This window comes from Fundulus heteroclitus, chromosome 2 (genome assembly GCF_011125445.2).
Source record: "Fundulus heteroclitus isolate FHET01 chromosome 2, MU-UCD_Fhet_4.1, whole genome shotgun sequence".
In the NCBI taxonomy this organism is placed as follows: domain Eukaryota; kingdom Metazoa; phylum Chordata; class Actinopteri; order Cyprinodontiformes; family Fundulidae; genus Fundulus; species Fundulus heteroclitus.
Genome location: NC_046362.1, coordinates 10,585,777 through 10,838,069, shown reverse-complemented (window position 1 = coordinate 10,838,069; position 252,293 = coordinate 10,585,777). Strand labels below are relative to the sequence as shown.

The 252,293-nt window shown below is 40.3% G+C and overlaps 3 protein-coding genes across 5 annotated transcripts in view; all 3 read left to right on the top strand.

Moving 5' to 3' along the window:
* The first annotated feature begins 12,901 nt into the window (after nucleotides 1-12,901).
* On the top strand, nucleotides 12,902-104,104 carry cntn1a (contactin 1a). 3 transcript variants are annotated; one of them, XM_036147386.1, is made up of 24 exons: nucleotides 12,902-12,996; nucleotides 62,818-62,946; nucleotides 65,313-65,351; nucleotides 76,137-76,263; nucleotides 78,997-79,175; nucleotides 79,413-79,508; nucleotides 80,901-81,107; nucleotides 81,549-81,648; nucleotides 82,565-82,746; nucleotides 82,825-82,949; nucleotides 83,386-83,503; nucleotides 84,629-84,776; nucleotides 85,796-85,923; nucleotides 88,105-88,277; nucleotides 88,920-89,043; nucleotides 91,930-92,091; nucleotides 93,126-93,275; nucleotides 93,828-93,898; nucleotides 94,487-94,721; nucleotides 96,177-96,280; nucleotides 98,371-98,563; nucleotides 98,670-98,782; nucleotides 98,869-99,037; nucleotides 101,897-104,104. In XM_036147386.1, exons 2-24 carry the CDS (start codon nucleotides 62,898-62,900, stop codon nucleotides 101,971-101,973), a joined length of 3,069 nt encoding a protein of 1,022 aa, XP_036003279.1. In that variant the 5' UTR covers nucleotides 12,902-12,996; nucleotides 62,818-62,897; the 3' UTR covers nucleotides 101,974-104,104. The 3 variants fall into 3 exon arrangements, with proteins under 3 accessions (XP_036003279.1, XP_036003268.1, XP_036003276.1); XM_036147375.1 differs by having other exon boundaries at nucleotides 76,134-76,263; XM_036147383.1 differs by lacking the exon at nucleotides 12,902-12,996 and adding an exon at nucleotides 37,211-37,324 and having other exon boundaries at nucleotides 76,134-76,263.
* A 3,247-nt stretch (nucleotides 104,105-107,351) lies between these two features.
* Nucleotides 107,352-184,050, top strand: LOC118565177 (E3 ubiquitin-protein ligase PDZRN3-B-like). Its single transcript, XM_036144927.1, has 3 exons — nucleotides 107,352-107,693; nucleotides 107,804-107,893; nucleotides 183,976-184,050. The coding sequence occupies exons 1-3, from the start codon at nucleotides 107,436-107,438 to the stop codon at nucleotides 184,048-184,050; spliced, it is 423 nt and encodes a 140-aa protein (XP_036000820.1). The 5' UTR covers nucleotides 107,352-107,435.
* A 27,277-nt stretch (nucleotides 184,051-211,327) lies between these two features.
* Nucleotides 211,328-252,293, top strand: part of LOC105938499 (PDZ domain-containing RING finger protein 4-like) — a 77,679-nt gene continuing 36,713 nt past the window's right edge. Inside the window, exon 1 of the mRNA XM_036144921.1 lies at nucleotides 211,328-211,761. Within this exon, the coding sequence (XP_036000814.1) occupies nucleotides 211,693-211,761 (69 nt within the window). The 5' untranslated portion in view covers nucleotides 211,328-211,692. The remainder of the gene's footprint in view (nucleotides 211,762-252,293) is intronic.

Below are 252,293 nucleotides of genomic sequence, written 5' to 3'. Positions count from 1 at the left end.
ATCGTTTTGCCACTAGAGCTACGGGCCTCTTGGACTCCTCCAGAGTTACGTATTGGCACATTCTCTTGCCAGACCTTCCGGTGTAGGTACATGGCAATGTGGAGATGGGAAAGTGCCGTCTGCTTTGCACTTCACTATCTTCACATGATGCGTTGACCAGCACTCCAAGAAATGTTCAATGCTTTGGGTGTTTATAAGCTAGCTCTGATTTAAACTTCTCCATAACATTATTGCCGATCTTTGTGCTGTGTTTCTAGTTTTTTTATGATGCTATTTGTTCATAAATGTTCTCTAACAAACATGGAAATGGCTGAATATACCCATAGATTAAATTCCACATAGGTGAAGATTTACAGTTGTAAGATGTGAAGGTTGTACTGGACATTATTAGGGGTAAAGAGGGCTGAGAACAAATTCCTGCTACACTTCTCACCTGTCCTTCAACTCCACAATCATGCACCGCTTTACGTTGGTCTATCTCCTGAAATCCCAATTAAATACACTGAAAGGTGTGGTTGCGACATGAAATGAAAAAGTTTAAGGGGGGTAAGTAATATTGAAAATGTCACACATTTTCCTGCTGACAGAACCTCCTTTGTCACCTCTGTGTTAAGCTGCGCCTGCAAAAGGTAAAGCTGAAATGCAGCTTTGCATGTCTCATGCCGTCTTCATTTTATTTTAGTTTTCATTGTTTCCCTGCATGAGACCCCCGTCTTACCCAGCTCCGTCTGAGGGCCAGAGGTGAATGCTGAAGGTATGGCAGCTTGCAGGGCTCCCTCAGCAGGTAGTGCCTTTCTAAAAACTGGCTCAGTTCTGAAGACTGATCGGTTGGAGTTTACTTTCTAGACCGAGAATAAATGGGACATTTGTCGCTCACATAAGGGGAAAACTTCACCTTAAGTTTTGACGTGCAGGACTGGCTTTATTTCTTCGTTGGGATCAGATCAAACCATTGACAAAGCTACTTATGGTGCATCAGAGATGCTATTGATTGTATTTCCGCCATGTCTGAATGTATGTGGGTCTGTGTGTCAATGTGTGTGTGTGAGTATTTGTGGATGGCTGACATTCAATTTCATTAAGGCAAATGTTCAAATATACTAATTACACTTGAGGGCCTTTGGATGGGATCAAGAGTTTCTTTTGCTTAACTTGCATCAAGTTTTATTTTTAAAAGACTTAGCTGATGAGTATTTGATGACTTTGTAAATACATACATTGATTGTACAGGGACAAGCAGAGAATGAGTGGCAATATTGTGCATGTTGTGGTTTCATTTGTTAATTGGACTGTAATAAATATAGACTACTTTAGACTTGTAGAGAATATATATACAGGTTCTGTTTTTTTCTTTTTTTATTGCCATACAAAGTGTAAAATTGTTATAACCCATTGGACTGAAATGTTCTTATACATTTTTTTTTCTGATAACATCATAATGCATAGGCCGAAATGCTTATTTAAACTGGTTTTTAATCGTCTCTATTATACTCCTGTAGGCATTGTTACATTTTTGTTTTCAAGTTTCTCAGATGTTTTGTATTCTAGAGCCATATTTCTACTAACAGATTATTTCATTGCAGCTATATAACTTTTTATTCCCTTCACTGCTGGTTTGACTTGCAGACTACAGGAAATATGATGCATAAATAAATAATCAGCTTCAAGTCTTCAGGCTCATCCTTTCTTGAATGAAGTGAACCCCTTCAGTCAGCATGTGCATGTTTAGCGCGTCATGATGCAGCCCTAAATGATCCCCGCACCATGACAGCAATGGGAATGGCAGATTTACTACACCAATATGGTGCATTGTTTGTCAATGAAAAGCCACAATCCCACAAATGCTGGAAGACACAAGTCTATACTGAAGTACTTGTGAGCTTTAAACATAACTATAAGGGAATGAAGACAATTTTCGGAACCCTTCAATGATGCCCCTGATGTGTCTCATTGGTGTGGCGGACAAACGATAGCAAACTGCACAGCGGCATGTTCTGTTCTCCTGAAGCAGGCTGATAAAATGCTTGAAGACACTAGAGATCCTAATTAAGGTTTTCACATTTTGTCTACCCTGTTTGCATAGTAAAGGGATGCAGGTGTCCTCTGGAAACTCGTCTTAACCTGAATCACCTTTCAGGAGAAATAAGGGATTATTTCAGTGAGAAGCAGTGGGAGCCAACATTTTTATTCATGCCTGTATGTTGTTGAGTGGAAAAACATTTGATAAAGGTAAGTAAATCATGTTGAGCTCTTCATTTAATCTGCTTCTTTTCCCCACATGAGCATTGCTGAGTCCCGTTGCCTCTTGTGTTGGAATGCCAATTCCAACACAAGATACCTAAAAGTCATCATTGCAATAATCAACTTCTAGGAGCCCCAACCCTCCCAAACATGCCTGCGTGGACATTAGACGCCTCCAATTTGAAGAGAAACGAACTCAAAGCAATGGTAAATATGGATGATGGCATCTGCCTCGGTCTCCTCAGTCTGAAGCGTCCCTACAAAACATGGCAGCTGAGCTCCATCTTTGTGCAGATTGCTTGTGGTACTTCGACTCCTATTACAATCATATTGTCACAGCAGTGTGCAGAGAGCGGGCGGCCATCTGTTGCATTATCACACAGCAATGGTGTCAGGAAGCATAGAACTCTGCTGCATACCCTGTGGCAACGGGGCAAAGTGTCTTTGAACATGGATGCTTCACTGATATCAAGACCCGACTGAAGCAACATCTTTACAAACAAGGCCAAACGTATTCACACCCCCTATGTCACGGTTTAACTTAATCTATTGGGGTTTTATGTGACAGTCACATAAAGTCTGTATGTTGTTGGGAAGCGGAAGCAAAACGGTACGCAGTTTTAAACAATCTCTAGTGGCCGCTTCTCTTCCAGTGACCGCTGGAGGTAGGCATCGGCCCGAGAAGTTTGCTGGAGATCACAGCACACTTGTTCAAACTGAGAAACCCCAACAACATTAAAATGTGCTAAAATAAAATGCAGTCCAAGTTTGGGGATGAAGTTCTCAAACAATGATAATGTGCCGTGAGTACATCTGCATGGCACTGTAAATTATGAACTCAATGTCTATCTGATGCAACTCTTTCAGCTGGCGTGACGGCATGTTGCGTTCAACTGACTTCATCTCTTGACTTTACTGCCATCTAGTGCAACCAGACAGCTGAACTAATCATCAGGCTCGGATATGAAGAAAACTACATGCTGCTTCATGAAGGAAGTGTCAAGAAAACAGGTTACTGATCATATTAGAAACAAATATTTTTCTAATTAAAATGCCCGTACAGATTTTAGTCAGTGCATGCTCTAGAGTAGGCACTATTTGCACAGTGCTTGTATTTCTCTCCCGGCCTCCTGAATTCTGCGTCGCTCGGCCTTCTCTCTCGGGCATTGCTGTTGATTCCAAAAGCAGCAGAATGCCATTTATCTGTCAGTTCTTGATCATTGCCACCCAACAAGCAGCTGCCCCATTACCCTTCTGAACTCTACCCCCCACCCTGCCTCCCCCCCCCATCAGCCACTTCCTCCTCCATCCTCTCTCAGTCATCGGTGAATTCATTCTGCTCCGACTGAACGTCTGCCACAGCATCCATTAACCGCTCCCAACTCCTCCGCGTCCTACTCTTTGATTTACTGCTTGGTGGAAAGGCCTGCTCTGAATTGATCTACAGCTGCTTTTAAACGTTGCTCGCGCGATGGAGGAAAAAGATCATTACACGCTCCTGTTGTGACTTTCAATTTCCGAAACAGTGCAGCAGAAATATTGCTGATACTTCAGATGAGACTACAGGCTGGCTTCCCATGGACACTTTGGAGTTAAACAAACAAAAACATGTATTAAGAACACCTAATGATTTTAATTTGGGGTCTAAATGTGTGCTCAGCCGCAGAGAATCTATTCTTGAATGCACCCAGATGAGCCTTTGTGTCTTTTTATGCAAATTTGACCTATTCTGGTGCTCTGAAAGCTGGGGAGGATAATTGTTTATGATTACTCGATGACATTTCCATATGCCGGACGAATGGTTTGCACACACAAACCAGCTCACACGGACACACGACGCCACAAACACTCATGCTTTTATTTGGTTTTAAACTCTTATTGGACACAATTCAGTGCCTCCAAACCATTAACCTTTACAGTATAAACCCGCGGTGGCCGAACTTTTTCCAAATCATCAAATTGAAGATGTTCACAGGACACAGGAATTTTTTTATTAAAAAATTTAATTGTTTAATTTTTTTTAACCTGTTTAACAATAACCTAAACATACAAAATTTCAATAAAATAGAAAATGAATCAGATCCATGCATTAACAAAAAAGGGTGTCACGTGTTTGTGCAGAGACACATACAATTTCCAAACTATTGGGGGTCAATTGTCTTCTCTGGTTTTGAAATTTATCTAGAAAGTTTTTGCAGTACGTTCTCGGCAACAGTGAAACTCTACAGAAACAGTTGCCGTATTTATCCAAAGATTTGATGAGACATCACCGAATGTGTGTGGTCCCGCCACAAAATGAAAGCTAAGAGCCTGTTAGGTAAAAGGAAAAAAAAAATGCTTCATGTTGTGCCAAACATTTTTTCACTTTAAGAAGATTTTGGCACGTGTTGGTCTTAATAAAAAAGAAGAAAAAAAGTATTTGCATTAACTGCCTGCCCTGGTGGGGCAGATATGCGTCATTCTGGAAATTGCTGTCTGGGGCCATAATTAAATGTTTTCCAAGGGCCACAAATGGCCAGGCTTCACGTTGGACAACCCTCGTCTAAACTGAAAGGCTAAAGACATTTTTTACCCAAACAGGTGGGAGACGACGAAAACTGAGGGCTTTGAAATTGGGGACAGGAGAGTCAAACATTACTTCACAAGATGAAAGGATCTAAAACCAAAAAAAGGTTAATCAAAGTCTGTTTTCTTTCCTTTTTTGCAAGAGATGGACTACACTGAAATTAATAACAGTATTTCTATTTAATTGAAAAAAAAAAGTATATTTTTGGCTCCGTGCTCTGCCGTTGTTAGAGAAAACATTAGAAAGGGTATTCAAAGCAACAGCGTGATTACTTTATAATTCCACAAAAAGCAAATCGCTCCTTGTCAAAACATGGTGGTTTAGAGAATTCATGTGTACGCAAGAGTTCTGGCTTAATGCACAAGCTGTCAAGGGCAACTTGTAAGGGTCGGGAGTCTGTCAAATGTAAGTTAAAAAAGTTGCAACCTACCGATCTGTATGTCTGTGAATGAATGCATGTACGTTTGTATAAATCCGACTGGGTGAATGAGGCTAAAGTCTAAAGCACTTTAAGTGGTCGGTATGACTAGAAAAGCACTCCATAATTTCAGTCCATTTAACGTTAGTGTAACCCTTGATGCATGGGAGATGAGTTACTATAAAGAAGCTGCAGCATGGGCCTTTGTTGTCAGGAAGAGGCTGAGGGGCGTAACAGAATGAGGATGCGGCGTAACGGTAAATGGAGGGTCCCTAGCAATGACTCCAGATGGATGTATCACGGCTGCCGGCATCCAGCATTCTGTAGCCCAGACTACAAAGTGCTGGGTCTGCTGAGAAACCTGCACTCTAAACGCCGCCTTGTCAGGAAGGCCTGTTCAGCTGCTTGTTGGCACAAATAGGGAATCAGCCAATCACAGGACAGCAACTTAATGCATATAGGCATCTAGACAGGGGAAGAAAAGGGATTTAGGTGACTCTGAACGTGCCGTGGCCGTCGGTGCCGAGGATTTCAGAAACTGATGATCTCTTGGGGTCTTAATGCTCTATCTGGTATAGAAGAAACTACCTGACTGCAGTACAACAGCTGGTTGCCATGGAGACTGAATGCAGGCTAGAGGCATTGCTGCTTCATCGATATCCATCACACAAAGGAAATTCTGTTTTATTTCAATGTGTTATTTTGATTAAATGATAAATTAGTTATTACTTAAAATTGTTAACAAACACCATCACATAATGAGTCCAACATGGCAGCTGCAGCCTTAGCCTCCTTCATGCTGGTTGCTACACCTCTGGCTGCTTGGGCCAACATCCTCATAGCCTGGGCTGTTTCTCAAACAGCAGCACCTGCAACAAAACAAATAAATAGACCAGCCATACTTTGATATAATACCACTAGGATAGACAGTGGATAAATGTGCAGCAATTTTATTTAGGTTTAAAAAGTGTAAGTTCCCTATTAGCTGTAAGGCATTCCGTAAATCATCCGGGAGTTCAAACAAACTGACCAAACTGTGATACTGGAAAGCCCTCGTTGTCTAAATGAGTGAGGTACTATGCTAAACACGGCCTCCACACGGGGAGCACTCCTAAATTCGTACACATAGAGCTGAAACAGCAGCAAATTGCATCAAATTGAACGCTAATGCATGTTTAAACCATAACAGAAATGGCTGTTGGTAAAACGTATTATTGAACTAGAGTATAAGGGAGCCCAAGATCAGCCCAAATATAAGAACAGAACCCGATGACGAAGATAAACGATTTTAATTCGAAAAAACAAACAAAACACAAACGTCTGCGAAAGCTTGAATGAAGACTATTACTGTTAGGGGAGAATGAATTTATTCTAGGGAGATGTTAGCATTTTTTCCATTACCCCAAGCACCCTGTTTCTCCTCAGGAGGTCAATATTCTCATATGATGGCTTCCTGTATACTCCATGCAACCCCCCACTGCTGTGTTTGGGTTGATGGGTGAGGGGGTTATACCTTTTTGCATGAGGCCCCATGAAGATCATTGAGGCTAAATCACATTTACTCTCCCTCCCTCCCTCCCTCCTCCCCACCCATGCCTCCATCTCCCTCCTCCTCCTCCTCTGCTGCCAGGCGGATACATGACAGCCACCTATTCTTTCCCTCAAACAGCAGGGTGTTTGCTGTTCCTCTAATCCACCCCAGAGACCGACCTTGTAACAATGTTTTTTTTAACCAGCAGGGACCATCTCTATTTGCACTGCCTAGTAGGAAGAGGAACAAAAGTGTTTGTCTGAGAGTTGAATGCATTTCAGATAACCCAGATCCAACATAAAACCCTTTTGGGCGGCACGTTACACCGCTCTTTTTATGATTCTATGAATTTGCCAGGTCTTGCTGAGATATTTTGCCTAGGTTTTTTCTCACGCGCCCCTCAGGGCCGACGGCAGCGTCTTCTTTCCTCTGTGATGATAACAATCCCTATCGCGGAGAAAAGACAGCGTTTTTTTTTTTGTTGACAAAAACAAAACAAAAGTCAGAACAATACCTTCAAAGGAACAAAGCTGTCACTCTAACCTTGAAACAGGGGCTGTAGCCGGAATGTAAAGTCAGCTCTGGATAACATCAAAAAGAACTTCTTCCTCGTCGTTCCCGCCCCCAAATTCACCCAATAAGGTTAAGTCCTTCAATTAATTCCACTCCGGCTCTATCTCAAAGACTTGTGAATTATTTATGGGGGGCAGGCGTCTGCCGGAGCAGATTATTATTTGGCTGTTTGGTGTTTACATCTAAGATTTGAATCTAATCCCGAGGGATTGAGACGGTTCTATCTTTGGTCTGACGCACGCACCAGGCGTTGTAATTAGTAGACGTGCCCTTTTGATAGCCGTCAGATGAAAAGCAGGGCCTTTGGTTAATAATGCACATTCATTTCTCCTCCACAACATGGCCGGTGACGGGTAGACATGCAGATCAATTTATTTGTCTGGGGTTGAAGGTAATTGGCTCTTTCAAAAAGTTGGCGATGCACCGAATCAGTGGAATGAAATGTAGAGTAATCCCTAAATACAAATCTATGCAAGTATTTTATTTAGACAATGTTCTTTCTGTGCATAGGAAGTATTTATACCGTAAATTCTTTTGGAAAACGAGGATTGACCTCAATCTGTTTTATTTAGATTTCATGTGAGAGAAAAACAGCACTGTGAGTCACAGAAAACGAAAACTGCACATCCACCTGAAGGTGACATTCACACGGTGAAACATGGTGGTGGCAGAACCCTGTTCTGGGAATGCTTTTCTTTAGCCGGGAAATGGAAGCTGGCCAGGACTGAAGAGGAACTAAACATGGGCCAATCCTGGAAGAAAACATGTTAGATTCTGCAAAAGATGCGATGGAGGTTCACTCTCCAAGAGGACAGTGACTATAAACACTTGAGCTGTTATGCAGCTGTACCTGCAGCAAAAAAATCATCTAGAATATTGATTTAGGTGCCTTGGATGCAAAAACATGCCACACTTTTCAGATTTATCTGTGATAAAAAAAACAATGTTGAAAACCACGTACACTTGTATCCGCTTTCACATCACAATTCTTATGTATCACATAAAATCCAAATAAAAAAATATTGACATTTGTGGTTGCAACATGGAAAAGTGTCATAAAAACAAAACTGAAACTCTACAGAAGTAATTTCAGTCTGACGTATAGATACACTTCAGTCATTGTCTTATCACTGCAATACAATCTGATCAATGTACATTAATAGCTTTGGCTGCATTTTTACAACACAAGAAAGATTATTGATTTCCTTTATAACTATGAACTGTGCACAGTTGGTACAACTGGTCTGAACCAAATGATCAACTACACACAACATACCCAGAAAACCAGAAAAAGTGATATGAAATAGAAAGAAAACCCAGAAGGGGATACTTTTGATGAAATCAGTTCTGTTGGCCTTAGTAGTCAGTTTTATTGCTGCCAGATTAATTCAGTAATTCAAGAGCACTCAGTTCTTTACTAAACTCACCAAACTGCTTTTCAGTATATAGAAAGGTTCATTTAGTTAATTTGAGGGGAAAAAATAATACAACTCTGTAGTTTTAATGGTCATGACACCACTATTAAAGATGCTATACTGACTGATATAGAAACTAAAGGCTATATTGTGCAGAACTGGACATCTGAATAAATGTAACATTATGCAGTTGTTTTTGCTGCCATTTCTTTTGTTTTATCCTAATTTAGCAGCTTTTACTCCCATAGCCTGGTAGAAAGTGTTATATTGTGTCTACCCAACACCTGAAGACCACAAACTTTAATCCTACTAATATGTTTAGAAAAGGCTGACATGTCTGCTGTAGCGAGTGCACATAAAAGTGTTCTCCTTAAAAAAAGTACTTGTTCAGGCCTCTTGAACTTTTTCACATTGTTCTAAGTTACAGCCACAAACCGTGATGTATGTTATTCTGATTTTAGGCGATAAACCAGAATAAAGCAGCACATAACCTGAAAGTTTTCACGGTTTAATGTTTTTATGCAAGTAGAAATCTGAAAAGTGTGATGTGCAAGCATATTTTGCCCCCTTTTTTTCTGATAACCCTAAATAAAACCCAGACCAACCAACTACTTTTGGAAGTCGCCAGAGTTCACCAGTGTGTAAATTGAAGTCTATATAGACGCGAGTGTTTAGCGAAGGTCTCAGAGGTTCGTTAGAGAAGATTAGTGATCAAACTGCATCATAGAGACAGATGAACACAGCAGATGGCTCAGGGAGAAAGCGCGGAGAGGTGCAAATCAGGGTTATCTTATTAAACAATATGCAAAGCTTTAAACATCTCATGGACGTTTTTTTTAATTTTTTTAATAAAAGCATGACTGTCCAGATGAACTGATAGAGCAGTGAGATGCTTATTTACCTAAACTGCCTAGAGGCCCATCCTAACTCTGAAACTGTCGTACAGATAAAACACTCAGGTTGGATAACATGCTGACTGGAGAATTCATCAGTTGTCCACTCAACAAATATGGCCTTTGTGGAAGAGGGCCAAGGAGAAAAAAACATTGTTGAAAAAAACTTATAGGAAACCCAGTTAAAGTTTACCACCGGTCAAGAAGGGGAAACAGCGAAACATATGAAAGACGTTGCTTTAATCAGATGAGACACGCTAAACAACACCAACACTGAACACATCATTCCCACAGAGAAACGTTGTGGATGCAGCATTGTGGTTAGGGCAGTGCTGTCCAAAATACTTTAATAGTGACTTGTTTTCCTTTTACCTGCTCATCAATATGTTAAACATGCAATATTCTACTGAAACAACACAGAAAAGAACAATTGATTGTAAGTCAAATAAATGTTTTCAGATGTTTACCTTAATAAAAGAAAGATGCATACAGCAGTTTCCTAACTTTTTTTTGGTGGTCAGGTTTTTGGTGTATGGTCAAGATCCATGGAGAAGAATCCTTTAGATGACGAGCCAACCCATTTAAGCCGTGGAACCAGAGTCTACATACACCATTATAAAAAGCAGACGGACTATCTGCTGTGGTAGGATTGTACCAAGCAACCTGCGTGGATACTTGTTTGAACTCAGAAACATAATGAAGGAGTGAACTCCATTAGACAGACTCAATCACCAATGAACATGAAGAAACCCCAGTGGTAAACCGAGACATCGGGAATTCAAAGGCGCCTTTCATTTTATTTTTTTTGTATGCCAATATCTGTTGTTATATTTCTATGTCGACAAGTTTTTCTCCTAAAGGCAAGTTCATATTTGCAACCCTTTCGTGTTTGTGTTTTCACTGTGGCTGTTCGAGTTAATTAAATCGAGCTCTGTTCGGACCTAGCCTAATAATACATGTGATAACTCAGAGGTGATAAATTAAGATGACAAACACCGTTCCTTTGCTGTTTCATTTGCTGAAGGGAGGGCCAAGTTTGTACCATTCTTGAGAAGAGGCCGCATAAACCTATCCCAGGGGGTTCCAAACGTTCCACGTGTTGCTCATTGAAAATCCTTGGTTTACAGGTACTATAATCTTAGGCCCTGCACACTCGTAACGGGATCTACATAAGCACAAATATCTCCCTCGTATCATTTTAAAAAAATAATATTGTACACATATGAGATGTTTCTGTTAAATTTCCAGATGTTGGAATTCAAAACACCCTTCCCTTTTGTAAAGTTTACGCATTCAACAATGGCTCCTGACCTGATTTGTTTTTATCCATTCTACAGAATAAAGGTAGCAAACACCACAAAATGTGATGTTTTTTTCCCTCCGTCCTGAATGTCACAGTGACCAGAGCCTCAGGGGGTCTGAACCATGTACAGGAGTGGTTTTTTTAACTATTCTATGTTGCCAGAGTCCCCTTCAGGAATGAACACTTTTGTAAATTCTCCTTGTGAGCTCTTTTCTGAATGTCAGACATCTTCAGTTCCTTTCTTGAACTTTATTCTCCGATCGCTGTATGTGGACAACATTAAGTCCATTTACTCCCATAATTTAGTTTTCACATCCAGCATCAGCCCCGAAACAGATGCCAGAGGAAGGCCAAGTCATTCTTTTCACATTACAGTGAATAATCTTGTCACAGTTTACATCTGGTCCATTCCTCACCCAATCCAGACCTTTCCAGGTAATCCCTGTACACCGGTGCCGGGCGGCTTGAGAACAGGAAAATGTGCATCAGTTTGGGTCTCCAGATCAGATTTTGCGAATCTGTTTCCTGTGCTCTCTCCACAACAACAATTACACTCCTGATGCAAACAGACAAAATAACAAAACAAAAGTAAAAAACGAGCCAAACAAAAACAACAGTTCTCAGTGGGTATGAAAAATAAAAACATTTCCCATTAAATCCAGTAAGTGTCCAGTCTGTGTTCTGATTCTAAGTTTCTTTGCACTTTTACTTTAAACCTTTCTATTGTCACCAGGAGCTAAAATTAATTGCACCCTGCACACCCCAGCTTCAAGAGCGAACCCATGAGCATGCGACATCCTAACCTGACCTGTTCTGGTTGAACAGCTCTGAAATGCTTAGGAATGACTTAATTGGGGGATCTTACTTATAATATTATGGCCCTCAGGTTGTTTCACACTGATGCTTTATGCTCTAGTCCTTATCTGAGAGTACCGCTCTTTCTGCCGCTCCATTTGTGCTTGCTTGGTATAGCCTCTTTTCCCAGCAGGCTTTGAACCTGCTGACCTTTACAAATAAGCAGCATCATCCATTCTCAGACAAATAATTTCCTCTTCCTCCGAAATTCCTCGGCTCAGAGCTTCTGATATTTGTTTCCTTGTAGGCAGTTTCACGGAAAACCTTGACTTTTTTTCCAGGACCACTGTCCGCAAATACCACAAAATATGTGCGTCCTCAGCTTGTCGTCTGACGGAGGGCCAGCTATATCAGCAGGGAAGCGAAGGCCCTCTTTCTCACAGCTTATCTTCTCCGGAGCGCACACCGTCTTTTTAAACCCTCCTGAACGAGCACAAGCTGGGCAGGACTTTCTGATTCCAACCAGCAGGTCCTGAACCTCGCTGCGTGTCGTGTTCTGGTTTAAATGATGTGACTGAATGAACATTATTACATAATAACAGAGTAATAACAGAACTGAAAAGCAGTCTGGTGAGTTTCGTAAACAACTGAGTGCTCTTGAATTATTCCATTTTAGTTTGTGAAGACCATTTTAAACAATGCATCAGTTTTTTCTCCCCATCACAATTCTGCTCTACTTTGTATTTGCTCATCACACATCAACCAAATAAGAAAAGAGATCAAAGGTCATGAATTATTTTGTAAGGCATGGTATTTTCAGGGGAGGTTAACTATGTGGTCTAGGGTGGGGATGAGATGACTATGATTACTAAAATTGATATTTTTAATTTAAAAAAAATCATTATTTTTTTTTTAAATATGTATCTAAAGCACAGCAGAACAGATCTGAATGAAACACTAATTTGATGAGGAAGATTTCAACCTTCTGTGGCGAACCTCATCCCACAGCTCCGTGACCATGGCACAAACTGGTCTAGCGCCCCCCTAAATTAACAACCCCCCCCCCCCCCCCCAACATCCAATCCAATCCGCCTGGACTGGACCTCTCTCTCTCTCTCTCTCTCTCTCTCTCTCTCTCTCTCTCTCTCTCTCTCTCTCTCTCTCTCTCTCTCTCCGCTCCTGCCACTTAGCGCCGGAGATGAGATGCCTTGCTGAGCAGGTGCGAGCATCCTGAAGGACACGCAGACGGACACGGGAAAGGGTAAGGACAAGCGGCACCTGGGGCAGATGCAGGAAAAAAGAAAAACATCTAAAAATGATCGTTTGACATTATTTCGGAGGGGTTACTGGGCGCTCTCATTTGAAAGCTTGGGAGATCAGCGTTGTTTACTTCGGGCTGGCTGGGAACTGGGGGTGCTCCGTGCAAACCTTCCGCAATGCAGATTTGTAAACGATTAAGATCTAAAAAAAAAAAAAAAAAATACATAAAATAGAATGAACATTTCCATGCGTCGTGGTCGATGCAAGAGTGAGAAGCGGCTGGTGCATCACGTTGCAGCGATGGATGCTCGACGTGCGCGTCCTGGAAGGCGTTGACGGATTATTGCTCATAATTGGTTCATCTCTCCGTGTGTGTGTGTGTGTTTCGGAGTTGCGTTCTGTGAATTTCTAATTCAGCAAAATAATCAAAACAAAGCCAGGGGCCATCGCCTCACGGGGCCGCAGATAGCGACGATGAATCAAAGTGCTGCCTGCCTTGCAGCCAAGAGATTAAGGCGACTGTAAACAGTGGCATACAGATGAGCAGAGACGCGTCTCCCGGCGCGCTCCCTGCTGATTGGGGCATGCGAGGCTCGGTTCCGTGGCGTTTCCGTCCAGACTGAGCTGTAATGTCCGCCTCGAGTCTGCCGGTGGAGTTTTTTTACGGTCATGATGTGGTTCTGCTGAGGGTGTCATGGGCGCGTCCTGACCCACGGCTTCAGTGGGAAGAAACTGCGCCTGCTACGTGTTGGTCAGGTCACTCGTGGACACTTCCAGGGGTAATCTGGAGACGTGATATTGGCTCAAATATGAGGAGAAATCATCATTTGTTTAGCGGCTGAGGTGTCAGCACGGATTCTTTTAAGAGCAGTGACCAGCGTGTAAGTGGGCACCTTGATGTAATCTGCTTAATGTTCACCGAGAGTTCAATGGTGGTGATGAGCTTGTCTCCATAATGCTTTTGGTTACATGCACAGCTTTTGGTTATATACACGTAGGTGCATCTCAGCAAATTAAAATATCATTAATATAATTTATTTCAGTTCTTTAGTTGAAAAAGTAAACTTCATTGATTTATTTGTGTCAAGTGTTTCTGTTGATTTCGATCAATATTGCTTACGGCTAATTAAAAATTACAATATAATATAGTGGAAGATCAACTTGATTTTCATCTTGAATGTCGGCCTCTATATGTCCAAATAATGCAGAGCATTTGCACTAGAAATTTAGTTTGGGCTTCTTTTGCATAAATTACTGCATCTGTATTTAAGTTAATCGTTTTAATTACCTGTATTTCTTCTGTCTTTGCAACTATTTTTGTTGTTTTTATCTCTTGATGTAGTTATCCCTGTTGTTGTGCAACTTTTTTCTATTGCACTTTTTCCTTCCACTCAACTTTCCATTAATATGCTTGGATACAGCACTCAGTGAGCATCCAGCTTCTTTAATAATGACCCTGTGGTTTACACTCCTCGTGCAGGATGTCAGTGACTGCCTGGTTTGACGGAAGTCCTCTGCTGTTTAGGCCATGTTTGTAAAAAATTCTGTAAGAAAATTATGTAGGTCTAATGGCATATTTCAAACTGTCAGAGAAATAGATTTTGGAGTTCCTATTAACTTTGAGTCATAACTATGATAAGGTTATCCTCTTTTTGAATTACTGAATAAAAAAATTCCCTTTTCTAAGATTTTCGAATACATTGCGAAGCGCCTGTACTTGAATTAATCATCTGCTTTTAAAGCTAAAATAATAAACCACTTTTATATCTTTTTTTTCCTGCTTTTGTTCAGTTATTAAAAATAGTTTTAAAAAGCGAATGGAGTGACATTTTCTTGATCTTTCTTGGTTGCTCTGATACAGTTAGGTAAAGGGCAGTCTGTGCAAATTGAAGTGCATTATGTACTCTCCATTCAAATAACTACCTTTCAAATATAGCTCACATTCTAATTTTAATATTTTATATTCAGCTCATATTTTATGCATCTATAGATCCTTTGGGAATTAAAATAATGGATGTATCTAAAGCAGGGAAATGCTATGAGAAGCTAACTAGGGATTTCCAGACAGATTAATTCTCACTTTTTGATGTAAACATAATATTGTGCAACGGCATGTGCAAGAGGATGACCTCTGTGAAAAATGCATCAGAAGAAAATAATTGACAAGAAGATCTTTGAGAAAGAAATGATTTTGTGTTAAAAAAAACAAACAAATAATATACCATTGGACTGTTGCGCACATGGGTTGTTAGAGTATGCTTTGTGCTTGGTTTGCAGCAGGTGGTGAGGGTGTCTTTTAGTGAAAGAAATTAAATGAATTAAATATTGGCAGCATTTGTCTTTTGGAAATCTTAAGTCTGCAATAAATGTATTTGTCATTTTGTTTAATACTCAACTGCAACTTTACCACACCCCACACCTTGCTAGAATATGGTTGGACCCCTTTTTGCCTTTAGTGCTGTTTTAATTCTTCACATCATAGATTCAGCATTGCTGTTGACACGATAGCATCACAGATTCCATGGTATTAGAGGATCTTTTTTGACTGCACATCCATGATATGAATCTCCTGTACCACCACACACTGAAGAGGCTCCAATGGCTTGAGATCTGGTGACTTTGGAGGCCATTCAAGTATAGTGAACTGATTGCTATTTTCAAGAAACCACTTTGAGATCATTTAAACTTTGTGACATGGTGCTGTATCCTTTTGGACCTAGCCATCCAAAGAACAGTACTGGCATTATGAAGGGATGGGCGTGGTAAATAACAGTACTTGGGTATGCTGTGGCATTTAGCCAAAGCTTAATACACTCTGGGGCCGACAGTGGGCCAAGAAAATATTCCCTAAACCCTCGCACCACCACAACCAGCTGGGAAAATTGATACAGAGCAGCATTAACCAAGCAGTCTGCTCCAAGGTTTGGATGGTATTCTGCGCCAATCAGACTGGACAGATACGTACAGATTTTTTTTTCCTGACTTACTGGCTGCGTTGATGCTCCCTCAAATCAAGTATTCAGGCGAGAGTTCGTACCGTAAATTTCAGCAATTCCTCCAACATAAACAAGTCGGCAATAAACGTAGAACTGCAGTTTCTGCTCGAAAAAGCTCAAAGATTGTTGTTTCACTTAAATCTGTTTGCTGTACTTCAGAGCTCCAAACAGGGATAAGTACACTGTTTATTGAAATATTTTAATGATTTTCCATTGAGCAGCGGGTTTTCCGGGACAAGCCTTTATGGGGAACAACCTGGCTAGAAATTGCGTACTGTTTACCTTGTGGTTCAGAGATTTTATTTAGTATTTTCCCAAAAGCGGATGTGTTTTACTTTACCAAAGGGTCTCTCTTCCTGTCTGACTTATAGATTTACTGTCGGCCTTTACTTGCTTGTAAGGATTTGCTATTTTACCTGGTGTTACCTTCCTACCATCTCAAACCAGTCTGCCCATTCTCCTCTGACCTCAACAAGGCATCATCGTTCACACAACTGCTGCTTACCGGATATTTTCCCTCTTTTGCTGTAAACCAGATGGATGGTTGTGCATTAGAATCCCAGTAAATCAGCAGGTCTCAAGCTAATGGTCATATTTTTAAAGTCACTTTTATCCCCTTTCTGCCCCATTCTGATTCTCCGTTTGAACTTCAGACATTAGTTACCTGCACTACGTCTGAGTGACTACAGGCATTGAGTTAACGCCCTATGATTGGCTAATTCAGTTTTTGCATTCACAAGAAATTTAACAGATGTTAGCTCAGAGGTTTTTCAAAAGGTATCCTACACTGTCCCCTGACTGGAAAGACATTAGTTGCCAGCACTGCCGTCACAACACGTCCAGTTGGGTTTAGAAATGCTATTATGGAAATGGTGAAAAACACAAACACAGTCTTAATCTTACACCTGCATTATGGGTACTTACAGCTGTTTATGACCCCTCCTGTTAGCCAGGGAACAGACATCGGCAGGAAAAAAAAAAAGCAATGGTGTTGTTGCTTCATGCAGGTCAAAAGTGCTGGAATTCCTGATCTCAGTAAGGAGCAGCTTTGCACAGTCTCTGAAGAAGGGCTTCTGACAGCAAGGCTTACACATCCTCGCAAATATGATATTGGGATGAAGCACAGGCGTTGTAATGATGAGTTTTGGTGCAGACCACAGGGCCTCATTTAAGATGACAGAGCTTCTTGCTGGAGACTAATGAGCATTTCTTGGTGATTTTTGATGTCATCAGTCAGAAGAACAAATCAGCACCTGCTATGTTACAGTTCCTCTGTTATTTTCTCGTACTGAGGGAGATTTACTAAATCACAACCCTGCATTTCATGATCGTCAGCCTCTGGCAACAATTTTTAAGCGTTTTGCTGGAAGACGTTTGAAGCACCCCTCAACCCTGTGCACTTTTGATTCTGTGACCCATATTTTCATGTTGGTTTTGTTTTCCCATTAGTGCAAGTGCGAAATGTATGGCCCTGTAGGTTCTGACTGAATCTTAGCCGCAATGTGGCTGAAATGCCAGAGGAATTCCATCGTCGTCTGTCAGGTGAAGTGCTTTTCTAAATCTTGTAAGCTCAGCGACAGCTAATGCATCCTGTGCCAGGCTGTGTGCACCCCGAGGACCGACACGGTGAATGAATTTACCTTTCTAAGAGGCAAGCTAACCCTCCATGTGCAGAATAACTTTTTGCATTTTATCTCCTTGTTGTACAACACATTTTGGCTCAGTGTTGCCATCGTTTGTATTTTTTTCCCTGCACGATGAGAGAATTTATCCAAGAGCTTGATATAAAGATGACAGGACATCCGCTGCAGTCTGCGTGCATCAGGTGTTGATGAACTCAGGCTTACCTACCTGCGCTCTTAACCCATCTCTGGCACCTGAAGAGATTCTTTTTAATCAGGTTGAAGACTTATGCCGCAGATCTGTTCCTTTTAATTTCCCCAAGTTCTTTATTGACTGTCTTAATTTAAGTAACAAGCCTTGGATGATTGCCCCCCCAGGATTACAGCAATTTTAGACTCATTCCGGCAGATTAGATTGATTTCCAGATGTCCTTCCCAGCCTTGGGTGAGGAATATCTTGTACAAAAAGTCAAGGCAGTAGCTGATCTGAATGCGATAAATGTCGTTTGAGATTCTCATAATGGTCTGCATTTGGCAGCAGCAGGGGAAAGTTTGTTTGCCACGTTCATTACTTTGAATGCGGTGCAGTCACACGGGAGGAAATATAAGCGCTCGTTTCGAGACAGCCTCTGCAGATGAGCACTTTATGCAGAAACACATGCACAAGCATGGGCTTTTATTACCCAAACACACTTCACTGTCTGTAGAAGAGCTTCTTTGTTTCTTGCCTACAAAAAGATGAAAAAAAAATAAAAAAAGATGCAACGCTCTCGTATTGATGCTTCAGATTGATTGCTCAGCAATTTACACAGCAGCAAATCAATAGTGAGATGCACTTATGGTACGGCCGAAAGACATGACGTCTCTGGTGTTTGCCTGGAGACAGACCCGTTCTCTGTTCAAGCCTGAGAAGGAGAAAGAAGCACAGTCGCTAGTTACCATCCCTTAGTACAGTTTGCACCAATCATGCCATTGATTCTCCCACTCTGCACTGCTTTATGCCGTGTGTGCATGCGGGCTTCAGTACGGAGCCTGGAGCCAAACACAACTACAAAATCCTGATAAAACTGCACGTGTGCCCAGCCTGTCGACCTATCCGGCTTGAGTGGTGACAGAAATGTGGCAGTTTTCAAAAATGATCAAACAATATGTAAATCCAATTCAGGAGTCAAGATGTTTGGTTAATATTTGGTTCATGAGAATAAGAAGAGAAGAGCTTTGGAAAAACTACAAACTCCCTTTTTTACTTCCAAAACGAAGTCGATGTTTCACAAATTCAATATCTAAATATTTAGTCCCAATTGAACTAGTCCTTATTTTGTGTTTTTTTATGTTTGCTTAGGTTAAAGGTTGTCTTGTGTACTGTCAAAAATAATTGAAAGTGCTGCCTTTTGGTGTTTTTACAAATAAAATGAGGAATTTTAATAATTTTGATACGGTGTTGTCAAGAGACTGACGAGTCTAGAATTTTACAATTCAGTTCTGTTCAGTAGAGGTATTATCTAGCTTAATAAAAGACTAACCAATGCAGTCTAGGCCACATTTAAAGGTTCATTGTCAATAATGGACAAGAGTTAGCAGAGGATTTACGGTATTTGTATATATTCTGTTAATCTTTCCAAAAAGTATATTTTTACTCAAAATATGAGTTGTGAAGACTCTTTCAGGGTTCTGTTGCTCTGTTTTGCTGACACAGTCAATTAAAAACACTCAACTCCAGGACTACTTCCTTTCTTACTTTAAAATAAGATTTTTGAAAGCTCACCTTTGTGCAGGATATTGCGTGTCATGATAATTTCATCATTTGTGAATGGCAGTTCAGACAAGCAGCCATTTTTGCGGGTTCATGTATCTGTGGAAACGGGGATTATAATAAGCAACAAGATGGCGCTTCAAAAAAAAACCAAAAAGAAACTTCACTTTCACGAGAAATACTGACGTTTTTATACCGTAAGATCTTGTGCCACAGGCTCTCATTACACCACTAGTAAATAATGTTATAGTTTACAGATTAAACAAATAGTGTCCACCTTAATGTGGACGCTAGCAATATCTGTTTACAAAATATATTTTGTCTGTGCTGACGTTCTGCTTTGGATCGTGTGTGTGAATCATTTATTTGTGCGTAACTGTAGGCGTTATATCAGCCACTCCTTTGTGTGAGTAAATTAAATGCACGGATGTTTTGTTTTGTCTGTTATCTGGATCAAATGAAGAACTGCATGTCTGAAAACAGCACAAGGCCAAGAATAGATTTATTTGATATCAGCTGCTGGATGTTTTTTGTCTATTTATAGTATTGAAGGTCCAGGATCAAAATGTAAAACAGATAATGTTTTTACTCGTTGTAAAAACATCAAAAATCCAGCCAACCCTCTAGAGTTAACTAAAACTTCATGTATCAGGGTTTTTTTTTCTCCTTTGCAATATCAGATTGATTCAATCTCTGTAATAAAATTATAAGCATCCTCAGTGACTCATTCTGCTCCCTTTGGTTTGTCTGTCTGCCAAAATGATGTCCCCTTGAAAATCAGGCTACTCGTTCCACATCGCGATAAAGAGGTCGGGAGAAGCTGTGACGTCTACCTCTGTTACTTAGAGAAGAAACAGGATGACAAATATCAACGTTATCAATGTGATATCACCCATCGGGCAGAAGGTTCAGGGGCAAGGGCAAGGATTTGACTGCTGCTCTTTGGAACGGCCGAAGAGCTCTATTTTTCCAAAAGCATAACTGAGATAAAACAAAAATTAAGATTTATATCCTTAAAGAAGTCGCTGTGGTCAATTATATAATGCTGTCTATGCATGCATATATGCATGTGAGGCTTTATAATGAGTAGCCAGTGTACTACTGTATTCCTCTAACCCAGCTTGCCATGGATGAAAAATTAATGCCAGCAGAAAATGACTGCAAATGAAAGCCATTTAATGTCTGTGCTGGAACATGTGAGGCACTTTGAATTTAATTGCTTCAATCTAAACCATCTTTATCGTCTAAAATATAGGATTTGTTGATTAAGTCGTTGAGTGCGACTGAACTTGAGAGCCAGGGCAGATTTGAATCTGGTCTCAAAAAATAATTTTCTCTCCTTTGTTTAGGTTTATATAATCCAGGAAAATCCACAGGGATTTATGGAGTCATTTAAAAAAGGACATACAGATGTGTAGTTTTCATCTGTTTGAATTAGAATCATGAGTCCATCAGAGAATATTTGAATTTTTTATCATCGTGCCAGTCCAGTCTTGTGTGTTGAGTGCCAATAAAATCCCCTTTTGCAAAACTAAAATAATAGAAGCAAGAGTGACTTATAAAATAACTAATTACACTTCCATTGGTGTTGGCTAGTGCTTAAGAGGCTTTAGTTTTAAATGGTGATAACAAGCAGAAGTGAGACAGCTCTCCTTCTCAAGGTCAATGTTCTTAGGACAGTTACCTCTAATTAAGTACTCTGTTTTAAATATCTAAATGTGAATGGGGCTTAATTAAACTGCCCCTTCAAGTGTTGGATTGCCTCTTGTGCATTTATTTACCGTTTCACTGAGCAGAGAGGTTGTGTCGCACCACGTGGACCCATTTCTCATGCGGGAGGCTATAGAGCCATCTGTTTTTGTACCTTCATAGCTGTGTTAGTAAAGGTTGACTTTCATTTTGATGTTATTTGAAAATTAGTAAACTGGGTGAACTATAAAGGCATACAGTTGTTCACAAATGCCTTTACAGTCTGCCCCAGGGCAGCTGTGGCTACTAACATAGCTCACCACCGTCAGTGTGTGTGAATGGCTGAATGACTGAATGTGGTGTAAAGCGCTTTGGGGTCATTGGACTTGATAAGGCGCTGTACAAGTACAGCCATTTACCAATGCCTTTTGAGAACTTTGATATGCTGTGTAAGAAAAGTGTCCAAGGTTCTCCAGCTTTGGTACAAATACAAATACCACGGAGGTCCTTTGTTTGCCATTTATTGGTATTCAGAATAACTTTTATCAGTTGTTAGCAAGGAGGGTTGCAGCGGTGCAGTGGTTAGCATGGTTGTCTCGCAGCTAGAAAGTATTGTGTTTGTATTCTGGATTAATTTTCTCCCATGGATGTGTGGTTCTCTCTGGGTACCCCAGGTTTCTCCCACAGACCCACCACCCCAACCTGCAAAAAAAAAAAAACAAAAAAAAAAAAAAAAAACATGTATTTTTGGTTAATTTGCTTTTTCTAAGTTTGAGTATGTGAGTCTATGGTTGTTTGTTATGTGTGTCTCTTTCATACCCTGTGATGGAGACCTATTCAGGCTGGACCTTGCTTTTCACTCAGTCACCTCTAGGAACTAGGATGAAATACTTGTGTGCTACTTACTGTGTGTTGCATTACAATTTTTTACCCCAAACATCCCGGCTTGGTTCTGGGAATGGCATCAAAGTTTAAAAACTCGGAGACCAGGAGATTTCCGATTTCCGTTTTTTTTGGGTTTTTTTTGCCGAGACGCTAAAACCAGAGCAATCAGTAGTTATTTATGTTTGGAGCAGAAGCGACATCCCACCCTTTGTGTGTGAGCTCAGTCGACGAAGACAGTAAAAATAAGGTTTGTTCATATTTAAAAACAGACTGAATCCCTACGGGGTTGAAATATTTAGCTATCTCTTGTGTCTTATTTTAGTGCAGTTATCATCAAAAAAAAAATCAGCAGGCTGGTGAAAAGGAGCTCCATAGCAGGCTGATCCCTGAACTTCTGGATGAGGATGGTGGAAATGTATGAGGGGCTAATTGCCCAGAGGCGAAGTCTTCCTGCACATGAACGGAATACTGAGGAAGCCAGGCTGTTGGAAAGCTTCATTATACATTTAGGGCTGTCCTGTTTTCCTTCTCTCTGGACAGCTGGACAACTAAGTTGTTTGTGGATCGATAGTTTAGCTTCCTATTTGCGTCTATATACAGTAAGTAAAGTGCATTTAAACCTGAGAAATCCCATTACCTTTGGCAGAGATGAGGAAATAAAGCACTAAGACCCTCAGTAAGTGCTGCTGTGATGACTATTACCCAGTGTTTACCTGCATTGTCTCTCTGTGGACCACCAATAGCTATAATCTTGATCTGGTTTTGTCTAATTTTGAGAATTAATGTTGCTATGGGTTCATAAATATCCCAATATCCTGACAATTTGGGTTCTGGTATTTCTAAATCCTTATTTGATTGGTGTCATTTCCTGGAGGTGGAATAGCACTGCAAAATGCAACAGGATCAATTAAACGTCATTAGTTTATTGCTGTGATCTCCGGGCCAGCTGATTGTGTATTAATGCAGCTTGATGACCGGAGCCTGGCTGAAGCTCGTGTGTATTGATCCCACACTTCAGGGGAAAAGCCTTTTGTTTTTCAGTCCACTGCATTCCCCAATGAAGAAAAAGGCAGACGGAGAAGGAAAAGGAGGGGAAGTGGGGTTGAAGTATTTACAAGAAAGAAAACAACAAACAAAAGTTTTGGAGCTCTCCCTTCATTCTTTAGTTCAGTGTAACCACAAATAAAAGCTGGTGCTGCTGTACGGCTCGTTATGGCTGTGAGCCGCTGCTGTCCCCTCCTGGCTCCTCCGTCGTGCTGCCGGTGAATTCGTGTTTCAACGGTCAGCCTCCGAGCTCCTGGCTGCATCTTTACATGAAGAGACCATTGAGGCGGGCAACATTAGCATTCAGTTGAAGCGAGCATGACAAACAGGTTGGTTTTCAATCAACAAACATGTTCTTATGGGATCTTTTCCAGCAGTCTAAACTCAGTACTTTCATTGTGTTGCTAATGAGCATTAAAAAAAAAAAAAAAAGAGGTCGAAGAGCGTTTAGTGTACTCTTCCTCAGGGTGACGGGTGCAGTCTGCAGCCGTTGGTAGTCTGCGCTCTGAAATGGAAAAGCTTAGAAAAAGGGGAATACCCTGGCAGCTGGGGTGTCAGAAACAGAGTGTAAAAGAATAAAAGTCAATATTTAGGATGTGAAAATCACAAAATCGTCCATAGTCGATTAACAGAAAAAAACTGTCAGGTTAAAAAAATATGCATTTCCAAAAATCTACAGAAAAAAGAAGGATTTTCTGTTATTCCGGCAGCTGGGTTGTCAGAAAAAGTCTGTAAAAACTGACAAAAAACATATTTGTCTTAAAAGAAAACATCCACTTACCTTAGTTAATTAACAGAACTAAGGAAATCTTTTTTTTTTTCTTTCTTAACAGTAACACAAGAATATCTTTATGTAAGAAAGCTTCCTTAAATGTTATCAAATTTTGGATTCTGGAAACTCCATGTGAAAACAAGTTTCTCTTGTTAAAATAAGGAAAATTTCCATAATTTGTTCCAACTCTTAGTCTTAACCTAGGAAGAATGCACAAGATTCAATATCAGAGTCATTTTCTGCACAATAGTGATTCATTCCATATGATTCAATAACAAGAACTGTTTTATTGTGGAATATTGATGAAACTGTAAAAAAAAAAAAAATGAAGACCTTGTCTGTGGGACCACCGCCTGCTTGACATGATGGAGACGTCTTAGAGGAAGGGTTATAAGAAAAGGTGTTAGTCCTTTTTAGATCAAAACTTCTTCTATTATAGGCTCAAGAAAGATAAATTGTCGTGCTCTAAATCCTGGTGCATTTTCCACTGGGCCTAAAATCCAACACAACCACCACAAAGTTCAATTGCACAGTCATCCCTTATGTCTTATCACTGCCAGCATTCACCACTCTCTAGGCTTTTTTTATTTTTAAATGTATTTATTTTTTGGTAGCGCTATAAAATATTTGGAAAAGTTAAGTTATAGTTGCGTTGTTATTATACAGATAACAGGCAGCAGTTTTATTTTAGGTTGAATGTATGCATAGAAGCTTTGAACTTTTTCCCTCTAAATCTCACACCCTGGATGAGTCACAGATAGACTCTCACAGATATGGGAGTTCCTGTCCAGCACCATCAGCTTTTTTTGCTGACGACCTAGCTTGTAGAGGACGCACAAGAAAAATACAACATGGGAGACCCAGTGCTTAAACACACAAAGAAAGTTCTACTTAGATGTTTTTTTGTGTTTAATGTTTTCTCTGCACGAATTTAAACCGACCAGGCAACAGAAACCTTCTGGAGCTAAAAGAGTTTTGTTATAAAAGTAAAACAGTGTAATGGATAACAGAAACAGGCTTTGCTAAAGAACAAGCAAGAAAGAACATGTTCAGGTCATTTTACCCCTTTGCACCTTTGTAGTTTTGACCATTCCTCTCCAACTTTTCGTGTGAGAAATTGTCATCTGGCCCAGGGATTTTACGCTGACTGTCCCTCAATTTCTCCTTCCTGAAAGGGGGACATTTTGTTCCCGGCTCAAAAACATCTGGTTAAAAGTAGTCTTCTATGTCCTATTCATAGGCTGCTGTAAGGAGATGTGATTTAACAACTCCAGTAAATATTAATCTTCAGCAAGTGCTGGATTCTACATATTTCTGTGTGATGCAAAAAGATAAGGCATGCATGATTTAAAGGAAAATATGTAACTGCAATAGGAACGCTTAAAATTATGATGCCGATATTGATAAATGTAAACCCTTTTTTTGACTCTGTATTTCTATAGCATTATCGATGGCCTCACCACTCTCCTTCAGCTGTATGTCACTCACTAAAGTAGACATCAGGTCCGCATATACGGACAGTTAAGGTCTGCCAAAATGGTCAAATCTATTGACAATATGAAAAGCATGTGAAAATGACACCTAAAATATAGTAGCCTGCCAAATATCCAAGCAGTCCTTTTAAAAACTGGAGAAGATGTAAATTGACTATTTTTCTCATTTATTTCTGTTTTACAGTAACTTTCTTCTTGTTTCCTTTTTTGTCCTGAATACATACTCTGACCATTTAGTCAGACCAGTTCTTGGGAATCTTCTTCTTTAAATCTTCTCCCTTATCAATTTTAAGTTTAACTCAGTGATGTCTATAAGATACAATACAATTTAAAATATTGCAGTTTGACAGTGTTTATGTACTTTACCATTTACAGAAAAAAAATCCTTCAAACGAAATCTGTGAATTCAGGTTTTATTTGTTGTTGTTGGTATTTTTTTTGGGAGGGGGGGGGGTATATTTGCAACATTCATGCTACAAACTATTTAAAGGACCAATAAGCAATATTTGGTGCTTGGGCAATGTCTGTAGACCAAAACAAGACGTGTATCAAGCCATGCCTCTTTCTACCTCGCTCCAGCACCAGGCACCCATTTCCCCTTCTCCCCCATCGGCTCCTATGAGCTTATTTGCAAAGGTTAAAAACAGAGCAAAACAGCATCACCTTTCAGAGGAACATGCCAAGTGAAGAAGTGAGTAACTCATAACTTTATAATGCTGGTAGCAAGAGAAGGTTTTGATCTGATGGGCATACTCTCCACCATTTTGTGCCTGGCAGTGGCATGTTATGGACAGGGAGGGGGTAGGCCCTGAGAAGCAGCGGTTCACGTGCACGTACGCTGTGTAAACAAGGGATTGGAGAACAAAACAGAGAGATGGTGTGTGACGTTTAACCATTGACAATCTAAAAAGATACCTTTAGTTCTTCACAAAACTATTTTTTAGTTCTAATAATGAAATTTTGCTTGTTTCTCCTTTAAGTAATGGAACTTAAAAAGTTTATTCTGCAATTAAGCTGTATCTTATTGTACTTTTTTCATTTGCAAAACAGTGTAAACCTACATGTTTCAAACATGCATTTTAGTAACACAGTATGGGCTGTTAAATACCTCAGTTTAACTTGTATCCTAATATATTTTCCATATGCATGAAACAATCTGTTAACAAAACAGAGAAAAGGAGTAAATCAGGCTTTTATTTTTATGTTTTTGTATAATTATGCAAGATTGATACAAAAAACTATTTCAGTAATCAAACAGGGACAGTGTAAAGGTGCCATTTTACAGTATTTTCATGCAATTAGCAATTTACTATAGCAATTAGCAAAGATTCTGTCAAAACTGAGAGGGATCTGTTTTTTTTATTATTTTAAAGGGTGAACATACTGTCACATCAAAGCAACACTTTCCGCTTATTTGGCTCACACTCACACGAGGTGATGTAACAACCTACGTCATGTTTTCGCATCACCAGTGTGTCTGTGTACCACAGCCTCTGACTAGCAGACATCCCTGGACAAAAGTTCATGTTTTGTGTTGCCATATCATTATTCAGGCCTGCACAGAGCATTCTGGGGGAAGCTGCCTGACTTATGCATGAGACAGGAGCACTAATCACGACCCAGATTTTATTCCTTGGCTGAGTTCATGGAGGCTGCAGGAGCTTCTGTTGCAGCCTGCTAATTCATGCTGCTCACATTATTCCTCATTATTTTACTTTGCAACAGCAGTACGCCCTAATAAAGAAGAGACTGCTATTGAACCCATAAAAACACACAACATGTTGTCTTAGAGTTAATTATCTTTTTGTTGCAATTATCATGAGTCAGTCTGCTGCTTTAGCAAGTCCTCATTGTGATGGAAAAATGGGGGGGAAACTGTGGACGCCAGCTTCTTAATTATACATTTCTCTTCTCTGTGTTACTGTGGAGGAATTTATTTAAAGAGGCGGATAATAAAGATGCGAGTGAGGGTTGCTCTCATTAAGGCTTGTCTAGACCAAAGGAGGTGCCAGCAATTACAACACACAACCCTGTCTGACTGACAATAGTAGGGCACGGCGGCGGACAGCTTCCACACTGTAAACGTGCCAGTATACAGACTGGTGTCATCGGTTGGATTACTTATGAGCAGAGGGCGTCCAGAGGTGAACGTGCGGGGAGAAGGAGCACTAAATCCTTTTCTTTCCTCTTGCTCTTTTCACACATGCGTACCTCCCACCCACCCCCCACCCCCGCCTTACATACGCAGGCTCTTATCTGTAACCCACAGCTCCACTCATGCTGCAAACACAGAGGACCACTGAGTGGAGGACAGTCAGGGAGAAGAGCAGTGTCACAGGAGAGCAGGCACCCCTCCCCTCCCATGCATACGTGCTAAAACACAGTCATAAGTACAATGGATAAAAAGGGGAGGGGCTACAGCTACTCCTAAATCTTTTGAACTTGTGAGCAAAAATAATGCAAAACCCGGCTTTTCTGTGTTATGGAGGGGGGATGGGAGTAATTCTTTGTAGATAGACAAGAGCACATGATGTTGCTCGCTGTGACCAAATGACTATGAATCGGTTTAGAAGAATCATGTAACCTTATTCGTCCTAAATCTAATATCCCACAAAAACAACAACATGGGTTTTGATTTTCATTGCTCGTACAATGTTGACGTGACCTTACAGTTTTAAGGTTGGCTACATCAGTTGTTTTAGAAATGCTCTACAACAGACGGTCTTCATGATTTCAGTCGAGTATGTTATCTTCTTGTTGTTTTACCATCATCCAAAAGTAGATTTTTTTTAAACCATAAAGTTTGCTGGCATTTTGAAAGGTTTGAGACATTATATTCACCTTATGCCTCAGACCAATGCTGCTTTGCATGCATTCTTAGGCAGGACTGGACTGGGACCCAAGCACGGCCCCTGGCATTTGATGGTATAAGATATGCAGAGACACACGACACACCAGAGGATATTTGGACACATTGTATTGTTTTATAAATCAAAATACTGCACAGTAGCCTACATGGAAGAGAGTAACCATGTCAGAAAATGTCTATGCTTTCTCTAAAAAACTTTGGCAGAGATGGCCAGAGTGCCACAGTTCCCAACCTTTAGTGAAATAGGTTGTCAAACAAACACTGATAGAGATGTACTTTCAGTGTTTAATGAAGTATTTTGTTTATATAAATTAAACAATTTGGTAAACAGCAAGGCAAAACATCAATGTTGAATAATGTGTCCCCTTACAGTAAGATATTCACTGTAGAAGCAACCTAAATCATTCTCATTTGTCACCTGGGATGGAAGAATCATTCCCTATAAATAATCGGTCCTCCCCATCAACAGTGTCTTAGTCGCGTTTTTCTCCTTTCAAACCTAGAGGTACGATCCGGAACGACTTTGGTGCAGTGTGTAGCCTGTGTTTACTTCCTGATTCCTGAACCAATCATAAGAGAGTTCCCAGGGTTCCCAAAACAGAGTGCAGCATTTGTTAGCAGATGCAAACAGTAAAAGAAGCAGATTAGAACTAGAACAAACTACAATATCATAAACCTATCTGGTGTAAGTCAAAATTCAGTGGAGATTCTCAGCAACAACGGACTGTTGAGTAAATGGTGTGTCTTTAAAGTAAATTATGAAAAACAAGAGAATGTGAGAGAGACAGAGAGAGATGCAGAGAAAGAAAGAGAGGAGGGCTCAGTTAAGGTAGAGTTTAAATAATCAAATTTTACTAAATTAATCTAGTATCTCATTTTGTACCCAAAAATTGTAAGTAGTAAGTAAAAGTAGTACTAATACTAGGACACTAAGAGGATTTTTTTTTCTCAAGTAAAAAATAAAAAGTTGCTATCCAAGAAATTAATCAATTGTGAAAAAGTATTTAGTAAAAAGGCTCCTTAAGAAATGATTAACCGATCGTAATATCTGATTTGTTATTTAAAAGTTGTGTAACAGAAAAATATGAGGTTGTGCTCAATTCTGGTACTTTAAAGACTGAAATTAAAAAAATATACAAAAATCAACAGATTTTTGCATAATAAACTTTTTTTCTCAATAAAGTTTTTCTAAATAAAACTTAAGAAACCAACAGCTAGTTGCATTACGTAATTTTGGTACTGTTACTAAGTAGATATAATATAACATTAAAACAACAACACTTGTATACAGTCACAGGAGTACTTTCCTTCTTCGAGGGCTTTTAGTAGTCGCATTTGTTTTGTTTCCTCATCTGTTGGTAATTGATGGAAAAATAATACACTGAGAGCAATCCGGTTACACTTTGAATGCACGTTGCACAAACTTACCGAAGACAATGAAATTTAAGCTTCCCCTGTGATTGTAGGTGCAGGCAACAACTAGTCCGACATGTCTGAGCATCACAGAGACATGTTTACAGGTGTCGGATTAGCAAAACAGGCAAAAAGGAAGAAATTTAGCCAAACAGCAAACCAGTTGCTTATAAAAAAAAAAATACAGCTCACTATTAGATACCAAAACATAAATCTTTACAGCTCTACTGATTTCATACCTCTCATGCCTTCTTGGCTCTCTGGTCCAGAAAATGTAGAAGCTTGGGGGTATAGAGAAATCAAGCTAATGTGCTTGTTTGAAGAGTAATTATACAAAACACTTTTAACCAACTGAGATCTTCTTTTGCTACTGGATTGACTCAGGGAACCCAGATGCGTGGGTTTTCTGAGTCCTAACAGCTTTTGAACTGTGTCCAAACAGCTTCCCAGCAGTGAGGAGATGATTTCCTTATGTAAAGCGGTAATCGTGTTATCCCAAAGCCAGAAAGCTTCCAAACATCAGCAGGTCCTTAAATGTCTTCGCTGAGTAATGTCATAATGTAGAGATTCATTTTCGCAGGCCGGCATTTGTTTTCACCACAACACTCAGCTTTTTTTCCCCCCTCCGTGGTTCTAAGTGGGGCACCTGTTCTGTTTTCAGAGCCATGATCACAGTGTGGGACTTGGCCAGCAGACGTGAGATGACTCAGGTCTTTGCCCAGACCGTTCTCATTGTCAGGCGGAGCACAGGCTGCCGTTCAATAGGCCACCTGACTGTGGCCATGTGCTCGCTACTAAACACAAGTGACTTGTTCCGCTTACATGTACACCCTGTTCCAGACGTGATTGGCAGTGGTGGAGTGCCTGCCGATGCTGCTTACATGCAAAGACTGTTTTGGCTATTGAACAATGTAACAATCACGTGTTTGTATAGTGCCACGAAGTATTTCTAAGGCTTTGGCACTCCGTTGGACCACAGCAGGAGGAACGGAGGAAATATGGAACAGCGGTGAACCTTCCCAGCAAGGAAAAATTGCACCAGAAGCACCTAAATGACTCAACCAGGAGGCCACGACAAAGTACTGCAGGTCTGGCTTGCCTCAGGTACAGTCAGTGTTACGGATTCAACAATAAGAAAGAGACTGGACCAAAAACGGCCTTCATGAGAGAGTGTCAGTCCACGACAAAAAGAGGCACAAAGCATTTCAGAAAAAGACAATTATAACACCAGTAAGACATGCTGAGGGTTGTATAATGTTGCCCATGGATCTAGATGACTTGCTAGAATTAATAGCCAATAAAATAGCATAAGGGGGCTGTTACGTTTTTACATCAGGCCAGGCTGTTTTGGATAGCTTTCTCCATCTATCCATCCATTTTCTAACACGTCTATCCCTTGTGGGGGGCGGGGGGGGGGTGCTGGTGCCTATCTCCAGCTTTCAATGGGCGAGAGGCGGGGTATACCCTGGACAGGTCGCCAGTCCATCGCAGGGCAACACAGAGACAAACAGGACAAACAACCTGGATAGCTTTCTCCCTTTACTAAATGAAATTACCACTGAAAACTGTGTATTGTTTTGATATTTGAAATTATTATTTTTTTTTTCTGATGATCTTAAACATTTATGTGGGTCAAAAAAGTTAAATCAGAACCAAGCCGTCACGAAACAAATGCTTTTCAAAGCGCCGTATAGTAACGACACGAGGTTTCTGGCATTTAAAGTAAGAACCCATGTTGATGGCAAACCATTTCTCAAAGAAGTCGCATAGGAGAGCCAAATAGAAGGCGATTATTATTTCACACATAAATGCACCCAAACAAAACGACTGCTGAGCCTGCAGGGCCAAAAGTAACACAGCGAGGCTTCCTGATGGGTATGTATGAATATGCATGCTGCTGCATGGCACAGACTAATACATTGTGTCAGTCAATTGGTTCACAAAGCTGAGCTTTGTCGTGTCTGCTTTAAACTTTGGAGGAGGTGTCTCTTGTTTGAACTACTCAGCCCTAAAGGGCCTCTGGAGAAATTTCCGACATCTCTGATCTTCTTATACGAGGAGGACTATTTTGTGTTGAATACATTTGCTCATGCACAGCTTAATTACTTATTTATCAGTAAGATCACAGGGTGTCTGCAATCCTACTCACCCTGGAATGATGATATTTCATTTGGGATTCACTGAGTCGAAGTTACTTTAATAGTGCAGTTAGTAATAAGTTAGAAAAGTAAACAACTCTGCTTCTGGTGTGTGCTTCAGAGATTTTTAAAGCGCCGTTAATGTCTCTTTCCGAGTCTCTTTGGGCGTTTCAGACAAACAGGCAGTGTGTCTCCATGCAAGAGCTGTTTAGCAAGCGGAGAGGGATTCTCTGTTTCTCTTTTTCCATGTGCTGGAATAAGTTTTGATTCCATCCACTTCTGGCTTGCAAGGACTTAAACAAAAGAAGACAATCCTCTGCAGGGCTTGGTGTGTATTAAACTGAAAAGCTGGTCATTGCTGCTCTTGGCAAACAGGGTGCCGTTGAATTGAAGGAATGGGACAGTGGGGAGCCACAACCAATTCATCAAGTAAAATCATTCCTCAAAGCTTGAGCAGATCAGGAGGACTTGCTTTCCTTTCAGATTTTCATTTCAGCTTCAGAAGTTGTGTGTGTTGGAACTGTAAGGTTTAACACAAAATTATAAGCGAGGCAGACACGACAGGCTTAAGTTTATTTATAGAAGTTAAACTGAAAAGGCTGTTTGATTTTTGTCCTAATCACATTCAAAGGACATTGCTGTATTCCCTGCAGTCAAAAGCACCTTGATTAGAACGTTAACCTACTAACTTGCATTTTTTTTTTTTTTGCTATTTCAATTTGTCCTCATATCAGCCTGAAGGACAATATTATTTTCTTGCCGGTGCCGTATTGAACCGTGCCAATTACAACTCCTACACATTTGGTCAACTTCACACTTGAACGTGTTTTATTTGGAGTTTAAAGAAACAGCAGTGCATAATTGTAAAGAAGAAAGAACATGGCATGTGTTTTCAAGTGATTTTCATGCTGTTGGGTTGATGTGGCGTGAATGGAGCAGAACAATCCTTGCAGCACACCAGTTAGAAGCTGCATTAAACCTGAGTGGAGGTTCTCCTTTCAACAGGACAGCAACCTTAAACATAAAACCCCAGCTACAGTGTTTAGATTAAAGGATATTTGTGTTAGAATGGCCTAGTGCAGTGGTTCCCAAACTGCAGTAAAACATATAACTATAAAATAAACTACAATCTTCTTTAAATCGCAAAACTACCACTTTTAAAGTGTAATGGTTTTGCGCTTAACTGTTTAACTTATTTGCTGTGTAATTGAATCAAACATTGCCATCAATATTTCTAAATAACCTCTAAAAATTGGTAATTTTTCCAGTCCTTTTTTCACCATGCCCCCCCCCCCCCCCCCCCCCCCCCCCCCCTCTGCAATTAGACTAAGCCTCCCACTTTGGGAACCACTGGCCTAAAAAGGACAGACTATTGAGAGTCCGTGGTAAGAGTTGAACGTTTAGGCAAGGTAAGTTTGTTTAAAATTAGCAGAAACATCAGGTCTTTGGATGAGCAAAGCTGGTGAAGGCATACCTTTGTTAGTGGGGGTTCTACAAAAGTACTGATCAAGGGAGGATTGCAATTTAAATGCACGCTAATATTTCTATTACAAAACACTTATTGTTTTCTTTAGGTGTCACAATTATGCATTGTTCAGTGGGGCCTTTCACAAAAGCCTATTAAACACACTAAAGTTTGTGTAATGTGACAAAGTGTACTCAGTACCTTAGGACTGTAACGGTTGACTTCACTTTTATTGTCGGCCACGGTGTCTTATTCTCCTACATCCACCTACACACCTACTCTCCTCTGAGTTGCTGGCTTTCTCTGACAAAGCTGACAGGGGGGGGGGGAAAGCAGGACTGTTTGTTTGACTGTTTGAAACTGCATCAGGAGACGGTACAGAATAAAGGCGTTGCACACATACGTGTGAGAATGGTGAAAGCCCCCGCCAAAGGCTTGTCTGCTCAGACGGCACCTGCAGTCTATTCAGACAGTCCTCCGAGCGGATAATGAAGACAGCACAGCCCGACACTGAGATGTTGCTTGTGAAGAGGAAAGGAAACGGGGTGTGCAGGCAGCTGGCGAAAGACTCCCGTTTGTTCCGACATCGGCCTTTATTTCACTGAAGTAATTATCAGACAAGCGAAGGCTCACTGTGTCGTTCTCCTTCCTTTAGTTGTTGGAAAGACATAAGTAATATGTTTAAATTCGCTGCAAAGAAATAAGAAAGCAAGGAAAAACCACGATTTGTCTTGGCACGTAGTGACATAGACACGAGTCCTGGGTCATGTTCTGTGACCTTATTTGCAAATTAACTGTCAAAGCTATTATTCCACTCCACAAAAAAATCCTGGACCTCGGGGCTTTAGATCGCCAGAAGACATGGAAACATTTATTTATTTATTTCCATGTGCTTGGTTTGCTGTGGGTTTTAGTCTTTTTATGCCAGAGCTGTATGTGCACACTTGGTTGAATAAGGAATAGTAGTGACTACTATTAGGAATGCAGCCATATTGGTGATCAGGTCTCATGAATACTACTCAAAGCTGAGAATATAGATTTAAGCTGCAGTATGGGTTCTTATTTCTCTAAATCAGTACTGTGTAAGTTCTGACCCATGTATTAGCGTCATTTGAGCTGCATTAACAGATTTGTCAAGTCACTATCCAGCACTTGTTGTGTATCGATGCTCCCGTGTTGGCTGCCCTCCTTAAAAACCCGCCTATGTAACTTGAGAGGGTCAGATCCGTCACTGAATGGGACATGTGACATAAAGCACCGCTCTAGGTCACATGTCCCATTGTAGGACACAGCACAACAAAGCAAACAGATAGGATACTTACCTGATCAGGCATATGTTTGGCTCTCTGATGCCGGATTTAATCTAGAGGGGTGAATGTGGCCCTGTCTTTGCGAGTAACTCAATGACTTCTCAATTTGCTGGTCCAAAATGGTCTGCTATCAGATTCCAAAACGCGGAGGGAGACCATTTAATTTCGTGACAGTAGTAAGCTGCCAGAGGCCTTCAGGGGCGCTAAAGCTGGAAGTTACAGGTCTAGCGCCCCTAGTGGCTAACTGTTACATGGTTCTGCTTTAAATCGATTGAAAGAGCTGGTACAAAATGACATTTTACATGAATATAAGCAAAAGTCTGCATAAAACAACAAAGAACATTTGAACATTAACTGGTGAGGCATTGATAAAAAATAGTCCTTAATTGATAAATAAATTAATTGTAACCTTTATCCTTTGAAAATGTCTCTGCAAAGTTACATTTCTTTCATGTGTAAATAATTCCTTGTATTTCTGAATACATACACTGCACAGTTCTTGCAGCTGAGAGGTACATTTAATCAGTTACAGATCTGTACTTGCTTTTATGTGAATACTTTTTTCTTATACTTGTTTTTTTGTAACAAACATATTTCCTCTTGTCTCTTTGCATCAAGTTGCCCTCTTTACATTCCATTTTGTTCAGCAAGCATGAAAATCGCCCTATTTAACAATGCTTTTCCACGTCTTTCAGGCCGCAACATTTCTGGAACCCCCCAGAAACACCCACTGACCCGTTCCTTTTAAAGACGTGAACTCGAGCAACAGAGTTCAAGTCGCATTTTCGGGTTTATCTCTATTGTTCTGCAGATTGTGAGGTTCTGGCCCCCAAGGGCAAAACCAATTGCTGATCCAATCCTAAAAAAAGCAGCATTATGAAGGCGACATACATCAGTCATTGTAAGGCTAGACTGACCCATATGTACAGTGAGTCTAAGGAGGTAAGAGCAGAGGGTACATATCTTTTCAAATTAACCTAATCTAACTCGGCATCTAAGAACTTAAGATGTGAGTCAGACTGTTGCACGCTAATCCAAACAAGAAAGGTCACAGAGCTTCACAAAAGTATTGAGACTACTGAGAGCCGGTTCATATTTTTGTTAACAACCACAAACATGTAAACATGCAATTGCGATGTTGTTGCACAATCTTGCAATGGTGATAATGGGTACAATTGCATAATATTTTTCTTTTTTCCCATTATTCCAATATGCCCAGCATCTTCTGTGGGCTTTAACTTCTTAGTCTCTAAGAACATACATTTAGTCTGAGCATCAAGCGCAGTTAAAGTCTTTTGTCAGAAAATCACAGCTATTCATCTGGGATTGGCTTGTATATTTAGCACCATCCAGCTTCCCAACGGCTATGTAAAAGGCGACTTCTTATAGCATTCATTCAATAATGGCTTTCTTGTTCACACTGTTCCATAACGCCCAGAACTGTCAAGCGCAGGACTTACAGTTTTTCTCAAGGTGAGAATCTCTGCAGCTCCTCCAGAGTGACAGTGGCTCACTGAGCTCAGTATTTTATCTTAGCAGATGTGCCAGTGTTGTGGTTCTTGGTCTTTCTGTTGCTTTTTCTTCGGTAATTTTCTCCAACAAACCCCTGAGGCCTTCAAAGATAATGGTGATTATGCTGAAATAGGGCGACGTAAACATTTTTATTTAGATATTTAGAAAACAAGATGTACCACATTGTGTTGGTCCGTCACATAAAATCAGGATACAATACCCTGAGGTCTGCAGCTGAAAGGTGACAATATGTGAAAAATTCAATACTCTTGTAAGAGGCTAATGAATAAATCTTTAGTGAGTTTTCCAAAGGAGGCAAGATCGTTGTTTATTTCTGACTCTATGAACAGACCCTGTTCCCCTGAAAGACATGGATGTGCAAATAAACTACTTGCACAACTTTCCGTTTTAACCCTCCCTGCTAGCCTTGCTGTTACATGAAGGCTAGCAGATAAACTTCTGGACATTGTTCAGTTCCAAATCCACAAATCCACTTTGACAGGGCAGACAGCAGATGACAGGAGAAGATGGACCAACTTCCTGAGGGGGAAGGAAAGGATGCAGAAAATCCAGTGAGACTCTCAATCCCATTATATTTGCCTTGATGACTCCTCTGGTGTAGAAATCAATACAGTCCGACTGGCTCTGGGGGCACAGGCCCCACCGAGAGGATGAGACTATCTCCAAAATATCCATTATAGATGAGGGGAGAAATGAAAGGATGGAAAATCAGCATAGGGAGAGATAACGGAAAAAGTCAGCAATTTAACGAGGGCTTGATAGGCGGGGGGTACTCAAGAAGTGGATAATTGCCGCAAGACATTATGATTTGATGCCAGTTTTTCTATCTCGTGTTTATCGTGTTTGGTTGTTTCCAGCAGAGTTTCTATTTATCCAGTTGTGGAATCACCTGTTTTTTAATCCTTGGTTTTGTTATACCAGATTCATTCCCATGTGTGTATCTTTGTCCTCCCGAGTGACTGGCTCTCTTTAAGTCAATGCCCTATTATCACTCGTCATGTCTCTGTAAACACTCATATGTAGCCCCCTCCCCCTCTTATTATGCCCATCCTCTATTTCCTCCCCCTCCTTCTTCTCAGTTTGGTGAGGTCACAGCTGGGAAGCCCTGTGATTTGACAGCTAAATGTTTACATGAGGTTGCATTAGTGTGTGTGTGTGTGTGTGTGTGTGTGTGTGTGTGTGTGTGTGGGTGTGTGTGTGTGTGATGGAAGGGTGCAGGATGCCATGGCAGCGCCTGCTAACAGTTTATCCTGAGGCAAACTCCTGAAGAGAGAATTGCAGCTGATATCAACGCTGTCAACTCAACGCTAAGGAGACTGCAGACGCTTTGGAGTGTGTTCACCTCAGGTTTGTAGTAATTTGTGTACATGTGTGCTTGTGTGTGTGTGTGGAGACCAGCTAGAGTTGAGGGGAAAGTGGAGAAGTTTGCTTTCCATTTTGTGGTTATCGTAAGCGTGGGCATTTGTGTCTCTTGCTCCACTCAGCCCTGCTGTGGCTGCGGCGTTCTGCCCTCTGCAGAGAGAATAGCTCGTTATGTGTTCTGGAAGGAAGCGTCCTACCTAAAGCTGAGGAGCTGCACATTTGGATGAAGGATGAACCTACTGGAGCATCATGTATGTTCATGTGCATCTGTGTGCGCGGTGACTAAATTTTTGGCTCTTAGGAGAACATGTCTGAATTGGATGGCAACGTTGGTGTCTATAAACATTTGACTCACCTTATGTCGGCCTGCAAAAACTTGTCTTGAGTTGTGCCGCTGTTATATTATTCTCTTTTGATGGGTTATTAGCACAAGATTTGGGACCCAAAATCCAGTGAATAGTTATTGCATCTTTAAGTTATAGGCTATAAATGCACAATTAGCAAGTAACTTTTTTATAAATATGTAAATTGGCATCCTTATTGTATATTTAAATTTTGCCCACTTTTTGGTAAACTGTATTAGCTTCTAGGTAGGGTTAGACACTAGGAGGAAAATATATGTCAATATTTTAGGCTCTACATCTCAATGGACAGTATGTGTTTGTGTACATGTACATATATATATATATATATATATATATATATATATATATATATATATATATATATATATATATATATATATTTTTTTTTTTTTTTTTTTTTTTTATCGCAATATTTTTGAATAGCCTCCAAAAATAAATGTTGTTTTCATCCATGTAGTGCCTAAAAAATTGTAATGGTGTACTTATTCCTATAGACAATACATTTTTTTTGTTTAAATTTAATACAAAAAAATATGACTGAACTGAAATGGTTAACTTTAAAAATGTTTTAACCAATAATCAATACTATGAATTGTCTGCAAAAATCTTCCACTTTATCCGGTCGTAGTAACTAACCCGGAAAGCTTGGTTACATGTAGGGTTAGGGTCACACAGCAGCGCACCGTTTACAGGGGGAAGAAGAAGAAAGGCAAGAAGAAAACAGCACAGCTATTAACAGGTTTTGTGTGGAGCCGTGAATGCTACTGCTGTGTGGAGAAGTCTGTGTGGATGTGTATTGTGTAGTGAGAGCCCAGACAGTGATGTAAATATCGGATGAATATCTTGAATGTTGTTATCGTACGTACAAGTACGATAACAGCTAGCTCCACAATTATCTGTTGGGGACTAGCGTGGCAGTGCCCCCCTCCCCCCTCCCCCTCACTGGTATTATAAAGTGAAAGTGATTGGAAACGGCAGCATTTTGGCCATGAAGTGATGAGCAACAAAAAATCCAGCACCAGGTTAGTAGATGCTGAGTGTAGCGTTAAGAGGTGGCCAACTTTCCGAAGACTTCAGAGCAATAACAATAATTACAGCATACCAAACATTCAGGAGAATTTTATGCTCTCATAAAGTTGAAGCACTTTGGAGATGGCCGACTCCTGTTTCAAGTACACCGCACCAATGCAAAAAGCAAGGTCCATGAATGAGTGAGTGAGGATGTAAAAGGACTCGTCTGCCCAGAGTCCTGACATGAACTAGATAGGAACCTTTGGGGTTAAATAGAGTGTCGACTGCAGGCCAGGACCTGTCGTCTGACATGGGAAAGCCTTCCAAGAATAGGTGATGCTGTAATAAGAGCAAAGGGCCAACATCATATTTAACCTTTGCAATAAGAATAAAATGTCGCTTAGGTTCATAGGTGTGTAAAAGCAGACGATCAAATGGTTTTGGTAATATATTGCATATCTCTGTGGCGAACACTGTGGTTCAGCTGATCCAAAAATAGCTTGAATAGGTGAAAAGGCTCGCTGAAACACAGACGTCCTCCAAAAGACTTTAAAACTGTCAGCACACACTTAAATGGACATGTAAGAAAGACGTGTGGAAGACTTCCAAGGAGTCGCATCAGAAACGTGGAGAAGAAGAGAGCTTGTATGAGCCAGATACGCCTGCAAACTCTTAAACATTTAACTAAATCAGTAGAAGCAAAGTGGAAGCATAGGAAAGAGCAGTCATTTCTGGCAAAGCAACAACAAAGAACAACAACGCTAAAGCACTATTGTTTTCCAAAAGGAAGATTTATATATATATATTTAGTGTTAACAATGTGGAATTCTTTGTTTTGCACATTGTTTTTAATTTTGTTCTTTAAATATCCCACAACCACAGCACTTTTTTTTATATTTGTAAAGGTTTAATAACAGTTGTTAAATGTGGAACTATCTCAATATTGAATTGTCGAATTATTGTCATTCTAATACACAGTTTGGCTTAGTAAATATTGTTGGAATGAAAAAAGTGGAATTTTATAAAAACTAAAAATGAGCAGATTTAGGTAAAAAACAAAAACAGAAAATGGTTTCTCAGGGCCTCACTTGTACGCAGATGCGTGCATGTCAGTGAGGTCCCGGTGGTTTGGATTTGTGAGAGATGGAGAAGATTATGGAGATATCAGTCTCTCATGGCCAGTAAACAGCTGCGTCAAGCAGGCATTGCTTAAAATAACATCATTTCATGCGTTTTTGCACATTAGTCAAGACACAGCAACTTTTCCGCCTGACTGTTTTCATGGAAGCGAAGACTCGACTTTAATCAAGACACATGATCATTAGAGCAGATTTGTATTGTGCTGTGTTTTTGAAGATTGATTGAAGAAAGCGTGGCGAATCTGAACTGCTTGTCACCAGTCAAACAATAGATTAATCCCCTACATCCCCCACACTTCTGCCTCTGTGTTAACCATTTGCTATAATGTTCAGCCAGCTGTGCAGAGGTTAGAGAGCAACAAGGCTTTCTACTTTCCCCTCCCCCTTTGTGTGGCACTTCAGGGCGACTATGGCCAAACTGGGTGTTGGACATCATGTCTGGAACTAACTCTAACTCAAGTCACAATGTATAGTACAATCCCTTTTGTCTTTATGGAACATATATAACGTTAATCGTGTTCAGCAAAGTCGGTGATTGTCTGGAATTGCATCTAGTTTTCTTGTAAATAGAGAAATTTGTGCAACTCTTTCCTCCTTGACAGACTGAAAACAGCTCACCCAATGAGAGCTAATGTCTTTCAGGGTGCCTGCTTTTACCAAAACCTCTCAGCACAGCCCCCGTGAACAGGCACACAAAAGCTCTTTTGGGTGCACTGGGTGCAATTTGGTCTCTTCCCTTAAGTCAAAGCCTCGGCTCATTGTGCCTCTGTTCCCTTCAGATGACTCACTGAGCAGTAATAACAGGCTGAAGGAACAATCAGATCTACAATATCAAAGGCCATTTACTCTGCCGGTAATTAACACATCATAAGAACACTGTTTTATTATGTTATCTAAAACTTTTTGGAATTATTTACGTTGAAATATGTGAGTGTAAAAGCTGAAAGAAGAAGGAGTCACTGAAAAAGGGCATTTCTGAATGTGTTTTTCATAAACACGAAAAGATGCATTGGATGCTTTTCATAGTCTTGATTTAATCTGTCCAACAAGTTTATTATGCTGCTGATACGGAGAATCCTGTCAAATGATCAAAGAGGGCTGAAACTGTGAATGTGGCAGGATTCAGAAGGCAACAACACAAATCAGAAATGGGAGACATTGATGGTATCACCAGAGCTACTTTCTGTACTCTTTTTTTTATGTGATATAAATTTTGAATGATTTGCAGTTGTCTGCTTGATCAGTCGTCTGTCGATCATAATGAGGTAAAATTTTAATAACAAAGAAAACTGATTTTCGAATGACTGACTATATCTAATTTCACTCCTCGTGATCACAAATTAGAATTTGATTCGTTTATGGAACTGAAAATGCCACAGAAACGTTTGTTTTGTGCATCAAATTTGTTGCTGGCCTTTGCTAAAGTAGCAGTTATAACGGGACCATTGCCGTTCTTTGTCAGGCGTTTCTATAAAAGCCACATGTGGATGGTTCTGGTTTCGCTTAAACCAGTAGTTTACATAGACTCCTGTTAGAATCTGACATGTCTGTGTGTAAATTAATCATAAAAAGAAAGGATCTCAGCTTTAGTTTGATCGAGTCGCAGCTGGATCTTCTTCCCTCTTTGGAAATACAGTAACATTTTCAACTGACCATACCTTCAACCATTTGTGTTAATGATACAGCGATGCTGTTTGTTAGCGTGAAGCAAACTTTATTTAAAAATGACTCGTCCAGGGTGTACCCCTCACTGGAGACAGGCAGCAGCCTATATTGAAAGATAGTTCCACTTGTCGCTAACCGGTACCAGATTGTTACACGCAGCTACCACACACTGGCCTTACTAATACATTCTCGTTGTGTAACTTATGATAAAACAGCTATATTTTATTTAGAAATATGAAAGATGCCGTATCTAGTTTTAGTGCCTAATGTCGTCCCTTGATGCTCTTTTCATCACCTCCACAGATCGATCTGAGTGAGAAAAATTTCTGTAAAGAAACCAAAGTAGAAAAGGAGAATCTGTTCACTTTAGTAGATTGCAAATTCAACAAGCTGGTCAGCAGAGCTCTGCAAATCCATTTCTTTCAGGTTGCCAAACTAATACCAGAATGCCGCTGCTTGTCCTTTAACCAGAACTCGTCTCACCCGTGCTCTCTTCTCGCCTCTGGGTGCCAGCGTGCCAAATAATAGATTTTAGGATCCTTCTCTTGGCTTTTTAAGACATTAGAGGTCTTGCTCCTCCGTACTTCTCTGACATGCGTCAGCTCTGTTTCTCCCAGGTTTAGGTCAGCTGACCAGCTTCTCTGGGTTGTTCCAAAAACAAAGCTGAAGCTCAGAGGACATCGGACCCTGTCAGTTGTGGCTCTAAAATGATGGACTAAGTTGCCATCAAATATTAGATAGGCTATTTCTCTTGCTGATGTTAAAGACATATTTTTTTGTGGTTTTTGACCCAGTTTGAGTTGGATTGTTGTTTCTATTTTATTGATACTACTTTATTATATATATATTTCTGCTTTTATTGTTTTTGATTATATTATATTATTATTTCTCTCTTGGTTTGATCTGTTTCAATAATAGTATTTTGGTTTAACAAATGTTTTTTTTTTTAATGTGCTTTTTGAACAAAATTGTTTTTAATTTGATAAAATTTGCCAAAAAAAAAGTCCACTAAGTGCTCCATCCTATAGTTCTAAACACCTGAGCTTTCAGTATCAGGCAGTTATTCAGTCTTACAATCAGTTTTTTACTGTGAAAACATTGTTTAAATTGAGAATACATGCCAAACCCTGTCCATGCCAACAGTATGGTAGTAAGAGGGTTTGCATTAGATTTGTTTGTTCTAATCAGGCTGATTAAGATGTGACAAAAGTGACAAACATGTAAGCAGTATGTAAGTTGCGTTCAGGTTGACTGATTCAATGAAATCTCGATCACCGTACTTCCGGAAGGAATGAGTTTTCGAAAAAAAGTTGATTATTAACTTATGGTCTTCCATTACATTCTTTGACTCGCTAGTTGCTGTGAGCTTGGAAGGCGTCTGCTCGGGTCTCGATTTGCTGGGAAGCTCATACTTTATGAATAACAGCAGAGTGCCTGATAAAACGGAGAATTTTCTACTTCTTTGCATAATTCTGCTGCCTGGTTGATCTAAATTGAAGCCATCAGCTTAGATTTGTTCCCGAGCGTCAACTGCAAATCTCTTGACCTCATCCATTAGCCCAAATGACTTGAAGGTTAAGTGCAGACATTCGGAGGGGGCTGATTTTATTGAATACATCCTAGCATCAATCCACCAACTTTACGTCCTCACAAAAATGATCGGCCATGACCTCTTAATGTCTGCTGACATTATTTGCAATCTCTTTATGCTGAAGGACCAATAAGATAACCGCCTTGCATAAAATGTCTTCATCCACTACTAACATTCTGTCAATTATGCATCATTTCATCAGGGCTCAGCAGCGTATCAAGGCCTGTTAAGAACCGAGTCAATATCTGGGATCTTTTTATGGTTGAAATGAAATTCAATAATGATAATGTTCTGGTACTGGGAGCGTCCGAGGACAAAGCGTTTTGTGGCATTTTAGCCATTCACACACTTTATTTTGCTGTGAGATGAGATCTACTGTCTTAATACACATCCAAATCCTACTTAGTCTCTTATAAGTTTAACCTCTCTCTCTCTCTCTTTCTCTCTCTCTCTCTCTCTCTCTCTCAACCCCCCTATACCTACTCAACATCTTCATGGTTTCTGCAGCTCAGAGGCTCTGAATAGGATTCCTTCCTTTCCCAAACAGTGTACAGTAGAAGCCTCTTACACCTCATTCCCTTCCACAGGCTCAGAAAAAATAAATAAATCTCAAAGTCTGGAATAACTGAATAATATATCATATTTTGCTATTTACCCAGGTTTAGCTCATGCTGAGATGCTTTACGGATATTGTGCTGTGTACTTCTTGTTTCCCACAGTTCTTTTCTCTTTGCATGTGGTTTAAAAAAAAAAAAAAACTTTTTCTAACTTTTCAAAGATTACAGAAACTGCAGTGTTTATTGTGTAGCATCGGTTCACACTTGGCTTTTTCAAAAACTGGAGCTGGATCTGAGCCAAAAGCCAAGTCAATTCAGACCCAGTCTGAGGAAAATGCAGATGGCAATACTTGGCGTAGACAGCCAAGTGGGAGAGACATGAATGCAGAGCAGCACACTGCTATGACTGTGGTTATTAATACATATGATCAGTGATGTAGTCAAGACCAAGGCTGAATCTTAAAAATTAGACATATATTTTGGGACTCTAATTTTTTTTTTTTTTAAATCCAACAAAAATAGATTCAAGCACAAGATGCAGAATTAAAGAAGATAAATTCTTCAACTAACCCTACCCCTGGGTATTAAATAATCAACATAATAAACTGATAAGGATATTTGTCAACTGGAGCAACATTTCTAAAGAGAGTCAAGGATGAGTTTTGTAGTTTTTTTTGTTTGAGTGCCTGTTTGCATAAACCTCTCAGTAATTTTTGCGTATAATCTAGAGTACAGTAGAACTCTTCTCTGTAAAACCCCAGAACTGATTCAGATGTAAACTTTGTAGGTTCAGTCCTTTTGTACTCGCTGGTTTTTAATGCAACATGCAATTAACTTATGGTTTTATGTAGAACTGTAATGTTTCTATATTATTTTATGTTCTTAACTTTGAATTGTTTTTGGTATTTGTCATTTTTAGTGAACAGATATTTTTACATTTAACATTTTTACACACAGATATGTCAGGAACAAACAGCCTCCATCCCTGCATATGATATTCAGAGAAGTCTAGCTCATGAAGCAGTTTTTTTCTGCACACAAAACTGAATTTTTAATTTTTGTGTGCACATGATTAATTGGAACTGAAAGAACATTTTATGAGCAGAACGGAGAAGATCAGACATAACATTGCCTGCTGTTTAAACATCTCCAGTAGCAAAGATCCTCACGGAGCTAGCTGCTCCTAATCCGTATGCACTGAGTCCTTCACAAATGAATGGTAAAGCTACATCTGGGTTGGCACTATTAAGCACATTAAAGAAGCTTTTCATATTTCATTAACTTCCTTGTTGCAACACAGAACACTGTTCAGACACGTAGGAGGAATAAAAAACAACAAAACAAAAAAATCATCCTGGACACATCATTATTGGCTGTGCAATACTGACAAAATGCCAAGTGAAATTGTCCGACCATTTTTATTTTTTTAAGAAATAAAGTAGTTAACTGCCTTTTAATAAATGTGTATTGTGGTGAATATTAATCTTTATCAAGGAGGAAAGAACAAAACTCATTTTAATTAAAAGAAAGATATATCTTTGTTTTTGCAATTTTAATTCAAGACATGAAGTGTTTGAATGTTTCTGTCCCTCAACGCAGTCAGGAAACAGAGCGAGAGGAAAGGGGCACACTAAACCTTTACACATTCTGGGTTAACATAGGAAATAGGACTAGCCGTTATCTGAAAAAGTACGAGCGCACACACTGGTGTGATCCAGTTCTTATCTAACACAACTCCTCTCTGAGTCCTTGGTTAAGGAAAACACAATAATTCACCAGGTAACCACGGGAAAGTTATGCAGGTGCACCTAGACAAGATGTGATCAGAGTTACATACATCAATAAGACTTTCCACAACATGCTTTTCCTATCTTAATGCAAAGAGCTTATAGATGACTGACTGGTATGTTTTTTAATACATTTGCATTAAATATTGCAGTTTTTCAAGAATGTTTGGTATTGTTAGAGGAAGTCTGCAGGAGAGACGTTTTCTTATGCAACATAAACTTCCTTTCTTGAATTAAGGGTGATGACAATGCTGATAATACTGGGTTAAGCCTAGGATGCGATGGAGAGATGGTGAAATTGGAGAAATTGTGTGTTGCCCCCATGTATTCAATTTGGTGGGGCATACCCCTTGGTGTGCGTGAGTAGGACAGAAGGTCTTAAAAGATTAAACCTCGGCCACAGAGAGACGACCCCTCTCTGGGGCATTCTCACTGCAGGGAAGCTCACTTACTGGTGTCTCATTTGCATGGCTCCCAGTCCTACTCAGGGAATTGGCCTTTTTCCTTCTCCATCATCCCTCTCTCCTTCTTTGCACCTTGAGACATTGCTTCCATCCACCAGCTCAGCTTCTTTCTTAGGCAGACAATAGAGAGGAGTATTTAGGACACTTGGCAGGGTAGACGTATTGGAGGGGACGGAGAACACAGGCTGCTAAGGGCCTTTGCAAGGTTTCCACGTCCATCTGGGGAAAACCATTGGGACCTTACAGAAACAAATTCACTTCAGCTTTTGTGGGTCAGGACCACAAAAGAGTGTACTCCAGTCTCAACCTTCTGTCTGCTGCTGATGATCTTTGACAAGGTAATTTCAAAAATGTTTTTAAAAGAAAAGAAGTATCTGGAAAAGCCCCAGGGTATTCTTTTTTTGTGTTGTGCCTCATTTTGTGAATAAGGTAATAGACTAGAAATCTAAAATCTCGAAGTGTTTGTTTCGTTATGTTGATGGTCCTTAGTATTTTGAGTCATTTACTTTGTTTTCAACAATTACAATTTATGACTTGGCTTAATTTATTGCCAAAATGGAACCCTCATCATGCTCCTTAAAGAAATAGACCAATTTATTGTTATTGTTTTGATTCCGTTTTTTCGCGCATGCGCACCTGACTGGTAGGCAAAAGGCGAACACAATGGCGGACGAAAACAAAGGAAATGACGAGTTCTCAACGTATTTTTCTTCTTTAGATAACGTATCACAAGATCGTTATAAGAATAAGTTGATGGTTGATGGTATCAGATTGTCAGTTCCATACAGCAAAAGCCTGAAGGGATAGAGGAATTCCGTTACTGGATATATTGTCTTATTAAACCTTTTCACAGACTCATGCCAGAGGGTTTGCATACATTGTACATGTACGTATATTATTACAAAACAAATGTTTATGTCTTGACTTAAGTATATATCCTAATTTTTATTTAGATAATTATTTAGGTAGAACAATGACTAGTGCAAAATTAAGTTATATTTACCAGAGATGAAGTGTAGACTGCAAATTCTGTCATGGTATGATGGCTCACACAGTTCATTGGGAGTGTCTGCCTGCATTCTTTTCATTGAAATTATCCATTTCTTTCTTCTTTCTTTGTCCTTCAGTAAACGAAAGAAACGTACATCCGACGATTTGGAATGCCTCTGTGTGCAACCGGGAGCACAAGTCATAGGCATTGTTTAGATTCCAAAAATAAACAAACTAACAGTACGCTCTAAATCACCCGTTTTGTCACGCTGGTAGGCGAAAACAGTCCTGTTTTCGCCTACCAGCGTGACCCGGATGTTGCTCGTGACTGGTCTATTCTCTCCCTCCATCTTGTCTGGGGGTCTCACCAGCATTGTTCCTTCATTATTGTCAATTATGTACAGCTCACTAAGGCAAGGTGTTCCATCGTATTTTACACACTCTGAGATAACTCCATGACTAAAGAAACCCAATCTTGATGGCAGCTTCTTTGGCAACAACCTGCCAATTTCAAAACTGCTTTTTCTCAGTATTATTAAATAAAGCTGTAAAAAGTCAGTTCAGATCTCTACTATGTAAGGTACAGATTTCTGACTTCACTGAGATGACTCTTTTAAAGGTTTATAATTACCTTTTAGTGGCTTCTGATACAGGGAAATGGTCCATTGTGGTGGACCACTAGGGGTCTCCACTCACACCCAGATGATGGGATGTTTTGATTTAAAAAAAAAAAAGCTCTATCATCACACTCTGTACCGTTACTAAGTTGAGTTGGAGTTGAGTAAACAAGGTGATCAAACATAGCTTCTGTGTCATCTTTCTTACTCTTCCACATTGGTGACCTTGATGGGGGTACTGAGACTGATGTATGACAATAATGGGGCTGTTGGCAAGTTGCTAGTATTCAGATGGCTAACTTTAGCTTTTGGTCATTCACTGTTGCACATACAGGAGCATTGCTGACTATCTCAATCTATCTCAAACATCAACAGTATTGGTGTTTACACTTGTTTCTCAGGCTTGCTGTTCTACTCCACTTTGTAACACAGCTAGCTCAGGGCTAATCATCACACTTTGGCCTTTCCTGTTTGTTTGCCTTATAGGAAAAATGCCTGGAGATGAAAATGTCTGTTTGCATAGATTTTGACTTAAATAAGCATCTTTAACACATCTTCTTACAGTTGATTATATTAAATTAGAAATTATTTTAACATTATTAGAGGATCAGTATATTGAAAAATAAATTTAAATCTATCTATTGTGTTGGTGTGGCTCTCACTGTATACTTTTATTATCACTTTTATAGTTATAGCAAAGAAACACCAAAAAACATTGAGATACTTTTAGCTTGTATTGGTCTGATTTGTAACTTAATTTAATTGGGCTTCCTATGCCACCTTGTTGCTTGCCAAGAAAAAAGTCTTGGGTAATATCCATTTTTCAGGAAGAGTGATTGACCTCGAGCTTCTATGGTTGGTTACATATACTGCCTGATTTAAGCTTAATGACATGCATGCAGAGGACCCAGTTTTACTGACTGAGGTAATTGATATGCAGACCAGCTGAGGGTACTGAATCACCGTGGCCCTGGGTGGCATGGTGTTAACAGCGGGGGTTAGGATAAATGGCTTACATTAGCATAGCTCCAGCCACCAGGTCAAATGCAGAAAAGAGGGAGAAGAAGGAGGTAGGAGGAGCAAGATCGGGTTACACCTTGAAAAAAAAGTGACAGAGCAATAGTTGGATGGTTTTGAGCAGGATTACATTATGGATGCTAATACTGATGCCATGGTAAAAATGTACACAAAACAGATATCCTGGTTAAAGACTTAAACCTCATAAAACATATTTTTCCTGCAATGAAAATTCACGTGTAATATGGAGGTGCATTTTTATTATCATGTTAGAGTGGTTGTTAAAAGGAAGTGCCACTCCGGCTGGTAGCTTTAGGCTGCTGTCACAATGTTTATTATTTTGCCATTGTTGCTATGTCTAAAAGTGCTTTTTATGTGGATCCAATCAGGGGTATAACCATCATCTCAGAAATGAAGGAGACACAACTTTTCAGAAGACACCCATGTATACAGTATATTAGTAACATAAGAAAGTCTATTTGGGGGTGAGTTACCTTGTAAGTGCCAAATGACAACATTGAAAAATAAATGTCTCCTCCTTGGCCCTACTCTATTTTGACAATAAAGATTTATTTTAAATATGTGGAACACCATAGTGAGCGTTCCACATATCGGGTTTATTTACGATGGCCCTGGAGTGCCAACCACTTCAGGGACACCATATTATTCCTCCCTTAACTAACTAATTAGTAAGAACTAACTAAAAAGTGTAAAATATTGTCAACTTCCTTAAATAATGGTCTAAGTTATTTATTTAGTTTTTTCAGAAAACACAAAACAATAAATCACAATCTTGACATTACATAAGAGGGAGGAGTTGCACAATCTCCTCAACTGAGGATCTAGACAGGTTCAAAAGAGGCACTCACCATCCGAAGGAGATGATTTAGGCTACAATTTTTTTTTTTTGGCAAAACAAATACTAGGTGTGAGTGTGTGCGTGAATGGTTGTTTGTCCTGTTTGTCTCTGTGTTGCCCTGCGACAGACTGGCGACCTGTCCAGGGTGAACCCCGCCTCTCGCCCAGTGAACACTGGAGATAGGCACCAGCAACCCCCGCGACCCCAAGAGGGATAAAGCGGTTCGGAAAATGGATGGATGGATGGATGGAAATACTATCGACAGTGTGGTGTAGCAAATACATTTTGTGGCAGCGGAGAATCTGTGCAGTATATGTGCCATCTCTTAGTTGAGACAGCCATACTACTAAATCATTCAAAATGTCAAATGGTGAGGGGAAACTTAGCTGGGAATCACATTAGTATGCTACAATACTAGAAATGTACACATGTACTTAAAGCCACTTATTTTTATGTGCCATAAGACAGATACACAACAGTGTGACTACAGAACTACCATGTAGCTTGACTTTCAGAGTTATGTATTTTAGTAATGAGTGTTTGTGGCACAGGGAGCATGCAAATAAAAACTGGTAATATTACAACAGTTGTTTTTTAAATTTTATTTTATATAAAAAAAAAACTTACAAACATAGTTGCTGTTAGGTAAAACAGACAGATGTGCAGAAATAGTCATTTTGAATTAAATTATTGTCCACATTTTGGAAAGATGAGGTTCAGTCTCCATCATGAAGACAAAGGAACATCAAACTACTCATTAAAAATGAGCCCACTCAAAGCCACTTAATTCCTTTATGATTCAAGCTGTGGGATATTATTTTGATCTTCTGAAAATGGAAAGAGTATGAGACAACTGCTCACCCATTAAGACATTTCTATCAGCTACCCTGATTGATTGAGCGGGAAGAGACCTAATCAGAGACCCAGCTAACAGGCCTCTAGTAACTCTGACGCTAACTCTAATCACCAGCTCAGGTAGGAGAAGCTGCTGGCGGGATAATGGCTATCTGTGCATTGTACTAAAAGCTATTGTTGAAAGAAAGCGTTACTAACGCCCTTTTTTAGTTTTCTGTAAGCCATGTAGGAGAAACTGCAAACTTGGAAGATGGTGCTCAGGTCAGACAAAACAAAGATGTAAGTTTTTTTTGTGTGCATGTAAAGTTCACTCCACATTATCCTGAAAACACCATCCACAAGATGAAAACTGATGGTGGCAGCATCAGGGATAGCTTTTCTTCAACATACAAAGAGGGCTGAAATGGAATGGTTTAGATCAAAGCAGTTCTTAGCTGTTGTGGAAAACTGTGACGAATCTTTCAAAAACTGAACTTAAACTCAAAGTGATTTTTGCCCAGATGTAGTGAGAAAGGGAAACAAACTGTGTTAGTTTGTAAAGATATCTGGCAACATGTCCAAACATCTTAAAGGCTTTTTTAATCATGCAGTAATGTGATTGCCATTGTAGACACTATTTTAAAAAAGTATCCTTGTGATATTAGATGGGAATTAATTTTTTTTAGATCACAGTGCTGTGCAATTTAGTGAATTAAGATCATAGATGGTAAATGGCTTGTAGTTGAACAGCACTAGTCCAATGACCCCAAAGCGCTTTACACTACAATCAGTGATTCACACATTCACACGCTGACGGTGGTGAGCTATGTTAGTAGCTACAGCTGCCCTGGGGCAGACTGACAGAGGCAAGGCTTCCATACATCGGCACCACCGGGCCCTCTGACCACCACCAGCAGGCAATTCGGGTGAAGTGTCTTGCCCAAGGACACAATGGCTGAGACGGGATGGAGCGGGAGATCGAGCCGGCAACCCGCCAATTGCAGGACAAACTCCCTAACTCCTGTGCCACATCGCCCCATAGATCCCAGAAGTGTTAAAAAAAGGCCATTTAAAGCGAGCTGCGTCTGATAGCATACAATACAACAAAGGAGTGCCTTTAATGGTTTATACAGGCATAGTTTCAAATGTAATAAAATGTGTACAAAAATAATTTTTTACTGCAAGACTACGTGGCAAATTAGTTTAAGTAATGCAATCATTTAGATTTTTTTGCTTTTTTGTGAATTGCCGAACAGTCTCCTATGTAACAACAGTATCTGTGTATTTAGCGCTTCTTTTTCAGATGTTGTGTCTGTTCTGGGGTTATGGCTTTGTCTCCTGTACAATAGGCTCAGAAAACTGACATGCATATCTTGTTCTTTACTGGATCACTGGGTTCTGGGAGATAAACATGCCCTCCTGTAGACGATTTAGTCTCATTTTCCACAGACACAGTACACCTAAAGAACACATTCCAGAGCAGGGAGTTAAAGAGACAAGCTGGCTGAGCGTGGCCATTTTTGGAGGTTGGGATCAATAGATTTTGCATAAATAATTCATTCTTTGTGGGAAAATAGGATTGATTCAGCATCAGAAAGAAATCCACCACAGCTTGTGTCTCATTCTGGGACATATGTAGTCATATCAAGTGTATGAGGTCATGTTAGGTGAAATTCTTTCTTTCTCCTATTACCTATGAACTGGGACAAATTGCCTTCCAAAATTAGAATATACTCTTAAGTAAAGCTGTCAAAGAGGAGAAACAGTAAGAAAATTGATTTGCGAGCCTGGGTAAGTGTTTGTGGCAGCTTCTGAGCATTGTCAGAATATGTGATTTTACACAGCAACGTAGTTTTTTTTCTTCTAACAGATGATGTCAGACCCAATATCTTTCTGTTTCATATTGATTTTCTCAAATAATGCTGCCTGTTATCCTGTTATTTTTCAGTATGGTTTGATAATGGCATTGTCTACTGCAATAAAAAAAGATAATTACATTTTATAATGAGTAGTCCCAGTTATCTGTGTTGTCGTTCCTGTTCCAGTAACACATCACACGGCTCTGTAATATGCTGCTTGTAGCGCTGATTTGATCTAAAAAGCAATCCCACATTGACCAGCTGGCCCAGTTACCTGCTTACCCACATACCAGGGGAAGTGGGTAACCGGGGAAATACATTTATGGCGTTCTTTCTGAGAAAAAGATCACAGAATCAATGCTTACAATAAGTCTCTTATTTTACCTGGAGCCTGGTACAAAGACATTGAATAGGCGTTGTTTGCAGAGGTTTGCTGACTGCATAAATGAAAGCAAATTAAAAGGTTTAATTAAATAAAAAAAATACTTCCATCCAGGCAACGGAGAAATATAACATAGGTAAAATTAGCCTGCTTATTCAAAATGAAATACCAGTAAACTCATGATCAGTGAAAATCAGGAAGTGTGTTTATCAATAAGTAGCCAGATTTTTAAAACAAAATCTATTCTTTAAAAATGTAACTTTTCTTCTGATGTAACAGGCAGCAGGTTATTTCCTTTTCATATCATAAGTATTAAGATATGTGTTATGATATATTTTTCTGGGATGAACCCGGACACAGCACGCACACACAGAGTCAGTTCTTATGAGTGAGTTTTTATTGAATAGTGTGGAAGATGGATGATTAGACCAGAGTCTTTCAACGGACGGAGGTGAAGGGTGTAGAAGCTGGTCGGCAGGAGGAGTGTGGAGAGACTGACCGGGAGGAACTCTGGAGCCAAGCACTGGAGAGCAGAACATCTGAGCAGAGCCGTGGAGCGCAGAGCATCAGAGCCGAGCAGTGGCGAGCGGAGCATCAGAGCCGAGCAGAGGCGAGCAGAACGTCAGAGCCGAGCAGTGGCGAGCAGAGCATCAGAGCCGAGCAGTGGCGAGCAGAGCATCAGAGCCAAGCAGAGGCGAGCAGAACGTCAGAGCCGAGCAGTGGCGAGCAGAGCATCAGAGCCGAGCAGAGGCGAGCAGAACGTCAGAGCCGAGCAGTGGCGAGCAGAGCATCAGAGCCGAGCAGAGGCGAGCAGAACCTCAGAGCCGAGCAGTGGCGAGCAGAACCTCAGAGCCGAGCAGTGGGGCACAGGACGTCCGAGCCGTGCAGTGGAGGGCTGAACGTCCGAGCCGAGCGGTAGAGGTCTGAACGTCTGAGCCGAGCGGTGGAGGTCTGAACGTCTGAGCCGAGCGGTGGAGGTCTGAACGTCTGAGCTGAATACTGGAGAAAACAAACTGTCGGAAAGTCTTTGGGCTGACTGTAACAAGACCAGGTGAAAGGAGTCTTCAGGCTGACGGGTACAAACGGAGCTGACAAGAAAAACTGGCAGGGACTGAGCGGGAGTGAACGCTATGGACCGGCGACGGGAACAGAAAGAGGTGAGTCTGATAAAGCGGTGGGAACAGGTGGAAGCAGTTGTGGGTTAATTGCAGCCTGCCAGGTGAAACCGATCAGGCTGCGCAGGAACAAGAGAGAGGGAGAGAGGCTCAGCCTGCAGCCAATAAGCTGCATCCTGACAGTACCCCCCCCCCCCAAGGCCGGACACCGGACGGCCCAGAATCCCCACACCGGGCGGGTGGAGGGGGCCCAGGAAGGCGGGCAAGAGTTGAAACCGAACACTGAGGGACCAAAGAGCCTGCAAACACGGGGAACCAAAAGGGGCCAGAGAACACGGGGAACCAAAGGGGCCAGAGAACACGGGGAACCAAAGGGACTAGAGAACACTGATGTGCCAAAGCACAACCAGGGGGCGGCACATCAGGGAAAGGCACGAACGCTTGACTGTGCCGGGGGAAAAGCGAGCGCTTGACAGCGCCGGGGAAAGAGCGAGCACAACACAGCGCCAAAGGGAAAGAACGGGCACAACACAGCGCCCAAGGGAATGAACGGGCGCGACACAGCGCCAAAGGGAAGGAACGGGCGCGACACAGCGCCAAAAGGAAGGAACGGGCGCACGACAGCGCCAAAGGGAAGGAACAGGCGCACGACAGAGCCAAAGGGAAGGAACGGGCGCACGACAGCGCCAAAAGGGAAGGAACGGGCGCACGACAGCGCCAAAGGGAAGGAACGGACCAACGGCAGCGCTAAGGAAGGCAACGGGCGTACAGAAACGCCTAGGGAAGGAACGGGCGTATGAAACGCCAAGGGGGAAAGGACAAGCGGACTGACACGTCAGAGCTCAACAGCGCAAGAAAACGCTGGAGCACAATTAACGTACAGAGACACCGGGGAAAGGAACGGGCGTGCGAAAACGCCAAGGGCAAGGAACGGGCGTGTGGAAATGCCAAGGAGAGACAACGCTGGAGCGTGATAGGAGCGCTGGGGCCCAAGGGACGAGATCGCCGGGGCGTGAGGGAACCGCCGGGGCAAAACGGACGCATGACAGCGCCAAGGGGAAAATATAGGCGTATGAAAACGCCAAGAGGGAAAGAACGGACGTACTTAACGCCAAGGGAAAAGAAAGGGCGTACCTAACGCCAAAGGGAAGGACCGGGCGTACTTAACGCCAAAGGGAAGGAACGGGCGTACTTAACGCCAAAGGGAAGGAACGGGCGTACTTAACGCCAAAGGGAAGGAACGGGCGTACTTAACGCCAAAGGGAAGGAACGGGCGTACTTAACGCCAAAGGGAAGGAACGGGCGTACTTAACGCCAAAGGGAAGGAACGGGCGTACTTAACGCCAAGGGGAAGGAACGGGCGTACTTAACGCCAAGGGGAAGGAACGGGCGTACTTAACGCCAAGGGGAAGGAACGGGCGTACTTAACGCCAAGGGGAAGGAACGGGCGTACTTAACGCCAAGGGGAAGGAACGGGCGTACTTAACGCCAAGGGGAAGGAACGGGCGTACTTATCGCCAAGGGGAAGGAACGGGCGTACTTAACGCCAAAGGGAAGGAACGGGCGTACTTAACGCCAAAGGGAAGGAACGGGCGTACTTAACGCCAAAGGGAAGGAACGGGCGTACCTAACGCCAAAGGGAAGGAACGGGCGTACCTAACGCCAAAGGGAAGGAACGGGTGTACTTAACGCCAAAGGGAAGGAACAGGCGTATGACAACGCCAGAGGGAAGAACAGGCGTACGACAACGCCAGAGGGAAGAACAGGCGTACGACAACGGCAGAGGGAAGAACAAGCGTACGACAACGCCAGAGGGAAGAACAGGCGTACGACAAGCCAGAGGGAAGAACAGGCGTACGACAACGCCAGAGGGAGGAACAAGCGTACGACAACGCCAGAGGGAGGAACAAGCGTACGACAACGCCAGAGGGAAGAACAGGCGTACGAAAACACCAAGGCTCAACAACTCCTGCTGGAACACGACTGGTGTACAGAAACGCCAGGGGAAAACCCGCCGGGGCGTGAGGGAAACGCCAGGACTTGGGGAAGAGAACGCCGGGGCGTGGGGAGAACGCCGGGGCGTGAGGAAAGAACACACCGGGATGCGAGGAAAACGCCGGGGCGCAAGGAAGAAGAATGCCGGAGCGCAAAGGGAATGCCGGGGCACAAGGGAAACAGGAATATCTAAAACACCAGGGAACAAGAACGGAGGGCGTCCTAACACGCCGAGGAACCGAGAAAAGAGGGCGTCCTAACACGCCGGGGAACCGAGAATCAGAGGGCGTCCTAACACGCCGGGGAACACTAAATCTAAACGCCAGGAAAACAAGACCTAAACACCAGGGAACTAAAGGGTGAGCTAGGCAGCAACAGGCCAAGCGCGCCAGAGGGCACAGACAGCGACTTAAGCACCGGAGGGCTCTGGCGGCGACCTGCGTGCACTGGGTAGCGACAGGCTGGCGTACCAGAGGGCTCAGCCGGCGACATAGGAGCGCCGGAGGGCTCTGGCAGCGACCTGCATGCGCAGGGCAGCGACAGTCTGGCGCACCAGAGGGCTCAGCCGGCGACATGGGTGCGCCGGAGGGCTCTGGCGGCGACCTGCATGCGCCTAAACAAGGGAACAACACAGATACACTAGGACAAGACAGAACAAAACAACTACTGAAGGGAACTAAACTAACCCAAACCGAGCAAAAACAAACAAAGAAAACAGAAAGGTGTAGGGACCTTAGAGAGCGCAGGGACCTTTAAAAGCGCTGGACTCCATCCAACGCAGGAACCATACAGCGCAGGAACCCAGACACATAAATACCAAGGGGGGGAAAAAATAAAGACCAACAAAACTTAAGAAAAAACAAATACAGAACAAGACTAAAACTACAGGGCTAAGACAGAAATTACGGGGGCTAGACAAGGACTACAGGGCTGACGAAGCTACAGGGCTAAAACCGGATCTACAAACAAATCAAAACAAGACTGACAACTAGGAAAGGAACCAAACGCTAAAGCAAAACTATGAAACGGAACAGAACAGGGAGTCTAAGGTAAAAAAAACTGGAACTAAAAAAACAAAACTCAGAAGACTAAAGGCGAACCTAGAACACTAAATCAGAGCCATGGCTAAAACAAGAATACAGAGAACAAAAGCCCGAACTAGCAGACTAAAAACAAAACTAGAATGCTAAAGAAAACCCCGAACGACTAGACTAAACCTGGGACACAAAAACAACAAAATAAAACACAATTCTCAAAAGCAACATAAATCTCAAAAAATCCTAAGTAAAGCAAAAACTAAGGTTGAGCCAAAACAAAGAACAGAAGGTGGAAATAATTCTTGTAAAACAATAAAAAATATACAAAAAAACTAGAAACTAAAGCAGAACTAGAACACAACAAAACCTGAATAACTTTAAGAAATCTTAGATACGTTAAGTAATTAAAAAATAACTCAAAAACCAGGACCCAAAAATAACTTTAAACAAAACAGAAACCAGGACGTGCTGGACAGCAAAGTCTTTGTATGCTGGGCAGCGGCAAAAGTTAGCGCTGGGCAGCGGCGGCGAGGAGCGCCGTCCTTAGTGCTGAGCAGCGGGGAAGGCGGACCAGGAAAACAGAGTCAGAGGCGGGGCGTCGCAACTTTGCGACCCAGGCGAGACGAGACGGAAACGTGGCGTCGCAACTCAGCGACCCAGGCAGGATGAACCGGAGGCGAGGCAGATCCTACCAGCTTCTACACCAGGCTCTGTGCGTGCTCGGGTTCATCCCTAGGCCGGTCCATAATGTTATGATATATTTTTCTGGGATGAACCCGGACACAGCACGCACACACAGAGTCAGTTCTTATGAGTGAGTTTTTATTGAATAGTGTGGAAGATGGATGATTAGACCAGAGTCTTTCAACGGACGGAGGTGAAGGGTGTAGAAGCTGGTCGGCAGGAGGAGTGTGGAGAGACTGACCGGGAGGAACTCTGGAGCCGAGCACTGGAGAGCAGAACATCTGAGCAGAGCCGTGGAGCGCAGAGCATCAGAGCCGAGCAGTGGCGAGCAGAGCATCAGAGCCGAGCAGAGGCGAGCAGAACGTCAGAGCCGAGCAGTGGCGAGCAGAGCATCAGAGCCGAGCAGTGGCGAGCAGAGCATCAGAGCCGAGCAGAGGCGAGCAGAACGTCAGAGCCGAGCAGTGGCGAGCAGAGCATCAGAGCCGAGCAGTGGCGAGCAGAGCATCAGAGCCGAGCAGAGGCGAGCAGAACGTCAGAGCCGAGCAGTGGCGAGCAGAGCATCAGAGCCGAGCAGTGGCGAGCAGAGCATCAGAGCCGAGCAGAGGCGAGCAGAACGTCAGAGCCGAGCAGTGGCGAGCAGAGCATCAGAGCCGAGCAGTGGCGAGCAGAGCATCAGAGCCGAGCAGAGGCGAGCAGAACGTCAGAGCCGAGCAGTGGCGAGCAGAGCATCAGAGCCGAGCAGTGGCGAGCAGAGCATCAGAGCCGAGCAGAGGCGAGCAGAACCTCAGAGCCGAGCAGTGGCGAGCAGAACCTCAGAGCCGAGCAGTGGGGCACAGGACGTCCGAGCCGTGCAGTGGAGGGCTGAACGTCCGAGCCGAGCGGTAGAGGTCTGAACGTCTGAGCCGAGCGGTGGAGGTCTGAACGTCTGAGCCGAGCGGTGGAGGTCTGAACGTCTGAGCCGAGCGGTGGAGGTCTGAACGTCTGAGCTGAATACTGGAGAAAACAAACTGTCGGAAAGTCTTTGGGCTGACTGTAACAAGACCAGGTGAAAGGAGTCTTCAGGCTGACGGGTACAAACGGAGCTGACAAGAAAAACTGGCAGGGACTGAGCGGGAGTGAACGCTATGGACCGGCGACGGGAACAGAAAGAGGTGAGTCTGATAAAGCGGTGGGAACAGGTGGAAGCAGTTGTGGGTTAATTGCAGCCTGCCAGGTGAAACCGATCAGGCTGCGCAGGAACAAGAGAGAGGGAGAGAGGCTCAGCCTGCAGCCAATAAGCTGCATCCTGACAATATGCTACCAACTTTGCAAGGTTAAAAATGAATGTTGAATATAAATAGAAATGTCCTAATTATAACACATGGGGGCACCTCTAGTTCCTTTTTTTACATGTTTTCTTATTATAATCCTGATGGCATGACCTGGAGATCGCTACTCTGTGTTGATCAAAAACGCCTCACACAGATCATAAACTTCTGATTCACGAGGAAAAAGTGAAGAAAAAAATGAATGCTGAGCATGACTGTAACAAACAGGGTGTGCAGGTTGCAAACTAGCATGAACCACAGATCTAGGAACAAGAAAGAGAGGTTTTCAGGAATGTGTTGCTATCGGCTAAGTTGCAATGTCTCTGTCATGTCAACCAGTATTGGCGATGTTACATGCTGTCCAGAGACTTCTAGCCATTTCCCATCTCCTGTTTAGCTCATTAATTATTTTTCGGAAAAACCAAAAACCACCTCAAGGGGGCGTGAAAACAATTGAGGTAGTTCTTTTGAATTTTGCTGTTTGCACCGACTTTTTCTAATATGCTACTATAAAATATGTGTTGTGTTCCGGTGGTGCTGGGCTCAAAATGCAGATAACCAGACGTACGTGAAGGAGCAAAAAATCGGCCGATCTACCAACTACGCAGTGAGCATCTGGCAGCGATGCTCAAGGCTTTCGGATCCCCTAGAATGAGCTGCAAAGTGTTGCCAATTCATTCAGATCTTGAATGGGCAGAGGTTCTTTGTTCGAAACAACTGCAAAAGGACTGCAGGAAACCATTCATATACTCAGTTTGTAATTTATACATCACTGTTTCCTTCAGGGCCAGTTCCTGTCACTTATGCCTGAAGGATAATTAGTTATGTTTAAAAAAACTGAATTGTGTAGATTTGTTCGCAAAAGAGATGACCTCTGATGACTTTGCATGACAAAGCTACAAAGTTAAATGAAATAGGTTAGATTTAAGTTGTCATGTCTCATTTTCTTGAGATACTTATTCTGATTACTTCCTATATAATACAGACCAACAGAACCTATTACTTATTTAGTGTATTAGTGTCAAATATTACAATAAAAAACATATGCAATGCATAATATAAAACCTTGCTTGGGATTAAACATATGAAGTCATTCAAGTTTGCTTTTTCTATTTCACCTTAAAGTTAGGATTAACTATATAAAACCCTGTTTGTTGTACAGTTTACATTTTGCCAGTAAGTGCTTAATAACTGGGTATCCTGGAGATGAACCACATGCTAATGCAAAGACATACTTTGCCTATCTTTTTATGAAATCAGGCCCAGCATTTACCAGAGATGGCCGTTGTCATAAACCCAGCGTGGCTTCCACTTGCAAATGTTTTTAAATGATTGACCGTTGAGATGGAGTCACCGATGGTGGGGGGGATGGTGGCATTAGAGTGACATCTTCTTGGCAATATCTTTAAATCTGCCCTGCAGGCCTCCTGCATCTCTTGATGGTCAAGACAGAAAACAATTCTAACCACTTAGTTATTCAGTTCCCATTGGGCCAAACACTGAAAAGCCTTTAGGAAATTTGGGGTCATATAACTATCACTAATGACACTATTGATCCTCAGACTCCAGCAGTTAAATTGTGGAATTTGCTCCTAGAAGCTTCTGTTGCTTGTAACATAAACTAAGCCTTTCAGGGCAATGAGACTGAGCTTTTAACGTGACATAAAACCACAGAAGAGCATTAAAATTCAGTGAGTAAAGAAAAACTGGGGGTAGATACTTACTGACACCGAAAAAGAAAATCACCAAAAATCAACCTAACAGCAGAAATTGCTCTGCCGTCGTCATGGGTATGATTTATAGGGAGGAGAGATGGCCTTGTTGAAGGGCTTTCATGTTCGGGGCCTGTAATTCCAAGTGATAGATGGAGTCATTTTGTCCCAGGCATTCAGGCCGCTAAGTTCACACAAAAGAAGAGCGAGGCAGCGTTAATGCTGATCGTATAGACATGCTACCTTTCTGGGTGGTGCTGGTCTTATATGTTGTTATCACTCATCAGTTCAGAGACTGTTCCTAATGGACTGGATGGGAGCGAGTCGTTCACCACTCAGACACTTTAATGGCACTTTCTTTCATTTGTCCCTAATTTCTTAAGTGTGGCTATTAGGAACATTTATGATTCATGAGTAACAGAAATAATGCCTTACAGTTGCAGAGTGAAGCAAGATACAAGATGATTTATTTTTTTAAATAGAGGACCATGACACCACAGGCTGCCTTACCGCATCCGCAGCGTTGTTTCAGATTAAAATGAGTGTTTGCATAGTTTCATCGCTGGCTACAAAAGCTGCCCCCCCCTGCAGCCCACAAACTGCTGCTTTTTGAAAGGGTCCGTTGCTAAGATACAGCCCCTCGGAGAGACGATATCCCCACTGTATGGCGCTCGTACAGTCGTACAGCTCAAACGTTGCTCCGTGTTCAACATGCTGGGCCCTTGGTGTAGGTTGCAGTATGTCTGGCTTTCTCTGCCTGTGCGCAGTTGGAGCTGTGGGTTTGCCTGCGTTATGCACACTGCTGTTTAGACGTGCTCTCAGCAGTAACCTATAGTTGGCAATACGACTCTGATATCTCACTGCCTCTGCGAGACCTCTGCCCATCCTCCAGCAGAAACCTCAGAGCTGCTCATTAAGAATTACACTCCAATCAGCGGTCACCGATCCAGCGTGAGCAGGCAACGAGTGGACAGGTGCGGCGTTTGCTAATCTGATGATCAGCATTCAGACACCAGAGAATGACTAAATGCGCGTCTGACAAGGCGTTGGTGAGGCAAATAAATGTTCAGATTGGGGTTCCTGACACAGGCAGGACTTGCGCTGTAAATGAGATAGCTGGAATAGCGTCGTTAAGGGTCAGAAAATGCGTTAATTTCCTGGTTAATTTCCCCTGAGGTTTGGTTACGGGGAAGTAGGGTTGGAAAGAAGTTCTGGAACGTGACTTTAAGGTTTTGGTCTGCCTTGTAATACACTTTTAGCACCTTTGTTCTTGAAGCAGTGGAGGTTAATTTTTCTATCTAAACCTCTATATCTGATGTTTAATTTTATAAGTTGTGGAAATTAATTATTTTGAAGCAATAAAATACTTCTGTTGTAACATACATGTTTCAGTTGTTATTAGCAGCCCCTGAGAATGTAATCATTTTCTTGCTCTTTATAGAACTTTATTGAACTTCCTTGAACTACTACATTCTCACAGTATTGTACTCTTGATTTAAAAAAAAAAAAATACTACCGTACTTCTATAGTCCAGGTAGGTTACTGTATCACAATATTAAAATGAAGACAGAAAACAAAAATGTATGCTGTGGAGCCCAGAATTATTCATATACCTGACAGATTAAGATTTAAGATAATTTTAATTCAAACAAAGCGATTGCGCCCAGTGCGGGAATGTTCCCACAATTATCCAAATGTCAATCTATCAAGAGACGTTGCCTTTGAGGCTGACAGGAAACGGAGACATGTGTGCTAATGTGTGCACAGAGGCAGAGATTGGCTGTTAAAGCTTGTTAGAGTTGCTGCTTGTTCCTGATGTTGTCCCCTGCATCAATGTTTGATGGCTTATGGATGGATGGATGGATGGATGGATGGATAATAAAGGAAGTGTAGCTAGTTGAATGCCTTCATACTTACAGTACATAGTATAAGAACAATCAGGGCTCCCGGCTTTTAAGTTGTGTTCCTATTACAAAGATAAATGGTCAAGTTTTAAATCCACTGTTCTGTTTTGCTTTATTCTCTTCTTTTCTTTTTATGAAAAACCTGAGCTTTACTTGTCAAAATCCTATTTTAATGGCACTGAATGCTCCACTATAATTTGAGCAGAGAGAAACCACATAGTTTAAGGGTAGCACACACTGGTCCTGAACATTTTATGAACATGGTGTGAGTAAAACCCAAGTGAGTTGTGCTGCAGTGGGCGAGACGTTGCTGGACTTCTGCTCTTCAGTACTACCTGTGAAATAAGAAATATCCTGCATGTCTGCAGCCCTGGAAGAGAGAAAACGCCTTTGTTTGTTCTCAACGAGTATGTATTGACCTCTATTGTTGAACGGGTAAAAGGGCTTTTGTGCATGTAGTTGGTATTTCTTCTCAAAAGCTAAAAGATTTTCACCATAAAGAAAGAGTAAAGGCCATTTAGGTAAAGCTGCAGAGATTTGTTCTGTGCTTTAATCGCCCTTTCTTTGCATTTCTCTGTCTCATTTAGGAAAACCCAGAGGTCCTGCTCATGTTTCATCATCCAGGTTTCTAGCTGTGACCCCACCAGGTGGTTCTCGCTTCAACACGATGCTGCGCCTCGCCCTGTACCTTCATCTCCTGGCCTTCTCGCTTGCAGGTCTTTATCACAATTCAACTTGAATGAAAATGCAAAAAAAAAAGTGAAATGCAGAAAAGGTCAAAAACTGTCTGGGGTTTCTGCATTAATGAACATACTTTATTGTCATGCTTCCTTTTTATACAAGAGAAGTTAATTTCAGTAAATCAGTTGAAAAAGTGATGCCTATACATTGTGTGGCATTATTACACACTGAGGGATATTTTTATGTTCATTTTGGTGACCAGGGAAACAGGAACCAAAAACTCAAAGGGATTTTTAACACAAAAATGCCTGCCTATAGAAAATCCACTTGGTTGGGCCTCCTTTTGCATGAACTACTGCATCATTGCAGTGTGGCATTCACGTGATGACCAGCCTGTGGCTCTGCTGAGCTGTTAAGGTGGCTTTTATAGTGGTCATCTGCTTATTTTGATCACCAGCTCTGGTGTCTACCATCTTCCTCTTGTCTCAACGCCATAGATTCTCTGTGGGGTTTAGGTCAGGCCACGTCAGAGTTCAACCAAGCACAGCGATATCATGGCCATTAAAGCAGTTGCTGGTACTTCGTAGCAGCATGGCCACCTGCTGGAAAATGAAATAAGCATCTCTGTAAAGCTTGTCAGCAGAGGAAAGTATAAAGTGATCTACAATGTCCTGGTTCAAGGTTGTTCTGACTTTTGACTTGGAAAAAAACAAGTCCTTCTGATATTCCTAGTTCTGAGGTGGCTTAACACAGGATATGTGACCACTCTATCCCATGTCCTGGGTATGTCTGTGTGTGGTGGGACTTGTAGCATTGACTTCAGCAATTGTCCATGCCTTGCAAATCTTCTCCAAACTTCAATGGGCAAAGCTTCACAATCCTTTTGAGGGTGTGGTTTTCCTGCTGCTTGTGCACCTTTGTTCCACCCTACTTTTTCCCTCCACTAAACTTTCAGTTCATATGCTTGAACACATTAAAATGTAGTACTTAGATCAGTAGCAGAAGCACTTTTCTCAGTTACAATCTACCACAAGGAGGATTTAGGATTTTCAAGGATGTTGCTTCAGCTTAAATGTTCTGCCCTCTATTTTTCAAGCATAGCCATCCAACAACCCATTTGTCAGAGATATCCGGCACCAACTCTCTTAAAAAAAAAAAGGAATCCAGAAACAGGCTTATGAATGACTCCATCAGCAAGGCATGAAATCCCACAGGTGGCTGGGATCTTAGATGTCAGTTTACGCCTTGAATGAAAAATGAGGAAGGTAAAGAGTGAACAAGCTCCTAATGAACTGTCAGCTTCAGAAAATGACAAGAACAAAATGGAGCAGGGTAACCTGAGCTACTTGGAAACAAGGCAAATCTGATATTAATGAAACGGTACAGTTACTTTTTAGGGGGATCATTTTGTTGTCAGATTTAGATTAGTTTAGGGTAAATGAACATTTTATGGGTGACTAAAAAAGAGCACAAGCATTCATGAAAGACGTATCCTTTATATTTCAAAGGTCGTTGTGGATTTGAGAGTTTAAAGGTTGAGTTAAAAGGTTTATTTGGTGCTTTGCTGTGCAATCAGCGTGAAACGAAGCAATCCAGACAATATAAAAGCAGGTCTGAAAATGTTCTGTCTACTTATTTAGCAATATTCCACATGTTCCTGCACTGTAGACAATTCACCAGACTGATTTCACATGGAGCAGAAAATCTAACATGTCCACCTGATTAAAGTCTGGTTTCTCTTGCACCCCGCTTGTGGCTTTGAAACAACAGAATTTACATATCTTTTTCTGATAAAAACATAAACACATTACCCTTTAAAAAAAAGAGAGAGAATTGACAAATAAATCCACAACATGCTGTGCTGCTTTACAGTACAGCTTCACTGTTGTTATGAGAAAGACAAGTCAGTCAACACACCCTTCTCTTTAGTGAGGGGACATCGGTTTGACATGTTTGTTTAGCAGCAGCATGAACAAAGTGTGGTGTGACATTAATGCTATGACAGCTTGGGAAATGTCAAGCTTCCTCTACGCTACATCTGCAGCATAGAGCGTGTGCCCGTTTCCTGGGTTTTCATTTATCCTTGGGAACAACGAAGCTGCGACCCGTTGTGTAACTGGGAGCAACGTTTAACGTCATCGTTCAAACATCCAGGAGTTGGAAAACATTTGTAAAAGATTGGGTTTTATTTTGGTGGATTAAATGTATTGTAAGCAGCTCAGAGAGGTTCTTATGCCAAATGTATTTATTTGTACCCATTTGATTTAAAAGCGGTAGTGCCAGTCTTTTATAAAATGTAAAAGATCAGCTGTGAGCCCTCTACATACTTGCAGTTGATTGTACATCTTTGGCATATTTGCAGAACTATGATTCTATCTTTGACGCAGCTTCTCTGTTGCAGATCCATCAGACCAGGGTGCAGTGCTTGACCCTTTTGAAGGTAAGACTAACAATCTTCCTAAAAAGTCATGCTTGTTGAATCTTTTTCTACTTTCGCTGTATTTTTTATTATCATGATAGATGTGACTCTGTAGAGTCTGAAATGTGACTCTAAGATTTTCTGTAAGCTCCCTAAGCAATGCACGTTCTTCCCCAGGAGTAAATATGCTACAGTGTCCACTCTTGGTTTGATTGGCTTAAATCTTTCTCACTGATGGACTTGTAGTTGTTTGGAAATAGACTGAAAACCCTTCTGAGAGAGACGACTCTATCTCTACGGTCATTACTGCTATTGTTCCTTTGTGGCATTGTGTCAGTGCAATACACCCATAATGTCCAGAGTGAAAGAAAAAGAAAAACAAAACCAAAACTGTTCATGCTGATGGTCATAGCTATAGATTAATATTTGTTAGCAGCACATTTGATTAGAACCTGACTGCTATTTCCCCTGTTTGATCTAAGGCAGCAGCAACTTACTCTTATTTTGATCGAGACTCTAGTAATCTATTAATGGACTCGACTGTTCAAATGCGGCCGATTCACACCCAGTGAAATCTCAAAATCATTTTAATGTTAAAGATTTATCTTTAGCCAACGAATGACGGCCAATGGCTGTTATTTATTTGCTCCTTATTAAGATATGTCTCTTACAAAAGTAAATGTACCGAATACCAACAAGTTTTCATCTAATCATCAGTAAAACATTTCATTAAAAAAAATAAAGCTGAAGTTAGAATAGATTACATAAACTAGTACTCTGCTGACATTGTTGTGTGTCTCAATGACATAAGAAAACATGTTGACATAGAAAAATAATGGTCCAGTATTGCCTTATTAGAACTTAAATACTGTATCTTACACAATATCATTGTGGATCTGGTCCCACCTGACTTGATGAGTAAACCTCGCCCACTTTTAGTGGTTGGAGCACTTTGGTTTTTCTAGAGTGAATTTGCATATTTTGTTTCAACTTGCTGTTGTTTTTGGTACTGCTAGCATTTTTATATTGACTCTCCTGTCTCTGTACTGTGATTGTGGTGGTTTTATTTTGCTGCGTTTTTCTGTTGCATTTTTTTTTTTTTTTTTTGCGTTTGTGTGTTTTAAGGTTTGCATCATTCATGTGTCTGCAGCGCTCTTGGCTGCTTGTGGTGCGTTCAGCCGTCTGTTGGCACCGTAAATGAGGGAACAGAATTACGCTGTTATAAATTATTGGTATTCCTACATTTTCATTGCAAGTAACCATGTTGAAGAGTGGCTACATTTGAAGTCTTGCTTGCTCAGGTTTTAAAGTAAGCACAGGATCAGGATCTCCTCCTGTTATGTAAGGCGATGGCCTTGGAGGAAGCTGTTATTTTTATTGAAGGCTCTTGATATTGACAGAGAGCCTCTTCTCAAGTCTTTAATATTTGCTCAGCTTCAGTTGTTATTTTTGTAACTCTTGTACTAAAACTGAATATTTTTAAAAAAAAATCTTGGTATTGTTCTAATCTTCCAGTTTGTGTTCCGTTATTTTCCCTATTGATAGAGTACTCCTAGAAACCAAACCTGGAAACATGTGAACTGCATATGGATTCTTGCCGTGGCTTTGTTACATCTCTACAGAGACGTGACTGCTTAGTACAAAAAAAATGATTAACTACAGCCACCAAGGATCAGGGTTCACTGAACGGCTTGTCTGGACAAATTAAGTTATGTGTCATTGTAAGAGCCAAACTAAATGAGAACAGCTGAGTTAAAAAAAACTTCTGTTGGTCTGTGGAGCAGTACTGTAATTTTGACTCCTGTGCCAAGTTGAGAAGAAAAATCAGATCAGATCTTTTAACATTTGTTGTATATTGACATAAGCGAGGTGAATTTCTTCTGAAACCAGCTGCTAACACGACAGCTAGTTAAGGATTACAAAACAGTGACACTGATGGTAAACAACAGAACCAGGTAAGGATATTTTGGGGCTAGTTCTGGCTTCCCACGCACAAGCAGGGTGTTTCTAATAAAATGGCAGAGAAATGGCTCTTTATGATAGATTAATGGAAGAAAATATGAAACTCTAATCATGCAGCACTATGATGTGTGCAATATTTTCATGCTGACATTTAAATTCCCCTATTTAAATAAATAATGAAACTTGCTTTAATATAGTAATAATCCATAGTACTTATCACAACTGAAGATAATTGAGTGCCTCTTAAAGATGAAAAACACGTATTGTTTTTATTGTTCTCTCGTTGTTAGCCAATGAAATGTATTAAACAGCCTATATAAAGACCACAGACATGCTTTATCAAGCAAATCTCATCAGAAAAAAAAATCCCCATGTTTGTGTCACAACTTCATTAACATCCACAGTGCATGCACAACGGGACTGGGGAGCGGGGTAGTTCAATTACTTTGTGGTGGCTCATTTCATGATGAACTTGATGATATCCAAAGCCATACTGTATGCACGGCTGAGCTTCTGGCATGTGAAAGCCAAAGTATTGAGCAACCTATTCTGCTCTGACTGACTCATTTGAGCTTGCAGCTTGGTTGTTATAAGCTGCACACACTGTGAGGTTGCTGTGGATACTTGAGGAATAACTGTGACTGGCCAAGAGATAGCCCAAAAATAGCACCTATTGATTTTCTCCAAGTTACAAGGGATAAAAAGCGTCAAATTTTACAAGAGCCTATCAAAGGATCAAAAAACATACTGTAAACATAAACAACTTAATTGCAAGATTAAAGAATGATAAACTTGTGAAATTAACTTTTGACTCTGACATTTTGAAATTATATTATGAACTGCATACATCCATACAGTTTTCTACTTTTTCCTAGCAAGGTGCACAGTGTACACTACATTTTCTTAGAAAGCAGATGCAACGTGAAAAACATAAACTGGACAAAGATATGTTGGTTGATTTGTTGCTTGGGAACAAGCTGATGCTGGTTGAACGTTATTCTGTTGTTGGAGTCGTTTGTGCTCTGTGATGGTCTGCTTTGTTTCCCCCCCTCCTCCACCACCACCACCACCACCATACCCCATTCACTCGTTTCTCTTTAGCAGGAAGCACTGGGTGAAATATTTGATGCTAGGGATCTGGTATCTGTTATGAATGCATGTCGTAGTTTGACAAGGAGCCAGTTTTAAAGTCCCTAAGCAGTGAAATGAAAAACATGTAGCAAGAATGCTGTGTTGGTTCTGTAATTTAACCTTTTGATCAAATCAAACAAAGATGACACCGCAAGCAGGGAACACGGAAAAATCAATACCCCATCCCTTGAAGGTCAGCATTTTGTGTAGGTGGCCAGTCAGATACGCAGCAGGAACAGCTTTGTTTCCTAAAAGTGAACTGTTTAGGCCTCTTTTGACATTATATTTACCAATGAGGAGGGAGCAGGAAAATAAGGGATGAGGAAAAAGGAGGGACGCAGGTTTGAGGCTTTATGATACAACTATACGATGGTCTGAGTATGACTCATAATAAGGCTTCACAGTCTCTGTGTGATTAGCTCAGCAGGATCAGTATTTTTCTGTGCATGACAGCCCTTATAAAAACTGTGAGAAATGTCATAATAATTAATTATTATTATTTTTATAATACCTATTTACATAAAGTGCACATGCCACAAGTGAGAGTGCAATGGAGGTTTGAGGAGCAGTGTCTTCTCCAGCACTGGACCAGCAAGTTATGGAAACAGGCGCCTTAAATTGCTGTCTCACTAACTAGCTAAAACCACTAAAACTCTCCCAGGGGTGTACATTAAGATAAGTACATAACACTATCTAAAACCCCTCCACAACCATAAACCATATAAAACCCCAAGCTATATACTGTACGTACAATCCTAAACCAAACACCAAAGATAAATAGAAAGCCTATAAACAACTAAACAGCTCAATGTGACTCCCCTATACATTTCCCCAACTTGGTCCAGTCCGGAACCTTCTTAAGACACCAGTTTCTGCATGGTCCTCTTTTAGGGGACGGACCTGGACACATGAACAAAGTAAGTCCGAACACAAAACATTGGTCACTGAAACACTTTAAGATGCAATAAAACACACAAACACTAAGGACTAAATGGAAATATGGCACAAATTGGTTGTGGAGTGGAACGCTGCGACCTGGAGTGTGGCTTGGAGTGAAGTGCCTCCTTTAGTTTTAAAGAGACAGCACCAAAACGAGTTGCTTTTTGATGCACTTCAGATCAGGGGTAAAAAGGGTAAGGGTTATTAACGAGGAATTTAGACCAAAGCATTGCAGTTCCACTTTATATAGACCACAACTGAATAATTTCAATCTAAAAAGAAAGGATTTAAAAGCATGATCTGTCCCCTTTAAAAATTGGGTACTTTAAAATCTCTTTCTTTAGTTGTACAATTCTCTTGGACGTTACTTAAACAGCTACTGCATTCTGGAGCTGTAGAGAATAAAAATGTGTTTATCCCATGTAGACTTATGATTACTGTTAAAATTACACTGACACATCAATTGCCATTTTTTTAACCAAAGACACAATGTTTCAGTATAATTATTATGAGTAAATCTTATATGTGAACAGAATATAAAAGTGGATTATCCCCTTCAGGGACAACTTGGTTTATTAGTATGCCTCATTACATGGTTTAGGGCTACGTGGGTAATTATTACTACCCTGTGCCTGTTCTGCCTCAAGGAAACAATATGTTATCTGTCCCACTTGGACTCTCAGTTGGTCATGCAAATAAACCATGCCACAGATGTGGGAAAACATCAATGCACAAAGAAGGAATTGGAATTTAAACCATCAGAGAATTAAGTTTCTCTGGGATTGGTAATAATTAAGTGTCCATGGGGATGGTAAAACAAGCAATGTAAACAAATTAATTAAAAAGACACATACCGGGCAATAAAACCAAATTTCCATTAACAATAGATTTTGCGTTAGTACTCTATGTGACTATGGGAAAGAAATGCCTGAAAATAGATAGTTGTCTAAATTAAGTGAGACTTTAAACTTCCCTGCCATTAAGCTGAATAAGGCTGTCTGTGTTTCATAGAGAAATCTGTCCAAAAGAACATCACTTCCAGCTGGTCCTGGAGACACATCTACAGTGGATTGTGTGAACATGTGTGTGTGTGTGTGTGTGTGTGTGTGTGTGTGTGTGCCAGTTATTCCATGTTTTTGTGCAGTTGTGACTGTCTGTAAAGAAAGACTGTCCAGCTTCCTTTCTTTTGGTGTTTGCGAGTAGGAGGGCTCACAGTTGACTATTGTGTGAATAATTACTCGTCTGTTAAAAATGTCAAAGCCGAGTATCCAGAGGCAAGAAGCGTCTAAATTGGATACAGAGGACAGGTTTGATAGGAGGAAAGACAGCTTCATAGATTAGAGCAAAATAATGGGATTGAAAGAGATTTTCTGTGTTTTGTAGAAAGCTTTATTTTAGGAATGAGAGTGGGAGGAATTGAGAAAAAGAGGGGGATTTGAGATCTGTGTTTACAGTCTTGCAAACATTTCTGGGACACTGTATTGATTTTTTAAGCTGAAGGCTATAAAGTCTGTCCTTTCTCCTAAGATGCCACATTTCTGTATGTAGATGTGATTTCAAGCTGGAGCGCATACACAGTATGGATTTTACTGGTAGACATTGTTGTTGCACCTCAAAGGAACTGTCACTGATTCTGCACAAATTTGAACCATGAGTGAGGAGAACAGTTAATTTGAATTTTTAATCCCGCCCTCAACAGTTTTTGTTCCCCATGAGAAACCCTCAACATGCACGACACTGAACAAGGGCCTCAAACCCATGCACAGTCCTCCGGAGGAAACAAGGGACTTTTCTCTACATCTTGGTTAAACAATCTTTTCTTATGTGAATAGTCAACACTTACATTCATGCCGTGCTGTTCTGTTTCTGCCATGTACACGCTGGCGGAGCTGCTGCTTAGCTAAGGCATCGCACCTACTTGTCCCAATGGCAGAGAAAAGTCTTCCCGGGCTTTCCCCATTTTTGCGGCTTATTCCTATTAAAAAAAGCCTGGACTCGTTCGATTGCACAATCAATTAGTCAATTTTTACTAACTAATTACATCTTAAATCATAATTGCATGAAAAGCATTTTTCTTAATCAGGCAGAACTATATTCCAGTATAGTACCTTTAACATTACGTGAGGCGGCTAAAATGTTTGAGATGAGTTGTCAAAGTTGGACACAAATGTAAGAATCAGGAAATAAGAAAGACCAAGAAAATCAAGGAACATAAAACCAGTCAAACATGAAGTCGCCATCAACAAACTGAGCAGGAACTGAGGCAATCAAGAGGAAGGGAGCCTACTGAATGGACTGATTACTTGAGTGGCAGCAGATGATAAAAATAGAGTAAAACCTGTGGAAAGTTGGAATTGGGGATGAGATCAGGGAGGATGCAGGAAAGCCAAGGAAAAAGACAGTCGACTCAAAACATTTATCTTGCCTTGCATGTTGACCGACCAAAAAGTACTTTTTACTTCAATCAAAATGAAATTAAGTGCACTTTCTGAACCATCATCTCAGTCCTGTTACATATATGAATAATATGCATTGTTATGTTGGCCCCTGTTGATAACTGTGTATGTAAGGACCAGGGGTGCAGATATTTAGTTTGGTAATGTGTAATGGCAGGGAAAGTTAATATTTCATTGTGTTTTTTTTTCTTCTTCACTTTGTAATGAGCCCCTGATGATTTGGGTTGAAAGCTACATTTTCTATAGACAGTGAAGGTCTCCTCAAGTGGTCAAATAGTTATTAACTGTGTTAAACAAACAATACTACCAACTCCCCCTGCCATGTTTGCCACTTAAACCATTCAAGATGCTGAGGTCAGTGAATCTAAGTTGGTTCTGGTAATGGGTACAATATTTACATATGCATTTCCATTCCAGTATATATGTGGCATCTCTCCAGACATCATGTTTGCACCTTGTGAGATTTCTTCTAGTGCATTTGCATTTTTGTTGCAGTTAAACATTACACAGCATCAAAAAAATTATAATTTCAACTGAATATACATTACAAGATGCGGTTTTCAAACATTGTTTTATTCAATAAGAAAACAAAAGCTTTCCAAAGCAAACCAAACATCCACCTGTGACAAAGGGTATCGTCAGGTATTTTTGATGATGTGCAATCCTTTGACAAAGCTATGGAGCTTAAATTTGGCCAGCTGTTTTTGGAAGACGTGTTTTAATTCAGCCATATTGAAGTGTGTTTGAGCAGGAATGGCCTATTTAAGGTCATGCCACCGCAACTCAGTCGACTTAAGTTCAGACTTTGGGCGGGTCACATCCGACTGCTTTATATAAACATTTTTTTTTTGCCATATAGAGACGGACTTGCTGCTGCCATTTAGATCATTGTCCTGCTGCATAACCGAAAAAGGTAATAATCAGACCGGGGCGTACTTAGTGAAATTGCAGCTAAAAAATAAATCCTCAATACTAATATAGGTGTCACCTGTAATTTAGATAGCTTTTTTTTCCTTAATCAATGAAATTATTATTTGAAAAAAAGCTTTTTGTTTTTATTCAGGTTACTTTTGCCTGATTATAAAATTGCTTGATAATCCGAACAACTTAACCACAGCTAAACAAAAACAGAAGAAGTCTGTGAGGGCCAAATGCTTTTTCATGGCACTGTATGGTATGAAAAAGCAAACTAAAACATAACTATTTCTTTTATTGTTTTGACTTGATGTTTTAACCAGGATTATTGCTTATATTTAATATATAATCAATTAATATTGTCATGGCATTCTAGAGTTATGCTATTCTCAACGTTAGCATGCTAACATTTGTTAAATGTTATCCAAAAACTAATGGCCTGCTTTTTAGTAAAGTATTTAGTAAAGTATTATTATATTGTACCATTTATGGTAAAAGTAGATCTTACTTAATTGTTTAACAGTTGACTTGACAACATAAAAGCCATGCGGCACTTAGTGTTAAGTGGACACATCCTGCTGTGCAGTGTTTAACTCTGAGCTGAAGTGAAGAAAATGACACTCTAATATAAGGGGAAAACAACAGCACAGATGTCTTTGAGGGAAAGTATTGAACGCTTTTGATTATAGCCTACGGGTTTGGGTAATGGAGAAATGAAATAGCGAGACCAAGGGTGGTTGGAGACATAAAGATGAAGTGAAACAAGTTGGAGAGCGCGTTAAAGCCCCTATGTGTGTCTCCGGGCGGTATATGTGGCCTGCTTTAACACCCTCTCCACCATCTGTCACATCCCACGTAACGCAGAGAAGTCAGGAACGGCACCAGAGCTCATTACATTTCGACTGCTATTTCAGCATTATGTCAAACCTCAGCAACCACCAACAGCAACATCACCACCACCACCGGGCTGTCTAACATTTATGTTTTACTTTTGTCTTAAGAATTTGAACCTTATGTGGTTTGTGCGTAAGTTGATAGAGAATAGGGTCAGTGTACTCCATTAGCTCTTCAGTATGAGCGTTCAGTTTCTCTTCATTTGTTCTTCTTTCTACTCCCTTGTTCCCCAAACATAGATTCTCACTTAGTTTCCCTGCCAGCAATCCCTCAACGGCCCATTTTTTTAAAGCATATTTTAATTTCTGTCACAGCCTACTGTAATTCTGAGTCCATGGGATTTTCATCAATGTCAAGCTATCTTATAAGGCTGGCTGCTGTAGTGTTGGAGTTGAAGTTGATCCCGTCTCTTAGTATCGTTATGCCGACTGCCGGCTCGGCTGTTCAGAGTGTAGAGAATTTCTTAATATGGCTGTAGATGTGTCCTCATATTTTTTTGGATTGCTAGATTTTTAAGACCCTTTAACTCCTGACATCTGTGACAGATAAAAGGGGCATTTAAATTGTAAATTTGCAGCTAGACAGGAAATTTGGGAGATTACCCTATGTGTGTTAAGAACCCGCAGGACTGTATGCACGATCCCTCCTTCATTTTATTGCCTCTTCACACAATCTCTGTTTCACTTTCTGCCTTTTTTGGTTGTTTATGTCATTGTGATAGTTTTTTTTTCATTCAGAATGCATTTAGCAATCACATTTTCAGTGTCTTCCTCAATGTCCAGAACTCCTTTAATAAAGAAACAGTGCGTACCTTCATATTAGTAGAAATACTACAATTCTGAGAAGGCCTCAGTGGTTTGTTAGACAACATTTTAGAGCAAACATCATGAGGAAGACCAGGCAACTCACCAGAGAGGTGAGAAGTTTAAACTGTCATTAGGCTACAAAACAAGATCCCAACTTCTAAACATCTCAAGGAGCACTGTTCAGGCCACCATTTGATAACAAAAAGCGTATGGCACAACCTTAAACTACCAGGACATAACCGTCCACCTAAACTGCAAGGAAAGCATTAATCAAAACTGCTTCAAATCCTGTGGTAACTCTGGAGGAGCAGCAAAGATCCTCAGCTCAGTTGGGGGAGAAACTTTCAAGAGTACAGCTGTTAGTTGTGCACTGGGCCAATCTGGCCTTTATGCAATAGTATGAGCTTAGCCATTGTTCAAACAGAGATCTTAGAAATGCTCATGCTCTGGGGATGCTTCTCTTCAGCAAAGCAGGGAATCTGGTCCGAGTTGATGATAGGTGGAGCCAAATACAGAGCGAGATAGGAACAACAATCCTAAGTAAAGCTAGAGCTTGTATGCAGGTCAAAGGTCCCCATCCACCAGGTTGTTTAACACCAGGTTGCAGATGGTAAAAAAATGCTTTGTAATTTTGGCAGAGCTGAGAACAGCATACTAAAGGCATCTATCTGCTTCCGTAGGACTCCGCGGGAAGATTGGAAAACTGATGGTGCCCTCCTATGTCACTGATTTAGCTTCTTTTCAAAGAACAGCCAAAAGTCAGTCTCCAGCTGTGCAAAGCTGGTAAAGACATACTGTGAAAGACTTTCAGCTATGAAAGGTGCTTCTACAAAGTACTGCACTGAATACAAAAGCCCACAATGCTTTTCAGATTTTAATTGGTAAAAAAATATGTCATATTTCTTCCACCTCACTGTATGCACCACTTAAATATTTTGAAGCTTGTGGTTGTAATGTAACAAAAACGTGAAATGGTTTAGTCGGTACGAATAGATTGGAAGTCTAAGTTCTTTACACTTGCAAGTCTATATCTCCTTATCAGAGTCAGTGAATCCTTAGCATTGGCCTGGTTCCATGAAGTGAATGTCTTGTGTCTCAAATAGCATGCATTCCCCAATGAGGAGTCAGCTGTGCATTCTTAGAACACAGAGACGCAAGGGGAATAACACTCGTGTACATGGATTCACACACTCTTGCAATCAATGCAGCCACCTACACAAACTTCTGATCTATGAGAATAATCAGCGTTTGGGAGCATTCTGCCTCACCGCTCATTCGTAGCCCACGATTGTGTTTATGTCTTATTCATGGCGCCGCTCGTGATGTTTGTCTGTTTAAATGAGTAATTGGACGGGATTGCATGTGTGTGTAGATATTGTAAAAGCCAGATTGAACCAAGAAATGCATTCTCATCAAGAGGGTTCTTCAACCCACGGTTTCGTCCACATCTGCAACACATGGCTAAACATGATGCGTGTTGTGTTGAAAGGGTTTGGACGTGGCCACTTTAAGCATCTATTACAACATCAACCAATGAAGGTGTGACTTTTTTATTCAGTAAGCGACAGCGTTGTGCATCGTTTCTGTTTTCAGATCAGATGTATGGACTGAACAGACATTCGCTGGGTCTTAAAGTCTTGATATCGCTTCATCACATTGTTTTTTTTTTAATGATCCTACTCTGCTTTGTTTCTTATCAGCAGATAATGCCACAGGTTTCGGCCCGGTGTTTGAGGAGCAGCCGGTGGACACCATCTACCCCGAGGAGTCGCCCGAGGCCAGAATTATCATGACCTGCCAGGCTAGAGCCAATCCACCTGCCACATACAGGTAAGTAACATATGTTCCCATAAACCCATCCTCATCAGGAAACACTTTGAGTTCCACCTCCCTTGTTTCTGGGTCTGTCTGTAAAATGCAAGCTTACAAGGATCCCCCCACCCCCCCACCCCCCCGACTCTTACTGGCAATCTGTCAGAGACAAGTAAGCACCACATTATTACCAGTAGATGATGATTTCGCTTTAAGGTAAACTTTTCATTTTGCCAATACATTTCCTCTGGCTCGAAATATTGTTAGTAATATAACTGTATTTGAAAAAAAAAAAAATTTTAATAGATTTATCTTTGATTGCAGTCACAGCAAATGCAACCTTTACCGTGAGCAATTTATTTATTCAATTGGGTAAAAATGTTGGGAAAGAAATTGTTTTAACATGACCATAAAACTATCTAACGTGCACTTTTATTTTTTTTTAGGTTGATCAGATTGTTAAAGAACTTTAAGTTGGTAATGCTTTCTACTTTCTATTTCCTATATGGGTGATATAAACATGACCTAAGACAAAGCCCCATCACTTTTTGCCGCTTTTCAAAATGGGAAAGCCCGGAGAACATGTCATTCAAGTACTTCAGAGGTGTTCATCTACAAGTCAAGAAATACACTACTTGGTTAATTAGTTCTAATTCAGAGCAGTAAAAAATACACAAACTTCAAATATCTGTGATAAACTGTAACAAACAAGGGTACATAATATGTATTAGAATAGTTATTGAAGAGGCGTGGCAGGAAAAGCCTTTTTCTGTTCTATCGCAAACATAAACAAACATGAAATTGGTTAAATACACACATTCTGTATGTGTTTCGTGAAAAGAAACTAAGATTAAGCTTTTGGTCAACAAACACCTTAGGTGCGTATGGCATGAAACAAAAAAATCCAAAAATGTGGGAAGGAACTTGCTGCCCACAGTTAAAATACGATAAAATAAAAATATAAATATTAGGTGTATGGTCGTGGGCCCTTATTCTCTCCAAAAAGGCCCTGAGAAACTGGTGAGAGTACACGGCATTATGAACGATTTCTGATTCCAGGATATTCTAAATAAGAATCAGGTGACCTCTCCCAGTAAATGGTCTGTACTTGTATCGCACTTTATCAAGTCCAGTAGACTCCAAAGCAATTTACGCTGCGTTCAGTCATCCACGCATTAACGCGCTGACGGTGGTGAGCTACACTTTGTAGCCACAGCTGCCCTGGGGCAGACTGGCAGAAGCGAGGCCGCCGTGCATCAGCACCACCTCTGACCACCGCCAACAGGCAGAGAGTTGAAGTATCTTAACCGTGGTCACAACCACCGTGACGCTCAGAGCGGGGGATCAAACCGGCAACCTGCAAGTTACAGGACAAACTCCCTATTCGTCCTGCGCCACTGTCGCAGTAAATTTAAAACTGCCCGTCAGTGTTTCATCCAGCAGGATCTGAGGTGTGAGCTGCAGAGATCAGACAATAAGAGACGACCAGGGGCTCTGCATGGTCTAAGGGTTGTAGGAAGAGAAACGGTGAAAAATCCCTCATTGTTCCAACCTTGTGAAATGTTTTAGAGGAGTGCTGTTCTGATTGCTAGAAGCACACAGAATACATGTACCTAAAGTGCAAGTGTTTGTTTTTAGTTCACATTACTGCCATTCAAGAATAGACACCTTTATGAGGGTTCCCGATAAATGTTGTCGGTGCTGTTCTGTGTCTGTGTGACAGCTATTTTTAAACCCATCCCACAGACAAATGGTCCCCGATCAGTTTGCTTGCAGCACGTTCTGCCCTGCACACTCATTTCAATTGTGAAGCATAAACAGCTTTGTCATTGTATCTTAACCCCATTTTGTGGCGTTTCAATTTGCCCATTTTAATTTAGTTGCAAACCTGTGTAAACATTTTCCTCTGCGGCTGCTAATTAGTTTTGTTCTGACGAGGAGCCCGGAATGAGAGGTCAGAGGCGAGGAGCTGGGCTCTCTGACAGTGGTGCTGGAGAGGAGGACGCTGTCCAAAATAAGGACAATCTTAGAATGTCCTTCCCGCCCTCTACATGAGGAGCTTAACATTCATTCAACGGTTCATACTTCCACACGTTAAGACATTTATTCACACAATAACTAATCACAATAACTAATCAAAATCATGGTGGTAACGGATGAAATAAAATAGGAGTATCTTCGAAAACTGCCGTGTTTCCATTAAACAAATCTATTTTCATAATTATAATTTGCACAATTTGTTGGTGGATGGAAACGAGATTTATGAAGCACTATTTCATTATCCATACTGTGCATCTTTTAATTTGAGAATAACTGGATGTTAGAATCACCTAAGTTGCGAATGATGTTTCTCTTTATGAGATTTTTGTTATATCTATTCTCAATGTTCTCTTATTCCCTTGGACATGTTGTTTTCCACTTGACTCCGAAATTTTGTGGCAAAGTTGAATTTCTTCATGGGGATTAAAACAAATCATTTCTGATTCTGACAGGGAATAAGCTTTGACCACAGCTCATATTGAGATGTTTAGAGCGTTTATTTGCTGTGGAGTACGTTCGACCTTTGCAAACAGCAAATTCATCCCTGATGCTTGCATTTCTCTGAACCAGTGTGTGCGTCCTTGTTATTGTGCGAACAGAAGAGGAATCTGATGACGTTGCAGAAGAAGAGGCAGCTACCTTTAGATGTGGGAAAACCCTGACCGCTATTATATTATATAAGTGTACTGACCCTGGCTGTTTTCCATGCAGATGGATGCTGAACGACACGTACGTGGACCCGAACAGTCATGACAGCCACTACAGTTTATCGGGAGGCAACTTGATCATCACCAACCCCGTCAGAACAAAACACGTGGGGAAATACTCCTGCTTGGCTACCAATATGTACGGCACGGTCGTCAGCCAAAAGGCGTCTGTGCAGTTTGGATGTGAGTTGTTTGGACTGCGGTTGGAATTTTCTGTAGGCGGTGATGTGCCGCGCCATCCAGATGTTACACAGCTTCCCCAGAGCTGTTATTTCATGCATAATATGCATATCCAATCTGCACCAACATTTCGTAATGGAGTTCATGTTCAGAAAAAAAAATAAAACTTTTACGTGTAAAGAAAAACAAGAGCCTAAAATTCAGTCTGTAAGAGGTTGATCTTGTTTCTCTCTTTCTCAGATCTTGATCTTTTTTCATCAGAGGAGAGGCCGGCGGTGCTCGTCAAGGAGGGCCAGGGTGCAGTCCTGCTCTGCGCTCCGCCTCATCATTATCCAGGTACGTAGAACATGGCAGCAGAATCTACCTCCACTCAACACACGCTGTTCTAATTTAGTAATAGTTGTCTCCAATAACAATCAGAATAATGCTTGTTCTTGGCAATCCAACTGGACTAAAAACTGCCAATTTATTTTTTTCAATAAAAGTGAGACTTTTTCCATTTGAAAATGGATTTGAAAATCCATTTTCAAATGAATTTTATAATGATTTTCAAAGTTGCATTACCACTGCATAAACCTCTCTGGGGCTGTTTTTTTTTTCTTGCCCCCATCTGTTCAACTGCTAGAATCAATGGCAATGAGATTACCAGAGTAAAAAGCTATTCCCAAACTACAGCCCTGGTAGGGAGGTAGTAAGTGTTGGACTGTGAGCTGGATAGGTGGAGTTAAGTGATAAAAGGTTCTATATTTCAGGTTAAAATTTCTCTGAATGAAACAGGAGCAATACATGTTTATAACCACAACATTCCAGCCCATTCACTCATGTGTACATTTAAATATACATAGTATATGATAATTAAATCAAATTAAATTAATTAAAATAATTAAATTAATTAAAATTAACATTTTGGCTAAAGGCATTTTATGGACTTGTTAGACGGTTGGAGGTCCCTCTCAGTGTCAGGTGGATGTAATATTTAAGTAAACAACCTGGTTTGGGACCAAACAGTGGAAACTCACACATATGTAAGCTTAGTCAAATAGAGGACTCCAGGGTTTGACTCACTGATGTGTCCCTTTCTCTTTCAATGGCTATTGGCAGCACATTTTCCATTGGGTCAGTATTCCTTCTTGATTGCAGTTTTACCATATATATATATATATATATATATATATATATATATATATTTATATATATATATATATATATATATATATATATATATGCAGACAGATTTTAGTGTCAACCAGCCACCCAGACTTTCCCTGATTAGTGCCCAACAGGGAATTGTGGGTAAAATCCGGCCCAAAAACTTTAGTGTGTCCTTAGCTTTAGCTGTCATTTTCAGTCCGTTAATGTGTTCCTGTGTTTATCCCCCTCTATTAGCATTGCTAATGTAGTCGCAACCATCCGCTGCATCAAACTGCACCGACATGTACAATATTCACTCTGAATGCTAATCTGTGGAATCACCAACTCCAGCAGCATAATTACCACAAGGATGTCCCCTTTCAGCTGAAAGAATCTTACAAATCCATCTGCAAGGTCAAAAGTTGCTTCAATTATAAGCGCCCTCAGCTCTGCATAACTGTTTATGGCTATTGATATATTTAATAAATTTGCGCCCTTGCTCATATCCAGACTCCCCGTCTGTCTCCATAGATGGAGTCTTGTGTTGGGACCCTTGATTGGCAGGCTGCATTTCAACATGTCCCCCTCTGTGTGTAGGCGAGCTGTCGTTTCGATGGATCCTGAATGAATTCCCCACCTTCATCCCTCTGGACAAGCGTCGCTTTGTCTCCCAGAAAACGGGCAACCTTTACATCTCCAAGGTGGAATCGTCGGACAGGGGCAACTATTCCTGCATCGCCTCCAGCCCGTCCATCTCTAAGAGCGTGTTTTCCAACTATATTCCCCTCAAGCTTCTCGTTGAACGTTAGTGTTTTTTGTCTTAATGTCTCTTTATTGTGATGTGCAATCTAAAACGGCGAGGATTTGGGAACAGTCTCAGTGTTGTGAGAAACTCTTTAATAGAATCTGGTTGATCTTTGCGCAGTGTTTTGACACCACGTTGAAATGAGCACAGAGCAGCGACATTTTGTTCTTTGACTTTTTGTTCATAGATGCATCGAGGACGCTCTAAGGTCCTTTGAAGCACCCCGTTTAATCACAGATTTTGTATTTTTAAAACCTAATAAGTAGTACTTTGAATAGCTGTTTGAAGAAAAAAGGTTAAATAAGGTTAAATAAATTAGCATAGAGGTAAATAAATTAAATGTTATTGTCTAACATCATATCTTCCATGCTTTGTTGTGTAAATATAACAAGCTTCTGTGGTTCTGTGCGTGTGTTTCTACCTGTTGATCTTCTTCTCAGGCCCCATCAGGAAATACCCGGCCGACCTCAGAGTAAAGTTCCCAAACACCACTGCTTTGGTGGGACAGAACATTGTCTTGGAATGCTTCGCATTGGGGAAGTAAGTGAGAAAGACTTCACACTTCCTGCTGGCCTGAGTGCAGAAAATGACTGTAAGTTTACTCCTAATTCATGTTGCAAAATGCCATCTGCGATTGCGTCATCTTCCTCTAGGAGCTGCGCTAATGACTTCTGTAGTGTACGTTTGAATCTGATCATCTGATCATCGGTCCCCGTCCTGAAAATGGAGGTGGCAGCATCACGCTGTGGGCGTTCTTTTCTTCAGCGTGGGCAAGAGAAGATAGATGGAACCAAACTCAGAGCAATCATAGGCCTATTACAGGCTGCAGAAGACTTGAGGCTGGGGCGGAGGTTCACAATCTAGCATATATATAGAGCTAAAGCTAAAAAGGAAATGGGATATTGGCATGTTAGAGTGGCCCAGTCAAATCCAACGAGGAATCTGTGGCAGGTCTTACAAATTGATGTTCACCGGCGCTCTGTCCAATCTGACTGGGCTTGAGATATTTTGCTAATTCGAGGGAGCATAAAGTTCAATCTCTAGTTGTGCAAAACTACAACAGACTGAAAGCAATTATACATATAAAAGGAGCGAAAGCAAAGTATTGATTTCATCATTTTCTGAATAAGAACAGAGAAGAGATTTGAGTTTGGAAAAATGTTTTCGTTTCAGGGCTCAGTCCTTCATTTAATTACCTGAAGGAATTAAATATCTGATCTTCTTAAACTTAAAAGTATTTTTAGATTGGTTTATATTTAGGCTTTTCTGCCTAATAAAGCTTTTACCTCTCCTTCACAACCGTGCACTAATACTGTGTGTTTTACCCGACACATAAAATCCCAGTCAACTTTAAGTTTAATGTTCTAATGCGGCAAACTGTGACACGGTCCAATAATTGTGCACGGCACTGCATGTGTTGCAACCTGACTTTGCTTCGTCTCCCTGCCCGACCCAGCCCGGTACCGGAGATTCGCTGGCACAGGATGGGCAGCACTTTACCACACAACCGCGAGGTGCGGATGGCAGGCGCTCAGCTGCACCTCCTAAATGTCCAGTTCGACGACAGCGGCAACTACAGCTGTGAAGCTGTTAACTCGAAGGGAAAAGACCACCACTATGCAAACGTATCTGTGGAGGGTAAGAGAAACGTGTCACACGTGCAGACTGGTCCCAATACAGTGAATCGCTTTAACTCTCGTCACCCTCGTTTTGCAGCTCATCCAGAGTGGGTGGAGCACATTGTGGACACAGAGAAAGACCTGTACAGTGACCACACCATGTCTTGCACTGCCAAAGGAGTGCCAAAACCTCAAATCCGCTGGCTGAAAAACGGAGAGCCGGTAAGATTCTGGCCCAGAAATCTCCGTCGTTCCGTATCTCAGCAGTTTGCCGTACAGTCGGCATCCTCCGTGCGGCTCCTCCCTGTTCAGTATGCAGCCTACGTGTTGTCACCGTGGCTCGGAGGAGACAGAAGCTGCCTCTGTGGGCGCACATCATGACAGGGGAAAGTACCTGTTGTTAATCAGCCGTTGTGCAACACGGCTGTCAGCGGGCCGAAAAATTCCCCAGGGGAGCGGCAGCTAGTGACAGAAAAGGTGCAAATAAATAATAACGCATCAGTGTTATCAGGTAAATAAAATAGATGCAGAGACGACGTGTAAGTGTGGAACGTTTATCTTTTAGTTAGGATGGTGCCGATGTCATTTTTACTTTGTGTCAGCAACTCGGCTGCAGAAAATCAGTGGAAATATCCTAACGTTGCTTTATTTTCTGCAGCTTAATAGAAAAGAGCTGAGGTTCAGCAGGCTGACATCAGACGATGCAGGGATGTACCAGTGCATAGCCGAGAATCGCCATGGAGTCATCTATGCCAACGCAGAGCTGCGAGTGTTTGGTGAGTCAAACTTTTGCCCTAATTATTGCGGAAATTTAGGGTTCACTGCCGGGTTAAAAAAGTTGCAACAGTTTCAACTGCTCAATGGAGGCTTTTCAGGCGGGTTAGGGATGTGTTTATGGAAATCTGACCATTCTTGACCATTTTAATCTAAATTGTATTTATTAGTATCCTGTCTGGAAGTGTAGCATTAAGAATAGGTATCTTAATGCAAAAGAGAGCCCAAAAGATTTACTTTCACAAATGGAGCATTGCTGCTTTTGCTATTGCTTGATATATATGTAAAATAAAATAAAAACATTATATATAATTTTGGGATTATTTCAAGTCCTATTGACACAGAAATGGAAAGGTAAAAGGGAAAGACCATTCTTCCAGAAGTGCATTTGTGAGGTCAGACATTGATGGTGGACACGAAGGTCTGATATGTAGTATTTGCTTTAATTTAGCCCAAAGAAGTTCTGTTGGTTTGAGGTCAGAAGAGTCAAATTCTCCCCAACAAACTGGCTCCTCCATGTTTTTATGAGCCATGATTTGTGCACTGGTCAATGCAAAGTCTATTTTACAAAACAAGCTGGTTTTACAGTGCTATTACAGTAAAATAACACACAAACACACAGTATGTTAGTGTTACAGCTTATCCTTCCTGGCAGGTACACATGCTTTAGCACAACTTGAGTTTGTCTAGGTTGGCCTCAGTATGCCACACCCATATAACTCCATCCATCCATTATCTATACCCGCTTATCCGTGCAGTGTTGCGGGGAGGCTGGTGTCTATCTCCAGCTGTCATTGGGCGAGAGATGACAGATCGTCAGTCCATCACTGGGTACCAATATACCTGCAAGTGCTGTGCTAATGTTGAGCACATTGGTACAGCATGCTCATAAAAGCTGCCTTCAATCAGGCAACATCTTGTAGTCAGTGGTGGTGTTGCTCTATATCAACTCAGACGGCAGACTTGAATAGGCATTAAGAGCTGAGATTCATCGGGTGCTGATGCTTTAATAAATGCAATAATAGGGACAGATACCATAGAAATTCTGCTTCGTAGAAATATTAACAGTTGGAGTTGTGACTATTCAGGCATCTTGGGAAAGACTAATCACTGCTGTCATTTCACAGTCGGGGCTCCAAAGTTTCTCCACAACCCAGTCAGAAGAGTGCTGGCACCCAAAAACGGCCGGGTGGTTTTTGAATGCCGGCCCAAAGCCGCACCGAAGCCCACCTTCACCTGGAGCAAAGAAACCGAGCTGCTCTCTAACTCCTCCAGGTCAGTCGTCTCTTAATACAATTGAAACCCCCCCCCACACACACACACACACACACACATACACACACACATACACACAAATGAGTGAACATTTGTTGTATCTTTTATTCAAATTCACTTGAATAAAAACCTAATGAATATGAATAAATATTCATATCCATTTATTTGTATTCATAATATTCCGTCTGGTTTGTAGCGGTTGATTTGTCCTTTGTTGTTTCTGATGCCAATTTTCATCAGCTGCCTACCGTCGTCTGTCCTTGCCAGCCTCATCTGGGCCACAGGGACAAGAATCTGTCGTTCTGCTTTGAAGGCAAACCCATGTTTCAAGAGAAATGCCTTACAACATTTTGATCGAAATAAGCTCCTTTATCTGTGAGACCCATAAAGTTTGGAGGAAAATCTTAAATTGTGTTTGATTGCCGAGCAGAGCTGCCCTGTCTGTCACTGGCTGACATTAAGCTGGTTCCGCAGCTCCGTGTGGACAAAGTAAAGCCCTATCTCATGCTCGTCACTGGCAAAAACAAGTGTAATCTGAGAGCAACATCACCCCCCCCCCCCCCCCAACTCTGATCTCTAACATTAATCCCCCCCCCCCCCCACCCACCCACCCCCCAAGAGTCCCAGTGCTGACACTCAAATATTGTAGAAGAGGAGCAGCAAGCAATTTACTATGCAGAGTATGAATCCTAATTCTCTCTACGGCTTCTGTCTAAGCAGGAGAGCGTGTGTGGTGGTGATGGGGGGGGGGGGAGCTTCTGGCATGCCATCCGTCAAGCATGACTACGAGGGCAGAAATATGAATGTGTATGCTACCTTTGAAGGGAAGCGATGCAGCTTCCTGCTGCGTTGTGCACATAGTTTGTTTTTGTGAGGAGAACTGACTGATAGTTTGAGGACTTGCACGATTTTTCATCATGCGTTTGTCTGTTGAATACCAAACAGTGCACTTTCGACCTTCCTACCGACACGGAACAGGGATCTTCAGAGTGCTAGCGTTTAGTCTGCTTCCTCCTCAGGATTTTCATCTGGGAGGATGGGAGCCTGGAGATCCTCAACGTGACGCCGGCAGATGAGGGCAGGTACACCTGTTTTGCGGAGAACGACTGGGGAAAGGCCAACATCACGCTCCCTCTGGTGGTCACAGGCAAGTTGCGGCTAATCTAAAATAACAGCCCTCAGTTAACTTTTGACGTCCTTTGGACAGCGGAGTTTGCTTTGACGGATCCCAGCGTCAGCTGGCAGCCAATCTCGTCTTTCTCAGTCCTAGCAAAGAGGGCTAACCTCCAAATGTCAACGTATGTTGAATAATAGCCCACAGAGCAGGGTGACAGCATACAGGCTTCTGCTGGATATTCACTCATTCCCCCAAGGCCAGATGCACGAGGGAGTTGCTTTGGATGCGATGTGCAGAGACAAGGGATTAGGCCTCACGGCGCTCTGAGAGAAAATAAATACATAAATAAAGTACTTGGTTCAAGATCTAAGTAATGAATGAAAAGGTAAAGATTTTAATTATTTTGCTTGACATTTGATATCATTTCACCTGTCAAGCATTCAGTTTGTTCACAGTTGAGCTCTGGTGTTGCTGGATACAAAGCTCTTTTCTGCCCTCTTCTGGACATTCGTTACTATTGCACTTTTTTAATCTTTTCCAAACACAATCTATACAACTATGTGTGTCGAAGGCAAGACAAATGACTTTTCTATCATAGATCATTATTAATTGCAGTTACTAATCATTGTGCAGCATGTGAGCTGCTCAATAAGTCCTCATTTATAGCTTGTGTTACAGCTAACATGGAGAGAAATTCTGTCAATAATACTTTGTCACATATTCTGCCGCCCTGTCTTGTATCAAGCAGCCAGATATGTTTGATACAAACAACATTTTTGCAAATCAAATAGAGGGATGGGATAACTTCAGGTTGTTGGGGAAAATACTTAGGGTTAATGAATAACAGACCAGAACAATTACTTGTTTATGGTTTGCTTCTACTAAATAAGGCAGATGGTATTAATTTACATTGTTAAGATTGGAAACAGAAACCAGACAAGCGTCCCTCCTTCTGTATGTTTAAGAGGTTTACTTGATGTGGTTTCACATCATGTCATTTTCAAGTGGATTTGCACCAACGATTAAATGGTTTAAACCAGAAGAAGAAAGTGTTTTGCATCAAAATACAAAACATTTAAAGAGATCAGACATTTTTTAAATAAGTTATATATATATATATATATAAAAGTTATAAGCAGCAAATATCCTACCTGCAGTAGATACTGTAACTCTCTTGGTAGTGTTTATGAAAAGTTGGAGAACAGAAATTATTAATATGACAAAGTGAGTGATGAGAGAAAACAATAATGCCGTTTTAATAACATTCATCATTGTTCAATGGGAGCGTCAGATCATTTACAGACAGCAAGCCTGAAGGATTAATTATCTCTTCATCAGTAGAAAAAACACTCGAGGGAACGATGACAAAGGCTGCACTGTCAGCAAAATAATGTAAATCAAGCAACCATGGTTGCAGAAATACAGGGAAATCACACTCTGTTTTGTGAAAACAGGGTTGATCTCACCCCAAAAATGCCTTAATTTAGTATTAATAAAGTTAAGAGGGGGCCAAGACTTAACTGGACTTTTATCATCTTAAAAACTCCAATCTCAACAAAGCTACCATGGTTTAGGTAAATTCAATGAGCTTGTAAACAATTACCATGTTTACACTGGGCAGTTACTGACACACAAAATGGTGATTGGTGATGGTGATGAAAACATGTGCCAACATTAATCTTCCTGTTTACAACATACTGACAATAGGGTTGTTTTCAGGTCAGGGTTATTGTTTGATTTAAAAAATAATCAATAAAATAGCATTGCCTTAAACCACTATGATAGTTTTATATATATATATATATATATATATATATATATATATATATATATATATATATATATATATATATATATATATATATATATATATGTATATATGTGTATATGTATATATGTGTATATATATATATATATATATATATATATCTATATATATATATATATATATGTGTATATATATATATATATATATGTGTGTGTATATATATATATATATATATATACACTGTATAAAATAAATGTTCATTCTTCAGTGTCAGAATTATAAAAATTAACAAAGTCAGTGTCCAGATGCTGTCCAATGCTATGTATACATCTGTTGTATATTTTGATGAATGCTAAAAAATATATATATGATTGGTTTCAGCAATCAGATATGATTCTTCCTCATTCTTGCCTTTATTTTTTACGCTTCTTTTATTTCCCAAGAGTCCACAAAGATCACATTGGCACCCTCGAACGCTGATGTTCACGTTAGGGACGACACCTGGATGGAGTGCGCAGCATCACATGACCCGTCGGTGGACATCACCTTCATCTGGTCTCTGAATGAACAAGAAATAGATTTGCACAAAGACAGCGCACACTATGAGAGCATCCTGGTGAGTAATCACTTGGGTTATTTTATTTATTTATTTATTTTTTTCCTATGAGGACTAAATTTAGGTTCAGTCAGGTCCACATCATATTTTCAAGTCTGCTGTTAACGGCGTTTTCTCTGGCACATCTAAAATGGAAAAGTACTGTATAGTTTGAATGGATTTTATGGCTCCAGAATGAATACCCCATCCCTCCTTGAAAAGAACACTGAGTAATCTACCGGCTTAATCCTAACTGCCATTATATCCCATAATGTGGACATGACCTCTTCTCTCCGTAAGTTCATTTCTTACCATAAACCAGCGGTTTCTCGTTTGTTTCCCCACTCGCCCAGCAACCACCAGATTGCGACTGTGACTGATGATATCCTATTTTTGTGAGCATGAATTTTCCCTTTCAGAAGGGAGTTTAGTTTCCCTTCTGTTTGTGTCGAGTTAGCAAAGCCAATTTGAGCGGTTAGTGCTGTGGTTTGGTTCAGTTTTATGATTTTGCTTTTGTTCAGAGCCAGTGTTTGACCTGATAAATACCTCATAGGAGGAGAGGTGAAGTGTATGTAAATGTTACGCAGATAGAGGGGATTTGCTAGATTTGTCAATTTGTTGTTTTCCCTCAGATAAATTGCTCAATACTTTTGCTCCATGCAGAATGGAAGTTCAAATGCTAAGCTACTCATCAAGAATGCTCAACTGAGACATGCTGGACGCTACACTTGCACTGCAAAAACCCAGGTGGACAACACCAGCGCTTCAGCCCACCTGGTTGTCAGGGGTGAGTTGGATAGACGTTATGGAAGGTATGACAGCGCTGCTGAAAAAAGGCTTCATCCTTTTTTAACGTAGCAGCTCTGTGGTTGTAATTTGCATAGAGTTCTGTTTTTTCTGGGTTTTGGGGGTGGGGGGGTGGGGCATCGTTCCTTTTGTTTTACTTTACTTAAATTTCCCAAGAAGCTGTTGGATTCTGTGAGGGAAAAGACCAACAATAGAAACCATAATACTTTAAAAATGCCCTTTATTGAAATGAGGTTTTATTAAAACATGAGGTTTAGGCTGCAGTAAATACTGTAACTCTCTTGGCGTCATCGTTTAGTATTGATCCAAATTGGTCGGTCCTATGGATGATGCTAACTGTCTGAGAGGAACCGAGACCAAACTGGGCTTTTACCATCATGAAATGGTTCCAGTCTTAACACCCTGACCACACTTTACGCAGACGTTGTTTTAGAAACCTTTAAAACCAACATCATGTTTGCATTAAGCTGTTGTTTAAATACTTGTGCATCATAAAATGTTATTGATTTAATGATGATTAAAAAGAAGTGTTTGGATAAACTGGGCCAATGTTTCTGAGATTAAGATGGTAGAAATCCTCTTTGGTCTTTGTTGGACTAGCCATTAGCTTCAGCCTCCAGGTCCAACTCTTCTGGATCTATACTTGAAAGAAGAAACCAAGAAAGTTATGTACTGCGGCAAAGCATGAACAGTTTCAACAGAATCTCACTTAAAAAAAAAAAACTGCATGTCATAAGATCTCTCCAAACTGTGCAAGGGTTAGAGTGCAGAGATGCAGAAGAATAGTTAAAATGTTCAACTCATACTAAACTTCACCTAAATATGTTTTTAAAGTGCTCATGTCTGAATATTATTATTTTAGAAATGGGTCTAAAAGTGGAAATATCAGAGAGCGTATTGCTAGAGAGCTTGTTAAGCAACCCAGAAGACAAAACTCTCTGACGGCTTGCCTGCCACATACTCTTAAACTCCTCATTAAAGTGTTTCAGGATGTTAATTATCATGTGGGAAGAGTATGTGTGTGTTGAAAATGGGTACCAAAAAAATCAAACGCACTCACATGGTAAAAGTGCTGTGGGAAAATCTTTCCAGAACAACCGGATCGGAACCTTTTTTTTGCCAGCTAATCTGTCATTTCCAAGATAACATGAGGACAAAAGTTGAGAGCAAAGACTTTTTCCTTTTTTTGCGTTAGCTCTACATAGAGACACAAGGGCTAAAATAATAATTAGAAATAAAAAGTGCACACATATATAGTATATATATATATATATAATCAGTTAAAAGTATTTATTTAACTACATAAATGCAGCTCTGGATTTATATCTTGTGGTATTTTGATGTTATGCTGGAACCATGGTGGACCAGAACCTGAACAGGTCGACCCAGGAAAGAAGCATGGGAAAAGTTTTTTTTTTTTTTTTTTTTTTTTTTTTAAATTGTGAATAGTAAAAGAAGTTGTTGCTCTAGTGGCAGAGTTATAGTTGCTGATGGAACTGAATGGGACAAGTAATGCTTTAGTGAGTGTAAAACACGTTTTAAAAAGTGTCAGCTACCATCTGGCCTGGTAATGAATGAATCCACTGTGATGTCATGTAATGAGGACATAATGACTCATACATCTCCATCTTTTTTGCTGTTTTATGACACACAGCTGCTGATTTCCTTACTTCATATCAGCACTAACAAAGTCAACACTGCCAGCTTTCAGTCTTTAATCTCCTCTTTCGCTGTAGTTGGGCTCCTGAACGATTCGTCAGGCTTTTTCTTTCGTTTTTTCTCCGTCTCCCCTTCTCAGCGACAGAGAGCCTGCCTTACTGTCCACTCCTCTGGTCGTGAAACAGGCCCGGTATTACAGGACAAAAGGCTCTCTTTAGACTCACACTCAGGAATTCAAGCAGCGACGCGGGTTGCCAGTGATCCCTCCAGTGTCCTGGCTTTCAGGGCAGGTGCTGACAGACGGCCAGGTGAAGGCACAGCGGCTGAGTGTGACGATTCCCCCAAAGTGGAACCAAAGCACACATCCTGGAGATGAAAGACACCCGATTTCTCGCGGCAGATGTAGAAAAATACATCAGCTTCGGGGAATTCTTAAAGCGTAAAAAACACAGCTCTCCACCTGTAGCTTGTCATTTATCACATAAAAAAAGTTAGTTTTCACATGTTGTGTCTGCAAAGTTACAGTTTTTGCCTGACGACATGCTGAAATGTGACGGAGTTAATTACCTGTGAATAAGAGAAATTTTTTTTTAGGAATTTTCTTAAAATGTGGGAGGAATGTGTGAGGGTGGAAAAAGGGGGCCATATAGTGTTGACTAGTCTTTCTTCAAGTTTCGTTCATATTGGTGCATCTCATTAAATTAAAATAATCTTGAAAGTCAAATTATTTCATTAATTTGGTTCAGAAAGCTCAACGTGTGTATGAGATCATTGTGGGTCCACAGCCCTTTCTACCAACCTATAATCTATTTTTTAGCATTATTTTGAAAATATAATTTGATTATTTTTAAATCATTATCATGAAATACAACTTGTATTGACATATCATATTGTGATGACATGCTCATGGGATTAACTCTGAGACTGCTCCCCTGTCTAAGTAAGAAAGGACTATCCCACCTTGGCTCACAGGGCACTGAAATGCGTTCCCCTTTTGCAACAGCCTGCAATAAAAAAAAAAAAAAAATATATATATATATATATATATATATATATATATATATATATATATATATATATATATATATATATATATATATATATATATGTATAGTTATATATAGTTATAAGTTTGCTGAAAATTTGAAAGTTACATGAAACCAACTTTAACTTTAAGGCCTCTCTGGTAATCTCCTCTTTGTCCCAGGGCCCCCCGGAGCGCCTGGTGGGGTGCGAGTCGTTGAGAGATCTGACAGGAGTGTCAAGCTGCAGTGGAGCCGTGGAGCAGACAACCACAGCCCCATCTCCAAGTACACCATTCAGTACAGAGATCAATTCTCGAAAGATGTCTGGAAGAACGCCACAACATGTGAGTACTCCCACGTGCAAAGGGGTAGCACTAAAGACCACTGAGACATTAGTCCTTTAATCCTGGAAATGTTCTTCAGGTGATAGAAGGCTGATTTTGTGGAGGTTCGTGTCAGAGTCCATCACTACACCCAGATTTTGGGCCTGATCAGTGGTTTCTAGCCAAAGTGCACTAACCTTTGATCGCTCATCTACTTTGGTTTTGTACTGCATGTTGAGGAACGCCTACTGAAACTAGTTAGGTATAAATACCCTCACTAGCATAACTGACTTACTGGTGGAGAAGGTACACAACTCATAACGTCACGGTTTCTTTAAGAACACGGGGCCTTTTTAACTTTTTTCACATTCTTTCTTTTGTGCAAAATCACTAAATCAGATTGAATGGAGAGTATCGGTGCATATTTTTAAGGCTCAGCAGAGATTTTTCATTAGGATTTCTTTTTTTTTTTACTTTGACTGGAGCGCTCTAACACATAAATAGGCATTAAACCATCATTCTGTTTTATCTCCAGCTCTTGGTTTAGCTTTGCAGTCCCGCAGGAAGGGGAACTGCCTCCCCTCTCTCAAATCTTTTACATCTGCTAACGGGGGATGTTTTTTTTTTTCATAATTTAACACTGTTTTAAACTTCTCAACAACTTTATTTTCAATGTGTATGCTGTGTGTTTCCTGTCTTTGTGATGATGTCTGATCACTGATGTTCTCTAACAAACATCTTAGGCCTTCACTGAGCTACAGGATTCATACTGATGCCAAATTTTAATTACATTAAACTGGATTGTATTTAGGGTCATAAGAGCATAGGCGATGGAACACTTTTCAGATTTTAAGGTGTAAATAATAAACTGAGTATTATTATTCCTTCGTTTACATGAATGCAACATTTTCTGTTGTTCTATCACAACTCTTGGTTGTTGCATGGCAAAAAAAAAACTACGGAAACAATGTAAACGTGAAAACTTTTGCAAGACGGTTATTGTAAAATTGAATATTTTGATTCAGTGTATTTAGACCTACATTTTTTTTCTGCAGCGCCTGCTGATATCGAGGGGAATGCAGAGACAGCTATAGTGGTGGATTTGTTCCCTTGGACAGAATATGAGTTCAGGGTCATAGCCACCAACACTCTCGGGACGGGGGACCCAAGCAGACCGTCGGACAAAGAGAAAACCCAGGAATCGGGTAGGAGCATGTCTTGATTTTAGACCTGTTTACTGTAGTTGTCTATGGAACTGAAAACCAGATTACTGTTCACAGTGACGTAAAAAGAAGGGAAAAATGTGTTACTCCCATCCATCTTTCTATTTTGTTAATTATAACTTGTCCTTCTACTGTTGCCTGTTCAAATATATAAATAGAACTGTAAAAGCAAATCAGCAGTATTTACATTAGGCTCTGCTTCCAAAGACAGACGCTTTGTGCCAGACTCGCCACATGAACCATTGCAAATAACCACTTTAGTGAAACCTCACACTGGAATTCAGACCTGCTATGACCTCTTTAAAAATAATCACCAAGTGAAGATGAGCTACTTAACCCTGGCTGGCAAGAGTCCTACGCATACATCAGGGATCGTGTTTGACGCAGTAGATGGACATTGATACTGTGTTTGCAGAGGAAGGATGTCTGAGTTGTAAGTCCAGGGATGGGTTAGTGCCTGTGTGGGTTTGGCCTTGTTTGTGTGGGTTCGTAGCCCGTGGGCTCAAAGTTTTTGCCGTTGCTGTCTCATTGTAGTTCCTGTGGTGGCACCCTCAGATGTCGGCGGGGGCGGAGGGGCCAGCAGAGAGCTGACCATCACATGGACGGTAGGTCGGCCGTTTCCAGCCCACGGCTCTCCGTGTAAGAGCTGACAAAGCGTTTTGTCGTTTAGCCTCTTTGTGATCGTAGCTGTTGATTTCTGAACATTACACACGTTAGTGGGTTTTCTTTCATTACACTTTACAGCGCAATGCTCAACATTTAAGAGCTTACTCTCATGCTACGGACTGTTCAAGTGAGAGTGACATTCAAGAAAAGCATTAATATTGACAGCTGGAGATAGGCACCAGCACCCCTCACGACCCCAGCAGGGATAAAGCATGTAGGAAAGTGGATGGATCATTATTATTATTATTATTATTATTATTATTATTATTATTATTATTATTATTATTTATATATATATATATATATATATATATATATATATATATATATATATATATATATATATATATATATATATGTATTAGCTGACATCACTTCCCCCTTTGATGGAAAGAAAAGCAGAATGTAAGAAATTATATTATATCCTAGTGGTACTTGCCTGTAACAGCAAATACTGAATTCAAAATCTAAGTTCCACATCATGATAATCCCTTTTTGTTTTCTTTCTCTTTCTCTGTTGTGTTCAGCCAGTCCAGCCTCAGTACTACTATGGGGATAATTTTGGCTACATCGTGGCCTTTAAACCCCATGAAGGAAAAGAGTGGAACAGGGTGGCAGTGGCTGACCCCGAGGCCAAGCACTATGTTCACAAAGACCCTAACATCCCCCCTAAGACAGAGTTTGAAGTCAAAGTTAAAGCCTTCAACCGACAAGGAGAGGGACCGTACAGCCTAACAGCCATCGTTTACTCTGCCCAGGATGGTGAGTACCGACTAACAGCTCTCAACAGTCTCACTTATAACAGGAAAAAAACATGTAAAAATTTCAAACTATGGTTCAGTGCGGATCAGGAATACTTCAGAGTGTTCTCTGCTACTCCAGCCCATTAGTGTCAGCACTTCTGTTGTTTTCTGTAGTGTGGGACCCTTTTAAAGTTAGTTCTCACGTTTTGCTATGAGGAATTTAAATGCGCCCCCGAAAGTGAACACCCCTCCCTCCCCCCCCCGAACTTTGGTTGTGGGGGGATTATACTGATCCATGCTGCACGAACGTGAAGGCTGATCATTTGTGCAGGGATGTGAAACGTTTGGACGAGTTCTTAACTTCCAGCGACTGACACGTGAGTTAACCACCGGCAATCCAGACATGATGGCTTACAGAGATGCCTTGCAGCCAGGGTGCAATCCTCAGGAAATCCTTGCCTTTTGAAGATGTGCTCATGACTCTGAAGTCATCCAGACAAAGTGCTTTGCCTCCAGATTATGTGTATGTTCAGGAACAGCGCTTCTGCAGTATTGTGCATGGTATTTAAATTGTTGTTGTTCCGATGCCATGTCTGGAGCAGTATCTGGCTCTTTATGGGCTGTAAAGGGACTCTTGATAAGTTTGGCTAAAATTGAAAGCGATCTCAGTTGCGTTCTCAAGCACCCAATTTGACATTTCTTGTGCATTTATATGTCATATCTGTAAGGAATTTCCACAAAAAAACAAAAAAATCAATGGTACACTAAATACATTGTTTGTTTCAGTCTGATTGTTGATCCTTACGTCACCAATTTGGGCTTTTTGTGTTTCTTTTTGTTTTGTTTTCAGAAATATGAAATACTCAGTTCAAGAAAATGTATTGATTCTTTTTGTTCAGTTTTTTTTCCCCCATTTTTAGAATACTTAAACCCTAAGAACCTTCTTTTCAAATGCTTTTAAACAGGAACAAGAGGAAAAACTGCTCTTATGGATTGTAAATGTTTCTGAACGCTGGGCTATAGCGTGTAGTTGTTGCAATGAACAGAGAATAGTATCTGATACTCTACTAAAGGAACGTAAACCAATGAAAAATGTTGTGCTTCCACATCAGTAAAATCAATAGTTTGAATTTTTAACATTCACACTACAGGCAAAAATCAGGAACACGGCATTAAACATTCACTTCTTTATTTAGAAATGCCCACCTATCTTTTTTTTACAATTTTCCAGGAAAAAATCTTATTTAATTACACCTAACAAAAACAGAAGATTTTTAACAAAGGTATGCTTTCTGATTAACAAACTTCACTCAGGGCTTACTTTCTTACTCTGAGAACCAATGTTTCCTGTTTGAATAATCACCATAAAGGTTATTGAATGATATTTAAAGATTATGCTACAATCTATTTTCTCTGAAGGCCTCCATTAAAATGATGAGTGATAATGTTCTAATCACTTGATGTCCCTGTTCAGCTCCGTCCAATGCTCCCGAAATTCTTCAGGGGAAAGCACTTTCTGCCTCGACGGCCTCTGTCTCCTGGGTGCTTCTGTCAGAGAGTAATATAGACGGATACCAGGTAAGTAAAAAGCTCCCCTTCTGGTCACCTAAGCTGTTGCACATCCTTAACTTCACGTGTTGTTTTTTTTAACTATTACAGGTTTAGTCTATGAGTGACCGTACACAAATCTTTTGCTTTGGATTAAAAATGTCTAAAAGGAAATCTTCATGCTACTATAAAAGTTATAAGCATTTGGTTTTGAGATGTTTTCCCAAACTGTTTACGCAGTAGCTTACCGGAGCTGTTGTTGACGATTCATTTTCATTGAGAGGTGTTGCAGTAAATTTGATTTGATCAGTATTCTAAAACAAACAAATAATGAGTACAGAATTAACATTTTAAACTGCTGTCAGTCTCACATGCAGGTGATGAGTGTGGAACCTTTGTAACTGTAAGCAGCAGCAACAATACATCTGTAATATATAGAACGCAATCTTTGCCTTAAAGCCTGAGATTTCTACAAGACTGTCATAATTTCCATATTCCTTAACGTTGCCTCTGTAAATTCTCAGATTCTCAGATCTGGGTCATGGCAACAGCAAACAGGCTTAAATCGGAGGCAACCGGACTTTCGCTCAGTTCTATCTGAAAACGTTTGGATGCCTATCTGGGAGTCTTTGTCAATTCTGGTGGCTCACACTTGAGCAACCTGCGGTTGGAGCGCTGGTGTTTTTCAAGATCATGGAGGAGGAAGATGGACCTCCATGTCCTTTAAAAACATGAACGCTCCTACTGCCGTTTGGCGAAAGTCCGGCTGCCTCCAATTTAAGCCTGTTTGCTATTCCTTCATGTTCCAGGACAGCTGTCGAGAACTCGAAAAAAAGGTAAAACAACATCTTCCCTGTAAGACGTTCAACGTTCCATTTCTCTCTCAAAACATCACCAATCACAGCAGTCTTTAAGATATTTTTTCGAGCCTTCCTGTCTTGCTTTGCCAATCATTCATAAGAGATAAGAAGGTGACGTCTCAGTGCGGGTGTGTGAGCCCAGTCCCTCTTACAGGTTTTAAAAGTTGAACTTACATATTTATAGTTTTACTATTATTTAAAAGCAAAGTAAATCAATTATTGAGCTGATATTTTAAACTGTCTTTAGAATCTTCTGCTAGTGATTAGCACAACTACCATTAATGAAGCAGGAGTCTGTGTGTGTGTCAGATTTCTACATCCCTAAAACCAGTGGACACCTTACAGGCACAAGTTGAAAGCTTCAAAACATAAAACGGCAACAGCGCTGTACTCCGTTTAGTCTTCCTATTATCTGCTAACGATCTTGCTCTCCCTCATGCTTTACAGCCGCAATGAGCTGCAGACCTAAACAGGTTTTTAAAGCTACAGTGGGACTCCCAAAAATCCTCTTTTGGCCCGACATCTCCACATTTTATAATAGGCACGTACCTAAAGTAACTGGTGCAACGCATGGAATGTGACGACCTGTCTTTCGTGTGACACCGTCCCTGAGCAGCAGCCTTGTGGGTGGTTCTTCTGTCAGGCAATGGGGCAGCGCTGGTCCCACTGCTGCTGTTTACAAGATGTCAAAGCACATGTATAGACTTACAGATGAACCACAAAATCAATCCCTCTCTTACCGTCCTTGTTGGTACAAATGGGCAGTGGAGGGCACTGTGTGCAAAGCTGGCTGATTGGTTTCTGTCAATGACCAAGATGATGCAGATCTCTTTGGTCCTATGAACACAGATAAATGTAAAAAGGCTATGCATGACTGAGAAAAAGAGTGTATAATAAGGATATAATAGGTTTAGTGCCGTACAGACCTGGCTTTGGATGTTTGATGGGAGTATATCTGGTAAATAAAGCGAATGTGTGGAATCAACAATCTGGGTGGTTGCTGACTCATGAGACAGACTACAACTAAAAAAAAGCTAACACCCTCTTGCTATCTGTGTTGCACCATGACATGTTCAGTACGCCGTGTTCTCTGATAGGAGATCAAATTCAAAAAAAGGTAAAAAATAAATATAAAATTCTTAATGTAAAACAGTTTCCCTATTTTGTCTCCCAATTATATGGCTCACGTCACCTCCATAAGGTCACTGCTAAAACAAGGTGCATCGTTACCATAACGCCTTGATATTGGCTTTGTTTTAGGTGAGGTACTGGAGACAAAACGGAGACAGTGAAGGTGAAGACCGCATGATGGTAGTGGTGTCAGGAAAGGAAAACCACACAAGGCTGGAGGGTCTGAAGCCCAGCTCAGACTATATCATTGAGATTCGAGCTTACAACTCTGCCGGATACGGACCGCCCAGCAAGTACATCAAGATCCACACCAAGAAACCTCGTATGTTTCAACATTGACTTATGTGATCTAAAACAAAACACTTTATAGGTGTTCAGCTGAGAGAGTTCTCTGGTTTGACCTGGTTTTACTCTTCTTAACTTATTAGCTCCAGATCGACCTCCAAAAATAATAGGCACAAAACTAAAGGGCCAGCTTGTAAGTGTTGCCTGGGAACATGTGGAACCGCTTTCCAATGAGTCCTTAAGAGAAGGGTACAGGGTAAGTAAACTCAATAATTTCTCATTTCTGTGATCGAAACCTGAATCTGCTTTGAACCGGATGCTTTTAATTTATCACGTTCCCAGGTGCTGTACAAGAAGAAGGGCGAAAGTACAGGCACACTGTACTCAACCAAAGATTCCCACATAGATCTTCCCCTGCATGCGAATGGGGTAGAATATGTGGTAGAAGTCCGGGCGCACACAGAGGGAGGAAATGGGGCTGTGGCACAGATCAGCATCCCTGGAAACTACAGTAGGTCCCTGTTGTTAATTATAGTTAAACACCTGGATACACTTAGAGTTTCATATCTTTTCTATGTACAGTGGAGGTGGGTCCCTGTTCCATCGGCGTTTTTAATATTTAAGTTAAAAAAAGTCATGATAAACAAAGTAAACTTCCTTAAAGTAGAGTTATCCCACTGTTGAAATCTAATGTATCGGTTGAGTGTTATTTCCTTTTCACCAAGGTTGTTTTGTGTCAGTGGAACAGAAATGCAGACTGGTGATCAAATGGCATGTACAATCTACAGTGTTGAGGCAAAACAATACGACCATTCATACTGATCTGCCATTAGGTTGTGAGATTATACTGGGTTTAAAGTCAGCAATAGGTTATCATTTGTCTGAGCCAAGGGGTTCCCATGGGCCAGAGTCAAGCTGTCCCTTCAGATTTCATACCACAGATTGGAGGGATGAGATGGCCCGTGACTTAAGCCTTGATAGCCCCCTGACTGATCCACTCGCTGCATGGGTGATCGGCTGGCAGGCCGACTGGATAGAGGGGGCTTAAGCCTCTGTAATGGATCTTGATGAGAAGAGGAAACCCTCCCCTGTGTTTTTCTTATCCCCTTATCACTCTGTCCAGACCCCACCTGACAGCTTGATTTCACAGACCCGGGAATTTAAGTCATTACGGATTTCGAATGCGTGGAACTGACGAATAGAGAGGTGTTTTGGGTCATCTCCACACAGACAGCATGCACCACGGTCCCTCACTTCAAATCCTTTTTATAATTTGATGGATGTGGTTGGTGAGAGACGTACTATATAGTAATGTATAGGTACCAGAAAGCTGGGTGCTTTTTTTCATGCAGGTGATGGATGGGTTCTGCCCTTTTACCAAATCAAGACTGCTGTATCAAGGAAGGAACTTAAAAGTTTAACCCTGGGTGTTCAATGCCACATAGCTGACTCACTTCTTATGTGGTCACACTCTGTGGCTAAATGCATATTTGTCGCAGTTGTTGTTTGATTGTCATGTGGACTTGTTCAAGTTCATCTGAAACATGCAGCTACCCACATGTACAGGACAAAAAAATGTCTATGGTCAATTGAGACAGATTTTGAGCAGGTGGTGTACAAGAACAAAAAGTATGTGTTGATGAGTCTAGCATAGTGGTGTTAGCATCATGCTGAGGGTTTTTTGGGCTATAAGTAATACTGGTGCATTGCATTAGATTGGTCTTCCAAAGGAGGAAGACCAACAAATACTTCCACTTAACCTCAGATCCATAGGTTGTTGGTTGAAGCTTGGACTTACCTGGGGGTTCCAACAGAACAATGATCCCTAAGAAACTATTTAATGAAACAAACACTACCAACTATGCTAAGAAAATTGGTGATAAACCGAGCCATTTTATGTCCAAGGTTTCAGGCTATGATTGGTTGCCAGACTCAAATCAGCTTTTTGAAGTTGGTCCCAGGTTCTGTTTGGTTTTATTTTCGCTTTTTGGCTTCGGTTTTTACGTTAGATCAGGTTAGCGGGACAGTCTAGGAGAAATCCTTAGGAGTATAACATCCTTGACAGTTGTCTGTCCATTGTGTATGCTTTTTTTTTTTTTTTTTTTTTTTTTACAAAACAGATGACAGCTATATTTATCATTATATCAGAACTTCATTAAGCGAACAACCTCTTAAACAAACAAGTTACAACGTTGCCCCTACCATGGAGCAAATTGAAGCAACTTTCTTTAAAGTAGTAAAGTATCATATTTTTTGGACTATAAGGCAAACTTAAAATCCTTAAATCTTCTAAAAAATTGATGGTGCGCCTTATTATCCGGTGCACCTTATATATTATTACAGTTGTGCTTACTGACCGATTTTATGTGATACAACGCACTCAAAAATCTGTTAAAATGTGTAAGTAGGACTTTGGTAAGCAACGAAGCCGCACCGCTCAAATGGATATTCGGAGCATTACGGTACACTGTGTCACTACCTGATCAGAGCCCTGAGCTGTCTACAAGACTGCCTGACTGTAATGTCTGAACTAGAAGTGCATTCAACTGAAGACCCACACATACTCGGGCGTACTTCACTCCGCTGAGGTCCAAGGCGTACTCAAGGCGTATTCTGTGCGTACAGGTACATGGTGTCACACTATAAACGTCTCGGCAGTAAGAAGTCTTTACAACAAACTGTTTTATATGTGACACTGAGCTTGATACACTGAGCTGCTCCAAGCAGGCGGTCGCAAAGACGCCTGGCATCACAGTCCCTATGTTCTCACTGACAGGTGGGAGCCTGCTGGAAAATAAACAGCTCTAGCTGCTCAGCTAGCTAATCACACATTTTACCATCCGTTCCCCTGCTTCATCCCACTGGCAGTAAGTGTGGGAATTGTATGAATTTGTCACAAGAAATGTAGGCAACAGTACGCTGGACTATGACGGGTAAAACGTCCACGGAGAGTCAGCCCGGAGTACGCGCTAGCAGCAATAAACCTAGTAGGTTAATTCAATATAAAAGTTATGTTTATTTTGGCCTTATGTTTAAAACAGGGCAGTGTAGTCCAACTACTCTGTCCTCCTGATAGAGAGCTGTGTATGTGAAGGAGCGGAGTGATATTACACACTTGGGAAGAATATTTAATGTGCCTTATAATCCGGTGCGCTTTATGGGCCGAAAAATATGGTACAAGATTGGATTTAGTACAAACCACACTCTGTAAGCACTTGTTTTGTTATGTAAAATATTTTGTGTGATTTTGATGTCAATGGGACATTTACATAACATGTCTTAAGTTTTCCATCAATTTAAGCAATAAATTCAGGAGTTCTAGTGAAAGTTTTCTCAAAAGAAGGTGCTTTTATTTGTCTGTCTCTTTCAGGTGGAGCCATCATGTCCTCCTCGTCTCTTAATGTCCTCCCAATGCTCCTCTTGGCTCTCCTCCGCCTGAATCTCTGAATGTAGCACCATCCTTGTCTTCTCTTGTTTGGGATGATGACTGCTTGTGGTTGCTAGAGGTTCACACCTATAAGGATCCAAGACCCTTTCCACAACATTCTAATCCAGAGCGTCAACTTCCAGCTCTTCCCCTGTGGGATGTGTTTGTGGAAAATGGACACGGAAATGGGAAAACAATTGGAAAATGGACAAAGCCGTTCCTTATTTATCCACTAAAGGCCTCTCTGAAGGAATCTCAAAGGAGTTCTGTCAACTTAAAATGCCTTACATAAACGATTGCTCTTATCTTTCACAGTGACTTGTTTCCAAATGGGTCATGATCAAAATTGTAAATCCTACAGTTTTGCAAGTGTTGCCTGCTCAGTCCCCCCCCCCCCCCCCCGCCCCCACCCCTCTTTATTTCCCATCTCAAACCAGATACTTCTAATATAAAAATGCTGCATTTTCTGACTACTTTTTAACTGGGATGTTTTTAAAAATCAGTTCTTCACTGCATTCCCTTGCATAAGGTCAACATATAGCTGTGAAGGGCAAGTGTATGAGTTTATAAAAATGACAAACTTTGTCTTTTATTAATTTTTAGCTCAGTTTTTTTAATAATCACTGTCTTAGAGCGATACAGTCAAAGCAAATCTCAAATGCTTGTGCAGTGGATTTTATCCAATTTTATTCAACAATTTATTTCAGGATGAATTAATATATTGAATGATTGATATTGTATTGTTATACTTAATATACCTTGCTGTACTGATCATATGTGAAGCGTGTAGCTTCTGTTTTAGCCCATACCATAAACTCTGGTAATCCTAATACCAAAGTGTGAACATTGATGTGACATGGTAGTGAAATAGAAATATTCGGGGAGTTCAGTACATGCAAGAATCTGAAAAAGGTGTTTAAATGAGCAGTTTCGAATGCACCTCCAGATCTAAAGCTGATTTGGCCCAGCTGTGCAGTGATCTCAGCTTTTCCACAGGTTTTGGCTAACGTCGAGAAAAAACGAAAAGAGAACAATCTCGACCTACTTTGTTTTGACTGTATCATTAGATCGTCGGTGGTGCTTTGTAAAGAATGTTAGCACTTCATTTAATGTAAGCGATTTTCATTTCATGTCGCTCATCGTCGGCTAATAACGGTAAAAGTGAAACAGTAGCGCACCTCATGCCCTTCTGTAAATGTGCAATGTATGATTGAACTGTGGCAACTTCATGTTATCTAACAGGACTATTTGCTGAGCTTCTGTAAGAAGAGTCACGTTTAATGCATTTTTTTTTCATTATCTGATATAAGCAAAAGGTAAGCAAAGCCATCTCTATCAACGGCGAGAGCTCATCAGAAGCTCATGACGTTGTTTCGAATGCATTAGTTAAGTGTTTTTATTAACATATGAGCAGAGTTTTATGGACATTATCACTTGTCTTTTTTTATTGTTATAATTGTACATTTTGACCCAAGTCCAGTTGGTCGAAATTTAAAAGTTTATGTCCCTCAAATGGAGGAACAAATGCTGCATTTTGAGTTCCTCTGAATCATTTTGTTGTACGACGGATGCTGGCCATGCTTCTACATTGTGACAGTAACAGTGTCCACCACAAAGTGCTTTTCCTGGTTTTATCTTCATGCCACAATAGATTAAGGTAAAAAAATTGCCAAATGCATGAATGCCTTGAACTTTTGACATTTCAGACGTGGCTGTGGCCCCGCATAATACCATGCATGAGATTGGAGACAAAATGCAAACATTGTGGTAACTTTTAAGACTATTGTTAAACACATTCCAATCCCGAGTGGCATCCTATTAGGCCAGAGACCGCATAGATCTTAGACTAATATGTGCATTAGCTGCTAAGGATCAACAGGCCAGTCATCTCATGTGAGGCCCTCAGTAGAAGTCCTTTATTAAAGAGAAAAAAATGTAAACGGACTGAAGGCATCTCACTCTGCTGAAGAACGGTCTTGGGGTCTCCTGCACACTTGATGGATGGGATTTGGTTGCATCATTGGTGGTACTGACAGCTTTCTGGCTGTCTGCTGGAAATCAGTACTTTGATGTGAAATGGCATATATTAGGGATGAAACTGAAAGCTCTCATTGACTGGACAAGGAACAATAAAGGTGTAGTTAACTATGATGTTGCTCTGTTGTCTTTGTCTTTTGATTTAGGCTACAATTACTAGTAATTGCATTTTTAGTTTTCAGTGTCGGGTTACAAAAAAAATCCTTACTTCACTATAGCACCGAAAATTCTGGAGAAAATTTTAGCTCGTGCGAATATTGTAAACTGTACTGTTAGACCAAAATAAAATGAGGGGGATGGCAACAGCTGTCAAGGGTGTTTGTAGCTATTTAGTCCAAGAAAGTTTTGTTTGATATTTGTTTGCCTCGATATGTTGTTAAGGCATAAGATAAGAAATACCTTTATTGTGCTACAGTGGGGAAATTCTAGTGGGACAGTGTGAAAAATATAGAATTACATTACATAGAATTACATAGAATTACACACTAAATCAGTAATGAAAAACAAGTTAATCTAAAGTTAGTTCTAAAGCAACAGAGAATGAATTTATCAGAAAGGTAAAAATAAAATAATATGTGTTGCACTGTCATGACAGATTCATAACAGGCTCTGTAGACTTTAGGGGGAAGTACATAATGTACGAAAATATATTGGGTATTCTGGTATTCATTTACAACAAAGCTGAAAGTCCCCCAAACTGACCCTCGTTGTATTCCATAGAGGAGATGAGCAGAGAATTTGAACATGTGCATTATAGATACAGATAATGAATTATTTTGGACATGTCTAACAACTATTGAGGGCAGGCCACAAAAATGTAATGATTTATTGTGTTTAATTTAATCAACATTCCCATAATTATGTCCATCTGGTATGTAGGTATCATGCTGGAGAGAGACTACCAATATTTACAAAAAATTGGTAACCCCCAAACGTTCAGACCCAAATCAAATAACTTTAAAGTAAATAAAATAAATCTTTAAAGCTGCTAATTAATTAAGTCATACTCAAAGCCATGAATCATATTTTAAACCCAATCTTATCCAATAAGATATATATATTTAAAACAGCAACAAGATTATTGTTCTATATTTCTTTGGACCACTCATTGATTGTTTACTATTTTTGGAGTAAAGGCTAACTCAGGCCAGTCATTAATTCTCGACCTGTGCATGCGCATGGATGATAACTGAGTGCTCGAATCACCACCTGGGGCGGTCAGTATGGATTAAACAGAAGCAACTGTCATGTTGTCTTTAAAAAAAAAAATTGTCAATCCGACCAATCAGGTTTTAGACAAATTCCTCCTACAGCACAAGAAACTCCCACTTCAGCACTGCAGAGACCCTCTTCTACTAATGAGGTAATTTAAATGGAACTGATAGCACTGGATTGATTTATGGGTATGAAAAAACAAGGGCGAAACATTAGCAGACGACAAACCTTTCAGACTTTTTTGTGTGGGTCCTTTATGTAAAGTTCCCACAAAATAAAACTGACATCTATGATGCTGAAGTGATAAAACGTGGTGTTGTAAAAGTTATCAATAATTTTGCAAGGGACAGTATGTATTAATGGTATACAGTATTTCAGTGTGGTCTTCATGACAGGTAAGGACTGCTCCAGATTTCCATTGTGAAGCAGCTGTAAGAGTTTTGTCTCTTACTGGTATCATGCTGATGAAAGGTAAATTGATAACACTTCTCTTCGTGGATTAAGTTAGAAGACATTAGTTTGATTTAGATCTGTTGTTTTTGTCAGTCCATAGCCGTCAATTTTTTTTCTTCATGCTATAATTTTGGAGTTTATCGGTATAAACACATGGCCAGTGTGATAAGTCTGATCCCTTGTGGCTGTGTGTAATATGTTTTCTGTTCCCTAAAGCAAGCAATTCACGTCTCTAAAACCCTGGTTTTAAAAGTCAACATGCTTTCTGATAAACCAGTCTTTTGTCAAATTATACAGCATGTTCCAGAAAACTGTCTTATCTGTCCCAGACCCATCTGATGCTAGCATATTCGTTTTCATATCTGTCCCAGACCCCCCTGGGAGTCATGTGACACCTCTTGGGGAGTCATGATTCGATGCTGATGTGCTAAAAAGATTTAGTATTTCCTTATTTGTGAAACCAATACCAAAGCATAACTTTACAACACATTTCTCATTTTAACACAGGAGGAAGGCAGCACTTTCTTGTAAAAGTTCTTAGAAAAATACTACTTTATTCTAATAATTTTACTACTTTATTCTTGTAATATTATGACTATGCTCTCATAATCCCCCCCCCCCCCCCCCCCAAAACAAACAAACAAAAAAAATCTAACCTGCCAAACGGGGTCACTAATCTCTGGCGCTGTTAGTTAGGGGTTGCAGACTGAAAAGTTTAGGGACCCCTGATATAAATGGTCTTAAGAAAAGCAGCTTTCTGGTTGTAGGTGTAACTCAACATGCAATTTTCATTATCATAGACATTATATATGGATATAAAGTTCCCCCTTAATTCTCATAATTGTCAGGGTTTAGTTTTGATCGGGCTTTTGTTTACTATTTTTCAGTTCTTCCTCCTGTCTGGGTTTAGTTATGTTCTGGCTGACTCTACCTTTAACAGCAATAAAATAAATCACCGAGGACTGAGCATCAAGGGAGGCGTTTTAGGTATAAAGCCTAAAGCCCACCTTGGTAAAGCAAATACACTACCAGTCAATACTTTGGCTACCACAATACTTTAGTGTATCATTAAATGGCTTTTCCATATTTTATGACTTTCTATATTGCAGACGCATTGTGAAGGCATCTAAACCAAGACGCAGAGGTATACAGAATTGTGGATCAAACACACAGTTGTGAATCAACTCAAAACATCTTGTATATTTTTCTAAATAGAGTTCATAAGTAGCCTACACGGTGTGATCAGTAGAGAAGGACAAAGTGGAAGAGAATGAAGTGTGGGTGACTTGGAGCCACCAGTGTTCAACAATCAAAAAAGTAAACAAGCGCAGTTGTCCACTTTGTCATTTCATTAACTGGAAATGAAATGTTTACACAAATTTGACCTGGATCACGTTTTTGAGTGCACGTCGAAAAAAAATGAGTCGTCTTGGGCATTTGGCTGACTTTCCAAAAATATGGTTAAATGCAGCAACAGCACACCGGACTGCAAATAATGCGTTATTTGCACTGATACTGTCGCAGAAAAGAGTCAAAGGCGTATGAAAGTTTTTTTTGTTTTGTTTTTTTTACACTCCAATTTGGAAATGACTCCATAAATCCGTCCGCAGACACACAATAGGTTTCTTGCGCAAACTGTGTGGGCGCGCTGACTACTTCGGCGAGTCAAACTTTTAAACCCAGATGAGCGATGGAGACGCGAAGAGCATTGGAAACGCGTCACTGCGATCAAAGTGTGTGTCAGAGGGGACGCCGTCTCCCGCCGTCCGGTCCCTGCATGAACAGCGCGGAGAAGCGCCGCTGCGTGGAGGCGCTCCGGGCAGCAAAACGCGCGTTGGAGGAGAGGGGCTCGGATTTGGAGAGCACATCCCGGATGGCGCGGCTCAGGTGGACCAGGAGGGAGCAGTCCCTGCTGGATAAGGTGGCCACGCTGCAGAACGAAGCTCAGCTCGCTGCCCTCAAGCAACAGCGGAGGCTGGAGCGGTACCTGGTGCACCTGAGAGGCATCGCAGAAGAGCTCGCCGGATACTGTAAGGTACGGGGCAGGACATGTTACGCTGGTAAAAAGTGTATGGCTTTGTTTTGATTTTATTTCATCACATAAAACGCGAAACTCAACAGGTGTCTGTTTGTTGCCTGAAGCAGAGTGATTCTAGTACAGCCGCTGACATGCAGAGCCACGCTTCAGATCATTCCGGTCCAGGAAAGCTGCAGAAAACTGCTGAGGAACTTCAGGTAAGCAGGATTTTGTGACCGTTTTCTGCCTCACTCTAAGCATCCCTGACAAATAGGTTTCATGCTGGCGTTTTCCAAGGGCATGCTGAATGTGCTTTAAAGACGTCATAGATTTTTTTAATTTTGTTCTGTCTTTTGAGACTCTGCTGTTGTTGATGGAGGATTTGAGAATGAAATGTTTTTGCAGACTTGTGCAGCTTGATGTTCCTCTGTTTCACATGCTGCTGAGCTACTTCTTTTCTGCTGTTGACTCTAAGATCTATGTCTAAAGGTCTTAGCAATCTCACTACTGTTAATTATTTGCAGCAGTGTTTTCCTTTATCTCTTGCTAATGTGTACAAGGGGTCGTGAATATGAATCTTCCTGAACTGCACAAGCTTGTCTTCTGTTTATATATTATTTATCTGTAAGGTATAATCTCACAAAAACTTCCAAGGGACCCTTGGCTCAGTTTAAAAAAAAAAAATCTGTCTGTATCCTTAAAGGGACAGTGTGTTCCTAATTTGGCTTTTAATTAGCAAAAATCAAGTGTTGCTTTTATAAGTACATATCCTGCCAAAGTCTAATAACATCACATCAAAAATGAAAGTGTCATATCTTAGAATTAGGAGTTTATAAACACATAGGTGTCGGTGCACCCGCTGGGAGGCGTCATGTTGCGTCGCCATTTCTGTTTTCAGTAGCCGAAAGGGGACAAACTTGTCAGCCTTATGCGTTTTCACTATCTGTCTCCTATGAAGACATGCTGTCAGCGGAGGAGTATAAACGAGCAAAGACGTAGATCATTCTATTTGCCGTTTTCTGTTGAAATGGAGGATTACAGCAAGAGGGAAGAGAAAATAACCAAGAAAGGAAAAAGAAGTAATAACCGGGAGAAAACGAGAGTCTATATCGGCACAGCTATTATTGCAGGCTTTCTGCTGGATAGGTAAGTTAATTCAATATAACTGAAGTTTAGGGCAGTGCGGTCCAATATAGCGTTATAGGAAATTTAGCGTTGAGAAGAAGCCATTTCTCAGCACTATCACAGAGCTACTATTCTTATTGGTGCAGAATCCTTTCATGTCGATGTTGGCATTGTAACCACAGGTAGATATTTATGTATTCTGGACCTGTCAAGATCTGTAAAACAATAATTTATATATAATATATTTTTCAGTAAAATTTCTCCTTTTATTCTGCAGCACTCTAGACGTTCTGTGGATACATTACTTCTGAAGCTATGACCTTTAAGTTTGACTTTAGGGGTGAATTTAAATTGGGTCTGTGGCATTGAGTGTGGTTTCTTACCAACCAACAGGCAGTAGAAAGCACCGTCCGAAAGTAGATGATCTTATTATTTTGTCAATACAACAAAGCTTTGGAGGGATTGAGATTCTCACAGTATGACACAGTTGAGTAAAAGTACCATAGTTTTTTGTTTTCACTAATTTCACACAAAGATTTTTCAAGGACATACCATGTTAAAACCAGTTACATCTAAGAAAAGAAAAGTAACAATACAACTATTCCTATTGCTTGTAAAAATAATATACCTATTTTTGCAAATGTATTTTTTTATCAAAAACATATTTTTTGTTACTTTAATACATGGACTTAAACAAGAAAAAAAAATAATTTTAAAAACTCGATAGCGGAATATTACGTATTTGTGCTCTTCTGCTCTTTAAGTAGCAAGTAAGTCTGGCTATCTGCCAGACTTACTTGCTACTTAAGTAGCCGGCCTGCAAAGTTTGCTGCTTTAAAGACATGATGCTCATTGATTGCCAACTGCCGTTTTTAATTAGAGATACCCTAATACAAACTTATAACTCCTTTGTGAACGTTTTGTGAGCGCCCAGAACCTTGTTACTCTTTCGGTGTTAATGATAGGTGGAACAGGGGTAAATGCTGTGATTCTTGGTAGTTGCAGGAATTTATTAAACCTCCCTGTGGTAGCCAAATCTAATATTAGCTCCTACTTTAGGAAGCCAAAAGATATCCATTATTATCCTCCTGGCTGGGATCGGTGTTATGTTTGGGCTGCTGTCGTGGGTGGATAGGTTTAATTGTGGTAATGGTCACTTAAAGTGTTCCACTAATTGGCCATGGCATGCTGCGAGTGAAACAGACTCACTTTTGATTAATGTGGAAAACTTTTCGCTTTCCTGCCAAAGTTGGGCAGTAAACCCCAGTATCTATTTTCAGCCCTCCTTTCACTTGTCTGTAAACTCTTCTCTGATGTATCTTTAATGGTTTTGTCACTGCGTGCTGCTTTCCAGATTGATTTTCCAGTTCTTTAGAGCACTGGGCTGGAGTTTATTAAACAAAGCAGCAATGTTTGGTGAAGAAGTTATTGGTGAGAGCTGAATGTCTTCTCAAGATCCCAACAGCAGTTATGGAACATCAAAGCTCATAGTTTGCGGTTGGAAAGCCAGTAAGGGCTCTTTGTTTAAGCTAAGTTTATCTTTCTTCCCATTCTTTGTATTCTGGCTTGGTTCCTAAATCCAAGGGATGCAGAAGGATATATTTGATTCAAAGCTTTTATATGTGATTTAGTAAAAAAAAAAAGAAAAGAGTTTCAGCATCTAATGTAATGTTTACAAGTACAAAGCCAACATTCAACCAACACAGAGTTACGTTTTTAAAAAGTTTATAGAAATGATGAGTAGTGGACGATGAGGCAGGCAAGCAGGACCAGACTTGACCAGATGCAGGTAGTGACAGACCAGACCAGCGAAGAGTGCAGGAGCTGATCAGAACAGGCGATGTGGACTGAGGAACCACCAGAACAGGCAGAGCGAGCGAGCGGCTGGAACTCATGGGAAAATAGGCAACTTTCAACAGAAGAGTCCAGCTGGACAGGAACTGGTAGAGGCAGCGCACATCACAAAGGTTGCGATGAGAAGAGACGTTCTGGCAGGGATGAGTCGGCTGAGGCAGGTATATGTAGGCAGGTGAACAGGTGAGCAGAGTTGGAAGTATTTACTGGCAGCAGGTGGAGCTGATCTGGGCTAATGGACTGGTGGCTGAGAGGTGACAGGCTGATAGGATGGTGGCTGATTCACAAAAGTCCAAAAAACCTAAATCATGACATCGACATCCTGTTGAACAGGAGCACCTGAGCTGCATCTGGTCAACAGGATTACTCAAACCTAGAACACAGAGACGCATTAAATTTTTTTTTGTTCTTCTCCAGAGTTTTATGAGCTCACAAGAATGTTTGGCTTGCTAGACATCTATACATACATCTATAAATGGATTTTTTGTCTCCTTACCAATACTCTTGTTTACCCTTGCATAGACTGGCACAAATTTCCACGTGTTCCCCCTTGAGATTTATTTTTATTATTTATTAAAGGCCACTTGGAATGTCTTTTTGAATGTTTCTGATTAGTTTGCTTTAAAATAAAGATTATTAATTAGTAATTTAGTTATTGTCTCTATTCTGGTACTGATAAAATCCATATGTCCCTTGTCTTGCCTCCAGGATATAGCTGTACTTTCTCAACCTCTCCAGTTGGTTGTGTTAAATAGTTTCTCAAACAGGTGAATTGCTAATTACTAATTTTCAGATGATTCAAACTTTTGGGCAAGTTGTCAGTGTTTCTGTATTTCAGCTTGGGTGTAACATTACCACCAACTATAAACAATATTGCAACAGAAAGAGAAAAGTTTTGAGTAATGTTTTTAGGAAACTAACAATCCGTATTCATTGTTTTTACAAAGTGAGCAAAGGTTTACCAAGATCACTTTTAGAAATCACTGTAGAATACCTCAGCCAAGGTTTTACTGGTTCATTTGTCGTGATTAGTCTGTCTAATTCAAAGGTGGACATAGTTCCAAAAAGTCTTTGAAAAGGCCCATTTTTGTATTCTCAAGAGTAGAATAAAATCGTATACTGTGTATCATAGCACCTTTGCTCAGTGAATCTAAATCTAAAAGTATTTAGATTTTGAACTTTTTGTGGACAAATCCAGTCCAGACCTATTAAAAACCATTAAACATCCATTTACATATAGGGTTCATGACACTAGCATAAACTTGTCTCACCAGATAAAGTCACATGCTGAAAACAAGTAGATAGTGCACCCTTTTCTTTGATGAGAATAATTATTTTAATATTGCAAAAACCTGAGCCACATTGTTACACCCCTTGTTTGAACTGCAAAAAAAATATCTAATATTTACTGCTTTATTGTCATGTGGAAAAAATGAGGCCATCCCATTAAATAATCAGGTCTTTTCTTAGAAATGATCAAATGTCAAAATTATTTCATGGAAGTTATGCATTTACTTGACAAAATTGCTTTTGTTTACTCTTTAAAACCTGGCTATTCAAGGACTTTACAGTTCTTATTTTTCAGCCACTGCTCTGTAGATTTACTTGTGTGTTTTGTCATGTTGCAGGGTCTAGCTCTGCTTTTTTAAACGCAGTATTACATTTTACCTCTGATACTGCCACAATGTGTGAGACTTTCAGCTTAGTGTACTAATTTTGGGTCTATTTAGGGTTGGACAATAATTCAATAACTATATATATCGATCGATAGATGTATGGTTCAATATGAAAAACAGGGGTCAATAAAAAGTTCAATAAAATAACAGTGCATTCTAGCCTATCATGTAGGTTAATACTGCAGTCATTGCATCCTCCCAACCAATCACAAACCCAGGAAAGCTCCATCAGCCTTCAGAGAGCACATGCTGATTTTTTCTTTTTTAACACTTACAGTTTTTGTAAAAAGTTGGTTCAATCCATTTATTTAAAAATAGGTCATCAATCAACAGCATAAAATGGCCAGTGCTGCACTCTAAATGTATATTTTGAATTGTTTTTATAATTATCAATATCGACCAATATGATTTCAATTTTATCGATATACTTTTATTCTATATCATCCAGCCCTAGGTATATTTGGGATTTGTTACTTCCCATGTTTGCATTTCTGGTTGTGTCCTCTTCTGTTTATTTTCTGCTACCCCGGATTTATTTAGTGCTTTCAGAGCCTTAGTTTCATACTTTCCCAGGGCTGTTCCTCATCAGCTCATTTACTCACCTGTGTGGCATTCAGTAATGAAACTCTTCAGTACAAATACTTCTTAGTTTAGTTACTCCATTGTCAGAACTTTTGTTGCTGTCATTAATCTATATGATGAGATCTGTCTGTGATTAAAATCTACTTTCATCATGCTTCTCCCGTCCTCGGCTTTGCGTTTGGGTCGACCACAACAGCAGAACGTGACAGATGATAGTAAATGTCATTGTGGATTGTATGAATTGCTGAGCTTACAAGGTAACGCTGCGGCAAGGCATCCCTAATCCCTGACAACGCTACCTCCATCCATCACAGCTTTATGAGGTTATTTTTTTTCTGAAATGGGGTATTTGGTCTATGCCAAGAAAGATCTGGTATAAAAAAAGTTTTAGATTTTCATGCCCTTTGAACATTGTTCCAGATATCCTATTTTTAGTCTTTGCAATGGCAAAATGCAATCTGTCCTTTAGGTTTTTCTAATGAAGCAAATGTTTTCTCCTTGTAATTTACTCATGGAAGTCAGACTTGTGCAGTCTCTTTCTGGCTGTACTGACATGCATTTTAATATCAGCAGAGGCAAGAGCCTGTTGTGTGTCCTGGGATGACATTTTAGGGATTTTGGAGACTTTTTTAACATGCCTCTATCTGCTTTCAAGGTGAACTTGGTGTACTGACAGATTGTTTTTGAATGCACTTTATTTGTCAATTCCAGACAGTGAAATGACTGATTTCAAAGTATTTTGAGACCTTTAAATCCCTTTCCAGGCTCATAAACTGCTACAGTATTCTATCTTGAAGCCCTTAGCACAGGCCTTTTGATCTTATCATGGTGTCAACTCAACAATGGGAGCACACCAAGCTAAATGTCTGAGGTTGTAATAGGGCAAAGGTTTCTTTGAAAAGCTGATGTTTATACAAGAATATAATAATCCTTTACTACCCCACAGTAGGGAAATTAAGGTGTATGAGCGAAAAAATGGGGAAAAAAGTTGACAGTAGAAGAACCCTGTACAATTATTAAAAATGGCATAATCAGATTAATTGCAACTGAGATGGGTAACTCAAAAATTTACAAAAGAACCTGTGTCATTGTGCATAAAAACCAACAATAGACTATTCACAAAGAAAATCAAAGAAAATTGGAAAAAAAAGTAAACACTTGTTGAGTTTGTTGGGAGCAGTGACGGTTGCAAAATCGACGGAAGAATCTGCGATAAGGCTTCTTAGTGAACCTAGCCGTGTGTAGTCTGTCGCCGATATCAGCTCTGTGTTGTTCTAACTATAGCCAGATATTGTATTTGTTCATATCTAAAGGTGAAATGTTCTAGAAGGTGGAAACATGTGCTTTTAGACAACAATCCTAACCTGGATGAAAAAAAATGAGTTTAAAAGGAAAGTGGAAGACAAGTCTGACCTGGAGAATAACTTATCATGAATTACAAACCTCTCCCAGTCCTCCTTACAAGAATTTTAGCCAATTTATAGGTGTAGGATTTTTAGATTGTCCCCAATCAAGACCTATAACATGATTTCATTACACTCTGATGAGTATGTTGTAACTCTATGGCAAAGTTATTAGAAAACATACTTTTTTTTATCTGTATTATGAAACTGCCTTCCTCCAGAGTCATGACACTGTGTTGCCAGGGTAATGGGTTTCAAGCAACCACTAAAACTGTGTACATTTCTCATTGTTTCTGTTTTTCTCTCATAATGTTCTACCTGAAACAGAGAGGGCAAACTCTTGTGAGTGGGCTGACATTAAGACCAACCCGGTGCAAGTCTTTTTCCATGTACCTCAGAGATGTCCTGATCTAGATGGAGCTGATTGTTTGTTCACTGGCCTGACAGAAATGGCAGAAGCCGAGTCAGGTCAACAGTTCTGCTGTGCTGAAAATGGATAATGGAGGTGAGATGCAGCGCTGCAATGGCAACAGGATCGGCCAGCCCTGCAAAAACATACCACCCTTCGTTTGCCATGCGACGGGCCCGTATGCTTGTTTAAACCCAGATACGTACACAAATGAAACCACAGATGAGGTAGAGCTGTTCCACTGCTCCACATGTCCGCAGCCCAAAACCACATTCTTTCCGTAGAGCTCAAAGGATTGGAAACTAACAGAGTCATCATGTTATTCAGAGAAAGCTGCTGTTATTCTTTATTTCTAAGGTGGAAAACAGTAAGCAGAAAAAAATGTGCTCACCCTGGCCTCTTTAGTGTCGAGAAGGAAAAGAGAGCAAAGGTGCTCACATCTCAGTTGTATCAAGATTTAATCTTGTGAACTGGCTAACATGAAAGCGGTTCAGTTCAGTTTACCTCTATAACAGAATAAAGGAGGAATTCATCATGTTTATAAAAGAAAGGCTGCCCATATTTATCTGTATTTGCTTGAATTACTGCTGGAAGTTAAAAATGAATGCTGTATTCAGCATTCATCTTTAAGTAACCTCTGCGGCCGCTCAGAATCACCTGGCTGATCGTGGGGCTTCAACGTTCACAGGTGGACAATATGTGCCACGTATTCACATACGCAGGAAACGACCACATAATCGTAGTTTGAAAATAACTTTATTGGAGTCAATTTAAATAATCTGGGCTTCCTATCTCAGAGATGTGACCAAGTTTAATGCTCACTGTGATTGGAAGTAGAGCTGATTATGCACATATGTCCGCTGCACAGCTACACGGGTTTATAATACAAACATAAGGAGGTACGGTTTGCTTTCTTCTTGCCTCAGAGCTGACAGATTTGCAAACCAAACAAACAAAGAATATTCATTGCAACGGAAAGCAAGCTGCTCTGACAACCAAGGCGGTATCATGGGGTTGATGTTCTGTATCCCTCAGTCGCCTGAAGGTGTTTTCTGTACCTGTTCTGCTCTGCTTGGAGCGCCGCTTACCCAGAATTTCCAGTATGTAAACTATTTGTCTTTTGCCTGCAAGACAGGTACCGCCCAGCTCGCCATTTCCTATTCCCTTTCCACACACTCACACCGAGTTGCTAAAACAAACTTTAGCTTGCATTTATTTAGAACGATCAGTTAAGAGAAATTTTCTGGCAGATAAGCACCCTGATTATTCAATATAGCTTTATCACAGACTTTGTTTATTATCCCATTCTCAGCTCGCTGACTATGCATACTTTTTTATTAGTTAATGGAACGTGTAACACTGTCAAGGCAGGTATTAGGATGTGAACAGTTCACCTTCTACGGTAATGCATTCTGACCAGGCCAAAAGCAGTGAAGGTAGTTTGTGTATGGCCTTGTGCGTGTGTTCCAATATGTGATTGCAAGCAAGACGTGTAAAAAAGTAAACCATTTCCTGAAAGACCACCGTGCTTGTGAAAAGGAATGCCGGGGGTCACCCTGTCCCTACAGAAAAGCTTTATAAAGAAGCTTTTCTGTAGCTTAGATTAAAAAGCAAAATCTCATTAAAATCTCTGATTGTATTTCTTATGACATGAAGATAGTGGGTAAATATGTTATCTGAGTTAAAAAGACTAATGTTACAGCACATCGAGCAAAAAACTATTTCTCTTATTTTTTCCAACTATCATGACATCTGTGGTGCTAAAGGTCAAAACTGACCCATTTACTGTAGACATCAGTTGAAAAGAAGTAAAAAAAATCCATAGTTTTTTTTTATCAAATCAAGTGTTTACTCAGAACAATGTGTGAAAATTGCAATTGGCCAAAAACATTAGCTGTTAGCGAGTCTGGCTGCATGTGCTGTTTGTGTTAACCTAACTTTGCGTGGCTGCATTGCAGACACATGATTGGTCCAGCACTCAGCATCTCTTATTATCATTGGACATTCATCTTATCTGTACATTAAACGTCAATATCAACACTTTCTCCCATGTCTATTACGGAAAAATGATTTAGAGATATTCATTGGTATCATTGTCTTGCCCAGCTCCACCCAAATATCTAAATATTACCGCACATTAGCATGTAAAATCTTACAATATAACACTTACAATATAAATATTACCCAACAATTATTGCACTCTAACCAGTCATTTGTGATTATGACTGGTTAGAGTGCAATAATATTCCACACACTGATATTGCATTGATGATGTATTTGCAATAAACGGTGAAGCCCTACACAAACATCACTTTTCTTTTTTAGAAACCTGCAGAATTTTCCAAATTGCAGGAAGTTTTTTTTGTGTTAAAATAGCTGTTTCTGGCAATATCATTACCTTGTTCCACTAATATAAAGTCAATGATGTATTTTGTAAATGTAAACTTGTAAACTAATTCGAACCAAACACAATTTAAGGGTCACAGCCCTAACGATAGTAGACCTCCAGCCTCTACTGTCTTTCAAAGAGACTCATAGGCTCAGAATTACAAAACCAACATCTGGAAAAGAGCCTTGTGGCAATAAGCTCTGGCAATAAACTGATGAAATTTCCAGGTGACCGTCCAGCTGCTACTCTGAGGTGGTTCCTTAAGGTCAGGAACGTGAACAAAGACAGTAATTCAGTGCTTTCTCGCAAACGTACGTCCAGACACACTACTATTTAGCCAGCAAAGCAGAAAACTTGCTTACAGCTGCATTGAAACCCACGGATGTCGTACAACGCTCGGCTGTACTGCAGAACACTCGTGCCATCAAACAATTGAGGACCTGACTTGCTATTTTTTTTTTTTTTGAAAAATCCAAGTTCAGTCGCCCCCTCTGTTCCCATCTTTTCTAACAGTAGGAGGTTGGGGTAGTCACTGACCCGATACCTTTGTAGCTAACACACACCTACTTATCTCTCAGGGCTGCGTAAACATGTGGCCTAACCTGCAGCTGTTACAGAGAAATTACGGCTAAAGGCCTGAGTCAGCGTGCTCGCATGAGAACGCAGCCAGCTGTTTGTGTACAGAAGGAGACGTAAACACTTCACTGGTGACTTCATCAAAAGTTAGCGTGGAACCGTGCAAATTGTGGTTGGACCTACCATGAGAGGGCCATGTAGGAGCTTGTCGTCTTTTGAAAAAGTCATTCCCATTGTGCGGCAGCGTTGTTGTTAAAATGATTAGCTCATTGTGGTTAGTAATCTCTGCAAATTCTCTCTTTTTTTTGTCTATAACACTGACAGACAGGCTGATTGATGGTGGCTTTCTTCAACGAAGGCCAGAAATGATCTTTGCTGAGCTAATCTGTGTCCTTCGCTATGGAAAAACTGAAGCATAAAGGAAATGGAAAAAGTCCAGGCTTCACAGCGGTGTTGGCGAACATCTCAAAAAGACCCCAGTGTTACCTCTAACCTTTTAGTGGTTATCCTTCAGGCATTCTCAGCTGCGAAATGAATGAAAGCTACCTCTGCCTTTGTCAGCAGGAGGATTAGGATTTAATTACATCAGGGCAGGGACAGCCGTACAGTCTGAGAAAGCACCATACAATGGGAGACTGGATCAGCACATTTGTGAGGTGTTGAGGAGCAGGGTATAAGCCTGTGTAATATGCCAGGTGCGTCCAGGGTATTAGCAAACGCTGGCAGAGTCCGCAGTGAAGACGTAGGATCAAAACAAGCATGCCTATTTGGTTTCCTGCTCTCATTCCAATTACTAGGTGAGAATGAGGAAGGAGAAGCAGGCAGCGAAGGCATGAGGTCAAACAACTGATATGTGTAGGCCGTGGCTTGTAAAATATTAATACCGACTTTTTGCACTTCGTTACAATCATCAGCGTATTTAAGTTGGATTACACATGACAGACCAGCACAAAGTAGGCTGCGATTGTGAAGTGGAAGAAAAATGATACAAGGTTTGAATAATAAATCAAGCTCAGTCAGACTGAATGGAGAGCATCTGTGAACAGGTCTAGACTTTGACCTGTTAAAACATGAAGACGGGTTTCATTGAAACTTTCCCACCCTGCCTCTGGCTGTATGTTTGGGATTGTTGTCCTCCTAGAAAGTGAACCTCTGCTCCAGCCTCAAGGACATCTGTATGTCAGTTTCCCTGTCGGTGCTAAATAAAAGCATCCCCGCAGCATGATGCTGCCACAACCATGTTTTGCTGAGAGAATGGAGTGTTTAGGGACTTTTTTTTCACACGTAGGTGTGTTATTTTTATTTTAAATTTTTGTCTGACCAGAGCACCTCCTTCTGCATCTTTGTGCTGTAACTTAATGCACGACACTTCCTTTTTAGATGATGGGGTGAACAGTGCTCCTGTTTCTCAATAACTGTGTGTGCCTTCGTCTTGGGGATGTTGTTTTGTCACTAATGTTCTTAAACAAACCTCTGAAGCTTTCAAAGTACCGCTGGATTTACTTAGAGATTTAACTACACATAGGTAGGCCCTGTTTACTAATTGGCTGACTTCTGATGGCAATTTAATGCACTGGGTTTTATTTTAGGGGTATCTGAGTGGATGGGCTGACTACCAATGCATGAGCCTTTCCTTCCGATTCACAATTATGCAACAATTTGTGTTGGTCTACTCCTTGAATTCCCAGTGTCATTCATTAAATCTTCTGGCTGTAATGTAACAAATCATATCAAAGGTCAAGTGGTATGCATACGTTTGCAAGGTACTGTAAGAGGAGAAAAAGCAACTTAAAGCCAGAATGTGGTCTTTAATTTCAATTATGGCCATACAGAGGTTAAATCTTTTAATGGGGCGTCTACTTTTATGCCCAGTGCACAGTTTATAGAAATAGAAATGCTTCACAGATTAACATGTCTTATTCTGCTAGGATAGTTAGATATAAAACTAATTTCAGCGTGTCATCATTGAGCTATATCCACTGAACTAAACAATTTACAAACAATATTTGCTGGCATCCATTCTACGCAATCAGCCTACAACTTATTTAGAGTTTGGTCGTTTTTGCATTTTGGGAGCTGTTGAAATATCTTTTCTTCCTCTGCTGGTCTGCAAGGTCATGTCTAAGAAAAAGAAGGTCAAAACTAGTTTGATTCTGAATGAATAACTTAATTTCCAACTACCTTTACTTAATCTTTCAAAAACAAACCCAGCCAAGAGAATGTTTTTTTTTTCTTTTAATTTATATGACCATTTCAGTAATGTACCACTTTTCTAATGTAATGCAATAACAGGCTTCAGCGTTGTGATGACACAGAACAGATAACTTGGGAATTACATAATATGAATGAATAAATGCCTAATGTAACATGGCGTCTCAGGAGCTTTTTATAGTCCTAATACAATATTTTTCCACTGAGATAGAAAACCGATTTCATTTTGTTCATCAGATCATTGATATCCCTTTAACACAAAAAAGGTTTTTAATTAGCTAAATAGCTTTAGAGACAAATTGATATTCACTTTGATGGTTGATGTTCAACAGACACGTTTGAGATTTAACCTTTATGGTTTCAAAATCTTGGGAGGGGAATTAATATTTCTGTCAGAGTAGCTGTACGTTCCTATTTCATAAATGGATTTAACTGAATAAGAATTATGTTCTCATTATTAGCTAGAGCAGTGCGCTTGTGCTCTGAGAAGGTTGCACGTACCTGGTTCAATCCCGGTGGCCTACCATTATGTGTCCCTGAGCAAGACCCTTAAAAGTGTATAGCCACATTATTTGACTTTTTAAAAAATGTATACATCAGTAGCTCACTCTGGTTGCATACAAAGTTTTCATGAAAGCTTATCACATCCTGCTGCCGTATTAGTTGTTATTTTTTTTTTTTTTTACGCTGTACTGTGAACTATCAGAAAGCGAGATGCAGACAATTGATGCAGTTACTGTAAGAGCCAGTAGACTGTCCAGCAATGCCTCGTAGTGAAGTGTTAGCACGGCCTGGTCGACGACCAACCTGACCTGCTGGGTTAGGGTTACTCTTTCTTTTTGCACCGCCGCTGGCCGTTGTTGACTCGCTCGTCTCCATTGCTTCTCCTTGTTTACTCAATCTGTGCATGCGCAATGTCGTACCTCTGGTCATGTGGTCTTGTTGTGGTAACTACACGCAAAAGTGTTTTGTTTACCAACAGGGGGAAAAAAAAGTGTAAAACCTGTTACATGTTTCTGCAGCGACCAATCATGACTGTCATAAGTTGGCTAGCAATCTAATGGACGAGTCTTGATTCTGCAGTTGCCAAGATGTGGCTGCATTGTTTCAAGTGTACTGATTTCAACATCTTTATTGCTACATTGTTAATAAACAATGCAAAACAAAGATATATTTTAAATCCATATGAGTTATTGCTGACAAACCCCAAACCACAGTGACATTTGTAGCTGAATTGGACATTCTGGCCAGCCGATGGCAGAACATATAAATGCGGATGAAGTGCCTGCTATGTGCTACTGAGGACAGATGTTGGGTTGAGAATATTTTGACAATGTATAATAATTGTGATGGATGGTGCTGCTTCATGGTGACTTCATTGTGGGCCGTGACAGCTGCAAGTATGAATCCCTCATACATTAGATTTGCACATTTATCCACTTGTGGCCCTTGAGAATAGATTACATTTTATTTTGACACGTGGATTATTAATGATTCCCACAAACAAACTCCTAATCTAGTCGACACCCTTCCCAGATGAGTGGAGCTGTTATAACTGCAAACGGTGGAGCACTATCATATCAAATTGGGAGTGGGATGTTCCTCAGGTCCATATTTTTGTGACCCAGCAGTTTTGGCAATTAAGTGTATTTGGAAAAAAAAGCCCTAAAAAACAAAACTTAGTTCAGTTGCTAGTAAAAGAAACAGATAAAACAAAAATGGAACATTTGCTGACTAGAGGTCGCTCTTAAAGACAAGACGAGCACTATTCCCACCATTATACTTAAGTCATAACACTTGTTCATTAATAATAATAAAAAGCAATGTGAAAGGGCAGCATGCTGGAACGTGTGTAAGGGGGTTCTTTCGTGGTTTTTCACCAGCCACATACGTCAATGTTTTTCCGCCTCATTTCCTGCTAATTGATCTCCATCATGTGGAGCAGGAGGCTCGGAGCTGCCTGCACGTGTGTTTGGATAACCATCACTGAAAAGGAGCCAGATGTGTTGGCTCACAGTACAAGTGTATAGATGGCACGCCGAGGTCACGGCACCAGTGCTGGTAGCAGACCTCCATTATGCTGTGCTGTCGAAGAGTGGCGACAAAACCCTCACATCTGCTTCAAACTCAGAGTTTCAGGAGTTTGCTGTAGCTTCCCCACAAGCACAACACAGAGGTATTGAGAAGTTGTTTTTTGTTTAGACATTCTTTATTTCCTACATGTAAAATTCCCAATTTGTTCTTATCAGTTCTTTATTTATTGGGTGTTTTCCTTGAGTTATAATTTCAGTTATGTGTTTTATTTAAACTTTTTCCGACCTCCAATTCTATTTGACAATGTGTTACTCTTTCATGACTTGTAGTGGTAGAAGTCAACTTAAAATGATAATTCATTTGTTTATCAAAATTTGTCTCTGACTGACGTTTTCACTTCAACACCATGTGTGTCTTCATCAGAGCGAGTGATGTGAAGAGCCCATCAGTTTTATTCTGTAACTCAGTGGTAACAGGGTCTCTCTAGTTAGCAAGTCTCTTTTGGAAAAGAGAACTCGTGTCTCAACGGAACAACGTCTACAAATAAAGGTTCAATAATAATCACAATAATTTGATTGAACTGTTGGGAATGATTTAATGTTGCCTGTAAGAATTCTGTCCCTTTTCTACTCAAGGTAACATGCTGACTACTTTCCAGCAGCTTGCACAACTAACTGAAAAGAAGGAATAAAGAAAAAAAAGTTTAAATGTCTATTTGTATAAAATTAAAAAAATTAAAAATCCTCCGTGACCCATCTGCCGTGATCCTTGATCTTCATGAGGCAGTTTCCCCCCTGCTAATGATCTCTAATACACTTTTTATGTCTTCATAAAAATAAAAAACAAACAGCTGAATATATATTGAAAATAAATTGCAAATTGACGGTTTAAGGCGACATCGGAAGGCAATTGCTCACAGTAGATTTAATTTAGGAACATCAGAGTAAAAGATACTTCACAGATACCCATCCATCCATTTTCTAACACGTTTATCCCTATTGGGGTCGCGAGGGATGCTGGTCTATATAGATATGCATACCTCAATATTCCAATTTCCATCCATCCATTGTATATGCCTGCTTATCCGTTACGGGGGGCGGCTGGTGCCGATTTCCAGAGGTCATTGGACGAGGTTTTCAAATTATAATTTGAAAACCCTTCCTTCCACAACTATGTACTACCTTGTGTTGCCATATCACATTAATTTAAAATGTAATACATTTATATTTGTGGCTGTTATGTAATGGTATGTGGGGAAAGTTCCAAGTTTAGTTTGATTTATCAAACTAAAATAACAAATAATAAAAATGCTTAAGAAAATAACCACAAAATAAAATAAAAAAAATGCTCAAAATAAATATATGAGAACTGCACATTTCAGCATTTTTCTCACTAGATGTCTTAATTAACTAATATTAAAATCGGTACAAATGACTGCCTCCCACGTCCAAACCACAGTGACACGAGCAGCTGAATGGCACATGTAACACCGGTTTCTGACCAGCAGAGGGCAGTAAATACACATGCAAGTCAAGTGTCCTCCATGCGCTGCTGTGTACAGATGTTTACCTGGAATAATTGTAATGAATGGTGCTGCTTCATGGTGGCTTTATTGCTGGCTGTGACAACTACCAGTATCCATCGCTCATATATAAATTTTTGCAAATGTATCCCAACGTGTCCATTAATGTTTAACACCTTAAATACATGTTCCTTTGTGGCTTCCAAAATTTATTTTAATAAATTAAAGGATTTTGTCAAAAAATATTACTCTTAATGCACATTGTGTTTATTACAAACTCTGCTGCTTCTGAGGGATGTAACCTCTCCATCTACGAATCAGTCTTATTCATTTGTATGAGCTGGAATCAAATAACACATCATTACACCATCCAGCTTTGTGTGTGCATCTGGACGACTAAGGTAAACATAAATAAGCAATGCAGGAATCACTGCTAAGTTGTGTCGTATAGAAAATTGATAGCCACACTTTGCAGTGTTGATTTTTACTTCCTCAACAACTTCACGTGGCTACACTGACCCGCAGGGAGAACCAAGACAAACTCGCCATTAGCCCGCACCGCTTCTTGATTAAGTTTCAATAGACTCTAGTTGGTTTCCTCCGGTTGGCCTCCTAATGAATGCCAGGGATGATTTGGCCGAGATTGTCTTCCCTCATCACTGCAAATGACCGCTGAATGCTGCCGCGCTGTAAAATCAATAGCCTTGGACCAGCCGGGCCTCAAACACTCCTGCAGATTACTGATGAGAGTGATTTGAAGTGTTTGGCTGGGAGTGCGTTTGAGCCGTGTGGGAGGGAAAAGGAGACAGAGCAAGTTTGCGTGAAACAAAAGCAGGGTGGGGAAAATGATGTGAAAAAATAAGGGCTGAATCTGGAAAAAAAATCTTTTGATTTTGACCACGCTGATGATTTTAGACCAGCTTTTGCCTTTTGAAAAGACAGTGTGATTCATCATTGTAGCAGCTGCTGGTGTTTTTCTCCTTCCATTTTCACCCTGTTTGCCTGTTCTGCTTTGCAAAGCTGCATTATTTCAAGCATCTTTACATCTTCTCCGTGCACGTGTTTGTACACAATCTGAACAGCCCATAAATCAGCTCCGCATTTGCACTCCGCATAATGCAGCTCATGTTTCAATGAAGAAATGTGGGTGATCTTATGAATAATACAAAGCTGCTTGGTCTTTGATGCCAGTGCAGATAGTAATAAAGCAGGTTTGTGTCAGTGTGGGCCAATCACGTAAGCCAGAGAGCCTGGTACATTAGCAGCGGAGGGGTGATGATAAATCAGGTGTTCACAAAGAGGATTGCTTGGCACAGGGGGGTTCCACTGGAGGCCTCCCAAAGCTCTGCCATAAGGTGAGGCGAGGCAGGCAGAATGCCCTCCTCACTCCGTGTACCACAGGTCTCCCGGGCGGCTTTTAATCGCTACAAATGGGTGGCAATAGCAACTGGTTGTATTTCATACTCTGTCCGATAGTTACGGCTTCCTGTAGCTTTTACGACAAGGAGATGTCAGCTTCTGGCCATAATTGGCTCTTCTATGGGGATTTTATGAGTCTGTTTACTCTGTCTGTACTTGTATCTGGGTATGCTGCTGTCCTAAGAGTCTCCTGGGCCGGCTGCTGGATACACTTTCAACTTATCACCGTGTAGGGACAGGATGCCTAATGATCACATATTGATTGATGCTTCTACTGGCAAAGCCAGGCTTGCTTTTTTTTTTTTTTTTAATCTAACCATCTTTGTTCTATGTAGCGCTATCACCTCCGCTCATGTATGGATGTTTGCCAAGCCAAAATTTCATCTTTCTTTTACAAATACAGATCTAAAAGAAATCGTGGTGTGCAATTTTATTTAGCCTTTACTCATAATATCCAGTGCAACCGGTGGCCTTCAAAAGTCACCCGATTAGTGCATCTAATCTCAGTATAAATCCAGCCGTTCTGGGAGGCCTCAGAGGTTTGTTTGTTTGGGAACATTAGTGGACAAACAGCATCATGACCACCAAGGAACACAGCAGACAGGTCAGGGGGAGTTGGTGGCAACATTTAAAGGATGCTTAGGTTATAAAACATCATCACAACTGTTGGGCATCTCTTAAAGGACTGTTCGGCCCATCGTCTGAAAAATTGAAATTGTAAAGCACAACTGCAAACCTACCAATAACATGGTCGCCCACCTAAACTGACAGGTTGGGCAAGGGGACTGTTACCCAGAGAAGCAGCCAAGAGGGCCATCATGACTCTGGAGTAGTGACAGATATTTACAGCTCAGGTGGAATAATGTGTACAAAGAACAACTATTTATCTTGAACTGCAGAAATCTGGCCTTCATGGAAGAGTGGTACGAATAAAACTGTTACTTATGTGTCCCCTTTTATTTGTTTTTAGAGGATTACATGGTCTTGCCCCACTCTACCACACTGAGCTGCAGCACCCTTAGAACCCCTCCCGCTCTCTCAGGTCAGCAGACCAGCTGCTCCTGAGCATCCCAAAAACTAAACGGAAGCATGGAGGGGATCGTGCCTTCTCTGCTGCCGCTCCTAAACTGTGAAACAACCTGCCATTGGGCATCAGACAGGCCGCTTCCCTGTTGGCTTTTAAATTGCTTCTTAAAACCCATCGCTTCTCTTTGGCGTTTGGCACAAGCTGAGATGTTGATTTTTAGTTTAAATTAAGGTTGCCTTAATTGGTTTTGTGTGTTTATTGTTTTAATTTTTTTGTTCAGGCTTTTATTATGCACCGTAACTGCCGTTGTGTTTTATTGACTGTAACTGTACAGCACTTTGGTACTACGGTGCTTTATGAAGTGCTTTATGAATAAAGTTGGTTTGGGATACGTCCATCCATCCATCCATCCATCCATCCATCCATCCATCCATCCATCCATCCATCCATCCATCCATCCATTCTCTTCCTCTTATCCGGGGTCGGGTCGCGGGAGTAGCCGCTTCAGTAGGGAGGCCCAGACGTCCCTCTCCCCGGCCACTTGGGCCAGCTCCTCAGGAGGAATCCCAAGGCGTTCCCAGGCCAGCCGAGAGACATAGTCCCTCCAGCGTGTCCTGGGTCTTCCCCTGGGCCTCCTCCCGGTGGGACGTGCCCGGAACACCTCACCAGGGAGGCGTCCAGGAGGCATCCTGACCAGATGCCCGAGCCACCTCAACTGGCTCCTCTCGACGTGGAGGAGCAGCGGCTGTACTCTGAGTCCTCCCCGGATGACTGAGCTCCTCACCCTATCTCTAAGGGAGAGCCCAGACACACTACGGAGAAAACTCATTTCAGCCGCTTGTATCCGGGATCTCGTTCTTTCGGTCACGACCCAAAGCTCGTGACCATAGATGAGGGTAGGAACGTAGATTGACCGGTAAATCGAGAGCTTCACCTTTTGGCTCAGCTCTCTCTTTACCAGTTTTTATGGTCAAGACTGTCATATACTATTGTTACAGTTTGGTTCCAAACATATGTCTTATTATCACTGGGGGCACTAGAACCAAGACTCTACATGTTCATCCCAGTGACTTTAAAGTAGCAATAAGCAAAATTTCATTATTTCAGATACGAAAAACAAAATAGTTTTGTTTTTAGATGGACTATGGCATGACGTTGCACACCATCTCTCTGTGTTGTTCTTCAATCTCTTGTTTACATACTTGCACGCGAGCGAGCCAGCCGTGCGTGCCTGTGAACAGCTGACACTCGGGGCGTAGCCCCTCCCTGCCCGTAAAATGCCACCACAAGAACAGTGTTGTGTAGCACAATCTGGCAAAGCGCACGCCTGTTGGATCAAAACGTTCTCTTGCTAACAGCATTATAATGTTATCAGTTACTTCTTCACCGGACATGTGCCTCCGAAAGGTGATGGTGTTTAGCTGTTAATTTATCCCTTGCAAATATGTGCCTATCAGGCGACGGGTGAGAAGGGGAAGGGGAATGGGTGCCAGGTTGCAGTTGGAGTGGAGGCAGAGAGAGGCGTGGCTTGATACACATCTTGTTTTACTCTACAGACAGTACTCAGGCCCCACCTAGTGGTGGAATATCGCTTATTGCTCCATTAATAAGTGCTATAAATGGTAAACTGCCCCTGTGTCACTGTCGTCCCTTTGTAACATAACCTGTTTTCTACATTTGATCACTAGATTACCTTTCACAGCTTCGATTCTCTCAGTTGGTAATGGAGTCACAATAATAATAGTAATATTGGAATGGATAAACATGATTTTTTTTTTTTTTTATATATATATATATTTTTGGAGGAGGTCCCTGTAAAAAGCCCATTTCAGTAATCCAGTCTGGAGGATACAAAGGCGTGAATAAGTTTCAGCGTCAGAGCAGGAAAGAAGTGGGCGGAACTTGGATATGTTGGGAAGATGGTAGAATGAGGTCTTTGATAGATTCTTTATTTGGAGTCAAGGATTTTTTTAATTGTCATACCAGTTGACATTTTAAAGGAGAGCTCCTATCTTAGTCTAAAAATTCCTGGCAAGAAGTTGTAGCTTAAGAGCGATTCAGATTGAGGCGTCTCTTGTGAAAGGCAGACAGTTTTTTTCCCATGATAAGCTTCCGTGAGGTGTTGGTGTTTTCTGTCCTCTTAAACTGATGAATTAGTTCATTACAAGTTTAAACTAATTTACTTTTTTGCCGGCTTAGACAGCCCACTGCGATACCCAGCTCGGCCCTTTCTCCTAATCACCAGCACGGCATCTGAACAGCGGCACAAATCCACATTAATTATTTATGACGATAAATGTTGGGAGAAAAAAAAAACAGTTTGGCTATGCGGGAACATAACAGTGTGTATGCATGAGCAGAAAAATAAATTAGGAAAGCGGAGCCATACCACTCCACCAGTAGTCTCCCTATTGTCTGCTCAGATCCTCACACTCGCTTCAAGACACAATCAAACTGATATTGTTTTGTTTTATAACCCACAGCTGGCTACCGGTGACATGTGCATGTAATTACCCTTCTGTGCGTGTGTGTGTGTGTGTGTGTGTGTGTGTGTCTATGTCTATGTCTGCTTTTCTATGTGTCTAGCCACATGCTGTGCGCCGCCGCCGCAGCACCTGTTTCATGTGTCATATCATGCTCATCTTTTCACAAAGCCTCCCAGGCCTCGGTGCCCCAGACGTGTGCACATACGCATGCGTTCACACCTTGATGAATAATTAAGAAGGTTCCACGGCGATAAGAGACCGTTGTACCTCCAGGAGTGTCACACTCTCCACCTTCATGTGAAACACGCCTGGATTAAACGTTCTTTGTTTCCTCAGCCGCGCGTCTGACTTCGTGTCTGTCATCTATGTCAGGGTTCGCGAAGAGAGACGTATTTCATGAGCACACATACGTAAACACGCCATGGGATGACTGAAAACATTTGACTTTACTGATGACGTGCACTGAGCAATTGTGTTTAGAAGAATGTTGGCGTTTTAACGGTAGATTTTTACCTTTATCGCTCATGGAGAGGGTTCATCCCAGATGTCCAAATTTGGCGTTTTTGGAACTGTCGCCAGAAGCTATAACGTTTAGCAATTGGCAATTTGAGCAGAATTGCTGCTAGAAAAACAGTTGCAATTACTATTTTTATAATATTACATACCCCTACACATGACCTGCCCATTACATAAAGTAACACGCATTTCTGTTCTTTCCATGCATTAATTTAGCACAGTGCTCATAGTGTGTTAATTAATATAGCTCAGAGAAGGACAGCACAGCAACCACAAAAAGGTTTATGTTGCTATTATAACTTAAGTCCTCGGCTATACACTAGGCTGAACAACAACAATTCAGTCTCCATGAGCTGTGAGAGTCCAATAAAAAAATCAGTAATAGCTAGGTTCTGCCAGTAGGTGGTGATACTTTTGAATATAACTACAATGCATTGCCAAAGTATTGGGACACATTTCATTTACACATACATACACTGAAGATACATTTCATTCCTAATTCATAGGCTTTAACATTGTGTCAGTCCGTCCTGTGCATCCACACTAGCTTCAACTCCTCTGGGAGGTTTTGCAATAAGACTTGGAAGTGTTTGATCATTCTTCAAGAAGCACATTTATGAGGTCAAACACTGATGTCGGACAAGAAGGACTGTCTCTTTGTCTCCAATTCTAATCAGTCCCACTAAGGTTACATTCATTCAATATATATATTTTATATATACCCCGGCAAAGTGGAATAAATGCAGAGAAGACTTGTTTAAAGGAACTATACCTGAATTTATAATTTCTTTGCCATTGGCACAATAAGATGCAGAGCTGTTGCTGAGCAGTGGCTACTCCAGCGCGTGCACAACAGGGTATGTAAACAGAGCAGCGTAACATGCATGTAAGTGTTGACCATTTACATATATTTTACCCTAGACGTAGCCATTTATGTCAAGAAAACGAAGAACGGTCTAAACAAGCTTGAGGCGCTTGTTTAGTCTTATGCATGTCGACGAGGAGGAGACCAGTAGGGAGAGAAGGAGGGTTTCTCATCGGGGAAGAAAACAGTGGGGGGTGAGGCTTACAGTTCAAATTAAACTGTTCTCCTCATTCACGGTTAGAATTTGTGCAGAATCAGGAATAGTTCCTTTTAAAACAAACTTTTCTCCTATTATGTGCAAAGTGGGGCTCAGTTTTTGTTTCTAATATTCTCTGGATAATCTGTCTATATTTCAAGACCATAAAAATTCACTTTAGCATAAATGTTGCTTAATTACTCCACATACTGGGACTGAAAACTCTCTAATGGCCCAGAGATTGCAGATTCAGACATCTTTTCAAAATTTTGAACTGGCCAATTTTTTTTCTTTTACTTGTTGATTTTTTTTTCATTTGTAGATTAATTAAGGTCACGGTAAACTATCATCTATAAGGGGCATTTTGGAGGAGTTTGACAATATAGCAGCGTGTTACTACTGGTTGCTGATGAAAAAGAACACCGCACTATTTACACATTCACTCTTTAAAGACCCTCTCTTGAGGTAGGGTTCATTGCAAGAAATATATAGGCCTCATATTTTCTAGCATTAAATAAAAAAATAAAAAAATTCACAATTTTGTCAAACTGTGACAAGTGCCTGCGATAGACTGGCCACCTGTTCAGGGTGTACCCCACTCTCGCCCATTGACAGCTGGCAATAGGCACCAGCACTCCTCGCGAGCCCAATAGGGATAGACGTGTTAGAAAATGGATGGATGGATGGATGGATGGATGGATGGATGGATGGATGTGTCAAGTACATTTTATTTTTACTAGGTATCTTGACATACTTTGGGTACTTCCAGTGTATTTAGTCTCAGACGGTTTTGTCTAATTCAGCATTTTTCAAAGTACTAAACTACAGCTATCAGGTAACTTGCACTCTTTATACATACAATTTTGTTAATGAAGCAAAAGAAAAAGGAAGAAAAGTAAAGTAATGAAGTAAATTAACACAATGGAGAGATTTACATTATAGATGCCACAATGATAACCACCACCCCTAAGTGGAAACAGGCAGTAGAAAGCATTACACAAAGCTGCTTTTCAGTATTTTGACTATTGTGTAGAACTTCTGAGCACCACAAAAGTAAAAGCTGTTTGTATTGGCACTTAACATCATTAAGATGAGTCAAGTCATATATATACCTTTGTCATGTCTCCAGACATACCCTTTACATTTTTTCATTAGGATCAGTTACTTAACAATACCTTAAATAAAATATATGTTACATCATTGAAATTCCTAATGCTGTCTTGCTGAGGCAGCAAACATTTTAAAAGAACTATCTGTGTGTTTGCATATCTAGTTGTAGCACATCATTGGTGGGTAATTGAGGATGCTCTTATCAAGGCAGTCAGAGCACTGAGAGCCATTAACTGGCCAGTCTTTTATGACATTCTGTATTATGGATGCCTTGTGTGTGTGCAGTTTCATCAGAAGCCATAAACATCAGCCCAGTCAGCAAAGTATGTTCATTAAGAGACATTTAAATGTAATTATTTATTGATGCCCGCTATGATCTATTGTCCTGTTAGGATCAGCGGGGGTTATTTATTTTTCATGCCATAGTGCCTGGGCCACTCCGAGACTGTCCCGGTTAACAGCTGTCTTAACACCAATAAATGGATCCTTTTGGTGAGGTTACAAAAATGAAAAGAAGGCTGAAAAGAAGTGTTTAAGGGTTGAAGTTATTGCGGGCAGTTTTTAAATCTCTAATGCAGGTCGGGCGTAAATAAATAAGCTAAAACTCACATTTCGATCCTGTCCTCAAAGTATGTGTTTCTCGCGAATCTTTTGACCGTTTGGAAACCCAACATACATTTAACCAGTGTAACTGCACTTGCTACAACAGTAACCAATAGATGATTTCATGGACCATGTAAAATTATATTGGCCATTTTACGAGAGACTTTCATAAAGGGCCAATGAAACCCTCCTGTTTGACATTTTCTAAAGCCGGAATGATGAAGCTATTGAACCCAGACATTTTATGAAAGAAATTTTTGCTCACTTAAGGTTTTATTAGTCCACAGAAAGCCTCTGACGGCCACAAAGTGCTGTGGACTAGTGCTGAGAAAAAGTCATTAGGAGTTCAAGAGCTATCCAGGGGATAAATTAGTCTGTTCTCTGAAAAAGTGCTCATATTCCTTCAGAACTGTCATAGCTACTGTCATGCCAAACATTACCCTTGACATTTCATTTGGCAGTGGTGCTACTGTATCTGTGGACAGAGACGTTGATGCCGGTAAAGACATGTCTGCACTGAGATTGATTTTTGGGTGTGGACTTCAGCATATTATCTCTCTTTTGGAACAGTCCTTGTGCAATTTGCACTGTAGAATCATTTAATCAGGATGATTAAAATTCTCCTTCCACTTTACTGTGTGGGGCTGTAGTGTGCAATACATCGGTTGCTTTTATATCAAGCCGAGAAAGCTAATGTCTCTCACGGTTAACAGACACATTTCCAGTAATGTTACTTTAAAAATTTAACTCTGTCCCATATTTTTTCAGACCAAAAGCAGCCGTAACCCTAACCTCACATCAACCTTTCACAACAGAGCAGCCTGTCCCCAGGGTTTCTTAATGTTCCTATTAATTGTGTCAGCCAACTGCAAAGTTGGTGGCTTCTGAATATAATAAAGTGTTTAGGTGGGCTCCGGGCTGCTTCGGTCTTACACCATCTTTCTCCTCCACATTGCAATTACAGTTTCACCCACCAGCCTTCTTCCGTTTTGTGCCCGTATGCTTTCTAGGTGTGCAAGGATACATCCAGTTCACTATACAAGAGATTTCATCAAATATTTGGTTCAGGAGCCAAACATGTTTTATGAAAACATAGACTGTTTAAAAAAAAAAAAATCTCTCTTCTTGGCAGAATTATTCAGTAGAGGTTTGATAAGACTGTTTAGATTTTTAACTAGAGAGGATACCATGTAGTCCAGACCCTCAACAAACTGAAACAGCTCTGTGTTCGGAGCCAACAGGAGGCCACATTCAGATGCTAACTTCAGCATCATTAGCTAGAGGCTAGCCAGTGATGGTATTCTAACAGTGTTTACAGATTGTTTTTATCTTGTCTGTCTCTCCCCCCCCCCTTGTCTGACCAGGCAAAATCCTGCAACACAGACAATTTCAAAGTAGTTTGAGGCTTCTTTAGTGCTTTTATAGCCGTGCTTTGTCTCGCCGCCCGAGGAATTGCCCTATTTGTTAACACAGCAAATCAAAAACTAATTTTGTTCGTACTGAAAGAAAATAAAAGCCTCAAACAAAGATTCAATAAGGTGTCAAGATGAAAGAAAACCCCATCATATCTGGGGCTCATAATCATAGTTTACACTCAGTGTATTTTACCAGAAGAGTCCCTCTGTGGTGTCGTGGGCTCAGCCTGTAGCTTTGCTGTATGGGACCTGGACTCAAACCCCAGTTGTGTCAGGAAGGGCAAACTTCCTGACACATCCGACACAAACAAACTGGTGTGAAAAGTTGTAAAGACTTGCTCTGTTTACCACTGAAGAAGTGAGCAGCCAAAAGAAGTCAGTGTACTTGACCAGAAGAAGTCACATCTAAATGGCAATTTTGCTGAATAAGTAAGCATTTTTGATGAACTACAGCAATATCTTTGAGTAATAATGCTCAGCTCTGATGAAAAATGTAATTTAATGTTGATATTTTTATGGCCTACTTACATATTGGTTTGTATCCCGTTTGGACCAGTTCCCTTTTATGTGGTTGTGGAGAATAGATTATGAGTAGATAATTCCAGATAACTTTAAATTGCTGTCTGACAGCAGTTTTTAATTCATGTGAAAGTCTGTGGGTAAGCAGATCAGTACTAAAAATGTATGAAAACGGGGAAGCATAGAGTCAAACACCATCTGTTTCGACGCCGCTTTGCTGCTTGAGATAATCATACAAAAGTTTCAGGATTTTAAACAATTTACCACCTCCTCTTCATGATAGCATATTTCACGTTCTTTGTTGTCAGTGCATTTTATTTGTCATTTTCAGCTCAGTGTTTTCTCTGCTGTCTCTATCAAGGTTATATGAACCATCAAATCAATCAAAAAAAAAACTACCCATTAAAGAAAATATGAAAGAAAAACACACCAAACCCGATTGGAGACGTGTAATTTTTCAACAGAACCACCCATAAATTGCGCAGACAATTCCTTATCTGACGTTGCTCATGAATAGATGTGGGGTCGGCGCTCTTGTTGAGGATCAGAGAGGGTCTAACTGATTATAGGGGGATCTGAAGGGATTGGCCTGCCTCAGCAGATAAAAGAGGTTGGCAGTACAGCGACAGGCTCCATCCATCAGACACAAAGGTGGCACGTCAGCCACTTTTACACTGCACTCCAAGCTGATGGATGACTCTGTTGCTGACATTAAGACATCTGAGGGGCTGTCATTACCGAAGGTTTCTTCTGTGGTCAGCTCTAGGAGCAGTGACTGTTCAAAAGAACTGCGACTGGGCTCCCAAAGAAGACGGGGGGATGCTTATCTGGAAGGGAAACAAAGTTACTTTAAAGTCTAAAGTTAAAAGTTTGCAGCTAACTCAATATGTGCCTAGAGAGCAGACAAGAAGAGGAGCATAATAGGAATGTTGTCCTGTTATGTTATTAAGAAGGCGATCAGTCTCTAACCATAAACATTTTGTGCTGCGGAGGCTGGGCATCGTTACCTCACGGTGCGACATTAATTCACAAGTCTGAATAGACATTTAATATTGTTGCTGCACTTTCTAATTGAGATGGATATGTTTTTAATGAGTGGTACCATTCTGCTGTTGCCTTAAGTGACATTAGGATGGAAGAGAGAAGGGGAGCCTGCTGCGCTAATAGGAAAACCGTGGCCAAAGGTTAGCGCTAAAGCTCGTATTTGTATTTCATTTGATTCCTGTGGCTGAGTCAGAGGACGTTTTTCTTCTTTTTAATGGGGGTGGCAGTAATTGCGATTCTAATGGAAGTTCACTTCCCCACCAGTTAGCTTGGCAGCTGTGGCTAACTGCTCATTTCCAGAGTGAGGGAAGGGCAAAGGTGCTCATTGCGAGAAAGCCTTGACATTACAAGCATTGCTAGTGGATACTATGTGACAGAGGAGTACCCTGTCCAATTACTGACAGAGCTGGAAGCTTATTTAGCGACATGTTCCCATCTCTATTTAAGGATTAAAAGATAAGTTTAATAAATCGTCGTAGGTTTGATTATTGGTAATTGCATAAGGACTAAATTATGAGGTCTAAATTAGTATTCAGTTTAAGCTTTCACATAATTAATGCGTTCATGAAACAAGACTAGATTTTGGCACTATTTTGGGAAAATTAGAAATGAAAATATTTCACAAATCAGAAACTGTGTTTCACATAATTGAATTAAAGCAATAGTCCAGGTTTGACTGGTCCATACAATGTTGTGTTTATGCTCGCTTAATTCTATGATGGGCTCCATGCCCCAAAGAGACTATGTATATTTTATTAAGTTAAATTGAAGATTTGTAAAGAGGATTTAAAAGTTTTAATAATTTTAATAATTTAAATATTTATATGAATCATGAAAAATTACATTAAAAAAATCACAGCAGTTTATATTGATAGTAGTTATTTTACTAGTTGTAAACACATCATGCAAGCTCGCCAACAATGATTTTTTTAATTTATTAACAGAGTTGTGGAAGCTAACAGCTAGTCAGGCGTCTGGCAATTTAGTCTAGCAATGTAAAACGGCCCAAACTGAAAATATTCACATCGGTAGTTGACAGCAGATATTAATAGTTTACAATTTCACAAGAAACTTTTGTTATGTCGGTGCTGTTGCTTCATCCGAGCAACATCTGTGTTCCCATGTGGAATTACATTGATTTAGTCCGCCAACTGTATCAATCCGCTAGGTTAGCTGTGACTCTTTACTCCACTCTAGCTCTGCCAAGAATGGAGTAAAGTTATGGATTTTGTGTCAGACCTTAAGTTCTGCAACAATATCAAAGATGGTGTCTTACAGTGCTTTCCAGGTCTCATACTTGTTTGAACTTTATTCTGCCGAAGCCATGACCATGGTGATATGAAGTCTTTCTACTACAAGTAAGGAAACCCTTGCTGATAATAGCTTCACAGTTCCTTAATTTAACAAATCTGAAATTAACCCTTTGAGCAGGGTGAGAGAAACATATTCACTCGATTGCATATTTGAAATGTTTGACTTAGTTAATACTTTAGGAAACTCAAACACAGTTGAGTTGATGCATTTTTAAACTTTATGATTGGAATCTATTGCTTTTTAACCCAATTTATGATTTACAGGTCTTTGTATTCCTGATCATTTCTGGGTTTTTTTTATACCAGTAGTGTCTTGGCATAGCATGTCATGCCTTCATGTTGAGTTTCTTACTTGGTTCTTGTGTTCTGTTATCTTCACATTCTGGTTAAGATTCTTATGTTCGTTTTTTTCCCTTTTGATTTGTAAATCCGTTGCATTTAGTTGAGCGCCCACTGTGTTCATTCTGTGTTTTCATTTTTACAGTTCTACTTCCCAGCACTCCTCCCCAAATTTGTCTGAATCTATCTGATTTGACGTACCTTCCGTATTTTTCGGACCATTAGACGCAACGGATTATAGGGCGCACCAAATATTTTTACCAAGTGTGTAACATCACTCCGCTCCTCCATGTAAACAGCTCTCTCCTGAAATGGAGAGCTAGCCGTCTCTTTCAGGAGGACAGAGTAGTTGGACTACACTGCCCTGTTTCTAACATAAGGCTGAAGTAAACATAGCTTTTATATCGAATTAATTTAAGCCGGGCATACACTGTACAGGTTTTTGCCCTTTTTGGGCCGATTCTTCAGTCTTTTGAGAATTTTTTGGATCGGGCCGAGTTTCAGCTTAATTTTGCATCCTGCGTCGTGTAGCATATGGGGGGTAACGAGGGGCGCTTCGCCTCTCACGACCACCTCCCGATCAGGAATCGGACGGTCGGTGTGACATGGAGTCAAACTACAGAGGTGCAACTTGTAGAATTGCCAAGGCAGTGCGTTTCATTCTAGTGAGCCTCATATTTAACAGTGAGCATCGACACTTCCGCCTTTTTCTTCTTCTACTGTTGACATTTGGTTTCCGGGTAGACGAGTCCGAGTAGCGCCATCTCTCTACGGGGCTGAGTCCGACATGTGGTTTTTGAACGCACTGTGAGAGCAGTCAGGTCGCATCAGAGCGTCGGGCCGCACAGTGAACTTTTAAACCCTGTGGTTTGTTGTACAGTTTGAGCTGTATATGAGTACCACCATTGAAAATATCATACAGTGTATGCCCGGCTTTACTTGGCTTATTGTTGCTAGCGCCTACTCTGGGCGAGGTCTGCCTTACATGAATGCACTTCTGGTTTAGACATTACAGTCAGGCAGTCTTGTAGACTGCTCAGGGGTCCAATCAGGTAGCGACACAAATATTCTCCAAATATCCTTTGAGTGGAGTGGCTTCATTGCTAACCAAAGTCGTACTTACACATTTTAACAGATTTCTGAGGGCATTGTACCACATAAAATTGGTCAGTAAGCATAATGATAATCATATATAAGGAGGATCGGATTATAAGGCGCACCATCAATTTTTGAGAAAAATTAAGGATTTTTTTTAAGTGCAGCTTATAGTCTGAAAAATATGGTACTTTCAATTACACTCCTCATCTCTCAAAATTTAGGCTCCATGGTTTTCATCCTTCTCAGCTGGTTTTCTTTTGTTGCACTCACTCCGGTTCCATGTCCTGTCCTTCTCATCCCATATTTGAAAGTTCCTTTGTTTTCATTATTACTTTCTCTGCTTCCTGTGTGCCATTTGGGTCCTTTCATAAACCACAAATCATGACATTGACTTTATATGAATGCCTTCACAAATATAAGACTGTAAGCATCATACTGGCTGTTGATGATGAGTTTGAGCAAAAAAATAATAAAAAAAAGTTTTCAGGTTAATCTATGGAAAATATACACATTTGATTTAGTTTCCTAAATGTACAATTACAGCTTCAGGAGCTCTTTGCATGTGTACAGAAAAAGGCTCAACGTCTGGTAATTAACATCCTTCCACCAGAGCTGTTTACTGCCTTCCATCCTTGTATTATTGTAGTAAATGGAAGAATCACTGAAGGAACAGAGATACACACATCAATGTAGTTTAAGACCCAGTAGGTGAGAATTCAACTTTTAAGACTTTTTAATAAGATCTGAAATTGTTGAAAAAAATAATAAATCTTTGACGCCTTTTAAAAGTCCTAATTGAAAAATTTCCTTTTTATTTTCACAAATAAAATTCAATTTAATTAATCTCAAACTGTGTTTAAAGTAGTTTTCATTCAGTGCTGAAATATCCAGAGGACTGTTCAGTTTAAGTATTTTATATTTTGAATGAGGGATGATCCAATCCAGACTTAAATTAATAACAAACTGTAAATGAGCCCTTTAGGCTGATAGGAAGCTCTAAAGCAGACGCCAGAATTAGCATCTAACTGCTTAACAGTTGTGCTAGTCTCATCATCAAAGTAATAATTGAAATATATTTTTCCTATCACCAGAGCTAGTGTAATGAGATTGTGTTACATATAGTTGAAAAAAAAATAGCAGTTGTTTTTTTTAGAGAAGATAAATCGTTGTTTGTCGTTGCAATTGTACATTCCAACCAAATTTGTCTTCTGCATTTAACCCATCTCCCTTAGGGAACAGTGAATGGTAAATGGCAAATGGCTTGTACTTGTACAGCGCTATAACCGGTCCGACGACCCCGAAGCGCTTTAGATTACAATCAGTCATTCACACACACATTCACACCCTGACGGTGGTGAGCTATGTTAGTAGCCACAGCTGCCCAGGGGCAGACTGACAGAGGGGAGGCTGCCATACATCGGCTCCACCGGGCCCTCTGACCACCACCAGCAGGATGAAGTGTCTTGCCCAAGGACACAAGAACTGAGATGGTCAGAGCCAATGGCAGGATGAGCTCCATATTTCCTGCAGCACTGCCCCACAGCAGTGGGCAGCCGTATAGCGCCCGGGGAGCAATCTAGGGTTAAGGGTCTTGCCCAGGGACCCATAGTGGCAGTCTGCAGGGTTTGAACTGGGTACCTGTGGCCTTTATCAGCAAGCTCTAACCCCCCAACAACCCCCCCTCACACACACACACACACACAGACACACACATATGTATTTCCATGTTTGTGACCTGCAGAGAAACTATGGCTCCACAACATATTGTTCTGACCAAAAGACCAGAGCATTCAGTTTGTCACTGCACCTCGTGTACCACAAGAGATATGGGAGTGTGACGGCTGCAGATCATTTGGATCATACGGCCCGGAGTATAGCCTTCAGTCAGACATTTATCTCTTGTTGTAGGCTCCACAGCTGAAAAGTCTTTGTTCGTCCTCACTACCACTGATGGAGGCCATTTCTTTTCTGTGTCCTTTCAAATCAATGTAAAGAATGGTTCTGTCAGCCATTCTTCATCTCCTGCCACGGTTAGGGGAAAAAAAATTGACATTTCGGGTTCACTCTGCCCGCTTTAAAATGATCCAATCTTCTCAGAATGCGTTTCTCCTTGTTTTTATTACAGATTCACACGCACTCTCACTTCATTTTTGAGCCATTAGATGTCCCTTCTTTTTCCCCACAAACTACCCTTTAATTAGCTCTTTTATCAGGAGTCTGAGGATTAATCAAAGGAAACCAAAAAAAAAAAGAAAAAAAAGAATGAAGGGAAGAGAGGAAGAACCAGGGAACAAAAGACAAAATAAATTAAGCAAGGAAGGAGAGACGGACACTACAAAGGATAAGAAGGTAAGACAAAAAGAAGTAAGTGTAAAACAAAAATAAGGAAGGAAGGACTGGAAACAGTGAATAAGTGGTCCAAAATTATTCATAGCCCTATCAGATTTAGATTTAAAGTTACTTTAATTTCTGATAGGAACACAAACACAATTTATGAAAATAACCTAAACATTTTCTTATTTAGAAAATGACAATCTAGTCTTTTAAGTTTTCATCCACAGACTCTTTATCAGATTCAAGTCAGAACTCTGGCTGGGCCTCTCCAAAACCTTCCAGTCTGAGGAAAAAAGGCTTGGGCATAACTGTAATTTTATTTAATCTTATTTAAAGATTCAATAGTAAATGAGTCCCATAATGAGTTATCTAAGTAATGTTTTACCCGGGTTATATTGGAGCTGCAAAGTGTACAGTGTTATGGATAAGCAAGTACTGCAACCCTTGGATATAACCAAAGTTACATTAAGAACATATGTGGTCGCACATTAAAAATGATCACAAGCTTTCTTGTTCCAATAAGCCCACGGTTCTGGTACTGCAGGGTTTGCTTACACATCAGGTTGCAAAGCTGCAACAAAGCAGAAATTCCCCCCGATAAGTAACTCACAGCATTTACATTCACGGGTATATTCAGCAGTGCAGCTGTGGTGGGTTCAGTGTTCCATTTCTGCACAAGCTGCAAAACCACCTGCATCTCTGATAGCTGAACAAAATCCTGTGATTGATGGTTGACCTTTTAGGATGATATGAAATCGCCTGAAGTCTTAATTGAGTCCCCCTTCCTAGTCTGCACTAATTTCTAAAGAATCTCTTCATGTGAAATTGCAGAATTTGTATCAACGGCCTACCTGCCCATTAATTCATTTAATTTTGAATCTCATTTTCATGAGTGGGCTGGTTTGCAGGGTGGGCATCATTAGATATAAATTAGATTGCTGAGGGTTGCCATGGAGGAGGATCTGTCTGTGGGGGTTACCAGGCAGGGGGAAAGCAGTGTGCGGTGGTGCCAGGTGGGGGAGTGGGTGGATGAGCAGGAAGGTTAGAGGATACGGAGTTGATTACTTTGGTGTTGCTACGACGGAGAAGAGTAATACGCCAATATCCAGCTGGTTTTCCTTGGCTCCTGCTTGAATGGGAGAGTGATGAGGATCTTAAAATGAAGATTACATTGGATTCATTTTCCATGAGTACAAATCCATCTGCTGGCATTTGATAGGAGTTAACAGGCGAGCTTTTTGCTCGGGTCTTCTGCTTTCAACAACCCCCTCACACCACCACTGCCACCAAGTTAGATGGATAATAGAACAATAATCTATTCTCCAAATGAGATTCTCCACTTGTCTCCTCTTTCTTCGTTTCTGAGCTCTCCTCCGCTCCGGCTTTCCACCAGATGCTTAATTTCTCCCTGTCTCCCTCTGCCTCTTCGTGTTTACCCACGGTGCTGTTCACTCTGATTGTCTCTGTGAGTGCTGATTGAAGGTGTCGAAGGTGGTCTCTGGGACGGGGTCAGCGGGTCTGTTGCCGAGCCATCCCGTCCTACTGTGGGAACAGAACAAAAACGAGTCTCTGTGGTGGCTTACATCCTGTCAGGGCTGACAAATGCATACACCGAAACACACACACACACACACACACATACACATATACGGTGTCTTTCATAACTGTTTGAACTCACAAAGAAGTCTGAGTGGGAAAGAAACCGAGAGGCTGAAGAAGAAAACGAGAGCTGGTAATAGAATGTGATACTAGAGAGAAAATACAATCTGGATTTGGAAGAAAGAGAATATTTAAAAAGGAGAAATATGAAAGGCGGTGTTGCTGTGTTGAAACATGAAATATGTGCGTTTTTTTTTTTTGAAAAGCGCCGTACCTTGCTGATGTTCAGGGAGATGGAACGAACATACAGGCACTGCAAAATCCAGATGATATCATCGTGCGTCCAGCTGCGTAATTAAATGTTATCGGTAAGTATCTTACGTATACAATCAAAAGCTGAGGCTTCATTTTCCTGATAGGGGTAGCAAGGAAAAGAAAAAAAAAAAAAAAACATTGGCCATCTGTTTGGGTTCCTCTCTCCTCCTCTATCACAATCTAATCCTGTGACTGGAAGAAAAATGACAAATAGAGCTATGTGTTATCAATCAGACCAAAGAGGGAGGCTATTAGCATAAAAATGTGATGTTAATCAGAGGCAGCGTTTCCGCTTGTCGTATAGTTGTTTTGGATTCGTCTATGCTCTCAACACGGGATCTGTTCTGAAGATCAGTCCTGACAGTTAATTACAGCGTTAGGTTGTGAGGTGTCTGCCAGGTGGTGGTAAAACACTGCTGTCGACCCCATCTGAGAACCCACTTCTAAAACAGTCTAAAGGATGCTGGGTGCTTGTTTTGGATTTGTCTTTCTTTATTTCACTCGAGTCTTTTTATGAGATTTAGAGAGTATGAGCTAGTAGGATAAACTTCAGGGGCCTGTGATGTGTTTGTCCTTTCTATTCAGCGCCCCTCCACCTTGATTAACATGCTGGGTGGACACAATGAGGATCAGCCGGTGCTTACTTTTAAAATCAGACTAAATAGAACGAAATAATATTAAAGTGGCCAGTTTTTGTGGTGTTAAAATGTAACAAATATAAGAAAACAAACAGGTTTGGGGAAAAGGTAATAAAGAAATACCTGACCGCATAAGTGTGTACATCTTTAAACTGTAATGCTTTGTTAAATATGTGTTTCAGTGTCAGCAATCAGTTATCTTTGGCAGGAGTCTTCCATCATCTTACATCCTAATTATATACAAACATCTGGCCACTCTGCCAAATTCAGCAGCTTTCTCAGGTTTCGGGGATTTCTTTTGTCCATGGCTGTGACCTAAAATTTAGGTTTAGTTTGATTAGAACAAAACACATTCCCCATCAATCCCAACATTTACAATGTGACCAGCACATAGCAGAAATGCAGTCAGCTATTTCAACATGGCTGTCTGCCTCTTGGCAGCATTCCAGACCATTTTCCATATTGTCTTCTCGTTCATTTTTGGAGAACCATTCTGTTTTTTTCAGGTCCATTTTGTTGCATGCTTTCTTGCTATACATTTCTTCTGCACCCTACTCCCTACTGATAAGAGTGAGATTAGTTTGAACTTTTGTATTTTCCTTGTAACTTAAAACTTTAAGTAAATATCAGGAAATTACTCAAATTCGAAGGTCATTGTATCTTTCTTTCCAACATATTTTCTTACATTTCTTCCTATAAAAGATTTGTTTATTTTTCATAAGACATACAACGGACATACGTTACATTTATGGTGGAAAATGTTTACAAGGGATTTACTATCGTCTCTTTTTTTACATCACAAAATACTTTTGTGGTTCGCTATTAGTGGTCCCTATTAAAGATAAATAAGATAAACAAGCAAAGTTCAGTCCAAATGCATTTTACATAATAGGTAAGTGAAAAAGAATTCATGATTAGATCTCTTTTGAATCCCGTATGATATTATCCAGCACCACACACACTTTCCATGCAGGTCAGTTAACCTAGTTGATGGACAAAGCTAACAATTTGCAAGCAATGATAAACCGAGGTCTGATCCACTCGCTGCATCTCTTTCATTGTGTGTTTGAAGAAAAGAGGAGAGACAGGTAAAGATAATGTTCTTAAATGATTGCAATTTGTGCAGTTAAATAAACCTAACCTTTTATGCAAAAAACATACATCTTTCTAGTCAATGTACTTCTTTAAGGAATAAACTTGCACCTTGTTATGGTGATGTCGTTTTTTTTAAGCTCCTCTTCATGTGAAAGGAGATCCTGAAAACATTTTTCTTCAAATGCAGAGGTGTAATTAGATTTAGTGGTTCAATCAAATGGAACGGGACATTTTAATTGGCTTAGTGTTGTAAGTAGGAGGATGTGCATGTATATTATGTCTTTCATCGGTAGTTCTATAAATTAGATGTATTATCTCATACTTATGCAGGACAAAAAGTATGTTTAAAAATGGGATGATCAGTGTAAGTCAGAACTCTTTATTTCCTGGCATCGAATGATATGTTGTCAGGAATTGGGATACAAAATTGAATCCCAAAATAAACTTTAAAATTGACCCTGTTGGTGATCATTACCAGCCAATGCTGCTTCCAGATGATAATAATGAATGTACCCACAATTTTGAGTGGAGCACACTGGAGTTGTCTATTGATTTCTTAAACCCATTTGATTGGATGGTCAGGTTCTGAATGACTGTCATAATTTTAGTAGTCATGGTTCTGCTGTGCAAACATACATTTTGAGTTTCTGCACAAGACTAATGTTGCCTAAAAGAAGAAAATTTTTGTTTTGTGAAAGCACAGATCAAAAACTATTTCTGCTACTCAACATACTATACAAGTGTATTATTGTGTATAACTTAATGTTGGGATACAATTTGGAATATTATTCAACATATTACTCAGAGGTTTTAGTCAGAGTGCTGAATTATATTGAAATCTTCCTTTAATTGGAGCAAAGATTTCTTATTTATCCTCTGATGCATGCTCACCCTCAATCCTTTTCTGTTGTACAAAGACGCAGTGCAGTCTTGGTAGATATAACAGGTTTGCTCGTACAGGGTGTGGTGTCCGGTCAGACGGCAAACTCAACACTCCACCCACAAACAGATTTCACTCGGGATCATTCACATATGAGACGGGAAATCTTACCAATCCTCCCCAGATCTAACGTGAGTTCAGAGTAAATAAACTTAGACGACAAGGAAGAATAATGGTAGTCATTTATGGACTAATTAAAAAAAAAAAACATAACAAAGAAAAGCCGTTGGTTAAAGTAGTGGAGACAAAGCGACCAGGCTTTTTACTTTTGCTGCATTATGAAACTGAGGTGAGTTGCCTTTTTTTCTGCTTGTTTCTCCTTGTGGGACACCACACACACTAAGTTATCGGGCAATATAATCCAACATGACGAATATCCCCGATCTGAAGTCGGATTGGTCCTGAGGTTCCACCAAGTGGACCTGATCACTCTTAACACACCACACATGGCACCAATATCTTAAATCTCTTATCTTAAGAGACAGGACGATAGTCAGCACCTATTGGAAGGGGAAGATTGGAGCAAAAAATTGGGCTAAAATTCCTGATAGGTGAACCAGCTTGAGGACACTTAAACATTTAAACTCCATAGCAACAGCATGCGTAAAGCTAATCCGGTTGCTGTGCTCTCGGTGCATCCTTGTGTGTAAAAGTCAGCTTTTGGCGTTAGACGTACATTTTCACCAGGAAATATGTGTAAAACTTCTGGAAAGACCCAAATAGCAACAGAAGAAGCGGTGGACTTTGTCACAGGAGTGACAATGTTTTTTTTCTGATTACTTATCAGAAATGTTTTGGAGATCGCCTAGACATACCTACAGAAAAACAAGTCTAGAATAGTCCTTTTTTATTATACTGCATATAAATTTGAACCTGTCACAGTTGTCTCTTTTGGCTCCCTTATTTTTCAGCTAGAATCTCCTTGCATCAGCCTGCTGCTGCATGTCGAAGAAAGAAACAAGAAAACAAGAGCAAAAACATAGTCAATTTGTGTGTGCTCCTACTTCAACAACTAAAACCTCGTTACCAGAACAGCAATCTAGAATGCTTAGTTGTTACTAAGTGTTACCTTTGCACGAGATAAGTATCCAACCTAAAACTTACTTCACCGCAATCCAGTATGAGACTGTGTTATGTTCAAATGTTCAGCGCATTTTACTGAAGACTGTTTCTGAACTTTTGTTCAAACAAACTGAAAGTTTTCAAACTTCTGTACCAACACTGAAAGTGGCGAACACAACACTGACATTACCTGTAAGTTTATTTAATTTCTAAATTCTGTCTTGTCTGATAAACGTAGCACACCAAACAAAATACCTTTAGCGTCACAGCGGCAGATGCTTTTCCTTTTCTCCCATGCCTGTGAACAACACTGGTGTCATTTTAATTTGTCGCCAGAGGGGGCAAACTTGGATCTCTGGAACTTTTGCAATGCACCTTTAAGGGAATACCTTGTTGAAGTCAATGGCTGTTTCTCAATTCACAAGAACGCGAGTACGGACTTGCGTTCTCATCAAGTTCATTCTTGGCAATAACACAGAAAGTACAGACTTGGGGAGAACAGGACCACGCAGAACGTATCTCTGTGTATTGGAACAGAAGCGTACTCGTGTACTTGTGACATCAGCACACGCACAGCTTGTCTGGACCTGCGATTCACCTCCTGTTATTAGTAGTCTTTAGATTATAATAAATTATTACTTATTGATCATAAAATGAAATAATTGTATGAATAATGTATTCATTGTTGAATGTGAGAGGTAATATTTTGTGTTAAATAAATTATAATTTAAGTTCTTTAGCTTTTTTAACGTACACAACTATTTATACTCGACACCATATTTTATTAAAAACGTTTTTAAATCAATAATATTTTTAATATCTAAAAATGTCTAAAAAAATATTTCTAAAAAATGACGCTGCAGTGCATTCTGGGAAAGCGATCAGTCTGAAGAACGCACAAGTCTGCTCTGATGTATGCTCGATAAAGAGGATGGGGCGAGAACAACGTCCAGGGATTTGGTCCGTTCTCAGTCTGGTGTTCTTGGCAATTGGAACAGTGTTGGGACTGAGGCTGATGAAGTGTCACTAGCACATGAGCACACGAGTACGCTAAAGTATGCATATTGAGACAAGCAACAAAAAATAAACAACATTTGTACGCTTACTACAGGCATAAAACGTGCTAATTAAATAGGTATGGTCTTCTATAATCCTAATGCAGATCTGTGCATTCAAACATCCTCATAACAACAACATTCTCAGATATAAAATGATAACCAGTATTATGGCAGTTTGGGATGTGCGAGTAGACAGCTATTCTATTCTATGTAGCTTAGTTTATTGCATGCTACTGAGGCCGTCCTCGTCTTCTCTTAAACTTGTACGCAGTTGGATTTTTGCGACTCTCAGCTATGTTCAAAGTATACGGTGAGAGCAGCTGAGCTACAATGAATGGCTAACATCAAAGCTAACCGCTAAGCTTCAGCTCCCCACAGAGATTGAGTTTGTTTTACCTTCTTTTTTCTGTAAACATAATGTATTAACTACTTTCAGGTTGGAAGGACCATTTTACCCCATATAACAAAAAGTGTTTCTGAACAGGATTATCAACCATATGATGTCCAAGTAGTTGAAAACATTTTACACATTTAGGTTGTTTCCTAACAGACAAGACTTGAAAGCTCAAAACTTTGCTGTTTAGCATTTATGTTATGTATTGAAAGTGTTGCTATCTTGTAGGCTTAAGGAACTGCAGAGATACCTTAACATGTTATGGTAGACATAGTTTCATTTAAAATACCTTCTCACATCTGTGTGTTCTCTAGTTTTTTTAAGCACCTCACTCTCACTGAACACTGAACCTAACTTTTCTTATGTAAGGTGAGTTGACTGATCAGCTGCTTGGCCTTTAAATTTTGTCCAGCCAAGCTCCGGTCATGGCCGATCAAAATGAAAATCAATCAATTCAGTTGACCAGTCCATTTCTTTGTGCACTTCTAGAAAATATTTACATTAAAGTGCAAATGCTTGAATGCTCAGTAGGTAAAAATGTAATTTAAACAGTTTAATTTCTCTTTTGGAAAAAAATGTAATTGTTTAGAAAATTAGTTAGTCTGAAACTTTATTGTCCACATTGCCCTTTGAAGCAGGACTTTTCATGATAACAATAACAGTCAATAATTCCTCATATATCCATACATCTATTGTTTTCCGCTTGTCTGAGATTGGGTTGCGGGGGCAACAGGTTCAGGAGGGAAACCCAGACTTTCCCTCTCCCCAGTGACATCCTCCAGCTCATTTTGTGGGATCCCACAATGTTTCCAGGCCAGACGGGTTACATAAACCCTCCAGTGAGTTCTGGGTCTTCCCTGGGGTCTCGTCCAAGTGTGACGTGCCCAGAAAAACCCCAAAGCTAGGCGTCCTGATCAGATTTTCAAACCACCGCTACTCATTCACTCTTTTCAATGCAGAAAATCAGCAGCTCTACTTTGGGCTCGCCCGATCTCTAAGGCTGAGCCAGGGTACGCTCCAGAGGAAGCTCATTTCTGCTTATACACTCTAGGTCATGTATATTCTCATTTACATTTTACCCATTTGTTACAGATGTCCTGTAAAGGTATTGATCGTCTAAAACAAAAAAGAAAAGAAAACATGTCAGATTAGTCAAATATTTCAGAAAACCTTCAGATGTCCATTCTAATATCCACATGCAGTTGTGTTCAGTGCCTGAGTTAAAAAAAAAAAGTGGATTGTATGCCTAATAAAGCATGGATCTTGTGTTTTATTATAGTGGGTAATAGCTGCAGGTCAGCAAATAGACCTAATGGTGCAAAAAAATCAACATAAAGCAGGGACCATATGCAGTGTCCTGTGCCTGGATGTTTATGAGCCCTGAGCTGGGCATACAGTAAATCACCCTTTATAATCAGGGCCATTGCAATTGGTGGTGTATAAGATGAGTAATATGAGTTATATCCCCATATTGCTTAGCTGTCATCCCCTTTATTCAGCCACCCCTCAGAAACCGATGCGAGGCTATCAGCTGCGACCTTGCCACAGCGCTGCAGCTCCAGGTGGAAGTGATAGATATTCACTCTCCGTGACACCCAGGCCTTTCTCTACAAGAAAAGCCATATTGATTCATGGACCAATAAATACACACACGAACGGTTTTAGTTCAGCTGCTCCTCCCCCTCTATTTAAGTTCCCCTTCTATTTGGCTTTATTTTTTTTTTATTTCTTTGTGTCATCTCGGGGAGAAAAACAGCGGCTAAGTTCTGTCTTATCAACCTATCGGGGGCCGTGCCAGGCTTGATGGTAAAGACAAAGGAGGGTCACAGGGCCTCCAGTGCTGGGGTCTTATCGTGGCGAGCCTCATCAGGGGCTGCCAATCAAACGGGTCTCTCGCCACCCACACAAGTAATGGCCTCCTGCTTCTGCTTCCGAGATAACAGGGCAACCGGCCTCCTCCATCCTGAAGGGTGCCTCGGCCCCATGGATTAAATATTGATCATAACAATCTTGAAAATGGAGTTATTTTCTTCATGTGTCATTATAGAAGTCACCTCTCCCCTTGTAGCAGATGACCACTTGTGGCAAATTTATATGTGCGTCATCAGTCAAAAAGAGGAGAAAAAAAGTTCACACCTGAAGGCTTTCTTTTATACTACAATCTTGATTGATTGCTTATTGTGAAAACAATTTTTTTTATGACGCGTCAATGGTGACAAGTTGTGGCAACACATTTATAAATAGATTTGGAATTTAGAATAGGAAGGGATTTTTTTATTTTATTTTACCACAAAATGTTTTAAAGAATTGAACGCATTGGGGATCCACCAAAGTCTCAATACATGTGTGCTTTTACCAAGAGTGAAAGTCTGTTTGTTAAAAAGCCTCAAGTCTTAGTGAAACAATACAAGGAACTGTATGTTAATAATTAGGAGGAGTCAAGATGGTGATCTTTCAAAACCCACATTTAATGAATGTCTTCATAATCAGCTGTTTACGTTGTATTCACTTAGTTGTACTGTCAAAAAGATGCACTGTGTGACAAGATGAAATATGAAGACAGATAGTCCCCGTTCCCTGTGTTTACGCTCGTGTGGTGTTGTTTGAGTTAAACGCTTCTTCAGCTGAAGTGAGTGGTTTCAGCAGAAACCAACACAGTAGCATCCAATATTCATGCATCATTGAACATCTGCAAGAATTTCTTCACACAGCTTTTCGAAATATGGATCTTGATTTTGGGGGCAGCCGTGCCAATTTACAGAGTTTTATGTCCAAGTGAAAATATCGAAAATTGGGTCTTCTCCTGTCAAATGCTGTGAGCTTCCATTTTTCTCTGTAAACATGCAATCTGCAGGATGTCTGAAATGCCAGGTTTAGTTTCAGGGGTTGTCTGATGGCACCTCAGTCCTCAATAAACTATTACTTATTTTCGTTCTGTTTAAAAACACACCTGATGTGACATGCATCACATCATATACTCGTAATGACCTTTGATTGCCCCCACGGCAGCTAACAGTAGCCATATCCAAAAAATTAACATTGATTCAAATTAGATGGTGTTGAGTATTAGCAGTTCTGTTTTTACCTTTTTTTTTGCTATAATGCTGCTTTAACCCAGCTGGGTAACTGTAACGTACCACGCCTGCTGTAGCTTCAAAATTAAATTATGGCTTAACTGTGACTAACCTTAACACAAAGGAAGCATATCCAATCACATTTGTGTGAAAAATGATACCGGCCATATTTTCAATTACATTCCAGCATAAAGGGATTGTTAATCCTGTCTCCCAAGGTGCCAGAAGCTGTTAATGAATTAGCTTATCCCAGAAGATACTGACGTGTCTCAGCTTTCGCTTGGGATAAACACAGAAAGCTCTCTTTCTTTGTCCTCCTCACACAATACTCTTTCTGATTAGAATGGATGCAAATCTATTTGCAGCAAGGTTATATAGTTTGTTTCACTGATGCTGCTGCTCTGTTTATGTAGAAAAAAAAAGGTTTTATTCCATGTCATCGTATTATTCTAATTTTTGGTGTCTGGCAATGTGACAATAAGAATTGCTGTCTTAATGCCAAAAAGAGACCAACAGATTTTACTTTCACAAGTGGAACATTACTGCTTTCACTATAGTGCTCCGGTTGATTTATGTATGCAAAAAATATTTATTAGGATAGATTTTATGCTGGGACTATTTCATATTAAATAGACACTAAAACAGGAAGGTAAAAGAGGGAAAAAAGGAGAGAAACAGCTGAGACAAAATGCTAAAATGGAGAAAATGTGAAAGAGAAAGAGGAGAGGAAAGGGAGAGAGCAATATAACATCCTTAGAGTCTGCTTCTACACCTACAAAGAACGATAGTAAAAGAACAGCAAAACTAACCGATAAGGTATTACAGGTACAAACAATCAACACCTTGATACCATCACCGAAGAATATAAAGTATTATTTAATATAAAATTTACAACGTGACAGCTAAAGATAATAACAGGGGTTTTCTGTATAAAAGTGGATCTGTACGTACCTGAATCCAAGTACCTGTAGGTGATTGTGAGAGTGCGCTTGTGTATGTAACAGTGTTGTAGTCAAGTCACTATGCCTCGAGTCCGAGTCCAGGTTCGAGTCACCAGTGTTCAAGTCCGAGTCAAGTCCAAGTCATTAAAAAAAAAATCCGAGTCGAGTCCGAGTCGAGTCCACTACTCATCCGAGTCGAGTCCGAGTCGAGTCACTTATTGATCCAAGTTCGTTGTAGGAACATGCCGTGACGTGTGATGTATGACATGAAGCAGTAACATTCCATTGCACTAATAACTCTTTCGCTGTAGTTACCCTTGGTTTTACTCTGTAAAACGACTGCTTTTTCCAAGTCTAAGACGTCTCCTAACCATGGTTTTTAAATATTGTTGTTATGGAACGTGCAACAGCGACTCGAGGTACGCTGATAGGCCGCATATGAAGGATGTTAAAGCCGCAAGCGGCGTCGATCGGCCCTCGCAGCCAAGCGCACTCCGGCCTATTGGCCACCGCCGCGGCTCCGGCCGGCGGTGCGGGACACCGCCGTGGTGCCGGCCGGCCGGCGGGCGGTGTTCGCACACCTCCGCGGTGCCGGCCGGCGTTCGGGGTTAGCGCACCGCCGCGGCTCCCCCCACCGCAGATGCTGTCACGCATTTTCCTCGCCCGTCCACCGGGCGATTCCCACAAACGCGTTCGGCAGCGTCCCCCCATTACTCACAACAAATCTGGTGAAGATCGGTCGATGCAGCGAGGAGATACAGCCGTTGGATAATGATAATGCATGGCCACCGGGCCGGACTAAATTGTTCGGCGGGCCGGGAAATTTATACCGATTCCTGGACGGTGACTACAAACAGAAAAAAAAAAACGGCCGATGACGCAATGAACGCTGAGCAGGAGAAAAACATAGACTTACCTTTCTATCAACTCGGCCCGTATTCCAGTCTTTCTAAGCCCTCGACACTCAAGTCATCGTTTGAGCTGAACGTTGGTATGTTGTTCCACAGTTCTACCAGTAAAATGGGCGCCTGGACATCCTTTTGTGAAAGTTTAACAGCTGTAAAGTCGGTCATATCCTTGTATCTGTTGCATGTGTAACGGCTGGTTGCTACGTGCGCTCTCACACTGTTTGCCCAACCTTAGCGGCAAGGGGCGTTGCTCATGAGATGGTGACGTCACGTGCGCGGTACGACATTTAGATATTAAAATCATACATCAAATAATATTCTAATGACATTAAAATTATAGCCTAATGATATTAAAAAAAGTCGAGTCTTTTTCTCAATCTCCGAGTCAGAATGATCTGAATGTAGGAGTCCGAGTCCAAGTTCGAGTCATCAGTGCGCAAGTCCAAGTCAAGTCACGAGTCTCTAAATTTAGCTAATGACTCGGACTCGAGTTCGAGTCTCGGACTCGAGTACTACAACACTGGTATGTAAAGTTCATCCATGAGAATGATGCTCAATAGTGGTTGTGATGAGCCAAAGACCTGCCCCCCAGAGCGCCTAGGCAGACGCCAGGGGAACCAAAACCCCAGACGCCCGAAGAGTCCCAAGAGGGGCCAACACAGGGAAAGCTGCCTCGCCCGTCCCAGGGAAGAGTAGAGAGGAGCCCCAGGAAAACCCCCAACAGCCACAATGCTGGAGCCCGGGGATGAGTCCGTGACTCCGCCGGAATCCAGCCATGGGCCCAGACACCTGAGGCATCAGGACATCAGATTATTTTAAGGCCCATAGCCAATAATGTGCAGCTGTGACTCTATATCGTTGCCTTCTTGGATGGCTTTGCCTGCTTAGTGATTCATTAGATGGAGGAAATGTTCTTAGTCAAACTCAGTTCTTTGCCACCTGGAACATAAATCAAAGCTCTGACAGCAACATAAAGTCGGCTTGTTTGTTTGTTTGCAAGCTGAGTTGGTTTTCTTTCATGGCAGATTGTTCAGGTCCTAAAGCGGATCCAGACCATCACCATGCATCACTATTGCTATGATATTCTTTTGCTGATGTGCCAAGCTACCTTTACACCGGAGCAAACTTGACAAACATCTTCCAGAGAATTCAGTTTTAGTCCATTCGCCAAATACGTCAAATAGCAATTTGGTAAATGTTGGTCAAATCTCAGAACTCTCCCACTGGTGAAACTTTAGGCAAAGCCTTTTTCTTATTGTTGAATCACTGACCTTAACCTAGTCAAAAGAGACCAATGTGGTTTTCCTGGGTTCTTTTTGATGCACTCTTTCAGTAATTGTAGTGTGTTATGGTAAAGGTTAGGTAAAGTGTGACAAAAACATCTGTTACGTCTATGATAGCCTATTCAGATAGCTGGATAATAGATTAACAACCATCATCCAGGCATTTTTTAAACAATTATTACATTTATTTTTCAGTAACATATTCCTCAAATCACAGTGTTTAAATTGTCTGCATATTTTTTGACAACTTTTTTTAAAGAGCTTTCTTTAAGTCATTTTATACCCTAAACTTTGTACAAAGCTAAAAGACTAAATCTAGGTCAGTAGAGGGTTTATATGTATATTCTCAAATTTCAGTCTTTTTATTTTGACAATAATAAAACATTAATAAAAGTATTTTTTGTTCCTCAGAATCACATATTTGTAGAATATTTCTATAAGAACAGTCCTTCAATTGTTTAAGCATTTTCTGGAATCATTAATATTTTCACTTTATTGCTGTCAGATCTTTCCAGAATAAATCAGTATTTAATGTGCAAACTGACATTTTCTAAGGTGCTAAAGCCATTCTCCGATTTGAGTTCAAAACATTTTTGTTGAAACTGAATTTTCCACTACAGTCTTCAGACTCTTTGGGAAGCAAACTGTTGTTGTTGTCTTAAATCTGCATCGTGGGCAGCAGACTGCTTTGATGTACTTGATCTGTTTCCCATTAAGGAGCAGGTTTGCCTTATCAAAGGTCTAGAAGTTGTCAACAGTCGGCCTAATGATCTATGCGGAATTAAGGCAGCCAGGCCCTTTCCACTGTCACTGTGCATTACATAAATGAGAAAAAGTAAATGCCCACCCCCTCAGTCTATGCACCTCCTCTAGACACACACAAGCATTTCTCCTACTTCACATCGCCTGTACTAATATTGCTAATGGGGTCTCTGTGTGTCTGCATGTTACCTTGATGACTGCCAAAGTTCTATTAAATTAACTGCAGTGGACCTACAGATGAATTACATCAGCACGTCTGGCTTATCTCACCAGCTCTTTACATTTCTCCAAAATGACACCTAGCCTACGGTTTGATCGCCAGTCCACTTCTCCCTTTGTTTTCTTCTTGTCTGCAGAGCAATACCTCATTTTAAAGAGTGTGATACAACATGACTGACGTTCACGGCGTGCTGTGGGCGGTCTGATGCGTGCATTTGGTGGGCTGGGCAATCCGTCTGTTTGAGATGCTTGGTGGTTCACGTATGGACTATGCAAGAGCATACATGCACTGACACAGATGTGACACAGTCACCGTCATTAGACCTTCACGGGCATCTGCTCATTCCCGCAGTATGACGTGATCCTTCACCTTCTACATGACAGTTGCCCATTTAGCACTAAATTTATGCCGACCGTGCCCTTTATCAGTGCATTCTAGGGGTGGGACCGGGGGGTGCGCAGATAGAGGGCGTCGCTCAGTGTCCTAGCTTTGATTTGTGTCCACTTTTTAACTCAGCCAGCACTAACGCGACAGCCTTTTGACACACAGAACGGGTGTCCATGTGATGTAGATGCAGTGTGTGTGTGTGTGTGTGTGTGTGTGTACACGTTGGCTAGCTGCCAAGTATCTTGTCATTTCTATTTGCTTAAAAGACACAATATAACAAAAAGCTGGTGGTTCTTTAAATAGAAGGAGAAGGAAGTAGTGAAATGTTTTCACCTGAGATGTGCCAATCAGGCTACTCCAAGCCAATACGTATTTTGGCTTTTAGACCCGATCTGCCGATTCAAGTTTAGTCACATTCTGACATTTTATAAGATATAAAATAAGGTGCTGCACACTTTTTATTAGACATAGGAGTATTGAATCCAGCAAAGAAACAACTCCAATAAAAGATTATTCCTGTTTATGCATGAGATTATCTGCCCTATTTGTTTTAGATTTTATTCAATTTTGATGATATCTTTTCTTTTGTCCTGTTGGTCATTGATCAGTGATAATCAAGGGGTAATTAGAGAATTAGATTTCTGAATGATTGATTGGTGCATATCTAATAATCACAAATATTAGTTTATCAGTGGGAAAAAACAATCAGGTGGGTCTTACAAATCAAACTAAGCTGTTCTCCTCACTCACGGTTCGTATTTGTGCAGAATCACATATAGTTTCTTTAAAGTAATGAATGAGAACAAGATGGATATTATGAACAGAGTCTGTTTTCTTACACCCCACAGAAATATTACGGCAGTCTGAAAACCTCTTAAATTACTTTGTGAAATTCTAATGTATGAATCACCCCAACTCACATCGTTAAGTGTCCAACGAACGGTTATAAAGTCATGGAAAAAAACGTTTTGCCAGTGACATAATATGTTTTGCAAATTCTATGTGTTTGCAAGCATTTTGTGCACTGCGAAAACGGAACTAAAAATAAGTCAGATTTTCTTGAAATGAGTGTTTGTCCTTGATTTGAGCAGGTAAATAAGATTATCTGCTAATAGAGTGAGTATTCTGACCCCTAAAATAAGATAATTAGATATTCTGCCCTCTAAAATAAGATGATGGAGATGAGTTGTTCCTATCTTAAGTGCAAAAATCACATTCCATTGGCAAGTCATCTCATTTACATGCTCAAATCAAGGACAAATACACTCATTTCAAGAAAATGTGACTTATCTTTAAGTTTTGTTTTTGCAGTGTGGTAACAATTCCAAGAGCTTTTAGGTTTTTATCCAGTCATTAGATGTATATTTATTAATTGAAAATAGCTTTTTTAGCTTAAAAAATAAATGTATATCAATAAAACTTTCCATTAGTGATATTTTAAGCTGTCACATTATGATGAGCTGAGTTTGTTTCAGTGTAATTCCTTCACGAGCAAAAATCAAGCTTTAAACGAACGTAATGATATCTGAGCTGACAGCTATATAAGAGGGAGCAGATGGGCTTGAAATCATTGACTTTGGCCTTAGCTGTTACCTCTACAGAAAAGCACGCAGCCATCTTTGATGTATCAAAATTGTCTCTCATCCAAGGACATTGCCACTAAAGATATTACACCTGAAAGAACAGTTTTCCAGATCATCAAGAACTCCAATCTGCAGTGAAGAACACTTTAGGACACCTAAGAGTATCAAGAAGGCACCATGGCTATCCCTTGTAAGTTAATGTATTACAGAATTGTGTTGTCAGCGGTCCAGATCATGCTCAATATTGGCAGCAGGTGGGTGGGGGCACTTTTTGACACATGATGAGGTTTTCTTGGGCAATAACTACTAATGATCTACAAAGATGTAATAATAGATTTTTTTGTATTCTCTAGAAAGAGCCCCATCTATGTGTGCAGGTTAACAAATAGATGTGAGTAAATTTAGGTAAAACTATCAACTCAAAATGAAGCATAATTGATGTGAGAGGTACATACTTTACCTTTTTGTTTTTTGCATTTGTGTTAACTCCACTGATTCAATTCTCTATAAAACTAGCATTTGCTGCAGGTGCAGCAGTAACTGTTTTGGGGTTTTGTCTCCATTAGATTTGCCACAGATCCACAGACTGAATTTCTGCCTGTTATTGTTCGCAAATTTGCAAATTGCATTTCATATGATAGAAGACACATTGTCCTGTGTTCTTGGGATTTTGTTTTATAACCTAACCCTGCTTCAGTCTTCTCCACCACTTCATCTCTGACCTGTCTGCTGTGTTCCTCGGCCTGCGTAGAGTTCGGCCTTCTCAGCAGCTGGAATTAAATTAAACAGTGAACCGTATTTACTAATTAGATGATGTCTGAAAGTTTTTTGCTGCAGCAGATTTTATTCAGAGGTATCAAATGCAGGGGAGACGTTTAAGACATTTATTTATCAACAACTTTTGAATCCATGGACCATTTTCCTTTCAATAATCATTTATTCACTATCTGGCACTGGTACACCACATTAAACACATTGAAAGTTGTGGTTTAAACATAATTAAATGTAAAAAGTGTTAATGTGTTCGGTATATATAGCATACAATCTGTGAATGCTAGAAAGTTGTTAAACTAGTAAAACAGAGCATCACACCACCAGCTGAGCACATGTCACTGTATGTTTCTAGAAAACATAATATTGAATAGTAGAAGTTCAGTATTTAGTACTTTACTTTACATTGGCATAGGATTGTATTCATAGCCCAGAGTGTTACTGAATAACACCTTGTGTGAAAAAAGCTACAGAGGTGGGACATACACAGGAAACACAAAGGTCCTGTTTTTTTTTTCCTGACTTGCGATTTCAGGACTATTTCAGTATGTTGTGTGACACACATCTTGAGGAATGAAGACAACCGCATGTCTTTATTTTATGGATGACTTTGTTTGCGTTTGTTTTGCCTCCCTGGGAATTAAAAATCCGATCATTATTCAGGGAAAAAGTGTCCGCGATAGGATTTGGAGATATAAAAATAAAGGGAAAACAAACACCTGGTGAGCGGGGTTATTAGATTGTATTACTGCTGCATGAAGTCTGTGGGGACCTCCTGAGCCCGGCGTTTTGTTCAAAGACTTTGTCAGTGAATAGGCACTTTTGATATTTCCCTGGTGGCTGGAGAAACTTCCAGACATTGAAGAACAGTTTGTGAATAATTTAATAGACAGCTGACTTGGAGAAGGTCACCTCTTTGTAGCGTTAAAAAAAAGAAAGAAAAAAACTCCCCTTCCACAACCTTAGAGAGTCAGTGAGTCTAAACCACACTAAAATGAGATGTTGGTCGGTTTCTCACGCGTTCTCTGAGGAAATTAGGCGTGAAGTTCACAAAATATCATTAATTGACATCTTGACATCTAATTTGTCATGTTTAAGTCAAGATTAGTTGGTTTTGAATGCATTTATCTATTGTCCCTATTTATGAAGCGCTTCAGCATTTTTTGGTGCGGCACTTTATTTTCCCGTCACGAATTTCAACAGCTCCTGTTGAAAAGCATGCATGACTTAGCGGTGGGCCCTTTAAGGTTGAGTAGCTTAATGTAGCACAAATCCATCCTTCCTTTTTCTTCATCCGCTCCATCTGTTTGGAGCCCTCTTCACCTCGCCTCCGAGGGGGAGACGGTGTGAAAGGTAATAGAGGCTGAAGATCATGGCAGGCCGACGCTGCCATTATCCAACCTTTGGCACAAGAAGCCATCAGAGAGTGTTATCAGTGCCAGCTGTGAGGACTGAGGGTATGCATTAAACATGGGGAGCAAAACCCTGACAGTGTGCGAACCGAGAGTTGCAGAAGTGTGACACACATAGACTGTAAAGCCAGGTAAGTGTGCGGGATGAGGCTCAGTTTAAAGCCCTCTGTCATATCCTCAGCCCTGTGCACGGGTTGGTGCGTGTATGTGTGTCTCCCCTGTAGCTCTTCCTTAAAGGGTGTGACTGGCAGGTGTGGCTCCGCACCAGCAGAACATCGGGACTGATCAGGAAACGCTTAGAAAAGAGCACCCTCTGTCCACTGCACCTGTCAAACTCAGATACTGTGTATGTGTTCACCTCCATCTGGCTTTTTCTCATCCCTTTCAACGCTGTTATCTCATCATTATTCTCCATCCCATCATTCTTACAACAACCTCTCCTCCTCAGCGCCAGACCCGAAGCCGCTGGAAACGCAAAAGACCTTTTTCTCCGCGTAGTAAAACTTTCATAAGCATCCCATTGTGTTTGTAACTGTTGTGAGCACTAGTCTTTTTTTTACTTTTAAATGTGACAGCCCCAGTCTGACAGGCAAGCAGGCGGTAAGTTGGTGTGGTGGAACACTGTCCCCTTTAGAAAAAGAGGGTGGCTGGTTTTATTCTCGGGTGAGTCTAGTTGAGGTCGGGTGAACCTAAGGATTTGTTCATTTGTGAAACCTTCCACCGTCACCAAAGAACTGCTAAGTTAGATGGCAATTTAAGCTGAGTCAGTTTTAAAATCTAAAGTGTGAAATTAGGAAACTGTTGACTTGAGTAAGACGGCTACTGTGAAAATTGCTGTATTTTTTTTGTGCCTTTTGGAATTTAATTTGCCATTTGTATCTTTGCAAAAATGGACGTATTTTCCTAATATTTTCTACCAATTTTGTTGAAGACAGTTTGACCTGACCAAATTGGGAAATCGCATTTTTGACAAAAATAGTGTCTAAACCTACAGTGGCTGCTTCGGTTCCAGGCTCCTGGGGTTTGGTAATGGGAACTCACTGTCACTTCTAAATAAGGAATAGAGTTGATGCTGTTAGTAAAAACAGTTTGTCTATTGTCACATACTTATAGCTAAATTGCTATTATTTTGTTAGAAAATACTGATATTATCATCGACTTCGCTGAATCTATGGAACTGTATTCATCATCATGCCAGGAGAATCTTAGCCAGTGTTGCTATTATGAATTACAGGGCAACTCTGCTACGTGTGATATAATAAACTGTGAGATAACTGCCATGCGTAATAGTCAGTCAACCTTGGTAAAGATCAATCATTACAGGCTGTTTTAAAGCATTTTCCCAGAAAGATGAATGCCTAAACAAAGTATGTGAATTCATGCACTGCTCTGTGTACAGCACCTTAACGTCAAATCTGAAGATTTGTTACAGGATGTAGTATAAAATTGAGACAGGGAGGAAAGTTCTGAAGGAATTAAGAGGCTATAATTTATTTTTATATTCCTAGATGGATAGGCTGTATACCCTGAAGAATTGAACCATGCATGTATATATAAATATATATAAATGTCTGGTTTCACTTGATAATTTTTTCCCGACCCTCTGGAAATATGATACTCCTTTGCTTTGATGAGCCTCTGCTGGATTTAATTTCCATAAAATCATTCATTTGCTCTTAAATATTTATGTAAACTCAAATACATGCAAAATGCATAAAAGTAAAAGCCAAATATATGCAATTTTGTGCTATATCTGATGCATTTACAAATGGTTATGTAAACATATACTAGGAATATTGTAACTTTAATAATGAGCAAACCAGCAAACAAATATAATGAGGAAAATTGTCTAAGGTAGCACTCACACCATCAGTTAAAATGTCAAAATCCTGTCAGTAAAAAAAAAAAAAAAACAGTACAAAAAATTGCAGTTTTCATCTCACATTTTGAGTACCCCCCGCTGAGAGCTCTCAACCTCCCAACCTGCTTCTGAAGGCTGGTGCGGTGAATTGGGATCAGTGATATTCAAATCGTAGCTAGCTGAGCGCAAAATGGAAATGAAGTCTTGTAATTGACAGGAACTCATAACCAGGCAACACACACCCGGTGATATCCAGCAAATCCCACTATATGCTAACATATAGGGAAGACATTGGTGTTAGGAACTGGAATCAGCTGTAGCTATATGCCACTTGTATAGACAAATCATTTCCTTGTTCACATTCAGTCAGAGTGCACGCTGTGATTTTTTTCCTGTATAAATGACATTATAGTAATGAGAAAGTAGTTTGATAAATCTGAATTTAAGAGATTCTGAACATGACCTAATAAGACAGCTTTCAAATAAAAATAAGTCCAAAAAGAAAACAGCTTAAACCTCCAGATCCACAACGCTATAGAGAAATTTAACTTTTTACATTTTGTAACAATTAACTAACACTACAAGAGGCCTGGGCTGCTAAGAAAAGCTTACAATGTTAAAATCAGGTCTGTTGCTCCGTGCTTTGGTATGCTTTGATTCTGGTGACCAGTCCATTATTACGCTGCTATACATTTTTTTTCCTGACATGTATTTTGGAAGAAGAATATTGTTCAGCCATTTCACAGTAAATGTAGACCATTATCATCATCATTATACGTCACACACTGGTCTATGTGTCATGCCATGACTGTAAAGGCTTTGCCAGAAATGACTCTCAGGTCATGTTTACTCTCCAGGAATCTGGAAGCGACATTTATTTTATTCACAATTTCTTCTGCTATTTGCAAAACTGCACGAGCGTTTCTTTTTTTAAATAATTTTTTTTCATTCCACACACACTGAAATGTAGGGATACCAGTCCTCTACACTGAAATCGATATATCCTTCTGACACAAGATTGAAACCCTTTTCTCTTGTCAACCATATCTCACTAATTGCATCGGAGAAAATTATAAATGATAATTAATTGATGATTTTGAATAATTTGATTCCAAAAAGTTTAGATTTAAACAAAGTTTTTATAAAGGCTTCTTCTATTACACAGTATAACTAAAAAAAAAAACATCCAAATTAAGGATATTAAACTTCTTATTGGAAACGTATACAACTTTTACCATTATAAAGACTTCCAGGTTAGTATTCTCAAAACAAAATGATTTCTGCCAAGATGTCTTTGGAAAAGTTGGACGTAATTTTTCATATTTGCTATAATATTTGTTATTCTCAGATGATTAGCTACCCATTTCACTGAGGGTCACATTGAAAGGGTAAAGAAAACAAATAGTTAACAAAGTTAACAAAAACAAAGTTACAGACTACATCTTTGTGCTTCACCATGCTAGCATGGTGAATTTCAGAATTTTCCTCTGGTAAAGGCTGATTTAAATATACCTCGGCCAGTACTTTTAGACTTCTTAGCCATCAGCTTTGTGTTTTCTATTATCTAGACAATAATGGCTGAGGGTGGGACAGGCTGAAATATGTTCTGTCTAGACAATGATCTTTTTAGATGTGAAAAACTAACCTCAGCACACATGAGGACTTCAAATGTAACTGTACTGCTGCTTTAAATAAATTGTCTTAGTTTTTATAAATGAGATGGAATCAAATAAAATGTTGCTCTTGTTTGAAAGTTGGAGAGAATGCCAGAGGACCATGCAATGTCATCTGATAAGGCTGAGTGATATGAAAAGGTTTTCTACAATGATGTTTGCAGTTATTTTTATTCACACAATGAAAACACTAGATCTGCGTCTCTGACATCTTTATATCAGACCTAGCACATTGAAACATTTATTTTCCTCAAACCGTCTTATTCAGTTTCATTCCTGTGTTACCATTACCGGATCCCAAATGGGGCCATTCATGTAAATTACGTCTGCATTTCTCACCAATAAATATAAAACCGACCACTTCACAGCTATTATTATAGTTTATAACTTGTGTAACAATCCAAAGTTTGCCGGGAAGTTAATGTTTAATAAATGTTTAAGGGACTTTGCTGCCTCAGACTTCCTGTTTTATTTCTTTTGAAGCGAGAGGAAAGGAGACAGAGCTCTGGTCAACGATACCAATTGGTGTTGGTGAAAGTGTTAAACCTCCAAATGAAAATTCTGATACATGTCCTAAAGGAGCATAAACCACACACACAAATAATCCATGGGTTTTATGTTTTCTTTATTGTTTCAGGGCTTCTAAAGAAGATAAACTGGCAGTTAAAATGCAGGTCAAAATTATTTAATTACATCTAATTTAGTTTTATGACTTCCAGTCTCTCTTTCTCTCTCACTCTCTCTCTCTTATTTATATATATATTTATATATATATATTTATATTTATATATTTATATTTATATATATATTTATTTATATATTTATATATATATTTATTTATATATATATATATATTTATTTAGAATATATTATATATATACTATATATATATATATCTAATAATAGATAGTATATATTAATATAGAGAGAGAGAGAGAGAGAGAGAGCGAGAGAGAGCCGCCGATCGAGAGAGAGAGCAGAGCCGAGCGAGATAGCCTCGCTGATTATGCTAGCATAGCTAGATCGATCATCGGCTAGCTCGATATCACCTCTGTACCTATGTGTGTGTTTGTGTATCCGTCTATATCACCCCATTCTGTTAGATGCTGTCCAATTTAGTGCTTTAACCTTGCTTGACATAGGAACAATTAAATATTTATCTAGCTGTTTTTTACCCTATATTCCACCTTTTAAAGGTGTAAGCCGATATTCCATGAGGCACAGATGGGGAGCTGCCATCTCTGTGGGTGATCTGCTAATGTCACACTGATCTGTGAACACATATACAACCAGATAATTTCAATAATAAGTCAAAGCAGTCTATAAAAAAATCCTGCACATATTAAAAAAAACAAGCTTACAGCGGGAGCAATATTAAAAAAATGTTCCTTGTCAAAGAAAGATTTGTTTTGCAAAGTGCTAGTCTTTGGCTGCAGCATGTTACTTCTTCCCATGATGTATGGTTAGGCCAATATAGGGCGTGGCCACAAATGTTATGCTTGTTGCATTCTGGGATTGTGGAGTTGCATTCATTCTTCAGGTTGTGCCCATGGAGAGAGAAATAAATCATTAAAAATTAGGCTTTAAACACGTTGGATCCATATGCACTTTTGGACAAGAAGCAATCTCATCTTGCTCCTGGGGTTTTACAATTTTGTTGAAATTCTTAACCTTTTGGAAATTGTCTGCAAACACACACACAAAAAAAAAAAATCACATTTATTTTGAGAAGTTATTTATTGCTGTCTGCAATCTTTCTTGCCTTGGCGCATGTTTATGCAAATTAGAATTCAAAATAAATAATTTACATAACTTTTGGATGATTTATATATGCATTAATCTGTCTCCTTTTAGATCTGGAGGAGTTTCAAAACACCTCGAGGACATAAGGTATCCAAAGCTCAGGCATCAGTCACTTTTGAGAAGGAGTATAATTTCCTCATCATTTCATTAAAGCACCGTTGTATCTTTTTCTCTACAATGTCAAAAATTTGCAATATTATGTTTCCTTGTTGTCTCTGGCATCTATCTGACAATGTCCATTGATTAATGCTGGGATCTTAAACTCGGCACACAGTTGATTGTATATGATGTTGAAGCCTGGATCTGCCATACTTCTGTTAAACAGACTGCTAATGCATGACAAATTAAAACTATTTTTTATGGCAGATTTTGGAAAATAAGAAGTCTGTAGATGTTGTGAGAATACCACTACTGGCTAACAGTTACTTGCTAACAAAGATGAAGTTTGCACCTGCTTCAAAGCTATATATACACCCAAAGAACAGTTCCCCAGTTTTTTAGTGAACTGCAAGAGTTTGAGAAAATAAATCTACTATCCACTACCCAGACTCCTGTATAGGTGTTGAAACATGTTCAGAAAAACTGCACAAAAGTCCAGTTGCCTACAATTTAAGCCTGTTTGCTGTTGCCATGATCCAGATAACTGAGTATTCCACAGGCAACACAGTTTGCGGTGTATGAAATGACTGCTCTACTTATGAAATTGGAAAAGGAGCATTTTCAATGTTATTTAGTCATAATCACCTCAGCGCAGCTCTACTTGGCTGTACTCGGTTATTAGGGTTTTCAACCATTAACAGTTACTTTCTAGCTTCTATTTCAGTACCTACTTTACTGGGGGCCCAAGTTAAGTCCAGCTAAAAATAAAAATAAAAATCCAATATCAGAAGGCTGTTGGTCACTGAATAACTAGGGAGTGGGTTTACTGGTTGCATCCCTAGAGCACCAGCAGACACCAAATCAATGTTGTGAGAAGCTTTAAATGCTGTAAAGTGATTGCATCAACCATCCTTAATGGTCACTTTCATGATTGCATCAAAACAGCCTGATTGGAAATTGGAAGTGTTTCGACCGAATTTACTGACACTGACAGGCGAGCAATCGGTATTTCCTGATACTGGGCTACTGTTTGCTGATAAAGTGATTTATCCAGATATTGCTATTCTTAGCTTTTTTATTTAAGCATTTAATTTGACATGAAGCCTTTGTGAAAAATATACACAAGAATAGAGACATTTTAAAAGACATAGATTTTTTGTTAAATTCATAGTGAGAAACAATAATACATTTTTTGCACTCAGGGTTGGGAAGGCAACAAGTATATTTTTATATCTGCAGCAGCACAAAACACCTGCATATAATTGTGGGGCTGTCTACAAAAATAAAATAAAAAACATGTCTAGAACTCCTGTCCTCTGAGCCAGTAGCACCCGTAGTGTTACTGACTCATTAAGGGCACGCATTCATTGAAAGTCATATCTTGTTGCTCCGAAGCTGGATGTAGTTTGGTGCACTGGAAGCCTAGCATTTGTTCAGACATCTTGAAGTCCTGTAACCACTGTGCGTTTGTGAAATTTGAAACAATAACATCCCACCACTAGAAGGCTCGGTGAAACACCTAGATTCAAGGTTTGTAGTGATAAATTGGCAACACGACAACAACCTGACACACACACGACATACATGTCACAATGGCTAACATCTTCAACCATGAAATCATTGCACACTAGGCTTATTTTGTATATGCCCATTATAGCAAGCTCGCATTGAGTATCTTGAATATTGAGTATTAGCTTACCCTCATACCCTTTAAGTGTATTAGGTTCTATGGTAGGACAGGGCAATAAAACAATGTATCTATTGCAATATATATTGCAATAGATACATATATATATATATATATATATATATATATATATATATATATATATATATATCAATAGAAATTACATCTCATAAAATTATCTATCATTTCACTGAACTTCGTTGGAGAACTGCACAGCATTCTGGGAGATGGAGGCAGAGAAGATGATTTATCCTCACAAACTCTCACAGCCAAGCTAAGCAAGGTAGGACTGACCTCTTTTTAAAGAATAAAGGTTATGTTTGAATAGGGTTAGGTTTACAATTAAAATTCAGCCTTTTTCCGCTGGCCCTTATTTCAAATAAGTAAAAAAAATCAATCAATCAATAAATAAATAAATACATATCAACACCGATTGATGTGAAATGCTTATATTGTGATACATTTGTCAGACATTTTGCACAACCCTTCTCTAAAGCTTCCCACATTTTACTGTACTTAGCCAGTCTTTTTGGCTTGCTGCCCACTGCCTTTTCTGGTTCTCTTCTATTACTTTGATTTTGAGGAAAAGCTAAAGACTCAAAAGCAGATTTACAATTGCTCCTATGTTCTCCATTGTTGCGTCAGATTTTTGCCACCTACAAATCATGCATTCATGGAAAAGGGCCCTTAGTTAATAACTAGTGACACAGGCTGTTATCCTTCACAACATGTTTCACCTGTACTAATTGCTCCACCTGCTTTCCCTTCTGTTTTCTCCTTTATTTAGTCAGCCAGTCTAGTCACACTCAATGCCAGATCATCTGTTATGCTACCCCTGTTTTGGCCTCCACCTTGTAATGCTCCTGGTTCTTCTTTTTGCCTAACTGCCTGTAAGCTTTGTAATTTTGCTTGTTTAAGCCACATTCATTCTATATGATACTCCAGAACACTAGCCTGAACTCCGGTCCATAAACCAAGACTCAAAACCTGTTTCTTCCCAATTATGTTGAATGTTAGCAAAATGTGTTTATTATCTCTAGATGTCTAAATGCATGGAGTTGGTGTCCGGTGATTGGCTGATTTGCTATTTGTATTATCAGCTAATAAAACAGGTGTACCTAATAAAGGGGACGGTCAATGTAATTCTTGGTTTATCTAAACATTATCTAAACAATGCAACACAGTAATTATTTTTGCTTGTATTACTTTTTGCAGTGATCTTTCATACAACTTAATCCCTTCTACAGAGCTGTCATTTGGTTTTAGTAGCTTTTGATTCTCTTACCATTAGCAGACATTGACGATTTGATACCAACATATTTCACATGAATGATGTCCTTTCCCCAAGACTACATGATTTAAACATAGCGAAAACTAATTTGTCTCTTTATTCTTCAGCTTTTGTAGTATATTACTGAAATTCAAGCTCAGTTGACCAAATGCTCCACAAGTTTTAGATTGCCATTGTTACTCTCCTCACTTCTTTAGAAAGTCCACTGTTAACATCATACTTCAGCAGCAATGAAGAGCATATTAAAGCATGGCTTGCCAGAAAGTTGTCTTCCAGCAAAAGGACATATAAGACCATGCTGGAGCTGAGAAATCTTTTGTTATTGGCCATTGTAAAAATGAGACTCATTGAAGCCTGGCACATTGCTTCTTTTGGAAAAACCATTCAACAGTGAAACTGTGTATGAGAGTGAAGAATAGATCACTTTAGGGGAAAATGTCAACTAAAGTGTGGTAAAATTGTCTCTCCAGACAAGAAAAGGAGAAAAAGACTTACAGATAGAAGCTGGACTATAAACGTTGTCTGCATGGTAAATCAAGGACCTGGCCAACAAGGTCATGCATCACTGCATAATGCAGTCTGAGGTAAAATTGTCCCGATGAAAGGCCCAAAATATAGTCTTTATTTAAATGTTTCAATTAACAGTTAATAACAGTCCAAACACCAAACTAAGGCAGTGGTTTTCAACCTGTTAGTGCCCAGACCCTGTTTAGTAGAATAAAATCTTCAAGGCCCACCCACTTACGAGAATGTTTTTATTTTTTTTAAGAAAAACAGAAGAAACCCTACATTAATCAATGCTGTATTTATTTTAATGTCCTATGTTTTATTTACTCTTGTGTCAAGAAAAATATAATGTAGTACTTTATGTCATTGTGTCATTTATAAAGCAACAATAAACTGCCTTTACTAAACCTATATTGCGCTGTTACTAATTTAAAAATATAAATAAAACTAAATGAGTAACTGTTTAAGAACCATAAAGTTAAGTTGTGAAAAGAGACCCAAGAAGTTGTATATGTTGATAAATAATTTGTGTATAAAAGAACAACTACACCTCTGAAAGAACAGAGGTCTCTGCTTAATTCTTACCATTCACTGAGATGTGAACAGCAGGTGTCCACATGTGCATACTTCTCTTTCCATCTCTGAAATGTAAACATCTATAGTGCACCAAACAGAGATATATTGTCATCGTTACTCAGACAGGTCCTGTACCTGTCCCTGAGACTTTACGAGAGGAAGCATCTTTCAATCCTAAGTTGTTTGCTCAGAAAATGATAAACTGCTCAAATGTTTCTCCGCATTTGAACATGGCTTTGGAAATTATTGGGTAAAAGTTCAACTAAATGTGCAAATACCCTGGTCCTGTAAGCAAGAGAAGTTGCTTTTTAATTTTGTTTTCCTTTCATTTCATTAACCTTTAGACATAATTAATGTGTGTAAGAGTCAGGGTGAAATTAGACATGCAGAAAATAGGTAAATTAGACATTTTGTTGTGATGTCTGGACCCCCTATATAATAGAAAAAAATATTTATCAAGGTGATATACCAGCATTTAGCAATTTTGCCCTAATGTAGCTAATTTTCGTGATAATTTCCTAAATATATATCCCATGTAAGGACTATTTTCAAATTAACATTAACAATGGGTTTAACTGCAAAAATACTTTTTATTGCAAAACATCCATCCATCATCTATACCCGCTTTTCCCATTCTACTTTTAGAGACTCTAGGAACCACCAGTATCCCTGCAGTCTGAGAGCGAAGTGCTCTGTTAGGAATATACGGGGTAATCAGAGCTCTGATATATGATGGAGCTTGATTATTAAGGGCTTTACACGTGAGAAGGAGAATTTTGAATTCTATTCTTGATTTATCAAAAAGCCAATGAAGGTAAGCTAAAATTGAAGAAAGATGATCCCTCTTGGATCAGCTGAAGGCTTCAAACTGCATTTTTTGGACTTCCTGATAGTAATATATTACAATAGTCCTACTTTGAGGTAACAAATGCATGGACTAGTTTTTAGCGTCACTCCTGGACAAAATATTTCTAAGTTTGGCAATATTCCGGAGGTGAAAAAAGGAAACCCTGGAAACCTTTTTATTATGGGATTTAAATTACATATCTTAATCAAAAATAACTCAGAGATTTTTTACTTTATTACCAGTAATAGTGATTGATTAGGAAGTTTATTTTTTGAGGATTCTGGCCCAAAGATTAAAACATCTGTCCAGTCAGAATTTAAAAGCAGGAAATTTATAATCATCCAGGTTTAGATGTCATTAAGACATGTCTATAGGTCTCTAATTTATTGAGTCGTCTTGATCAAGAGAGGGTTTCTTAAGTAAAGGTTTAATGACAGCTACTTTAAAAGCCTGTGGTACATATCCATTTACTAAGGATAGATTAATCATATCTAAAATGTCAAAGGGAATACTTCCTTAAATAACTTGGTTGGGATTGGGTCTAACATACAAGTTGAAGGTTTAGATGAAGCTAAAATTTTAGATGACTCAGAAAGCTCTACTGTGTTTAAACCGTTTAAACACTGATTCTTCTAATGCTGCCTCACTTACTGAGGACGAGGTAATCATGTTTGAGAGGATGCCAATGATTTTATTTTTAAAAGAATCAATTTTATTTATGAACAATCCCATAAAGAGCTAAGGAAATGGATGGATCAACAGAGCTATGACTCTGTGTAAGTTTGGGAACTCTATTAAAGAGAAACCTAGGATTATTTTTATTCTCTTCTATTAATTATGAAAAATATGCTGCTCTAATTCTGCGAAGGGTCTTTTTATATAACAGTAGACTGTTTTTCCAGATTAGATAGGGTGCTTCTAGATATGTAGAGTGCCATTTTCTCTCCTACGTTTTACTCAAAGATTAAACCAGTGAGCCAGCATCCTGTGAATAATCCCCTTCTTTTTCAAAGGGGCTATGTTGTCTAATGCAAAACACAACGGGGAAGTGACACCATCAACAAAAGCATACATTTCTGAATTTGAAGTAACAGGGTGAAAGACTCTTTAAAGTTTGATACATCATTATCTGATATAGATTTACTACAATGAAACCTTTTGGGGGTGGAGAACTTAGTTAAATTGAACTCAGAGATTGTTAAAAAATGGTCAGATAGGTCAGGGTTGTGAGGAAATAATGTTAATTCTTTGCAATCAATGTCATATGTCAGCACAATCGCTCAATCGCACAACCAACTAGTCAATTGCTATTATTAAATTATATCTTTTAATTCATAACACATTGCGTAAAAAGCATTTTTCTTTCCTTTTAAAACTTAAGAAGTTAAACTGTATCCTACTGAGTTCATTTAAGACAGAGATTATTGTTTTTCAACTACACCATCTGAATAAGAAACTGCTTTGTATGTCAGTTACTCTAGAAAATGTGGCCTGTAGTTCTAAACAAACAAAAATTTGCACTTTTTTGTTTGCATCTTTGACTAGAATGTCTCCCTATTAAAGCTCATATCAAACATGTTTCTTGGATATTCTTCTTCCACATACACTGCCAGAATTGGAAAAATGCTGTCCCAGAGTGATGCATAGTAACCATTCAATATATTTCTTACATCCAGGCTCGACTATTGGAATACTTTATTACTAATATTTATTTTTTACTGGCATTTTATCATCTAATTCTAACTCTTTTATTTAATGCTGGATTGAATTAGATTGTGATTGGCTGTTACACTGAATCTGGACTGGGTATGAATTGGACCTGTTTTTTATGTGAAGTTCCATGAGATAACTGGTGCTATTTAAAACCCTTGTTTGGAGGAGAAGATTGTGTGTCTGTGTGCGCGTGTGTATATCAGTCATATATGTTGTTGTTTTTTTACTGACAACCTTCAACTGAATGTATTTTATAAGAGTTCAGTAACAGTGTTGGACTGAGAGCTCCTGGTAATTGAGACTTAGTGTTCCTGTGTGCATTTGGTGAATCCCTGCTAAATTATACGGGTATTTGACAGGTGTGCTCATAATGTCTGGCCCCTGAGGGGATACACAGATATGTGAAGGTGTTGCTGTAATTGCTCATGCAGTAAGGTCGGCCTCCCTTTTGTCCGTACAGGTCCTTCAGACACATCGGGGTGAGGGGAAGCATGTTTCTTTGTCTGTGGTAATATGGCAACTTGATGCTGAAGTTATTGTTCTGTTCTTACTATTGCCTTATTATACAATTACTTTCAAATGTGCCAGCATCTGTGCTCTGCACACCTGTTTAAGTGCTCTGAATTCAGAGTTGATCAGTTTTCAGTGGATCTAATTTGTGAAACGACAACCAAAAATATGAGATTGGTTTTACTACATTGTGCACACATATAATTTAATCGTCCAAGGCAGTGGCATGGTTTTGCATGTGTTCGTCCGTGTGATTTATGTGATTTATGTTTGTATGTATCTATATGCATTTGTTTGTGAGCAGCGCTTCAGTTCTAACATCTGGCACTGCCATGATTGGTGTGGTGAGCCCTCAGGCCTTTTCATATGTGATAGATGACACCTATCACAACCTGTCAGCAGGGACCCAGCCAACCAATTCACCAGCCAACCAGAAACCTGTTCTCCTTTATCTTTGCTGCAGAGATAAGCACAGACATGGTCTGGGCATTGCTGTTTATGAACATGAAAATGTCATCAGAACTCTTTCACTCCAACTTAAAACTTTCAAAGTCCTCTAAAACTGATTCCACTTTTTTTTTTAAATTAATATTCAGAACCATATCCAATAGTGTTACTAAACAAAGTAGGAAATAAAGGAAGATATTTTATATTCCAGTTGCAAAGGGCCCTGCACTGTGCATGCTTTCTTAAGCTGTTGCTTGTAAATCAACATCGCAGTGAATGAGAATGAGGATGATAAAGAGATTTCCTCCATGTCCAGATGAGGTGTTTGAGTGGTGTTCAGGAACAGGCTGTGTTTTAGCACCGGCGGAGAAACTGCCAAGCATCATCTCTCCTGACTCTGTAGGCGGGGAAAACAATTGGAAGCCATCTGTTGTAACATTTTCCCGTGCTTAAAATTTTTGTCTTTCATCAAAGTCAGTGATGCCAGTAGGAAAGTAGATGGGTTTTGATTCATCCCATGTCAAGATCTCTCGTAGAGATATAATTTGTGATCTATACTTGCATGAACTGTGATTATAATGGAGAATAAAAACAGAATAGATAGTTATGTGTTTTGTGTTAATGGTGTACCTTTACTCTAGCTTGTCTGTGACTGGGATGTGACTTAATTAGGTGGCTTCAGTACTGACCGATCTTTTCTGTCAGGAAGTGTCTCTAAGAGGAACAACTAGCAAAAAAGAGCACCTGGTAGCAGAACCTTTAGGAAGTGTTTTAAGTATGAGAAAAGTATTTAGAGTCTCAGAACAGGATAATCAATTTAGAAATGTTCATTAATGTAGAAAAGTGATACGTGGATAATGGAACAAAAGTGAATGAAACTGTGGCTCATTACCTGCAGCAATTAACTGACAACTTAACTATATTGATATATTAGAAATAATCTATTTCTCATTAATTAAAATAGATTGTTTCTATCCATTTCTAATCTATCAAAAAAGCCTTTCTGTCTGAAGCCTTGCTTCTATTTGTCAGGAAATCTAAATTGCACACAGTATGGAAGGAATGAGAGAAATATATTCTGAAGCTATTTTTATGCTCAGAACCATAATATCAACACTTGAACAATTAAAAACTGAATGGCATAACTGTATTTGATGTAGTCAAGAAAATAATTGATAATAAACTTAAAGTACTCCAAGTAACACATAATTATTATTTAAAGAAAGAAAGAAGACATAAACAAACAAACAAACATGAAATCAAACTTGGTGGGAAATTCAGAGAACTGAGAATTAATGTTTGTGTCCCCTTTGGTTGATTAAAGATTTAACTTGAACATATTTTCCCTTTTTCTCTCTGAAAAATGAACTACAATATTTTTGGCACATAAATTGGATTTTCTAAATACCCATTTTAAGGATTAGGGAAAGTTTTGAAAGGAGGACTTCAACAGAGGAATGTCTTTTGGTCCGGTGAGACTTGATTAGAGGAAATAGTCTTATCATATGAAAAGGAGTACCTCCGGTTGTGTCAGATGCTGTTTACATTCTCTGAACCAACTTGGCTTCTGCTCTGGGCTCCATCAGCTCTCCCGGCTGCAAAGCCCATCTTATATTACAGAGAATAAAAGCAACAAAATCAAGTTTTAACCAAGATGATTCGTGCCTGATTAATTCACTTGAGATTAATTTCTGTTGTGCGTCGGCTGGGCAATTTTTTTATTGTCTCTCTTCTTGTCCATTCTCTTTGCACTTACTCGCCAGACATAAATGGCCCCATAGTGACGTCATCATGTGCAAATGGATATCTACATACATATTCCGTTACCTTGACAGAATCTAATATTCTTTCAGACTGTTTCTTGTTTACTTTTTCAGAGGGAACGTTTCATAACAAGTTGAAATAAAGACATTGCTGTCTGGTGCCAGTCCACTCCTTTCAGGAGGGAAGACAACTATTCCTTCATGTCCAGAAGCTAAGGCTTTATTTACACATACTGGGGCATTAATTACCACCTCAGAATTAGGCATAAAAACTAGGGACTGTGATATTCTGCACTGGCTTCAGATTCATGGAGGCTTTTCTCAATTTGTGAAATAAAATTAAATATTTTTTGAAACTATGCTGTAATCTCTTTCTTGTAAACGGAAAATCATGTATTGCATCATCTGCTGGGCTAGCTGTATCATTGCGCGACTATTCGCAAAAGAAAAACATACCAAACTGTGATGTTTTGTGTCTACTGTTGCTCCTCTAATCAACAGATCGTGATATTAAAGGTCTGCTCTTTCCTATACATGAAGGTGCCGCGAGGACATTGTCATGTTAAATACCTTATCGACACACTCACTGAAGCAGATACATAGAACTGTACTCTGTCCAAATTCTCACATGTTAATGGATTAACCATGGCGCTCTAGATGGTTTGACAAAGTGCCGGCTCAGGGCCACAGTGGCTTTCCTTGCGCCTGATAATAATTGATGGATGACTGTGGTGCAGGACACTGACAGCCTGGTTGCCTGGCCTTTACCCTCTGTCAGCTCAACCCTTACATGTGTGAAATAGCCAATTACTCCGACGCCTATTGAAAGTAATAAGTTGATGAGCAAATCGCTACTATGGGACATTGGAGAACCCTGTAGCTGGATGAAGAATTCATTCTGTTGGGAACAGCTGCCTTTTCAGCAGCTGGTAGTGCTGTCTACTGAACACACAGGAAAAGTAAGGGTCAGCTAACTATTTTCTTCCTCAAACTATACTGTCCCCCATGCTTAAAGTTTATGACCCATGATATGGCCATGTTATACAGGAGCTAATTTATAGAAATAAACCCCCCGTTAAAAGCTGTTAAACGGATAATGGAAACAGCAGAAGCCATAGATTCTCAGGGAAGCATTAAAGACCATTTTTGCAGGGGTATGGAAAGTCATAAGCTGCGCGCCAAGCTAACTCTAGCCAGCCAGAGAATATTGACAGAACAATCCATCTTTATAAAAGACAGCAAACAATGCCAAGCTATTTTCTGAAACCAAATTATCAAAGGCAATATATGTCTAGATCTAAATATATACAGGAGGCTTATAGGCAGAAACCAATAGGAGGAATCTGATGGGGTGTTATTTTATGGTAAGAGATCCCACATAAAAAGGCGAGCAGTCTCTCTTCATAAGTGGGCATTTTCTACTTAATGCTGATCTGTATGACTGCTGGTTGTTATGTGCAGCATTCTTTAATAAACACTCTGACTAGTTCACTTTCAATATCCAATATCCATTATCTATTGTTACCAAAAATCCTTTCAAAATATTGTTGCTAATCAACAGTGTGAGGATTTAAACTGTAATGACCTATGTGGAGAATTTTAGGCAGGTTTTAAAGCTCATCATAGCACTGAAACAGCACTGGTGAAAGTCACCAATGATATTCTCAATTCATCAAACAATCGTATTCAATAAATTAGAATATTATTGAAAAGTTTATTCTTCAATAGTTATTGAAAATGTGTTAATTATATTTGTTCCACCTCCAGCTAATGAAAACACAGAATTTAAGATAAGAATATTGCATCAGACAAATAAAAAAGCAAAGTTTTTCATGCAGAAATCAGGGCTTAGTGAAAAGTATGTTTAAAACTGGCTAAGTTAATATGACAAACAAGCCTTTTAGGAATGCTGGTTCTAATTTATGGAATATGACTGTATGTACAGCTGTCCTAGATCTAAGTGCTGCGCTTAAAACAACTAATCCCAATATTATTTTACAGAGGCTTGGACATGTCGTAAGGATGAATGGAACACCACTAGGCTGGTTTAGATAATTTTTCTCTATAAGAAACCAGTTTATTTAGAAGTCAAAGCAGATGGGGTCTAAGCTGAACCGTTGAAGAGAATGTGGCAGAGTCTTTTCCTCTATTTTTTTGGTCCTTCTTCTCCATCCAGTCCTTTTGGAAAGATGGTATTAGAATCAGTTTAAAACCCTGAATTTATCTTTTAGTATAACCTCTACATCTCTATACCTTGGGAAATCACTAAAATAACATAGGTAAGTATGCTGCCTACCTACAGCAAGTCATGCTCCAACCAAGTAAGAAGGCCATTACACACTGGCCAATTACCATGCTCTTAAATAAGTAGGCATAAATAAGCATTTTGGCCAGTTTAAGCATGTGACCAAGTTCATACGGTCAGAAAAAAATTAGAAGAAGTGCAATGGAAAACATGCAGCATTAATGTTACCAATATGACAGACATTTTACTTCCTTTGACCTCCTGTTGTATGTGTTGTTATGCATTTTGTTTTATGCTACTCTTTTCATGTAGTGGAAGTGGTAACATGAATAATTGGGTTTAGGTAACAGATTGAAATTCACTTACGTTAATGAGAATTCTTCCCTATTAATCAGAATAAGTTATGGAGTTCCCCAGAGTTCAATTCGTGGCCCAATTGTGATAATTATATACTACCACTTGGTAAAATTATTAGACAGCCTGTGATTGGGGTAGTGTTGGCGAAGCACATCACACTAAGCGAGATGAGATGGGTCGAGAAGAGAAAAGACATTCTGGGCGGATAGAGTTGAAGCAGGTATAAGTAGACAGATGCCCAGGTGAGCCGAATTGACCAATAGTAATTAGTCAACTGCGGCAGCAGGTGGAGTTGGTCTTGGCTAATTGGCTGGTGGCTGAGAAGTGACAGCCTGATGGGAAAAGTCCAGAAAAGTCCAAAGCAAAATAAACAAATACCCAAATCATGACATAATGTTCTCTTTTATTTATTCATAAAGCCTGATGGATCTATTAGTTAGTTACACTATAAGGTCGCCTTGACACTGAGTTTTTTTTTCTATCAATGCTTCTATTGGCCTTCTTAATCTGTTTTTAACCAATGTCTCTTCCCTGGATAAAGCCAATGCAGACTCTTCTTCTTTGACTTACTGTATTTAATCTCTCTTTCATCCCATATACTACTGGCCATGCCCTATTTGGTCGTGTTTTTCTTCTGCACGAACCCACAAATGAAGCTAATTATATAATTACCTCGGTTTACCCTCATTTTCATTAAAACAGAGATCCTGAATAAGTGCTTCTTTCTCTGTAAGTGTGCTTTTTTTGTTATTGTTTTGTGAGTGTTTGTGTGTGTGTGTTATATTATTTGTGCTATTGTTGAACTAAGCAGGGTTGAACTGAAAATGTCTCTGTAGTACCTTAATCTTCTTCCAGGAAGTTGTAAAATTGCAATGGCAACCATTAATGCAAATCAAACAATATTTGCAAATTTGTTAAAACTTGCAATTTTCTCCAGTTACTGCAACTAATCCGCAAATATGACCATTCACTTTAGCTTTAGCCTCACTTTTCTTATTCTTTGATCAATTTTGACCAATCCCCTTATTCACCTAAGGCTGCAAGAACTACAGAAAAAGGCTGCAAAATCCTGGGGGGACTGCTATATGTCTGCTCAACTCGATTCAGATTCATGGAGGCTTTTCTCAATTTGTGAAATAAAATTAAATATTTTTTGAAACTATGCTGTAATCTCTTTCTTGTAAACGGAAAATCATGTATTGCATCATCTGCTGGGCTAGCTGTATCATTGCGCGACTATTCGCAAAAGAAAAACATACCAAACTGTGATGTTTTGTGTCTACTGTTGCTCCTCTAATCAACAGATCGTGATATTAAAGGTCTGCTCTTTCTTATACATGAAGGTGCCGCGAGGACATTGTCATGTTAAATACCTTATCGACACACTCACTGAAGCAGATACATAGAACTGTACTCTGTCCAAATTCTCACATGTTAATGGATTAACCAGGGCGCCCTAGATGGTTTGACAAAGTGCCAAGAAAATATGCCCTTCCTTCATCTGCAGTTCAACCTTTTCTACTTTCTATATCTCACTCTGTCTTTCACACACACCATCTCTGACTTTTCTACAGGTTTTACTTTTTCTCATCTCTAGCATTTCTAGTCTGTTTTACTTAGATTAAGTTACATTGTCATATGTTTTGGAGCATCGTTCTCTCTTCTTATGAAAGAAAAGATAAACTGGAAACAACTTTTATCTCTGTATCTGTTAACTAAATCAAGGAAGACTTCCACTGCAATCTACTCTAATAGTAGATCCTATTTGAAGGCAAAAAAAAAAAAAAAAAATCGTTGTGGACATAGCAGTGATGCTACTTCTTGTAACTATTTTGTTTACTTTCATGCCATATATTCATAATGAAAAAATTATACCATGCCATGCTCAGCAAGGCAGTCTTTTTGTTTATTTAAAATACTATCCTCTGCACATATGAGAAACACTCTGACATATGCTAATTTATAACAAGCTTAGTAATTTTATTTCCTCTGTAATGCTTCTCAAGTCTAATTCACACTTATGAATGCAAAGATAAACTTGCCCTCAACATCTGTCTATTGCATGAACAGATTTGGTCTCCTGCTGCTCTACTCAAGTGGTACATGATTTGTGAATGAGACAGTCATAACTAGCATTTTAAAGTTGTTCTCCAAAAATAATTAGTCAATAAAATTACAGAACAGTGCTCCAAACAAGGAAAATTCATATGATGAATTCTACTTTGCAAATATTTTATTGCCTTAATGTCAGGAATCTGGTGTAATTACTGTATTTTTGGACTATAAGGCACACTTATAATCCTAACATTTTCTCAAAAATTGAAGGTGCGCCTTATCTATGATTACCATTGTACTTACTGACCGATTTTATGTTGTACAATGAGCTCACAAATCTGTTAAAATATGTAAGTATGACTTTGGTTAGAAACTAAGCCGCTTCGCTCAATGGATATGTACAGTGTACTGTAATGCTCCAAATGCCTGATCAGCCCGTAACAGGAACCCTGAGCAATCTACAAGACTGCCTGACTATAATGTCTAAACTAGAAATGCATTGAGCATGCATGAAGCGACAGTGGAGAGGAAAACTCCCATTAAACTGGAAGGAAAACCTCCAGCAGAACCGGGCTCAGTGTGAACGGTCATTTGTCTCGACTGACTGGTGGTTAGAGAAGACAGAGCAGAGACACAAAAAAGCACAGAAGTGCACATTGATCCAGCAATCTTTTCTGTTAGAAGATAATGGCAGACAATCTGCCCACCAGGATGATGTCACAGCCAGAACGCCAGACCAGGTGTACCTACTGTGTAGAGAAAAAAAATTACTGAGAACATATAGTTCAAAGTTGAAATAACAACAAATAAATTAAGCAACATTTTTTCTTGCTTAAAAGCAAGACAAAAATCAGCTGTCTGGAAAAATGTTTGGGTGAAATTCACATGGGCAGTCGTGGAGTGGACAATACATGACTGCCACTTATCACTACTCTAAATAAATATGGTTGTAAAATGAAGTATGTCACATTATATTTTGTGGCAGTAGGAATATGTCTTGCTTTTTCAATAAAAAAAATGTTGTGGTAAAGATAATTTTTGTGTAGCAGAATACCATAGTGTGTTTACTTAAGGTTATTATTTTGTAAGGATTTCATAACAGCCAATGCCTTATGTCAGTACAATCCAATCTTTCACCAGTCACCCCTAAATATAATACAAAAATTAACATAAATACATTTGTAATGCTTCATTTTACAGTGCACTTGTTACCATTTAATTACTTTGTAAGTACTTAGTAAGTTGTTGTGTATTACTATGTAATGGAAACTTATTTTAGTGGCTATTTGGAGACAGTTAAATATTGATTGTATTTACCCACTAAATGTAGTTTTTATTACACAGTAATACACCATACCGTACTGAGTACTTACTAGGTAATTACATGGTGATTATTTTATTGTAAACGGAAGGGTTACCCATTAATCTAGCTGTTGAATAAATGTTAGTCCTGTGTAAGCCAAAGGCTGTCAGCATTGCTTATGTGTTTGCCAAATAAGGTATTTTGTTAGTCTATTACTATTCTATATTCCTAAACTGGCCTTTGCCAGTTAAGCTAAGTAAACAAAAACACTATAATGTCTTAGTTAAGGTATATATTTTTTTCTGTAATAGTATAAATTGTAACCCTTACCCTTTCTTCCATGTTTAGGTAGCCAACATATCAGCCACAGATGGAGTGATTGACAGGGGCAATGGGGCCTGGGATTGGAGATGGCAGTGCAGAGTATTGGTGTAGAGAGAGTTGTGCTCCCTTCATTAGACAGGCTGGGGGAATGCCCTGTCGACCCTACACTGACCCCTCCAACACAATTACAACCCACAGGCCTGGCGCCGGTTATTGATGCCCATTACTAACATGAGCAGCTGCTCTGGGTTACGCTCTAACTCATAATATTAGCTGCACTGTGTCAGACTCTGTGAACTACAAAAACACACGTGTCCTTTTGACTAAATGATCATGATTCTATTGGAAAAGTAAGACAAATTTCATAGCAACCATCTGATACACCAGTGTATGGCTTGACCTGCACTATATTTTAAGAACAAAAATGACCTCAGTATTACACCATCATAAGTTAATGGCAAAAATTAGAAGGGCACTTTAGATACATTGTATTCTGCCAAGGTCAAAGTCTCATCTAAAAATTCTAAAGAATATGGTTTGCTTAGGAACTTAATGCATCTGACCATACTCTAACTTAGTAGCAAAATGTATCTAATTCAGCTGTATATGTCAGTTTTTTTGCAACATTTATCAAGCAACCACAGAAGAAATCAAAGTCATCCTAAAGATATGATCCATCCATCCACCCATCTTCTGGTGGATGGATGGATCGTGGCACACACTCACACCTAAGGATAATTTAGAGTGGCCAATTAACCTAACAGTCATGTTTTTGGACTGTGGGAGGAAGCTGGAGTACCTGGAGAGAACCCACGCATGCAGAGGGAGAACATGCAAACTCCATGCAGAAAGACCCAGGGGTGTACTCGAACCCAGGACCTTCTTGCTGCCCACTGCGACACTGTTCAGCCAAATATATAATCCATTAACAAAAATACAAAGACAAAATCACGTATTGAAGAATAGTAATACAAGCTATATTTTATTTGAATATGTGTAAATTGACATGCATGTGATTCTGATTTGATTACATTAAATTCAGTTAATTTACATGGCACCAGGTTACAACAGACGCTATCTCTTGGCACTTCACAGGACAAGCAGGTTCCATTCATCTTGATTTTATGAACAAAATATTTAAAATAACTTCATTTAAAATAAAACCAATTAAATATATTCCAATCATAATGCCACATTTAGATGATATAAAAAAATTATTTTCCAGGTAAAGAAATGCAACAATGCCATCGCTGTCGCGTCCTATGGGTTGGGTTTCACCGCGGTGGCGATGAAAAAGCCATTTGTCGTTGTCGTTTGTCACTCCCCGTGTGTCAAGTCCATAATCCTGGCGTACAAAATCAGGAACCCTAATAAAGAATGAAGAACAAATTATGTGCAGAGCCAAGGTTAATGTCTTCTATTGACTGTTTGACTCAACAAACCAAAATATAAAGGTATTGTTTTGAAGTTAAAAGGCAAAAGAAGGAAACACATTTTTACATTTATACCCTCAAACTTTTGAATGAAAGGACTATAACGCAACTTATGAACATCTTTAGACACGCCTTTGGTATTTAACCTTCGCTGACTGCAAAAAGGGATTTAGGGGATATTGCAGCAAGATAGGAAAAAGCACCAGATAAATTATCATTTAAAACTTGGAAAAGTGCTCTTTGTTGGATCTCGCCTTTGAGTCGCTGTTTATCGCTCGTGTGTGTGCATTGTACTGAATGTGTTTGTGGTTTGCTCCTAAACTCTGCTTTACTACTGTATTTGTGATGTTATAGCCAAGGCTGCAAGTGTGAGAAAAAACAAGCCAAACCTTTTTTTGACTTCTTATTTCCCCCAGCAAGTTGGCAATAAAGCAAAGTTTAGCCTATCGATTTTCTCCACCTCTTATGAAAACTGATATTGTCTCCCTCTACTTTTCTCACATCAGTTTGTGCTTTCTTGATAAACTTTGCAGCCTGTGATCTATATGATGCTTCCCATATTAAGCCTCTGGCTATGTCATTTATTTATTATTTATTTTATTTTGGTCTATTTTCTAAATAGTAAGTGTTATTATAAAGTGTGACTCCTCTAATAGAAAGACTGACATTTTTGATTTGTTCTAAATTTGTATTCTCTACTTTTCTTGAAGTTCTTTATAAGGATTTCGAATTTAAGAGCATCTTGAGATTTAAGTGTAGGTTTTTTTTATATTATTTGTTTATCATTTGAATTATTTTATGAACTACGAAGTCATTACACTTCAGTGCAGTTAATTAAAGAACAAACCTGGGTTGACTTTCTGCAAGATTGCTGCATTGTCATTCGCCTAACCTTTTCTTGCAATAAATATACTGAAGTTATATTGGTATTCCTCAGACCTCAGGGCATTCAAATATGGAACACTTAGGGAGTTATTGATAATAGCAAGTAATTTTTTGGCAAAAATAATAGATTGCTTTGAGCACCATTGTGACACATTTGGATGTTTTGATGTTGACCTTATATGCTATTTATCGTTTAATTTACTATTAACAGCTATTCCCTGTAAATTTGTCTCTGAAACAAATTCATCTCTATACTAGTTGTTCTAAATTCTATTCTTAGTGTAACCTTTTGTGAATTCTAAATATAAAACTTGAGTTGTATTCATTTAAAGACTAACTTCTTAATGTCAAACCTTTTCTTTATAACCGCTTACACTCCTTAAATATCAAAAAACTCTAATAGAAATGGGTTTTATCCGCAAATAAAACACACTTCAGATGATTTATAACCAAACATAAATCATTCACATAAAATGGAAACCTGTGGCATTCCACATCTATCATTTAAATTGCAAGGATTTGTGGGGTTTATTTGTTCAAATAGATGTCTGGATTCTTAAAAATGGGTGAGTTCTGTATTAACATTTTTATAATTTTTTTTTTTTTGTATTTTTTAAAAAAGCAATTTATGATCAATGGTACAAAAATCTTTCCCAAGCCACAAGCCACTTTATTTCAACTTTTTAAGAGACAATTTTGCATTTGTTGGGTTGTGTCTGGCATAGTACCATGAAACAAGCCCAGATTTCTTCTTTGTAGCACCTTTGCATTTCTTATGGTTTTTAAACAAAAGCAGAAACAAAGGATTCCCTACAATTCTCCTCATCAGTGTTAAGAGAGGGGAAGCCCTGTTAATGAGCCTTTGTTCTTGCTAGTGAAGGAGGAGGCTCATGTCTGAGAAAGTACCCTCTGATATCAGTAAATTGTGGATAATTAGATAAATGGGAGGATCACCATTAATGATAAAGTCAAGAGAATCACTGAGTAGTGGTAGTGTCAGTTAAAATCATTAAATGGAGAGTGCTCAAAATAGACTGGAAACTGCAGATAGCAATTAAGAGCAATTACAAATGACCAGACAAAGACAAAACTGTAGTTAGCTTCCATTTAAAGCCCAGAACTACTTCCGACTGTGTGGTAAATTGCGAGAATTAATGAGGTGGATGGCTTGATCTATTCATACCTGTATGAGCTTGTGGACATGATAATGTTGGAGTACGATTGTGATGGACTCAGACGTGAACCTCGAAAAGCATCTAAAGACAGTTACAAGGTCGGCTTTCTATCACCTGAAGAACATTTCTAGGATTAAAGGACTGATGTCTCAGCAGGATCTGGAAAAACTAATCCATGCGTTTATTTTTAGTCGAATTGATTACTGCAACGGTGTCTTCACAGGTCTGCCTAAAAAGTGGATCAGACAGCTGCAGCTGATCCAGAACGCTGCTGCCCGCGTCCTCACTAAGACTAAGAAAGTAGAGCACATAACACCAGTTCTAAAGTCCTTACACTGGCTCCCTGTATCTCAGAGAATAGACTTTAAAATACTTCTGTTAGTCTATAAATCCTTAAATGGCTTAGCTCCTAAATACATCACAGACTTGTTATCGGTGTATCAACCCTCCAGACCACTCAGGTCTTCTGACTCCAGCCTGCTCTGCATACCTAGAACCAGAACCAAACATGGAGAAGCAGCATTTAGTTCCTATGCTCCAATTATCTGGAACAAACTTCCAGAAAACTGTAAAAGTGCGGAAAGCCTGAGTTCTTTTAAATCAAGATTAAAAACACATTTGTTTAAAATTGCCTTCAACTGTCCTAGTTAACTGAATCACCACTTTTTTGTTCTATTTTCTATCTATATTTTATTCCTACTTGCTTTTATTCTGTTTTATTTTGCTATATTTTAATCATGTAAAGCACTTTGCATTGTCTTTGTACTGAATTGTGCTATATAAATAAATTTGCCTTGCCTTGCCTACGATTAAGTGGCCTCACTGAACTATCCCCTTGTATCAGTAGGCTAGTTTCATTGTTTTGTGTGTTTATGGCTAATCTTGCCAGTTTCAAGGAGATCAACTGAGAAAACCTGATGGAAGATAACATTCAGGTGTATTGCGGGTAGAGGAGAAGGAGAAGATGAATCAAAAAAAAAAAATCCAAATTTAAGAGATTAGACCCATATCAAGTACAGCACCCAGCAGATTTAACTTCACCACCAGACATGCTTTCTTATCTTTTGTAATATTTTAACAACATCCAGTCAGAAGGAAAGTTGATAAGCCTCTTGATTAAAACCAAACAATGAACCGCAGTTTGAACAGCTATGTAAACTTTGTTTTGGACATGTCAAGGAGACTTTCGGTACTCTGTGTCCTGCTGCTCTAAAGGTGTGCCTTTTTTTCCCATTGCAGCTTGTAGCAGCTGTGTTTGCCAGCTCCATGTTGTTGGCCACAGCTGACCTTCATGCTCTAGCATTGGGCAATTAGTCCACCAAATGACTGACTGTAAATCTCCTACTGGAAGGGTTTAGCAGGGCCACAGCAAGGTGAGTCCCACAATGAGGAATTAAACACACATTGTTTGGAAACAGCAGTTTTGTGATGTGAATAGCAGGGATTGGATGGGGGCAAGGATGCTCCTCTACAGGGGCACTGAGGGAGCAGTGGTATCTAGATTATTGATACAGGAAATGTTCGACGTGGGGAGGTCATTATCAGCCTAGCAGGAAACAATGAGCCATGAGAATAAACACAACGTAGACATATGTCTTATACAGCATGAGTCAAGACAGCAAAAACCTGCATATCTAAAAAAAAAAAAAAAAAAACACTGCTTCTTTTTAGAACCACAAACATTTTTTTTTGTAAAAAGTGTTCAATAGGGTAGAAATTTAGCAAATTTTAGAGGGTAACAGTTTGCAAGTCGTGGCATTTTTCAGTTCTTAAGTATATTTTATTTTTCCCCTAAAGAGTAATCAAAAAACTGTCAGATAAATACTACCAAGCGTTTTCTAACCAACTGATGTCCACCAGCCTAATGGCATCTTTATAGATGCCATTTTCAACACAACAGGGCAACAGATCAGCAAATACTTCACTTTGTTATAAAAGTCTCAAATATCTGGGACACATATTCATATGGGACACACAATGACATTAAACACTTACTTTAACAGCTGAAGTTAGATGCAGAGAGCAGTTGATCATGAGATTATTCACTTACTGTATATGATAAATATACCATTTTAATAATGTGAGATCTTGTGCTACAAAATGTTATTACACCTCAAATAAGCAGTGGTTTTCTTTTTTCAGATGGATAGACGCCACTATAAGTTTTTGTAGAAACACTTGTATCATGCATTAATATCATCTGATCACATAAAATAATTTTTGCATAACTTCTAGAGATTATGGGTCATCGAAGCACATCCTGCTGGCAAAATCAGCAATTTCTGGCAGAACCAGAGACTGCAATGAGCGTACTATGTGTTGGACTGTGACAGATAGTCTTTCCTTTTTTCCTCACAACCATTGCTTGATTTGTGAATATTGTTCACCTTTGCTTTAATCTGCTGTGTGCTGCGAGGCAGAAACTATTCCCAGAGGGCTGATAGTGGGTAGCTAATTTATCTCCGGTGTATTAACAGTGTCCTGGCAGGAGATGCTCTCTTGGACAAAGCAAACAGGGGAGATGTTGACCTGCATTGACCCAAACCTTGAGATGGACTCCATTCAGTGACAAGCAAGGCAGTCAGAGGGCACCTTTGAGTTTTTTATGGCTTACCCCGACACAACCTCCACTCTTCTATAGGCATTTATTAAAGGATACATGGTCATTTATTGCCTTTAATGTTTCTTTGTTTCTACACGGCGAGGGTCACTTGTGCAGGGTCGATCTATTACAATATCTTTACGAAGACAGCTGACTTCTATAGGAAGCGCTAGTGGACACCAGACATAATTGTATGATGGGACTACATGCTATGATACAGCAAATTTGTTGTCTCACATGATGGGTAAGGATGCCTTGCGGCAATGTTATGGCAATCAGGCATAACACTCAAATCAATGAAACACTACATCCATGATGTATAATCTCATTAGATGTTGGCTAGTACAAAATATGGCCTTTATATGATTAAACTGTTTTTGTCTGCAGTGTAGATTTAGAACTCTTATTTTATTGCTTGTTGGCCATGGTTTGTTTGTCCCAATCAATGCTTTTGTGTCTTTGAAATTTGTTGATGCTGCAGCAGTTCCACCAACTGTGTATATGTGAATAAATTTAAATGCTTTCCATTTTATTACTATTATAATTTTTTCCTATGATGAAACTGTCTTTTAGTGACACATAAGCATGCACAAGTAATATATTATTTTAGTCTAATAACCGTGCGTAAAAACACTTGGGACTGGAAAATATAAATAAATCAAGTAAATATATAACATAAGCAACTGCAAAATTTACAAGTAGTAAAGACCTTTTGCACTGAATATGAATATCAATAACATTTTCACCATTCAACTCTTGAGAGTTGAATGGTGAAAACAGAGCATCAAAGAAAGTTTGGTGTTGTTTTGGACTCAGATCTAAAATTTTTAGCAGCCAATTACAGTCCATTATGCTGCTTTTTTTTGCTGATAAACTGTAAAAACTGGGCCTAAGGGTGCTCATTTGGGGTCTTTTTGCACCATTGATCTCTGACTAGAGTTTGGGGCCTGGATACGGACCAGGGTTGCCCAGGTTGGAATGGTGCTCTGACCTTGTCTCAGCTTGTGGCTCAGGTGGTCTGTTCTCCCCCATCCTGGTGATGGGGATCACCTCCCGTGTTTGGGGGCTGGATTCCGTCTGGGGTATTGGTACCTGGACCTGGAGTATACGATGTGTGTGCTGAGTGCAAGTGTGTGTACAGGGTCTATTCTCGTATATAGTTATGAGCGTTTGCATCTGTGGGCATTTAGGTGGGAACATGCAAATGTGACTGCGTGTCTGTGTTTATGTGTTTGTCTCTTTGATGGGTTAAGTTTTGGGCTGCCCCCTCTCCTGGGACATCTCAAGTCTCTACTAAGTGTAGTTGGCGTCTCTAGGCCCATGGCTCGATCTACTCTGGCATAGCTGGCTGCCGTGGGAGCCTGCAGGCTTGCTGCTACAGCCCCCAGGGGCTTCTGCGCTGCGGCTAATGGGGGTTCCTTGGGGCTCTCTACTGTCCTTCTCTGGGATGGGGATGCAACTATCTCTGTGGTGGTCCTTCTTGGGCTCCTTCACTCTGGCGGCTATTTTGGGCGTCTGGGGTTCTGGTCTCCCCGGTGTCTGCTTCAGCTCCATGGGGGGCAGGTCTTAGGCTTCTCACAACCACTACTGATTGGAATGACAGAAGCGGAGAGGTGAGACGAGACTGTTTGATCTGCTCCAAAGTTTGCCCTACAGAGTTAGAATTTAGGGCTTTATGAGAAAGCCTCAGCCATGGCAAGAATGACAAAGGAAAACCGCAGACTTTTGACCCCAATGAAATTATCTTTATAGGTTGGATATTGGATATTTGCGCTGCTCTGATTCAGTGGAAAGTTATTTTGGGGTCATATGCTGCAGAATGCAGCAGCAGTTTATTGCAGGCTGCCTGCTGCAGTAGGCAGCTCTTCTCTGCCTTCTCCCTTATCCCACACAGGGTGGTTCAATCAGGGACAACCAAACACTCTTTAGATACAAAACTTGATAGCTTTCAGTGTGTGTAAAATGAGAGAAAGCCTTGCTAAATCCGCGGATTTAGGTTGTGAAGTAGACGCCTTTCTCCGTATAATTAAGAAAGCTGAAGTTTCTTTCTTTAGGCGTGCTTCAGGATTTGTATATAATAAAAATATATTTTGGTTGGACCAACTCAGGTCATGGTGGTCCTTAATATTAATCGCTGTTCTACTTTTAACGTTTAACTTTTCACTGGATTTCCTCAGCAAAAAACCTTCTAGTTTCTCCTTGTCCTTTGGCCAGTCAACAGCAGTCTGTTCACATCACATTTCAGCCCTACTCCACTCTAGCCGTACCACCTCCTCAGGAGGTACAAAAAAAGTCAACCCAGTAGGAAAAAGACTTTTAATCAAAATGCTCACAAAGCAGGCAGAGCTGTGTAGAGCCAGGCCAAGCATAGCCCATTGAAAAGGGGCATTACTAAATCAGCTAAGTATCATTTTAAAAACACTGATGAATAAAGGGTTTGCTGTCAAAACAGGGCACAGCAAAATTGTGCATTCCTTTATTTTCAGTAGAATGGGTTATATTACTTCAACAGTGCCTTTACTGGTCTGTGTAAAAAGTCTTTCAGGCAGCTGTAGCTCATCCAAAAGGCTGCTGCCAGAGTCTTGGCCAACAGCAGCAAAATGTATCATTTAACTTCACATTGGAAGTACCTGCACTGGCTTCCTGTTTGTCAAGGTATATATTTTACAATTTTGCTATTGGACTATAAAACACTAAATGGTTCTTAGGCCAAAATACATTTCTGATATGTTTGTCCAAGTATAAACCCTGTAGACCCATCGGATGTTCAAATACCTGCTTATTTAATGTTCCCAATACCAGTAGTAAACAATGTGATGCAGAATTTAGTTTTTATGCTCATCAGCTGTAGAAAAAAACTCTCTGAAAAACTGAGATGTTCTGAACTTAGTGGTTCCTATAACTCAAGACAGAAAGCATTTCAACTCTCCCTCGTCTGCTCTCCGCCTCTGTGGAGGCGGAGAGCAGTCCAACATATCAGGAATCTCAATAATAGACATTTGAACCATAGAAACTGTTTTAGAGCTTTAAACCAGCAACGAGCCAAGAATGACAACATTTTCAGCTTATAACCTTTTAAAATACTAAAAACATTTCTGAGATAGTTGTCATTATATTTTGGGGTTTTCGTGTACTACATTTTACTCAGCCTCAAGTGTAAAATTTCTCATTTTTTAGAATGAATACATGCATTGAGGTTCTCTGTTGTAAGCTCCATAAAACAGCCAAGGTTACCACTGAGGGATGGCGAGTTAATGGGTGAAAACCCATTGTGGAGAAGTGCCTGCAGACTCAAGCACCTTATCAATGGACATTCAATAACTTTGTGTTGATTGTAACCAGAAAATCAATAGCTCCCATTTGGGATGTAGAATGTTGTGGTAATAGATACTGGCAACATGGGGTCACCTCTGTCTATTGCTTAGTCTTTCATTACCCCAGGCTGCCAACCTGGAAAGATGTTTGGATTTGGTTCCTAATATCATCAATCGGGACAGGAAAGGGCTGTTACGACATCATTTTAGGATTTTCCTGATTTATTTTGATTTTTACAGGAAGTGACACCAGACAGTGTTTGAGGGGTTGCCAGGTGTGCCTCATATCTTCTGAATTAATCTGAAATAATCTTATAAAGCAACAATATCATTGTCAGGGTTTTGTGGATTGAACCCGAATTCAGCCACACACAGAGCCACAATTAAGGAGTCTTTATTGCAGGGTTTGAGCAGTGGATGAAAAAACCAGGAAACTATACCATGCTGGGGCTGAAGTGTGAAGATGGCTGGAGCTGGACGGCTGAGCTGGTGAGGGAGCAGATGCTAGGCAGACGGCGGACGAGGAACACACATCGACTGAGGGCATCTGAAGGTTGAAGACGGACCAGCAGTGGGAAACAGACTGAGGGAGTTTATATAGGGGAGCTGGCAGGTGTATTGAGTCCAGGATAACTAGAGCAGCAGGTGAAACAAATCAGGCTTGGAGTGGGACTGAGCAGAGTGGAATGATCCGGAACTGTCCGTGGTGAAGCCGGAGGAACTGATCCCTGACATCACCCCCCCCTCAAGGTCGGATCCCAGACGACCAAAGAAAAATAGTCCAAACATCAAAATAACCCACTGAGGGTGGGTGGAGGGAGGCACAGGACGGAGGGAGAGAGTCCAACAAAAAACTACCCAACCAGGGCGAACGGCGAGAGGCTTTGATTGGCAGGCCAAAGGCGAAACAAGAGGAAGTTCAGGTGGTCGACCAGGGGGTTGACGGCCACGAAAAAGCTCTGGAAGCCACTGCGGAGAGCTGGAGACCACAAGCTGCGGCTTTGGAGAACTGAGAGCGCTGGAGAACTTGAGAGCGCTGGAGAACTTGAGAGCGCTGGGGAACTTGAGAGCGCTGGGGAACTTGAGAGCGCTGGGGAACTTGAGAGCGCTGGGGAACTTGAGAGCGCTGGGGAACTTGAGAGCGCTGGGGAACTTGAGAGCGCTGGGGAACTTGAGAGCGCTGGGGAACTTGAGAGGTGGCTTGCTTCGGTGCGCCGGGAGGATGCTTGGCTGATGACTGGTGGCCAGGTGGGTCGGCGGAGGACGGCCCGGACGTGGCAGGCGGCGAAGCAGCAAGGTCTCTGGAGGCGGTCGTCGCGGAGGACGACCCCGGCGAGGCGCAGCCATCTGGCAGCAGAACGGCAGGATCTCCGGCTCTGAGCGTCGCGGTGGGCGACCCCGGCGAGGCAGGGCCAGGTGCGGGGCGTCGCGGTGGGCGACCCCGGCGAGGCAGGGCCAGGTGCGGGCGTCGCGGTGGGCGACCCCGGCGAGGCAGCAGGGTCCACAGCGGGCGTCGAAGCTTCATCCCGGTCTGCCAGACGTGGAATTCCAGAGCAGGACCCTCGCCGGACTGGGGAGCGGAGACTGGAGGCGGGTCCCCCTGGACCGCCTCGCCGGACTGGGGAGCGGAGACTGGAGGCGGGTCCCCCTGGACCGCCTCGCCGGACTGGGGAGCGATGACTGGAGGCGGGTCCCCCTGGACCGCCTCGCCGGACTGGGGAGCGATGACTGGAGGCGGGTCCCCCTGGACCGCCTCGCCGGACTGGGGAGCGATGACTGGAGGCGGGTCCCCCTGGACCGCCTCGCCGGACTGGGGAGCGATGACTGGAGGCGGGTCCCCCTGGACCGCCTCGCCGGACTGGGGAGCGATGACTGGAGGCGGGTCCCCCTGGACCGCCTCGCAGGACTGGGGAGCGATGACTGGAGGCGGGTCCCCCTGGACCGCCTCGCAGGACTGGGGAGCGATGACTGGAGGCGGGTCCCCCTGGACCGCCTCGCAGGACTGGGGAGCGATGACTGGAGGCGGGTCCCCCTGGACCGCCTCGCAGGACTGGGGAGCGATGACTGGAGGCGGGTCCCCCTGGACCGCCTCGCAGGACTGGGGAGCGATGACTGGAGGCGGGTCCCCCTGGACCGCCTCGCAGGACTGGGGAGCGATGACTGGAGGCGGGTCCCCCTGGACCGCCTCGCAGAACTCGGGAGCGTCGTGGAAGGGAGGCGGGTCCCCCTGGAACCCCTCCCGGGACTTGAGAGCGTCGGCGGCCTCGGACTGTGGCGGGACAACAGCACAGGCCGGCGGCGGCGGGACGTCAGCGAAGGCCGGCGGCGGCGGGACGTCAGCGAAGGCCGGCGGCGGCGGGACGTCAGCGAAGGCCGGCGGCGGCGGGACGTCAGCGAAGGCCGGCGGCGGCGGGACGTCAGCGAAGGCCGGCGGCGGCGGGACGTCAGCGAAGGCCGGCGGCGGCGGGACGTCAGCGAAGGCCGGCGGCGGCGGGACGTCAGCGAAGGCCGGCGGCGGCGGGACGTCAGCGAAGGCCGGCGGCGGCGGGACGTCAGCGAAGGCCGGCGGCGGCGGGACGTCAGCGAAGGCCGGCGGCGGCGGGACGTCAGCGAAGGCCGGCGGCGGCGGGACGTCAGCGAAGGCCGGCGGGACAGAGCTTTCTTCGGCCGGTTGTACAGGTCTTTCGTCGGCCGGCGGAACAGGTCTTTCGTCGGCCGGCGGAACAGGTCTTTCGTCGGCCGGCGGAACAGGTCTTTCGTCGGCCGGCGGAACAGGTCTTTCGTCGGCCGGCGGAACAGGTCGACCCCCTGGGGGCTTTGGAGCTTTGACCAGAGGCGGGTCCCCCTGGACCCCCTCGCTGGACTCGGAAGCGTGGACTGGAGGCGGGTCCCCCTGGACCCCCTCGCTGGACTCGGAAGCGTGGGCTGGAGGCGGGTCCCCCTGGACCCCCTCGCTGGACTCGGAAGCGTGGGCTGGAGGCGGGCCCCCCTGGACCCCCTCGCTGGACTCGGAAGCGTGGGCTGGAGGCGGGCCCCCCTGGACCCCCTCGCTGGACTCGGAAGCGTGGGCTGGAGGCGGGCCCCCCTGGACCCCCTCGCAGGACTCGGAAGCGTGGGCTGGAGGCGGGCCCCCCTGGACCCCCTCGCTGGACTCGGAAGCGTGGGCTGGAGGCGGGCCCCCCTGGACCCCCTCGCTGGACTCGGAAGCGTGGGCTGGAGGCGGGCCCCCCTGGACCCCCTCGCTGGACTCGGAAGCGTGGGCTGGAGGCGGGTCCCCCTGGACCCCCTCGCTGGACTCGGAAGCGTGGGCTGGAGGCGGGTCCCCCTGGACCCCCTCGCTGGACTGCGGGACTTCGGCTGGAGGTGGCTCAGCAGGACCTTCAGAGGCTGGCGGCGACTCAGCAGGACCTTCACAGGCTGGCGGCGGCTCAGCAGGACCTTCACAGGCTGGCGGCGGCTCAGCAGGACCTTCACAGGCTGGCGGCGGCTCAGCAGGACCTTCACAGGCTGGCGGCGGCTCAGCAGGACCTTCACAGGCTGGCGGCGGCTCAGCAGGACCTTCACAGGCTGGCGGCGGCTCACAGGACCTTCACAGGCTGGCGGCGGCTCAGCAGGACCTTCACAGGCTGGCGGCGGCTCAGCAGGACCTTCACAGGCTGGCGGCGGCTCAGCAGGACCTTCACAGGCTGGCGGCGGCTCAGCAGGACCTTCACAGGCTGGCGGCGCTTTTCTCTCGTCGGCCGGCGGGGCTTTCTTCTCGTCGGCCGGCGGGGCTTCTTTCTCGTCGGCCGGCGAGGCTCTTTTCTCGTCGGCCGGCGGGGCTTTTTTCTCGTCGGCCGGCGGGGCTTTTTTCTCGTCGGCCGGCGGGGCTTCTTTCTCGTCGGCCGCGGGGCTTCTTTCTCGTCGGCCGGCGTCGGCAAGATGTGCGCACCCACGCGGGCTTTGGCCGTGGTGTGCGCAGCAGGAACCTTAACTATAGCCAGCAGAGCGGAGCTTTCGGCGGCTGGCAGAGCGGAGCTTTCGGCGGCTGGCAGAGCGGAGCTTTCGGCGGCTGGCAGAGCGGAGCTTTCGGCGGCTGGCAGAGCGGAGCTTCGGCGGCTGGCAGAGCGAAGCTTTCGGCGGCTGGCAGAGCGAAGCTTTCGGCGGATGCACGCACACCCACGCAGGCTTGGGCCGTGGCGTGTGCGGTGGGAACCTCTGCGGTGGTTGGAGAGGCGGTGTGCACCCCGGCCTCGTAAGCTGTGGGAGTTTCATCAGGGGCGGACCAACATGGGAGAAGGTCGTCCCTGTCCCCGTAGAAAAAGTCCCACAGCTGATCTTCATGAAGGCGGGGTGCTCTAGCCAGACTATCCTGAGCGGCAGCATCTGCGCTCGGCCGACTCACCGGAGAAAGGGAGGTGACGTCGGCTGCAGTTGGTGCGGCTTCAGCGGGGATGTCAGGCTTGGCCTCAGGAGATTTTCTGTGCCGCCCAGTCCGGCGTCTGCGCCGGGAGGAGCCGGGCGGCGATGTAGAAACTGCTGCTGACGGTGAGGCATCAGGAGCTGCAGCAAAGACAGCAGCGGCGGAAGTTACAGCAGCGGCGGGGACAGCAGAGACTGGAGCTGCAGCAGCGGCGGAGACAGCAGAGACTGGAGCTGCAGCAGCGGCGGAGACAGCAGAGACTGGAGCTGCAGCAGCGGCGGAGACAGCAGAGACGGGAGGAGCAACGGTGGACAGGCAGGTGAGCTGTGGTCTGGGTGGAGGTGGCTCGTTGAGGAGCTGGGAATGCGCAGCCTGATAGTTCCACTCCAACTCCTCAAACAGCCCAGAGATTCCGAGGGTTGAGAGGAGCTGGATCTGGTCCTTGAAAATGTTCCGTGCGTGGTTGACGGCATTCAGCCGTTTCCAAGGCGGGCTGGCTGCGGCGATGGCATCCAGGCTTTCTCGGAGCTGGATACAGAAGAGCTCCGCTGTGGAGCTCAGGAAAGAGGTGGGCTCCGGGCTCTGTGTGGGTGACAGGTTCATTTGGCTGGTCCGTACTGTCAGGGTTTTGTGGATTGAACCCGAATTCAGCCACACACAGAGCCACAATTAAGGAGTCTTTATTGCAGGGTTTGAGCAGTGGATGAAAAAACCAGGAAACTATACCATGCTGGGGCTGAAGTGTGAAGATGGCTGGAGCTGGACGGCTGAGCTGGTGAGGGAGCAGATGCTAGGCAGACGGCGGACGAGGAACACACATCGACTGAGGGCATCTGAAGGTTGAAGACGGACCAGCAGTGGGAAACAGACTGAGGGAGTTTATATAGGGGAGCTGGCAGGTGTATTGAGTCCAGGATAACTAGAGCAGCAGGTGAAACAAATCAGGCTTGGAGTGGGACTGAGCAGAGTGGAATGATCCGGAACTGTCCGTGGTGAAGCCGGAGGAACTGATCCCTGACAATCATTGTCAATGATTTCACAAATTTAAATGCAAAGTACTGTTGTGCAAACCTCTTTTGAAGGTAATAAAGAGATTCCCACAAATGTGTGTCAATATTCTGGTATTTAGCAAAAAGAAATCCTTTTAATAATCCTAACAAACCTACAGCACCTGTCTTTTTATTGTCTTTTTGTACACCATTAGAAAACCTGTGCTGAATTACTAAGTTACTGAGAAGCAGAATGCGAGAGTACTCAGAATGAATCAGGGACAAGTAAGTGCAACACTACAAAAAAAAAAAAAAGACCTAAGCACAAATCATAATGATCTAAATGAAAACTCAAAGAGCATGACAGCCAACCTTTGGATCAAACTCTTCTCAAACAGGAACCACATTACCTCTAGCAAACAAAACGAAATGAAATTCATTGATGTTTACCTCAAACATTTGACCAGTGTTTATATAAAGCAAAAGCCATTTCCGAGTCTTGGAATGCATTGTCTGCTCATGAAGAGGGTGATTACATTAGAAATGTAGCAAATCCTTACAATCGTGTTTTTATTTTACTTTTGAGGGTAAGAGTAATCAGATATTATACCTTTATTTATGTTCCCCTGTTTCACTCTTACAACTACACAATACATTGTTGAGTGATATGAATATAAAGACGTTTCATTTAACCAGACATATAATTAAATATGTTTTTTTAATATCAAATGGAAGCTGCAAGAAATGCCATTTGTTGCTGCTAACTCTAAACCATTACCCATCAGACACTATCATATACAGCAGCGTTCAACTGACGTGCCATCACACCAGCATGCTGCACAGCATGCTAAATCACACACATCTCACTCTCCCTCTCCTCCCATTTGGTTGCAGTCTGCTCTTGTTTTCTTATCAGAAGCACAGAAAATAAGATTCCTGCCCCCTGGGTATCATCATAATTCCCGACTAATCTGTGCGGCGAAAAATAAGTATGTTATCCATCTGCGGGTCTGTTATTACCACTGGATCCATGTCCGCACTGTTCCTGGAAAGCCGCGGTGTACGAGAAGGTTTTGAGCTGATCCCTGAGACACACTGATGACTTTATCCCACCTCTTAAAGCAAGAAATAGGATGCCCTGAAAAAAAATGAAGGAAAGAAAAGAATTGCGTATAGGAAACGGAGGTGTGCTTGTGCTCGCAGCAGGAGTGCTCAAGTATTGGTGAGGCATGATGAGCACACATCACAAAACAAATTATAGATTACAGGAAGGGCACAGGTGGAGGAATGCTGTTGCATTACTGGAAAGCAAACATAAATTATGTTTATGCTTTTAAAGTCATTTTCACAACGTTATCCAACTGTATGGTGTTTTGGTGTTTTCCTTTTTTTTGTAAATGTAATAACATGACCTATTTATTGTTCTCTATAATGTTCCTTCTAAACATGGTGCCATTTCAGTTACTTAGCCAGGCCTGTGTGTTACAAATAAAAGCAGAATAAGTGAGAGGAAGTGAAGTGCTACCGCATGCAGTTAAGGCTGGCACTGTTGTGCTGTGACATTATCGCTTTAAAAAAAGTTGCCATTGGTTATTTACATGAGATTTGTTCCCCCCCTAGACCTTGTTTTCAAGAAAATGCTTTTGTTCTGTTTTTGTATGGATGAAAGAATAATTTTCATAATACCCCCCCCCCCCCCCCCCCCCCCCCCCCCACCCCCGAGGACAGCACCTAAGACGAACATTTGTGTACTGTGTCTGGAGAAATAACTAGCCGTTTTCATTGGCATTCTAGTACATTTCTTATCTGGTAGCTCCCTTTGTAAGCGACTTTGGCTGCTTTAACACATCAATGGATTGTTTCATAAATTATTCTAACTAAGAAATCAACACAGTTGTAACACTGAGTCGAGCTGTAGGAACTTTCCATGTCAGTTCAGATGGCTGTTACTACATGGTAGAATAATTAATAATCAAGTCTATAAGTAGAGATGCATGCATCCAAATTTTGGAAGTGATTTCTAATATCTATTTTTTGTCTGATTTTAACTCCTCAACAGGATATGTGATATAAGAACAGCATTCAGTTTTTTTATTATAGATATGAACTAAACACAGACAATTTCTCATCTTCAACTTTAGGAGTCAACAGCATTCACAACACGTGTACCAAAGTAGTTGAACAGGTAGAGGTGTCATGGAGGTGTTTTAAAACTCCACTAACATAATATATATATTATGTTAGTGGAGTATATTCCATCCATCCATCCACTTTCCAAACCGCTTAATCCCTCATGGGGTCGCAGGGTTGCTGGTGCCTATCTCCAGCGTTCAGTGGAGTATATTATCTTAACATAATATATATAACTTAATATATATTGTGAATCTATATATTGTTCTGAATCATCCACGAGTCAAATATATTACTTTGTTTTGATTTATCATGTGCATTAACATGTGCTTTGTAACCAGCTATGATCCACATACATAGCAAATAACTATATTTGATAGTTTTTGTGAACAACTGGTAAAATTTCAAGAATGTCGATATAGCTGTATAACCTGCTGAAGCCAAACAGGATCACTCATTTATCTGAAAGCTCAGGTGTATCCAACCTGTTTAAAAGTTTCATTTTGTCTTGATCACAGGTGGTAGCGTCTCTCATGATAAACAGAACCACCCCTCTCAGTTTTATTTTCTTTTGACTTCATTTAAACATCTTGCCAGTATTAAAATCAGCTAACACATCTTTTTCAGTCAGTAACAGTCTCCACCAAAATCCCAAAGAATCCCCTCTTGATAGCAACATACGTTTTTGCATGAATAGACTTTAGCTCACAGACGTAAATCATTTGAACAAAAAGTCACCTTGTAAACCCTAGGTTTTGCTCTCTGAGATTATAAAATGATTTGTAAAAGACAAGCAAGCAAGGCAAGTTTATTATGTATAGCACATTTCAGTAACAAGACATATCAAAGTGCTGTCTGCAAGGAAAGAAAACCTACAGAGGAAAGTATATTGCAGTGGAATAGTAACAGTAGGTCAAGTTAAGTTGGATTACAAACTTAATTTCATTTAACTACAACAGTTTAAATTTAACACTACAATTTAAAGGCAACTCCAAACTGTTAAGGATTATGAGATCATAGCTGCAGAAAGCAGTTAACGGGGTAGGGACACCAGGCACATCATAAAAAAAAATAGGTTTTTAACCTTGATTTAAAGGAACTCGGGGCTTCAGCACTTTTACAGTCTTCTGGAAGTTTGTTCCAGATAAGTGGGGCATAAGAACTAAGCAAGGCAGGTTTATTTGTCTTGCAGATTTCAGTAACAAGTTGACTCAAAGTGCTGAACATAGAAAAAAAATTAGAGAGGAAAGAACAACGGCTGACACCGCAGCTAACTGGATACACAAACACTAAAAGTGCATATGTGCAGCCAACAAGCGGAAAATAGCAAGGAATGTGCATGCACATTGGCGTTGCGTGTGCACGTCACAGTAATGGGCATGTGAGACAACCAATAGATAAGGCGATTCCCTTGGAACTCGAAGGACAGAAGGGGTGTGGACGGGACCAGTCCCTGCCCTACAGACTGAACGGCAGGGATTGGTCTGACTTTTTACAGGCCTGCAGCTCTCACAGAGATCTATTTTTCCCCCTCCTTTTTCTGAATACATAACGTATTGACTTCTCTCAGGATGGAAGGACCAGTGTTTCTGAACAGGATTACCAACTATAGATTTTAAGAATAATTTTTTACAATCTTCTGGGAGTTTGTTCCAGATACATTGAGCTTAAGTAAATACTGTTTCTCTGTGTTTGGTTCTGGTTCTGAGGATGCAAAGTAGACTTGAGCAAGAAGGCCTGAGTAGTCTGGATGGTTGATGCTATGAATACAAGTCTGATGTATTTAGGCTCTAAGCCATTCAGTGATTTATAGATTAACAGAAGTATTTAAAGTATATTCTCTGAGATGCAGGGAGCCAGTGTAAGTACTTTATAAATGGGGTGATGTTCTCTACTTTCTTAGTCTTAGTGAGGACGCAGGCAGCAGCGTTTTGGATCTGCTGCAGCCGTCTGATCCACTTTTTAGGCAGACCTGTGTTTGCCTAAAAATATCCTGCTGAGTTATTAGTCCTTTAATCCTGGAAATGTTCTTCAGATGATAGAAAGCCTACTTTGTAATTGTCTTTAGATGTCTTTGAAGGATCAGGTCTGAGTTCATCACCACACCCTGGTAACCAACATCTTATTTTTGTGTCTGTTAAAAAATTATGTTGACGAGCAAACTAACTGGACTAAAAGTGGTTAAAAAATAGCTGAATGCAAAATTCCTAAAAAATTGTCATGGATGAACCGAAATTAAGCCACATATATTGTAAAGCGACACACCGGTTGACAATGAGAAACATATAGGACAATGAGAAACATTTTACCAACAGAGTTATTTTGTAGGTTGGGAGTGATTGCAAAACAAAATACAGTACGTTTGATAGGAATATTCTTTATGCATTCTGAAAATTATTTCCTCATTATGTTAAAATCTCTGGTATACTCGATTGGATGCTATTCTCTCAGTGACCATGACTTAATTTGACATTGTGAAAAGACATCAGGACGTAGCTATTGTGCTCCTAAAATTGGATAACCTGTTGGTGAGACTCCTGTTAAAGGTCCTTGACAAAGCACACAAAGAACGGTTGCAGATTTTTTCACCTAAAGCGAGAATCAGCATAGGACATGAATAGATTGGGGCAGAACAAGATGGCAGGGAGTCCAACCTGTTCGCTTTCTGAGCTGATTGTCTCTATAGATTGCTGCTTTATCTTCAGGAGCACAAAACCCTCATCCACCACCAAAGGTGCATTGAATGTTTATTGACAAGTTCTCAGCCGGCAGGGCTGGCAGACTGAAATCAATTACATGCCTGCTGTATAAGTTTGCAGGCATCAATGAGAATTGCCACCTTAAGCTGGTGTGACATGTAAAACGGTTAAATTCTAACTGACTCCTTTCCAAAGTAATGAAAAAAATAGAAATATTAAAACATGATTATTATTACATGCAATACCTTGGAAAACTATTTGTGCTTCTTGATTTTTTTCACTTTGTGATGCATTGTAATTTTAATGTTATAGACCAGTGGTCCTCAATTGCGGTCCTGCAGGTCCAGTGTCCTGCAGCTTTTAGATGTGTCCCTCATCTAACCCACCTGAATTAAATGGCTGAATTACCTCCTGAGTATGCAGTCAAGTTCTAGAGTCTTGCTAATGACTTGTGCCTGTATTCACACAGATTCTGAGTCCTCTCAGAGAACTCCTGTCTTTGCCAAAAATATTCCTACCTAGGAGTCTTAGCTTAGGTGTGGTTCAGATTGTGACTCTGAATAAGGAAGTGACAGAAATCTTTATCTTAGTGAGGAGATGTCTTCTAAGAGCTGTGATTGGTTGATAGTACAAGAGAATAAAACAACACAAATGCACTCCTAGTAATCAAAGGAGAGAAATTAACCAATTGGACTGGATTAAGAAATGTGTGACACAATGATAAAATTTAGCAAAATGTATTGATTGTCACTCGCAATCAAAATGTGTGAATGCACTTTATTTACATCTTCATCATTATTTTGATTTGCTTATTTATTCTTAGTCGGCAGTCATTTTACTACTTTACATGTTTCATGTTAATGTGCACTCTCCTGTCAGCATTTTACTGGGATTGCCTGCTTGTATAAAGTGGTTGTATTTTTCAAAACAACCAACATCAAATACAGAAAAATGTGTCAAATACCGAACTGGACTGCAGTGCTGCCCAGCGTACAGCTCAAAGCGCTGGTAGGAGAATAAAGGACTGTTTATAGGATAAAAGTGGTCCCTGGATCACTGCGCAAAGTCACAGACTTTGAAGCATATTGCCTCAGATTAATGCACCTTTTTCTCTGTTTTGCACCACCCTAGTGAGAAGTGCTCCATGCAACAATTGAAAGTGAGGAGATGACATCATGCACTTCAAAATGACCATTTAGGCTACTTACATTGTGCAATACAGAAAATACTTTCTCACCTCTTTTATATATAAACTTTGTAAAGATTATTAATTTTTTTTCCCCTAATATTTATTTATCCTTAATACAATTACATTACTAGAAACACGCCTTTAACCCGTTGGGCCTAACTAATTAATTTTCCACTATGGGGATGATAAAGTTTATCTTATCTACATATTAAAAGTTTTATGATTGTTGAAAAAGTTAATGTGCTAATTTCCTCCACTGCGGTGGTAGGTCAGCCAAATAATCTCTCTCTGTTTCCACCATCTTACCTGCTTAAGATGCTTTTTGGCTCACTAAAATTCCTCCTCACTACTCATAACATTGTGCCACTTTAGGAGCTCTCTTAAAGGCATACAGACACGTCTGCTCAATGTATTAAAACCAAGTTTACAAAAAATTTGTTTTGAGGACATGTAGGAGACCGTTCTGATATCAAGTGGAAGAGGAATTCCAAAAAAGAGGAGAAGTAACCCTAAAAGGCCTCTAACCTTCTGCTGTAAGCCTTGCTCTGGGAGGAGAACGCAACAGTTTGTTTGAGGATCTTTTAGTCCTAGAAAGACTGTAAGGAGCACAAAACGATACGCAGGGACGAGACTGTTCAAATCTTTTAAAACAAACAATAAGGGTTTAAAATCAATGCTTGATAGGTAGCCAGTTCAGAGAAGCATGAACTGGAGGAATATGCTTGTTTCTGTGGGTTCTGGTGAGGTGGTTTTGCATGAATTGGAGACAGTTTAGAGGTTTTTGCAGCAAAAACCTCTAAAAGACACGGGTTATCCCGTCAAATACAGCTTATTCATTTTCCTAAACCTAAAAAGATTCTACAAAAATGTAAAAGATGTAAAAGAGAACAGTGACTGATGAGGAACTGCACGTTTGTCTGTATGAAGGTAACTAAATTTGTGTTGATGATTACAGTGTATGCTTTATGGTTAAATTACAGGGTAATGCCTGACCCTAGTTGTGCTGTGTTTTATGTGCTCTGGCTATATGTATGTTGCAACTTCTGGTTGCATAAGCTGAATCTTTGTCAGCTATGATCAGTTAAGTGGACTCCAATTTTGAACAAAGTGTTTGAATAGATAGTGTAAAGTAAAAATTTTCACTCCTAATAATTTCACCATAAATTCTTGCCATAGGTCTCTGTATGACCGGTGTCAGAGTCTGGTCCGCATTGCCGGCAGTAAGTCGGCCTCATTTCCAGTGAGAGTTCGACTTTGCCAAGGTTGCCCTTTGTCATTGATTCTGTTCATAACTTTTATGGACAGAATTTCTAGGTGCAGCGAAGGTGTTGAGGGGATCCGTTTTGGTGGCCTTAGAATTGCGTCTTTGCGGATGGCGTGGTCCTTTTGGCTTCATCAGGGCATGATCTACAGCTCTCACTAGAGCGGTTCGCAGCCGAGTGCGAAGCGGCCGGGATGAGAATCAGTGCCTCCAAATCCGAGACCATGGTCTTGAGCCGGAAAAGGGTTGGGGAGGATGTACTGTCCAAGTGGAGGAATTTAAGTATCTTGGGGTCTTGTTCACGAATGAGAGGAAGATGGAGCGGGAGATCGACAGGTGAATTGGTGCGGCGTCTGCTGTGAAGCGGGCGCTGTGGTGAAGAGAGAGCTGAGCCAAAAGGCGAAGCTCTCGATTTACCGGTCGATCTACGTTCCTACCCTCATCTATGGTCACGAACTTTGGGTCGTGACTGAAAGAACAAGAATCCGGATACAAGCGGCTGAAATGAGTTTTCTCCGTAGTGTGTCTGGGCTCTCCCTTAGAGATAGGGTGAGGAGCTCAGTCATCCGGGGAGGACTCAAAGTAGAGCCGCTGCTCCTCCACGTCGAGAGGAGCCAGTTGAGGTGGCTCGGGCATCTGGTCAGGATGCCTCCTGGACGCCTCCCTGGAGAGGTGTTCCGGGCACGTCCCACCGGGAGGAGGCCCAGAGGAAAACCCAGGACACGCTGGAGGGACTATGTCTCCCGGCTGGCCTGGGAACGCCTTGGGATTCCCCCGGAGGAGCTGGCCCAAGTGTCTGGGGAGAGGGACGTCTGGGCCTCCCTACTGAAGCTGCTACCCCCGCGACCCGACCCCGGATAAGCGGAAGACAATGAATGGATGGATGGATGGATTCTTGCCATGGATGGCTCAAATGCCAACTGGAGCAGGGCAGTCAGGTGTAGAAGCTGTCCTGTCCACCGCTCAAAGCAGTAACACAGAGGGAGAAGGACAGTGATGAGGAGAGAGACAGAGAGAGGAGGAGGTCAGAATAGCTGCTAGCAGCCCAGTGAGACATAAAAAATGTGTCAGCACTGGCAGAACTAGCAGAATGAATTAAGAAAAGCTTTATTTGCCTCAAAATGAGATGGGCATTGCCTTTATGTCTTTGTTTTTAAACAATGCAATGAGTGCACTTTTTATCCAACTTAGTGTTATTTTAACTTGTCATAAAGTTATTGTTTTTAACATCATCATGTAGTATTAGTGCCTTGCCTTGCCAAAATGAATGATTAATCATCGGCTAAGGTGGGTATCCCCATTATCGCATGGTCGTATGGACATATGGTCATTTAAGAATAGCGTAATGGATGGGGAGAGGCTGGAGTGGGTATCCATAACTTGAGGCAAGAATGATTTTTCTCCCTCCCTCATTCTTCCAATACAAGGTCTGGAACTTATCCAGCCACTATCTATACCTGCTTATCTGTGCAGCTTTGCAGGAGGCTGGTGCCTATCTCCAGTGATCAAAGCACAATTATTTAGAATTAAATTATTTTGGGGCTTCCTTAGTTTGTAATATTTTGCCTCAAACAGCCGTTGTGAGTGGATGTAAACCCAGCTGTTTAGATATGAATTTCACTGTAAGTCTGACCCCCTATGAGTCCGGGAAGGAGCCGACAGCTGACAACTGTCAGCCCTTTCTGGTTTTAGAATTGATATGCAATCTTTCAAAATTAACTTTTGTTGTTTTTTTATCTGTTTGATTTTTAACTTTTGTTTGTACCCCTTTGAAACACTTAGGGTGCACTATAAATAATATTCAGAATTGTTGTCAGCATTATTCCATCCATGTCTTTTCTCTACCCACATAGGGTGGTGGGGGGCAGGTGCCTATCTCCAGCAGTCAATGGGTGAGAAGCATGGTCCACCCTGGACAGATCTATCTTGTTAATATTTTTTGGGGGGATTTTTCACAGCTCTAGTGGCTTGCTTTTTAACACAGTAGGCTTACAGGAAGGGGTGTGAGACATGTGGCAAAGGACCACAGGTCAGAGTCGAACCCGGGTCAAACGCGTCGAGGACTAAGGGGCCACCAGCGCGCCCATGTGTTCCTTCATTAAAAATGGTTTGTGTATTCTGGGTGTCTGGAGAGAGATTATGGGACAGATTTCTTTTAAAGCAGATTCCAAATTGCCAGTAATACCCACTATTCACTCATTTAAATTAAGCAGACGATATCCATTCTGCAACTCTTATCCATTTGCCTCAAGCAATCATTGTGAGGAGTTAGTGGATGTAAAACCACCTGTTAGAGATGAATTTCACACTAATTCTGGCCCTCTGACCCTCCCTCTGAGACTGTGGATGCAGTCTTTGTAAATCTGCCACGACGCAGCCATTAATTGCTCACAATTTTAATTTCCACCCAAGCAATTTAGTTGTCCTTATTTGGGATCTTGGAAGATCAGGCCCGCACATCCCATCAACCCCAAGAACACCATCCACACAGTGAAACATGGCGGTGACAGTATTATGCCGTGGAGGTGTTTTTCAGCAGCAAGGAATAGGACACTGGTCCAAGTCGAGGGAAAGATGGGTGGTGCTAAATACAGTTATATTGTTTCCATGCGTGGATCTCTCTAAGCCTATCACTGTTAGACGCTATCTTCCTGCAACCTTTTTATACATCGATATTAGAACAGCTTAGCAGCTTGCTGCTAAATCACCAACATATCACCCCGTAATTCCCCTCGAATGTATAGAGGCAGCTGCACAGGATTTCCTGAGGCTGTGCTGCCTCACGGGTTGTCTCTATGTCACAGTTTGGGGTGCTGGTGAATGTTTTCATGGCAGCTGTTGGTGTTGGCTGCACAGTCTGCTGCCTGGGGTTGTATGCATATGAAAGCAGACGGGTGCATCCAGCAGAGAAAGTAGTGAGAGTGCTTGTCTCTCACTCAGAGCTCCCCGTCACCCCCCCCCCCCCCCCCCCCCCCCGCTGCTGCTGCCTAATGCATCAAGTTGCACCTTTCCTACCTTGGAAAGGTCATCGTTTCTACACGTGTTAAACTGATGTAACATACCCTTTTTCAACTACCTGCAACGCTTGGTTCACACATGAAGCACTTCTGATATGTTGGAGAAATTGGATCGATGTCACAGACGATGGTGGCACACATGATGGAAATTGTATTTTACATAGGAGGCTGTGCTCTGAATATTATTTTAGTAATTTTCATGTAAAGCAATGTTTTTATGATCCGGTGGGCCAAAAATGTTGTCTAATAGAACATTACGTTCATTTGATTTAAACAGAGTGAAAAAATGGAGGTACCACAAAAATTGAGATACCATATATTTTTTTTTTTTTTTTTGTTCCTTGTTTTTGTTTTTTTTACCAATTTGGACAATAGACATTTTATATCAACACTCAAAATGTTAAGATGTAAAGAAAGGATAAAAACTGAAGACAATGTTTAAACTCTGGTGTAAGAATAAAAAAATAAGGAATACATGTGGACACGATTAGAACATCATCGCTTGCCAGTTTAAAGGGGTTTTGCGCTCAAAAAGGGGGTCCTTGTGAAACAAAGCCTGAGCCTTCATTAAATTCCCCAGTACAGAGAAGTAGTTTGTGGTCTGTCCCACATCAACAAACATGCAGAGTTTTTAAGCTCAACAAGATGCAGATAGGTTGGTCACTGTACTAATTCCCTTAAAGCTATCATTACATGTGTGATCATGCAGTGTAATCTATACTGGGCTATTTTTAGTCCCAGTCATGTTCCCACATGAATTAAAGATTCACACCTCTTTAATAATTTATCGCCATTGAGAAAGATCTTTTAGTTGGTTTCCCACACTCAGGTTTTGCTGGCTTTGAAGTGCCCACCGGTGCATCTGTATAGTCGTGGTGGACCGATTTCTGACAGAGCTGTCAGGAGAGAGCCGGGCTGCCCCAGCGATTCAATCATAAAAGGCGTCCATTTAATTACTCCCAAATCAGGTCGCACTGCTAACTGGGAGATGAGTTTGCTTTATAGTGGCAGTATGAGATCAGATCTGAGCAACATATCAAATAACAAACCCCCCTACCTCTTAGATCCTCGTGGCTGCTCGTTCAACTGAATTGGATTTTATTCTTCAGCGCTGTGGGCGAAGAGATTTCCCTTCCACCCGGTGTGTCAAGTTGTGTCGGAGCAGGTCTAATAAACCTGTTTATATTTTAAACACTGGGATCATTTGATATCCCAGACAGACATCACCAAAGAAAAATAAACACAGCCACAAAGGTCTCTTATTTAATTTAATCTCTAGCTTTATTAGTTTGATTTCCTGCTTGTACTCAAGGTTAACATAATGTATATACAAAAGTGTCCACTAACTTGTGATGCTCGTCTTAGTTCTTTCCCTGCTGTGCAAAGTTATTAAGTCCAGCACCAAAGGCGCTGCAAAGGCCTATTGAGATGCAAGCAATCAACCAACTTGTCCTGATGAATTACTTGCCTTTTGGAGGGACATAGGATACACAAAGAGTCAGTGAATTTGGCAGGAATATCAAGCACAGTGAAAATGCTGGTAATCAAAGAGAATAAAAAATGTACATGTCGAAATTATTGACCATGCAGCACTCCCTGAACTGAATCGTCTTGGCCTAGTTTTATATTATGCTTAAAAAAAACATTACACAAAGGAGTGCAAACAAAAAAGACTCCTAAAGTATGTCCTAAACCCAGCAGGACATGAGCTGTTTTGACCTAAATCCACCATTTTTAAGTTTTCCACATTGTTTCAACATACTCCTTAAAATTTTGTTTAAATTTTGCTCAGTAGTTTTAAAGGGTTATTTAATTTTTTTTGAAGTTCTGTGTAGTTTTTTTCTCTTAATAGTTTTTTTTCCTCTTAATAGTTCCCTTACCAGTAGCAGATTGATCTAATTGTTCACTTGTCCAAATGTAAATACATTTTCAGAGTGATGGAAGCTAACAGCTGTTTGATGCTAAATGACAATACGACAAATGAATTTTGTGATTTAAAGAACTGTTAAATCACATCTAGTAGATGATTGAACAAAGTCCAGCATATTTGCTAGTTGTTGGTTTCTACTACCAGGTCTCAGATTAGTAATCAATATAATTGCTGTTTGTATTCTACTTTAAGTTGCCTTTGCAATAACTTGATCAGTTGAGATTTTTTGACTATGGACGTGTGTGTGGAACAAAGGACGGGCAAAGCAAGAGCCAGTTTGAGAGTTTTATAGGCATTCGTTAGGACAAAAGGTTTCACTAAATGAAATTAAAGTCTTTATCTGAAGATAATACATCCAGGTTCTTTATTTGAAGCAAAAGAGTTAGACTATTTCAACACAAGCAGCTAAAGGACACTGGATGATTAATGACAACTGGACAGGAGAAGAGATTTATAGGCTGGAAGTTGAAAGGACACAAGAAGGAGAAAGGGTTACTTTCTATCGATATGAAATACAGACTTAATTCACGGTAGTTCCAGTACATTTTATTATGTTTTATTTATTGCTGGCTTAAATCATCAATATCAAGTGTCCAGGGACACACAAGGAGAAAAACAATTTCACCCATTGTGCTTCACCTTGTGAGTAACTTTATATGTGTATGTAACTACAAGGTGCAACTCTTTTCCTCAGTCTTAGTTATCCTCCCATTGGGATGAAGTATCTCTGAAGAGCTTTTAACAGACCTGTTTCTCCTGCTTAATCTGCATGACTCACTGGGAGGCCGTATCAGTCTCGCTTTATACGTGAAAGCTTTGGTGCTTTGTTGACCAATGTGCATCTTTACCTTTAGGGGTCACAGTGTACATCTGAGACAATGGTCATCACATCTTGCACCCGCAGATTTCCTGCTTAATCAATCAATCAATCAATTAATCAATCTTTATTGTCAACTACAATTTGCATTGTAATCGAAATCACAGTTTCAGTACAAACCGTCCATCGAGGGGACAGTTGACTGAGGCCATGCGTTGCCAAAGAACGCTGCCGTTAGGTGCATTCTTTCGGCTGCCAAGGACGCGGTTTCCTCAGGGCGCTGCCTTTAAACTTTGATTTCTTTAACCTTACCTGCAAGATGAATTCTCACGGTATTTGTGCATTCACAAACTAACACGAATCCATCTGTGTCCGAACCATAAACGGTTCGGGCCAATCACGTTGCAGTATTGTGGTTTAAGGCGGGACCTACCAGCTGTGACACGATGCTGCTGCCATCACATCTGTTTGGTAAGAATCCACAATTTCATCTTTGAAAGAAGAACAGGAAGAAATAGCTTAACTAGCTTACCCTCTTGCGGTTTCTCATTATACATGCTGCTTACATCTTAATTTGATACCACGATTGACTAAAAACAACCTTTGGTAGGCGGTCACTTGGTGTCGCTTTGCCCAATCACCTCGGACGGTGCTGCTGAAAGTCCCGCCTTTCCCTAAACAGATTCAATGGGAGCAGTCCCAAATTGATAATGTACACAGCATAGAGTGCTACACATTTTTAATCTGGCTGGCCAGGTTAGGATTTCTTACCAGGAAGATTTTTTTTTCCTTTATAAGAGGTTTAATATTTTCTCTCTCTGCTAACCGTTAGTTCTTGCTCTCTAGCAATTCATGGCTTCACTCCTTGATATGCAATGTCAGACGACTCTCATTTTCTCCCCAGGTCATTGTACCACAGGCAAACAGCACCTCTGTTCATCAAATGCTATATTATGCCTCAGCTCCCTGGTTTCCAAACAAGACTCTTTGATGTTAAATTAACACTTTAGTGAACAGCTCTTCATGGATTTGATATTGCCTGGCAACTGCAGAAAACCCACTCCTTGCGACTTTGTTAGGGCGAGGAGTGGCTGGTAGGGGATGACAGTCTGGATTGTGAAGAGGAAGGATTATGATGGATTATCAATAATAATGGTGATGCAGCTTTCTGTTTGGCTTTCCTCGAGGCACTGGAGTAAAATTAAAGGCCAGAAAATCGGATTACAGAGTCCCTTGGGTTGGGATGCCCAGTAGCCAGCTGATGAACGCTCATCTCCTCCTAGCTGTACCATGAGCTGTGAGGCCCGCTGTTGGCTGGGAGGCCAATTTGTTAACAGTTATTGCTCGTTAGTGCAACTTCCTGCTCATGAAGGGGGGTTCCAGAGTGGAGACAATAACCAAGGTCTATTGTTTTGCAATTATCACAGTTTGAGGGATGGTGGTGGCAGATGCATTGTCTTTCAATTCTCTGGGTTTACTGATTGCCAATTTACTAGAAGAAGCTCCCTCCCCTACATCAACAATGTCACCTGTGGTGCAAGAGTTATAAATGTGCTACAAATTATTTCTCATTTGTTGTTGCAAGTTGTCAATTCACACTGCTGTTTGTAGAGAGTTGTGCACTGCAGTACTCACATCTATCAAATGTTCTCAGTCCGCAAAAAAAAACAAAAAGCAACTACGCTTTTTATATTTCGGATGATCACAATGTTCAGTCAGACAGAAGCAATCTTTATTTATTTTTACTGTTTGTATTTTTGTGTTTCAAGAGCACTTTTCATATTTTAGAGCAAGAAAACCTAAAAAGGTCTTCAAAGAATGAAATGAATTAGTCACAACTGGCTTTTGCATTGTTTTCCATTGCAGATTAATGAAAATGCACTGCACAAAAAGCTGACTTTGGAGATATATGTCTTCCATATCTAAGATATAGTGGATGACCTTCTTTCAGCTTCGAGTTCCGTGGGATCACCTTATCTATTTGTTGTGCCACATGCCAAGCATTGTAATGCGCTCACGTAATGCCAACGTCCATGCACGTCCCTCGCTAGTTTCCTCTTGCAGACTGTGCATGCGCAATTCTAATGTTTATGTATCCTGTAAGCTTCTGTTCATTGAAGCTCCGCTGCTCTCACCGTATACTTTGAAAATGGCTCAGAGTCGCAAGAAGCAAACTGTCTTACAGGTTTATGAGAAGAGGAGGGAGGCCTCAGAAAACAGAAATAAGACCAGAGTGTATTTGGGATATTCTTTCACTCAATCCCCCTCAATTTACTTTCTAATAACTTAATGAAACTGTTTGCAGAAATAAATGGAGGCTCGTCATAGCAGAACAACTTTAAAAAGTATGTGTGCTTCCATAGCTGGGGTTAAATTATGGAACAGAAGAACCAGAACAAACTAAAAACGTTAGCCAGTCAAAAGGAAGATATAAAATGCAAATTCTAAATACATATAAGGATGAAGAGGAGCAATTTAAACCGAGATGTTAAAATCCTATCAAAAATCCTCTTAAAAAAATATAGAGACCCAAGAGAGTCAAGAGCATTTTTAATCAAGAGTATTTTTTATTGTCACCGCGTGTTACCGCTGAAAAAATTGCCACTCTGGTTCACATTACACATAATGAAGGCAAAAACTAGGATATATGTGTATGTATGTAAAGTATGTGCGTGTGTGTAAATATTTGTATACCTATACCTGAATATGTGTGTATGTATGTAAAGTATGTGTGAGTTTATGTATATACATGTGTATATATAAAATTAGTCCTTTGTTTTCTTTTGTTTTGCTTTTCTGATTTAAATAAGTTGTATTATTTGTGTAAACATATGTATGATAAAAATTGTGTTTGGATGTCTCTACTTGTAAAAGAAACAATGTGTCCTGTTTCTTTCATTTACTTTTTGTTGCTTTTTTCATCTTTATTTTTTCTACGATATAATTTGTAACGTAAGATATCTATGAATGGAAGGGAGTAGGGTGATAAAAGTGTTTACTTCTGCCTACCTCCTTTTCAAACAGATTGAGAGAAAATGTGTCATGGTGTATGAATGTTAAAGTTAATATGTTTGAAATAAATAAACAAACATTACCACATGTGGATGATCTAACAACAGATTGAGACTAGTACTGATACCAGAGTTTTTACCTTGACAAAAAAATATCGTAGTAAAAATTTCGAAATTGATGCATGGTTAGCTATTGGCAACACAAAAACATGAAATGAGCGTTCCTACTTTCTCCAAAGGTACGCAGGAAACATGGTGACGGTTAATAAAAGTACATTGGTAACGTAAATAGGCCAAGAGGGTTTAATTCTCCTTGAAGACCAAAACAGCCCCTCTGTTCGAAACACTTTTTATTCCAGAATTATAATAAGTTGTTCCTGTTTTATTTTATTTCACCTTTATTTATACAGAAAAATGTAATTGCAACAGACACTTTCAAGAGCAACCTGATTTAAACAGACATACATAACAACAATGTGTTAAAACCGTCACAGTAATTCATGCAACACAGAAAGAAACAGCTCATGGCTGAGGGACAAATATAGAACACAGTCAATGACATTTTCTCATCAGATGTAGGCTACAGCAGTTGTCGGTATTTTAACTTTTTTTTCAATGTTAAGTTGTTATGACAGTCGATGGATTTATGCAGTTTATAGAGTGTGATAGAGGACATCGTTGCCTTCCTGAAAGTTGCCACAATTGTAGTTTGCTGGCTTATATCTTTTGTCACAAGCATTAATTTGCGACTATAGTGAGTTACAAGCAGACTGGGCTTGCCATAGAGCGCTCTTAAACCCTTTGCTAGGGTGGCGATGTGATAGATCTCCAAACTGCTGTTCTCTGACTCTCCTCACCGGACAAATCCCCTTATAAAGCCAATACAGTGTTCCAGTTAAATATTAAAAGATATCAGAATATCACACAGAAAAGCAGAAAAATCTGCACATTTATTACAACTTTAGGGAGGACCAGACACCTTTCTGCCCACAGCTTGTTGCCTCAGTGCAGTCAGTAGTATCTGCTCTTTTCACCCAACCTACCCACACAAAGGAGCTTATTGTGTCACAGTGCCTGATATTAATGAAGCAGCGCGCCTGCACACGCCTCCCTCTCTGCCAGATCCCTCCCCTGCGCCCACCTTTCTAATGAATATTAGAGTGGTCCCCTTCAATATTTAAAAGCTGGTATCGTTTTGGTCATGTGTGCCGAGACTGAGAGGGGAAAAAGAGGGGTGGGGGGGGGAGTGTCTCAGTGAACGGGAGTCACAACTCTGGTGTGTGATCGTCTGAGTGTGAGGGTAAAACAGGGGGAGAGAGCAGACGGCTGCTGCTACTTGTGCCGTCCGCTTGAAGCCGCGGTGACGCTCGCCACATCCGAAGCCCTCTCCCGTCCGACTCAGCTGGAGCTTTCCGTCGCTCTGAGCTGCCCCTGGCTCTGAGTGCGCGAGTCTGTGAATGGGATGCCACGAAGAGATGCGTGCTGAGGAGTGACTGATGAGAAGCAGCGCTCCAGCGTGGATGGTGACCCCCCTGTGTTTGTGCCACCCACTACTCGGGGAGATTTAGGCGCCTGGCGTTTCCACAACGACTATAATGGGCTGCAATCTGTGCACTTTACAGAAGCGAGAGGAACACTACAAGCTGCTGTATGAGATCGCACAGGTGAGTGCTCGCGTTGGCAGACCCTGGCATCGAATCTGAGTGTTGATTTATGTAATTTCTCTCGCATGCAAAGACGAGAGCAGTTCTACCCTGGAGCTTTGCCTGAAGTAGTTCACTTCAAAGATGTAGGCAAAGGTAGGGACAAGGGGATTCATGTCGAAAACAAAATTGTTGTAGAATACGGAAAGGTACTGCTTACTCAACAGCAGAATGCATTCTGAGTAATGAGTAGTTGATTAGAGAGCAGCTAGTGTACAGCCCATTCATCCTGCCAGATGAGCTTTGCTGAGAGAGTAACTTTTTTTATGGAATCCTGTCACCTGGGTGCTGCTCAGGATGAATGAACATATTTTGTCTCTTTCAAAGACGTCGTCCAGCTCTGTCTAAGTATCCCAGCAGGCTTTTCCTAGGTGATGATAACGGTCTTTATCTCAGTTTAAATGCAAGAGTGATTCATGCAAATCTCAAAGCTTTGGAAAAAAAAAAAACCTTTCATTCAGTTCTGCCCAATTCATTAAGACTTTTCAAATCCCAGTCAGCTGTTGAAACACCTCTCATTGTCTAGGTTCCTTCAGGATGTGGGGCAGGGAGATTCTTACAAAGCTTTTAATGTTGCAGTCGATCGGCAGAAGCCTCTTCCTCAAAACATATTTTGTTGTAAAAAGGAGGATTAGGGGTATTCAGTTTGGTTTTCATTGTCTTTGCCCAATGGGCTCTAGTGGCTCCAAACCCCAGAGCAGAGGCTGCGTTTTTATCCGCTTGTCCAGGCTTTTTGAGTCAGTGGCATAGATGCTACTACACTAACAGATGACTAAAGACAAGAGTGCTCTTTTTGCAAAGGACTTGTGGGGAATCTGAAATACCTTACTGCAAATACTGAAGGACCTTAATTTCCTCAACAAGAAGCAGTCGAGTCTACTCTTTCCCTTCTTGTATGCAGCTTTACCACTGCTTTGCCAGTCGAGTCTATTGTCCAAGTGAACATGGGGGTACTTATTCTCCTCCACTACCTCCACTTTTTTTCCTATGATGGAAATGGTCTTCATCATGTTTCTTCTTATCCAAATATCCACGTTCTTCTCCTTTGTTAACATTAAAAATGGCATGATTGTTCTCAGACCACAACACAAAGTCCCCCCCCAAAGACCACCTGGTCTACCACAAAATCCTTCTGTCTCTTGGCCTGTAGTCTGCTTATCTGTTTTTATAATACACTTTACCAAATCGGTGCAAATAATGAACGCTCATTCATTGATCAGTTCCTTTTTTTGGGGGTCATTTATGGGGGGCTACATTTGATAGCAGCTGGTCAGAATGCACCCTGAACAAGTCTAGTCGTAAAAGTCTGAAAGAGAAAGAAATATCATTGTACTTGCACATTAATGCTTGTCATTGAGCTAGGTTCTCAAAAGCAAGATATTTACATATTTTTAGGTAGTTCTCCTTTTGCAGATGTTTTTTTTTTTTTCTCAAAAGGGACATACTGTACATATAGAGGGAAATTTAGGGTTCATGAGATAAAAGGTAATCAACAAAAACAAACAAATAAACAAAGCACAACTGATCTAATCCAGTTCTTTTTTTTCCTGTATCAGTGTCCAAAAAAAAAAAGGATTCAGAGAGCATCATGTCACTGACAGAAGCGATGGCAAGTAGCTAAACAAGTATTCATGTCATCACCTCCAGTGTCTCCACAAGACCCCTTTTCTATGACAGGCTAATAACTGTGAAACTGTGGGTCTCTTGCAAGTGGAGCCGCACTCATCCCCTCCCTTTCCCCCTGGTAGTGACTGCCTTCACGCCGCTGTGATCACAGCCTCATTAGCCGTTTTATACAACCATCCTGCGCATTAATTAGACGTGAAACGTCTCTCTTTACCCTTGTGAAGTGACAGGGTGAGTTGATGCGGGAGGAGGTAAACCGGTTAGCGTTAACCGATGACCGTAGCTTTTAGCTTATGCGAAACTTGAGACGCTGGCAAACTCCATTGATGCTCACTGTCAAGATGATTCTGTCCTGCATTAGGGATTGAAAAAAAACAAACTGTAAAATATGTAGCAGTGAGTAAGTAATAATGGCAGCTGCTCCTTTCCAATTGCAAAAAAAGCTTAAAAATAGTTACATCTTTGGAGCTTTTTAGGATTTCTGTCCTTTTTGCTTCACTTGTTAAGAAATAGTCTCAATCTTTTTTTTTTTGCTCATGGTTCAGAGGAGCGAATCAGTATTTGCATAGCAGGGCCGGTCTCTCGGGCACAGTCGGCTTTGACGAGAGCTCTCAAGCTCGTCTGTCCACCCACAATTTTACTGAGCTTGTTCAGGAACGAGCTGCAACATCAGCACCTACTTTTTGATCACCACTGTGGGAGGCAAGGCAGGAAGGTTATAGAGTGTGGAGGATAAAGACGAAGATGGGAATAGTAAGCCATTAAGCATGCAGAGTGGAAGGGAAATTAAGAAAGGGAGAAGGAATGAGTGAAATACCATCAGCACGGGGGAGAGATTGAGATTAAAACAGGAGATGCAACACAGTGTATCTTGTGAAAAAACAGCTCCTCTTACAGCCTTGCACTTGTACATCTGTGCACATGCTATTGAATGTCCTATGAGACAGGAAAACAAGCGGTGCATTCTTGGCAACAATACAGCAAGTTCAGAAAAAAAAAAAAAACATAAAAAAAAAACAGCGGGTGGAATAGAGGGAAAGATACAGAGATAGACTCAGAGGAGAGGCTTCTTGTGCAGCAGTACATTCTCTGCAGCTGTGCAAGTATGTCACTGCATTGTTTGGTCTGGAAATGTGTGTTTTGACAATTGGAAACTGTTCCCACTGCTAACACCTCTGGCAATCTATGCTGCTTTCTTTTCCAAATCATCTGTCCAGAGTGCTTAGCTTTCGCCTTCACTATGTGTCTTTTTTGGGATTGTCACTTCTTTTTTTCAGGTATAGTGACACACACACACACACACACACACACACACACACACACACACACACACACACACACACATACAGACAGACACACACATGTGCCCGCGCGCACACACATGCAGCACTTTATTGGGAATTTGCAAATTGCAGGAACACATGCATGCAAATGAGCTGTAGGTCGCGTGCTGCAGCAACAGCCTGACTGACCAGCCTCGTGGCAGCTAGGTGTAAGGCGGAGGAATCCGTTGTGAGGGGCGATGTCAGGCGCCCTCCTCGTCTTCCTTTCACACCCAGAAACTATTGTGACACTCTCTTCCTCGGCCTGACCCCACACGCTGTCGGAGATTTATTGCTCGCCAGCTCCCGCTCTCCGTCCCTGCATTCCCGCTATTCTTAAGGCTGCAGGTGTTCTGCATGAAAATGTGTTCACCTTTTCCCAGCTGACATTTTTTTTTAATTTATTGACACTGCTTTCTTGCCTGAACAAGACGACAGAGAAATCTTGTGACAGTCCTTCTCTCACTGTAGCCTACGACAGATTACCACATGTCCATCTTTCCGTCGCTGCACCTTTTTCTCTGTCTGTTCAATTTGTCTTCTGATAGCGTTACTTTCAACCTTTATTCAAGCTGCTCTGTGCTGGATTCCAGGTAATCTTCCAGATGTTTCTTTCTTATCTATGGCCAGGACAATAAGAAACTTTCTCTTTGCTTTGTCTCAAAATTAGGGGTGTAGATTCTGTGGCATGAGACCTTGCAGTCACTATTCTTTTTGTTGAACTAAATTAAACTAATAAATTCTGTCTTACGCAGAACTGTCCTGTTGCTATCACCATTCGTTCTCATCTTAGTTAGTCTCATTACGGTCTTAGGATATTAGGGTTTATTCTATAAGCTTGACAGCTGTTGAGTTTCTGTTTGATCAATTTAATTTGAGAGAAATGACTTCTTTGTCATCTTTAAACACAAAGCCGTTTAATACATAACTATTTTTGAGTTGTAAAAACTAGAGTGGGAGATTTTAAAACATATATATATATATATATATATATATATATATATATATATATATATATATACATACAGTCATATTCAATAAATTGAAATATTATTGAAAAGTTAATTTATTTCAGTAACTCAATGCTCTTAAGGAAACAAATTATACCGTAGATTACCACAGACTGATGTTGTTTTAAAACTGTTAATTCTGATAATTAGGATTGTTTTCCACCTTCAGCAAATAAAAACACAGTATTTAGCATTAGAATATCGGATCCAACTAATAAAAAAAGCTAAATTCTTCATGCAGTAACGGGGGCTTGATATAAAATTTCTCCTTGAAAATTATAGGTAGTGATAATTTCTACTACTGAAGGTAAAACATGTTGAACCTTGTCTATAGTTTCATATTTTGCCAAGCTGGTGAAATACCTGGAGAATTGTGTTATGTAGTGTGTTGTATTGTGGTCAGATGATGTCAAACCTGGACTCCTTGGATGTTATTGTGCATTCTATGTTTGGAGGAAGAATTGTTTTTGCACATCACCCCATAAAAGCTATCACAAAACACAAAAGTGAAGTTACAGTATCATGGCGTGGTCTGTCTCACAGCACATGTTACAGGCAGACTTCCTGCAACTGATGAAGAAAAAATTGTACTGGGAATCTTTGATAAGATTCAGAAGATGAAGAGTCAGAGCAAGACAGTATTCCCAAACACACTGCCAAGGAAACTCTTTAATTGTTTTAAGAGAAATAATGTAAAACTGGTGGAATGGCCCAGTCCATTGATTGACCTGTATCCAATTAAAAATCTATGAAAGGAACTGGAGATCAAAGGCCATAAAAAGGACCTGAAAACTGTTAAGTCAAGACAGCCTGTGTGAAAGAATATGTCAGAATCCAATCTCAGCAAGGCATATGACTAATTTCTCCACACATGAAATCTCTTAATTAGTCTTTCGATCCATACTACTACAGTGAGCACCTGAGAAAGGTGTCTCAGGCGCTTATTGTAATGTGTATGCAACTGATGACTAGAGAAGAAGAGGCATGGTTAAATAAAATTATGCTCCATCCAATTCCTTTCCAGACATGTCAAATATTTATGGCTATACAGTGGTACTGTGACTTAAGAGTGCCCCAGCTTATGACTTTTTCGAGATAGGAGTCATCTCTCAGATGATTTTTTGCTCTGAATTGAGAAATAAAACTTGGCTTACAATGCAGATACAGACACCCCACCACTAGTGGGCGCAGTAAGTGCCGTTGTGAACCCTGCTACAAGTAAAGCATCTACAGGTGCAGCAACACACGGAGGTTTTGCAAGAAATAGGTTATATTCAGGAGGTGGTTGTCTTTACAAGAGAGATACAGGATATGTTGGTAATGGAGAAGAAATTTTCTGATTTCACTCATTGGAAGCAGTTGCGACTGAGCATGCAATGGTGCTTTTTAATGCAGATTTCCTAACTAATGTCAGAGACATTCTGAGAGGGAGGATGAACAGATGCTCTGAGCATGCGCAATGAATACGTCACACAGCAAAAATTTAAATTCATTTGAATATTTGATTTTCTCTTTACTTAAATGTGCACTCCAACAGTGTTGATCACAAAATGGATCCGTTTGCAGTCTTTTGTCACCTGCAGTTTTGTTTTTGTAAGAAATAAACCATGTGGCCACCACAACAACAAGGTCTTCTCTCATCTTTGATGGGTCCACCAGAGGGAGTGTTGACAGCAAACATACATAACAGCTCTAAAGGTTTAATAAACAATTTTTTACTACAATATACTTTTCGTACAAAATAATGATAGTTGTTATGAAGGGAATTATAGCATGTTGTGGGAAAGTATGGAAATACTTTTTTTCCAGTCCTGTTTAAAATGATAAAGCACATTTAATGGCGAAGCGGAAGTTATTCTGTTCACGCATGCGAAAAGGATGTAATGGATCGTGCTACTGGTAAAAATTGGGCAGTGACACACCTTGTGGCTGAACTGAGACTTGACTTTTGGGATACTTTCGGAAGTGAACGTTGACACATGATGTTGTTTTCCCGTTTATTCCTTACCAAAGAGGAGTGTATACGCAAACTTCAATCTAATTTAGCCGTCGCATAGCGTTATGCTTCTAGTGTACATTTATTGACTGAATAAAATGAAAAGCTAAGCGTAGGACGAGCGTATGTTGCTTTGATATAGGTGTATATCGTCCTTTAGTTGTTCAGTTCATTGCTAATCTCTGTCAGCATCTTCATGCTATCTGATTGCCAAGGTAAATGCTGTACATTATACTGCGCTTTACTTAACAAACTGGTTTATTTCACTACATTTTGTTGTATTGTGTTTTTATTACAATATCGTATTTGTCATTTATAAGTAAATCTTTTTTTATTCTAAGCCATGTAACAAAAAAATTGTGGTGTTTTTGGAAAGATGAATTAATGGCATTTCGATTTATTTCAATGTGAACAGTTGATTTAACATAAAAGTAATTTTAATTCTGAGCTCCGTGATGGGTATATACCTGTATATAGGTCTGAATAAATTGAATGTGTATGTTTAAAATAAAGCATTCAGTCAATCAAACATCAATACTTGAGATTAATAAAACATTTTATTCTGTTTATAATATATTAACATTATTATTATTATTTGCCATTAGGATCCCATTAGAATTAGATAATCATAAAATCAAAAATGTAGAGAAACCTGAAATGGATTATTCTACACTCTTTACAGAGTCTTTAAAGGACAGTTTGTGATTTGTCAAATCTGACCTTTTGTGATAAAAATAAGATATGTATTTGTTGTTTTCCCAAAAAATATTTGTGTATTGTCTCTTGAAGGAGATATGACCTGAGGGAGATATGTTCTTACAGCGCTCTCCTGCTCTGGGCAACCATACATATGCAGTTTCTGTGGCTCAGGACACAAAGAATACCACAGGCACTTTTCTGCGTGATCTAATCGGACTTTGCAACTTATGTGTTCATGAGTTTCCCCTTGTGAGTGATACACATTTTGTGTACACATTGTGTGTGCACCACTAAACCCAGTGATGTGTGGCTCTTTGGAGCCTAATTAGCAGGATGGCAGATGTTGAGGAGTGGCAGTTTAGCATAGATCAGAGTCAGAGTAAGATTTTTTATAAAATGCAAGTGCATTAATAGTATGCATTATCTTTTGCCACAGTTTTCCAGTGGAAATAAAGGTCACAGGGGAGCGGACTGACTGTCAAAACCAACATTTAGGTAACCACTGTGCCACACATTAGCAGCCAGCAGCACTTTATGCTGCTGGGTAATGAATTTCCTCCCCTCACTGTTCAGAGAACAGACAAGCTATATTTCATTATCTTGTTTTACGCTTTTCTCCCGAATCTTTTCTTTTTACTGTAGTAGAAGTTTGTAAAAGCACCAGGACCAGTTTAGTAAGTTTTATTAGGCACAAGAAGAATCACTTTCCACTGCATTTGAGAAATAAATGGAAAGCAGCTTCTCGGCTCAATGAGGCACAGCGGTCCCTGATAACTTGGTGATGCATATGAATGAGAATGAGGGACCAACACAGAGAGAGAGAGAGAGAGTCACACTCCATGCACAAATCTCTCTCCAGGAAACCAAAACTTATTCTTGGTGAATATTTTAATATAAATCCAAAAAACAGGGTTGAAGCATCTCCAGCTGTGACAGTTCTCAGAGCCAGCTGAATTGTAATTTAGTGTCAGAGTAAATTGACGCCATGTTGAGTCGTGTGACAGGGTTGGCAGAACTGGGCAGGTGGACATGAAATAAAGCAGATCCTGTTTTTTTTTTTTTTTTCTTCCCTGAAGTGAAAGGCAATTCCCCAGAGCTTGTCCCTGTATCGGGGAGGGGGCTGTGTTTTGTGCTCTAGCAGCAGATGTGAAACCTGTGGACCAGAGACGTTCTAAGAAGGACACAGTTGACTTGCTGCTGTTGCTTCTGCAACACCACCAACCATGTGTGTAATGGATGACCACTCAATGAAAGGGTAGAAGAACTATCAGAACAGCCAGGCTTACTGAGAAAAAAAGCTTGGCAAGCCAACGCAAGAAGCTTGGATCACCGCATACAGAGAGGCTCCAGCAGGGATTACATTTGAGTCTTCTGTCAAAGTAAAGTGAATAATTTTTTTGAAACAACATAGAGCTGCAAAGTGTGAGAGGATTCCTTAATAGTACTGTTAAAGCTGAAAGCTCGAAAAAAGACTTTACAGTAGAGAAACTACCTTATTAGACTGAAGCCCAAAACCCTTACACCATCCAGTCCGTCCAATCTGACGGAAAATTGCGTCATAGCAATTACATCTGATTGAAGTTAATGTGGATGGACAAACCGGCTTGAGGTTTTCTGCGGCTGCACTGTGAAGCTCCGACCGTGGTAGACCCCTGCTCCGTCTTGGTTGGAGCTACACAGCAATTTGATGGGAAATCCATGAGTCAGACAGGAAGAGAGTCACTTTGGCAAAGTAAAACACATCCACTTTGGGGAAAATACTAAATATAATTTCCGGACCGCAAGGTAAACGTTACACAATTTCCCCCATGTGGGTTTGTCCGGGAATACACACAGCTCAATAAATAATCAATAAAACATTTTAACAAACTGTGTACTTACCCATGGTGAGAGCTCAGAACTACAGCAAACAGATAAGAAAGGGACACAGCAATCTTCTTTGAGCTTGTTTGAGCAGCAACTGCAGCTTCATGTTTATTGCCCGGCTTGATTATGCTGGTGGAATCTGCGGTACGTACTCTCGCGTGAATACTCAATCCCGCGAATATGGTGGTCTGTAGAGGAACCCTCTATGCAGCCGGTGGGAGAGGAAAATAATCTGCATGGATGTGTCCGTCGGATTGGACGGATCAGATGGTTTGGTGTGTCTCAGCCTTCAGTGTGATAACAATCAAAATGTTTTTTCATTGCCGTTACTGAATTCCAGTGCAGTACAGTTTGAAACTTCATTAAAGTTGATATCAGCATATGTACTAAATACTTCAGTAGCCTTGAAAGGCAGGTAAAAAACATAAAAACATTTAATCAGTTTTATACTTACTTGCAACTGATGTTTAAAATGCTGCGGTTTCTCCTATCATTGTTTCTTTACAGATATTTTCTCCCAGGTTTAGGGAGCCCACTCTCAATATGGTGCTCAGGCAATGGTAATGATTTAAGCAAGCCACTGTAATATTCTGAAAACAGTTCACCTAAAACATACATAGCTTTACTATTTGTTTCTAAATATATGTGTCTGTCTCTGCAGATAGAGCAATATTCAATATAAGATTAATGTCTTGTTTCACTTTATAGTGCCGTCATGTTGGGTGGTTTGCTGAATGCTGATGCTGGCATGTTTACTGTCTCTTATGATATGACTTTTTGATAAGACAGCAAGTAACTTTTTTTTAATGCAGCCCCAGTTTATTGTGTTTAGATAAAAGTTGCCATAAAGAAGTTGTTCTCTTTTTTTCATAATTTTACCACCTTGCTTGGAATGTCTTAAAATGCAATGACTAGTGTCACTCAATACAGCTTTCCCTTTTACACCAGGGGCTAACTGGTCACAGGACACAGAGAGTCAAGGGGTTGCAGTAATCAATATGATCAATTTCACTGTTCACTTCATTTTAAAGGGTAATAAAATACCAAGATTGTTCCCAAAAAAAAAAAAAAAGATTTGTTAGATCAGCTAAAAGGTATACACAGATGTGAACACAGTATTGCAAACCATAAACATGAAAATAGGCTAAAACCTTCACAAGCTGGTTGTGCAGATTGCAGTTGCATGGCTCAGGGCTGGTATGGCTATCCAGTGAACCAAAGTAAGGAACAGGACCACACAGAAAAAAAACAACTTCACATGTATTATTTCTGGTCATATATCTGGCAACTTTTAAATCTTCACTTGTTGTCTGTGCAACCATAACGGCACAAAATAGCCTCCTGTTCTCTGATGTCTTTTTGGATACTGCTGTGTTTGTCCTATGTACCGACCATCATGAGCATTCACTGACAGGAAAAATATCAAAGTCTTTAGTTTTCCTTGACTTGACCTGTCATAGGTCAGGGCCAATCAATCTGAAAATTTGATAAATTAAATTCTATTTGTCAGAACATGCCTTTTAGTTATTTGTATGACCCAGTGAGCATAGCACTTATCTGCTCTCTGAGTAGTTGGTATGCTATTTTCCTGTCATGACTTTGATGGTACACTGAGGCCATTGAACCTTGCACTCATGCGGGGCGCATGTCCATACAACATATTCAGCAATATCTCCAGACGGTTAGTTGCACACGCTCTCATCCATTTTCTTGCCCCATGTTCTTTGCTATTAAAATGGATAGGAGTAAAGAAAGAGAAGGGGGAAGGGAGAAGAAAGGGGCTCTTTGATTGATCTCCTGTCGACCCTCCAAAGAATAGCTTGAGATATAATTTGAGCACCACTTTTCCAATTTCAAAACAATGCAAAGGTCCAAGAAGATAGACAGATGTAGAGCCACTAATCATTTTCAGGCCATACTCAGACTTTAAGTCACCAGTGTCCCTATCATTTCCCTCACTTCTTCTTCTGCGCGTTCTGTGCTGTTATTTGGTTTGGCACAAATATGAGCCATACTCCTTGGGTGCAGACAAAGCCACGTGCCACAAGGTGCCATAAAGTCGACGGGTTTTATCGCTGACTGCTAAATCTCTCTATGCAGGAGCAGAAGGGATTTCAGAGGGAGCTGATGAACTGACCTTTCCCTTTTCCATGTGTTTCTTATCTCAATAAGAACCAGGCTGCCCTTTTCAGCCTCATATCAAGCCTCCAGACCCTCTTGTTGTCTTCTTACTGCTCTCCAACCCACAAACGTGGCTCTTAAGGATCAGTTTTATTCTCCCGTATGTGTTCCAATCTTTATATGCTTCTTTTAGCCTTGACAAAGCCACACAAACAAACCACAACACAATTTTCTTAAGGAAACCAAAGCTACTTTTCAGAGAATAAATTACTCTATAAATCACTGTCAGGTGTCAGATAACTGTTAACTGTTTTTTGTTGATTTTTTTGTGGCATGTCGGCGTGACTCCAATCTAAAAGCAGAAAAACAACAACAAATGAGCAGCTGATGCATTAAAAAAAATAGCAGATAAAACATCAAGCAAAAAACAAATTGGATTATTTTCCTAATCAAATCCACACAGATCCAGGTAAAAGGAGTTATGATGTGGGTTTTAGCAGCTGGTATACATTTTCAACCCCAAAAAGCTGATGCACAGTGGGTACAGAAAGTATCATTCCCTCTTTCATTCATTGCAGCCATTTACTAAAATAAAAATGTCAATTTTATTTCTCATTAATGTACTCTCAGCACCCCACCTTGACAGAAAAAACAGACATGTAGAAAATTTTGTAAATATATAACATAAGAAAAACTGACATAACACATGGTTATAAGTTTTCAGACCCTTTGCTGTCACACTCATTTAACTCACATGCTGTCCATTTCTTCTGATCCTCCTTGAGATGGTTCAACTCCTTCATTGGAGTCCAGCTGTGTTTAATTAAACTGATTTGACTTTATTAGGAAAGACACACACCAGTCTTCATAAAACCTCACATAACACAGTGTATCCATCCGTCCGTCCGTCCGTCTTCTTCCGCTTATCCGGGGTCGGGTCGCGGGGGTAGCAGCTTCAGTAGGGAGGCCCAGACGTCCCTCTCCCCGGCCACTTGGGCCAGCTCCTCAGGAGGAATCCCAAGGCGTTCCCAGGCCAGCCGGGAGACATAGTCCCTCCAGCGTGTCCTGGGTCTTCCCCTGGGCCTCCTCCTGGTGGGACGTGCCTGGAACACCTCACCAGGGAGGCGTCCAGGAGGCATCCTGACCAGATGCCCGAGCCACCTCACCTGGCTCCTCTCGACGTGGAGGAGCAGCGGCTCTACTCTGAGTCCTCCCCGGATGACTGAGCTCCTCACCCTATCTCTAAGAGAGAGCCCAGATACACTACGGAGAAAACTCATTTCAGCCGCTTGTATCAGGGATCTCGTTCTTTCCACAGTGATGTAAAAAGTCTTCCTGTCAGTTATTGCAATGTTTGATGGCGGTTTTGACTGCCAAAAATGGCCCGAACTAGCTATAAGATGTGCGATAGCCAGGCGACCTGTCCAGGGTGAACCCCGCCTCTCACCCATGGACAGCTGGAGATAGGCACCAGTACCCCTCGCTACCCCACAGGGGATAGACATGTTAGAAAATGGGTGGATGGATGGATAGATATAAGATTTTGGGGTTGATTTTCTTTTTCTAATCTCAATCTCAATCAAAGTTTGTCCCAATGTTTGGTTAAAGATACTCATCTTCTGTCTCAACAGCACAACCTCACAGGGGACAGTGGCACAGTGGGAATTTGTTTTTTGAGTGAGCAAGGTTAAACTCATGGAGGAGGTTGGTTCTGGTTTATGTTTGTTGTGTAACAAATTGGGTCAGTTTTACATACATGGAGATGACATCAGAGTGTAGGGCCTTTTGCGATTAACGATCTTCTTCTTCGTGCAGTTTTCTCCTCTAATTCTCACCAAGATCAAAGGCTGTCAACTTGAATCACACTGTGAGAGCATCAAAAAAATAAATCATCAGAACTACATGACTGAGTATCTCAATACCAGTCCTCACTGGATCAAAACGTCCTCTTAATGAATGAAATCCAACGGAAGAGGACTCTACATGAAACTCCAGCTTGGAAGAGGAAAAGAAAAATGCATTCTTGCCTCCTCTTTTTCTCTGTTTGAATGCCTCAGAGAGAGAGAGAGAAAGCAAAAGGACAAAGGAGGCATGATTTTCCTCCCTCGCTATTATTACTGTTATTATCATCCATGACTTGATAATTCAGAATCTGAAATTATGCATTTCAAAGGAGCCTTTTTCCCCCCTTTCTGCACAGTGCAGTTAAATATGTGCAAACATGATTGTGAAAATAGCTGTGTGTCTGTGTGTATAGAAATGTGTTCATGCGCACAGGGTTGGTTTACGTCGATGCCCCATTATCTATGCGTGTGCGTGTGTGTGTGTGTGTGTGTGTGTTGTATGCAACACATGTGTATGCATTTATGCAGTTGTTTGTGCTCAAGAGTTTGGACTGCTAAATGATGCTGTCAAGCTATGTGTGTGTTTGTGGATCATCTGCAGAGTGTGAACAGACCTTACAGCTTCTACATTTAACAACACAAACAAAGAGCTGTGGGGTACACACGGGGATGGGGGGTGGGGGGGTTCCAGATCTGCATCCAGGGTGCCACTTAGCTGATTATCTGTGTTTAAGCAGACAGAAGAGTCCTCATTAATTCTAGCTATTCACATTAATGCATTTTCCTGTCTCTTCCCAATTAGAGAGTATTGTGTGGCAGGATGGAAGCAAAAGTCAAATAATGAAGCGGCGTTAAGAGGAAGAAAAAGATTTCTGGTTTCTTTTTGCTTAAATTCGCAATTTAGAAATCTGATATATATTAAAACCAGTTCACAGTGAAATATTTTATTGTATCCGTGCATGTGTGGATGTGTGGACACAGAGTCAACCTTAAATCTCTATACTTTTTTTACTCATGTAGAATAATTGGGCTTCGCACGGATGCCACTGTCAGCTCTGAAATTCTCTGGAGTTGTGTTAGTGACTTAACGCTAAGTCGTGTTACTCACTGTGGTGCATTCACTCCAGAGTGACTGAATGCACAAGGGTCTGAAAACTGACAGAACAAGTAAACGACTCTCCTTTATAATCTCGAATCGAGAGACTCACGTTAGAATAAGTTTAACGATTGAAATGAAATGATTGAAAAACATTTATTACACGAGTGGGTGAGCGGTATGATGCAAAAAAAAAGAAAACCTAGCATATCGCTATTTGTTAACCCTTACAATTGAGAAGGTAATTTATTTTTCTAAAAATCTAATCACCACTTCGATCTGTCAGATGTCAGGATGTATGAGCTGAATTCTCTGAGATTCAGGTTGTGGAGAACAGGAGAGTAACCTGAAATTGGTCAGGCTGATCTCGTCACAGCTGGTCCTTTGTCAGTCTTTCATCCTTTTTCTCTTTATTCTCTTGAAAAAAAAAATGTCCTCCTGAAAATAGAGGAGCTGATCATTGTTGAAGTACAACGTTTCTTTTGATGGACAGACCCTATGTAAACATTAATAAAACAAGATTTAATTTTCTAATCAATGTCTTTGTATTTCCCACTAAACCTCTGAATTTATAACCCAAGCTTGGTTCTGCATGGACACAATGTGGTCTAAGTTTTTACTAAAGCTTGTTCATAATGCTTGATTCAGGATGGTCCCTCTGTATGTTGGTTTCAGTGTAAAAAGTGTTTGCAAGGAACATGTTAATTACACATGCACGTGGTTATTATTTTCAATTATTTCAATTCTATAAATATCTCTGGAAAAAGGAAATCAGTTCTAATCTCTTTAAGCTGGTTATTCTGTGGGTACACCTAAATGTTCTAACATTTTAGCTGTCTAGTTGTTGATTTGAGGTAAAGTTAATAAACTTGAAGGTGGTCTTCCTTATTCCACTTATTTGGCAGTAAAACAGACACCTAGCATGCGCTTTGTAGCTAATGCTGTGTTTTTAAGGTAGAAACCATTACCTTGATTCTCCAAGCTGTCGATATAGCAAAGTTGCAACATTTTTATCTTCCATCTGACTTTATTGCAAATGGTACTTGGATTTTTTTTTTTCAGCTGACCACACGGAAAAGACGTCTTGCTTGAGATGTTGGTTTTGGAGCAGGCACTTCTTTCTTGGTCGGCATCTTCTGATTTCATGGCAATGCCAAACTCTTTTCACCTTGGAATGTTATCCTGGTTTTCCAGGAGCCTCCAAATTATGATTGGCTTGGACCCTTGTGGTTTGGACCAATTTGCATTCTTCTAAGAGTTGCACTTTATGTCCGATTGCTGAAACTTTGACACAATTGGAGGTTCCAACAGGATTCCAAACACACATCAACACAGGCTTTATAATTGATCACGCAGGCAAACATTAAGTGGCTTTGACCTTGTCTCTCTGGAAAGGTTATGGAGTACCCTTAAAAGTAGAGTCTGTTAGAGGAATGGAGGAAACTCATTTAAATGAACCCTGCTAAATCTGCCCAGACAAGTAGTGGAATATCCCTTTTATGGGGTGTGTGGATATATTATATACATGTATTTCTATATAATACACATACACACTGTATATATTCGTATGTATGTATTCTGGTTATAAAACTCATTAAGGTTCAATGTTTTCATCAAAACCAAGTAAAAGCTCTAAATTAATATGACATTCATGCAGATGATGAATGTTTACAAAGTCCTGACCGGAACTGTGTAACATTGGATTTAATCGAAACCTATGTTGTATTGTTATGGGCTGTAAGAGGATTTAGTTAGATTAATTAAGATGAACTTTATTGCATGAAATTTGACAAATATGTCCCGTTAATTTTTGTTGGCATCTACTCTATAAATATTAAATTGAAGATAAATGTCAAAATAAATGGGAGATTTAACCGACCTCGTTAAAAGCAGCAAAAGGCCAGCGTGTGTCCTGTAGTATTTTTTTTTTTTAGAGATGTTGTTAAATGGCGATCAAATAAAGTCTTTTCACTGCTGATTAACCGTGAGATAACCTGACAGTATGATTTCTCTTATCTGTAACATGCAGTGTGCTAGACGTCCAGCCGCACCCTCCACCCATCCACCCAAACCCCCTGTCATAAGTATCAGATCAGCTGCAGCATCACTGGTGACATTTTGAAGAAAAGATGGTGTCAGGGCAAGAGCTACCTGCATCATCTATATTCAATAAAAAATAAGTGACATAGTCCTAAATTCCTGTGGTACAAGCTTTCATTAGAAGCACATTTTTACCTTGTCTGCCTGCTTTCATGCTACCACTTCACATCATAGTCCTTTTCTTTTCCAACCACTGCCTGACATCTGAAACTCAAAAGATGTGAGATAATTGTGGATGGCCTGTGTGCATGCTTCCAAATCCTTCTGTTTGAGGGAATGGCGGCCATAGGCACATGTTGGAGAATCATTTTCTGTGCGCAAGTGTTGGGGGTGAAGGGTGCTGGGGGTGACACAGTGGGTGACACAGCCCACTCCCCCGCCTGAGTCAGGCAGCCATGCCGGGTGTCACTCCACAGGTCAGCAGGCACCCCCCCACTTGCAGCTCCCATGATAAGCCTGTCCTGACAACCATTTGATGGGAAGGGTGCCCCAATCTCACACCGACCTGCTCCGAGACTCACATGGCCAAGCTCTGGGGAGGAAAGTGATAAGAAGCTCTAAGGATGCATTTAGAAAGCCCAAAACATGAGGATTCAGTCATTTCCAAAAATAACACCTAAACTGTCAACAATGGGAACCCAGCAATCCCCTACTTGTGTGTTTTTATTTTTATGTTTTTTTTTTTACCCTCAGAAAAAGCTGAAGATTATTTGACCAGAATGAAATGTGGTGGGGGTCCACAGGGTTGAGCCATGCAGATGATTTATTACTACTGCCACTATAACACTGACCTGTGGACACGGATACAAAGCTTTGCGTTTTAAAGAGCTTTATATGAAGAGCCTCAGAGATGCACAGAAGCAGGATCAATGCAGCATCAATGTAGGGTGAGTTTTAGTTGACACAATGCTGTAGATGTAATTTAACTGAACTGGAATAGATTGCTAAATTGATTTAAAAATCCTGTTGTATTAGAAATGTAAGTAATAGTAAAAGAAAAAAAAAGAAAAAAAATTCAGGACATGTTTGGTATAAGCAAGCAAGGTATAGAGAACTGGATTTTTTTTTTTTTTTAAATATGGCCACACAATTCTTTATCAGTCACTCAGTGGGGAATTCAGTCAATAACCAGTAAAGTGTAAATAGAACAGACCAATTTACATAAAATAAAAACAAAGATAACATACAAGAGTACGAATGTATAAAGTGCTGTGAAAAAAGTATGTGCACCACTACTAATGTGTTTTGTTTTTTGATCCTTTTGTCACACTTAAAGGTACATAGCCACGTTATATGCTTAAAAAAAAGACCGAGGCTTATTCTAAAGAGATTCAAGAGCAAATAAAGGTCATTGTCTTCTAACAACCTACAAAAGGTCCTACAAAGCTATTTCCAAGGCTCTGGTATTCTAGTCAACCACTGTGAGAAAGTGGTGATTCTTGCTAGGCCCACCAAAACTACTCCAGGAGCACATTGTGACTATTTCAGGAGGTTACAAGACAAGCCAAAAACAAAGCAGCCCTCTTTTGCCTCAGTTATAGTCAATGTTCATGATTCAAAAAGAACGAGACTGGCCCAAAATGGACTGAACTTTTATAGCGCTTTGCGGGTCATACCAATGACAAATTACGGCATTATGCCTTTTGTCCCATGCAACCAGTCACATGCACTTGAAAAACACATACAGACTTCACGCCATTTGGCAACAAAATTAAGTTATTAAGCATTTCTAAAAGAGCAACATGATACCAACCTTTAGACGAGTTCATGATAGTATGATGGTTGGGCTGGTTTCCCGCTGCAGGACCTGGGCGACCTACTGTATGATGGAACCATGACTTCTGCCCAACCAGTAAATCCTGAAGGCGATTATATACCTTCAGCTCAAGGGGACTTAGATATGTGCCAAGACATTGATCTATGGTAGGCAGGCAGGTCGACCTTTGAATGATTAAAAGAAAAGCAAAATGAAGATTCTGGAACGGTATAGTCAAAATCCAGGGATAAATCTAATGACGATGACTTTAAACAGGTAGTTCATTCTTGAAAAAAACTCAAGTATAGCTGAGTTGAAACAATATGTAAAGAAGAAAGGAGCAAAGCTCCTCCACAGTGATGTAAAAAGTCAGTTATTGCAATGTTTGATGGCAGTTTTGACTGCCAAAAATGGCCCGAACTAGCTATAAGATCTGCAATAGCCGGGCGACCTGTCCAGGGTGAACCCCGCATCTCACCCATGGACAGCATCTCACCAGCACCCCTCGCTACCCCACAAGGGACAGACATGGTAGAAAATGGGTGGATGGATGGATAGATATAAGATTTTGGGGCTGATTTTCTTTTACATCAGTCCAGGATTGTTTGTTTCCCCCTAATAATCAAAATCTTCATTTGAAAACTGCACATCATTTTTACTCAGGATTTTTTTTTAGATCAAAATTTATTTGATAATTTAAAAAAATTGGTATGACAAAAAAAGAGACATAAATATGTGAAGGGAAAAATACTTTTTTACAGCACTGTACAAGAATAGATATATATGTTGCATTTCACATACTAAGCAAGACAGAAACTTTACTTAAAAAATAAAATAAATGAAAAGCCTTTCTGAGTACATGTAGTCTCAACCATGGATTAATAAGCATTTGAGAGTGAATAAACATTTTTTCACCAACACAACACGTTGTTGTGAAACAGCTTCTCCCAGAAGTTCACAGTCAGGAGAAGATGTAATCTTTCGAATCTTGGAATAGTGACCGTGTTTTCTCCTTCGCAGTGCTGCAATCAGCCCAGCACCTCCTACACAATCCAGATCTTCTCACATGCCGCCCTGCTTCCTGAGAGTCTCAACACCATGAGGCAGACCGGCAGAGGGGAAAGCTGCCGAACATAGTGCCCTATTTGTTCCGTGGTTGGATAGAAACATAATGTTGCATTCGGGGATTGAGTCATTCAATGCTGGAGGTTTTTTGACCTCCTCTTTATTATCTAAGATTTCTTGGGTGCAACTCTTACTCACAATTGTAGATGTACTCTAAGTGAGAAAGGCGCCATATGTTTGCCATGCTTGCGATGAACAAAGCCATATAAATGTTTGCCAAAAAACATTTTTACATGCCAAAATGGTTTCCGTCATACTGAAAGTCAATCTAGTTGTGGCCTTGTATTCAATAATATTCCTATTTGTTTGTTCCAATTGTTACACACAGGGATACCTTGCAATTAAAACAAAAAAAGAGGAAGAAGGAAACAAAAAAGGAGATTTATTAAAGATTTTAAACTCGAGAAAAGCCTCAAATGATGCACAGAAGGAAGTTGGAAGTGAATGATGTTGGGAGATTCAAGGTGGAGCATAAGACTAAAGCATTTCAGAGAGGTATGAAACAGAAGGAATATAGTGCTTTGAAGTTTAGAGAATTTCTGAATTTGATGTGATGGCTAATAGGAAGAGAGAGTTGTGCTGTTGGTTGAGGATTGCAGCAAAAAAAATATATATTTGGGCTTCTGATAACAGCAGACAGATTTATGTGGCCGATCAGAGAGAAGCAAGCAATATTCAATATTAGGGAAAACAAGAGCAACAGCTTTACAAAAGGAGTGGATGGTGCATGGGTGAATATAAGCAGAACAATTATTTGCATTATTTCTAAACAAAGAGTCTAACTCTAAATATGATAAGAGCAACAGCTTGTGCAAGCACCATTTACTATGATCAGATGAAGAAATTAGGAAGTTAAGTAGTAAGTTTGACAAAGATGTTGAGCTGCATGTCATCAGCATATGAGTTAATTTTAACATTGTCATGATCAGGGTCAAAGGAGGACTGAAGAGCAGAGCGTGGTGGTGACAAAAGTTTTGATGAAATAAGTAAAACATAAAAAACACCAAGATCTGAGCAGGGAAACAAACCATGAGGAGGAGCGACAACAACTGAAAATCCAGCAGAGCAATGAAGCTAAAGGAGACATAAAGTTAGCAGAAAAGACTAGTAATGAAACCACAAAGTTTAAACACAAAGGGAGGTTTTGAGAAAAGAGAGGGAGAAGACAGCTGAGACCAAAGAAATAGAAGAGCTTGTGCAATGAACAAAGCTCAAGTGAAACACTTGGAGAAAATATAACAGAATGTACATAGAATGAACCACAAACAAAATCCACCAAATAATCCACAAAAGTAAGGACTAAAATATAAACAAATGCCTAAGGTCAAATGGCATAAAGGAATAACTTAAAAAAGCACGACCAGGGAAAACTAAAAAAACAGTCAAAATTACATACACAATCAAAACACAAACACCTGGAGACAATACAATCTAGTGGGAGCAGCTAGATTACACAAAATAAGCACTCCAGGGATGATCCCTGGAGGGGTAATCCCTGGAGAACCCCACAAATAATGGGGAAATGTTGTAATTGAAAATTTTTTTTTAATTGTTTTTAGCATAGCTGAACTTTATTGTGTTGCCCTTCCCTGTTTTCCCTGTTGCCAAAATGTTACTCTTTCTAGTTTTTAAAAGAAACATTCATGAACTGTCTTCCTTCTGTTTTCTGTCTACTGGCGTCAGGTAGTAATTCACAATTCTTGTTTTGACTTGAAGTGAATGACGTTTAGTTGGAATTCTGAGTTAGCACGATGATCTTGTGTGTTGTGCTGAAATGTCAAGGTGAAGAAAAGAAGAACAGAAAGACAAATCTCAGATTAACGTTCACATGTTCCAACATCTGTGGAAGTCTCAAGAGAGCAAGACGATGAGAGATTTTCCCAGACAGGGAGGCTCATTTTCAACAAGCATAGTGAGAAAGGTGGATTATGCAGGTCCTACGGTTTAGTTGTACTGAAAGTGAATGCTGAATTAAGAATTAAATAATACCAGGTTCTGGCATATTCCTCTTTAAAATTTTATATCTTTCCAGACTCTAATTTCTGTATTTTTTTGCCTACAGTCCTAATAATATTCTGAACAATTGAGCACAATGTATTATGAACCTTGAAGCTCAAATAGTAGTCAGGTCTCTTCTGTAAGTTCTACAAATAATGAGACACCACAATATGAAAACTAGCTTCCATGGTCTGGGTACTCAAAGTGTGGTATTGGGTCATTTCACCGCTTTTGTGGAATCTGGGCAAACAAATTATTTTTCTGAATCTTCTACTCTAGCCCTTTATGCTGTTGCTGGAAGCTCACAAGAAATTGTAGTGCTAGAGCTTTGTTAGGCTTCTTAGATCCAGTTTACAAATGAAGGACCAGGTTAATCTGAATTTTAATCTGGAGACCAAACAAGTAGGAAAAAGGGGCCGTTTTTATTTTTCTATCAGTGCGGATTTAGTCAGTGTGTCAAATGTTCAATATATATTTTTAAATTAAAGAGACATATTGTCAACTTAACTCAAATCAATGAGAAAAAACACTTCCGTAGTATCTGCTGAAAATGCTCACTTGTGACCTAAGACTTTTCCTGTACCCACAGGGATTTGTCTAGTTACTACGATTGTCTCTCTCAGCACAAAAACATACATTTGAGGTCGAATGATAAATATTTTTTAAAAGTAGGAGTGAGTTAATTAGTGCTTTCTGTCTAGGTAGAAACAGATAAATGTTATTTTGCATGTTTGAATCTTGAATGCTAAATTCCCATGGAAAGAAAACTGTCATTGTGAATGAAAGTTTTATAATTTGTCAGAACTTTTTAGTACTGTTTTTAGTACTTTTAGTACTAAAAAAAATTATAAGTCAGAAGAGAAAATGGCTTAGGCTATGCATGAGTATACTGAACAGTAACTTGTTTTAGATATGTATACTCAGTGCATGTTCATGTCATCCTCTTCTGGGGTGGGGTTTGTGCACATGCACTGGAGACAGAGTACAGGACAGACTGGCTTCAGACAGCATAATGTCAGGGAGGGCACAGAGTGGCAGTCCATTAGTGTCATCGGCACATCACTAACTCAGAGTGTCAGTGGTCCTTGTCAGTTTCTCGGCACTGCTTGTCAAATGTAAACTTGGGAGTGACTGCTGTCATGGCAGAGATGCTAGTATACAATGAGCATTCAGTGCCAGAAGACCACAATGAAATGCCACTGCTTTGTGGAGAATTGTTTCACCTAATGTAACACAAGGTCGGTATAAATGAAAACGGATATTGAAATAAAATTGCCTCCGTTTGATGGGCGGCGCAGTTTAGCAAGATGAATTAGATTTCCTGTTTTTGCTCAAAGGCTGGGCTTAAAGCTTAATGAGCTTGAGGGAATTGCTTAGTGGTAATCACTAAAGGATTGTCTGTTTTTAGATACTGAAATCATTATAGGCTGTTAGCAAATTAATCAATAGTAGAGTTGAGGATAGATGACTTCCCTTTAACTAGGGGGTGTTATTCATTGGAGACCTAAAATAGATTACCTTGACACATACCTGTGTGTGTTTTTCTTGGTTTACTTGTTTTCTTTGCCTTTCAATGCCATAATATTGGCTTTTATTTCAGCACTGGATTGCTCGACTCTTGGGAGAGAGTAAATCTCAAGACAGCTCAGAGAAAATCTATGTTTTCTTGTACAAGAATGAATCTGGCAGCTCCACAGTTGAGGCAGTTCGCGTTTCCTCCCCATGTTAAGTCTGCACCTTAACCCTGCTGCATCCACTCTGATGGTCCATAGTAAATCTGCAGTTTACAGGAACTCCTATTTCAGAAAACATTTTTTTTTTTCTCCAAGGGGAGGTCAGCAATTGTAGTGAAGAACTTTGTGTAGTTGAATATCCGTGTCTGTTTTAATTTTTTCCATTTTTTCTTGTTTCAGTTTGTTCTATTTCTCATTCTCTTTTCTTTACTACACGAATCAGAATAGATCAGTATAATTTATTTAAGTTTGTTGACTTTATTCTTTATCACTTCATAAGTAGCAGCCACTTTTGTTTCAACTTGTTTGTATCTATTCATTAGGGCTGTTGATCTTACAATACCATCCACTGGAATTACTTAAATTTGTAAGGAAGTTTTAGTGGTTTGTTATGAATAGCAAATATGCAACCATAGACTGAATTGAAATGTTAAGTCAGCAGTGTGCAGCAATTGGTAGGGGATTGGCACTGTGTTACTTTCCTCTCCCACACAGCAAGAGAACACTGAGAGGATAGAGTAAATGACACAGTTTGGGAATCAAACCAGGGACCATTGCCTCCATATGCAGCATGCCTGCTCTACCCATGAGCTACGCAGCACCTTCAAACCGTAACTTTTTAAAGCCTAACAAATTAAGCATTTTGTTCATTATTTCAGTTAAGCCAGTAAACTTATTTATTTATGTATTTATTATTGAAGCAAGAAGTATTTGCTGGTAAATAAGTCAACCAGCTCTCAAGAGATAATAAAACAATGTTGAATGAACTTCAATTAAAATAATTTTATTTGTACTTTATAACAAAATTACATATATTAAGAAAATATATATATGTACTTCTCAGTAATTCATCAAAAAAATATTGTCGGCATTACAGCAATCATACACTTCTGCTAACTGCTGAACAGCATGTTTCCATTTAATTGTTTCCATTGGTAACAATTCAATGTTACCAATGGACATTCTTCAGCGATGAGCTCCAGGTTACTGAGTTGTACTATTTTAGGCCAAACTGTATCTCCATAATTCATTAAAATTATTTAACTGCCAAGAGAAATACATTATACATAGTTTGTTTATGGGGACACTATGTAAGTAGGAAGGGAAGAAATGGTGATGGGTGGATACAAGTGAGGGTTTGAATTGGCAAAGTGGCAGATTGACCGCAAGCCTATTATGTAAAATACTGTTGATGTTTAAGCTTGCATAGAAGATCATCAACATAATAATAATAATAATAATAAACAAAGCTATGAACAGTTTCTGGACACCGCTTTCACAAATACTTAGACAAACATTGTCTACTCACTAAGAAATCTTTACAAATGAGGGGCGCTCCGATGGTGCAAGAGTAGTGAGCAAGACCCATATACGGATGCCTTAGTCCTCGGCGTGGCTGACCTGGGTTTGTTTCCGGTCTTAGGTCCTTTAGCGCATGTCTTCTCCCTGTGACCCAGGTTTAAAAACCAAAAAGTGATTTAACTAAAAGCTAAACACGATTAACAGTGAATCATTTCTACATTAAAATTATAAGTGTCAAAAATTTTATTTTTGTACAATTGATTTCTCATTTGACTGTTAACATTTCCTGTTTTATTTTAAGAAAATCTGACGGTTCAGGGCATATTAAGTTACTCACCTCAACCAGAGTTCACATACTCATGCAGCAGCCAGTTAGACGTCATGTTCAGCCACTGTTTCCTGCGCGCAATCGTTCCACTTCCTTTTCGTCTCGAGCTGAACACAGAGAAGTCACAACCACAACACGACTGCAAAAAATCTATTACTTACAAGAACGAAACAAAATCATCAGCTGTTATTTATAGTTGGTGCAACATAAGAGGAGTCAAGTGCCACATTGGAGTAGAGGGAGCAAGCGTTACGACGGTGGCCAGGGGCAAGCCTTTGATCACACTAGAATCGAGAGCTGTGACATCACCCTGTTGTAGAGTATATGCAAATCGGTCAGGTAGGACTGTACCAATCAACCTGCATTCGTACCTGTTGAGCATGGACACATAATTATTGAATGCTCTCCATTGGATACACATTATAAAAACAAGGGGATGACGACACACTAGTGCAAAACAAATACATTGGGGTCTTAAAGGCGGCATTTATTTTATTTTATTTATTTTTTTGTATACCAAAAAGTGTTGTTACATTTCTATGGTGGCAAATTGTTTTACTAAAGCCAATTTTGCATTTCCAACTCTTTTTTGTTGGTGTCTTGTCATTGTGGCTGTTGAGTTAACTAAAGGGAGCGCTGTTCGGACCTAGTCTAGTAGTATTTACCTGTCCAGAGGTGGGTTACACCCCCTCTCTCAAAACCGTGTTTCCTGTCAGTCCACTTTGAGGAAAACATACCACTAGTACCGTAAAAAAGCCCAGAAAACAGCTAAAACTATCCTTCCTGTGAGAATGAGAAAAATGTAGCACCCTCCTTTCAGCCAACTGATCCGCAGTGTGCAGCCACAACTCGGGGAAGATCAGCACTCAGGAGGAATCGCAAGTCACTAAATACTTGGTGTAGACTACTCAACCACCTAACCCAAAGAGACATTACAAAATAGGTCTCTTTGTTTAAAAGTTTTTTTTTTTTTTTGTGATAATTACATTGAACCTAATGGCACATTTATTTGGTGAGAATGACACTGTAGTCACACTCACTGCTGTACTTACACAGCCAGAGCTGTTATTTGTGGGTGTTTGTTTTATCGAGCAAAGCAGATTTAGAAAGGAAACCAATAGTGACAGATGTGAACAGGTTTTAACAGGCTGCCCCAACTGCTGTGTGAGACCAATTAGCATTTTTCATAACCAACTTCCTCTTCACCAGCAGATTAGATTTTCAACACATATTTGTTTATATATTTTGAGATTCGTATTTTGCTAATGTCACTGACTGTCTCCATCTACAGACTATCTTTTCTGTCCAAATCTTCAAATTGGGTATCTAAAAAAACATAACAGCAGAACAGACGCTTTGCTGCCAAGCAGTTGCACTCATCTAATTATAAAACACTAGGTAAATGTTGAGCAGATGCCCTCCACCAATCCCCCATGCCTTCCTCTCACAGCTTTTCAATTGAGAGAGCCATTTGGTCTCATTCTAGTGTTACATTGGCTCCACATGGAGTAGCGCTTCTTGCCAAGCTTCAGCCATGGTATAAATGAACCTAATCACACGCCAACACTTCATACTGTTCTAATAACAAGAACAAAAGGACTTTTGGTATAGTTTAACTAGCTGTGTTTAATGTTTAATTTTTTTCCTAGGGCAAAAACAATTGGCTTAAAGGTGGTTGTCAGTGAAGATTGTATTATTTCTTAAAAAATAATTTGTAGTGCATTAGAGTGACCTTGAACATTGCTATTGCCAAAGTGTTGCCATTAATGGTATCCAGGTAGATTTTAACTAAAGATAGAAAGTTTATGACAACAGTGTGTCCAAATACTTTTTGTGGTGGTGGTAATTTAGTCATTTGCCATCTTGTACTGTTGGTGCTATTAGAACTTTGTATTTTCCAGGAACAAAAATGACAGCATCTGCCACGGGACATGTTTTACAAAGCATGCGTCAGTTTGGGGATGCCTTTTAACCATTTTGATCACAGGTGATTTAAAGTCATAGTCTTCTGCAAAAAAAAAAAAAAAAATGGGGGGCTTTCATTAATGCCTAACACCTTCCATCAGGATGTTGCTCAGAGTCAATTTGGTTTTATGAGGGGTTCAAATCTGTCATATTTTATAAGATTTGAATGACAAAATAGGCACCAGAGCTACAATTATTGGAACCAGGGTCTAAGTAGTATAATAAAATATATAATTAATATAATTAATGGTATAGTGGATGATCTTTTTCAGCTTCAAGTTCCGGGGGATCGTCTTATCTATTTGTTGTCCCACATGCCAATCATTGTGAAAGTGCTCATGTATAGCCAGTGTGCATCCAAGTTCCTTGCTAATTTCCTCTTGCTGGCTGAGCATGTGCTCTTCTGGTGTTTATGTATCCTGTGAGCTTCGGTTTAAGCCGTTCATTGTAGTTACACTGCTCTCACAGTATACTTTGAAAATGAGAATCACAATAAGGAAACTGTCTTATAAGTTTATGAGAGGAAGACGAAAGTCTCAGAAGAAAGAAATAAGACCGGGGTGTATTTGGGAGATTATGTTACGCAATCCCCCTGCGGACCGGAAAAGCAGATAAGGATGGTCTTGCACATTCACAGTTATTCAAAAAGTGACTTGGGTGTTTCTTGGCTACATTTCCAGAAAAATCATCCACTCTACCTTGGTAAAATATTGTTGGAGAGATTATATGTTTTCATGTCTATTTGTCACCATAATTCAAATATTTAACTAATATTTAGCCCATCCCGTGACTGATAAATAATTTGGGCCCCAACGTATTTAGTCTTCCTGTTTGATTTTTTTTTTCTTTTTGCACCTGCAGTGGGTATTTTTATTATTTAAGAAAGTTCATTGATGTTTGATTAAACAGAATAATCCAAAAAGAACTCTTTAATCTATTAATGGGCTGTTCTTAATTAAACTTTTTTGATTGTGATTTTGTTCTGGATTTATTTGGGATTGAAGAGTAGAGCATGTGGCTGAACAACTGATTTTGTTTGTTTATATACTAAATAACGCTGGTTCTATAGATGGATGGCAGACACTGATGAAGTTGCTTATTGTCATATATCGTAAGTGATTTGGTAGTAAACGTTGATCGTACAATGTGCACACATCAAACATGACGTAGCAAAGAATATTAAATCCATGACGCACTGTGAGTCATTGATATAAGTTATAGGATTGCTAAAATCACATGGTGTAAGAAGGCCATATTTAGTCTAAACAGGGCCAAAATCTTCCTTGAAATATTTGGTAACGGTCTAATACTCTGCACCTGATGTTATACGTCTGTGTATGAGCAATTCTATGTGGGATTAGATGTGGAGATGTCCTGATTTTAGGAAAACATTACCATTGGTTAGAAATTGTTGTAAACCTGTAAATAATTAAAAGACTTCGTCATGATATCTTGCTTTTTCCATGGTTGGGGACATATTGTCTGAGCAGCATTGTTTGTTTGTATATTTGCTTATATTTTAGGACACATGCTTTAGCTTTGCAGTACACTGTCCCCTATGGGGGGAATTTATATGGGTTTGTGTGGATGAAAACCTTTCTGTGTGATAATTTTAAAAACAATGTGGGTGAGATATTTAATTTTTTAAACCCATCTGACCCGATCTCGGTACTAGCAGACCCACGCCTGTGTTATCACGCTTTAAAAGTTGGTCAGAAATGGTCCTGTATCTTTCTTTCCTAAATACATCTAGGAGGTTTTAATGTTTATAAAACAAGTCCCTAATTTTTTTCACAAATACTTTTGGTTTTACAGCATTTTAAACACAAAATGCAATTTAACTGTCTATCAAACATTCTGACTCTCTCAAAAAAAAAAAAAAGCTTCACTGCGTGGACATGCTTAGCTCCACCCCCTCAAGGTCGGTATTATTACAAACTAGAGAGTCCTGACTTTTAAACAAGATACAGCACGTCTCTGTCACACCTGTGCCGGGGTTGTAATCCCACTGTGTAACGTAGCTTACAAAACTCTCCCTCCCTGCTGCTGTGCGCACAGTGACACACTGGCACTTTCTCACAAGCTGCAGCAGTGACCAATTACCGATGTAACATTCTGCAGTGCTGTTTTTTTCTCCTCTCAACGTCTATCACCATATCAATGCTGAGGAGTGAATAGGCCCTTATAGCAGTGTTTTAAAAAGAAATGGATCATAATTTATGGTTTTCTCTTCCTTTTATTACTTTATGCTGTGCATAGTTGTGCATACAAATACTTTGTCATGTGTAGACGGAGTCCCACAATGTAAATCAGCACTTTTATTTGACCCTCTCCCCTTTTCTAAAGAGAAAAACACATTTGGCACAGTTTTGGCATATTCAGATAAACTGTACCAACATCAGCGGTCGTCCTGCCACACTTTCTACTAAATTGTTTGTGAAACAAATATGCTTCAGATGATTCAATACAAATTTGTTGCAGTTATAGTCAAGATGTGGATATACAAAGTCTGAGGCATCTCCTATATTTTCAATGGGTTTTCATGTAGTTTTGCAGGGTTTATTTTGAAAAGCATTTAGACGAGGGTCAGAAAACTTACCGTTTCCTTTGTTTAATCACCTATAAATCAGTCACAGTGACATTTGTAATAGTTGTTCCACTTGAAAAATTATATTTAAAGACCTGGCTACATGTGTACAAGGCCTTACATAACCATTTGTTTGAAAAGGAAGCAGACATATAAATGTATTTGACCCTGCCCCTTCCTTCATATGTAACTGACTTCACACGTTGTTCTTCAGGGAGAAAAAAAACTATTTTAACTCTCTTAAAAATTAAAAATGAGATCTTGTGCAATCATGCAAGGAAAAAGACAAAATTTCAAGCAGAGCAAATTATGCTGCATAAACCTCCTGAATTGGAAAAGAGGCAATGATTTATCACTCTCTTCTTTCTGGACCTCATACTGTCCCTTCTGTTATTCCTCCTGTGTTCACTTTATTTTTTTCCACGCTTCATTAACATTCACACACATACAGTCAAGTCAGTTCCTGTCTCTGCATCAGGACAGATGACAGCTCTGCAGCTGTCTGCACAGTCCAGGTGTTGGATTGGGGTACATGCTTCACAGGAATCCTTCCATGTCTGTGATGGCACTGAACAGCACATTAAAACTTAATCTCTGGCTTCCAATTGTAGTAGTAAAGTCTTGTAAAGCAAAACGAAATCAGCGTGTACTGGCATTCATTACAGTCAGACTATAAATCGGTGTCAGAATTAGCCAGTGAGTACATGGAGGCAGAGTGATGCAGGACACTCGCCTCCTTATCTCAGAAATTAGAATAAATGAACGATCAGAAGCAGGAAGAAACAATTTTTTACACCCATTAGAGAGTCTCAGTGAGCAGGAGGAACCAAACATACAGCCCAGTCATCACATATGTGCCCTGCTTATGGTTCCCATGACAGTGTGAACCCCCAGCCGCCCACCCTCCACACATGCATGTTATTACCACATTCTCTTCTCTGTTCACACAGTCAGCGGATTCACTTCAATTGCCTCCGCTCTTCTTGTAATGTCAAAATATTTCTGAAGTGGCAGCTAATAAGTGCAGCTCTGGAGTGCCTCTGTGAGCACAATATGTTCATCAGCACAATTTTATTCTCTCTTCTGGAGAAACTTGGAGTTGTGGCATGATCATTAATCAGGACTTTGCCCGTGTATTGGTTGTAAATCATCACAGCCATCCCTGGGAGCGCTCTTCAGACAACAGCAGCACCAGGTGTTCTTAATCAAGACTGGTATGTTAGATTATTTTCGCATATATTAAAGTCGCCAGGTAGACTAATTTTTTTCATCACTGCAGTCTGCAGCTAGAGCAAATCAATGTTACAGCTCATTTACCGTGCAAAGCTCCAGGTCATATAATCATGTCTGACAGGTGTTTCATTACGTTCAGAAAAGACTGGTCGACAATATGGTTTTTATTTCCCTATGAAAAGTTGGAAAGTTATAAGGGGGGCCTTCAATTGATCTTTCCAGTAAAAGTTTCAAAATAACAGCAGGTGTTTTAGCCTGGAACTTAGTAGCAACATTACTGTTAATGTTTTGAGCCACACCTAGTCTAATTACAGAGAACAAAGCAAAGCCCAGGGCATTCTGGGTGTAATCGCACAAAATGTTGCAAAATTGTTGCTCCAAAATCCATAAGGTTCTTTAGGTAATTAAGTTAAATTAAGAAAAACAATTATTTGTGTCAAGTGTCACGTGACCTGACATAACACATTATGACAGCTGGTGTTTTGGTAGAATGAGGCAATTTTTGCATAGTTGACAAAACACTAGAAAAGCACCAATCAGAAATTGGAATCTGCAATATTTCCTTGATAAGCTCAGATTGGTGATCAAATACTAAAAAAACTGATTCTCTTTTAAATCCAGCCTTTTTTCCCACTTATCCAGTCACAGGGATAACTTGTCCAGGAGAGAAATCCAGACAACCCTCTAAAAGGCAACACTCTCCAGTTCATTCTGTGGAACTCCATGTTATTTCCCTGGCAGAAGTAGTCCTTGTAAAACTTCTGGGTCTTTCCCAGGATGTCCGTAGTACAGCATGCCTGGAAAACCAAAAGCCCAACTAGGAACAAGCATTGTAAAATGAAAATGTCTAAAGAAAAACACCCATGAGGCATCCTGATCAGATACTAGAAAACATGTCCATAGACTCCTTTCAATACAGAGGAACAGTAGCTGTTCTTTGAGCTTCCCCGGAGAACGTAGGAGAATTTTATCTGTAAGCCTGGTTCTAGCCACCCTTCAGAAAAAAAAATTATTCTAGATGCCTGCATCAAGGATCTCATTCTGTGATCTTGATCTATTTTGACTGACTAAAGTTGACAGAAGTTAGATAGAAATTACCAAAACTTTTCTTTTTGGCTCTACTCTGTCTTTACTACAGCAAACAAGAGTAGTAACCTCATTACCGCAGATCCATTACCTGCTCCATCCTACCATCATTACTAAACAAGGCACTACCAAATTACTTGAACCTTTTCTTAAGAAATAGACTGCTATCCACCTTTTTTAGTTGGAAATAATGGCATTAGAAGGTCAGTCTCTTAAAGTTGTATGCATGTATTATAGCAAACTTGTACACTGTATTTATCAACAGAATTTGAAGGGTTATATCTGTTTCACTGCTTTTTGAATATTTGTCTCATAGCAGTGTACATTTTGTTTTTTTGGCAAACAATTTTATAATCGGTCCAAGGACACGGACGAAAAATAGCCTTTTGGCAAATGTTGGTGCATTTGCAGCAATGTTAATTAATGCACACTGTCCCTGTCAAATGAATCAATAAATTAAATAAAAATATATATGCCATAATCTGCAAAAAGCAAAAATGGGACCCTGAAATTCCCAAAGCTCCCCTGGACAACACAAACGAGATTAAGACAAGAGGCAGTCTTAGAGTTCAGCATGGACTCGGAACAAGCTTGAGCTTGTGCTAAGAATGGAGACATTGTCTTTCGGGATACCAAGGATCAGATAGCTGTTAAAAGGAAAGGAGGTACCCCATAATCCCATTTATTATTTCAAATGTATTTAATGGCATAATAAAAAGAAACTAAACACAAAAATTTAACAACTGCCACCCCTTTTCCAAAAAACGCATCAACGTGGCATATTTATGTCTAGTCAGAATCTTATAAACAATAGTTTATAAGTAACCTCTGAATGAAAAAATAACATAATAATAATATCATAACACAGAAACAATCTGTATGTGGCAAACATAAATGATATATTTCCCATCCCTACTATGTTTTTTCTAATCAGTTGCCTGGTATTTTTAAGATGTCTATTCGTATAGAAACAATCACATTTGACACACACACACACACACATATATATATATATATATACACACACACACACACACACACACACACACACACACTGTTTTTTTTCATCAACCCGTATTCCCTCTTGGGCAGTTCGCTTTTTTCACATTTGAGATTAGGACCCCTGCTTAAACCAGAATTACTGCAAGCGCCCTCCTGCTAATAAATGTTATACTATAGAGCCACATCATTGATATCCATGCAGTATGATTATATTATGGAAGGTTACTATAAAACATCAGCTGCCAGAGTGAAAGTGACCAAAGGCGCACAGCTTCTCCTTGTCCCCTCTGGTCAACACTGCACTTGAGGGAAGCAGCAAAGCAGTCAAGATAAACAACGTTTGAGCAGGTGGCAGTCGGTGGTTGTACCATTTTCTAAGAGCAGAAAGCAGTCTGTGGTTTTCAGTGGCAGCACCTGAAGAAATGTCAGTGTACTGTCATGTAGCGTACATCATTTACAGTCAACCATCACCTCGAAAGAATGTTATAGGATCTTAAAGGCTACCTGGAGAGGCTCTGAGAAATTGACTGTTGACAGTGTCCAGATCAAGCAGAATTTCAAATCCAATTTTTTTTTTACATCAGTGAATGCACCTCCAGAAAATGCACCGAGATCATCCTGTTAATGGAAGTTGTTTCTATCAGAACTACACTTTCATTATCAGTGGGGCGTTTGTAAATGTAGTTAGAAGAAGCACAGTAAGAAGCTGTGTAAAAGGAAATTGTATCTCGTACAACATGTTGAGACATGTATACATTCAAGCAGAGCTACAGTCAGACCAAAGCAAAGGTTTTTACGGCAAAATTGCTCATTTTTATCCCTTTGAGCATTAAGCATCTGTCTGTGGGCAGACTCTTGGAAGTCTAAGAGGAAAGGAATGGAAAGGAAAGAACTACATACATTTTCCTCTGAATACATAAGAACCATGTCATTTTAGGCCATCTGCACTAATTGCTAACATGGGATGCTAAACATAGTGTAAAATATAAACCTGTCATTTTATTTTTTATAAAGAAAAAAACTAAAAAGTCAGAATGATAAAAACCTGTAAAAGCAGCTTAAAACTGCAGGTGCGTTGTGGCCTTTGTGGTCGTGACAGGACCTTTGGGCTACCCTCCTGTTCACGGTTTTCACACCTTTCACTCAATCAGTCCATCCCTTACTGTTTTTTTTACTCTCTGTCATTTTTCAGTCATATTATCTAATCCCTAGCATTGTATTTTTAGTTGTTTTTTTTTCAGAGTCATTATTATGGCAGTAAGTCCAGCTGAGTTGAAGCAGCGAGTTTAAATTCTACTATTACTAATATTTTTACCCTCTGTATCACCCAACACAAGAATCACTAATAAGTCGTGCGCTCATGGTTAATTGTGGGATTAAAGGTTTGATTACTGGTCTTATTCCTTTCAGACAGCATTCTGACATTGTCATTTGTTAAACTGTCTCATGTTTCCTTGGCCTGCCCACTCTGGAAACTAATGTCACGCAACACTCTTACCTACGTTAGCGAAACAGCTGCAAACATTTTCAACTAAGCCTTAATGCAGTTCTTCTTTTTTACCAACTTGATATATTGATTCATAACACTATTATTATATAGTAACTTATATTAACAAATTAGCCTCACATTTCTCTGCTAGACACCACACACGATAATAATAAAAGCCACCAACAAGCATGCTCAGTTAAAAACTGTTATTTAAGAATTAAAACATTAGTTTTAATGATATATGTAATGCCTTATAAAAGTCCTTTCTTTAAAGTGCCTCAAAAAATAATTATCCTAAGATGTTTATTAAAGAGAAGAAAGAGAGGTTATGGAGGTGAATGGGATAATGGCCGACTGGGAAGGCTCCAGTCTTGGTCTGTGAAGAAGATAGAAAGATTATGAGAACCGGCAACAGACAAGCTGGAGCTATAGAGAAGAGAGGCTGACCTATGGAAGATGGTAGTGAGTAGAACCAGGGGAGAATTAGTCGGACAGTGGTAATCAGTGACAAGCTGAGGTGCAGCTTCCGGAGACAAGGAAACAGGAACGACTAAGGAGTAAGGCAGAGGTCAGGTACCGCTCAGGTGAGTTAATCCTCTGACGCCTTCCTTCCATCTCCGGCTGCCTTAAAGTATTCCTTTAATTAGGCTGGAGATGGGAAACACCTGCTGCCGGTGTCTGCCTGTCACATCCTGCTGGAGACAGGTAAGCACAACACACCACACCACAGCTGCCCTGAACCACATACCCCACACCTTTCAAATAAACATCTAAAAGCAGTTCTGGTGACTGAAGGAATTAAAATGTTTAATTTGACTACAAGCCACGATTTAAATAAAATGGAAGTTTCACAAAAAGAGCATGTGTCATACTGAATACGTATTGCGTTTGAGAAAACATGTTTTACAAGGCTCATATAGTAGTCAGCAGAATGTGTGGAACACTGTAGATTCAGTCCAATGTAGAAAGAATGAAAATGTTCATGAAAGACCCTTTCTTTCAGACTTAGGTATCTAAATCCAAACTCACAGCCACTTTCGTTAAATGTTTTACTTACATTTGTTTGCAGCTGTCCTGGCAAAGCTGTCATGGTAATAAGAGCGAAATCATGCATGCTTAAACAAAAAGAGTTAGCTCTGTCTCTATAAGATCACCAAATGCAACATTTTTTTTTCTTGTCATTTTTTTTTTATTTTCCTGCTTTTACAATCCAGCAAAAAAGCAAGGAAAAACGTATGTTAATTTTATTTAATACCATGATTTTACTGATTCTTATTCACAAAAATGCCCTAGCAATATTTTTTTTAAATCTTAGAATAATGAAGGGCAGTACTTGCTATGTTTGAAATATACATAGATTAATCATTAATAATTACTTACCAATGCAAACATAAAATACAGGGCAAATAACCTCAGTTTAGCAGATCCTATGCCTTTTCAAACTATACATCTGTTCTCAAATATACTTATACATATATAACAATATTTACCAAGTAAAGTTTGAATCTCACTGAATATCTTTTCTATCTCCTCCCTGTCATCTGTGTAATCAGGACACAGTGGTAAACACTGAGATATATCCAATTTCCTCGCTTTCGCTGTCTATTGACTGGAGCCCATGCAGAGCAGTGAGACCAAAGAGGGCTGCGAGGAAACCACAGACAGCATCACCCTTTGTCTCCCTTACTCTCCCGCTGCCACTTTTGCTGTGCTACGAACAGCACAACAGGGAGCTGTGAAGTAGATTGATTACACTTGTGATCACTCTTCTCAGATAATGTCCTTTCTCGTAATCATGCATTGTGCCTCTGCACTTTACATGGATGAGATTAGCATCAAAAGCTTCATCACTGTCTCATCCTAAATACCACCCTAATTGGACAGATTAGCTTTTTGTTTTGGGGAGTTGATGTTATGTACTGCTGCGTGTCACTGAACAGTAACGGTTTTGCTTTTGGACACCAATTTTCATTGTTCTCTCATTTTGTGTCTTTAAGTCTTTGGTCCATGCTCTTCCTTCTCCTTCGGCATAAGAAGTGGTGGCTTTATTGTCTCAGAGCAACCTGTGCAAAAATAGCTCCTTTCATTTGAAGCTTACTGCAAGCAACAGCCTTTACTGAAGCATTCAAAAGAAAACAGCCAACCAAGGCACTACTGCTCTAGACATGTTTAAAGTAGTACTGGGGGTAAATTGCAACATTTTATGACAGATGATATACAGACTTCACTAATTGAAAAGCTGTGACAATTTGCATAATGGAGATGGATGCACAGTAAAGTGCATTTCTAAAGAAAAAAAGGTGGGTCAATATATATATATATATATATATATATATATATATATATATATATATATATATATATATATATATATATATATTCCAAAACTGTGATACTTTTTTAGCCTTTTCAAGCTTGCCAAGTTTGTTTGGCTGTGGTTAAAGTGAGGACAAGAAGTCAGATGTGTGCGGGTGTTTATTGTCAGACAGATTTAGGTTAATCAAATTTAGATCAATTAAACATATGGTTCTATAAACGTGACAAAAAGTGATGCACTTTTCTACCTGTATGTACACAGCTATTAGGTTTAATATTGTCGTTATTGTGAGGAAATGCATCAGCAAATCGGCTTGGTGATTGGGATCAGCTGATTTTTGCCTTCAGCAGCTGGTCAGACACTCCAAAGTGGATCTTTTTTCTAATCAGTGAACGCGTGATATACAAGCGCTAACTGGTTGTCGAAGCACAACACTCTTCTGTGGGAGGTTGTTACTGAATGAAGAAGTTAGTCAATATCAGTATGAGGGTTGTGTTTCAAAATGAATCTAAATGAGTTTGAACAGTAAGCTAGACTTTGACACCTGCTGGTTGTATTTTGCTTTCACCATTTAGTACTTTTGAAGTTTGTGTTACTGCTGACTGACATTGTTGGGTATGGAAAAAAGGGCATGTTCTGCGGGACATCAACTTGTATTTGCCTTGGGGACTTTTTGTTGAGGAAGGGGCAAGTTGACCCAGAAGGCTGAACACACAGCAAATTTGCCATGTTTGATGTTTTTAAACTTTAAATTTGTAAATGCTTTTAGAAATCTCTGAGATGAGGCAAGGGTCTATCACACTCCTTAGTAGAAATCCACTGTGCCAACGTCACTAAACATGCTAAATGCTAGTATAAATGTCAACGACCTTTTAAAATATCAGCTCTCATCAATTTCTCTTAGCCATCCGGAAAACAAAATCTGTTGAAATGAGCCACACTGGTAGAGATTACTGGAGCTGCTTGCTCTCAGTCTAACAAACACGCTTGTGGTTTGTAGTGATTTACATTTCTGATGAGTTTATGATCAACCAGAGAAATTTAAGGAACTTGGGAGAAGGTTTTAAAAAGCGCCATTAAAGTCCATTAACCAAACACTGTTTACTTAGTTTGTTGAGTTGCAGCTACTTTTTGTCCGAGGTTGAGGTCTAGCTCCGGTCCTTCCTTCCTTTCGTCCTCACTTTGTTTCCTCTCTCTCGTTCTTTACCCCTCCACCTGGACTGACCTGCGGTCATCAGCCAACAGGGAGATCAGCAGGACTGACCTTTCAAAGCTCCACTGTTGATTGTTTTCACTGTCAGAGCCCCACGTGCCACCGACTCACCTCCTCCCTTATCCCCTAATCCCTCAAAACGCACACACACACACACACACACACACACACACACACACACACACACACACACACACACACACACACACACACACACAGATATCCTGTTAGAGAGGTGTTTTGGAAAAGGATGGGAGGCCTTTGTTGTGATTAAGTGTGGCAGTATCTAAATAGTGCTTATGATGTGTTAATTACCTCCGCTGCCAGGATGAGAATACCAGACGTGAAGGAAACAATTTGCCACTTTCCAAAGTGTCCCTGTAGGGCACAGAGACTATAATCAGACCTGGCGTTTCATGGCATTGCTACTGCATTCTTTAAGCAGTGTTTCCTATTCTTCACTTTGTACCTTCTTGTAATTTTACAGACAATAAAGCATAAAACATCGCTCTCTTCAAACGAGCTAATTCTTCTGCTTTTGACAAGACTTTTTTATTTGCTAAAACCTTGTAGATGTTCAAACTAATGGATCTGTTCAGCGGAATTGTCATGAAATGAAATAAATGAGCAATCCACAGAAAAGAAAAATAAAGACCAGCAATCATATAATATTAAACTGAAACACAGTGTAAAAGGATTGTGTTTGCAATTTGCGATAACTTCCATTGTACTTATATTACTTTTTATCTTTGCGTGTGCTGAAAATATTGAACAGCTACCTTCATTTCTCATTTCCAGTACATAAAAAAGGTGTTTTATCTAAACACTCAAGTGATTTGGTTCACTTAGCAAACGGATGGCAACGTTATTGCAACATCTTTTCATGCCAGCCTTGCCATTCTGCTGATCTGCTCTGCAATAGTATCATCCAAAAGCCACCTCATTTCCGCCCCCTCCCCCCAAAAAAACTATTACCAGTTATCACCAATGAAGCCGTTCTACATAAGTCACTACCAGCACCAAATGCAGTCTTTCTCCCTAATTTGATTTTACTCTTCATTTTACACATTAATTCAAAATTGTGAGATCTTTCAAGCTAAGCACGGATATTAGCTCTGCATGTGTACATCATTTTAGCACACAAACCCTGCATCTATCATTAATCCACCACCACCACCACCACCACCACCCCTGCACCCTGCAACCCCATCCCCACAAAAAAGTGTAATTAAGAATTTTCAGCAGTATCTCATGAAACAGATGAAATAAAACTGTTTCAGTTTTTCTTTTCCTCAAAAATCTCACGTCCAGGCGTTATCTCTGATCAACTGGGAATATTCCACTGATGTAATTTCACGCAGAAGCAGTCATAAAGATAACAGGAGCTAGACCTCGAGCTGGAAGAGCTGCTGCAGAAGCAGCGTTCCTTCAAAAGACTGAATCTTTGGAGTGAAGCCCATAAGAATATAAAGTCTCTTGTTTTAATCATAAACGAGAATTAACTCAGCTTACGTGTTAACAGTGCTTTGAAAAAGCATTCATATACTTCTTTATATTTTTTCACATTACAATCACAAATATAAACACATTTTATTAGATAGAATTAACTGCTAAATGGAGGTGAGATGCATTTGCATTCAGCCATCAGCCATATATGGAAGACAACAAACATTGCGAAGGTGCTCTGATCAGGTGAGAACAATAGAAAAGCAAGAAAACACTTTGTTGAGACAATAATAAAATAATAATAATTATAATAATAATACTACTCCAAATCACCCTGAACACAACATTCCCACAGTGACACATGGTTGCAGTCTCTTACTTTGGGGATACTTCAATTAAGCAGGGACTGGCTGGCTCATTGCGAGGGAAAAACATGACAAAGGTTTATGTCCCAAAATCCTTTTTTGTTGTAAAGACACCAATAAATCATATGAAAACTGAATGTCAAATGTCAATCTACCCGTCATTTCAGCTGTGCATCGATAAGAGAGAAAAGTTATAAATACTGTTAAAAACAGACCAACATCGGGAGTTTTTGTGACACTCGGATCTGCACACAGCGACGCTCAGCAGAGGGCAGTGGGGCGTTAAAAGGAGTCTTGTCAAAGCTGATGGCAAAATAGATGGAGCAAAATACAACGTGATCCTGGAAGAAAATCTTCCAGAACACCCAAAATTATCCAGACCGGGTTCCACCTTTCACCCTTTTCCTTTTCAGATGATGATGCTTAGCATGTAGTCAAATAGTTGCAGAGCTGGAGAGTCCTTTCAGCGACAGTCTGCTGCATCCCAGATGCTCTGAAGTACGCTTCTGCAGGTCGTTTCCTCTCAGCTGCTGTTAGACTTTATAATCTCTGCAGCTCACAATAGACTCAATAACTGTTGACAAGATGCAAATGGTTTCACGGTTCTGATCTGGTCATGAATCGTTTAAACGGTCTTTGAGATGCTAAGGTAGACTTGCACACTCCTTAGCGACTCCGAGGTGCAGCTGCACCATCATACATATCTCATCTCATTCAGTTAAACAACAAGTGTTTCTATGCTGTTTTCCCACAGGTTAACTTCAATATTGAATCTTTTTTTTACCTGAGTATTATCAAACATATTATTCTGGTATTTGTTTTTAGTTTGTTTAATTTGGCCTTTCTGATAAACTTTGCTTTAGAACTAATTTTAGATTAGATTAGTTTGTTTTCTTCATTACTCAAAGCTGTGTGTAACTCTATATTGGTCCTTGCCACTATAACACCCAAATTTCCCTATTGTGGGACAATAAAGTAAATTATTTTCTTATCTTAAAGTTACATTAGAATGGTTAGAACAAAGCGTATTCATGTGTTAGGACGATCCGCTCAAAGTCCATGCTTAAATCCCTCTGAGAATGTGTTGTACAGCGTTAAAATTTATATTTACAGAGGCTCATTATCCATTCTGACTAAGCTTGAGTTATTTGACAGATAATAGTGTGAACAAAACTTTAATCTTTAGATGGGCAAAGATGAAGACCCAAAAAACCTGCAGATTTAATCTCAACAGAAGGGGGCTAAATATGGACAACACACTTTTCAGTTTTTTTGTTAAAATGTTTCAGAGCCATCATTCCTTATTTGCCCACCTAACAAGTATAATCCCAAGGAAATACATCCAAGTTTGTGATTCTACTGTGATAAAATGTGGAGTGGTAGGAATATAAGCCCATTTAGGTCACACAGACAAGCTCCGATTGTTAAGTGACTGGACATAACCGGAAAACGCCTGCCTGGGCCGGCCACCTTGGCAGCCAAAGCATTTTCACACAGTTCACGTTGACTGATTTAATAACCGTCCTCTTGATCAGGTCATATTCATTAACACATGTCAGTTTGTTTATAGCCTGAGGTTCACCCTCTGAAAACTCAGCACTTAGATGATATAGTAGATCATCCCTCGGATCATTACGAGGACATTAGCAGTTCATTTCTCATTGGTGTTCTGGTTTCTGATGAGATGAGGACCTAGAAAAAAAATGACAGACATATAAAGTGGCCCTTTGACCATTGTGCAAAGCAAAATTCCTATGTGTTCTTGGTTTTTGGGCTCGCCTTTCCACTGTCATGGAAGAAATGTGCCGTAAACAGTTTCAAAAAGAAAGAAAGACTTGAAAATCCTCTTTGTGTCTATGGATTAAAAA

Coding starts and splice junctions, on each gene's coding strand:
- LOC118565177 (XM_036144927.1), top strand. CDS start 107,436: ATGAACAGCGCGGAGAAGCGCCGCTGCGTGGAGGCGCTCCGGGCAGCA. Junction 107,694..107,803: donor AGCTCGCCGGATACTGTAAG/GTACGGGGCAGG, acceptor TGCCTGAAGCAG/AGTGATTCTAGTACAGCCGC. Junction 107,894..183,975: donor AAACTGCTGAGGAACTTCAG/GTAAGCAGGATT, acceptor TTCCCATTGCAG/CTTGTAGCAGCTGTGTTTGC.
- cntn1a (XM_036147375.1), top strand. CDS start 62,898: ATGCTGCGCCTCGCCCTGTACCTTCATCTCCTGGCCTTCTCGCTTGCA. Junction 83,504..84,628: donor CGCAGAGCTGCGAGTGTTTG/GTGAGTCAAACT, acceptor GTCATTTCACAG/TCGGGGCTCCAAAGTTTCTC. Junction 93,899..94,486: donor AGCTGACCATCACATGGACG/GTAGGTCGGCCG, acceptor TGTTGTGTTCAG/CCAGTCCAGCCTCAGTACTA.